The sequence below is a fragment of the Pipistrellus hanaki genome, assembly GCF_964339955.1.
Source record: "Pipistrellus hanaki genome assembly, chromosome: 7".
Classification (NCBI taxonomy): domain Eukaryota; kingdom Metazoa; phylum Chordata; class Mammalia; order Chiroptera; family Vespertilionidae; genus Pipistrellus; species Pipistrellus hanaki.
The window spans coordinates 49,388,592-49,676,949 of NC_140509.1; the positions used below are offsets into that span (position 1 = coordinate 49,388,592).

At 36.0% G+C, this 288,358-nt stretch overlaps 1 protein-coding gene across 6 annotated transcripts; it reads right to left on the reverse strand.

The window, feature by feature from the left end:
* Positions 1 to 22,620: 22,620 nt before the first annotated feature.
* On the reverse strand, positions 22,621 to 239,525 carry ASCC3 (activating signal cointegrator 1 complex subunit 3). 6 transcript variants are annotated; one of them, XM_084889357.1, is made up of 42 exons: positions 239,252 to 239,525; positions 230,665 to 230,820; positions 229,439 to 229,589; positions 216,988 to 217,547; positions 199,338 to 199,458; positions 196,413 to 196,620; positions 195,362 to 195,503; positions 194,649 to 194,774; positions 180,198 to 180,398; positions 179,347 to 179,487; positions 169,799 to 169,963; positions 165,407 to 165,583; positions 162,011 to 162,082; positions 140,243 to 140,377; positions 127,563 to 127,754; positions 127,025 to 127,249; positions 123,175 to 123,294; positions 120,518 to 120,682; positions 119,913 to 119,999; positions 118,916 to 119,092; positions 113,316 to 113,541; positions 111,591 to 111,745; positions 108,111 to 108,209; positions 106,785 to 106,953; positions 105,986 to 106,206; positions 104,280 to 104,365; positions 103,656 to 103,822; positions 103,401 to 103,546; positions 103,174 to 103,294; positions 100,517 to 100,659; positions 87,963 to 88,100; positions 87,758 to 87,878; positions 86,456 to 86,588; positions 84,354 to 84,479; positions 77,343 to 77,454; positions 77,013 to 77,147; positions 50,181 to 50,405; positions 31,300 to 31,451; positions 29,014 to 29,161; positions 25,585 to 25,791; positions 23,505 to 23,680; positions 22,621 to 23,409 (listed from the first exon to the last, which is right to left on the reverse strand). In XM_084889357.1, the coding sequence occupies exons 2-42, from the start codon at positions 230,752 to 230,754 to the stop codon at positions 23,262 to 23,264; spliced, it is 6,609 nt and encodes a 2,202-aa protein (XP_084745483.1). In that variant the 5' UTR covers positions 230,755 to 230,820; positions 239,252 to 239,525; the 3' UTR covers positions 22,621 to 23,261. The 6 variants fall into 6 exon arrangements, with proteins under 6 accessions (XP_084745483.1, XP_084745479.1, XP_084745481.1 ...); XM_084889353.1 differs by having other exon boundaries at positions 230,665 to 230,855; XM_084889355.1 differs by lacking the exon at positions 239,252 to 239,525 and adding an exon at positions 239,089 to 239,220 and having other exon boundaries at positions 230,665 to 230,855.
* Positions 239,526 to 288,358: the final 48,833 nt, after the last annotated feature.

Here is a 288,358-nt window from a genome sequence, read left to right on the forward strand (position 1 = left end):
AGAGGAACGGGCTGTGGGCAAGACGAGGCATGGAGTGTAGGCAAGGCGGAGTTTGGAAAGTGCAGGTGGGTTTAACCAGAGAGGAGAGCTTTTCTCTGGAATCAGTGAAAAGGAACGTGTGGAGTGGAGGAGGGTCTGTGTAACGAGGAACTGCTGAGGGCAGGGGTCTTGGAAAGCTCTGCCTATCTCCTGCAGTAAGCTCCCTAGGTGATGCCCTTTACCCCCAATGTATCTGCCATCACCCCATTCCCATGGCTTCTCTTTTGAGACCTCCAGACCCTCCAGATCCACATTCATATTGCATGCTGACACAGGACTCAGACTCATGTGCCCAAAGAACTTATCTGTTCCTCCTGGGTTTCCCATTTCAGGCCATGGCCTCAACATGCTCAGCTCCTAAAAGACATTATCAAACTTCCCCTTTGCTCCCTTTCCCACATCCCACCAACCACCCAGTCCTGCCACAGGTGCACCTTTCCTGAGCGGAGCGCACAGACTTTCAGGTCACATGAACTTGAGTTCAAATGCTAACACTGTCATTATTATCTGTAAGTCCCTGGCCAATACATAATCTAACTGAAGCTCATTTCACCATCTGTGAAGTGAGTACATGAGTTAATGTTACATAAGAGAACCTTGTTTCAGGTTTGTATGAATCAATCAGAAGTATTATTATGGCAACATGCATCCTTGATAGTCAATAAATGTCCATTGGATTGAAAGTTTCTGAACAATTTTATATAACTGTGCGCTAGCTATTTGCACCTCACTCCCAACCACACTCCCCCAGCAGATCCATTCTCTACCCTTTCCACACTGCTCTGTGCTCCAGACATTGAATCTCTTCAGAGATTCCCGGAGGGAAGCTGCCTCCCACCCGCTACTGGTTGAGTTTAATCAGAGGCACAGCTATTGGACAATGGGGTTGAGGAGGGGAGGCGAGAGGTCAGACTGTTTATTGCCTTGTTCTCTTCAGGCCATTGCTTCCATGGTGGTTGTGTTCTCTAAGCCCCAGATCTGGGGGGCAGCCCCTCTTTTACAACCTTAGTTCTCACCCTCTCCCCTTGCCCTTTTAGATCTGGGAGAGGTGAGGGCTTCTTACTCCGGCTAGCCCCTACGTGCTGCAACCCTGTGCCACTTCTGCACAGTCCCTTCATTAAACTCTTCTCAGTTAAACCCTCTGAGTGCTCCCGTCTGTTTTTATTAGAGTCTGTTTGGGACAAGGTGCCAATGGCCTTTTGGACAGAACGATCTGGCAGTGGCCCGCAGGGTGAATAGCTGGGATGGAATCTGTCTGGAGAGAAAGTGTAGATGAGGGATAGGCTAGCAAGGCAGTGAAGTGAGGTGAGAAGAAGTGGCAGGTGGAAACCCATTCTCCTTTGCTGTGCTGAGCACCTTCCTCTGCTACAGGCTACCCTGGGGTGTTGAGATGCCATGTGTGTTCACTATCTGCTTTGAAAGCCAAAGACTACTTTTAGCTGACTGCCTGGAGAACTGAAAGACAAATCTAAGGAACTGAGCATCTTATGGGCAACCATAGTGCCAATGAACCCTGATTTGCCTGCTCTAGCCCAACCTCGGGACTAGCTGTAGTAGATCCTGTATTTAATTGGGACTATAGAAGTCTTTGTTTCTTTCCCAGCAAAAATCAAATATGCACTCTCTAGTTCCCTTAGCATTTCACAGACATCCCAATTTAGGATTGACTGTGTTGACTTTGAGGGCAGGGACAAATCAACTGGCTCGGCTTTGGATTACTCTGCCCTAGCTCTGAGGAAGGCCCTTTGGATGTCTGGGTTTGGGGGCTGGCTGGGATAGAGCTGGATGAGAGTGGACCCTCATGAATTCTAAGCTGTGCAGAGCCCATGCACAGGGCAGATGAGAACAGAAACAGCTTTGAGTGAGTGGCTTGTAGAATGGGGAAGTGGAGCCATAGGAGGAAGATGGCAGAGCTGGGGGCTCACCCCTGTCAAGATGTCACAGTACAGAGGGGAGGAGGGTAAAACTGGCCTTTCTCACCCAAACTGCTCTTTGCCTCTTAGTCCTTTACATAATTCTGGCTTTGCAGAGGTGTACAGTCAATGTTAGTTGGTAAATAAAGTACACCATCACTGCTCGTGCTGTTGAATTGACTAAGGTAATATTTCTAATTAGAGACATCAGAATATTTTCTTTCTTCTGTAAAAATGGCCATACAGTTTTGAGTTTTCTTGCCTCTTTTATGTGGTTATTAAGGATGATTGACAAGATACAATTTCATTGGGCAGGTTCCATGATGGGTTCATTATTAAGTTACCTTAGGGACCTAGAATATGATTGACAGTCACAAAATACTTGTGACATGATATGATTCAGGCAGGCTGGAGAATGAGGTCACTCTATCTGTATCTCACCGAAGATGGTAGCATCTTCGTCTAGCACCTGTGATAGACAACTTTCCCATCATAAGTTTGAGATTTGAGTTAAGTGAGACTTTCCTAACTAAAGCATGCTATGCACTCTGTTCTCTCCCCTCTGGCTTCGTTTTGTTTTCCTCCTCCATTTCTCATTGGCAGAAGCAGACCTTGCCCTGGACAATGTGGCCCGTAGCAGGAGCCCTGGAGCAGACCCCTCTGTTATGTCCTTCACGTCCAGCATGGATCTTCTCCCTTGTCTTTTCCCTGGCTCTGCCCGCCGCATTTTAGGACTTGGAAATGCATTGTAAAGACTGGCCTAATCGATTCCTGGATTAAAATGATGGCCTGGGAATGCCATGATAATCACAAAAGGAGAGCAGGACCTGCCCCAAGTAAACTCTTCCCTCTTTGTTTTTCATGTTTTGATCTTATGAGCCTTGACTAGGCTCCTTTGAAAACAATGGCAACCTCTTCAAAGGGGACTATCAAGCCCTTTAAATGGGCTAATTATGCTCCCGGTTCCCACCATCTATCCGCCCTTGACAAGCTCTAGTAGAAGTCAACAGGTGGTTGTCCAAATATAAATGAAAAGGCTTAACTCTGAAACAGGGCTGTCTGAGGGGATTTTTAGGAGACTTTACTCTGTGGTTTTGGCAGTGACCCTGTATTTCTTTGCCAGTGTACCGAGAAATTTGACCTGTGTCACTCAGAGTTAGTGATTTTTTATCACTACTGTCGTCACATAAGACCTACCCATTCTTTCTCTTTCCCCCAAAACTCAAAAATAAAAAGGAGAGAGAGAGAGAGAGAGAGAGAGAGAAGAAACAAAGGAAAGGCTATGATACAGGAACATTTGGTGAGTTTATATTTTATTCCCTTATTAAAGTCACATTTATAGGTATAAAAAACAGAGGACGTTTTGATGTGGGCAGAGTGGGAGGAGAGGTGTTTTGTAATCAGATTTCTCTTTATAAAATTTGCAGACAATACTATGACAAATTATTAGAGTTATATGTAGAAACAGCATTTATTTAAGTTACTGCCAGCTTCTCAAGGAGGATTGAAAACTAAATAACAGGGGTGGGGGCAGAGAAAGGAAGGACCATGGGATATCATTTTTCTAGTCTAGCCCTAATTTTCTTTGATATTCTCTCTTTCTCTACCTCTTAGGCAGCCAACCACCACCGCTAGGCCATGTGATCCCACAGAAAAATATTGACTCCAGGCAAAACCCATTTTCCAAAGTAGAACCTGTGTGTTTCAAAGTGGTAGCAAATTTGTCAGTAGAATGTACCACGCAGAAACATTGCAAAGTTTGGGATTTAATTCAGAATCTAACTTCATTCTTCATCTTCCTTGGGAAATAGTTTGAGACTACTTTAGAAGAATAACCTGTCTTCTCTTCCTATTTTAGTAAGTCATCCTGGGTGTTTTGTAATTCTATAAAACCACTTAAAAGAGATAAATATAACAGGTTTTTAAAATTGAGGGGCAGAAAGCTTTGATTACATAAATAAAAAATACACACCCAAGATCAGCTTACATATATGGCATTAATAAATTACATGACTCAAGTAGAAATCCCCAGGTAAACATCAGGGACAAAGGCAAACACTCCCATTAATCTCTAAGTAATGCACTCAGCTTACATACATGACATTAATAACTAAGGTATGTGAATCAAATAAAAATCCCTACGTAAACAGCAGTGACAAAGGTCAACACTCACATTAAGAGGAGGCCAGTGTGGAGTCCTTCATCCTCCTTCTTGACGAGGGGCGGGAAACCTGGACCCCCGGTCCCAAATATCCAGCTGGGTCAGTGAGCAGGACACCTGCCCTTAGGAGCTGCCCTCTGAAAGGCTCTTTGCAAGCAGCTCCCTGTGCCTGTAACTTGGGTTTTCTAAGATGCCTGAGGCTCCTCCTCCGAGAGCTCTCCTGCGATATGGCCCAAGGGAACACACACCCTGCCTGAGCCCGATGCCAATGTCAGATGGGCTGGGGACAGCTGACCTCTGTGGAACAGGCACCCCTCGTAGCCTGGGTGACTCCACTGTGTTCCCAAAACACCGAGATCCCATCTCAGCCTGCTGCTGCGGAGCCTCTGCATCTGGTGCGGCAGGGAAGATGCTCACGGGCTTGCTTTTCTGTTGGAGAAAAGGGCCCGGCTTGGACCAAAAGGAGGTGAGCAGAGGCCGCAAATGAGTCTGTAGAGACCATCATTTGGAACCGACGTGGTCCCTTTTCTTGCCACACCTACCAACCTTGATATGGAGAAGTGGCCACAGGAACGGAGCAAAAAGCATTTGCAAAGACTGTGCGTGTAGAACGATTTTGTTCCTCAGCCCTTGTTAACGGATGGCAGACGTTAGCACTTGGTAACAATGATGGTCGAGCTCTTCTGAAGTGAATGTCTCCTAATGAGCTTCCAAATTAGAGAGGAGAGGAGACCTGGCTAACCTCCACATGCTACTGGCATCAGAAACATGGTCAAGTTACAATTTAGCACTTATCTTAAGAGCTTATGGATGTCAAAGAATGTTGTAAACCGAAGAATAAGTCTATCTAGCAAATCCACAGTGGCCCCTCTACGGGCTAATTAGTTCTACATTAAATGAAAAAAAGAAAAGAAAAGAAAAGAAAAAAGACTGATGCCAGGGTGAAAGGGGACATGGTCCCATCAAGTTGTAAATGTCTAATTAAAACTTTGTGAAAAGCAGCTAGCTAGCAAGAACGGAATACTACGATTTAAGCTAAAAAAGAGAAGAGAATGACTTCCTTCATCTTGGGAAGGTAAACTGCTGTTCTAACAGGCTGCCTTTGTGTGAAACACTTTTTCAAATCTCCTCTTTGGGAGTTTTCAGAATTAATTACTCCAGAATCATAGTTTTGTTTTGTTTTTGACCAAAGCTGTTTTTACCTAGACTGACCGTGTTAATTTTTGACCATTCAAGAAATCAAATTCTCTCTCAGAGAACAAATGTTTGCCACAACTGAGGAGAAGGTACCTCGAATTCTGAAGGGAATTCTGAAAGGAAGTTTCAAAAGCCCGTGGGCAATGACTGCATTGTTGAAATAAGCACAGTCTATTGCCACTACTCTGAAGTAAATAATATCCATTCAGGTGCGAACAGAGGATTTGCTAAAAGTCAGAATGCTTCAAATCACACCTTATACATTTCAAAATGAGATTCCTATGAGTCTTTTTTAACCAAAGGAGGATTGCTAAGATGTGTACATTCTTTTTTAAGATATAAGAGGAAAGTGCAAATCTTTTCTCTTCCCCTTCAAAACACACTGGTGTGTTAAGACTCTTACACTTAGTGTTTATGAAAAGATCTACAATACCTGCCATGTCATAAGAACTAACACAAATTATTTCCCCATTTTTAGTTTTCATTCCTTCTGCTTCCCTATCTTGTAATTTTTTATCACTAAATCTTAGAGATTTATTTTTACTTATTATTTTTTTTAAATTTCTTTCTTAATGATAGTTCTCAGGCAGCAGGAAGGTAGAGCCCATTTGGGGGGGTGGGTGGGTGGGGGAAGGGAACAAATCCTAAAGGGATTAAGAAAAGTCTGAAGTCCTAAGATATTCTATTAATTCTATTTTCAAGATATCATTCTCCCAGAATTTCCCAGATATCTACTAATTGTAGCAATACGAGAGCATGAGTGGACTGGGCTCAGAATCCTTGTTCCCTCCCTCCCCTCCCTGACCTCCAGCCATTGCCCGGTCTCTGAAAGTCACATTGACATCTCAGGAACCATTGGAAAATTTTCAAAGCCCCAAAGTTTTCCAAAGTGCTGACTTAGGAAGCTGGACTGCTTGGTGTGCATTTATAGAACTTTTCCACCAGGTTCCCTATTCATGTGGGTAAAGCAATCAATACGGATGAAGTGACTGTATAAAGCTCTGATCCTGGCCTCATTATGAAATCACCACCTCAGCTACACACAGATCAAGCACCCCTGGGACCTCACTGGGCATCATTGGGGGGAAGGAGGTGGGCTGGGGTGGGAGGGCAGGTGGTGGTGATGTCTTAGAAATAAAGAACATTCATCTCTTTAGAAGCCACTGGGATATCAGGGCAAGCAGGGCTGTCCTCTATGGCAGTGCGGTGAGGGGAGAGGGTTTGAGGCAGGGAGGTCTGTGCCAGGGCCTCATCAGCTGCTCCATCTTCCACTCCCAGACTAACTTTTTGAGTTGCAAAGGGGAGAGGACATGGACAGCCACTGTGCTTAGTGCCTGTCATTCCAAATGTGAATGACAGGCACTAAGGAGCCCACATTTTGAGGAGCCCACATTCCAAATGTGAGCTCAAAGCAGCCAATCTTCAAGGTCAGTGTGCCTGTTGGACAGTGTGACTGGGTTAGACACTATGTGGTCAGAGGTTCAAATTCCTCCCGATGTATTAGGCCCATGTCCTTGAGAGGCTTATATCACTTCTCTGGGTGTCTTAGCGCAGCATGAGGAGGAATGCCAGCCTCACAGAGTTGCTGAGAAGACTTGAAACAGCAGGGAAATAACATGTATGGGTACTTGCTTTATACTGACCCCCCCACTGGTCTCTAATATTGAACCTCTATGACAATTTTGACATCAGCATATAGCTGGTAGTAAAAGTAGTAAAGATGTAGTTTGCTACCAGGCCTGTCTGACTCCGAGTCCTCTGTCTTTTCTGCTATCCCGTAGTACTCAGTAAATGTTAAACTCTCTTCCAGAAGATCCCTTAAAGCTAGAGTGAATGGCAGGGCAACGAGGGAGCAGGAGGCTGGGGGATGGAGACAGACTCAGTCATGGTCTGTGGAGGGCACTGGTGCTTTGTGGGGACGTGCTGGCAAAGGAAAGATGTGTTTTCAAACCCATGTCCTTAATACCAGCCAAGGTCAACCCGAGAACAATTTGCAGTGGAAAATTACACCCGGCAAATTCTGCAGCCCGATCCTAATTAGGAGCTAACCTCTCTTATTAGGTGAACTTTTTCTTTATTCCTTCGCCGTGGAGAATGGACTGTCATTTGTTAATGAAATAGCAAGCTAATATATGTCGCCTTATAATTTGTGGATGATCAAGAGAAAATGCTCTTTCACAAGAAAAACAGGGCTTTTATTTCCCACTTTTTGTTTTTAATCCCTTCAAAATAATCAGTCCCTTAAACATGTTCCGTTGGCCTCATAATAAAGGAGTGAGGAATGAGACCACCTACTTCTCCCAGAGCCTTCTTTCGCATTTACCCATTTGTTCAGCCTCGTGGTTTTGCAGTTTCAATTCAGCCATGGTTTATTCGGATCTCAGAGGACGCTGAACGACACTCTCTGAAGCGGAGCTTACAGCCCCAAAGAAACTTATGACCAAATGCAATCAAGGCAGATACACATGTGTAGACAAGGGTGAGATAACGGGGGTAAAATTACCCCAGACCATGCAGATGTATACCCCAGGCCTGATGCTGCTCCAGGGTCCTGCTTGCCGCTCTGGACTCTTCCATCTCACGGGGCCTCTGAGCAGGGACGAGCAATTGTTACCGAAGTGCTACGCACGGACCATACGCCCTGGCTTTTCCTGGTCCTAATGTCTCCTTTCTAGTCACTCTGGCTGCTTAGATCCTGGGCGCTGCCTCTTACTTGGAAGGCACTTGGAAAAGACGTGCTTCTCCTGGCAGGGATCCACCAGCAGCGCGCAGGGGCCAGGTCAGCAGGAGGACTCACTGAGCTGTGCCCTGCTCAGGGGCAGGCTGGGGAGTCAGAGCTGAAGACAACGTGGTCCCTGCCCTGGAGGGAGTTGTTCTCCTCTGGGCCGGACAGACTCGCAGACAGACTTACAGACAGACAAGTTTAGCAGTATGGACAGGCGCAGCCATGGAGGGAGGGAGGGAGGGAGAGGGGAGAGCAGGGAATGGACACTTGGCCTGCTCAAAGATATGCCTCCACACTGAGATCTGAGGATGAGCCACAAAGCCTTCAGCCACACAGGCCACGGAGGTCAAGAAGGCCACAAAGACCCCGGAGGCCTTCTAAGCGTGGAGACCAATTGAGCCAAGGCGTGGAGGTGTGGTCAGTATAAGGGAAATAAAAGTAATGGGGCGATGCTGGCTGTCATGGCTCAGTGGTTGAGCGTCAACCTATGGACCAGTAGGTTATGGTTTGATTCCCATGCCTAGGTTGTGAGCTCCATCCCCAGTTTGGGTTGTGTAAGAGGCAGCTGGTCAATGATTCTCTCCCTGTCCTTCTCTCCCTTGCTCTCTGAAATCAATAAAAATAAATAGATAAAAGTCATGAGTCAAAACATGAGGCAGCAGATTTGAGGCAGAGGCCACAGTGTCTGTACCTCAGAGTAACAGAGAGGGTTTGTATGAGTTTCCTGGGGCTGCCATGCCCCATACCAAGGTCCCAAAACCAGGGAGCTGAGAACAGAAATCATTGTCTCAGTTCTGTTGGCTGGAAGCCTGAAAGCCAGTGCTGGCAGGGCCGCTCCCTCTGCAGCCTGCTGCGGGATCCTTCCTGGCCTCTTGCAGCTCAGATGGTCCCTATGTACCTTGACTCCAATCGCTGCCTTCCCTACAGGCATCCTCCGTGTCTCTTCATGTCATCTTGCCTCTATGTCGGTCTCTGTTCAAACTCCCCATTTAATAAGAACGCCAGCCATATTGGATTAGAGCCCAACTTAAGGCTCTAATTTTGACTTGAAGACCTTGGTAAAGACTTATTTACAAACATGGTGACATTTTCAGGCTTGGCGGGGAGGGTGGCAGGGGTTGAACTTCAACATAATCCTTTTAAGGGGATGAAACAATTTAACCCACAACAGGGATGAAAGAAAAATTACTTTGAGATTTTTTTTTTTAAGAACAAAAATAAAATTCCTTTTCCAAAAAGTCTTAAGTTTTTCTTCTTACTGAAAATCTCGAATCTGCCCTGGTTTTAATAATTCTTTAAGAAAGGATTGTCTCTACTGAGCATCCACTCAAATTCACCGGCCTTATCGTTAGCACATACTTCAAACAGCGCAGAGGACTCGTACTTTCTCCAGGGAGACTCCATCCATTCACTGGCACAAACGGGAAGTCACCTTCTTTCTCCCAAAGTTGTCCTCTGTGGGAAAAGAAAGTTTTTTTCTTAACCCTCCTTCGAACCCCTATGCCCTCAAACACATAAGTAGTGAATCCTTTTGTAAAGAAAATACCAAGTGCAATTTTCAAATTCTGTTTTGTTTATGGGAAGCAGGTTACAATTTTGAAAGTTTTCCTTCTATCAAATATTTTAAACCAACTATTTTCAATGGAAAAATACTATGTAAGCACAAGGTAAAAAATAAATAAATAAATAAATAAATAAAAATCAAATGATACAAAATGTTAAACATTAGCGTCTCCTTCTAGTCCTCTCCTCAGAAGCCATCACTCATACATTGCTCATATGGCTTTCCAGAATTATTCTACAGAGAATCTTGAGTTCTTTGGGCAATTCACACTTAGTCAGAAAACATGTTAAGTGAATATTTTAGAGCCTGGGGTGGAGACTCTAAAATACTCATCAGCAGCGTCTGCTGGAAATCAGGGACTCTTACCACTGAATCCACTGCCTGAAAAGTACCATTAATTTCCTAGACTTTTTTCTCTCTCTTTTAAAAAAATATATTTTATTGATTTTTTTTACAGAGAGGAAGAGAGAGGGATAAAGAGTTAGAAATATCGATGACAGAGAATCATTGATCAGCTGCCTCTTGCATATCCCCTACTGGGCATGTGCCCACAACCAAGGTACATGCCCTTGACCAGAATCGAACCCAGGACCTTTCAGTCTGCAGGCCGATGCTCTATTCACTGAGCCAAACCGGTCTCGGCAACTCTTCTCTTACTTTGCTTTCTTCTAGGTCATCTTTTCCACCACAGGAAGGCATTTGTCTGCCTAGTGACCTGAAAGCAGGAAGGATATTCTGTGACCTCACTTTGTTCTGTCAACCTTCACTAGAGACGCCTTAACTGATCCCTTTAAGAGAAAATGAGACAGTGAGCTTAGTGAGTGCTCAAGAAGCCGGTAGTAAGTTTACTGTTAGTTTCATTGTCTATATTAGACAGCCCCTTAGTCTATTATTTTAAGTTTGTGTTTGTTCCACTGATACTTCTCAAGTGCTTTCTAGGTATGAGGTCAGGTGCTCTGTAGGTGAAGGTACAGGGTGAACCAGTGCCCTCAGAAAGAGGCTGATGCTCTGGGGGTTAGAAAATGAGGGGAGGAGGTAGCATATACTGATGAGGCTGGGGAGACCATCGATGACCAATTTTTGTGGCCACTTGTGTTCTGTGGCATCTGCATAGTTTTATTATTCTATTTGAAGGTTGTGCTTAGTATATATTTCTCCAGTTGATGCACAGGAGATAAAATATATATAATATAAATTCTAAAAGATACAGATTGTTCCTGAAAATGACTCAAATAATGAAGAAATTTTATGTGTAATCTTTTTATTTTTTTTTTCTTGAATAAATCTTAGGTTGTGGTGAAATGGTGACTCAGTGTCTTTAAAAGGTCTGACATCCCTTTAACTAGATGGTCCATTCAGTGTGTTTGGAATCAACATCATCGGGATTGCTACATTTGCATCCCTCTTCAAAGGTGGCTTTTCTCTATTTAGAACTGTCTTCACAGGGTTGAGGTAGTTTGTCCTATGGCTGTAGCTGAAACTGGGTGGTAATAGTTGGCAAGACTCTTCTTTTCTCCACTCTCTGATAGGATATACAAAGAATCACATTTAATAGGAGTAACCAAGCCTGCCCCCCAAAGAGATATCATTTGACCAAGTACGCTGTATGGGAGAAATAATTTTTAATGTCAGCTTTAAAAGTCAGTAAATCAAAAATAGAAGAGAACCTTTTAAGACCTTTGTCGCACCATGAAGCATGCAGGCATGCTTGCTAATTCGTGATGACATTTTATTCAGTCCTGTTTTGCCAGGGGAGATAGGACAGGGCATATTTCCCCTTCTGAGGAGGTTTACAATGTCGGGTCTCACTCCTGTGGTGCAGGAGGTGTAACTGCCCGCCCAGCAGCTCTACCTCCGCCAGTCTTCCAGGGTCAGAAGCCATTGTATCCTGGCTCAGCAGAGAAGTGAAAACAGGGGGATCCCTTTGCTTCTTGACTGGTTTCTTCAGGTGACTCCTAGAGGATCCACCGGTGAGGGAATCTCCCACCGAGGACAGAAGAAACATCCACTGGGAAAATTTTACAGTTGAATCTAAGCTTAAAAACGGCAGAAGAGGAAAAAGCACACTAACTCTTTTTGTACATAACCAGGGAATCATGAGACACGGCTGCTCTGTTCCCACAGCCCTGGCCTGGACGATGGCTCCATGGCTGCCTTCGTTCTATTCTGCAATTTCAACATCACTTACTTAGATGAATTTCTGTGGAGAAACCCATGGATTCACCTTGATAGATTAAATTTTGCCCTAAAAATATAAACACATCCTACTAGTCTAGGCAAACCACATTTTTTTTTTTTTTTTGCCTAATTTCTTTTTATTCTAAAGCCTTACCTTGAATATTACTTGGCATGTTTTTAGGTGTTTGTTTTTGTTTTTTTTTAATTGATTTTTAGAGAGAGGAAGGGAAAGGAAGAAGAAACATTAATGTGAGCGAGAAATATCGATGGATTGCCTCCTAGATGGGCCCCAACCAAGAACTGAACCTGCAACCTGGCTATGTGCCTGTCAGGGAATCAAACCAGGAACCTTTTGGTGCATGGGACGACACTGAATTTTTATGAAATTAAAGATAATTCACTGAGAAGTGGGGAAATATTTATTGCAGCAATTATTTGTAGTAGTTAGAAACAAATGTATGAAACAGATATAGAAGCCCATTAATTTAAAAATGAATAAATAAACTGATACATTATATATTAATTTAAAAATGAATAAATAAACTGATACATTATACAGGCTGTTTTCAAATCTTAGCTATTATAAATTGTGCAGCTATAAACATAGGGGTGCATATGTCCTTTCTGATTGGTGTTTCTGGTTTCTTGGGATATATTCCCAGAAGTGGGATGGAGTACTGGGTCAAAAGGGAGTTTCACTTTTAGTTTTTGAGTAATCTCCATACTGTTTTCCACAATGGTTGTACCAGTCAGTCTGCATTCCCATCGGGAGTGCACAAGGATTCCTTTTTCTTCACATCCTCTCTAGCACTTGTTGATGATTTGTTGATGATAGCCATTCTGACAGGTGTGAGGTGGTACCTCATTGTTGTTTTGATTTGCATCTCTCAGATGATTAGTGACTTTGAGCTTGTTTTCATACGTCTAGGGGCCTTCTGTATGCCCTCTTTCAAAAAGTGGCTATTTAGGTCCTTTGCCCATTTTTTTATTGGATTGTTTATCTTCCTTTTGTTAAGTTGTATGAGTTCCCTGTAAATTTTGGAGATTAAACCCTTATCTGGGATAGCATTGGCAAATAAATTCTCCCATGCAGTAGGCTTTCTTGTTGTTTTGCTGATGGCTTCTTTTGCTGTGCAAAAGCTATTTATTTTAATGTAGTCCTATTTGTTTATTTTCTCCTTAGTTTCCATTGCCTAAAAATAACTTTTTAAAAAATTGTGGCTAAATACACATACAATGGTATTAAGTACATTCATATTGTTATGCAAACATCACCACCATCCATCTCTTAAACTTGTTTTATTTTGCAGAACTAAAACTCCCCATTACCATTTTTCCCCATCTCCTAGCACCTACCATTTTACTTTCTGTCTCTATGAATTTGACTGCTCTAAGTACCACATATAAGTAAAATTATACAGTATTTGTCTTTTTGTGACCCTTACTTAACTTTGCAGCATGTCCTCAAAGTTCATCTATTTTGTTGCATATTTCTGTATTTCCTTTCTTTTTGTACTTCCTTTCTTTCAAGACTGAATAATATTCCATTACATGTCCATAACACATTTTTCTTATCTATTCATCTGTTGATGGACACTTGGGTTACTTCTATGTTTTATCTATTTCGAATAATGCTGCCATGAACATGGGAATATAAATATTTGAGATCCTGCTTTCAGTTCTTTTGGGTATATACTCAGAAATAAAGTTGCTCAATCATGTGGTAATTCTAGTTTTAATTGTTTGAGGAACTGTCATACTATTTTTTTCACAGTGGCAGTACCATTTTACATTCCTATCAACAATGAACAAGGGTTCTAATTTCTCCACATCCTTGCCAACACTTTGTTATTGGGTGTTCACCCTCCCCCATCTAATTAGTGTGACATGGTATCTCATTGTGGTTTCAATTTGCATTTTTCTAGGCATTAGTGATATTGAGTATATTTTCATGAGCTTGTACATGTTTTTTGAGAAATGTCTATTCAAGTCCTTTGCCCATTTTTGAATTAGGATTTTTTGTTGTCTAGTTTTTGGAGTTACCTATATATTCTGGATATTAATTCCTTATCAGATACATAATTTGCAAATATTTTCTTTCCTACTGTGGGTTGTCTTTTACTCTTAATGGTGTCTTTTGATGCACAAATGTTTTTAATTTTCATGAAGTTTAATTTGTCTATTTTTCCTTTTGTTGCCTGTGCCTTTGGTGCTATATCCAAGAAATCATTGCCAAAACTGAAGCAAGACATGACTTTTAATTATAGTCACCATTTCTCTTTCTCTCACTGTTTACCAGGGTGGAACAGATCTTATTTTTCATCTACAGAACCTATAACTCATGCATGTAATTACAACTTGGGTGTACTTTATATTTTCCTTTGCATTGTAACATTCTACATTATTTCATTATCTTTAGCTGATTTTATTAAACACTTTTTGTTCTGAAAAATTTTCCCAGGTATTGGATTACTGTAATTGGTATCATCTTTCTGATTCTCTCGTTAAGCTGTTTTCCAGCATCTTGCAAGCCTGTGCTTTCCGTCTGATTGCTAGTGCTCGGATTTGTTGGAATGTGCATGCAGATTGCATCTCAGTGAACAGTTAGTTATTTTAAATGTGTCAGAATTGTCCCTAGAAGATTTCCTAAATAAAAGCTGATTCCAGTCAATTTACCTAAATTCAATCTGAATTGCCTCAGACTCTGTCTTTAACACATTCAATGTTTATGCAGTGCATTCTCATGAGCATTTAAAATATTGTTTGGGGACAGGATGAAGCATCCGAAAATAATTAACACAGAGGGCAAGGATAACAAAATGAGAAAACTAAAATATAAGATGCAGATGTACAATCGTTTTCAGCATGAAAAGTAACAATAAATTGAGAGTACATCTTTCTGGGCTGGAGAGCTGCAAACAGCAGCAGGACCAGTGTTTATGAGTTGCAGCATTTTATAAGATGGACAGAAGCCAGGATCATCACTGTGGTCTATTAAATGATCTGGGTACAGTTATGTTTCTGTAATTGGTTAGAATTGTCCACGGAGAATGTTATTTGCTGCGATCCAAGGATTTCTTCAATGTTTCAGTTTCTCCAAAGGCCACTTGAAGGGTAAAGTGTTTTTAGAGGCATGCGTTTTTCTAAAGTATCAGAAAATAAGATTGGGGTTTTACCAAGATGTCTGTATTTTTCTCATTGCTTCTGCTGAAAACAGCACTGTATTAGAAGATGGTGGTGTATTGTTTTCTCCTTATTTTGGTCTAGAACTGAGTTTTAGAAGTTGGATAAAATGGTGTAGAAATCGTTATTTCTTTGAGAAAAAAAATCAAATATTTGCTTTTAAGAGGAAAGGGCTTAGGTTTTTACTGGATGTACTTAAATTGATTCTCATGCTTATATAAGCATGGGAGCAAAGTGGGAGTCTGGGCAAAGTGAAGTTTGCTTGCAATATTAAGGAAAGTACACAGATGATCTTAAGGACAACCCATCTTGTGATTCAAGCACTGGGTGAAAGTGTGAGGTGCCCCACATTCTTGCTCTCCGAAGCAGTTGTGCTTCAGAATAGTCCCAGAATCGCCCTGGCAAGGTTGTGAACTGGTAGTCTGCCCCAGAACCCACAAGGGGGAAAATGAGGCAGTCAGACCTCTCCTCCACTGTCCGGGCTTCTATCTACCCTTAACATTCCGTCAAAACATGTTTCCAGGAAGCATCTCAGAGAAGTTCCATTGAAGTAAGTCTTCTTCCCACATGTGTGCTGGGCTGCAACGGAAAGTGTGCACTTATCTGCAGCTGGAGAGGTGGAAACGCTACAGCACAAGAGTGGAGCACAAGGGCATCCCTTTCTGGGCACAAAGCTCTTATTGCTCTTGGTGGGCTGGGCTCTGAGCCTACTGCCCACTGACATATAAAATCAATCCTGAAGATGAGTTTCTTTACAATTCATCATGTTGACTTCCATTGATTATTGCCTTTTCATAATTCTTTATCATTTTCTAAGAATTTTCACATGCATGATTGATTCAAAATTGATAAAGACCCTTGCTGTGCCAGGCACTGTGTGTACCGTGATGAAGTTCTCCACTCTTCTTATCATGGTGGAGCCATCTATTCTGGGAGGAAGCCTGGACAGGCATTCCTTGTTTCAAAGGTGAGACCACGGAACAAAAGAGAGTTGATCAGATATACTGTCCTAAAATCTTCCAATCTGTGGTGGAACCAGCAAATAGTACTAAGGTAACATTACAGTAACTCATTTGATAGGGGGAAAAAACCCTAAAATATAAAGACTGCTTCTCTAACTATAGGTAGTCCAGCTTTTCGTTCTATTCCCTCAAGATCCCTGGGGAAACTGTGATGTAATAGAAAATAGAGCAAGTTTTCTGATAATGAGCAGTGAAAGTAACAGGTGAAAATGCACATTCCTGGCCTGCTGCCCATCGTTAGGCCATTTTGTATTGTAATGAGAAGAGCTTATTTGAAAGCTCAGTTGAAGTTATTGGCATTCTTTGTTAGAATGACTCTTACACATTTTCATGGCGTATCCATTTCAGGTATTTAAAGAAGTATGCCATGATGTGTATCCAGTGTGATTTGGAGTCCAGTGGAGAAACAGCTATGATGTTAAGGCAGATAATGTTTGATGAATGAAAATCTCTATCAGTAGCTTGCTTATTCATTATTTTATAATCATATTGTGAATTTTTTTTCCAGTGAAAACTTTCTCCTGTAATTTACACCCATTTTGTTTTTATTTTTGAGATTTTTTTTTTTTAAATAAGAGTTTTTTTTAAGACAAACACGACCTATACTGAGGAGCAAGGCCTCAATACTCGCCTACACCTATTTGATTTTTTGCTGGTTCACTGGTGTTTTGTTTGCTTCTAATAATAACTCTTGTACCAATTTGACTAAAAAGCAGTCACAAAGGTAGATCTCACCAGTGTACATCCAAATAAATGTTGTCCCTTCAGGCGGGCTGAGGAAATATGCACCAATTATGATGTATTGCCACGAAGAACATTTTTGAAATCTTCCTTTTTTGATTGTCTCTGGTGCTGATTTACAGGCCGTGGTGAAGGAGATAAAAATTTCGAATTTAATGAGTTCTAGTTTTATTATTTCAAGGTTCTCAAAAATCCTGAGATGGTAGTTGATGCTAGCTTTTCCTGGAAGCCTATTTTCCTTGAAATCAGCACTACTCAGTGTTAGTCTTCTCACTCCCAGGGAGTATTTGACTATTTCAGAAGCTCTCTTTTCCCATGAAAGCTGGCACTTTTTAAAAAAAAATATATATTTTATTGATTTTTCACAGAGAGGAAGAGAGAGGGATAGTTAGAAACATCGATGAGAGAGAATCATTGATCAGCTGCTTCTTGCACACCCCCTACCAGGGATGTGCCCGCAACCAAGGTACTGTACATGCCCTTGACTGGAATCAAACCCGGGACCTTTCAGTCCGTAGACAGATGCTCTATCCACTGAGCCAAATCGGTTTCGGCAAAAGCTGGCACCTTTGAGGCCACTTGGAGATATTGGCCCTTGGTTGTAGGGAGTTTCAAAATGGGCTGGAACAATCCTCCACATACTGCAAAGTACAGTTTTCTGATGCCAAGACGAAAAGGATGGTAAGCTCAGGAATATAATTAATCTTTGATCAGCCTTGATAATCTCAAATCATTAACCATTTGTACACCGTAAGCGTCTAATCATGGCGTGTGGGGATAGTTTCTGTTTTGGACGCATGGCAGTTAACTGGTTAAAAACTGCTTCCAATAAAACTTGGAATCAATGACTGCAGTCATTTAAAATGATTATGCTTGTTTTCAATGAATAGGCATGGCATCTACATGGTTTTCAACAAGTTCTAATAAAATCAAGGACACAGATAATAAGTCAAGAGTAAGGAAACATGGGTTAGGGGATCCAAAGACCCTTTAATTAGAAGGCTGTACTATGCTTCTGTCCAGCCAAACATGGACTGATGTACAGTCCATTATGTTCTCCAGGAAGTTTCCATAATGAACTGCTTAACATTAATTTACAGACACAGTAATACTCGTGAACTTTAATCAAGTGCATTTAGAAATTATTCACCAATTTGCAGGCCAATTGAAGAGTAAACAAAAAAATTAAGTAACCATTCAGATGAGGCTGTCTGGGCCCAAAGCTTACTTTGGGTGAGACTGGGCCCAACATGTTAATAACACCCCAAGACCTTTGTTAAATTGACATGCAGAAGACTTGGGATGAAGGTCAAAGTAGAAACCTTGAAATCTCACTTAAAGGTCTCAAATTTGAAGAACTTTATTTTCCAAAAATAGTACCAGGATTAAAAGTGAAGGAACTGAGGCTGAAATTGTGGAAATAACTCTTCCCTGAAGTCATTGTGCCATCCTCCATCACTTGGAAAATAGGCTTCCAGGGAAAGCCAGCATCAACTACCATCTCAGGATTTTTGAGAACCTTGAAATAATATAACTAGAACTCATTAAACTCAAATTTTTTATCTCCTTATGTTGCTTAGATTTATAATTTAGATTTCTGAAAACAGAAAAAATAAAGTTAACCTAAGGACTCAATAAACATCTTTAAAGTCAATGGAAAGATTTAAAAGATAATTCAGTTATATAAGTTCTTTATAAATTTTGGCATTAACCGCTTATAAGACATATCATTAATGAATATGTTCTTCCATTCAGTGTGCTGTTTTTTCATTTTGTTGTTTCTTTTCTGTGCAAAACCTTTTTAGTTAGATGTAGTTGGATTTGTTTATTTTTTCTTTTATTCCCCTTGTCCCGGGAGACATGTCAGAAAAACGATTGCTATGAGAAATGTTCGAGATTTTACTGCCTATGTTTTCTTTCAGGATTTTTATGGTTTCCTGATATATTTAAGTCTTTAATCATCTAGAGTTTTTTCTTGTGTATAGTGTAAGGAGGTTGTCTAGTTTCATTTTTTTGCATGTATCTGTCCAATTTTCCTCAACACCATTTATTGACTACACTATCTTTACCCCCATTATATGTTCTTGCTTTCTTTGTTAAATTTTGACTGTAAAGATGTGATTTTATTTCTGAGCTACCTGTTCTTTTCCATTGATTTATATGCCTGTTTTTATGCCAGTACCACTCTGTTTTAATACTTGGCTTTATAGTATAGTTTGCTATCAGGTAGTGTGATACCTCCAAGTTTGTTCTTTCTCAAGTTTGTTGAGGCTATTTGGGGTATTTTGTGGTTCCATATACATTTTTGGAATATTTGTTCTAGTTCTAAGTATACCATTGATATTTTAATAGGAATTGTGTTGAATCTATAGATTGCTTTGGGTAGTATGGACATTTTAATGATGTTGACATCAAGAAAACAAACAATCGCCCAGCTGGCTGGATCAGTGATTGAGCATCGGACACCTATGAGCCAGGATGTCATGGTTCAAATCCCTGGACAGGGCACATGCCCGGGTTGTGGGTTCAGTCTCCAGTGGGGAACATGCAGTAGACAGCCAAGCAATAATTCTCAGCATTGATATTTCTGTCTCTCTCTCCCTCTCCCTTCCTCTCTGAAATCAATAAAAATATATTAAAAAAAGAAAAGCAAACAAATAAACAAGTTAAAAAAAGGGCAATGGACCTGAAATAAATACTCCTCCAAAGAGGACATACAAATAGCTAATAGACATATAAAAAGATGCTTGATGTCACTAATCACCAGAGAAATGCAAATTAAAACCACAATAGAAATCCCCTCATACTTGTCAGAATGGCTTTCATCAATAAACCAATAAACAAGTGTTGGCGAGGATGCAGAGAAAAGGGAACCCGTGTGCACTGCTGGAGGGAATGCAGATTGGTGCCGCCATTGTGTAAAACTGTATGGAGTTATCGCAAAAAATTAAAATAGAACTGCCTAATGGCCCAGCAATTCCACTTCTGTACATATGTCCAAAGAAACCCAAAACACTAATTTGAAAGAATATATGCACCCCTATGTTCATTGCAGCGTTATTTACAATAGCCAAGATTTGGAAGCAGCCAAGGACCCATCAGTAGATGGTGGATTAAAAAGCCGTGTTACATTTACAGAATGAAATACTCTTCACCATAAAAAAAATGAAATAAGCTAATCAGAGACAGACAAAATACCCTATGACTTCACGTATAGGGGGAAATCTAATGAACAAAATTAACTTTCAAACAAAAAGAGATTCATAAACAGACTGGCAGCTGTCAAAGGGGAGGGGTGTTGATGCGGTTCAGTGAAAATGGTGAGGGATCGCCGAAACTGGTTTGGCTCAGTGTTAGAGCGTTGGGTCTGCGGACTGAAAGGCCCGGAGTTTGATTCCCGTCAAGGACATGTACCTTGGTTGCGGGCACATCCCCGGTAGGGGGTGTGCAAGAGGCAGCTGGTCGATGTGATGTTTCTCTCTCATCGACGTTTCTAGCTATCTCTCTCCCTTCCTCTCTGTAAAAAATCAATAAAATATATTTAAAAAAAAGTTGGTTTTAAAAAAAATTGGTGAGGGATTAAGCAAAAAGAAAAAGAAAAGGCAGACATAGACAACAGTATGAAAAGGGGAGGTGGAAGAGGGCAAAGGTGGGATAAATGCTGGTGGATAGGGACTTGACTTCGGGTGGTGAGCGCACAATGCGTTATGCAGATGATGTGTTATAGAACTGTACACTTGAAAACTGTATGGTTTCATTAACCAATGTCACCCCAATAAATTTTAAAAAGCCAATTCAGGTTATCCTTTTAAAGAAGCTGGCTCGTGAAGTAATTTTTGCCTACCCATTTTGGGTTATTTTTTAAAGAGAGAAGGCCCAAAGTTATTATCAGTTCATATTATTCAATCATATGTAGTTCCTGTTGGGGGATCCTTTCACTGTAAATAATTAGTAGCGGTGATGCAAAAAAGACAGGGTTCTGGTGAAAGAACACAGGGATCCAGAATCTCAGGCTAAGAAAGTTTTGATAATTGGAAGTTTTAAAATACTAGTAATACCCAGGATACATTGATATATAAACATATTTCATTCTTTCCCATAAATAATGCTGTCACCATAATAAAACTACCTATGATCTTAAGTCTCTCTTCCTAAGTTGACATAAGAAGGTTGGGTAAGTAGCCCGTTTTGGTGAGTCTGAGAGTACTTGAGTTCTCTACAAGAGAGGCTATTTCATGTCTCCACTGATTCCCCGTCCTACTCTCAGAATTTGTCATAATCTTCCCTGGGGCCTTGCCAAAGAATTCCATTGCATGCACATGAGATTTGCAGTCTTTACCCTCTACTTCAAGGTCATGTCACAGACTTTTCTATCCGTCTCACCTGTCACTCCTTTTCATGTCTGAAAATGCAGACTAACTGGACACCTTAGGCTTGGGTCTACTCACAGCTTGTTACTGTTCTACCTGGAATTCTCTTCTTTCATCTCTGCCTCCACAATTCCAGCTGCCGAGATGTCCCTAAATTATTTTTCTGGGTAATAATTCACTGCTACAATTACTTTGTTATAGTTAGCTACATTTCATTTCATCACCATGCTGCCTTGAGGGCAGGTCATGTCTCTGATTCATGTGGGTATCAAACTACTCAGCATGGTACGTGGAATGCATATCTAACTGGAACTTCTAACAGAGTTGATAAAGTCCAGAGGAATTTGAACAGGAATATGGAATTAGGCTGATTATGTTGGCACCTGTCCTGTTATAAGGTACACTTTACATTAGAATTTTGAAGTAATGCAAATAGCATTGGTCACTCATTGTTATAAGGTAAACATTTTCATGCAAGTGTACCTTGCCTTACTAGTGCCTTCTGCAGCTTGTTGTGAACTAATCACTTTTGACTTAAGATTAATTTTAACTAGTCACAGTTTTTCCTTTCAGAAATGGACATAACAGAAATTCTTTCTTATTGGTAACAGGCCCTGTGTCACGTCTGGCCAAACAGATCTTCCAGTTCCCCAAACCTACCTGCTCTCTAAAAGGATTGGCACTGATAAACATGAAGACTACGAACTTGTTTCTCCTCAGGTTCCTGTATGGACTGGAGAAGTAAGTGGCTAAGGTATGAGTTTTCATTAGGAAATAAACTGCCAAAGAAAAACCAGGAAGACCTCTTTACATGAAGTGAACTTCAGACACCTCATGACCTTGGTGTGTTCATGAGTTACTTAGCTTTAATTCTGGGAAATGCCTGGTACCCACACACTACTTATTTCTCTTTTTCTCTTCCTTCCCCCTCCCCTTTCCCTTCCTTCCCCCCTCCCCCTCCCCCACCCTCTCCTCCTCCTCCTCCTCCTCCCCCACCTTCTCCTCCTCCTCCTCCTCCCCCACCCTCTCCTCCTCCTCCCCCACCCTCTCCTCCTCCTCCTCCTCCTCCTCCTCCTCCTCCTCCTCCTCCTCCTCCTCCTCCTCCTCCTTCTTCTTCTTCTTCTTCTTCTTCTCTCTCTCCTCTCTCTCTCTCTCTCTCTCTCTCTCTCTCTCTCTCTCTCTCTCTCTCTCTTCTCACACACACACACACACACACACACACACACACACACACACACAAGCAATATGTTCTGGTTTCAGAAAGCCTTTTAATATTTCCTTACTACAGCTGAAAACCTACTTGTAGGGGTTGAAAATTTTCTGTTTGCCTTGGAGCCATCCTGAAGAAGGTAATGTCAAAGAGTGGTCTGTATCTGATACAACATAATCGCACTACACTTCTCTCCTTGTATAAGTAAACATATCAGAAAAAAAAGTGGAAGTGAAGTTTTGACACGGAAGGGAATAAGAATAGAAGAGTAAGTAATATGATGGAGAAAAAGCAGGAAGAATAACTGAGTCAGCTTGTTTTCAAGTGGCCATCTAAATATTTTATTTCCACTAGTTACAGTATCTACATTTTCTAAGGTCAGTATATTGTTTTCATCATTGAGCTCTGTAATAGGATTTTACCTCATATATTATTAACATTTATGACTATAAGAAGTTCAGGAAATTATTTTTGCATGTGGCAAAGTACAAAGTTTGTTAATGAGACACATTGTGTGCCACCATACAGGTATCTCACATACTTTAAGCTGCTTGTTTAGAAATCTGTCACAACAAATTCTCTGTCACGTCTCAGTGTAGTTTTCCTTAGAAAAAAAGAAGAAGCTAATATTCTTGTAAACAGTACACTGTGCAATGTAAAATTTGATTGATAATTCCTATATAATAATCGCAATATACATAAATTGATTCTCCTACAGGAGTATTGATTTTACATATAAGAAATTCCATGAAGACGACATTATAAAAGGCAGCATTTGTTAAAAAGGCCACCGCAGTTAACTTGTGTTGAAAATGACTGCAACCACTGTCAATTTCCTGGGTGTCCTGAGGTCAGAAGTTGATTCCATCAAGGCAATCACCAAGTAATTCGACTCTGTCTAGGTGACTGAACAGCCAGACTCCTTAACCACTTCTTTCAAATAACTGCTGGGGTCAGGTTACTTCACCGTCAGGTCAGTCAAGGCATCAGAGATCTCCTCGCTGACCTGTGCAGAAACGCTCGCTGGTGTGATGTTGAGATGAATGTCGTACTGCTGGTCTAGGCCAAGGTAGCAGTCGCTCATGAAATACAGGGTGTAGATATACCTAAAATAGAAAAACAGAACAAAGATATCAAACCCCCTTGCCAATCACAGTCATATTCCATTCTTTCAGAGTTTTGGTGGTAAGGTTCTGCTTACCTTCCTGGTGCTTCTGGGGTATAAAAGGAGATGGAAGCGACATGATGATTCCGAACATACCCTACTCTTTTCAAAGCAATAAGTTCTCTCTTATCCACTTCTCCTAATATCAAAAACCATCCTTCATCTTTTGATTTGGGAAACCGAGGGGCAACTGCGTGGTTGTCTTGCTTTCCCTGTAAACCAGCAAAAAAAAAAAAAAAAAAGATAAAGCATGAATAATTTCTGGACTTTCTATACCACTTGGTTGTGATTAAAAGGCCATAAATACATACATTTCAGTCTATCTATCTGGGATGTTTTTAATTTTCTGGTTCAGTGTTTTGGATATGCTATCACTTATCTTTTTTTCAAGATCCTCAAAATACTACTTTGTGGCTATAATCACCAGAATATTTTGGCTCAGAACAGAAAGCCCTGTATCTTGACACTAATTTAATAAATTCTCATAAATAATATTAATATCCAATTTGAAGATGAACAAATTGAGATACAACCAGGTTAACCAAACCTCCAAAGACGTATTCACAAGAAACTGAAAAAGGCAATCAAGACTAGATTCTAGACTTCAAAAAAATAAGCACTACAGCATCCAAGACTAATATTCACACACAATAACAACACATTCTAATAGAACATTAAAAAGTACTTTCTCCAAGGAAGGAAAATCATAAGCCAAGCAATTTGTAAGATATATTAATCACCATTATTCAAGATTAGATATCACCATATTGACAGCATTTGATTTTAGATTGAGATTACAAAATACATGATTATTCTAGTGTATCTGTAAGACAATGATGTCATGGCATAAAAAGTGCTAATAAAGACATGTATTAATTATGACATGCTCCCAATCAGGCTTCATTCAAGATTCTGGAGGGACATGTTTTACTCAAGGCATTTTAAAAGAGAGCATGGAGAATAATGTATTTTTCCAGCATTTACAAACAAAATTAAAAGGGTTTATTTTGGCATGATTGAATCTAATTTTTAAGTAGCAATATTAAGGTAAAAAAAAAAGTCATAATTTTTTTCCCTATGGTTTTACCTGTATGATTATTATTATTTTTTTTTTTGTAAGTTGGGATGTACTATCTCATCTAGACATTCTCATATTAAAGCCTCTGAAATGCCAGAGGTCAAACAGTTCATACTCACAGGGACAGATTTTAAGAATTAGAAATCAAACAAGGTGGGACTTGAAGGCACATTACTGCAGGGATGGTGTAACAGGAGAACGTTTCTCACCAGGCTATGTGTGAGAACAGAAGACAGTCCTGAAGCACTACAGCCTCACGCCTGTGAGCTTAAGCCAGGCACAGGAGAGCCCCCAGACTCTACTTGGCTCAAGCGAAGGCAAATTCTTGATTTCAATTATCATGGTTATTTCAAAACCCAATCTGGCCACATGCGATGCACTAATAGTCTCAGAGGACCTAATGATTAATTTTGATGGTCACAGGTAACAGAAAAGAGTGCACTAATTACAAATAAAGATACTGTACATCTCTGGTCTGCATGAACACTGACAAAGCCCTCTCCTATGCATTTAAGGGAGGAAGAGGCAGATGTGGCAACTGAGGCACAGAAAAGCTTAGTGTCTTATTCCAATCCATGGAGCTAGGTGGTAAAGCTTTGCTGTCACCTGCATCCAGCCCCGCGTGGTTCCCACAGAACAAAGTGCTTCCAGGGCAGTGCTTTGCAAACTTCAATGTCCTTAAAGAGTCATCTGGGATGATGGGCAGAAGTCCAGATTTTGAGATCCCTCCTCCTGAGCTGCTGATGCCGACAGTCTGGAGGAGGGCCAAGGAATCTGCACTCTGAAGGCACTCCGGAGATTCTGTTGGACGGTGTCTACGGGCCATGTTTTGAGAACAGTACCCTAGGCAACATACTATCATGTAAGGTCGATATTCTGGGGTTGAACACTGGCACATGAGGAGAACTGAGTGAGGCCAGTTGAGAAAGAGGGATTCATGAATGACACGGACGCATTAGTAAGGTAAAAGATATGTGGGGTGGCGCACGCTGGTGTCTGGTGTGTGAAGCATTTGAGAATGGAAACCAAACACTATACCTTGTGGAACCCAACATGGGCTCTCTGCAGGCTGACTTGAAGCACATACTCCTGATCAGCATGCAATCTGATCCATCTGTTGTCATTTCGCTTGTCTGAAGTCATAGTAGTGATAGAAAGTTCACTGTGTCCTTTGGAATCATCCCACCAGCCTTTGACACTTAGGGCGACATCTATCACTGGTAAGTGAGATAAGAAATTCCATGCCTGGGGGGGGGGGGGAGAAATATATATATATATATATATATATATATATATATATATATATATATATATATATTTAAAATAAAGGACGTTAATTTGATTAAGTTCGGAGTCAGTGTAGTGAGAACCTATGTAACATTTTCCTACTTTCCCCCCCAATGGTAGCATTTCCCAAAACTAAAGTACAATATTAATATCAGGATATCAAAACTGACACACTCCATAGCTTGTGCTCAAATTTTCCAGTTTTTCTTGTACTTACTGTGTTAAAAAATAGTGTGCTTTTAATCTTTGTAGTTTAAAGTCCTCTTAAAATCAACTAAAAAAAAATAATCATTATCTAAACTTGTGACCACATTATTATCAATCCCTCCTAGATACTGAGTGACTACTGACTATACTAAAAATAAGTTTGAAAATGTTTATCATTGAGTTGGTTTGTGGTTTGTTGTAGAGAAGCATCCATTCTAATATTTATGTGACTTCTAAGGTAGAGAGCACTGCTTGGGGATGGAAAAGTAACCAAAAAATGTGATGCAATTGTTGATGTCAGTCAGTCAGCAACATCCATTGATCACTTATTGTACAAAATGGGATTTTTTTGGCCCATACTCTAAATTTATTCTGAAAGAAAAACTTTTCTGTATGTATGTATGTCCTAAGGGACCTTGGACCTTATAAGTTCAGGGATCCTTCTAAGAATATATATATGCATTATATTGAGAATACAGATTAAAATGACACATACTAAAGGAGTAAATTGAATGATATTTGTGAGAAATCGGTATGCAAATAGTAACTGTTCATCATCATAGAGAGAATGAATGAATGAGTGAATTTCTAAGTCTCCAGAAAGGAGGAAGTAACAAAATAAACATGATGTCCTCAGATAATTGTCAACTTTTCCTATCAATCACAATTATGTGGCACTATCAGTGAAGAAAACTTCTCAATATAATGGCTGTCTTATCAGTTCCCATCTAAGTTAGTTTTTAAAAGTACATGAATACTTTAATTTCGATTTTCCTTTTATTTCGTTAACATATACCACAGATTTGCTTATAAGCTTTGATTTCCTGTTTGTTAAGACTTTAGTGATGCTGAGCACACCTAATTGAAATAAAATAGCCCTGATAAGTCAAACTACCCCTTAAGAATTAAAAAAAAAAAAAAAAAGTAAACCCAATGCAAATTTTCAATCTAATCCAATCCTGTAACTCGCCATGTGATTCTGAAATTATGTCTGGAATAGATATTTAAATAGTCAAGCCACAGAATTGTTTACACTGTGCTTCCAGGTAACAAATGATGGCCTCTCCCCTGACGGAACCAGTAATTCAGAACCTAGAAGCTGCATGTGCCACTTGATGCTCACTGACACTGGCCAGACTGGAAAGTGACCAAGGAGACACTTCGATACACAATTTCTACAAAGCTTTCAAATTTGTGAGACAACACAAGTAACATATTTCTTGTTTAATGTACTATTAAGTTAGTTACCAATATATGTTTTCAATTATTAGCAACACATTGGGATTTTACTTTACAGAAGTTGGATCTGACTTTTTATACATAGGTGTTCTTTGTATAGCACTTATTATTTTTCACCCTCAGTGTGTACAGAGATATCTGTTGTGTGTGTATGTGTGTGTACACACACACACGCACATATGTATATAAAACATGAGCTATTTTTTACAGAAACTGCTAAGACATTTCAATACCAGCCAAACATATTTATCTGAGGATTAATCTTCATCTATTGAATCAGGCAGGAGCACTGCCATGCATACAATTATTTAATTAGCAGCCAAATCCGCTGCCAGTCAGCAGCCGTTTCAGGCATACTGATGGGGTGGGAGATGCAAATCTCACAGTCGTCCTGCCTTTTCTCATTACTACTGCAATTAGCACTTAAATTGATGCTTTAAACATACTAATTTCTGGAATAATTCAGGATTTGTATGTTACCTGGGATCGCCTCACTGCAGAGCCAACACCAGATTGCTCTGCATATTGAAGCACTTTTGAGCCAAATAACCATCATCATATCAGACTGAGCCAATTTGCATTTGGTTTTAAAGATAACAGAATGGCAATTTATGCAAATAAATTAAGTAAGTTTACTTCTGAGTTCTCCCTGAACTAATTAAAACAATGTTCTAATTTTTTATCACATCTAAAACTTGGCTTAAAATCTATGTATGCTTTGTTAGAAATCTTTGTTGCTAATGGAAGACTTGTTTTGATTTAAATACATTGTTTTTATTCATAATTTTGATGGTAATTTAGTTAGGAAGGTAAGAACTTATCATGAATATTTAAATAGTTTTTGGTGCCAATTTTGGGTTCAACAGAAATTGAACAATCAGACTTTAATGCCTGTTACACTTTTTCCAAGTCTTGTTCAAAAATCAGTTCTACTGGGGGAAAAATGACATGGTTTAGAAATTTCTTTATTTTAATACCTGCATTTACAAGTCAGTGTGTTAATTATGTTACAAATCCAGAATGCTTACTTTGACATATTTAGGGTAAAACTGCTTAAGACTTAAAGGTCTAGATATGCCAAATATTTCTGGCATCATTCATTCATATTTTTAGCCTTTCCAAAGATGGTTTGGAGAGATGACTTACATTGTTTTTTACAACACAGATTTAGTTTTCCATCTAAAGTTATATGGTATACAAATGAGGAGTTTATTATATTTGAAGGAATACTTTAGAATCTAGTCACACTAAAGTGATTAAAATGAGCACGGGGGCATAAAAAGTAACTGAGGGAACGGCATGAAAATGTAGTCAAGCATAAAGGAAGAGAGACTCTGCTGAAGGGGTGAGGGGTGCACCTGGGTCACACAGCTTCGTGAAGGACAAGCTGTCTCAGACTTTGCTCGGCCAGCTGCTGAAACAACCCCTGATAATGCCAATGCTCCTTCTAATTACTGATACTGTCATTATTTCTAATGTCATTACTGAGCTCCTATTCTATATCAAGCACTGCATGAAGCAGTTTACATAAAAACATGCTGCTTAATTTTCACAAGAACTTCATGAGACAGGTGTGTTGTTTCACATTCTTAATCATGGCTGGTAAATGGTGGACAGGATTTAAACCCAGGTGAGGCTGACTCCAATAACTGATGCTCTAAGTTAAAAAAAAAAAAACAACTCCTGGCATAAATTCCCAGAGTAAAAGGATCTTTAAAACCTGGAAGGCCTTACCTGCTTCATTTTTGGGGCCGGCAGCTCGTTTTCTATCATGGAGCTGAACACCCGCTCCTTCCCTCCACAGGCGTGAATCAGCTCAGGAAGGCACTCGATGAAGCCAGGGTCGCCCGCACGTGGGCCCTTCACACTTGAGCTCCATTTCCTAAGAAATAACACCAACACCAACCAAGTCGTTCTTTTGTAGCATGAATGAGATTTTCTGACACCGATGGCTTATAAAATCTGAACAGTTTTTGAAAACATTTATTTAAAAGGCTGTTGTTGAGAAGTGACAAAATCAGCTTGCATTCTTTTTTTTTTTTTAAATCCTCATCTGAGGATATACTTTCACTGATTTCTAGAGAGAGAGAAACGGGAAGAGAGAAAAACACTGATCAGTTGCCTTCTGTATGCGCCCTAATGAACAATCAAACCCGCAACCTATGTATGTGCCCTGACAGGAAATAGAAACTGAAACTTTTTGGTGAATGGGAGGACGCTCCAACCAACTGAGCCACCTGGCCGGGCCGGCCTGCGTTCTTTAAGATTGCCAGTCCACGCCAGCATCGCTGGCTCTGCAGAAAATGGGCAAATCACATCTGAGCTCGGAGAATAGTGAGGCCGCAGGTGTCTTTCTACAGGAAAGCCCTAATGTGTGCCAATGCTTTTTTTTTTTTTTTTTTTTTTTTAAATATTTTATTGATTTTTTTTACAGAGAGGAAGAGAGAGGGATAGAGAGAGCTAGAAACATCGATGAGAGAGAATCATCGATCAGCTGCCTCTTGCACACACCCCACTGGGGATGTGCCTCCGACCAAGGTACATGCCATTGAGCAGAATCGAACCCGGGACCTTTCAGTCTGCAGGCCGATGCTCTGTCCACTGAGCCCAACCGGTCTCGGCGTGCCAATGCTTCTCTATGGTTCAAGGCTGAAGTGGAGCCCTGACATGTTTTTAATGGATGCAGGCAAAGGACTCTATAATCACTTGAATAGGTTTTCATTGTAAATAGTTGGGAACTTAAGAGTAAAAAAAAAGTACATCTTGGGAATCTTTGAGATTTACAGTATAAATATTGCTGATCCCCAAGAATGTGGCACACCTACATTTTATTCCCTATCTGCTATTTATAGAGCAAAAAGAAACGTATAATTAAAACTATATCAATGTAGCACTTTTCAGGGTGAGAGTAAGAACTGCACCAAATCTCCTAGGCCCCAGCAGCTTCCATAACAGGCTTGCGTGCTGTGTTGGGTAAGTACCCTTAGGTGTCTGCTTTACTACTGAAACCCAACTCCCGCAACTCTTAGCACCACATTGGAAGGGTTCCCGAAACTGAGCTGCAGACATATGAGCTTTCTGCTTTCCCCCTCATGCCACCAGCTGCTGATGCGGCTCACGCTCTGAATGTGCCTTTTGCTTTCCAAGGGACAGCCCGTGGTGGGGACTCAGCATCACGGAAACAACTGCCCTGGAACCCATTGGGACAAACTGAGGGACTTTCCTGAGGAGACCCCATGCGAGGCTGAGGTGCTGGCTGGCACCTATATCTAGATGTCTCCAATGACTGCCACCCCTAGTCTGGCTGACAAGGGGCAGAGGGTGCATGACAGTGGCCTCAGTCAGACTGTTCTGCTGGTCTACATGACTGTGAACCCACGTGTTGGCTGCAACATGTCTCCGAGCTGGTGTGAAAGAAACAATTTCACTTAAACATTGCCGACCTTGCTTGTAAGGTGTACTTCCCTTTTCCTTGCTAAAGTATTTATAGCCATGTACATAGGAACTAAGAGTAAATAACTTGATGATAATATAGACTCATCTTTTAAGCTCCAGTTATATCTTGAACTGTTAGTATCCATAACTACCCAATTTTGGACATTTTGTAGATGTACAATTTACGTTTGAACTGTGGATTTCAGATTCTTCAAATCTATTCTGCAGTAACAGAAATTGGTCATTTATTTTGCTTTAGACAACAAAATAGTTTAGCATCTTCTAAAATAAAGGTGGTACTGTAAAGGTATAAACACAGTTAAAACAGAAATGCATCCAATGTTGCAAGTGGAGAACAATTTACTAGGAGGTTAAAATGGACTGCGGTCAGCTTGGGACAGGACCGAATTCCAAGCGAGAATGTCGCATCACTAGACCACATCTCCTTCTGGGAAGGGAGGGCATTTTCCCTGTGAGGAATCAAGATTCGAGGCACAACCTAAAAATCAAGTGACCACACATATAAAGAAAGTAATTTTTTAAAAAAATTTAAAGTCCAATGACATTGATCGTTAAAACAATTACCTGAAAATGTGAAGATGGTGCTGTTCTATGTTTGGTATTGTGAGAAGAGAAGAGTCTTTCAGCCACCGACCCTGGATCACCATCTGGACCAGGTTAGTGATGTTCAGGGCAGTCACCAGCCATCCCTGGTTTGCAGCCACATCGAGCATCGCCTGGTCAGGAAAAATGCATACGTTACAAGGATACTATGGCACGGGCCCTCTCCACCGGGAGCTGATATCAGCTTAAACAAAAAGCAAACACACAAAATTTCCCAGGCATTACACCTAAATATATAAGTGAAAATGGGAACCAGAAAATATACTAGAGTTGGATTGAAGGGAACAATCTCCTATAGCATTTATTGTACAGTACTTCCTACAAAGTGCAAATTTTTAGATTTTTTTTTTAGGGCAGCAATGACAGATAACACTGGTAAAACAAAGAGAAAAATTCAGTGTACTTTGAATAAAACAAGAAAAATTCAGTGTACTTTGAGAGCAAATACCTATATCATTCACTGTATCAACAGCATTAACAGCTGCATTAAAATAGTAAATCCGTCTTTCCCAAATTTATAATCAATAATGGTAAGGTGATAGGAGGTTTCCTTGCCAAAAATTTACTTTCTCTCCAAAGAAGACAATACACCACATGCTTAGCAAAGGGGCCACTGCCAGTGATACACTAAAATGATGAGAAGCTATTCATATTAGTCTATACATTTAATCTAATGTTTTATGGACAAACAAATGCTGCACTTGCTTAAGGCAAAACTAAACAGTGAAATCTTATTTAAACAAAGGAGATGTTTACACAGGCAAAGCTATTTCAATTAAATTAGATTCCGGAGAATGCTGACTTAAAGTCACAGACGTTAGTATCCTGATCCAAGGCAGCTACTTTCCATAGTTTTAGGAGAGTCCTCTCTTATTTTGGGAAAGAGAGAGATGAAGGTAAGAGAAATTAGATGTACCTAGTACATGCTTAACATCATATTAATATGATTACTGTCTGTAAAATATTTACCAAACGTATAAAATCTATTAGCAGATTTTTAGAAATAATTTTTAAGGTATATTATTTTGGTAAAATTAATTTGCCATACTACTTAGTACTATTGAAACAGACATATATTTTCTTCTAAGTTTTGGATTTCCTATTTTATGTTCTCTAATTTGAATCATGTCAAATAGCTTTAAAAGCATCTGGCTAAACCAACCTGTGGTCTTTTTATAGACATCCCAGGGAAACGGGCTAATGTTTCTGGATATCATGGTTAATGTGTTGGAATGGGCAACTTAGTCTACAGCACTCATGAGTCCATTAATTATACATCATAAAGCGTGAGTGTTGGTGCAATAAACGTATACATATGTATGTATATGTGTGTATAGCAGTGTGTTTACACGTACAAACATACATGTTCATAAATCTAGGAGACATCTACTTCTATTTTTTCCTGTTTCTCTGCAGAGCTGATTAAAACACTCTGCCTTCCTTTGAAGTGCATGAGACAAGCAGGTCATGATGAAAACCACCCAGATAAAAACAGCATCAGTTCACAAGTCACAACTCTTGAGTTCTCTGAGGGAACAGCAAAGGAAAGGAGAAATGAATAATTATATCTAATCCAGAATCATGATGATGTTAGAAGTTGTAATGCAGAGTAACTATGGTGATTTTACTTGTGATTTTACATTACAGCTTGACTGAAAATAAATTCCAGACCAAAGGCTCACATACTAGAAGAGTTGGAAGGATGGACCATATGTTTTTAACTTTGAAGTTTTCATGATGAAGTTGAAAGATCTCATAAAATTTATGAGAGCTCCCCACAATTTTTCATTGTATGGCCCAGATGTGAAAATGTAAAAAATCATGCAAAGTGATTGCTTACATGAAGTAAATGAGAATTTGTATTGTGAATTGGAAACTATTATTTATCTTGTTTTCATTTAGAGAAAAGGCAGGTGGGGAGATCAGGAATCTGGGACGATAAGAGGTTCTGCAACTACTTGAATGTGGTGAGCCAGCCGTTCAAACCCTTAGTCCTCTGCTCAGTCTCTCCCTGGCCTGTCCTGTTTTCTTTGCCCCACCCCTGCCTCAGTGCCGGCCCTCACCAAATCACCTGAAATGTTATAAAAAACCCTTTATTCTCATTCTCATCTAACTCTTCTTCAATTCATAGTTTATATTGCTACCAAAGAAAATTTTTAGAGAAATAAAACCGATTGTGTTATTTCTCTGCTTACATTTCTTCAATGGCTTTGCACTGTGCAGAGGACCTAAGCCAACAAGCTTCTCTGCACCCCAGTCAATACCTCTGCTGAGTCTGTTCCTGGCACAGCCCACGTGCCCTTCCTATACTGACTGACTGGCAAAGTCCCACATTCGCCCTCGCTCTTTATGTTCTCTTTTAGCCCTTGCACTGCTCCTTCATCTCATCTGCCTAGGAAATGCCTATTGATCTTTCATCTGGCTCGGATGCTGCTCCTTCCTGTGAAGTCTCCCTGATTCTTCCAGATGGGTTGCAGGCACTTCTTTCCCTATGCGTCTGCACTCTTGACACAGCCACATCCCACCACTGTCCTACTGTGAATCTCTGTTTACACATCTGCCTTTAAACGATAGACTCCTTGATAGCAAGAATCTGGAAATATTCTTTGTCACTATACTCTTGGAGTAGTGCACTTTTTATTAGTAAAAATTCCATTATAACAATTATAACAACATTCTGCCTACTAAGTTGGAATCATTTTTAATTCCTTGTCATGTCCAGCTGTGACAGGATGGAAATATGATTTATAATGCTGTATTCATTTATAAAATTACTAGAGGCCTGGTGCATGAAAATTCATGCACTGGAGGGGGGTCCCTCAGCCTGGCCTGCCTCCTCTCACAGTCCAAAAGCCCTCAGGGGCGGGAGGGAACCCAGCAATTAGGGGAAGGCGACACCCCATCACATTTTTGCCACTGCCAGCAGTGTGAGCCTTAGCTGGCCCTTGTTACCTGAGCTTGCCTGTGCCTCGGGCTGGTCCAGAGTGGCTGGGGGGCTGAGCAGACTGGGGGATTCCAGAGGGAGGCATGAAAAGCGGCTGTATGCCTGCTGCCTGGTGGGGCTGAGGGGACTAGGCACCACCATATTGTGGCTGTGGGTGCCACCATCTTTGAGGGCATGGAAGTCAATTAGCATATTCCCTCCTTATTGGTTGTGGGTGCCACCATCTTTGAGGGTGGCAGTCAATTAGCATATTCTCTTCTTATTGGCTGTGGGTACTGCCATCTTTGCAATGGCATGATTTTCAATTAGCATATTCCCTCTTTATTAGATAGGATACTAAAATTAAAGCATTATCATGATTAACAAACTGTGAAGCTGTCATTTATGAGAGCAGGTGATGAGTTTGGTTTTGAACATATTTTAACTAAGCTGCCACTATAAAGCCACTTGAGAGGTTCAGGTAAAAATGAGGTCAGGAGAGAGAGTATGGGCTAGGAGTACAGACTTAGTAATCCTGCACATGAAGTGGACAGCCAGAAGAGTTAAAACGAGCAGCTTAGGAGCAGAGGTGAGGACAATAATGATTATGATTAATTTGGGTGTTGAAGCAGATAATTCAGATGATGATAGAGAATCCAGAGAGTTGACAGATTTGAGCCTACTGGTGACATCACTGTTGAAAAGGTCAACTCTAGGGCCATTGCTGTTTAGGATGGCAAGTGAATAAGGACTGAACTAATGGATGAGGAAAGCATAAGAGTAACAGAAATGTTCAGTTAAGCTGACTGGTACAGAATCTTTGGTCAGAGAGGAGGGTCGGAGGGTGATATGATGAAGGTGGTGCCTAAAGTGGTTAGAATATAGTAATTATTAGAGTGGAATGGTTTGGGATACATGCAATTATGAAGTAGAAAAGGGAGATGTTGAAGCCACTATGATGACTTTAAGAGAAGAGATGGAGCTGAAGACTATGAATGGGTGTTTGAGGACAGTGAGGAAAGAGATCTACAATCTAGAACATAGTTGAAAGAGAAATTTTGCAGACACTGACAGTAAAACATAAATGGATGAAAGAAGCAGAAATCTGAAAAGATGTGGATGGAGGGATGGGAGGAGGCAGACCTTAATTACTGGAGAAATAAAAAGAATTAGCCAACTCAGGAGTTTTAGAGGAAATGTAGAATGGGGTAGTATGTGTGTCTGACTATATCTGACTGAGAGGCAAGAGAGGAAAGAGTGAGGAAGGAAGGAGAGATGGATGGGGAGAGAGGGAGAGGCCAAAAACAAAGAGAAGTATACAAACTATACACATTCCAGACCTCATTCTCACATGGATATAATGATAAAGTCATGACTTCATCTTGGTTTTCCAATTCATATCTGTGCTCATTACCCCATATTCTACTACTTCTGAATGAGCTATATTAATAAAAGAGTAATATGCTAATTAGACTGGACATTTTCCAGACATCTTCCGGATGTCCTTCCAGACAAAGCCATGGTGGCAGAGGCCGAGGCAGAGACAGTTAGGGGAGATCAGGCTGGCAGGGAGGGAGCAGTTAGGGATGATCAGGCTGGCAGGGGAGCAGTTAGGGGGTGATCAGGTCAGTAGGCAGAGGCGGTTAGGGGTGATCAGGCAGGCAAGGGAGCAGTTAGGGGCATCAGGCCAGCAGGAGAGGGCAGTTAGGGATGATCAGTCTGGCAGGGAGGACAGTTAGGGGTGTTCAGGCCAGCAGGGGAGGAGTTAGGGGTGATCAGGTCAACAGACAGAAGCAGTTAGGGGTAATCAGGTTGGCAGGCAGAGGTAGTTAGGGGTGATAAGGCAGGCAGGCAGGCGAGTGGTTAGGAACCAGCAGTCCCAGATTGCAAGAGGGTTGTCAGACTGCTGGTTTAGGCCTGGTTGTTGTGGGATTGGGCCTAAACCAGCAGTCGGACATTCCCCGAGGGGTCCTGGATGTCATTTACTGTACATCAAGAGTTATGTTATCAGGTGGATAAGAAGATGTAGGTCTGAGGTCTATTATTAAAGTTTTCTAGACTTCAGTTTTAAAAGTCTGTAAATGATAATGTAATGTACAACATGGGGAACAAAGTCAATAATATTATAATAATTTTGTTCAGTGCCAGAGGTTACTAAAATTGTATTGGTGATCATTTCATAAGGTATATGGATGTTGAGTAACTCTGTTATATACCTGAAAATAATATATGTCAACTATACTTCAATAGAAAAAAAAATCCCACCACAAGAAGAAACAGTCTGTGAACTTGGTCCTTAGTGTCTTCAGGACTGGTTGCAGGGTGTCTTGGTGAAATGGCATGGAGGAGGTTCCAGCCTTTCTATCCTTCTCAGCATTCTGGTGACTTGAACCCTCTCCTCCTCCCTCTCAAGGAACCTGTTCTCCTTTTCCTCACATCCCCAGAGAGCCATCCTAAAGTATGTAGTGATAGTGTAGGGGTAACAACAATCAGGTGAAAATAAGATAATGACAAACTAGATAATGGTGCTACTTCTGTTCAAATTAAGCAACAGAAAGATAATATACTATCAGAGTTTGAGAGGCATATTTATTTAGTCTATAATGATAAAAAAGGATTTTAATTAATTTATAAAAACAAATTGTTATATATAGACTGTCTTGAGAGAGAAACATACTATGGAAAGATCATAAAAACAATGAAAAGCTGAGAAATTCACGGTCAAGAGAAGCCTAAAGAGACATAACAACTGGATGTAATGTGGTATCTGAAATGAGACCCTAGAATAGAAAAATAACATTAAGTAAACTGGAGAATTCTGAATGAATATGGACTCTAGTTAATAATAATCAATATTAGTTCATTAATCATGACATAAGTACCATGTTAACCTAAGTTAATAATAAAGGAAAACTGGGTATGATTATTTGGGAACTTCGTTCTATCTTTGCAACTTTTCTGTAAATCTAAAACTATAAAATAGAAAATTTAGGAAAAAAAAAAAAAACAACTATGAAAATTCATCCCAGGCAGCCTGTTAAAACATTAGTTGTTAGACATCTGCTAGGAAATAAATGCTCTACTTAGTTGAAGAGCTCCCAGCAGTTTTACGATGATGGGAAAACCTGAAAAGAGCTTTTTTAATAGAAAGGCACACTCCTTTCAAGGTTTAGGTCAGTGGTAAATAATGTCCCAATATTTTGTCAATAATTAAAATGCTATAAATATGTTTATAAGAATCTTTTTCAATAGCAACAGTTGTTCACAGTAACTTTCTCCTGAACTTTTACCCCCAGAAGGTTAGCATTCAGGAAGCTCAGCTGCTGTCTAACAAACTTAATTAATCAAAAAGTCATTTCCGAGTTGTAACTATGAGTAAAAGCGCTTCAAGTGTGCTAGCAAGCCTACAAGTTAATCAAAATGCTAATGCAGTACAAATTAAAGTTGTGATTAACATTTCACAGTAGCTGCTTAAGTGAACTGATCACACAAATGGGTTAAGCATTACTCATTTCCTACAGCCCCAACCGGGAAAAGGGTTGTTATGTGGGTGTGAGGAGAGGAGTTGGGGGTAGAAGTATCCTTCATAATAGCATCATATCAATAACCCATCACCAATTGTCTTACAAGAGCTTACAGGTAGAGTCACCCTGGGGGAAATAGCCTTTCAGATTACATTACAGTCCTTGAAGGGAGATTGTCTATAAATCCATAAAAGTAAAGATGTTTAATACCTCAAAATCCACATATTTGTGTTAGTTTTAGAAATGTTAAATGCATCAGCTCCATGTTGCTTCTGAAATGGGGAATGGTGCTTTGTTTTAGATGGTGTTTTGGGTGTTCTGCTTTAGAATTAAAACATAGCTTTGATATTAGAAGATGATTCTGCACTCTACTGTGGATCTTTTCAGTTGGAAGAATAATCACTCAGGATTAAGTTCATTTAGAATTACTTGTTTTTAAATAGTCACCCATTAATAAAACTTCATCAGGCTCCTATGCCAAGACATGAGCTCCTGGCAGCCTGGTCAGGACCGCAGCCTGAATTAGACTTCCCCGCCTCTATGAATTTGATAAGGTCACACTAATGTTTACAACAGACTACATGTGTTGGTAGACAATTCAGATTTGGCAGATAATCTTTAAAACATTATGAGAATCTACACATAATAAATTTCCCTTTTCAATCTTCTCCTAAAAAAGAACTAGATGGGAAAAAGTAAACTATTTATTCATTCCATTTACCCATGACATACTGAGAGATATTATGTGCCAAGAATTATGCCCAAGTCACCTTAACAGTCAGTGACATTATAAATAGTTATTGATAAGGTTCCAGCATACCTTGCATGATACGAAATCCTCCAAATGTATGCTCATAGTTTTAATATTCCTTGAAACATACTTATAAAAGAGATATATTTAAAAACTTAATAGTGTAATTTTCATTTTAGGATTCTTTAAAGACTTGAGTTGCAGTTATTAACTCTTCAAATTGTAGACTGCTAAATATGTATAATCCAATTTTGGAAATCTAAAAATTATTTACTTATAACCCATCTATCTTTTCTTCAAAATAATTTAAAGAAGCTTTCTGAAGCTTATTGTGCTATACTCTCCACATAAAGGTAGTCTGTTCATTTAGTCTAACTATAAGCATTTAAAAATATGAATACATAGAAAATTTTATCTACCATTTGCTATATCAAAACATTATTAACAAGAATTAGACTAAGGACTTGACTAAGTACTCCTTTTGTTAAACTTCGTAATACCTGGACTATTTTCATTGGTAACTGTATTTGACTCTATGATTCTAAAACTTGTTCATTTACTTGACACTGACATTCTTCAATACACTGACAACCCACAGAGCCTTTGCTTAGTGCACCCATAGGTAAATATTCCTCCAAGGTTACATTAGCCTTTCTCCATGACAGCTCTATCTCCTGGCATTATCAAATTTTTCTATGCTTTTAATCTACTACAAACGGGAATAATCTGTTAATGGGAATATAGACCCAGATATAGTCATAGTATTTTTCAGTTAAAAGAATTGGGCCAATAAGAAATATTCATATAATCGTATCTTCTTTTGTTTCCCTTATCGGATATTTCCTATTCTCAGATCCTAAAATGTTCATACATACATATCTTGTTATTAATTAGCATACTTTTTTAAAATAGGCTGAAGATGCAATGTTTTTTTCAGAATAGTTGTGGGTTCTAGAAAATTATAGTAACTAGTTTTTTACATGTAACACACTTTTAAAGTTTATTAGATACTGTTATAAAGATAAAAATATCAAGTTATTGTTTTGAAGTTTGGGCTAAACAATAACTCCACAATAACCTTTTAGCAATTTGATTTTGCAAATGTAAGAAGGTTCTCTAAGTGGAGAAAAGTATACAAATTGCCTTTATTTATGCAGCGTATTAAAGTTATTTTTTGACTAGCATTTTTTATGACAATTGCTCAAGTTTATTGAGTGTTGATGAACTACATATTATTTCATCTGTGAAAGAGAAGATAGAAACTCAGTATTTAAAAAAGTGTTGGGCATTATGGAACATCCTATCTAATAAAAGAGCAATATGCAAATTGGCCATCACTCCGCTACACCCACCAGCCACGCCTACCAGCCAATCAGAGAGAGCATGCAAATAAACCCAACCAAGATGGCTACAGCCACAGAGAGCAGGAGGGAGGCTTGGGTTTCCCAGGCAATGGAGGAAGCCAAGCTTTCTGCCTGCCCTTGCTGGCCTAGGCCTCCACTCAAGGCTACAAAGTTTCAATTATAGAAGGTAAACAAATCCAAACAGAAATGGCCGTAGCCATGGAGCTGGAAAGAGCAAGGGGCTAGGGTTGCCCCTGGCAATGGAAGAAGCAAAGCTTTCCACACACCCTAACGGGCCCAGGCCTCCACTCCAGGCTACAAAGTTTCAACTGTAGAAGGTAAATAAATTCCAGATACCAGGGCCTCTGCTTGGGTCGCCAGGGGGCATGGCCAGCCTGCAAATCACCAGAGGCCCCTCACCCAGGCTTCCCCATGCCCCAAGGAATCCCCCTGCCCTGTTCCGGTACACCTTTCAGGGCAAACCAGCTGGCCCCCATCCATGCACCAGGTCTCTATCCTATCCAATAAAAGAATAATGTGCAAATTGATCGTCACTCCAACACACAAGATGGATACCCCCATGTGGTCATAGATGGCTGTCTCCATGTAGACACAAGATGGCCACCACAAGATGGCCAGCAGGGGAGGGCAGTTGGGAGGAACCAGGCCTGCAAGGGAGGGCAATTGTGGGCAATCAAGCCTGCAAGGGAAGGCAGTTAAAGGTGACCAGGCCAGCAGAGGAGGGATGTTGGGGGCAACTGGGCCTGCAGGGAAGGGGAATTGGGGGGACCCAAGCCTGCAGGAGAGAGCAGTTGTGGGGACCAGGCATACAGAGGAGGGCAATTGTGTGTGTGTGGGGGGGGGGCGGGCGGGGATGAACTAGGCTTGCAGGGAAGGGCTGTTAGGGGTGACCAGGCCTGCAGGGGAGGGCAGTTAGGGACAAACAAGCTGGGTGGGGAGCAGTTAGGCATCAATCAGGCTGGCATGAAAGTGGTTAGGGTATGATCAGGCTGGAAGGCAGAAGTGGTTAGGGGTAATCAGGAAGGCAGGCAGGGAGCAGTTGGGAGCCAGCAGTCCTGGATTGTGAGAGGGATGTCCGATTGGAGAAGGTGCTGGCTGGGCTGAGGGACACAAGCCCCATGCATGAATTTTGTGCACTGGGCTTCTAGTCTATACATAAAAAGCTCTCGCTGATGCCAATCACACATGTGTGTTTCAATCTGTCATTGTTGACCATGAATTTGGTTGACACTTCTATTATAGAGATAGGGTGAATTGTGATATTTAAATATTTCTTTTAATTAATTTCCTTTCAATATGCACGGATCTGTACACTGGGACACTAGTATAAAACAACAGCTCCTATATTAAAGTTAGATACAAGAATTTGTAAAACAGAGGAAACCATCATAATATAGCTCCTTAAAGATCTTCCTTTTAGGCACTAAATCACATAGATTATTATTAAGTCAGGTCCCCTAGTTTACTTTTGCCTATTTCCATTAGGGCAATGGAACATGAATTTAATGTGTATAAATATGTTCCTTAATGTAGAATATAGAACTTTATACTTTTACTTAATAGTAAAGAGAAGATGTCTGCTATCATTTGGAGAGTTGCTAGTTCCATATCTTGGGGCAAAGAATCTCTGAGCTTGACTATTGCTACTAAAGGTTTAAAGATTTTCAGAAAAGGATCATTGAGATGGACAAAGGCTACCACCAAGAATTCCCCAGTAATGGTGGTGGTGAAAAAAGCCAGTGAAAAAAGCCAATAATCCAACCTGAGCAGAGAAGGCAAATCTTTAAGAAGGAAAGAGGAACATAAAATGTGTGTATGTGTATTTTAATAGTAAACCTATGCATAGGTTGTTCTAGTGTGCACATACAGGGTCATCTTGTAATTCTGTTGGCATTCTCCTTTCTTCTATGGTTTTATCTCCAGTCTGACTTTCCCCCCATTATTTCCAATTATTGTAGTTTTACTGAAGAATGTGAGCAAGTAAATGATTAATTCATGGTCTATAGAGCATAATATAAAATCCTCAAAAAGAATCATAAGCAGTTGATACAAAAGAAAAAAAACAAACAGCATATCAACTGGACTCTGTAGAGTGATATAATAAAGCAGTTACAAATATCAATCATATCAACAAGTCCCTCTTAGAAACTGGTTAAAGTAGTTATAGACAGACTGTTGAAGAGGGAACTGGAGTAATTAATGGAAGGTGGTTTGAGTATACGAGAAGGAGGGATTAATTTAACAATTCTTAGTTTAAAAAAAGGGGAAATCACTGTGAAGTTCTCACATTTTAAAACAAATTCTGACTAGCTCACAAGTACAATTTTAAAATCCAGTTTTATACGACAATGGAATCCTTATATGATTTGGCTTAGTATTGCATTTAGGTAGTTTTTCATGTAAATAAAGATGATTTTAATGTAAAGATTTATGGCAGTTTTAGAAAAGATCAGAGATATTAGGGCAGGATTTAGAGTCCTGGTCTCCATATGGACTGCCTTACCATATCACCTTTAATTTATTTAACTTCTCTGAACAACAACTCCTTTATCCTTTGATAAAAGACAGTGTGAGGGAGAGAGCTAATCAAAACACCAGGCACTTATCAGCAGTTCTAGCTTTGCCATCACATTTGGAAAATTTATACAAGTCACTTTATTTTTTGATACTTCTTATTTGTAAATCCCCCCCCCCCCCCTATAAAAGCTAACAAAGTTTTCCTTTGGCATATTTGGCACAGAAATTATGTCACATCATTTACTATTGTACATTCTACAAATATGTTTTAAAGTTAACATTATCAAGAAGAAGAGCTCAAAGGTGAATGGCAAGAATAATCAATTCCATAGTTGTCCAATTTATAAATTAGAATATTTTAAGAAGATTAAAAAATTGAGGTATGTACAAAAATTTTTATCCTTATTTTTGTTGAGTGGGATGGAAATGGAAATGCTCGTAATAGAAAAATATTAAAAGGAACCATGATAAAAAGCACCTTAAACCAAAAGTATCGACACAAATGGCCTTGATTCCTAACTTCAGATGGGTAAAAGAGAAGACAAGCTATATTGTGTATTCTGACTTAAGCCAGAGTAAATTACCACTACAACAACTATTGTTTTCTTTTGCGAAAGATAACCTAGGACATAGGTAGTCAAAACTATAGAGTTTTCATAATCTAAATTATGGCTCAAGTAAAAGGTGTATTTCTAGAAAATAAAAGTAGTAAAAAAAAAAAAACTTTAGAGTTAAATGACCATAGAAAAGCAAGGAAATAAAAGAACTATTGAGAATGAGAATACTAAAATAGACTTAGTTATTTGAGTTCTCAAGTTGTTGTTTACTTTAAATATTAACACTAATGCACCACTCTTGTAAGGTACTATTTTACTCAGGCACTGGGGTTAAGTAACTTTCCTAAGCCTTTTACTAACATAGGAGCAGAGTTGAATTTATAGAAAAGCTGGTGGCACTGAGTCCCACACACAAAACATAAGGTCATGCTGATGTCCCATGAGGGCAGTAGTGTAATTTTCAATCAGCCAGCAGAGCTGTCGCTTGGAAAACTTCGTGAACTAATGCTTTCTAAGGCCAACAGTATTCACACATCAAATGAGAATAGGGTACAATCATTAAAATGGTCAATCAGCCATGGAAAAGTTTATTTACTCTTAACTTTTGCTCAAATTTTCCAAGGGCAACCCTTATATTCTTTCCTTTTCCTGGCTTGCTTTTATCAGAATCTTACAAAAAATTTTCAGAAATAAGAGATTTAGGGTTAAAGCTGGTTGCCATCTCAGGACAACAAAGTTTCTTTCTAGGTGACTTCTGAAAAGTCAAGTCAACATTTAAGAGGGTCATCACTACTGTTTGTAATCCTACATAATAAAAATCTAATATGCTAAATGTCCAGTTGTCTGTTCAATGAATCAAAGCATAATATGCTAATGATATGCTTACGCCGCTCAACTGCTCGCTATGACGCACACTGACTACCAGGGGGCTGATGCTCCAACAGTAAGTTATGTTGCTGCTGGGGTCCCGCCGATTAGGACTGAATGAGATGGGCTGGACACACCGTGGAGCCCCCCTGGGGTCCCTCCCTGCTGGCTAACCTCCTGCACACCTCCCCAGCGCTGATCATACACCAGTGAGGCCCCTAAGCCAGACCTGCACCCTCTCTCGATCCATGAGCCCTCGGGGGACGTTGGAGAGCTAGTTTCGGCCTGATCCCACAGGTGAGGCCGAGAGACCCCACTGGTGCACAAATTCAGACATGGAGTGTGCAATTTTTCTTTATTATAAACTAGAGTTCGTGCACCAGGACTCTAGTTTATAATAAAGGAAAATGGCACACTCAATGTCTGACAACAGAGAACTCATTAAATAAACTGTAATCTTCATGTGAAGGCATAAAGTGCAGTCGTTATGCTGAGAATATTTAATGTTATAAATTAAGTTAAAGGTTATAAAATAACACAAATTAAAATTTGTAAAAAAAAAAAAAAAAAGTGAAAGGACATGTGTATTTATAAATATACAAAGTAATGGAGCATCTAAGCCTCTAAAGACAAAAAAGAACTATAATATCAATAACTATTATACTCTAGCTAATACATTTGTTTTCTGGAGAAGGAAGGCTTAGTAATTCTAAAACTATATCAGGTGTATGCAAGAATTGGGGAAATAAGTAAATATATTTTGATAAGTGAGAGTCAGGTTTCCCACAGGTAGAGAAAGGAGTCATAAATTAACAAGGGGGGAACTAAAATGAAGCCTTTGGTATTGGATTAGAATTGTAGGTATTAAAATGAACTCATGGTTTTATGAATACAAATGTTTTTCACACATATAATCATACATACACTTACAGATATACAACTAGATATAGATATCTGTGTAGTGTACAGAGTTTCATTTCCTAGTCTTGCCCACTGAGTGGGTCTAGAGGCGAAGACACCCAGGTAGGGATGGAGTCAACAAGTGCTCAGCTTTTGGTCTCTAAAACCATGCTCTGATAAAAAGAACCAGAGCTCTTTGGAAAAATGTCTGATTCTAGGCCTGGGATAGGGGAACAAGCACAAGATGCCAAAATGCGAGGTGGTGTTCACAAAATGATGGGGCATGTCAACGTGATCCAGGACCTAGTGTGAGAGGTCCCAGTGGCTGACACTGAGACAATATAGGTAGCAAAATAAATGACAGTAATGGATTTTACCTCGTAGAATAAAACAAACACTCTATATGAATCTATACTTACATAAATAAATAACTAAATAAAGTAAGTAAATAGAGAAAGTTCTTTTTTTTTACAGTAAATTCTGGGAATAAAGGAAATCGAAACCATAATAATAATAATTATTTCAGACAAAATTCACTAATGGATACTGAAAATAATGGAAGGAAGTATGATGAGAAACAGAACATTTGCACAATCTCAAACCTCTAAGTATCTTGCACAAAATACCAAATAATTACAAAAGAAAAAAAAGAAACTTTGCAGTGGAGAAGTCTGGCAGATACCACCATGTGCACAGAGTAAATGTCACCAGTAATGAGACATTCATGTCACATGCTTCCTGATGATACACTGAGAGGGTAAAGCATCATGTCTGTGGCATTCTTGCCAGTAACATATAACTTAAATGTAATTACGAGGAGAAATTAGGCAAACCCAATGAAGGGATCACTCTATAAAGTAACTGGCCAGTACTGTTCAAAGTGCCGAGGTCAGGAAAGCCAAGGAAGTATCCTGGTCCAGAGGAAGGGATGTCAGTGGAGTGAAATTCAAATGGATAAAATATGAATGAAGCCTGTGGATTAGTTAATAGGACTAGATTAGTATTGAGGCTAGATAATAACATTAGGGGAAGCTGGCTGAAGAATATATTAAAATGTTGTGACTAGCTCTACAAACTTTTTATACTGTATGTCTAAATTTTATTTCAAAATAAAAAAAATTAAAAAGCATCTTCATAAAAGATTAAAAAAAGAAAAAAACCCTCATATTCATGGGGGTGAAGATAAAATTACTATCAATGACTAATTTTAACGTTTTTCCAGATTTGCTGCAATGAAAGGTATTGGGTTTTATAATTAAAGAGAAAACTATTCTCTTTAGATATTATAAATAGAATATCTAATAGAGGTTAAAATCCTGAATTCTTTTCCCTTTTAGCAAACTTAGAAATAGGCTCCTTTAGAAATTGCTTATTTCTATTATCACATAGCCTGAAAATCACTACTGACTGGATAGTAAAAAAGAAAGTACTAGCAAGTTGATTAGATAACTTTTAGATATGCTACACCTATATACATCTATTAAGTATATCTACATGTAGAAAAATTTAATTCTCCCTGCAACTTTTCTCCAATCCTTTCTGACCCCAGGGTTCATTAACAGGTCAGTGTTTAAGGAGGGAAAACAGTTATAGAAAACACAAATGGATATCCAGGGCCCTAGAGAAAATGTTAGGAACTTTAACCCCCGTTTATAAAGTGTGACTAATAAAGAGTGGCAAATCATCTTCCTAGAGAGATAAACCATGTGTTGGTTACAAAAAGGGTGTCAAAAAAATTTATGTGTTTATTATGGCCTTACTTCCCTTCTAATTCCTGCTAAGTTTATGGTTACTCTAATCTTAGGAAATATCCCTATTCATTTAAATGATAAAACAAAGTTTTTTTTCCTGATAATAAAATTGTTAGCAACTCATTTTAAAACACTTAAACATTTTAGAGAAGCATAAAGAATAAGTTAAAATCACCCTAAATTCTGCTACACAGGGATGGCTACTGTTAATCTTTTAGTGAACACTATTCTGAATCTTCTCTCTGGGTACATATTCACATACAGATGTAGATTCTCTACACAGATGTAATATTCATAAATGAAATTGTAATATTCTGCAGTGTTCTATAGCCTGAGAGATACTTAGGTTATTTCCAAGTCTTCAATTTTGCAAATGATTCCATAACGTACTTGTACAGAAATCTTCACAGACTCATTACTCTTACTCGACTTTTAAAATCATCTGAGGTCTTTTGAAAATTTTAAAAATTGTTTCTACTACAGAAATGTCATAAAATGTAGAAAATCAAAATCTCTTAAAGTCTCATTTGGCTATGCTTCTCCTACCCTGCTCCTCTCAATCTCCCAGTAAATGGCAGCCCCAGCCTTCCAGCCGCTCTGGAGAAAAGTTTTGGAATCATCTTTGGTTCCTAACTTTCCCTAAAAATCCTGTCAAATTCATTAGCAAAATCTGTTAATTTCCTTAATATATATATATATTCAACCAATTCTTACCAATCTCACTCATACCAATGTGGCCCAGCCACCTTCAAGTTATAAAAATTATTGACATGGTTTCAAATTCTACATTGCAACTAATCTTTAAAGAACATCACATGTCAAGGTTTCATATGTATCAAAGAAGAATTTCCACAATTATCTGAAAAGGCTATAAAATACTCGTCTCTGTGAGGTTGGATTTTCTTCATACACTTCAACTAAAACATATTGTGACAAACATTGCAAAAGTGATTAATCTACCTGATTTCTATTACCGTATTTTCCGGCGTATAAGACGACCCCCCCTAATTTTACAGTTAAAACATAGGTTTAGGCCTATATTCGCTGTATAAGACTACCCCCCACTTCCGAGGCAACACCAGTTCTTTTTTTAATAGACCGCCTCTCTGACTCTGGCCAATCTGAGCAGGCTTTTTACTAGAACACAGTGTACCTCCTAAACCTATGTTTTAACTGTAAAATTAGGGGGTCGTCTTATACGTTGGAAAATACGGTAATCAAGATATTAAAGACTAGAGCAGGGGTCCTCAAACTTTTTAAAGTGGGGGCCAGATCACGGTCCCTCAGAGAGCTGGAGGGCCGGACTATATGAACTACTAATTCCTACTGTAACACCTCGGCTGCGCTCACTGCCCAAAAAACCTGGCGGGCCGGATCAGACTCCTCTGCGGGCCGCATGTGGCCCGCGGGCCGTAGTTTGAAGACCCCTGGACTAGAGGCCTGGTGCATAAAATTCATGCCTCGGTTGGGGGGGGGGCGTCCTTTGGCCTAGTCTGCACCCTCTTTAATCTGGGACCCCTTGAGAGATGTCTGACAGCTTGTTTAGGCCCAATCCCACTGGGCCTAAATGGGCAGTAGGACATCTGTCTCACAATCTGTCTCAGTAGGACATCATCCAAGACTGCTGGCTCCCAACCACTCACCTGCCTCTACCTGATTGCCCCTAACCGCTTCTGCCTGCCAGCCTGATCCTAACCACTCCCCAGCTGACCTGAAAGGTCCTAACTGCCCTCTCTTTCTGGTCTGGTCCCCCACAACTGCTCTCCTCTGCAGGTCATCTTGTGGTGGCCATCTTGTGTCCACATGGGGGCAGCCATCTTTGACCATATGGGGTGCCATCTTGTGTCTTGGAGTGATGGTCAATTTGCATATTACTCTCTTATTAGATAGGCTAATTGCAAAAAAACAGAAAATACAACACTTTTCACTAATTTTTATTGTTTTGGAAAATAGTTTATTTTTCATGAAAAATCATGTTATTTATATTAATGTATAGTGGATTATTATTGTGTTTTTAAATGAAGTAATAAATATTTGAGAATTTCTGTTTAATTAGTATAGTAACTATTCATAAAATATATCCCACATAACCATTAGTGAACCACTGCTCTAGTATCTTCCCTCTCATTCAGAGTAAAATCCAAAACCCTTACCATGGTTTACAAACTCCCTACATGACTTGACCCATTTTTTCTATAATTTCTTCTCCTAACCCTCTCTGACCTCTTTTCTAATCACTCCTTTCCATCTTTTTCTGCAATGGCCTCCTTGATTTCCCTGAATATACCAAATAAGTTCCTACATGAGAGTCTTGGAACTAGTTTTCTCAGTGTTTGGAAATCACTCCCCCAGATAAACTTGGGCTCACCCCCTTCCTTTAATTGTTTCTTAAATGTCACCTTGTAAGTAAGACAGTCCCTGAACTCCACATTAAAATTGATGAAGCCACTGTGGAAAACTGTATGGAGTTTCCTCAACAAAATTAAAAATGAAACTGCCTTTTGACTCAGCAATCCCACTTCTGGGAATATTTATTCAAAGAATCCTAAAACGCCAATCAGAAAGAATATATGTATCCCTATGTTCATAGCAGCATTATTTATAACAGCTAGGATCCAGAAAAGCCCAGGTGCCCATCAGTAGATAAGTGTATAAAAAATATGTGGTACATTTACGCAATGGAATACTACATGGCTATTAAAAAGGAACTCTTGCCCTTTGTGACAACATGGGTGGGCCTGGAGAGTATTATGTTAAGCTGAGAAAGCCAGTCAGAGAAAGACAAATGGCATATAATCTCACTTACATGTGGAATCAAATGAGCAAAATAAACTGACAAACAAAATAGAACCAAAGGCATGGATACATGGGACAGACTGACAGCTGTCAGAGGGGTAGGGAGTGGGAGGGTCTGGGTAAAAGAAGGTGAAGAAATTAACCAAAGAACATATATGCACAGCCCATGGACACAGACAACAATGTGGTGAAGGCTGGGGGGTGGGCGTGGGGCAAAATGGGACATCTGTAATAGTGTCAACAATAAAAAAATAGTACCAATCAGCACCTCCCATCTTTCTATTTCCTTTATTATATATCACACATTATTATTATTATTTTTTAAATAGCAGTTTTTACCCTTTGACATATTTTTGTCTGTCTTTGTCATCTTGACTGGAAACCCATGAGAGCTGATATTTTTCTGTCTCATTCACTGCTGAATGCCTAGTGCCTAGAAAAGGGCCTGGTAATAGTTTACTTTCAATAAATTTTAATCGAATGAATAACTGGAATTCATATTTGCTTTCCCTTTGAAAATTCTTGATTTGATTCACCAGGTTTTTCTTTAAAATTCCAAAATAAAAATGTTTAAGTGCAAATATATTTAATTCTAAAACAACAAAAAAGAAGTGGTGGGCCGAGACCGGTTTGGCTCAATGGATAGAGCGTCGGCTTGGGGACTGAAGGGACCCGGGTTCGATTCCGGTCAAGGGCATGTACCTTGGCTGCGGGCATATCCCCAGTAGGGGGTGTGCAAGAGGCAGCTGATCGATGACTCTCTCTCATCGATGTTTCTAGCTTTCTATCTCTCTCTCTTCCTCTCTGTACAAAATCAATAAAATATATTAAAAAAAAAAAAAAAAAAGAAGTGGTGGGAGAAAAATGTAGGTATTAGGAATGACTTTCATACCTGACACACTCGGAGAGCTTGGTCCAGGACAGTTTTAGTATCAGTATCATAATCCGGGCAGGGCAGCATGGCTCGGCTGAGATGTGCCTGTAGCAGGAGATGTGCTTTGGTGTGAGGGCTGTCAAATGAATGAGGGTTTGATTCGAAGGGAAGACATTTTGCCAGTTCACTATTCATATGATCTTCATTGTGCCTTACTGGCAAATCTGTGTATTCTTCTGCATCCTGAAAAACAAACACATCCATATATATTGCAATATATATATTTTACTGTGCTAGATCAAAAGTATAATAATTAATGTACTTCTTAGTTTTAATTATTGAAATTTAAAACATGGTTTAGAAAAATCATAGATAACCTTATCCCTTAAGAATTTTGCTTTGTTCAATGCTACTTTTAATATGTAAGGAAAAGCAAGTAATGTATAATACCTGTGAAATTCATGAATGCTTTTCTTATTTATACAGTAAACAAAAATAGCAACTCTACTAGGCATCAAATATCATGCCTGACACTGGCCCCACAAAGTGAGCTAGAGACTAAGAGCGCATCAGAGACAAAGTTCTATCAAGTTTAATGAATGTTCTATCAAGTGTAATGAATATTATGCTAAGTACAGAGTGCTGAAGGAACATTCAATTTGGGAATTAGTTACTTTAGTGAGTCAAAGAAAGCTTCTTGGAAAAGTAATATTTAAGATCTATCGATAAGTGGGAGAAACAAGGTGGAGCTGGGATTAAGGAGGAACAGAATAAGGATTGGTGAGGTAAGAAAAGGCTGTACTATTTTAGATTAAATTAATTTGTTCAAAGTTTCCAGTTCTACAAGTAAGGAGCTTGGAAGCTACCACTCTGTCCTAATAAGTAAAAAGCTATACAGACTAAAAAAATCAACAAGTCTTCTTGGCTCCATATGAGGGGAGGACACAGGACAAACTATTGTCCCCAACACTGGAAACACAGGCTAATTCAGGGAGTCACCGCTAAGAGGAGCAGAGATTCATAAGCTGAAACTGCCACGGGAACCAGTGCCGTGGTGAGAAAACCTTAACTGCAATTGAGGAGTGGTGGGAGGCTCTGTGTGGACAACTCTGAGAGCTAAAAACTCCACGGGGACGATCAGAGCGGGCTCTCACAATATTGTGAAATTTATCTTCAGGCGCTTGACCAGATTCCCACAGTTAATATCAAAGAAATATCTCTTTGGGGTTTTCTAGCAGGGGGAAGCAAAATGCACCACTCTGAAAAATGCCAGAGCACACTGTTCTTAACAAACAACAACAAAACCAATACTGTTTTCCATTCACGGTGAGGTGAATCCACAGAAGTGAAACTCAGATATGTGAAGGATTTTTATCAACAATCACTTTTACTGTCGATGGTCTCAATGAACTGATTAAAAGACAGAAACTATCAGAGTGAATGCAAAAACATGATCCAACTATATGCTGTCTACAAGAAAACCACTTTAAATCTAAAGACACATATAAATTAAAATAAATGAAGAAAAATATACCATTAACAACTATCAAAAGAAAACAAGAGTAGCTTTATGAATTTCAGGCAGAGCATACTTCAAAGCAAGGAAAATTATCATGGATGAAGAAGGGAATTATATAATGATAAAGGGGTCAATTCTCTAAGAAGACACAACACTTCTAAATGTGTAAGCGCTGAACAATGAAATGTCAAACTACAGGAGTGCAATGAGTGAATACAGAATTGGTTTAATACTTGAAAATCAATTAATATAATTCATTTTATTAATAAACTTGAAGCCGAAACCGGTTTGGCTCAGTGGTAGAGCATCGGTCTGCGGACTGAAAGGTCCCGGGTTCGATTCTGGCCAAGGGCATGTACATTGGTTGTGGGCACATCCCCGGTAGGGGGTGTGCAAGAGGCAGCTGGTCGATGTTTCTCTCTCATTGACGTTTCTAGCTCTCTATCTCTCTCCCTTCCTCTCCGTAAAATATCAATAAAATATATTTTATAAAAAAAATAAAAAATAAATAAAATAAACTTGAAAACTATACAATCATCTCAATTCATGTAATTTTTTTGGACAAAATCTAACACCTATTCCCCCCAAAACTCTCAGTAAACTAGGAAAAGAAGGGTATTTTCTCAATCTAGTAAATGGCTTTTTTGAGAAACCCACAACTGACATATTTCAGTAATAGACTGAATGCTTTCCCCTTAAGATCAGACACAAGACGGGGATCTCTGTTCTTAGTAGTTCTATTCAACACTGTATAAGAGGTTCTAGTCAGTGCAATCAAGCAAGAAAAACTAACAACAGGCATCCAGATGGAAAGGGAAGAAGTGAAATAAAACTGTCTTTTTTGTAGATGATATGATCATCAATATAGAAAAACCAATAAAACCTATAAAATAATCTACTAAAATAAGTGCGATTAGCAAGGGTTCAGTACATAAGATTAATATACAAAAATCAAATTAATCAATTGTATTTTTGTATATTAGCAACCAAAAATCAAAACTAAAAACAAATTTATAATAATATAAAGTGTATTAAATACCTAGAAATAAATCTGACAAAAGATGTAAAAGACTTGTATACTGAAAATCAAAAACATTGCTAAGAAAAATTAAAGACTTAACTAAATGGAGAAAGATACCTTGTTTCTCCCAAAATTGATTTAATACAATCTCAATCACAGCAGACTTTTTATATTTTGGTTGGCTGACAAGCTGATTTTTTAAGTAGTTCCAATCACTAATTTCAATGTGTGTGTGTGTGTGTGTGTGTGTGTGTGTGTGTGTTTAGGAGGTGGGGTGGAGGGGAGTCCCACACCAACAAGCAAGTCTTACATACAGCTGGTGTCCTACAATTCAATTTAATTATGACACTATCTACCTGGAGATAGCATCAGGTCCCACAAATTAAGAATTCAACTCTATAAATAGACTGTCTCTTTTTTCCCACTGCAGATGCCAATTGTAAACCCAGATTATCACCTGTGTTTCTGACTGACTGGCTACAGATTAAGTTCTAACAATTCTTGACTTGGGTTCCATTAATTTGCTTGAGTAGCTCACAGAATTCAGAGAAACATTTTACTTATTAGATTACTCGTTTATTATGAAAAGGATAAAACACAGGAAACAGGCAAATGAAAGAGATGCACAGACAAGGTATAGGAAAAAGGCCCAGAGCTTCCACACCCTCTCTGAGCTGAACCTCTATCCAAATCTCCATATCTTCACCTACTGGAAAGCTCTCCAAACCCTGTCCCTTTGGGTTTTTAGTAAGGTTTCATTATATAGGCACGATTAATAACATCATCAGTGATTAATTCAATCTCAGGCCTTTTGCTCTTCCCCCAGAGGTTAGGGAATGAGGGTGAGATGGAGTGGTGGGGTTAAAAATTCCAACCTTCTAACTACAGGGTTAGTAAGGTGTTTCCATTCTCAGGTGCATTCTGAAAGTTACCTCATTAACATAACAAAAGGCACATTTACTGCTCTCAGCACTTAGGAAATTACAAGGGTTTTAAAGAGCTCTCTGCCAGAAAATGGGATGAAGACCAAAAATACATATTTCAAGAGCAAATATATATAATATATATATAAAAATTATATATATTATAATTCACAACATCACAATTCAAGTGGTGTGAAGAAATACACAGAAGAGTGAGAGAGTTAAGCAAAGAAATCTGACCAAGTTACAAAGATTTCCTGGGGGGGAGGGGAGAAGCAAGGCAATGATAAACTGAAAATGTGATGTAAAAGTAATTTCAATTGATTTAAGCAGTATGCTAAAAACATCTTCAACGGATATTTGCAACATTCTGTTTAATGGAACTGGAGATATATTTAAATTATGTCTTTTGTTTTATTTTGATGTCAAAAACATCACATGTGCTCTGTACTGTTGTGAACACAGTCTTCTTCCTTTGACCTGCTTTGTGTAAGAAGTGTATGCTGACACATTAGGAGTTAACAACATTTTGCCCCATGTGTCATGTTGGTATTCTTTTCACATGTCATTTCAGCTCTTCCCTATTTTCTCGGAGGTTATGTGCTAAAAAAACAAGGACCCAGTTACAATGACAGTGCTATTATCTTTTATTGTAGGTGAATTTCAGGTGAACTCTCACCTCATGATTGATCCATTCCAATCCAATACCTGGGCTCCACCCAAATCTCCCTCACCAACTACCCACCCACCCCCGCCTTACCACAGGGCTAAAGAAAAATGGGACAGCAGGTAAGCAGAAGACGGTTCAGATAAAACATGATCTTTCCTTCAAGGATATTAAAATGATATTGAGGCAAATAATGAATATAAATAATTATTTTAAGCATAGAATACTTTAATCAAGGAAGAGCCCTGAAGAGGGTTGGAAGTGTTGGAAAGTGTCCCCAAGGAGGCAGTGTTTGTTCTAAGCTTAGAACAGTTTGTAGGAGAGGAGAGAGGGAGAGAGATGCCGGCCTGCATTCCCGGCGGAGAACACGGTACAGCAGTAAGGAGGAGGCTAAGGTTTAAGCCTCAGGGATGAGGAGAATGATGCTGCTATTAATGACAGAGAAGTGGGGAACACAGTGAGCAGGAGCTTCCTTTCTGACAAGCATGCAAAATACACTTAAAGAGACGGCAATAAGCCAGACAGGTAGAGGTAGAGAAAGAGGGGGGAAGAAATCAGCTGTAAATAATATTTATATTTCTTACTACTGTTCGTAAAGACAACTTCTTCTGATCTTTTACCAGAAGAAAATTGAATAGCTATTTTAATACCACAACTTGAATTGGTTCTCCAGGTTTTGGATATGTAGAATATGGGATTAGATTTACAAATTATATGAAAAGTTCAATTAAAATAAAATTATGTGGGAAGAATTTGGCTGAAAGCACTAATTAATAGTATTAGCTAAGTAATCCACTTGTCTCTGTACAATCTTGTTCAAATTTGATTATATACATTATACATCTCCCTTCCCTACACTGAGTGAGGGAGGAAGAGGTAAGAATGGAGAAAGGGAGAGGGAGAGAGTGAGGGAAAGAAAAATCGATTAATTTTGATTGATTGATAACAATGTAAACTGGGCATTTCTGCCTTAGTTCCTACGTATGTCTGACAGTGCAAACATCTTTCTGTGATGTGTGATTCTAGTACTCTGAGATGCACATTTTTCATAAAGCATGACTTCTAAATGCAAGCCTACTACTTCATTCGGTGCCAAACCAAAGGGACAATGACTTACTCCAATGCTCAAGGAAAACCTAGTGGTGTTGAACTCACTGAGAAGCAGCATATCTGAAAAGAGCTCACTACTCACAACCATGCTTACTGTATTTTTAGGTAAATTGGATCATTAGTGCTTTTCGTTGCATTTGCTTTTGTTAGAATCTAAACTCCATGTAAGATGTGATTCCACTACTCTCCAAACTGCCAATTCTGCTTGGATTACTCGATTTATTGCCTTAATCCCCTGTTTCACCAGAACTGTTGATTCTGCTCCCTGCCAACAGTATCAGTTATCAGATAAGTCTGCTAATAGCTGAGTACATTTTAGGTTGGAAAAAATGCTAAGAGGTAAAGAGATCCTTCTAAGTCTAATAAAGGAGCCCTCAGATTTTTCGTGTAGATTACCTGTGACTTTCGTGTAGATTATAGTGACTTTCAGTGATGCCTTTTCTCAGTACATAAAGCAATCTTTCTAAACTAAGGGTTTCATAATTTCTTTGTAAAAACTATTCACTTTAATAAAAGTAAAAGTATTTTAATAACCACAGTGGACAAGGTCTGTCTCAACATGCTGAGTTATTTCTTTACCAAATATTTACTTAGCATATTCTTGGATATTAAATGGTGAACAAAAGCAGAAATTACCCCCTATTCTTATGAATGTTTAGGGTAAGGTTGAAGAGCCAGACCTTAATCAAAATAGACTGTGAATAGATATAAAATGATTGGATAAGTATAAAGAGGGAGAGGTACAAATAATAAGAGTGGTTCAGGGACGGTATCTTTGAGGAGGTTCTGAGCTGAAAGAGTAAAGTTACTATTTTTAAATGAAGAAGGGAGGAGTGATAAGTTAAGGTTCAAACTTGACTTAAAGAAGAGGAACACTGACTATTACAGGAGAACACTCTTTAGAGTGCGCCTATATCGATTTTATTATTTAACATATGTTTTTGATAAGTAATTTCTTTTTTGTTATTAAATTTGACATTGGCAATTTTTTTTTGAGATCTTCAAAGAGGTTGATAGTTGATTTATAAATTTTTATAAAATATCAAAATAATAGTTTCTACAGTAAAAAAGTATGTGTAATTAACTGAGGTCTCATCAGAAGCTATTACTTCCTTTAAGGATCCCTCCTTTTCTGCTTCCAGTGTTTGAATTAAAGAGGAATCCAAAGAATGTAGTAGCAACTCTTCCCCATAGAAATGTCAGCGATCACGAGGGTGGAATGGCATTGTGTGAGGTGGTAGAGAGAACACTCAATCTGGGAATTGATACAACAGGTGGATTTTTAGCTCTGCCATTTATAAGCGATGTGACCTTCTGAGAGAAAGGTCCTTATCTTATATTAGAATTTGGTGTGATCATTCAGAGTGGTAGTGTTTATGAAATACTTAAAAACTGGGCTTGATATACATGTTAGGAATAATCATCATCATCATCATCATCATCATCATCCAACATCTGATAGTATACAGAATGCTAATTGAGGTTTAAATTTCAATTATGTGAGTTTTTGTTCCACAGATTTCAGTTATAAATCTTTGTTTATAGTTATGCAAATGTACTTTACTACATAAAGTAACATTTTATTCACTCAAAAAATATGATTCTTGAAAATCAGTCAAAGAAACCAGATCCCCCCCCTCACACACACACACACACACTGATACTTTATCAGTAGTGGCACACTCATTTCATCCAAGTAATCACAAAAATTTTATGTAACTGTGTTACAAAAAAACATTGGCTCTTTGAAAGAATGTTCTCATAATATGAGACAGTCAAATCAAAGATGAAATATTCAGGAATTGTATTCTTGAACTACAAATTTGAAACTGCAGGCTTTAGTCTCCAATCTCCAATTAGGTTTCTTTAAAATCCACACTAATTAAATGTTCACATCAGCGTGTGATAAGGAACTATGATCTTTTCTGTGTACCTTAGTGAACTATAATAACTCAAAACACTCTGGAAAGACAGAGAAAAAGAATGAATCATCTATCTTACACATCTGATAAAACTTTTCTGAAGGAAAACTATTATTGATAGTTATATTTTTCTGAAACGCTACAGCATTTTATAATTAAAACTCAAGTGCTATGAACCAAAAGAATAAAACAGAAAATATTGATTTTAGATCAGTTAGGTTAAATGAAAAAAATATCAGCAATTCCAGTTTTCGTGTGTGGCGATTATGGACTTGAAGAAGGACTTACAATGAAGACTGACTTAAGACAACTGCTACTTCATCCCCAGTCACTCCTCAGAACCTCCCGTGAAAACTACGATCATTTATTTATTCCTGGAATTCCAACTCACAGTTTTCCCAAGCTCTTTAGAAAAGAGCTTATCTTATCTTTATTTAGTTCGTATCTCTTTCGAATATTTTATTCTGGATGTATCAGACTACTTCCAAAGATTTTTTTACTCAGTTCAAATTAATTAAAGAAGCAGCAATCCCAGGATCAACAGAAAGAATAAGTAAACTAAAGTCAGTGCTTAAAAACAAACAAGCAAACAGAAACCCTTTCTAGCGACTTCTTCCTCAGCAGGACACTCTATTTGCCTCCAAATTACTCCTCTAATTTTAAACAACTTGTCCAGTTAATTTCCTGTGTGATCACTGACTACAAGTGAGGTTCATTTTCTTATCTACATCATGTAGGTAATTAAAGGAAATTGAAATTGGGCAGTGAAGCTTTTATGCAACGGGGATTGAAGCTGAATGGAGGGCAGCGAGGTCAGTGGAGCCCATTATATTTTTATGTGAGAGGCTGGTTTGTCTACCCTGTCCTTGTTTATTTAGTGTAGGCTGGACAGGCTACTAACTGCAAATCTGTGTTCTGATTTGTCCAGCTGTCCTTGAATAAAGACATCCTTCCCTGCAAATGTTAAAGGACAGTGATTGACAACCTGTGATGAACTCTGCTTGTAACCCGTTTTAGATTGCAAAAGCAAAAACAGAATAAAGAAACATCTTTCATAATCACATCAAATGGGTCCTGCTGTTCAATAGTTTTCATTTTGTTTCCCTTTTCATTACAAACCTCAAGCTGTTTTACAAATACCATAAACCCAGCCACTTCACATTAAAAAAACAAACAAACAAAAAATATATGTGTGTGTGCCACCACATTCTGTCTGCATATTTACACTGATTTGAGTTTACTGGGGCTATGCACTCTTACATAATAGTTTATTCACACCATCCTATCACTGACTTACTTGCTTGTTCTCCTAAGAACAATCTGCAAATCCCTACTGCAGAGATGTCTTTCCGTGACTGTTTACTTAGGGCTCCAGTCACTTTATTCAATACATGTCCTTGTGGCTCTTAAATACACTGACTATACAGCTTACCTTTTATACTTGTTAAAATCAGAAGCTTATTAAATGCTTACACTCTATGTTGGCTTTTTTCTTTAGTGTAAGTGTATGAACAAGTGAACTTTGCGTGTGCCTGGGTAAGTGTGTGTATGTGCATTGGTTTTCTTCCAGGTGCACTAACGATAAGAGTCTGCTTTACCTAAGCAAAATACCGAGGTGAGAAACAGCCAGAACGGGTTCACACTTGGTCTCATGTCAGCATTACATAGAAGTACACCAGCACTTTCATGGGCTGCGCACATCACTGCCTGCATTGTAATCGCTAAAGAGCAGAGGAGAGGGCACTTGTACAGTGGGATGGCCAGCTGATCAATGAGACTAAAGAATCTTTATGCTATAACTTAATCTCTGTCATGGGAAAAGCAAAACTTATAAAGTTAATGAGTTCTAGACTTTAAGTGGCACTTGATTAATTTGTAACATTCTGAGGCGTTAAAACAAACCAAAATTAGATTCTCACATTCCAGTGCTGTCTTTTGGCCACTGAAGCTGTAGAAAAAGCATTTCAGTAAATTTCCCTGATAGGAACTCTGTTAAATTTCTGTGCCTTTCCGAAGTATTAAATTGATTGTACATTATGTATGTTATAATAATATTTGAAAAATAATCTGGCTTTTACCAAGCCAGGTCTAGATATATTAAGGAATAAGGAAATATGCTTCATATTCTTATCTTTATTATTTCATATTACCTTTTATCAATCATTAACTTACTAAAACACTAAATGTGTGATATAACTTATTTTAAATCAAATATACAATTAGTATTGTTTCTAAACATGATTTGCACTTTTATTAATATTATCTATTCAAACTGAATAAGTTATATGCTAATATACTGAATAAAGTAAACCTTTTAGAAGAAAAGATACTATAAACTAGAATTACATGAAAGATGTAACAGGAATTAATTTAATATTTTAATTTAAAGGGAAAAAAAGCAAAAACCTAAAAACAACACCCCTCCCTCCCACACCTCTTGGTTATAAAACTTATTAAAAATGATAAAACTAAGGTCTAGTTAATTCTGTAATAATCATTTTTTTCTAATATGCACACAATTTGCTTCACTGAAGTATCAAAATAATTTTATTATTATATGCAGATGGCAAAAATGTAAATACTGATGGATATCATTGAAATTACTCATAGATCTATGTATGTTTCCTTCCAAGGCCTATGTGAATATATGTGTCTGATTTTTATCAATGTTTTAAACTTATGGACATATGTTTGGCCTTCAACCATTTAGGTCAAGCCCAGAATCATTTGCCAAAAAATAAATATGAACAAGAAATAATACCTTATTCCTTCCATTGTAAGAATGACCACCTGGTTGACAGCTGGATTTTAAAGGATCTTACAATAGTGAGTACCAGCAGGTCTGCTGTACTTAAAATAATTTCAGTGGTAAGAATTCCATCAGAAATTTCTATTTCCCAGGATTTATAGCTAAGACCTTAAAAAATTGCTCTTTGATGAAAGCTAAAAAAAATTCCTCAGTTTTCAAAGATATAATAAAAATGCCTTATAGCTTAACACTGTTTAGATATTTTCCTTTTAAGAAATAAAAGTCTTAAGGCTGACTCTCAGGTTTGAGTCCTGAAAAGGAATAACTGAGATTAGAAACAATAGGTAATACTTACAAATGGTTAAATATTGTACTTTCTAATCTAGCTCTAAAGGATAACCAAATTTTCTCATCACCTTGCTTCTGCCTTTAATTTTACATATTTCTAGGGTGACTTTCTTCATAATATTCATTTCTATAGGCTATGAGATTATATCAAACATAAAACAAACTAAAAATTAAAACTCAAAGTGGAATATTAAGTCACTTCAAATCTATTTAAATAACTACTAAATATTTTTCTTCTGAGAGTTAAGAACTACATATAAAAAAAAAATCTAAAAGTGAAATATCTACACAGGCCAACATATAAAAATATCATAAGCTAATAAATACAAGACTAAATGACAAGTGAAATGAAACAACACACTGGTGTCATGAATTTAGAAAAAGTAGTGATCACTGAATCTGAATAAGAAAATATTTTAAGAGGGAGATGAGCCAAAATGAATGGATGAATATTATACACATTATCCAGGAGGGACCATAAGCAAAGGTAAGAAGTTGAGTATATACTAGTCTGTAGCATGTTTAAGACCGAGAGTAAGGTTAATTAGGAGAAGGGGGGTGGATCTGTAAGAGAATGGAAAGAGTAGGTAAAAAGTAAGACTGTGTAGGGCCTTGATAGACAGATTAAGGAAATAATGCTTTATTATGTAGATAAATTTATTTTATCATTTTATTTTTTAAATGTATTTTTATTGATTTCAGAGAGGAAGGGAGAAGGAGAGAGAGAGAGAGAGAAACATCAATGATGAGAGAGAATCATTATCGGGTGCCTCCTGCATGCTAGGGATCGAGCCTACAACCTGGGCATGTGCTCTGACTGGGAATTGAACTGTGACCTACTGGTCCATAGGTCAATGCTCAGTCACAGAGCTACTCCGGCAGGGAAATGTTCATAATTTTAAAACACCATAAACTTAACAGAAGAAAGATGTTTAAGACGTGACCACAGTCACAAGAAGGGCTGATTTTAAATAAACATCCCAGAACATATGTTTGCCACACTATTCAAAATAAACACGTTAAGAGGTAACAAACACATTTCAGGGGGGTTTTCATCACAAAACATTTTGAAACTTCTTTTGGTATTGAAGTCAGAATGACTTTAGGAACTATACATTATCATAACCAATTTTACAATTAAAAATTATACTGCCAATCAACCAATTTAGTCTTTTGACATGGCTTCGAATAACTGCCTGTTATTTTCTCAGAATGAAAGCAAACACCCAAACAAAAAAGAACCATTAATGAATGACATTTTGTACTGAAAATAGTAAATAAATAAATAAATAAATAAATAAATAAAGTACCATGGATCTGAAATAAGTTGTTTTTGTTTGTTTGTTTGTTTTGGTAATGAAAACAGCCTTTAAACATAAATAATCTTAAGAAGATAATAAAAATATTTGATGCATAAGTTTTTTTATGTTTATTGAAAATATCAACTGACCTCATTTTGAAGCCTATATTAATTGCTCAAAAATATGAACATACTGATAGATCACACAAGATACAGGGAGCAGGTGTCACGTGTAATCATAAACTGGGAGAATAAAAATAAAACTATTAAAATAGTCTGGATATACATTAAAAAACACACCTGCCAATCTGAGAACGAATGCCATATTTTCTGTTAATCTACATGAGTGGGTACTTTTGGCATCTAACTTTGAGTCTGTTTAGGCAGAAAGCTGTTGCTTTGTTCATGCTCATGAAAATGAAATTTATTAACTCATAAAATTAATTACTCCAAAATTTTGGAGTTACGAATATTTTGGCTCTCCAGGGCAAACTTTTAAGAAGTTATATTTAAAGATAACAAAGAAAAACAGAGGTTTTAAAGTACCAGATGTCTGGGAAGATCCCATTTGGATTTGAGCTACTTAAATTTGCAATCATGTATTTATACATCTAACAGAGCTTCTGTTTCCCCCAGAATCAGAAAATTAACTAGCTTTGTAGCATCTTCCTTGATCTGCCACCCGTGCCCTGAGGATTAGAGACTCCACCTGAGCTTGTTTTACAAGCATAACAGAAAAAATTAATCTCTGCTGGCAACGCTCCCACTGGGATACTGATGAATAATGATATCCCTCTTTTGCTGCCCTCTCAGTCCACTAGAAAAGCCACTCTAACCCGGCAACATGGAAACTGCTGAAACCATTCCAGCTGTGGATTAGCAGGCAGGCAGGCATCCATCTGCTCCGTGTGCATCAAGAGAAAGCAAACATGCATTTTTATGGCTAAAGTCATAGTCAAACCCGATAACACCTTATAGGAACATATACATGTGTATAGGAACATATACATCTATACACACATATATATGTTTGTCATTATCTATCTATCATCTATCTGTCTATCTATCTATCTGCCTGTCTACATCCCTCCCTACCAATCTCCCTCCTTATATATATGTATAAAAGACTAATATGCTAAGTGTCCGACCATTTGACTGTTTGCTATGACATGCACTGACCACCAAGGGCAGATGCTCCAACTGGTAAGTTAGCTTACTGCTGGGGTCCGGCCAATTGGGACTGGGCAAGATGGGAGGACATGCCCTGAAGCCAACCTCCAACGGTTCCTCCCTGGCCTCTAAAATATTTCTTCTAATTAATTTCCTTTCAATGTGTACAAATCTGCGCACCAGGCCTCTAGTCTAGTCAGTAATAGGCAATCACACACTATAAGCTAAAGCAACCCAATTCCTCAGTTTAGTTTGCATTTTCTTTGGCTTTAGATATTGGAAACCAAAGTACACATTCAGAGGTTATAAAGTATAGCTCTTAGGTTTGGGGTTGTATAACTAGAAATTAAATTTCTAGAGTGCAATATGAGAATGCATTGGGCATATACACATTCCCAGCATCTCAAATGTAGCAACAAACTATTTGTTTTGAAAAGTAAGGCTGCATTAATCAGTTTCTAACCAAGTGTTACACAGAGGAAGCGTGGGCTTTAATTTCACTTGGCTTTATTTTCCTGAAACATTGATGTAGTGAATAGCGGTGGACTTTTGTCTTCTCCAAAAAGGAAAGAACCATTGCTTCTGGTCTACAAATAGCAAAATTGAGTTTATCAGGATTCTATTAATGAGCTCTTTATTAATGAGCACTCCAGTGCTTTAATATATTTATAACAGAACGATTACTGATGTTTATAGTACTAACTTTAGGACTTGGAAAGGTCATTATGGATCTCCTAAATGATTGAAGAAAAAAATTTTCAACATATAGTTCTAAGAGTATTTTCTAGCATTAATGTTCTTTGAATTCTGAAATTAATATATGACATATAATTTAGATATTCTGAAAGCACAGAATACCATATTTTGAGTCAATAATCATCATCAGCAGCATAATCATCATAATAACACTCCCTACTTTTAAGTTCTAGTCTGGTATTACCTATGTCACTTTGGTGTGAGTCCCAAGTGCAATGTAGTACTCATCTTTCCTTTCCTCTAATTTTGGTCGCATTCACTGTTTATTTTGATATCTTAATGATTCTTGCCTCCCTCACATGTCCTCCTCTGTCACTGATTTAAAAAGTAACAGTAGTTCAAGGTTACAACCCTTTCTGTGCTTTCAGTCCAGCAGAGCACAACACTGGCAGGTCGTCAATGGCTTTGCAAGATAGTTTATTTGTTCATCTGTCAGTAAAAGATGACACCTGTTTGGCATTTGTCTTACAAATTTGCTGACACTATTTAATAAATAACAGGAAATACCTACATAGATGGCATGCAAGACCTAAATCTAATAAGGTGAAGCAAATACATATAGAATAATTCTCCATGGAAATACTTTAAAACTGAGCGTATAGTTCTGCAAAACTAAATTATTCTTTTGAATTACATACAAAATAATGAACAAAACATAAGAATGTGTAGAATTTTATGTATCTAAGAAAAATAACATTTGGAAATCACTCTTACCTTCCAGATTTTTTAAAGCAAAGTGACTTCTAACTTTCTGACATAACCAAATTTCTGAAACATGCTTATATTCTATTGGACTGTCAGCTGGAAAACATTGCTTGGAAAATAAGTGGAGTCTTTTTTTAAGAGAATGTAAGTTAAAATAAAATGCAGATGGTGTGAAAAATATTACTCTAATAAAGACCATATTTATGTATTTTATTTGGTAGTAATAACAAAAATTTTCAGGGTATATGTGAGTATGGGAACAGGACACATCCATTTCTTTGGGCCCAGAAAAAAAAAAAATTTGAGCTTCTAATACATTACTGGAAAGGGGATTCCTCTAGCTTCTGCCATAAATATAATGGTTCAGTATAAAAGTATCCATTCACTTCAGTCCTTCTCACAGGGGGAAGATTATATAGTTTGCTCAGAATTATTGACTAGTTATACCTTTTACTTAAAGGAATTTTTCAAAACTATTCTGCTAATTAGTAAAGGATCCTCTATTGTTTGACAAGGCAAACACAAATAGCTCTATACTAGAATGAGCATACAGGACTATGTGAAAACAAGTACAAAAAAAGTTTTTCCCACTGATTCCCTTTCAAAAACTTAAGTTTATGTTTAAGTGATTGCATATAATTTATTCTTAAAGAGATATTGGTCTTTTTAGGAAAGCCTTCCAGTTCTAGGGGTGGGTTTTGTTTTTTTTTTCTATTATAAATAACGCTGTGATGAACATCTGAATACACATACTATCTTGACAACACAGTTGTTTCTGAAAGACATTTTTTTTAGAGCTTTAATAAAACTACTTTGACATATACTACCAAATTATTTTCTAGAGACAATAGGTCAACAAATACTGGTTAGCAGTGTCTAAGAATGTCACAACTCACAGTACTCTCCCCATCAAAAAGTGTTATATTTTTGAATATACAATTTAATAAGCTAAACAGATTACTATTTTTTGTTTCAATTCATATTCAAATTATTGAGAAGGCTGATTTCTTTTATATTTGTTAAAAATGAATTTATACTTTTGTAAGTTGTTACTTAATGCCGTGCTTTCATTTTATCATTGGAGTCATAGTGGCTGTTTTTTTCAATTTATTGATTAAAAAATTAAAATTTATTATCCTTTTGACTCTCATAATTATGACAAATATTAATATGTTTGAAGTTTTATAGCAATGCCTATATTTTATATTCTTATGTAGGCAAATCTATCCATTTCATTTTGTAATTTCTTCTCTATTTCTTCATGCTTTTTGTGTTTCTTCCCCTCTCCTTTTAAAAATTTTTAACATTACTCTTGCATTTAACTTTTAATCTGACTAAAATTTACTGTGCCATATGCTAGGAAATTAGAATCTGATGTGAATTTTTTTTTTTATGTTATACAATTTACCCAACCACAATTGTTGAATAAACTATCCTTTAATCAACAATTTTATGATGTTTTCTTTTTATTTGGTTAGGGCTGCACACGATAAGTGAGAAGGGTATCACCATTGTGTGACACCATCCTGGCTGAGGTGGGGAAGGAGGCATTCTGGCACAATGGAACAGCACTAGCTCCATGCAGGAGCAAAGGGGAAGAGCAGATGGAGGTTACTCTCACTTCAACCGATACCCCAGCCAGACTCAGAAAATCTCACGTGACATGATAAGAAACCCACATTTATCTTGTGAGACTTTTTAAAAAAATAGAAGCAGATAGTTATATTTGTCCTATATTGATATGATTTTAAAGAATTATAATACATCAACTACTAGAAATTGTCATAATATCAAATTATATTGATGAAAACTCACAATAACAGATATAAGTGACTATAATATGGTAGGCAATGTATTGAGGCTTGGCACTTTTATTTAATCTTCCCCTTTGTTTTATACAGGAGCATGGAGCTTGGCGAGATTAAGTGACTAACCCAATGTTATATACAGTTAGAAAACAGTGGTCATGTGGCTCCAAAGCCCATGTTCTTAGTAACTAGACTTTCAGTGTATTCTAAGCGTGCAACATACACTTTTAAGACAGTTAATATCAAACTATATGTTGTAGACATAGGTATTTTCCTTTCTTGAAGACAGGAATCACACCTTAATTATTAATCCTCTTGCTCCTAACACAGGTGCTAAATAAATACTAGTTGGACTGCTGAAGATGTGTATTTAGGAATATCTGTAGAATAGTAATATGTATAAAAGAGATAAGCTTCTAAATAAGAGAAAATAAAGGACAAACAAGAGAAAGTGTAACCAGTAAGGGAGGTAAAGAAACTGCAGAAGAGATTAGAAAAGTATAGAATAATAGAAAGAATGAACATTTCTTCATCAGAAATTAAAATTAAATAATGATTTTCTTATTTCAAAAATATTGACTTTTTAAAACCTCTATTTTACAAGTACCTAGACTTTAAATATACCCTCCCCTACCACCAGTTATTATATTAAATAATGCAATATTCAGTTATTTGGGAAGAGAAACTACTAAATATCACAGCCCAACTCAAAGTTGGCCTTACTAGTAAAGAAGATTAAACTGACCAGAGCTTTAACGGCAACTGAATGAGGAGAAATTTTCCAGATGAATATGTGCCTAATAAAATGGCTGATTTTTCCCCCAGCCAGGTTCCCAATAGCTTCCTGGCTGTCTTACAGATTTCTGCATAGTCCCAAAAGAAAGAATTTTTTTTTTTTTTTAACTAATATAGCTTCCTCATAGATTTCAAGCCCAAGTTGCTAATTCAAAGAAGTGCTAATCCATTTGCAAAACATCTTACTGAAGGAGTAATCACCCGGGCATAATCACTATTATGAATCATAATTACTTTATGACTTCTTCTAATTACTAAGTGGTTTTTTAACAACTATAAATAGATGAGCACTCTTAGGAGCACAGACATTGGTCTGGAAGCCAGGGTAATGTCTCATTAAAAATAGTGGTGCTTTTTTATTTGGAGGTACGATGATGTGGCAGTGGGGAATCATTACGTTTATAGACTTTGTCACTCCCGCATGGCATGCTAAAACTCAGAGCTATGGCCTCTAGTAAAATATTGACCTGGAGAGAAAAGAAGAGGTAACAAGGGGCAACGGAACCTAGGAAAGGAAACTCAGAAATGACACTGTGATCAAGAACAATAATATCTCTCAAATGAAGGGAGCATATGTTCTTTTTTTAAAGCAAAAATAAAACTGAGTAAAGTAAGGGTAAATAAAACTGCTAGAGTAAGGGCAAAGCTATAATTGGCATCAGAAGGGAAGCAAGACTCTCTTCTTTATTCCTTCAAATATTAATAATGAAATAAAAAGCTTCCTAGTCAGTCTAATTAGGCTGGTACTTCTGATCGAGACTAAGTGTTCAGTACCTCTATAAAATGTAAAGGTGTCTACAGCAGCGATTATGGTGTGTATGAGAATTTTTAAAGCATGCAATACCTGACTATCTAGTCAGAGACAATGACCTATTTTCCCTTAAACTGAAAAAAAAAAAAAAAAAAGACAACAGCCAACACAATAGCCATTTGGTATGAATGCCCTGTCTTGAACCATAAATATATAGGTCAAATAATAGACTTACATCTTATTGGTCATATCACATAAGAAGGTTGCATCTGATTGGTTAATTCTTTCTATCAGAAAGCCTTATATGCAAGTATGGAAACCTAATTTTTAAAAAGTCATTTTGGAGCACAAAGGGCATGTAATCACTATTATTATTATTATTATTGTTATTATTAGTATTGTTATTTTAATCAATCAAAATTTTACATAATTTTTTGTCAGGTTGGCAAAATATATTTTTTGGTGTGCTGAAGAATTTTAATTAAATTATGTGTGCCATGAGATAAAAAAGGTTATTCCAGAGTATGACAGTCTTCAATGCAAAATGAAGGCAAAACACAAATAAAGTTAAACTAAAATAACACAACACAAAAATCTACGTAGACCAAGGTTAGATAGATATGAACACATATCTTGTACCTTATTATATCTTCACTAGAGGCCCAGTGCACAAAATTTGTGCACGGGGAATGGGGGGTCCCTCAGCCCAGCCTGCGCCGCTTGCAATCTGGGACTGCTGGCTCCTAACCACTTGCCTGCCTGCCTGATGTCCCCTAACCCCTCTGCCTGCCTGGTCACCCCTAACCACTCTGCCTGCGTGCCTGATTTCCCTTAACTGCTTCTGCTTTGGCACCTGCCAACAAGGCTTTGTCTGGAAGGATGTCTGGAATGATGTCCAGAAGGCCATTCGGCTGTCTGGCCTAATTAGCATATTATGCTTTTATTATTATAGATTATTATAGATACTAATCTTGTGATGAGAAGTAGGGCAGATATAATTGCACTTTTTTAAATGAATGAGTAAACTGAGGCTTAGAGAGATTAAATGACTTGTCACTCACATTAAGAGGATAAATGGCCAAGCTGAAATTTGAACCCATGTTTCCTAAACGCAAATACCATGTTCATTCCATCATGCTATATCAACCTCTGTCTACTAGTTGTCTTTGCACACATTTACAGGTCTTTCCCCACCACCTCAGTTTCACTGATGGCCTTGCTTCCTAGTTAATTAAAAAAAATCAAAGCAAACAGAAGATAATTTCTTCCTCATCCTACCTCCCAGTACCACCCTCCTTGCTGCTATATCTCATTACTCCATTTTTCTTGTTACAATGGGTAAATTATCTCTACTTCTACCAAAGGCCAATTCTTCCACTTACACATTGATTCCTATTTTTTTTTTTTAAAGAATTTTGCTCTATATCACCATTTCCCCCGTCTCTATAGGATCATTTCTATCAGCATACAAATATGCTATAAAATTTTTTAAAAAAGAAAAGAAATTGTTTTCTATCATTCCCATCTTCCCAGCTCCATGTAAGAATTAGCTGTCTTCGCTCTCTGCTTTCTTAAAACTCATTCCCTCTTGAGACCTTTCAAATAAGACTTTTGTTTCCTATCATGCCAATGAAATTACCTGTTAAAGACATTTAGGATCTCTATCTTATCAAGTCAAATGATTCATCTCAGGTCTCATCAGGTCCACATCAGTAGTCTTTTAACTAAGTTAATCACTATCTTCTCAAGATACATATAATGTGTTCAATAATTATTATCATTAATTTTAACTAATAGTTACTGTTTACTATGAATGAGCAAAGGACTATTTTGTCCAGTAGAATAGTGATTCTATTGTGCTTCTATACATTATTATATAAAGAAAAAGCCTGCCATGCTAGTTAACTTAAAAGGCTATCTGTCCCTCAGCACCAAGGAGTATATCTATGATTATTTTTTCCTTTTGAAATTCAATGTTTCCAAAAATAATGTAATACTGTAGAACCCTGCTTTTACTATTTGGGGGTTGGGAAATATATTAGGATATTTAATTTTTCTTTTGCTCTATTTCACAGAAACAACACTGAAATACATTTGGTTAGCTTTAAGAATTGAGAATGATCACAGTTATTTTCCTACTTGACTACTTTGTGAGAACAAAAAGCAGGCTGATATATGTATTAGTTTAAACAATGTTTTGACATTATTTCTACTGGGGAAAATACCTAAGACAGGAACCATGAACATTTGGAATGCTTTTGATCACTGTTATTAATTGAGGAAAAAACAAAACAAAACATTGATTTCAGAACTGCTCCACCTGCTGGACTAATGAGACCCTAACACTAATTTGAGTACTTAAACTTCATTGGGATGAAATGAAAAACATTTTGAATCAAAAACCAATTTCTAGCATATGAAAATTATACTGGAAAATAGAGGTTTTACCCAATGGTAAAGTTTCTGTTCATTCTCCATTTACTTTTTAAATGGAGTGAAAAATGGCTAGAATTTAGGAGAGAGATTTTTATGTTCAGCAAGATAATAATCTTCAATGTTATTTTCATTACATTTTTACTTCCTTAATGTGGTTGTATATGTAATGACAGTTCAAATAGTTATGATATTAAGTAATTTTCAAAGCCAAATTAATAATGATTTTCTTTGTCAAATGATTCAAAATAGGGTTCCCTGAAAAGCGAACCCTATATCCTAGTTTTATAAATATAACTTAATTTATACAAAACCTTTCAAAATTATATTTGCAATTAAAAAATGCCTAACTTGGGTCTCGCTTTGTAAGCGCTGTTATATATGACTACCCAGGAGTTGGTGACCCCATCGTGCCCATAGGCCAGGCTGGAAAATGACTTTTAGGAAGAACAATGTCAGCAGCTCTTCAGCCTTGAAGGCCAAAGTGCAAACAAACACTTCCCATGCATAAGCAGAGCTATATTAAGCAGTAAAAGCAAAAGAGACAGACATATTCAGCACAAGTCCATGCCTTTGTTTTTATCAGGCTTTTTGGACTCTTGCACAAATGTCCTTAAAAAGATATGGGTCTGACTTCCATTTCTTTGGTATTCTCCCAAGTACACAGAATATTGGATAGAACACTTAGGAAATCTTATTAAGTGTTGACAAGTCAAAAGTATTTTCTGCACATAGCTTAGGCTGAGAAAGTTAAAGATGGGTGTACTCTTTTTATCTTGCTTTGTAAGTTTAAGTAGAAGGGCAAAGTAAGATGCATGAAGAAGAAAAAGAAAAGTACAAAACAACAAAGGAGGGAAAAAGAGAAGGGCATTTAAAAGGTGGGCTGATATGATATGAATTCTTATCTCAATTCTGCCCTTTCTCTATTGGGAGCTGAGTTTTTATATTATTTCCCATGCTGACTGTGGCAACTTGGACAAGGCTGGGTCTTTGTTATGCGAAAAAATGAGAAAGTTAAAGTAGGTGATAATGAGAGAAATATTAAAGCTATTCATTCCCTGGTATCTAAAATTATTTCTTAAGACTCCTAGTAATTGACAGTTGTTATTCTGTGGGACAGTTTATGAAGCCAAAGGTAATAAGAAAAAAAAATCATAAATATAAAACAAGACATATTTCAGATGCCATAACAGACATATTTTATATCTATCAGAACATAAGCAACTTAAAAATATTTAAAGTGATTTAACCAATCACACAGACATGTCTGAGACTGAGGCCTTGTATTAGGAAAGCATTTCACTTTCCTCTGTGCTATGGGAAGCTTATAAAAGCACAGAAAGCTAGAAAGAAGCTAAAAAATAATGACTAGGGAAGGTCTCAAGGGAAAGAAACCAAGAGAAATAGAAAGATACTTTTTTTTAAAGACATTTAGCCATCTGTGCCTCTCCAAAGATGCCAGGCCGCTCCCCAGCCTGAGGGTGAGGGAAGCTCTTCTCAGGAACCCTGGAAGCCTGCCCATCAGGTTTCCCTACCAGGAAGATAAAGAGCAGCAGATGGGATCCTGCAATTGTCGGAGGTTATTTGGAAATGCAAGGCCATGAGGTTGGTGGTGTTCACTGTTACTCAGTTAACCTTTCCTTCCTTTCATTTTTTCCTTTAATGAACTCTTTAATTTTACATGCTGGGTCCCCTACCAACACTATTCATATCGGCTTGTCCTTTTTATTTACTTCATTTATATTTCTCTCTTTTGAAAGCTATAAATTCTTGCTTATTTTCCTGATCTCATTTTTAAAGAAAGATACATTTGCAATTTTCCATGAAGAGATTTGTAGTTATGCCCCAAACAGGACAAAATTTAAGCACTAAAAATGCTAGATTACTGAGAAATGTTCTATTATGTGGGCAGAGCAAAGAATCAGTGTGCTTTTAAAGAAAGCACTAGCGAGAACTGCCAAACTTAGAAATTTATTGACATGTGAAAATCTTATTGCTCTGGTCCTTTCCTCAATCTGGAATGGCTCTCTTTTATATTAACACTTTTTAAAGTTAATATCCAAGAATTTGTGGAAAAATAACATTTCCACAACTTTTCAAATTGGGTATTTTATATATAACCTCCTATTTCTGTGTAGTCACAAGGTACCATAACAACTAAGTATGTCTTTAAAAATTGGTTTTTTTTTTGAAAATTCTAGAGACAGAATATATTTGGAACATACTTTCTAAAGGTATTAATACTATAGCAAGTATCTTCTGAACAATCTGTTCAAATAAATTTTCTCCAACTTTTCATTTCTATTACTGCCCACTGAGCACATCAAATCACAGTGCTTGTTTGCCATGACAACAGGCACTTTCTCATCTAGACTTGGGCTTTCAGTGCCAACATCGTTAAGAGATTCTTCAAATTACTTTTTAAATGTCCTTTTCCCTCTGGATTTTCACTTATATCTAATTAGGCTACTTACTCTATGCCATGTAATCCCTGTTGCCAAAACTGCTAAATGCTTTCGTAAGTAGGGGGAGGGCATCAATGGAGCAAGGCAGATGTAATGTCACTGGTTAAAAATAGAAGTGTGAAGCAGCTGCCTTAATTATAAAGCTTATTAATTCATGGTGTTAGAAAAATTTGGCAAGAGTTGTTATAAAATGTCTAACCTTTCCAAATAGCATCACATTGTTTAAAATTTAAAATATATGTTTTCAATAAGGAATGATGAAATAATCATTTGCCAGTAATTAACATCTGCATTTAATAGCTATAATTATTAGCTATAAGGTCATACATAATTTTAAGAGTAACTCTGCTTCTTGATTGACTTGTTAAAAGTATATACCCTTACATTTCAATGCTTTATTTATTTATTTATTTATTTTTTACAGTTGGAATTAAATCATAGGAAAAGGATAAAATATGTGTAGGAGAGGAAGGAAGGCTAGTATTATCTAATAGATATATTGTTAAGACAGGATTTAAATAAATTGGTTACTATTATAGAATAACATTAGTAAATAGAGATAGTCTCAATAAAGTCTTTGACCTTATATCCAGAATATAGTATTTTACTATCATTGAAAAGCAAAAGCAAAAGAATTAAAATAAAAGTCAGAAATAGTTCTATTTTTTAGGAAAAAGAAGAGGAAATAAAAAGAGAAGTCTCAAAAGTTAAAAAAGACACTAGTGGGGTGTATTCTCTCGCCTCCCAGTGTTGACTGAAATAAAGATTTAATATAGGGTGGGGGAAAAGTAGGTTTATAGTTGCATGTGAAACAGTTTATTCTTTTTCTTTTTTTTTTTTTAGTTTTTTTTATTGTCCTAAGTTTTACATATGTCTCCTTTTTCCTCAAATGACCTCCCCAACCATATTATTATTTACTAATTATTGTATTATTTTTCATACAAACTATAAACCTACTTTTGTCCTACCCTATATGATAGAGTAATGATCCATAGAAATTAGTATCTCTAAGCATAACAGACTGCCACATTTAAAGAAATGAGATGACCTCCTCCCCAATATTCTGAAGGATAAAAATATTCCAAGTATCTAGTGGGCCAAGAGAAAAAAACCATGCCCCAAAGGTCAACAGTAATCCCTGCCTTCCTAGATCTGTAATGGAACTGATCATCATCTATCACACCAAACATGATAGGCCCAGTTCCATCTTCTCTTTCAGTTCTTTAGTAGTTTTACCATTGATAAATTCATTCCAGCCCTTTTTGAATCTATATATTTTTGGCCTATATTATATCCATCAATTGAAGTAATAAATTCTCTGAGTTTATTACTTGCAGGATCAGATGGAACTTCCTACTAATTGAAAAAGTTACTCTGTTCAAGATCTAAAGAGGGCCCCATTCGTACAGTTCATTATTTGCATTTCAGTTACACTGATTCAAAGCCTTTGCCTCTCCTGACCGAAATGCCCTATTCACAAACCTTCTATCATTTTTTGTAGCTCACTCAAACGTTCTCTATGATGTTCTTTTGATGTGGGGCCAGGAGAAATGTATACAGCAAATCTCCTGCATAGGGAAAATTAATATGAGGGACAGAATACTATAACCTGTTTTATTTTTGGAGACTGTTTTTGATGATGGGTAACATCCTGCTGCCATTCTTAAGAGCATCATACTGAGCTAGTGACCTCCGTTATTAACAACACCTAAGTGTTTTATATATTACTAGTGGCCCGGTGCACAAAATTCATGCATGGAGGGTGGGTTCCCTCAGCCCAGCCTGCACCCTCTCTAATTGAACATCCCACTGGCAATCTGGGATCACTGGCTCCTAATCGCTCACCTGCCTGCCTGCCTGATTGCCCCTAACTGCTGCTGCCTGCCTGCCTGATTGCCCCTAACCCCTCTACCTGTCTGCTTGATTGCCCCTAACCTCTCTGCCTGCCTGATTACCCCTAACCTCTCTGCCTGCTGCCTGATCACCCATAACTGTCCTCCCCTGCCAGCCTGATCTCACCCCCAACTGCTCTCCTCTGCCAGCCTGATCATGCTAACTGCCTCTGCCTGCCTGATCACCCCTAAACGCCCTCCCCTGCTGGCCTGATCTTGCCCCTAACAACCCTCCTCTGCCAGTCTGATACTGACTGCAATAGCCCTCCCCTGCCAGCCTGATCTCACCCCCAACCCAACGGCCCTCCTCTGCTGGCCTGATATCACTCCAAACTGCCCTCCCTGCTGGCCTGGTTGCCCTCAATGGCCCTCCCCTACTGGCCTGATCTCACCCCCAACTGCCCTCTCCTGCCAGCCAATTTGGTTCTGATCGGTCAGTTTCTATGCCAGCTAGTATCAAAAGCTCCGTGTTCTAGGCAGCCACTGGCTCCTCACAGTTCACCCATATTTGGTTCTGATTAGTCAGTTTCTATGCCAGTCAGTGTCTCCGGGACTAATCAGAGAGGCGGAGCTGATCAGAAGCCCCCAAGGAGGTCCACTGAGAAGCAGAGGCGTGGCTGCTGGCCAAGAGAAAGAAAGAGGCAACAGCTGATCAACAGCTGCCAGGGAAGCTGTGGATCAGACCCTGCTTCTTTCTCTCGGCCTCTCTCCGGGCCTGATCTACAGCCCCTTTGGCAGTCAGTGCTGGATCGCCATGGCACCCAGCACTGACTGCAGGACTGACTTCTGGTATTTGGCAGAGCCTTTGGTTGGTCATAACATACCCTGAGTTTTTATATATTAGAATTACCATGGCCCAGACTTTATGTATGTGTTAAAACATACACATACACACACACACACACACACACACACACACACGTTTGTCAATAATGTTCTCTATTCTATCTTCTATCTCTGGTTCCTATAAATAGCTTCACACATTAAGGTACAAAATAAATATATTTGGATGAATCAATATATAGTCTGTGGGTAGAAATGTAACTGATGAAATTTAATATGGACAAATATTAGAGTAACATAGTAAGAATAAAACATCTAATTTATGCATGCTTCATTATCTGCTTAAGATAGTAAGTCAATTTCATTTAGCATAGTTCCTTACTATTTGGAAGTTTTATCTTTAAACTTAGAAATTTCTTGTTGCTCCCATTGTTTGGTTCAAAGGGTGATATTGTCAATATAAATCCGCAAAATATAAGGCTAACCCCAACCATCCAAATTAAAGAAGAAAAAAAGGGGAAAAGATATGGTATAAATGTAACTAATGTATGAAATTTTTTTTATCACACCCGGCAACCTTCTGCTAGAAACACTGTGTTAAATGGAAGTCTATAGTGTCAAAAACACTGTGAAAGGAACCATACCATGAAATGAATGATCTGATTAAAATTTTTTCTTTAAGGAAAATGCCTTTCTGGTAAGTATTAATATTGCAATAAAATTATATCCTTACTCAAAAAGAAATTTTAATTCTTATGTTAAAAAGAAAAGTTGAAAGTAATATACAAAATAAGTAGATAAAGAATTCCAATTCATTTAAATAAAGAAAAAACAACTCTATGGCCCAGTATGAAATTCTAAACTATACCTTCTCTAAAGGAAATGAAAGTCTAAAAAAGGTACTTATTATTAGACACAAATAAATAAAATTCAGAGATTATTATAAAACTATGTTTTTATGTCAATTTAAGAGAAATAATAGGTTTATGTATTTTTAAATGCTTGTTTAAAGTGATTCAATGTTTTAATATTCTTATCAAATTTTATGGTTACTGTCTAGATTTTTCCTCGGTGCTAGCAATAATCACACTGCAATATAATCAAATGACCTAAAAAAATCTTGAAAAACATAATTTCTACACTATCCCATTAATATCTATCTATCATCTATCTATCTATCTAAGCCTAAGCGCCCGTTACAACTGAATAACTGTACCATTGGAATGATTGGTCGACCAGTCTCTATGATGCGCACTGACCACCAAGGGGTAGATGCTTGGGATATTAAATGGGATATTAAAGTCTATTAAAAATAATAAAGCAATAGGAGTGGTAGGAAAAACCTAATAAGTGAACTAGCTCGGAATTAGTGAATTAATTGGAGAAGGACCACAATGGTCCTTAACTTTTATCTTGAAGGATAGGGTGATCACCTAGCTGCTGAGGATGGCCCAGTTTATACCTATTATCTTGGCTTAGATATTAATAGCATCCTATTCCATTCTCAGAAAGATCCAGGTGTGGGTGATAAATTATGTGGTCACCTTATCTATGGGGAACTGAGTCCAGATATGTTGCTTTAGTGATCATGTTTGACAGATGAAAGGACTTCATAAATAGTTTCTACAAATTTAAAGGGGTACTGGATGGCAACCACTTAGGAGAAGGTATGGAACACATAAAATACAATCTCTTTATGTAAAAGAACAATGCAGTAATAACATCAGACTCACACTTAGGATTGAAAGCAGTTCTTCAGTACTGCATTCGGGTTTTAAACGCTCCTTAAACATTTTAACTGTTTGGTGCTTCAAATAGTAGTAAGAGGCAATTCGGCCGTATGTCAAAGGTTCAATGCTCCGATTATCCTATTTCAAATAAAAGATAAAGCGACATAAACAAGAAGTACAACAGAAGGGCATACATTTATAAAATCAGTAATTCATACTGCAGTTGTTATTGTAACAATTTTGTTAAACTTTTTGGTCATTTTAAGAAGCAAAAGCCCTATTGTTAAAAAGCTAGGCAAACTTTCAATTGAAATGTATGTGACTGAGTCATACCTCTCCAATTTCAATACAATAGGAATGTTCCAATTCCACCAGGGACTTCTCAATCAGAAAGGACAGAAACTTGTTCACAGAATCATGGCTCACATCACTCAAATTGTAGTAGCTAGAAAATAAGCAAGGTTTCAAAATACATATTAACGATAGTGTAGAAATTTAATTTTCTATTAAAAAAATTGTTTCAATTTCACACAGTTCTTTTCAGAACTTCAAAAACAAAACAAGCAAACAAAATACCAACAAACCAATCCAATTGCATTTGCAGCATTCAAAAAAATAAAGCAATTGCAAATACCATTTCCATTTTATAGATCAATATTCCCATACTAAGGTTTTTTGACCCTGATGAACAATGCCAATACATGAAAAATATGTAAGATAAGCAGCTAAAGTTCAGCATCACATGAAAAATATACTAACTTTCCATGGAAGGCCTGGACCAGCAGCCAGCAGCTGGAGGAAGGCAGGCTCCAGTTGGCAGCCGGCAGCCAGGGGAAGGAAGATCCCGATCGGCTCTGATCACCGGCCAAGCCTCAGGGACCCTACCTGTGTATGAATTTTGTGCACTGGGCCTCTAGAATTAAAATATTATCTATAATCTAACTCGCTAAAAATTAACAAGTTTTTTGAGCAGAATAACTTAAAAAGCTTCCATTGATATTCTTCTTATTATAGTTCTGGATGCACTCACCAATATTTTAATTGATGAGCATAAGAGATATAAATTTCAGTTTAAGTAACCGAATAACCATAAAATGTATTCAATATTTAACACTTTCATTCTTACAGTATCTGGGGGTAATCTAAAATTTAGAAATTCCTAAAATTGTTTTCTTCGTGCATTCTGGCATAAGTGATACCTTTTATTTATTTAAAAAATGTGACAACTTTTCAAAATAGAGAATGTCAATTAAAATATTATACAAGAATGTTATAGTAAAACCTCAATAATTAAAATATTTGTCTCTTATGCAGCCAACACAAATACTAAAATACATCTATCTTTGTTAATGATATAACTTTACTGATTTACACCAAGTATTCTTTGCTAGTATTTCAACTGAGGTTCCAAAGATACATAAAGAATTTTCAAATACTTATAAAAGTAAGCTTAATTAGACAAACAATTTACAAGACACAATTAAATAATACAACTAAATGTAATTGAAGTCATTTTTTTAGGTAATAAAATTTGAGAGAGAAAATACTGACAGTTTTCCTTGGGAATAAAGGATGGGGTTTATATTTACATGATCTTTATCAGAAGCATCAAATGGCCTTTACTTCTATCACGTGTACTTTTCAGTCACTGCATAATTTCTAGCATAAATAATTATTAGCATCTAGCTTAAAACATTACATGTAATTTCAATAATCACTTTACTAATTTAAAAAAAGCATGTAAAAAGGTCTGTGTTCATAGTGCACTCTCCACAGTACAAAATTTATAATTCACTCTTTCTTTAAACAGAAATATTAACACAACTGTTTAATTCGGGATAAAGAATACAAGGTTTTTCATGCTCAGTGCACTGAATCATCAAGTCATTATCTTCTCTTTGCCACAAATGGACAGCCTACCTTTCTGCCAGCATGCTATTTCATTTATTTCATGGAGAAATCCAGTTTCACAATAATTGACTTGTCAGAAGCTCTAATTTATGAGGCTGAGCTCTATAAGACTTCTCTATATTGGACTCAACCTGCACACAAGCAGGGTTGAATATTTACAATGCTGTTAACAGGTGCTGAGTTGTTTAATGATTCTAATAGCCAGAAGCGTACTGAGAAAGCCAGCGGGATCACAATTACAGGCTGTTTGAACACAACAATTACTAGTCCCCTGAGAGGTGTGAAAGTCAAAGGCAGTTTGATACTGACAGCATCGAGCACATGGGCTAGACAGGCTAACTTGTATTAGAAGTCCATTGGGAAAAAGTCATAACAAACCTCTCCCTACCATAAAAATTTACAAAGTTCATTAAATTTAAACAATCAAAAAGTGAAACAACTTCAAAATATTATCTTTAAAAGATCTTATCAAAGGACAAACAAGAATATCACATATGCAACCTCAAGTTATCTTTTTCCAACCTTGAAAAGGATAAAATTTCAACAGTTGGGAATAAAAGAGATTTTACTGTAATGTAAAACACAGATAAGGTTACACCAAACAGTTTGGATTTAATGGGAATAGTGGCAGCCATTTCCTGTTTGGTTTATGTAGACCTGGCCAGAGATCTCGCTGGGAAATTTTTCATCAGCATTGAAATGCTGCTGCTATAACTGTCAGTACTGGGAAGTCATTTGTTACAGCACCATGTTTTTTTATGTTCGGATTATGCAGCAGTAATAATGACAGAAATAATGAAAGTGGTTGCAGGGACAGCTGAAACTACCACAACATTTTTTGTTCCAGAAATATTTAAAGCTTTCTCAAGGGAAAAGAGAGAGTAAAACTGAACATACAAATTGATTCCAGAACTCAATTTAGAATACAGTGTATGTCATGATGCCCCAGTACATGTGTTTATATATAGTTGACCAAATGAATGTGTATATGTATGTGTGTCTCATAGTTTATTAAAATAAATATATATCTTTGTATGCATATATATTTGCATATACATATCACACACACAAGAATATAAACTGACAATCTTTCAATATGACTCTAATTTAGTCTTAGGTTTCAATCACTTATTGTTTTATATATTTTGATGCTATATTTTTAGCTATATAAAATTTATATAGTACTATAATTTTGTAGTGATTGAGCTAGCTATCAATATGAGCCTTTCTTCTGTGTCTATTTAAATATTTTTTGCCTTAAATTTTGTTTCATCTGATTTAATTCTTCAGCTATTTCTCTTTATTATTCTCCTTCATATCTTATTTCAATCTTTAATTTTTAACTTTTTTATATCATCTTTATTTGACATGTTACTTATAAATTTTTTAACTGAATTTAGAAAAATGAATCTAGAAAATTTATTTCAACAAGTTTAAATAATTTATAACATGTCTTATGATATAGAAACATCCTGTCAATCCTCTCCTCAAAACTCCTACAATGGTTCCCATTTTATCCGGAATGAAAGTCAAAGTCCTTACCATGGTCTCTAAAGTCCCACATGACCTGTACTACCACTGACCCCAACATCCCTAATCTCATCTCCTGCTACTCTTCACCCCTCACTTATTCTCTGAGCCACATCTTCTTACTGTGACTTAAACACACCAGGTCTGCCTGCCTTAGACCATCTCCTGTTCCCTAAACCCACAATAATCCCTACATAGTCATGTGGTCAATTTCCTCACTTCAAGTTTTTGTTCAGATGTGAGCACCTTTTTTAAAAACACATACACCACAATATATTATTATTAACAATAGTCCCCACACTGTATATTATCATCTCAGAAATTATCTCCCCCTTTCCACCTTTGGTGTCTTTAATTGGCCAGGTATCTCAAAATATGTATAGGTGGCTACTAAAAGAACTGGCACCCTTGATATAGATGGTAAAGAGTGGATAAACCACCACCCCCTGAAAATAATTGTATTCACTAACAGATGACCAGACTTTTAAGACTGGTAAAGCTTGGATGGGTATAAGGGCTTGAGAGGGCACTCCATGCAGGAAGAAGAGTGACAGCAAAAGTGCGAAAGTGAGAGGAACCTCACTTGGTGTGGGTTAATGTCTCCTTTGATCTAACCTACCCCTTTGCCTATGGTGGAGGGGGGTAAATACTCAACATTCATTTGGAGCAGCGAGAGAGCAGGAAAAGCAGCTGCCACAACTAAGTGCCCTAAACTGATGCATCAGGATGATATATCCTTCTGACTCTCACTCCAGAATTTCCTCCAAGCAAAGATGGCCATCAATTTAGAAGGTGAGGCCATGGGAATGAAGGAAAATTCACTTATTTATTTAGGCTACCCCCATATGAGCAGGAAGCCCCTTAAGTCATCAATACCCCAAGAAATTTTTTGGCTTAGAGGCTCAGTGTAATTTTTTTCAGTAATAACCCTCAAGATTTCATCTTTATCCACTGTGCTAACCCTTCAAGCTTCTTGTTCTGCCCCTAATTAGTACTGTTTATTATAGTTGCATGTAGATTTTCTCACCATAATACTGTTAAATAGAAGGCAGTTTGTAACCAGAGCAACGGGGAGAGATGTCTACTTCAGTTCCCTCTCAGTGGGATCCCTATTCCAATTGATGTCTCCCACTGTGCTCTTGGCTCATCTCACTCTTACAGTTGAAAATGTAAACTGTTCACTCTCCTACTCATTATCTGAATTTAAAGGCTGAATGCTTTCTATTCCTGCTAACTATACTTTATCTAGTTCTTACCTCCAATATAATACATTTAATTTCTGATCAATACCATCTGACAGTTTGCAAATTAGGCTAGACTGGGGTTAGACTAAAAGCAGGTCAAACAGTTGAAAAACTATGAAAGAAGAGAAAATTTTAAAAGTAACTTTTCATTGGAAGTAAAGGTAAATGGATGCAGGATAATAACATTAACAAAAGTAAGAAAGCTAGATTAGAAGAGAATTTGCTATGTGATTAATTCAGTTTTAGACATGCTGAGTTTGATATGATGGTGGGAAGACTACCTGACAGCATTCTGAGGCAGGTGGAAAAATTTTGAGATTGTAAGTTGACAGAGAGCAGACTGGAGTAACATAGTTTGAGGTATTTCATATATTGATGATATTTTAAATATAAGACGGGATATTATGCCAACAAAAGCAAAACATCACTTTAAGTATTTTTGCTAAAAAACACACACAAAAAAACCCAAAAAACAAAAGTTGAATTTAGAGATGAGGATGCTTAAGTTGAATCCAAACTTAAGGACATTCTAGAAAAATAAATGGCCAGTATTTATTTCTCTAAAAATGTCATTTGCTGATCGGACCGGGGGAAAAAAAAAAAAGTATAATTTTGATTAATTCACACCAGACAACTATTGTTATGTTGGTTGCTGTCATTTTTTGTTTTTTGTTTTGTTTTTATTTTTAGACTATCTAAGGGAAAAGAGATCAGTGCCCTTGATTTAATAGTCAGCTATTGAATGTTTTAAAAATTCTTGGGGCCCACCAGTTGAAAATCACTGGTATAGATCAATAAAGCAATTGGAAGGGAGTAAAGGAAAAACAGCACATTAAGCAACATTAATTATATTCTTCATAATTAATACTGCACTTACACTTTAATTTGTGCATTGCATTCTCAACATGGCCCTGTGAAGTAGGCTATTACTCACTTTCCAGATCAAGAAAGTGAAGCTGAGAGAGGCAAAGTGACTCAAAGCTCAATTAGTAAAGGGTAGTGTTGAAACAAGAATCATTGTTCTGATTCCAAACTCAAAGCACCTTCTAGCACATTAATTGCCTCTATTCTTATGACCTAAAAAATGAATATATCTATGGTTACACATTAAAGAAATCAAGAGTGGTAAGTCAGCAAGCTTAGGTTTTAAGTCCTTGCTTTATCACAAAGTAGTCATGGGATCCTGGGCAAGTCAGTTTAAGATTCCAGCCTCCCTTTCTTCAATACCAAACAAGAAGGTTAACCAGAATACCTGTAAAGTCTATTTCATTATACAATTCCACAATTCTAATCCTGTGATCCACTTACTATGAAAATCTGCAGTGCTAAATGGCGAGCTCACTAATTTCGCAGTCACATTCCCGAATGACATTTTGTACTTAAACCAGAGGTTCCAACAATTGAGGAAAATGTCACCATATTGTCAGACTCCTGTCTATGCAAGTGGAAATGTTGGTGGGAAAATAAATTTCTTAAGGTAACGAGAAATAAGATTTAGTAATAACATTTTTCATCATGGTTGCTCTGTTTAAGACCTTACAGTGGTGTAGTATCCCCTCCTACCGATGCCAGGAATGTCCCTCATCTTTGGCCTTCCTTCCATTCCCTCCCCATCTTTTCCCGTCCTATGCATCTCCCCCTTATGATTAAACAACTTCCTAACTGGTCTCTCTGCTGTGAATGTCTCCCCATTCCAGCCCATTCCCGACTGCGGTGCTGTAAGGACTGAAACCAAACCAAACCTAACTTGGTGGTGTTAAGCCGGGTTTAAAGGCTCCCAATGGCTCCCAGCCATAGGATCAGTCGCAAATTCCTTAGCATGGCATAAAGTTCCTTTACTCTCTTGTTTGGCCCACTTTCTGGTCAAGACAATCTTCTTGTCTCTACACTGTTTAAACACTGGCAACATCAAACTTCTTGGAGTTCTATAAACACACTCTGAAGCCCTGAGGGCCTTTGCCATAAAGGCCTCCAGCTTTTTTTCTCTTCCAGATTCAAGATCAACTCTTCTGCAAAGCTTTCACTCTCATAGGCTTAAATACAGTTCTATTAGAGCACTTATGATTTATATTATATTAAAAGATCAAAGATCAGCCCTTGAAGATAGTACATGATGTTTATGCCTCATCGTCTAGTCTAAATAACATCTAGCATAAATAATAATAGGTGCTGAAGGAAGATCTAACCTATACTTTCTTGAGTAAAAGACACTTCACCACAACTACCCCAATTTTGTTTTCTCTTGCTGGGTCCTTGCTAACCCTTACAAATGCCTCACAAATTCTTTTTCCCCCCTATGTGTTTACAAGCTTCAATCTTCTTTGAATTCCAACTGTACTCAAGTCAATCACTACCATGTTAGTTTAACATGTTTCTCAATTACTTCAATTGTCTCCCTAAGTACAGGGCAAAGTCCTTGAGGGTATCCTAAATTAATTAAAATAATCTAAGAAATAAATTCACACATTTATTCGTTTTCTAATATGTGATAATACATTGTGATTATATCAGAGACATCATTTGATTCTCTGTGCAAATTCACACATCTAGAATGTCCAAAGTTCTGACTTTTTTGTTGTGTACCCAAACTTAGAGATTATTACTTTCAAACATATTTACTTTTAGTGCAAAATAGAAATAAATAGTGCCTTGTGCTTACCTGGGGTTCATGATAAGACGTCTGAAAAAGTAAGTCCAGGTGATATAATCCATTGCATCTTGCTTAGATGTTATTGTCCCACCAGCAATCTCCGCATTTAAATGGTCGGACAGCACTCCTAATAAACTACATGGTGAACAAGAAATGGGAAACATAGATGAATATTAAATGAAGCACACTTTATCTTGCACAGTCAAGACTCAGGTGTTATGTTCCAAGATATAAAAGTAATGTGTTTTGTATGATTTACATATTTTGTATATGATTTAAGGGAAATGGATTGCAAGATAGAAATAAGCACAGACTGACAGGAATAGAGCTAGTAACTTTCAGGAGCAGCAGCTGAGAGCCAAGATAAGAGCAGACAACAGAAGATATAGCTTGGAGAGCATGGAAGGGTATACTTATGGCATATGGGACTACGTAAGTAAGAGATAATACTAAGGTAGATAAAAGGAGGTTTGGCAAGACAAACATAAAAGTTATGACAGAGCAAATATATTAACTTCATTAACTAAGTGAATATTAAGTTCCTAGTAATAGATGACATAGTTGTATTGTGTTAAGAATACAAAAAATGACCTAATGTGTTGAAAGACTGAAATAACAAAATGTTCATTTTATTTTCTTATGTAAAATACAATAATGAAAAGTAATGTCCAACAAAAGAAAAAGCTAAGTAAATTATGTAATATATGGAACAATATGCAGATATTAAAAATTGTTTTAGCTAAGGATGTTTTAAGGATATGAGAAAATGGCCACAATAAATTGAGTAAAAAACAAGTTGTTCCATTATGCCATATCAGTGGCAGAGTATAAATCCATATAGTCAATTTGGAGGGTAATTTGGAAATACTAATCTGAACAGTCATCACGACTTAGCAATTTCACTTTTCCATTATCGTCTGCTAGAGAAACATTTATATGTTATGATAGAAAAGCAAAATACTTCACTGAAACATTATATGTAAGAGGAAAAAATTGGAAACTCTCTAAATGTCCGTTAATACAGAAATTATTATATAAACTATGGAATAATCTGCAATAGTAACACATTAATAATCATCAAGGTACAAAATTAAAATTTTTACATTTTTACTGACGTAAACATTTTTTTGTAGACATTCTTTATCAGATTAAGGATATTACTTACATTTCTATTTGTTAACAATTTTTATTATGAACTAGAGGCCTGATGCATAAAATCTGTGCAAGAGTAGGCCTTCCTTCCCCTGGCTTCTAGCACCAGCTTCCCTCTGGCTGCCCACAGGCACCTGGGACCCAGGCTGGCTTTCCTCTAACCACCCATAGGCACCCGGGAGCCAGGCTGGCTTTGTCCATAAGGATACCCTGAATGACGTCTGGTCTAATTAGCATATTACCCTTTTATTATTATAGATTGGTGTGTAATTTTATCAAATGTTTTTTTATATCTATAAGGTAATCTGATTTTTTCCCTTGTTACTGTGGTAAATTATATTCTTTTCTTTTCAAGTAATAAGTCATCTTTCCACTTATGAAATAAATTATTGATTTTTAAAGAAAGAGGAAAGGCGGGGGGTAGGGGGGTGGAGACCAAGAAAGATTGATGTAAGAAACATCAATAAGTTGCCTCCCATATGCACCCCAACTGAGATAGAACCCACAACCTAGGATTGTGCCCTGACTGGGAATCAAACCTTTTGATGTGCAGGATGACACTCCAACTAACTGAGCCACCCAGCCAGGGCTCATATGCAATTGCTTTGATTCATAAGAGGTTATTTAGATTTTCTCTTTCTTTTTGTGTCAGTTTTTGTAAGATTTTAAAAAGGAATTTTATCATTTGATACAAATTTAAAAAATCATTTGCATAAAGTTTTTCATAATACCTTGTTTTTTTTTTGTTTTTTTTTAATGTCTATAGTATTTTTTGATTCCTGATACAGTTTGTTCCTTCACTTTCTTTTTCTTGATCAGACTTAAAGGTTTATCAATGTTATTCCTCTCTTCAAAGAACCACTTTATACTCAGTAAATATATGTAAAAGCTATATTACTTTTACTTCAGAAATTCCCATTTAAAATAATTAATTTAAAATAATTTACAGCAAAATTTACCTTGATTCTACTGGGAAAGGTTCATAAAGAAATTTTTTGTAAAAGTCTTTCTTTATGTCATGAACCAGAATTACAGCTTTGCCCTGGTCATCAAATTGAGGCCTCCCAGCACGTCCCATCATCTGGAGAACATCTATCAAAAAGAGAAGAAGAGGTATTCTGCAATGTGGCATAAGGTATATTCATTGATTATGGCATTTGTCTACAACATAACAAAATAACAAAGGAAACAGAATATCTTAAGACCATGTATGCTATCTCTGATGCCTACTATTGAGTTTCTAAATAATTAATCAAATCACTATGATAGAAAATAAAGTCCCCAAAAGTAAAAGTTTGCAAAAGTAAGAAAAAGTTTGCTTTATGCTTAAAAATGCTGTTTAAGAGTTATTACTATTTTTTGCCGGGACCGGTTTGGCTCAGTGGATAGAGCGTCGGCCTGCGGACTGAAAGGTCCCGGGTTCGATTCCGGTCAAGGGCATGTACCTTGGTTGCGGGTACATCCCCAGTAGGGGGTGTGCAAGAGGCAGCTGGTCGATGTTTCTCTCTCATCGATGTTTCTAACTCTCTATCCCTCTCAATTCCTCTCTGTGTAAAATCAATAAAAATATTAAAAAAAAAAAGAGTTATTACTATTTTAATTTAACAAGGAAAAATAACACATATTTGCAAAAATATCTTTAGCAGAGTCAATTGATTATTTCTCCCATGAATAATGGGTCTATTTAAACCTCACCTTTCATCTACCCATGGTATAAAATATATTTTTTATACTCCCTGAATTTGAAGTAATAATACAAGTAGAAATCTCTGAAGTAAAAGTAATATAGCTTTTACATATATTCACTGAGTATAAATACACAGTGAGTATATTTCTCTCTTCAGAAACTACTGAAAATGATTTTATCAAGTTTTAAAATATGTTAATTTTCATGCAACAAATTCTTTTGTTCTAGAAGTTTCAGTAAAGTATCATTTCTAGTGAAATAATTTTAAAATTAAACATTGTAATATTTAATCATAATTTATTCATCAGTAATAGCTACTAATCAGTACTTTATTTATGAATTTTAAACCATTAGTTATGATTTGGATGTTTCTAAACAAATTGGATAAATGTAAGACTGGGTAAGTGAAAGTAAATAAAACAGTTCAATACTTTAATGTTTGCACTGGAAACAAAAATTTACAATTTCCTCATTATATGTTTAAATGTGACCGATTCTCTAAAATTTAATTCACATAAATTCAAATAAAGCACACATAGAAGCTGAATGTATCTACAAATTTTTTAAAAATTACCTGTAATGGGAAAATCCACATAACGTCTTGTTTTTCCATCATAGTATTCTGTCCCTTTAATAATTACTAAATGAGCTGGAAAGTTTACGCCCCAGGCTAATGTACTTGTGGCAATAAGAACCTACGAAAGTAAAAGATAATACATGTAACTAAAACATAACTTTTAAATTACATTTAAATATCTGGTCATGGAAAAAAACAATACCTGAACTTTACAGTTCACAAAGAGTTCTTCTACCGTCTTCCGGTCCCTTTCATGTAGTCCAGCGTGATGCATTCCTATTCCGAAAGCGAGTGTAAGCTTCAGGTTGGAATCTCTTAGCGTTCCAATGATGTCCTCCATCTGCAAATGCAAACAATTATGGAGTTTTAAAATGTTTATAGTAAGACTGTTTTTGATTTATTTATTTTTTTTGTTATGAGCATAAAAATATATGCCCCATCTGTACTTATGATTAAAGTTAGACTAACTGAAGAGAATATTTTTATGAATATTCTAACTGAAGTTTAAATGTATTCCATCCCTTTCCTTTTCACTGAGGGAAAAGACCCACACCTATGGATAAGTGGACTATCCCCTTAACTATTAAAGGGATGTAAGGGATGCAGTTTTTATTTTATTTTATTGATTTTTCACAGAGAAGAAGGGAGAGGGATAGAGAGCTACAAACATCGATGAGAGAGAAACATCTACCATCTGCCTCTTGCACGCCCCCTACTGGGGATGTGCCCGCAACCAAGGTACATGCCCTTGACTGGAATTGAACCCGGGACCTTTCAGTCCGCAGATGGACGCTCTATCCACTGAGCCAAACCGGTTTTGGCAAGGGATGCAGCATTGCCTAAAATGTTTCGATGTTTCTTGCTATAGAAAAGACTTCTATTTTTGGCTTAGTGCTAAAAATTTAGAAAATGTTCACAAAAATATAATTTAAAAATCAGTCATAACTCCACTGCACAGAAAGGAATTGTTCAAATTTAGGTTTCCTCATGGTCTTCGTGGCCCAGGGCAAGCCAGATATCTTGAGCCTCAGTTTAATAAGTTACAAACCAAACTGGTGTTATTTTTGTTTATTCCTCATTTCTTTGATCAATAGTCCAGTTAAGTATTTTTCATATTTCCCAGCTGTTTTTCTTTGTAAATTACCTTTCATTATTTTTAGGTGGAAATGATAGCTCTTTTTCTTATTGGCCTGTGACAGGTCTTTATGGATAAAGGGTATTAGCTCGTTGTCCATCATATGCTATAATGCTTTCATCCAGTTTTTTGTCCTTCACTTAATTTAATTTTTTTTTTTTTACTTTATGGTTTTTAAAATTTAAAATTGATCCCATATGTTTCATTGCCTCATCTTGAGATCAAATACATATCCATCTACTAGTTCAACTTGTTATAGTTTTATTTTCAACATTTAAATAATTAACTTATAATTTATATGTAATAGGAACTATGGTATAAATGAGTTTATTTTTCCTAAATAATTTATTAATTATTCTAGCAATTCTGGTGAAATAATTCCTTAGTTCACTTATTTTATATCCTAACTTACTATATTCTGTATTTTTATATATTCCAGTTTTTTAAATTTTAAAAGATTTAATATCCAGCTTCAGTTTCACTGAACTTTCATGTCTAAAGGGTTTCTGAAAATCGTATTTCATAAATACTCTCCAAATATTCTATCACTTTCTACTCTACATGTGAAATATTCATGCAACAAAGATTTTATGGTAACATGCAGCACATCTATTTTCTTACAAAACTGTCTCCCTGCAAAGAACCGAACAGAAAGCCCAATCTCTCCATGTAATGATAGACCTCTGCTGGTCCTTGAGCAGAGGATGACACAGGTGAAGCATGGGGAAGTTCGTTCTGGGCAACTCCACAAGGGGAGTGATGCAAGGGCACAATAGCTTGAGGATGCATGAGCATTCTTTTCAAAAGACACATTTTTGTTATGTCTGTAGCTTCACTACCACAGTCCGAGAGTGACCAATTGTGGAATGGGAACTTGGAAATAGGTACATGTATAACTATTACATGCCTGAAGACTCACAAATATTAAAAACTGACATTGTCTTCATACTTCATTTTAATATTAACCACTTCTAATAGACACAAGTATACTTGTAATACACTCCTGGCTGTGCATAAACCATAAGCAGCTCACAAAATCTCCATCTCAAGAAACCTTAGCATGCTGCTGCTGCAGTTAGTAAAAATGCACAAGACAAGACAAGCAAATCCATATTGTGAAGAATTCCAACTGTTTTCATTCTTAGGCATTTTTTTCCCCCAATGGTCAAAAATTTTCCTTTTTTTTTTTTTTTTTTTTAAGGTGGGAACAAGTTGTTTTATTCCAAAAAACAGGAAGATGAAGTTTGCCTTTATAATAATTATTAATGTAAAAAAAAAAAAAAGCACTGCATAAACAAGGTCATATTTTAATGACACACATCAGTCACATTTACCAACTTCTGAACAGAACGCAATGTATAAACAGTTCATTTTGTTTCATGGTCACAGTAAGGTCACCTGATATTTCTGCATTAGTTACCTTGTAAATGGTTAAGCAAGAATATAGAAATGTATTAACATAAATCACTTTCCCTTTAAAATTAGTACAGGATAAGTAAGCTGACTACAAATGCATGCTATAAAGAAAGGTGCTTGTCTTGTCTCATAAATTATATGCTAGCCATTCTCAAGTGACAGCTTATTATCCATTTTTTGTTCTATAGTTCACTGCATAAAATACCTTCAATTTATACTATCACGAGTTAATTCACTGATATTCTTGCTCTGACAATTAGTTTCCGGGATTTGCCCCGCTCCTCCCCCACAGTTTCATAACTAAAACAGTAGTGTATTTTTTTAGCTTGTATAATTTATTGTTCCATGGCAATGCCAAGCACATCCAAAAAGTAAGGTATCATTTACCATAGGAAAGCTAAAGAATCCTATGACAGGAGGTTTGGTGGGGCATTAATATCCTGTCCTTTCACATGAGGGAAGGCTTGCTATTTCTCATTCCCCTGCCCCCACGTTCTCATAAATCAATGCCTTAAAAAGAACTATTTGCCTATCTGAACTGGCAAAGGCCTAAAATCCTCATGAGGACAATCACAAAAAAACAACTTCATTTATTACATGGTTACTGTGGATGAATTCTGAGTTATTTGAACAACATAAAAAAGCAAAATGTATAATAACGTTATTCAATAATTAAGCATAAAATACTACTAGGACAGCCTGTTTAAATTTTGAAAATGTAAAATTTTGATAACATTTAAATTTCATCTTGATCAAAATATAAGCAAAATTTTTCAGAAACTTAGAACAATGAAAGCTTAAAACATGATACTAGATATTATTTGTTGAGTTCTTATTACATATCAAACATTGAGCTTATTACTTGACAAAATTATCACATTTAATCCTTTATATAAAGTAACATATCACCCAATTCATTTATATACCCCATATATTACAAATCAAGAGACTCAGTGATTTTGAATTTTAAATCTTGGTTCCTTGAGAAAATAAAATCTGAATTACCATTTTCCTAATTTTTCCAAGCATAGGTAGTACCATTCTAGATGGTTAGGAGAAAAGTTCATTGATTACCTACAATGGATGCCTTAGGAAGTTAAGGATTATTCTTGTTAAGAAAGACTGCTACAGCATTAAAATAAATTTTTTTTTCATGATAATTAAACTCACTGATATAGGAAGTTGTAATTCCATAGTTTACTTCTGTACAACTAACATTTGTTGTAATGTATAAGTATCTTTCCAATAAATGGTCTTAAAAATATGTCTATGTTAGCTGAAACAAAAAAATTTATTCAATATTATAAATAAAAGAAAAACAGATCTATATTCCTTTAAGTAGTTGTCTTTGCTTAGGGTAGTGGGGGAGGAGGCACATATGTAAACTGTTGAACCAATTACTTTAACTTAATAGAATTTTTTTATATTTTAAATTTATTATACTCAAAAAGCTTTTGTAGAAAGATAGGATTCCATTTAACTAGATACATTACTCTGTGCCTGAAATACATTCCAGTCAGAATATAATTCAGTGAGTTGATGACAATGCTGGCTCCAAAAGAAAGGAGGAGACCAGATTGGACAAGAATGAGCTAACAGACTGTGCAGCCCAATTCTGTCCCTTTGAGTGTGATATATTGTTTCAAGATGCTAAAAACCCATACTTTCTCAAAGCGTATTGTTGTGCTGGTTTTCCCATTTTCACAGAATCCTCATTATCAGAACTCTGTACTCTTTTTCAAAGCACATCAGACTCAGACCAGATGCCACCAAATAACTCTTAACAATTATCTAAAATGCTCAATAAAAGATACACCATACAGGATAATAAAAGTCATTAATACTTTCATTAAAATAATTAAATATATCACATCTGGTACAGATGTTAAATGAAATTAAAACATTTCCTTATAATTACTGAGTGTTAACTTCTTAAAATACATTTCTATAGGATAGACTGAAGGGGGAAAACTAAAACTAAAATTTTCTATTGATCTATTAACAGGAATAATAAAAAATTTTAAATTAATTAAAGATAGTAAGTTCCCAAACTTTACTAGTACTCCTCAGAACATATTCTCTTGCTGCCCTTAGGAAGTCCAAACAACCACATCTCAAATAATTCATCATCCTGTTAACATATATATATTTATGCGATGACATATATAATTATATATAAATTAAATATATTTTCAATGTGTGCTTTTTAGCTTGGCCTGATTCTTAAAAACAATAATAACAAAACTGGGCTATAGATATTAATTTTTTTCTTTATTAATTATTCTAATTTAATTCACTATGTTTCTGGTATGAAATCCCAGTGTGTGTGCTTCATATTTATTTATTTATTCATTCATTTATTTATTTATTTTACATATTTTTATTGATTTCAGAGAGGAAGGGAGAGGGAGAGATAGAATGAGAGTGAATCATCATTGGCTGCCCCCCACAGGGAGCCCCATGTGCCCTGACCAGAAATCAAATTGTGACCTCCTGGCTCATAGGTAGACACTCAACCACTGAGCTACACCAGCCAGGAGTGCTTCATATTTATTTCTGAGTATGGTTATTTCCATTTCTAAGAGATTCAGATTCCAAAACATGGTTGGAGAGCATTTCCATATATTGAAAAGCCTTTAAAATGCAGAGAAACCTGATGAAAAGAACTTAATAGAATTAATTTTCTAAAGTAGCATTATTTTAAGTGAACAAATACTATATTAATTAAATTAAGGATCATAAGCCAAAGATTATAAAAATATGACCAAATTTTACCAGAACTTTCAGTGAAAAGAACCTGTATATAAGGTAGTATTCAATGTGATAACAGTTAACATTTATTGAACATTTAATTCTGTATTGGACTATTCTAAGTACATTAAATGTATTCATGCATTTAATCCTCACAACAATCTTGTGAGAATAGGATTGTTATTATTATAATTATTCTTTTATAAATGAAAGGATGAGGTTCAGAGTTTACAAGGAAACACCCCACCAAGGTCATATAGGTTGCAATGGGCATTCAGTATGGAATGTGGGAATCCTGACTCAGGTCTAAGCTCTCAATGCCACACTCTAATCAGCACATGAATGAGAGGGATATTAAAAAACAACAACAACTACTACTACTAAAAGTAATGACATCATTCATTTGACTTAAGGCTGAACCTCACTTTGCAAAAAACAGGTAAGATTAGAAGTAATGAGTAATATTCTAGACTCACAAGCTGGGGAACTCTATGCAGATTATCTGCAAATTTCCAATTCTTTATTATTTGAGTACTAGAGACCTGGTGCATGAAAATTCATGCACTGGAGTGGGGGGGGGGGGGTCCCTCAGCCTGGCCTTCCCCTTCTCACAGTCTGGGAGCCTTCAGGGGCAGGATGCAACCTGGCGATCAGGGTAAGATGACACCCCATCACACTTTTGCTGCTGCCACTGCCGGCAGCGCAAGCCTTGGCTGGCCCTGGTTACCTGAGCCTCGGGCGGCCATGGGCAGCTGGGGCCACCTGAGGCTTGCCTGCATTTCAGGCCAGCCCTGGACAGCCACCGTTCGCAGTTTGCCTGTGCCTCGGGTGTTGGCTGGGCAGCTGCCATTTTAGGCTTACCTGTGCCTTGGGCAGGCCCTGGACGGCTGGGGGGCTGAGGTGACTGGGGGACTCTGGAAGCAGGTGCGAGGAGCAGCTGCATGCCTGCCACCCTGGTGGGGCTGAGGGAACTGAGCACCGCTATTTTGTGGCTGAGGGCACTCCCATCTTTGAGGGCTGGGTAGTCAATTAGCATATTCCCTTCATATTGGCAGTGGGCACTGCCATCTTTGTGATGATATGAGGGTCAATTAACACATTCCCTCTTTATTAGATAGGATATCCACTCCTATGTGTCAAAATGAGGAATATCTAAAATTATCTTCTTTTGTAAATTAAAATGTCACCTTTCAGGATTGAGAATGGTACAGCTCATGTTGGTTCCTTGTTTTTGATATTTCAGTTACTGACTTTATCTTTACTGCATTTCCATCCCTGTCAAATCACACACACCCTCACTTTGAGTTTTCCATTTTCTCTAGTTAATATGTTGTTTATAATTCCATTTAGCAGACTAAAGGAACACAGGCTCTGAGTCAGACACCCTAGTTTTGCATTCCCAAGCTCCACTTACTTGCTTGTACTAATTTGCAAATCACTTAATTCTTTTAAGTTTCAGTTTCTGCAATTGCAAAATGGGATAAAAACATCAACCCTCCAGAATTCATGATTAAATGAGATAATGTAAGCCTTTAGTGAGCTATAAAGCACTCTCAACATGTCAACTATCACTAAGCATAATAAGAGTTTGGCCTCTTTAAGAGGACATGCACAATAGCAACAAAGGCAAAATTAAAATGAATGGTTTCCTATCTTGTAGCTTCTCTTACTTACACAAATATTCCATAAGGCCCAAGTGAGTTCAAAGGCAGTACATCTGTAGATAACATGTATTCTGACACTTAATATCCTTAGCCTAATAGTTTCTTTTTTGGTCACTTAATAGATCAGAGACCTGACCAAAATAGCATTTGGGATGAGGCTTTTGTATCACGAGCCAAATCTATTTTAGTTTGATTCAAACAAACAAACAAACAAACAAACAAACAAAACCCAGATCCTTCTAGTTAAAAATGTGATAACCCTGTATTAATTACTGATTTTCAACAATCTCAACGTCCATCTTCAAAGCCTGGTTCTTACCTATAGAAAAAGGTCAATAGGCATATGGTGAATAAAAAGTCAAATGAATCAAAGAAAATGATAATAAAACGTCACTAGCAGAAACTCCACCACATCTTGTGATGATTTTGAGTAAAGCTAGACTATGTTCATTTGTAAGTCTATGAAAGCTATACTTGTAATGAGATTGGATGAGTTATGTTTAGTTCTTAACATTTAAAAATTCCTTCACCATCAGGCATGTGAAAAATACCAATCTTACTTTTCATGAGAGTGCTCCTATGCACACCTATGCTACTGTTTTTTATAAATTCACTTTGAAGCATTGAGTAAAAAATTATTAATTAGCATATTTCTTTAATAATGTTTAGTGTACAGTAGTCTTCCTTATCTGTAGGAGATGTTCTAAAACTCCCCGGTGGATGCCTGAAACTTAGAATAATACTGCACTCTACATTACTAACAGCATGAAGTGTGGGATACATAGAGAGTTGAGTGGGATAATGTAAACAACACTAAGGTCTCATATCCAGACATGGTTCTGCTCTCTCACCCTAAACATGGCCTCTCATCCAAGGTATGAGATGCAGTAGGGCAGCATTCTGAGCTTTCAATCACTACAGACATTTAAAAGAGTTTTCCCTCCGCTCTTTCATCTGTTAGTGCAGGCTGTCAACTATCCAGATCCTAGCACTGTTCCCGCTTGCATGTGGGACCAGACCGCAGAATATCTGGTGGAAACCAACAGGCCGTACTTGTTAGGTGCTAAATTTTAACATTAATTAAATTACACAGCAGAGATTCTAGAAGTTGTATGTCCTATTTGCTTTCATTTCCTTCCCCTCCCACCCATTTATTCCTCAACTCATCCCATGCTGACTTCTGTTCACAACATGTCACTGACTCCGCTTGCCAAGTTCTTCCAGCACATCCAAGTGCTAAATCCCAGGGGAGTTTCTCTGCTCTCACATCACTGCACTCCATGAACATTTGATGCCGTCAAGCACTCCTTCCTTCACGAAACCACGGAACCCTCTCTTCCACGGTGTTTTAGGACTCTCTTCTTCACTGGCATCATTTGCTCAGCGCCCTTTGCCAGCTCCCCACTTTCTGCCTAAGCTCACCGTGAGGAGTCCCTCAAGGGCTGCCCTCAAGTTCTTCCCTGTGTCTCAGGGACTCATCCACTCGCCTGAGTTCAAAGACTGCTTCTATCACCACACACTATTTTCTGTGTCTATGTTATATATATACACAGTGTGGTGACAGCCAGAGGGAAAGGGAAGGGTGTGGGGGAATAAAGAGGGAGATAAATAGGGAAGGCAAGAGATTTTGCTTTGGGTGCACAATGCAGTGTGCAGATGATGTTTTGTTTATCGATAGCTATACTAGTGTACTTGAAAGCTGTATGATTTTGTGAACAATGTCACTCCAATAAATTGAATTAAAAAAAATAAATATAAAAGTTGCTCTATTGTGATGGTCTCAAGTTCACATGTCCATCTCACACCCTCTGTGGGAGACAGACTTCCTACATCTAATTGCCTTGAAATATCCATTTGAAAATCTTGGACATATAAATTAATGTGTCCAAAATATAACTTTTTAATAAAAACTAAAATCTGTCTCCTCCTTCCTTTCTAAACCATTCTCTCAGCCCTCCCAGTTTTAATAAATGGCACCATTATTTACTCAGATGTTTAGAGTTAATAACTGGGGAGCCATTCTTGTTTTCTTTTTCTCAACCTCCGCTCCTTATTTATCAGACAGTGCTACTGAATCCAGCCCAAAGCAGCTTTTCCTTCTCACTGTCACCACCCTGGTGGCCCTCAGGTTACCACCATCAATTCCATGCTTACATCAATTTCAACCCATTTTCCACTAAACAGCAAAAGTGATCTTAAAATACATATGTTAGAATATGCAATTTGTTTAACCTACAGCCTTTTTAATGCCCAGGAACACCCCATTCTTGAGTATCTACTTCCTTCAGTTCTCCTGACCTTGTCAGAGAGGCTTCTTCACTTATATTAATGTACAATATTCTACTACCACTCTCAGCATTCCCTATTCCTTTGAACCTACTTATCAATATTTTTTTCTACATGAATTTTTTACATAGGTATGGAGGGAATGATGTGTGAATGGGTTTGGGTAGGTAAAGGAATGTGACAAATCTTTGCTGTTCACAAATACCTTGTATCTGAGCATCTCTTTCTACAAGAGAGGTTAGAGAGAGAAAGACAGTCCCTATTGTTGCTGCATGCTATAGAATGAAGTTCAGGCATTCGGATGTTTCTGTCTTGAACTCGATGCTTGAGAGCTTGATGTAAAAACTCCCCAACAGTTTGAGGTTAATGGTGGAAGTGGTGGCTGTCAAATTGGGAATCCAAGGGTCATGGGAGCATTTGCCCATGAACTTTAAAATCATGATAAGAATTTATTCCAAAAATGATGCAATTACTTCAAAATGGCAAATATGAAAGGGATAACTTTTGAGGCTTCCTCATATTTCACATCAATGATACATTTGAAGGGGTCCTTCCTAATACTTTTTACTTTGAAACTTTACTGGATAGATGAATAATTGAAACTTTACTAGATAGATACATGGGTAATTCATCTTGCCTTTGGTAGGAAATAAATTAAAATACATATATTCCTCCTTAGTTATTCTCTCTGTCCATCTTCTTCAGATTTACCTTAGCTTTCTTTTCTTCCCATTCCTTCCACATCCATGTGACTTAACACCATTCAACTGCAGAATAATTTTTATGCTGCCCTATTCCATAGGCACCCTGCTCCACAGCTGCAGGATCATTGCTCCCGAGTTTTTACCCTGCCTCCTTTGAATGCTCACGTTGTCAATACTGGAGTCCTACCCCAAGTACCTCTGTCCTGCTACAGAACACCCATCTGAGACCACACAAGCAGTGGCAACAGGAAGTGCACTAAACTTCCGGCCCAGGATATATGGAAAGTAACACAAAGGTTGAAGTGTTAAAAAAGCCCTCCTATTTTAAGTTTTTTAGGGTATTCAACAATAAAAAACCTGCTATATAGTAGGTTTTGGTACAGATTGAATTTACATAGTAATCAGCTGCAAATCCTCTGAAATTTTTATTTGAAAGGTGATTGCTTTTAGAACAGAAACAAAACAAAGCCCATTGTCTTTGTCTTGAGATGGGCTTGGTGGAACATGATGACTGTCTCTAGCTGTCCAACTGTAGCAATGAAACTACAAAACAGCAGAAATCATGCAAGTAAATTCTATGATTTCTAGTTAGCTTCTATGAGACATTTTTGTGCTGACAAAAAATACAAAACAGAGAAGTTACCTTATACAATGGCTGTGCTGCCCATAGTTCCTTAGGCCTCAAACATTAAAATGAAAAAACATAGTACAGTTGCACTGTACCTGGGAAGAGCACATGAGGTTCACATCTGAAGCTAATGTGAGTCACACATGTGCTAAACGCACAGCCCTATATATACTTTTTCAGCCAATATCCCAAATGTGTCCAATAGGTATGAACTTTGTACCTTGACATCAAAGAAAAATCTCTATTTGGAACACTTTTAGAAATGTAACAAGAGAAAAAAAATTAAGCTTAGCTCTATGCTGTACATAAACTAAACTGTCAATATTCCATATATCTATTTTTTTCAGCATTTGCTTCCTAAGTCAAGATACTGTTTAGACACAACAGGGTGATTACTGGGGCATGCTAATTAAATAACACAGGACAAGAAACCTTTGGACAAAATTATTTTGGCCTTAAATTATTATCTTGAAATATATTTGTTATACATACACAAGTAACATTAAGGAAGTAATGACGAAACTTGAAAGATAAAAGGATAGCTTTCATTCTATTTCAAGGAGTCACGTGATACCTATTACATGAAACTAATGTTAAGGCCTGCTACTTATTAGTAAATAAAGTCATCTGTGGTGCTATGCAAAATAATTTTGAAATATTAGTTAACTATCATTAGTTAACGTATTACTGTAATACATACAGTATCATCCAGTAGGTATACTAACCCTAAAGAATTCATGAGAAGTAAGAGAGAAAATGCAAACTGTTGAGACTGGATACTAAGGGCCTAGAACATTGTTTTACTGTTTTTCAGGCTGCATGAAATGAGAAAGGGAAGACAGGGAGGAAGAAGGAAGACAATGCAATTATTTTTATTAGTGATTTCATCTATTTTTTCATCGTAACTCCAACTAGAAAAATACATATATTTTTTTAAATGGAAAAGTATAAGGAAGGAAACTCACTAAATATAACTATATTGAGGAATAGCAGAAGGAACCATATTAACAGATTATATTTTATAAAATGAAAAAACTTCTGTTTGTAAAAATTAGTATAATAAAAAGACATCAATGAACTAGACTATCAAAATTAACTAATAAAGCAGATGAAAGATTAATATGTATAAAGTAATAAATGTATATGGAAAAAATGATATCATATAAAGTTCTGCAACAGATAAAACCCAGAGAAATGAGAAGACAAAATAGAGAAAAAGTAGACAATTAGTAAACATATGTATGAAAAAAAAGTTCCAGTGCACAAAAACCAAGGTACATATTGAAGAAATCAAGTAGGAAGAAATATTTTATCTATAGTATATCAATAAATTATAACAAGTGAGGATGTGGTAAAACTGTCAGATTCATACTTCATAAATAAATGTTGATAACATTAAATGGTACTGCCCTTTTAGAAAACAATTAGCAGAGTATATGAAGTCATAAAAATATTGGTATTATTTTACCCATTAATTTTAAAGTTAGAATTCTATACCGAGGAAATAATTCTAAATAAAAAACCCTATAGTAATAAAGATGTGTAATTATTTAATTATAGCAGGAAAATACAATTGAGCAGGTACATAGTAAATATAATTATTTCGAATTATTTCCTTGGTATAGATTTGTTTACATAATTAACATAATTATGTAGATACAAAAATTATAATGGCTTAAATTTTAATGATGGTTATTACTTTGTTAAAGGATAACAACAGCTTTTTAATTTTTATATACTTAGTGTTTCCTAAATTACTAAATTTTTAAAAATGGTCATGTTAGATATTTTATAAAAATTTAATTTTACAAAATTGATAACTTCCTTAAGGGCAGTAAACAAATATAATGAAAACTTAGTTAAATATTAAAATATTTTATAAAAATATTAAATATTAAAATATCAGGTGATGATATTAAAGATAAAAACTATGAGAATAAATATAAGAAACTCAGTCTTTTTCCACTATTTATTATCTAATATATGAAAATATTAATTGTGTTAAGGTGGTATTACACATTTCTTCTTTCCTCTATTCTTAAAAAAAGTTCTGTAATGTTACACTAAACTTTTAGTTTAGATTAAGACTAAAGATAATTAAATGTTATTTCTATTACACTACAATACAAACTAATTTGACATTTATATGAAGTAGAAATAAAATGTACTTACCTCTCTTTCATCCATATTCAGCCACTGCTTCGGATCTTCTTCAGTAGCCAGAAAAGCTATCAATTCCAAAGCAGTAAGACGAGTTTGACGCCTTGATGAGACAAATATCAAGACAGGTTTGCCTGGAGAATGGCTTCTAATTGCTGTTTAAAAGTTGTGGAAAATAAAATAATAAGCCATTTACACCAAAATCTGAACTTATTAGATTATCAAAGGGATATAGGAAAGCTAATGTTATAAGTCAGTTCAGTGAATTCTTAATTTAGTCACGAATCATAGCATATCTGAAGTGCCAGGTGGACTGACACATACTTTAGAAAGGACAGCAGCGGGAAGGTCGCTGCCCCTGAGGGAGCACACTGCCTGGGACAGGGAAGAGGAACTCTGGCTGGCTCCCAGTTCTGTTCTGAGCTGCTGAGAAAGGAGACACTAAAAAGCTGAGGCTCTCCAATAATAGTTGCATACTGGATCTCAGGTTGTGTTTTCTGTTTCTGAGTTGGTTCTCTGCTTGCCTGAAAAAAGATATTACTGAGTTAACTGGTCCTGGGATGTGGAGAGAGAGTCAAGTCCTGCAGGGTGATCAACATTTTCTAAGAAAAGCCACAAAAAATTCCTTTTAGTTTTGCTCTGTTCACATTTGAGGGAAAATTAAGAGAATTTGTATAAATAAACTATTGTAGTAAGAGATAAGCCAGAAGAATATTTTCCTTAAAATGTGTAAGATTTCTAGTAGGAAGATAAGAGAATGCAGAAGAGAGCGGAAGAGAACACTAGGCCTGAGCCCATGTCTGCGTGATGGCCCAAGGGGAGTTGACACACATAAGATGAGGTGATTAGTTTAAAAACTGAGTTTTAAGATTGAAGAAAAAAAAACCACTTAAAGAGTAACATATATCATTTGAATTAATTGAAAATGAGGTTTCTTTGCTATAGACAGGCTCCAAAATACTGGTAAATTGGCACAAATAGAATTCATACTTGTATGTAGCTAGCTCTCTTAAAATAGATATTTAAAATTTTAATATGATGAAAGACCAACCTGCTTATAATTTCTTGTTTCAAATTTAAGCTGTAGAATTTCTTTTTATGGTCTAAGAAACAAGGTTTATAATGAAAGTGTTGACATGACCTTGACTATATTTATACTCTAATGGTGAGTATAAAACTATCATAAAATCATATTTCTTAACTCAAAGAAATTTAGTGATCTGCTACAGGCATAATTAAATACCTTATAAGTACAGCTGCTGTTCCTATACCATATCTAGAGAAGTATAAGTATTTCAGTTCTTTACTATTGACTAACACAATTCAGACTGCTTCATTTCTATCACTGTATACAATCAGCCACTTTTAAAAATAAATGTAAGCAATCTCAACAATATATATTCTAAAAAATACTCATTTATTTCACTTCGCAAGTTTATCAGAATATTACAGAATGTAAATGGCAATGCTTTGTTAAATCATATCAGATATACAATGTTTAAAATACACATGTTAGTACAATATTGATATCATTTGAACACGTAATCGTGAATGAATGTCTCTTTTTAAACCTCACCATTTAATGGATTTTTGCTGCTGCGAGAACAGGTGTGCCTGAACAGCGCACGGCAGATTTATTGTTCGTTAGTGATTTTGTACAATGCTTCTGTGGAGGTATAAATAATCGGAACTGCCAAGATTGGTCTCTAGTTCACAATCAATACTTTGCTTCTGTCATAAGGCTAATTACAGCAGCTAAAAAGTCACCTCACAACTGTCACCTCACAATCAACAGCCGTTCACATTAGAAAATTTATTTTGGAGGTTATTTTTAATTGATATAATAAATATTCCTTATGCAGCCTAAACAAAACATGTTTCTATAAAATAAAAGTGTTATTCTGAAATCTTTTCTGCTTGCTTTATTTTTTATAGAGGGGAAAACAACAACAACAACAACAAAAAACCAACACAGAAACAGAAGCAAAAAAAGTACTGACATTCTAAGTTTTATGGTTCCTGGTAAAAATTAAGATTATATGGTTCTGTTTTTTACGGTGGCTTCTATTAATCATTTGCTCAAGCTACTTACATAAGAAAACACCTTAACAGATTTTTAGATTGATTTGATTACTATTTAAAATTATATATATTTATTCTACTACAAATGTCTTATCATTTGTAAATCTAATATTCAACTTATAATTCAACTTATATTTATACTAGAGACCCAGTGCACAGATTCCTGCACCGGTGGGGTCTCTCAGCCTGGCCTGTGGGGATGGGGCCGAAACAAGCTCTCCAACATCTCATCTCCTGAGGGGTTCTGGATTGTGAGAGGGCAGTTCTCGGGTGATGGACCCTGGAATCGGGCTCCCTCCTCTCTGGATCCGGGTGTATCACCTGAGAACTGCAGCTGTCAAGTGACTGCAGCTTGGTAGCTTCTGGGTTAAGAATCTGCCCCCTGGTGGTCAGTGCATGTCATAACTACTGACCAGCTGGACGGTCGGTCACTTAGGCTATTATATATATAAATTCCTGAATAGTTGAGATAGTTTTAGTTATCTGTAGAAGGCGGAGCAGTATCACCCTTTCAGAGAAACTCAAATTATTTAGAATAAAGGCTACCACACAATGGTTGCTATTCATTCTAAGAATCCAGAGCTTACCCTGAAATGTGGGCTTATTCATACTAGCCATACGGGGACAGTAATGTTGACCCGGGAAGCCTTGAATGTGAACTTCGAGTGGAACTGGGCGCACTGATGGTCGGAAGTTGAATAAGCCCATCTAGAGGAAAAATGAGAGAGAAACCATTTTCAGTTTTTATATTTACATTTATAATGTTAGACTGCCTCCTAAATGAGGCCACCTGATTTTTCCATTTCCCATATACCTGACGAATATTGAGCCAGTCAGCAAGGTCTCTGGCATTAGCTAATGCAGTTGACAGTCCAACTACTCTAACAGGCTTTTCTGTATGTGATGAGATGAAATTCGTCCGAGAGACAATGACTTCTAGAACAGGGCCTCTTTCCTCCCCTAGGAAATGAGAACAATGCATGTTAATCACTTAACAAATCCTGATGCTAGCTGATGCAGGTAAGAGAGTCAAATTTTGTAAAATGGCATCAGATACAGTGGTACCCACCAAGCAGATGGATCTCGTCTATGATGAGAATCGTGACTTGCTTTACATAGTTCCTATTTTGCCAGCTTCTGCTGACTCCATCCCATTTCTCCGGGGTGGTGACGATAAGGTCAGCTTTGGCAATGGATTTCATATCAGGAGTCACATCCCCCGTTAGTTCAATAACTCTGGAGAGCAATAAAAATTATCCCTTTAACTTTTTAACATGTGACCATGGAAAAGCCAAAATACATCTTTCTAAGTAAAATTTTATAATGCTAAAAACTATTTTATCTCCCTTTCATTTCTGAAATGTTCAATGAGTCTAAAGCAGGGGTGAGCCTTTTCTCTGCCCAGGGCTATTTGGATAATTGTAACATCATTCACAGGCCATACAAAAGTATCAATTATATTAGCCTGCTATATTTGGTCAAACATTTAATATACCCCTAATGCCTTGGCAAGGTCAGATCAAATGATTTCACGGGCCTTGTAAGCCAGCCTACCGGTGGAAGTTCTCCACCCCTGCTTTAAATAACAGACTGTGGAAATCACTGCAAAAACATCTTGTTTTTTGCAAGTCTTTTATTTGTTGATCTCTTTAGATTACTCACAGCATATCTTTTGAAAAAAATAAGAACTTACTTTTTACCAAGTTTTTCTTCAATTCTAACTTTCCAATCATCCATTCTTTCACGTACTAGGGCTTTCAGGGGTGCAATATATACTGCCTAAAGGAGAGGGATGGAGAGAAAAGACTCTCATGAAAATAGTGACAGTAGTTTCAAATGAAGGTAAACTCCATAAAGTTTATCAAATTATGACAATGTGGTTTTAAAATTTATCTTTTAGTATTGAAAAGGTTAAAATTAATGGGGGAAAAATTATTAACTCAATCTACATTTATCCAAAGTAAAACTTACTGGTAAATTCAATACATCATCATCAAAAAAAAAAAAAAAAATACGGACAGAAATTTTTTAATATTTTCTAAGAAGCACCAAAGGTAATTTTCACAAAAAATATTTTACAGTAAAGTTATCTTCTAATATAATGTCAAAAAAAAATTTTATGAGACAATATATTACAGAGAGAAAATTAGGGTTTGGATGAAAGTAAATTTTTCTTGGAATTATAATCAAGTTATTGGAGTTGTAACTTTTTCATGAAAAAAAGTTCCTTATTTTGAAATTTAGAAGAGAAATAATCGGCTTGTTTAAATTTTAATGTAGAGCTGAAGCAGGTTTGGCTCAGTGGAAGAGCGTCGGTCTGCAGACTGAAAGGTCCCAGGTTCGATTCTGGTCAAGGGCATGTACATTGGTTGCGGGCACATCCCCGATAGGGGGTGTGCAAGAGGCAGCTGGTCGATGTTTCTCTCTCATAGACGTTTCTAGCTCTCTATCTCTCTCCTTTCCTCTCTATAAAAAATCAACAAAATATATATTTTTAAAAAATTTTAATGTAGATTTTTATGAAAGATGTCAGTTATGTGTATAGTTTAGGTGTTATCCCTTTTATTTTTTTGAAAAACAAACTGTCCTAATAATCCAAATTTACATACAGATTATTCACTGAAAAATGTTTTCCTTTCTAAAATGTTTCACATTTAGAGTAGAACTATAATGGTGTATTAATGGATCAATAATCATTGAGAAGTAGGAAAACTAATCAGGGAAGAAAAGCCACCAATTAGAAGTCACCAAAAAAGAAAGTTAAAATATTTCTGAAATAATAAAATCAGAATAATAGCACATAATTCCAATCACAACTATGAATCAGCTTTCCTAAAAAATAATATTTTTAAACTGTGAGTATTTTGCATTTTAGGGACATTGAAAATCAATACGTGTCTGACATGCCATGTAATTTTACATTACATAATGATATGGTCACTTAGAGAAAAGTGGAATAAAAGCTACCTCTACATTTCTGTATATGATCAAACTGTATTTGTTAAAGTATTTGCATTTCCTTCATAGCTAAAGACTTTGGATCATGAATCATTATATATCTTATAAATATGACTATGAATTAGATATCTTCCAATGAAAATGTTGATAAAGTATAGATATCTTATGACGAGAAAAGGACATGTGAGTACCATATGTATATTAGAAATTCAAGTAGAAGACTCCAAAATTTGAGGTAAATGCTCTGGTGGCCAGTTATTGTAATACCGATCTTCCCCCCTCCAACCCCCCTCAAACACCCCTCCACCAACCAGAAAAATTTCCTAAGAGAATAACAAAGCTCTTCATAGAGACCTGCCAGTATATTTAGAATGGGATAATATACAGATTATAAAATGCCTTTTCTAATTGAATGTGAGCCTGTGATTCCTTCAGACAGACCTTTGAAGTAGGGTACTTGTTGAAGACTCTGAAAATGGCTAATTCAGCTGCAACGGTCTTTCCCGATCCAGTGGGGGCTCCAAGGAGGACATTGCAGTCTGTGTGATACAGCGTATGAAATATTTGTGTCTGCACAGGGTTAAAGTGGCTAAAGTTGTACAGCGCTTCATAGGCTTCACACCCCAAAGCCGTGACTGGTAAAGGCTGAAGATCCAGTAATTCTGAAAAGACGCATCAGATACTGTTAAACAATAACTGGAAAATATACACAATACTGAATACTCTATCTTAGGAATAAATTAAAACAAACCTGAATTCTTTAGAAGGGAAAAAAAACTTAACATAAATTCTTATATACTAGTTACAGGTCCATCCTCCCTCCCCATTACCACACTTATAATATTGACCCATTGGACACTTTTTGGGGGGAGTTCCCCATAAGTCAACTATAGTGCCCTATCTTTCTTTTCTAATCAGGGAAGTAATGTGAATGAGAGGTATATAAAAACATGCAATGTTACAGAACAAAATAATCTACTCCAATTTGTAGAAAATGAAAGCCATTTGTAAACTTCAATACTACCATGGTTAATTACTTTTGATCTATTAGACAACTGACCAAACTAGAGTGGTCAAGTGAACTGCTCATCTAGCCAATGTAAACTAAAATGGACTTGAATTATTATAAGTAGGATTTCAATCCAGATTCAAACAATTTTAAAGCACTGATGCTTTTCAACATTAACTAAAACAACAATTTTGGAACATCTATGTTTCAAATTATTATTCAATATGTTACCTGTATGGGGAGGATGTCTCTCTGGCAGAATCAGATGTTGAAAGTTGATAATACACACAGCCTCAGCTCCTAACCATCTATCAGACACTGCTCGGATGTAGTATTGGGAAGGCAAAGGTTCAAAAATAGGGATTGTAAATACCAGTAGTTGAGCTTCTTTACTAATGACCTAATGTGAAATAAAGTCTAAAATGAATATGGATATTCTAATATCATAAGGTCTTAGTAGTCCATTGTTAAAACAATGATATCTACAGCAATATGTACTAGAGATAAAGAAAATGTCTTGGATTTCAAAATAGCTGAGATATTCAAGTATTTCAGAAACTTGTGGGTGATTCACTTCTGAGGCTTCTTGACATAGCAGAAGGCGATAGTTACACTCAATTTACATTATTTACAATGCATATCATCATGAGTTAACAGATTAGCAATTCAACTTTTTATCAGAATTTCCCAAACTTTATTCATTCAACTACTTAACTGCGTGATTTTTATTTAATATTTTTCTTTAATCACTTAGGTGGAAAAGCAGAACCACTTGGCATAATAGAGGGTAATTATGAAGACAAATGTAATGAAGCCAAAACATTGCTATGAATTCTACTGCTGCCATCCAAGGCTCCCAGCCTGAAGCCTTTCTCTTTGGTAAAGAGGAATTAGGAATGAAGCCTCAGAGTCGGATGTACTAGATCAAACTGAGTTTCTTGTGGGCTTCATGGATAATTTTAAAAGGAATGCCATATTTGATGATTATTGTTTGTTAATTATACCTGAAAAGTAAGAGTTATGAAATGTTAATTTAAACTTACCTTTTGTAAGGCAGTGATAAGATGGACCCATTTAAGAATCTCACACTACTAGGTGTCTCTTACCTTTATAGACTTTCATTTTTTGCCCCTTTTTCTCCTATCCCTTTTGCCATTGTATTTATGTAAATAAAGCTGAACTTTGTGTTCAATTTTAAAAAAATCACAATGTCTTTAATATTATTTAGTACAGTGTTATGTAGCACCTTAAGTTCTTCTTACTTCTTATATATTTAACTTTTCATATTACTTATTCCACTTATTTCATATATTCTATCCATCTGAAAGCCATGCCTCAAACTATGATAAAAATTACAGTTCAATTTCTCAAACTAAGATCACATTGAATATATCAATACTGTAACATTTAAGTATTGTTTTCTTTTAAAATCATGCAAAAACATAAATAAAGCTTTAATGACACTAGAAATTATAGAAAAATAAGTAGAAGCATAAACTGTTAGTTTATATTTTCTACTTAGGTTGGCAACATAAGGGTTTGGCCATACATATTTACCTGTTTTTTAAGAATAAGAAAGTACTCTGAATGATAAATATGATCATTTGTAGGATCCTCTACCCAAATCCACCAGGGTTCTCCTACTGTCCCATGGACCTAGAAGAAAAATAGTATCTTTATACTATGTATACTGTAACTCAAGGAATATATTGTTATTTGTATACCCAGAACCCATTGTTTTCAACAACTTTATTGCTTTATCAAAGTTTACATATAAAATATAGAATTCAATGGTTTTAATATATTTACAAAGTTGTATAATCATTCTCTATAATAAAATTTTAGAATATTTTCATCAGCCTAAAAAGAAAACTTATACTCATTAGAAGTCACTACCTATAATAGCTTTCCCCATCCCCTCAACCTCCATCCCTTGACAATCACAATCTAAGTTTTCCTCCATAGATCTGCCTATCCTGGGCATCTCATATAATTGGAATCATTTAATATGTGGTAATTTGTATCTGGCTTACTGCACTTACTATAATGTTTTCAAAGTCATTCATGTTAAAGTATACATCAGTACTTCATTTCTTTTTTATAGACAAATCACTATTCCATTGCATACCATTTTTTGAATATCTATTCTTCACCCTTTTTCTCTTTCCTGTTTTTCCTTAAAAAGTCCATTCTTATTCAGTATTCATCTCTTTCAAGTGACTCAGAAGAGGAGCCAATTTCCTACAATAATTTTGATTAGCATAAACTCATCTGCTTATGGCATCCCTCCTCACGACTGTGGTAAGAATAGGCACATGCCCAATACTGGCCCAATTAGACTAAAGGAAAGGTCTTACAGTTCATGCTCTGGGCTGGTGCAGTGCGGTGTTTCCCTCTCTTTTTAAATGTGGACAGAGAAGAATGAAAATGTGCCTTGGTTTGGTGGCTCAGTTGGTTGGAGCGTCACTCCATACACCAAAAAGATTGCAGGTTTGATCCTGGTCAGGGCGCATCCCTGGTTAGTGCATGTATGGGAGGCAACCAATTGATGTTTCTCTCTCAAATTGAGGTTTCTTTCTCTCTCTAAAATTAATAACCTCAGGTGATAATTTTTTTTTAATCTTATTGATTTTTTTACAAAGAGGAAGGTAAAGGGATAGAGAATTAGAGACATCGATGAGAGAGAAACATCAATCAACTGCCTCCTGCACACTCCCTACTGGGTATGTGCCTGCAACCAAGGTACATGCCCTTGACTGGAATTGAACTTGGGACCCTTGAGTCCACAGGCCGATGCTCTATCCACTGAGCCAAATTGGTTAGGTCAATAATTTTTTTAAAATTACAAAAAAATAAAAAGCATGAAAATATTTAGGGAGAACATTAACAATGTCAGTAGAGCAAAAAAGACATGAAGAAGCTTAAGCCCTGAATTATATGATTAGATAGAAGACTCAGTCATCTTTATGATCTATGGACCTTTTATTGTGAAAAATAATATATTTTCTTGCTTGAGTCATGAGACAAGTCATGCTTTTTATTCTTGCAGCCAGCAGTATTCTAATTAAGAGTTACTGATGAATTAAACCAAACTGTGGGAGTCTGTGAATACTGACAGAAGAAAACTGTGGGGGAAAATATGTAAGTTTTATGAATTTCAAAATCACTAGATTAAATATAAGACTTGAAATATGAGTTTATGGCTAACTACAATTTCATATTTTATGTAAATTTTTTGATAGAAATATTAAATATAATTTTATAGCATCTAGTTCTCACAGAAATTCTCTGAGAAAGATAATTATTATGTTTACAGAGAAGGAAACTGAAGAAATCAAAGATTAGACCACTTTAAGACCAAGAGTAGATTTGGGTTAGAAATATATTGTGGCCAGGACCGATTTGGCTCAGTGGATAGAGCGTCGGCCTGCGGACTGAAAGGTCCCAGGTTCGATTCCGGTCAAGGGCATGTACCTTGGTTGCGGGCACATCCCCAGTTGGGGGTGTGCAAGAGGCAGCTGATCGATGATTCTCTCTCATCGATGTTTCTAACTCTCTGTCCCTCTCAATTCCTCTGTGTGTAAAATCAATAAAATATATTAAAAAAAGAAAAAAGAAAAAAGAAATATGATTGTGTCATTTTAGAGCATGTTGCTGAATAAAACTTATTTACATTACAGATATACAAAGGTCACATAATGCAAAAGGTATCTGCATACACTTATAATAATCATGTAAAGTAAATATTGCTATACTACATTACTGATTTATCTTCCTCCACGGGCTACTTGAAAGAAGGGACTGAATCTTACTTGCTTATCTACTCTCTGCATAGTGACAGTACAGAGATAGACCTTAAAAAATACTGATGAATCAGAAGAGAATCCAGAGTGGATCTTCACACATATATAGTAACATCTAAGGTACTGAAGAAAGAACAGAAGAAGGGGTGAAAACAAAAACAGGAATGTGATGGAAGCCAAGGAAGGACATTTTAAAGGACTATATACAGGGCTGAATGTTCAGAGAAGTAAAAAAAGTCAATAAAAAAAACACAACTATTTATTATGGCAACCAGTTAGTCTTTGGTGATCCCTGATGGTAGTAGTAGTCTCAGCAGGAAAGAAACAGATGACCAGGAGAAAATGTAGAACACTCTTTCTATAAGTCTAATGGAAAAAGAAGACAATAATAGTTTGAGAAATAGGATTTAAAAAGGGCTTGGTCCTTCAACATGGAGAATCTTGAATTTTTAGTAGGCGAAATGACAGAATAAGTAGAAATGGCAAATCCGAAGAGAACAGAGAAAATGGAAGAAGTCAGATTTAAGCAAAGACCCTAAGAAGCTGAATCCACTAAAAGACTGTTCAATGTTGAAATTTTAGCTTTCCTAGGTGTTCTGAAGAGGTCTCACTGGTTAACATCTATATATTGTATAAAAACCTGAAGCAACCAGTCAACCAGGTGACTGTTTGACTAGTTGCTATGATGTGCACTGACCACTAGGTCACAGACGTTCAATGTAGGAGCTGCCCCTGGTGGTCAGTGCACTCCGATAGTGGGAGTGCCGCTCAACAAGCTTACCGAGTGGCGGCAGCAACAGCAGGCACAGCAGGGCTGGGATGAGGGGGGAGTGGCACAGTGCCCAGGCCAGTTCGAGCTCCTCCCAGAGCTCCTCCCCAGCCACCTGCCACTTTGTGCACTACTATATCTCTCAGGGGATGTCGGACTGCCAGTTTCGGCACAATCCCCCAACTTCCCCCAAGGAGTTCTATAATAGGTTGCGAAAGGGCGCAGGCCAAGCTGAGGGACCCCACTGGTGCATGAATCCGTGCACCAGGTCTTTAGTATTAATATATTATACCACACATATTTTTCAAGGATGAGAGTAAATATTACTACAATGTCTTAAATGAGTCTTTAATGTATATATATTGAGAGAAATTTTCTAAATGCCTAAGGACAGATGTAAGGAGGTATAGTAAATGTGCAGCAGAGACATTTTGCAGAACATTGAGAGGTATTTTCCCCTTCTACCTGATCATTCCAAGAGAAATCAGCACAGACGCTCAGTGTCACTCGGAGCACAGTCCGCGTGATGGGCTGAATGGAAGCTTCCATTGTAACAGAAGGAATCTGATGAACACACTGTTTGACCTTGAGTCCAATATTCACATGATGCAGCATGTGACCTACAAGGAAAACATCACATAGAAGAAATGCGTCCAGACAGAATAAAAGCAATATAATCTGACTTGTAAATGGGAATTCAGAAGGTGATTTTATTGCTTCTTTTATGATTTGCTTTGGAGAATAGTTGACATTCTTGATCTTGCATGTTTGAATATTTTATAATAGTTAACTTGAATTAGCAATTCATAGCTCTGAAAACTAGTATCAAGGTTTCTTCAGCTATTAATAGGGTTCTTAAAATTACTGAAACTTAATAATGTTTAAACTACTATAAATAGTTCTTCTTTTCTTCTAGCTAGCTTATGACACATCATAAAAATATTTAGTAGTTTTTGAAAACAGCCATTAATTTATACAAGCTCTATTTCAAAAATCTATATAATGGGAAAGGCTCTAATAAGAAGACACAACCCATCCATGCATGTCCATTTCCAAAAAAATTGTAAAGATAAAATATTAAATATGGTCAATCTAGCACAAAATTAACCACTTTATCCACTTATACGTATTTTTCATAAATGATCAGATTCAAAATATAGATATATGTATGTGAGTCCCAGAGTGGGTGGGGGAGTCAGAAATAGATGTCACTATAAACATTTTCCTATTCTAGTTCAAGCAACTAAGTGGAAATAGGTTACATATATTTTAATTTTTTACATTCAATATTATTTAGTATTAGTTTATAACATCAATATTTCTTGGTTCTTCATAATTTTTAAAGCACATTTATGAATAAATAAAATGTTTTATATTCATCCATATTTGAAATTCAAGTGGATTTTCTTTCTTTTGATAACATATGTACACATGATATCCCAATCTGAATACTCTCAATTTCCCTATTTAATATCCTTCCTTTCTATTTAAATTGGTACTTCCCTCCTGCCTTAGAAGTGTTCTTCTTACTATAAGTAAGGTAACTATCTCAGCCTCTCTTCACATCTTCCCTCTTATTTTTGTTCAGCTAACTCCCTTCATATGTAATATTTACCCACTTAAAGTCAGAAATATTACCTAATCAATGCTTTGTAGGTGTGTCCAATAAAATGTTAAGGCACATGGAAATGAATGTTGGAATAATTTTTCAATATTATGTGAAAAAAAGCAGAAGTCTAAATGCTATCTGGTCTGGTGACCCTAGTAACAACTGGGTTTAAAGATACATATATGTGCAATGATAAAGTTCAGTTAGAAACTTTGAAGAAATATGCACATACTTTTAATATACTAGTACTAATATATATGTAACAAAAGAATTTGAAATAAATTAAATATTAAAAAATAAATTGAGGATAAACTTCACTGACTAATTCTCATTATTTATAGCTGAGATTCCATTTATAAAATACTCAACTTATGGTGTGATAATCGACATTCCATTTAACTGCTAATTCTTTCAAGTGACAACATGAAATTTGGAGGGACTTCTATTAGAATTTAGATAAATACGAAAGAAATTTCATAAAAATAATAAAAATGTATCTTGAGTAATGTGGAAATACTTTTACATGCAGTGAAATATTTTATTGCGCAGAACACATTAAAACATGTTTGCTTCCTTCTTACCTATTTCATCTTTCCTCATGTCTTTCAGCTTATCCACAGTAAGATTTTTTTCTTCTAACCTTGTTAGAATGTGTGGTGGTAAGACCGAAAACTGTCTCAAAGGGCTAGCCCAACCCCACAGCCTCTTGTCAATGACTTTACTGAGATTCAGGAGCTTGTAGGTCATGGCAGGCCAACGTTTCCTCAGAGCAATTTCAAAAAGAGCACGGACAATTCTAGCTGCATTCTGAAGAATAAAAAGAGGAAAATTGGTGGTTAAGTAACAGTTTATTTTTTAAAATTCTTTATTGTTTAAAGAATTACATATAGTATTACATATGTCTCCTTTTCCCCAGTTGATAACTCCCGGACCATCCCCACCCTCCAGCACATGCCCTCACCCCCTTAGTGTCTGTGTCCATTGGTTATGCTAATATGCATGTCCTTTGGTTGATCTCTTACACCTCCTTCCCCCTCCACCTTCCCTCGAAGTTTGACAGTCTGTTCGATGCTTCTCTGACTCTGGATCTATTTTTGTTCATCAGTTTATGTTTTCATTATACTCCACATGAGTGAGATCATGTGATATTTATCTTTCTCCAATTGGCTTATTTCGCTTAGCAAAATGCTCTCCAGGTCCATCCATGCTGTTGCAAATGGTAAGAATTCCTTTTTTTTTACATCAGTGTAGTATTCCATTGTGTGGATGTATCACTGTTTTTTAATCCACTCATCCGCTGATAGGCACATAAGCTGTTTCCAAATCTTACCTATTGTAAATTGTGCTGCTATGAACATAGTGTGCAAACCTTTCTGATTGGTGTTTCTGATTTCTTGGGATATATTTCTAGAAGTGGTATTACTGGGTCAAATGGTAGTACCATTTTAAATTTTTCGAGGAAACTCCATACTGTTTTTCAGTGACTGCACCAGTCTGCATTCCCACCAGCAGCGCACAAGGGTTCCCTTTTCTACACATACTCGCCAGCAGTTGTTGTTTGTCGATTTGTTGATGATAGCCATTCTGACAGGTGTGAGATGGTACCTCACTGTTGTTTTGATTTGCATCTCTTAGATGATTAGTGATTTTGAGCATGTTTTCCTGTGTCTCTTGGCCTTCTGTATATCTTCTTCCTTCTGTCTATTTAAGTCCTTTGCCTACTTTTTGACTGGGTTATCTTCCTTTTGTTAAGATGTTTGAATTCCCTATAAATTTTGGAGATTAGGCCCTTATTGGAGAGAACATTGGCAAATATGTTCTCCCATGCAGTGGGCTTTCTTATTGTTTTGTTGATTGTTTCTTTTGCTGTGCAGAAACTTATTTTGATGTATTTCCATTTGACTTTTTTTCTCCTTAGTTTCTATTGCCCTAGGAGCTGTATCAGTAATGAAATTGCTATGACATATTTCTAATATTTTGCTGCCTATGGATTCTCCTAAGATTTTTATGGTTTCCGGTCTTACATTTAAGTCCTTTACCCATTTTGAGTTTATTTTTGTGTATGGTGTAAGTTGGTGGTCTAGTTTCATTTTCTTGTATATATCTGCCCAATTTTCCCAACACCATTTATTAAAGAGACTGTCTTCAATATCCATTGTATGCTCTTGCTTCCTTTGTCAAATATTAATTGAGCATTATGGGTTGGGTCAATTTCTGGGTTCTCTGTCCTATTCCATTGGTCTATAGGTTTGTTCTTGTGCCAGTCCCAGGCAGCTTTGAGAACAATGGCTTTGTAATATAGCTTGATATCTGGTATTGTGATCCCTCCAACTTTGTTCTTTCTCAAGATTGCTGCAGCTATTTGGGGTATTTTTTTATTCTGTATGAATTTTTGGAGAGTTTTTTCTAGATCTGTGAAATATGCTATTGGTATTTAATGGGGAGTGCATTAAATCTATATATTGCTTTGGGTAGTATGGAAATTTTAATGATGTTGATTTTACAATCCATGAACACAGTATATTTTCCCATTTGTTTATGTCTTCCTCTATTTCTTTTTGGACTTTTCAATCTGTCAATAAATTTATCATTCAGACTTAGTTCAAAAGAAGTTTTAGAGTTGCATCCTTTAACTATAGGCAACATCTATTCTCATATACACCTAATTATTACTTCTATACAAGAATAAATAACCTCTATATGTATGTGGATAACTTTCAGAGGGTGGCCTCATTTCCAAGTTCTTAGGAAGCTCCACCCTACACCCCCTAAATAGGAATGAAGCAGGAAGAGACAAAAGGACTGCAACATATTTAGGAGGCTGTTGAGGCCATCAAGCATATAGGATGTCATAAAAATGTTTATATACACACTTTGAATAATTATAAATAGAATTCTTATTCAAATATATTTCATTTTCAAAGTTGAGCTATCAACTTTTAAATTATGTATACATTTTTGGGACACTCTGTATGATAGGCTATTACAGTGAGATGATTAAATTTACAAAGCTATTTAGAGAAATAAGAAAAACTTTGGGATCTCGCCCCAGACAGTTAAGCTCAGTGGATAGAGCATTGGCCTGCAGACTGAAGAGCCCCAGGTTCGATTCTGGCCAAGGACACATGCCTGGGATTGCAGGCTCGATCCCCAAGGGGCATGCAGGAGGCAGCCGATCTAGGATTCTCTCTCATCATTGATGTTTCTATCTCTCTCTCCCTCTCCTTTCCTCTCTAAAATCAATAAAAATATATTATAAAAAAAACAAAACAAAACAAAACACCTTTGGGATCTAGTCAGAGAGAAAAATTAGTGAGAAAAGGGTGACAAAAGAAATATTGATGAGTGTAACTACCATATAAATGACTTCCTATAAACTAAGCAATATATTATTTTATTTACTCTTTATAACAACTGCATTTCACAGGTCTCTATGTGATTTTGTAGATAAAGATACTAAAGCTTGGTGAAGTTAATAATTTGGCAAGGCCTTACAGATAGTTGGTGCCAGAGTATTTATTCAAAGCCAGGTCGAAACAATTCTAAACTTTGCTTCAAGATTCTAAATTCAGTGGTCTGAGAATAACTTCATTAAGAGACATATAGAAAGTTACAATAATTGAAAACTTCACCATCTGAAAAGTTAGTTTCCATTTGTTTTGTCTTCCTTCCTCTATCATTAACTTTGCAAAATTTCTTTTTACTGAAGATTATTTAAAAATTATGAACTTGGAGACATCTTACAAAATCTAATGATGTCTGTATTTGAAAATGAAAAAAAAAAAGTTAAATCTGGTCAAAATTATAAAAAGAGATAAAAAAGAGTAAAGATTTTAAATAGGGAGTAGATGATCCAGCTTTAAATTATGATCATAAGAGTTATTGGCTTTAGTTTTACATTTTATATGAAATGTATATTTGTCTTTTGACAATCAACTATTTTACTTCAGTATTAGAAGTTTAATAACAGAAATGTTATTTAGAAGAGGACAGTTCTTATATCCATTATAAATCTGAAGATGGCTGCTAGTAGGACCAGAAAATGATAAATAAAATGAACACTATATTACTGTGTCTATCAAATAGATTTTTAATCATAATTTCCGGTTAACTCTTGTAAAAAAACAAAAAACTGTGAGCCTAATTTTCCACTGTGTTTGAAAATATATAAATTTTTGTTCTTAATTTCAGAACCCATACTTGTTTCCTAAAACTAAAATAAATGGAAGGAGAAATCCCATGTGGCAAACAAGACATTTTATCTGGAATAATATAAATTGAGTGGGAATAATGATAAAAGTCTTTGATAAGTACAGTTTAGAAAAGTTAAATCTAGATTTCTTTATGAAATCATAGGATACTTGAGCCAAGGATTTAACTTAGGGACTGAGAGAATAAAGTTTCAGAAACAGAGAAGGAAATACAATTTCACAGAGCTAAGAGAGTGCTTGTGGAACTAATGATGGTCTATACTTAAACTATAAATAAACTGAACAGTAATTTACCTAATGAATTTAAGGATGACAGACCCATAATAGCTATTTAAGAAAAGTAGGGGTGCTTTGAGAGATATCCATAATGTTCTGATATTGACTTTCTGGGCACCAATCATGATGAAATGGTAAATGTTATAAAGCAATTTGTATATCAGTCTCTGATATTACCTTCATAAACTTGAATCAAGCAGAAATGTGGCCAAATTATTCATCAAGAATCTAGTAAAGCTTTACATTTTAGTTTAGTCAATAACTATTTTAATATAAAATAATTAGGAAATAGAAAATAAAAATACAATGTTATTTTTCAGAAAAATAGATGAATAAAAGGAGTTAGAAACAATGGTGCCTATAGAACTTATAAGGGTTTAGAGAATATGTATAATTTTCCTATGGCAGAAACATCTTACTTAAGAAGGAAAAAAAAGAAAAGAAGCTTCTACAACATTCACATTTACTTTATGTAGTATGAAATCATCAGCTGGTGTCTTAGTTACATTGATTAAGTTACTGCATTCATTCAAATTCTTAGCCAATATATCTTGGTTCGTGTTTGTAAATATTTCATTTTATAGTTATAGGAAAGCACTGCTGAGTATTTATGGCTGTTTATAATAATTTAATATAAAAATACTTTTTCTATATTGAGACTTGAACAAAATTTCAAACATAAGATATATAAAATAGTTTCTATATTTAAAATAAGATTAAGCTATTATTTCTCCTTAACTCAGATGAGGCATTACTCAATTAAAAATTTTTAAATGGTATTCTTTTTCAGAGAGGAAGGGACAGGGAGAAAGAGAAATATCAATGATGAGAGAATTATCCATCAGCTACTCCTGCATGTCTCCTATTGGGTATTGAGTCAGCCCACAGCCTCAACCAGGAATGGAACCCATGATCTCCTGGTTCATGGGCTGATACTCAACCAATGAGCCACACCAGCCAGGTGAAAAAAATGGTATTCTTTTTAAGTAGAAAGTTTTTTTTTTTTTTAAACTTATATCTGTAAAGAAAAACTTTTCATTTTGAAAGGTAAAAAATGCAACAAATAACTTACTTTATTTCACATGGGGGCTTGAATATAAAAACATAAATATTACAACATTTTATACTACGGTTATTTTTTTAACTTACTGATTTAATAAGCTGTAATTTAAGGAATAATTTTCTTTCAGTCATTAATTTTTAAGTATCAATGGGAAGAAAAAATTTTTTATCACAGACTTATCTTACTAAATATATCGTGTGAGGCATATATATATAAAGCCTTATTTAATGACAAAGAATTTTGTTTATAATTCTAACATTTGGGAAAAGCTACAATGGTTCCACAATCTTTTCTTTTTGACTGAAATATTATTCTATTATTGACCTTTATAACTATATTTTTTTAATTAAAAGTGAACTTTATCATATAAAGCAAAATAAGATTAATATTTTTAAACTCTAAAATAAAAACAATAGCAATATTAAAGAGCCAAATTGATACCAAATTCCACCCCCATTCCTGATCTAATAAACAGATGGCATAAAAGATGTACAAATTAAATAGAACCAGTGCTAAGATAAAATAGTAATTTGGTAGTATGCATAAGTATAGTCACAGTATAGTCTGAGTAATTCTTTGAATCTTTAAAAGTAAACAAGGAGAAAAAATGGGAAGAGAGTAATATTCTTACCTGTGCAACATATGCAGAATCTGATATAAGGGAGAAACTGTCCATCTCACCTCGGCTGATATAAGTTTGAAGTAGGATATTTATTTTCCCATAATTGTTCTCTACACCTCCAGGAGCTGAGAGCTCACAGAAATTGTTTAATAAGGCATCTAACTCCTCTATTTCCTCTTCTCTGACCTGGAAGAATGAACGTTTTTACAGTATTATTTGGGCTGATTTACTGAAATTGAACTATACTGCAGGTTTTTTAAGTTTCTATTTGCTATAACTCAACATTTCCTCTATATGCTAAAATAACTAATTTTCTTTCCACAGGTAGCTAATAACATACAATAAGAAATTATCTTGAGACTGATACAATTACATTTTATTATTTATCACCAATATTAAAGTTGCCATTGACATATAAAAATTTGATATGCCACAAAAATTAGATCTCCTGACCTCACCATCTTTCAATTGATGAGATTTCATTTTTCATTTGACCAGAGTAAAACCTCTGCCCAAATGGATTAGGGCAAACTTGAATTATCTCCAAAGGCATTCATTATGGTCATATATTTTTATAAGATATAACACATTCATAGCTTAAACCTGTGAAGTACTATGACTCAAAATCTAAAAGTTTTCACTGTTGATAAGATTAAATTATAATACGGGTACAGAAATATTCAGATCTAGGTTTGAATCATGTATATCCTTTATATTTTATTTAAATGAACCTTACATTGCAAATAAACCAAAATATACATATTATATTCTCCACCAGTTTCATTACTGCAAAACCTAAATTATATTTGATTTGTAGTAGAGAATAAACAATGATGTGAGGTATGACATAATAGCATAATCTAGTATTCTGGAATTGCTGATAAATGGAAGAACATTGTCATACAGCCTCTGGAGTATCAGGAATAACAATTACTTATGAGGTTTTATAAATGTTATATGTTATATGCATTTATATGCATTTGATTCAAGCTTCAAGTAATCTTACCTTAATTTGATCAAATTCTTCGGCTTTAGAGACTATAGCAAGGATATCACCTTCTGTTTTATGAGCATCAAAAAGTTCATTGAAGGTCTATCAAAGTAAGTGTTATATTTGATTAAAATAGAAGGTCCAGTAAAATATTTTAAACTAAAAACATGACAATAAATCACTCATTCATTTGAGCCCTAGGCAATGCAGAGTTACAATGTCTGTGGCATGCTATTCCAAATCATTTCGTAGCTACCAAAGATTTAAAAATATTGTTAAAATATAATCAGCTAAAGAGCAATAAAATCAGTTAACAAAACCTATATTAGATAGCTTAAAAAAAATGTTTATCATAACATTATGGTATTGGCTCATTTTCAGCATGGGCATATGGAAATCTACCACTCTCCAAGTCTACTGCTTGGGACCCACTCATTGACAAGGATGGCAAGGAGGCCCTGATATTTAAAATCTGACTTTTTCCTGTATTTACTGAGTCTATGTTATTGAATTCATATGCTAAAAGCATTTTGCTCTATTAACAGCTTTGGCTATTTTGTATCAATCCTATATGATGACATCTAAAATATTTGCATCCAGTAGCAAACACAGTTTAATACCTCAATGGTGTTGTATTTAATATAGAAGTGGCTGGCGGTTCTACCCAAATCAGTTGAGGAAAAATATCCAGTTCGCTCCTCAAAACGAATCATCCTAGCTTTGTCTAATTTTCGTCCAACTTCAATGACCAATTGTTCTCGATGTTTTGCTAATGTTGGGTCAATCTAAAGGGAAAAATATATAAACACTTTAATATTTCTTTAGAGAATTACATATACCTATTTATAAAAATTGAATTTTGTTGATGCTTTAGTTAGAATAACCTTTTTTATTAAAAATTTTTTTAAAAGTACATATTTATAAATTTAGGACATAACTAGGAAATATTTAATTCCATTAAATAAACCAAATAACCCAAAACTTATTTGCTTTGAATGGCATGAAGCTATAAATTCATTAAAATTATCAATCTGCATATTATCTTCAGATAGTAATAGTATAAAATCTAAAATTCTTAATTGGTGTTATAATCTTTAAGACTATAAAGATTAAAAATCAACTATAAAAAAATATCTCCCTCTCAAACTTAAATGATCAGGATTTTAAAATATCAAACCATGTTCTATTTTATCAATATTTGGAGAAATGATAGTGAGAATAATTTCCTCTGTCAAAGTAAAAGTATGCAAAAATAAATACAGTAATACTTTCAAAAGTATAGTTTTAAGTGTTCTAGCAGTTTTTATAATTGCTGACAGGAAAGCCTATTTTCTTGTAATAATAATAGAAGCAAAGAGTAAAATAACGATAAATTTTGAATAGTTTTGAAACTATTACATCAGACATTTTCTCAGCAGAAAGAACATTTATTAACAAATATTCTTGTTACTATATGATGTGTATTATATATATATATGTACATACACACATGCACACAAGCCAGATCCCACCAATCATTCTCTGGTCATGAGCAATAAAGTAGAATATGATCTTAAAAGGGATGAGGGGAGGGTTCACAGCTAAAATAAATTTAAAAATCAGAAAAACAAGGCAAAGAAAATGAACTGTAGGGAAGTAAGATAAAGTCAGGAATAATCATATTAGCAAATACAAAGTCTTAAATATTTTCTACAAGTGATGCACTGTATATGCCAGGTTCATCTTCTGAAAACATTTTCTTAATAATATATTATAAACCATTGAAAATATGTTAAACTGCATGGTCTGTATTAGTTCACATGGGTATTGTGGTTACAAAGTCATATTGAGTAATAAAACGAAAACATGTAAGTTAAAAAAAAATGGAAAGGTAAGATTCTCTGAACTGTGAAGATAGTAAAACCATGTATCTGAGAAGGAAAAAAATCACTTTCCTTATAATGGAAAATTATACAAAAATGACTTCTGATATTAACCTAGCATTTAAAAATCAATTTATGTTTTTATCTTATGTCAAAAATTGAAATAAATAGCTTAGCCCAAGAAACTACATGCCGTGTTTTGTTTTCTTTTACCCCTTCAGTATATTTTCACAGTGCCATTGACTATTTCACAAAGCCCATATTTGGAATGAGAATAGCTAGAGCCATATTCTTTAAAATTTTAAGGTTTACAGGTTATAATGCACCTATAGTTTAGAACAGATCGATTTGGCACATACTTTAATTGAGAAGAAAGGTAGTTAAATATCAATTACAATCAACCTATGTATAAAAACTTAATGATTTCAAATCAGCAGCTTCCGAACAAGTTGTTGCCTCTTTTTTTCTTGTATTTTCCCTCCTAAGTCTTAAGTTTGATTTTCCCATGGTCAAATCTACTGTATAGGAAAAGAAAAAAAATTTTTAAAGCACACACACACACACACACACACACACACAAAGATTGGAAACTGCTTTGATAACACAACAGAATATAAATAAAAACCAAGTTATTAGTTAATGCAGTAAAACTATCATTCTAAGTTAAGTTCAGTTGCTTTGATAATTTTGACTTAACACTAGTGAATAACTATATGATGATGGTGAAATAATGTTTTCATTAGAGAACAAATAGATTCTATCTGTAATTAGGAAGCATTTACAGGGTATACAGTAGAGTTCTAAAGAAAAGACAAGGTCTCACAGAATCTGTAATCCACATGGACCACACTATTGCAGAGCTCACAGGAATAGCTGCTACAACACGCATCTCATTCGCAGTCTATGTGCACAGAACTGATCCCAGCCTCCACACTACTAAGATAATAACTCATCAATGCTACCTTTTAATTTGGGAACAAGGGCTTAGAGGAACTTGATAAGAGAACAGATTGCATATAGCAAGATATTATTAAAAGTGGCCCATAAGTTTCTTCATGTCTGGACTATTCCAAAACCTTAATCTATCATTGTTTTAAAAAGTCACAGCAAAATATTAGTATCAAAAGGAAATACATCTGAATGATAAATTGATAATAATATAAAGATGCACTTATTCATGTTAGTGGGAAAAGAGATACTATAAGTAAAGTGAAATAATTGCAGGAGAAAATGTAATTTTCCTTAGTATTTTCTAAAAAAGATTAAAGCTCTTTGTTTTTCTTCCAGCTACCTAGAAACTCTTTTCAGATGAGGCAGGAGTAGTAAATATTTATCCTCATACCATGAAAGGATTACAGAAATTTTAAAAAAAAAGGTTTGATTTATTTATTTTTTTTTACAAATGAGTTTTCTACCTGATAAGCCTTGTGACTGATGCCATATACTAATGGGTTTGCTCTCATCCGTACATAAAGATAAGTGTAACTTATCCACTTCACTGCTTCTTCCACATTAGTAACTGTTCCCAAAGCAATCTGCAAGTCAAAAACATAACAAAAATTAAACTAATCCATTGAAGATAAATATAAACATTACATCAAAGAGCACTTTGTCAAAAGTTGAGTTTTTAAAACGCATCATTATGCTGTAATTAAATGGTATAGCATGATTATCAGACATGACACTTCTCCAATTAATTAAAAATCATCCCTGCCCCATTACAGTACATTAGAAATGCTGTTTTCCAGAAATGAACTTACTCAATTTTATGGCATTTAATTATTTTTCCATAAATGAAGTTTTGTTCTGTAAAGCATTAAAAACATTTTGGTATTCATTTTTCTTCTTGCTTCCTTTTCCTTTTGGTTTCATATTTTGTGGTCACATTAGTGAAATTTTAAATGTAGGTGCACCACAATGAAAACAACAGGTTAATTCTATCCCTCTTTATTGTGCTTTTGTGAATTGTCATTACCAAAACAACAGAAAGCATGACAGTAGCTTTTGCCTCTAAGGATACCCATTTGCAGGATGGCTAACAGAAAAAAGCAATATAAATAAAATGGAAAATGCAATCCTTTCTACAATAACAAAGCAGATTTTATTGGGATTTATACATATTACTAATATATACACTTTAACAATCATATAAAAACAAGGAATGGCTTTAATTTTTTACTGGTAAACTTAAAAAAAAAGTAGATATTTATACATTTGAATTATAATAACCACTAGATAATTCTTTAGATTATATTGTGAAAGAAAATATAATTTTAACAGCATTTTTAAATTTAAATTATTTATTGTTTAAAGTACTACATATTGTCTCCTTTTTTCCCCATTGACCCTCCTCCCCTGGCCACTCCCACCCCCAGCACATACCCTCACCCCAACTAGTGTCTGTGTCCACTGGTGATGCTTATATGCATGCATACAAGTCCTTTGGTTGATCTCTTACGCCCTTCCTTTCTCCCCTGCTTTCCCTGTGAGGTTTGACAATCTGTTCCATGCTTCTGTGTTTCTGGATCTATTTTTATTTAACAATTTATGTTGTTTATTATATTCTACAAATGAGATTTTAATGTAACTATAATATATTAATTCCATAAAAGCAAAAGTTAATTTAAAATCACAATAATATATAACATATATAAATTAAAAAATGGAATTATTAGAAAATAGTTCTTAACAGATTGACAATGAAAAGTTTTCTGAAAAATATATCTCTTTAGTCATTGTGCCTATAGGTAGTCATTCTGCTTTTAATCAAAGTATTCATTTTCATTAAAAAATAAATCTAGGTTGTACACCTTCATAGTGTATAATTTTTCCTGTACATGTAGCTGAAAAAAAAATTTCATCTTTCATACATTAACCAAAGGAGAAGAGATGCTCCCTATCTAAATTATTAAATTTAGAAAATTTAAACAATTCCTAAATCCCTCATTTTAGTACTGAATGTTAAAGAAAATAAAAACCTTTGTTTCATTTTCATATTATAATTTTAAATTCCTTGTAACTAATTTTGTGAAATAAATATGTGAATGATTAGCTATCTTTAGTTGAAGAGGAGCTATAGCAATATATAAATATCATTATGATGTAATATCCTACTATGCCATTAAGTAGATATAGGAGCAAAAAAAATGATAAGGCAAATTCTGAATATTGACTTTTAAATTTACACTAACTTAAAATAAGTCAGACAGAGGAAGATAAACAATATATGACCTCACTTACATACAGAATCTAAAAACAAAGCACACATAGAAATGGAGAATGGTTGCCAGGGGCTGGGGGAAGAGGAGATGGGAAGATGGTCAAGTGTACAAACTGTTGGTTATAAAAAGAATAAGTTCTGGGGATCTTATGTACAGCAGGATGACTATGGTTAATACTATATTATGAACCTGAAAATTGTGTTCTCATCGTAACAACAAAATGGCCCTTATGTGAGATAAAGGATGTATTTACTAACTATTGTGGCAAACATTTCAAAAATATATACATTTATCAACTTACACAATGTCATATATCAATTACATTTCCATAAAACTGGAAAAAATAAATTTCACTAACATATTTACAAATGACTAAATAATAACTCACAAAGAAGTAAAGATATACATTTCCTAAAATGTGAACTCTAAGGTTTTTCACAAAATGAAGAGTAAAAAAAAACTACAATTTAGCCAATGAGGGAGTTGCACAATACTTTCTAAATACTTGTCAAGTAAGACAGCTAAACATTTTTTTTAGTCTGTTTAGGTAAAAAAAACAAGTTTAATAGCATCCCTCACCACTTGTGATACTATTATTTGACAGCCAAAACTGTTAATTCCCTTATGACCTATAGATATTTTTAAATAATATGAAACTCTTAAGTAGGAATTTTATAAAAATAATCTTGCTATTTTTTAAAATCAGAATCAATAAATTAACATTAATAATTACCTATTATCACTAATAATAAGATTAAAAGAAAGGAAGTAGGTATCAAAAATTGGTTCAAGTAGTGCAAGTCTTCTAAATGTTCACTAAAAAGAAAAAAAATACCCAGGAAATTGAATTGAAACTTAAGATGGCACATCATATTTAGAGATTAATCCTAGAGTGCCACCTAGTGACAAAAATTAAAATTTATCTGTAAATATTTACTGTCACCTAGTGGCTACTTGAGTATAGGGGCCTTTTATAAAATAAGTATTTTCCACAGTATTTTTTGAAATGTATCCATTCACCTCAATAATCATGTAGTAAGTCAGTTCAAAACTGAACTACACAAAGCACAATGAATATGGAAACAAATATGGTCCCTGGTTTCAAAAGTTCCCTAATTTTGTAGATGAGATGCATGTAACTAAGATGACATATATTAATCCACCACTATAGTGTCTTGCACATATGTACTCAAAAATTCTTTTAAAGAGAAACACCTAACGTGAAACTTATAAAAAAAATGCTATTAGTATATAGCGAAATAGAGTCAGCCCCATTAGGCATCAATCAGCAAAGATGTCTCATAAAACGTTTCCATTAAAATTAATATAATACTTTCTCTAGTTCTTCTAAACAAATGGTTAGAATTGATATTTATGTTATCAAAGATATTAGTAGAAACAGCATTCCTAATCTAACATGACTTTCATGTTAATCACCTCCACTAGACAGTCTTACAAAGATTTCAGGACTCTACAGGCTTAAAAACCCATTACCTCAATTTCCACAGATTACCAAATTTAATTCCATACTCAAAAACATAGTTTAAGGAATTTTTCTAAAAGATAATTTTTACTTTAATTGGGATCTATTTCAGTAGGCCAAAATAAAATATACATAGAAAGAAATGGCTATACTTCACTATATTAGCTAAAATTTTAGAGGGACACCAGTATGTGTCATTATTTGAATGCCATTTATGGCATTAAGTGGTATTAATGGTTACAGTTGACATTTCTGAAAATGAGATACCTAACAAGTACTTTATGAATATAAGGTAGTTAGATTTCTACCTTATAACAAAACCTTGTAATTTAAAAGTATATTGTTTTTTAGCAATGAGTTCCTATCAGTTATTGTTTGCACTTTGTACTGCTCTGAACGAATCAATAATATTGCTTTTTAATTTGTTGTGTCTTATGACTATATAATGTCATAAGCCATGGTCCTAAATACTTCAAAAGAGCAACCAACACAAAATTTATTTTACTTAGTCATTCTTACAGCTAATGATTCTTTGCCAACCTTTTACTCATTAGATCTTACCTCTGCATTTAGATTATCTGCAAGGCTTTCCAGAAACTGACTCTCAATTGGGTTTTGTTGAGTGAGCAAAGTGAGATAATGGCTGAGTTTATCATGTGTTGTTATGATGATTCCTTCCCCAAATTTGTCAAATTGTGGTCTTCCAGCTCGACCAAATATCTGCATGACATCTAATATTCCAAGGTCAACAAAGGAGCCTCTTTTTGCAGCATAGATTTGTGTTCCCTAGATGAAGAAAAGTTAATAAAAATTTACATAAACACACACAAATATAATCCTGATGAGCTGAATCCTGAAATTAGGCAAATAAGGCAAGATCTCAAAAGTGTACTTTAAGTAATCCTTTCATCATCTGTGATAGAGTTAAAATTTCACAATATAAACTAGATTCTTTTGGAGAAAATAATTCTGACCTAATATAAATAACATTCAAAGTCAGTGAAGCAGCCAAATCACAATATTTTTTTCTAAACAAATTAATCCCCAGGTTTGTTTTAAGACACCACAAATCCATGTGCAAAGGAAGGTAAGCTCTTACCTTAATAATAACAGCATGGGCAGGAAGATTGACACCCCAGGCTAATGTGGCCGTACAAACTAGGACTTTAATGTGCCCATTAGAAAACAAGTTTTCAACCAAATTTCTGTCCTGCCGAAGCATTCCTGCATGATGAATGCTAAAACCATCTGGGAATAATTCTCGGAGTTGCCTATTTCTTGACTTTTGCACCTAAAGTAGAAATAAACAAAATATAAAAGTGTTTAGCATTTAAAAGGGATTATTTTGCTTTTCTGTTGAATGAGCTTATTGAAGAGAGTAACATTTTTAAGCATTTTAAAGTCTTACTAAATATTAGTGTATAACGCTTTAGACAAAATTATTAAAAATTATATGTTTTAAAAACTAGGCAATCCTGAACATGACACAAAATCCAAAAGGAAAGAAGTTAAAAGCAAGTGTCTTTTTCACTCAGGTGTTCTATTATTGCAATCAATCAGTATTGCCAGTTTCCTCTCCTTCCAAACAAACTCCATTAAAATAAGCAGAAATCTCAGTGGCTTCTACCTCATTCAGACTAGAAGCCAGAACCCTGACAACACAGGGCCCTACAGAAATCATTCCCATGCACTAGCCTCACTTTCTCAGCCAGCCACAAGGGCCGACTTTTCTCTCTGTCTCCTTTCTGACAAATCCACATGCATCTCAGGGCGACACTTGCTGTTCCAGACCCACTGCGACAGAATCCTTCCCCTGCCACTGGGATGCCGTTTGGCACGAACTCTTTCCCATAGTGATGACCCAACAGGCCACCTACAGGTGTGCTTCTGGTGATCTTTGACCGGAGGGCACTCACTGCCCCTGTCTTAGCTCAACTTTCTATCTGCCCTCAATATACTAACTTCCCTTCTGGTGTCTGTTCTTTGACCTGGTCTGAGCTCAGATATGGCATTTGGTCAACTTATTCACAGCCTGTATAAGTGCTATAGCAGATTTTACAAAATCCACTGATGACTCACCACACAACTGGGAGAAAATTTTTCTGCAAAATTAAAGACTTTAGATTAACACAAGTGTTTACACAGTCAAAGCTTCTGTTTGGACATCACAACCTGCGTTTATGTGCTACTGCTCTGAAATTTTAATTACAAACATTTCAATAGCTTCCTTTGAAACAATTTTCCATAGTTTTATGTAAGGGACACTCCATGGGCAGGGAGTGGAATTTCAGGGGTCTGAGGGCCTAGTGCAGACTTTGTCACAGTGATTATCACTAAGGGCACTTAAAATTTTAAATTTCTACATTAATAAAGAATATATCTAAGGAAATAGCACTCCATGAAATTTGCTTCAGATATATAAAGGATGGTAATACATTAAAAAAACCCACCATCTAGTGGCCAGCCAAGTAAATGACAACTTAGACATTTTGAGACGGAATCCCAAACAAAATATACATACAATACACAAAAAGACTGTCTTCTTCAAGTTTCAAGGGTAGTATTTGACTGAATGTTTAGAGAGGTAACTTCATGGTTGTGTTAAGAACAGAGGCTGAATGAGCAGCTACGGGGCTACTATAACAATCAGGTGAGAAGGTGGAGAGAGGGGGAAACAGAAATATCACGTAAACTAGGTTATAAAGTAAGCACAAAAAGAAAGGACTGTGAACAGAACATAAAGGGAAGGAACATGTTAGGACTATTAAGTTTGTCCTGGCCTTGATGCACTGACATGGCAGGAAAAGTCCAAAATTGAGTAATGATCAGGATGCTTATCCCAACCACGTGTTAAACGTATTATAAAAACAGAATAAACAAAACAGTTTGATACCAGAGAAGAAACAGTAACACTAGTCAACTAGAAGAGAAAGTCCAGGAACTGACTCAGGCAAATACAAGAATTTTGTATGTTATATCAAATTTTAAAATCAATAGAGTATTCAGAAAGGATGAGAGGTCCATTACCATACGAAATAAGTTTTGGACAAATTAAAAATTTAATGAAAGTTAAATTTGAAAAGGACTGGAGGAAATCCTGGATGAAGTAAACTGGCCTTTATAAGCAAGACAAAGCCCAAAGACTACAACTAGGTTGAAAAAAATTCAACATGGTAAAAATATATGTAAACAAATAAAAAAACAAAGTTTAACGAGAAAAAACAAATGTCTGTAACACATATGTCAGTGCAAAGAATTTAATGGGCCAAGGAGAGGAACATGCAATTTATAGGTGAAAAAAAAAAAATTCAAATGGCAAATATATAAAGCACTCAGTTTCACATAAAGAAATGCCATTTAAAATAATAATGAAGTACCACTTTTTTGCCTATTAATCTGTCATAAATTTAAAAACTTTGACACTGCTCAGTGCTGACAGTTATGTAGGCAACGTAACTTCCTTAAAGTTACGGTTTGAGGAAGTGTAAAGTGAAACAATCTCCCTAGTGGGCAGTTTGAGATCACAAAAATTTTATTTATTTGTTTATTTCCATTTACTAAAAATTTAAATGCATGTACCATGATGGATAAATTCCACTGCTAGACATTTTCCCAATGGAACTATACTTGGAACTATCAAGAGTATGAGCAAGAACGTTTACTACAGCACTTGTAACAATCCTCTCTAATAAAAGAGAAACATGCAAATTGGCCACACCTTCACTATACCCACAAGCCACGCCTACCAGCCAATCAGGGTGAGCATGCAAATTAACTCAAACAAGAAGGCGGTTAATTTGCATTTGCAGGCCAGAGCAAAGACTGAAGACAGCGTAGAAAGAAGCCAACCACTGCAGAAGGGAGTGAAGCTGTGGAGAAGCAAGCAAGCAGTGCTGTGGAGAAGGGAGGGAAGCAGGCAGGGCAGTAGAGACCACAGCAGGAAGCCCTATTGCAGGAATCTTCCTGCAAGAGGCATCTAGTATATATATAAATCCTTAACATGCAAATAGACCAAACAGCAGAACTGAACAACCAGTTGCTATGACGTGCACTGACCACCAGGGGGCACACACAGAACATGGCTGGTGTTAGCAGCAGGTGGCAGAGCACAGAACATGGTGGGCATCAGCTGTAGTGGGATGGTGGAGCAGGTGAGCAGGATGCCAAACCAATTCAGGGTGCCTGTCTCTGTCATTGGGGCGAGGTGGTTACTGAAAATACTTTGCTTCCGCGTGCCGCAGCCCGTCCAGTGCTCTTACCTGCTGCTGGTGCTGGCCCCACTCATACCCACTACCAGTGCTGAAGCCACCACTCATACCCGCTGCCGGCCCCAATTTCCCCTCAGGGCTTCTCCACCTCCCCCTGGCTCTTGAGGGGTGATTGGGGCCAGCAGCAGTGACTTGTACCCACTACTGATGCCAGAACCACCGGCCCCGATTGCTCAGCACTGTCAGCGTGTGCAACTGGTGGCTGCTGGCCCTAATCACCCCTGAAGGCTTCTCCACCTCTCCCTGCTCCTGAGGGGTGATCGAGGCAGCAGCCTCTGCTTGCACCCACTGATGGCACCAGCCCCACTCACACCCGCTGCTAGTGCTGGTTCCAATTGCTCCATGCCATCAGCGGTGTGAGCAGGTCTGGCGCCATCAGCGTGTGGGAGTGGTGACAGTGGGAGTGGGGCTGCCAGCAGACAGGGGACTGGATGCCACAGCTGGAGAGGCCGGGCAGGAATGCGAATGATGAGCTGAGACCTACCCTTGTGCCAACCACAGCCTCTAGGCCCAAAGTTCCTTTCAAGGTGCACAAATTCGTGCACTGGGCCCCTCGCAAAAAAAAAAAAATAAATAATTGGAAACAACAAAAGTATCCATCAAGATGGGACTGGGTAAATGAATTATGATAATGTCCACATTGTAGCATACTTTGTAGTTGTTAAAAGAAGGTGTTTTTAGGCCGAAACTGGTTTGGCTCAGTGGTAGAGCGTCGGTCTGCAGACTGGAAGGTCCCAGGTTCGATTCCGGTCAAGGGCATGTACATTGGTTGCGGGCGCATCCCCAGGAGGAGTGTGCAGGAGGCAGCTGGTCGATGTTTCTCTCTCATTGATGTTTCTAGCTCTCTATCTCTCTCCCTTCCTCTCTGTAAAAAATCAATAAAATATATTTAGAAAAAAAAAAAAAAAGGTGTTTTTAGGATCAAATCTTTCCGTATTAATTTGAAAAGATCACCTTGACATATTATTAAGTGAAAAGAACAAGGAGCATAGAAGTGTGTCTAACACTATTCAATTTGTTTACACTAAAACTCACAGGCAAAACACATACAACGGCAGTTGTACAAAATCTTCCCTTGAAGAAAATATATGCTTAAGAAACTTTCTAACAGGAGTTTTATTTGGAGAAATGAAAGAAGAGATGGTTAAGACCATGACTTATGAAGCTAAATTTATGACAAGATACCTGCTGCTTTCTGAATAATCACTGTTTTCTACCTGGTCTACCTGGAATCCAGGCTTTGCTATCCTCTGAAGAGCTGCAGAGATACAATTCATGTTATTCACATACACTGAACAGAGCATGGGGTTCTCTAAGGAGGCCATTCAAGATCCAATATTATACTCACTGGATAAGTATTTCTAGACACAGAAGTTCAGCACAAAAGAACACCGGCCGTGAAAAGTAAAGGGAGTCAGGTATGTGTAGTTTTGGAACTATCTAAGCTTGCTTTCCTCGGGCGTTATTATTTCCACTTTCACAAATGAACTTCACATGTAAGGCTTTATGGGCGGTCAAACTAGAACGGAATGGGCGACTGCTAAGATAATCCATCAGTACACAGACAGTACCACATTCGTTTCTCCCAGTGAAAGTATGCAGGGCTTCCTTCCATGACTTTACACACCATCTTCCTACCCAGGAAATGGGAAATCAATGTGAGTACTTTTAAAAGTGAATACGGTTAAAATGTAACTACTTCCAAAAATTAACTTCCACATTAACACAAATACATGATTAAAAAAACTTGATAAAAAAGGCTGAGAAAGCAAATGAGGATTTTCTAGGAGAATTAATTTGTTTTTTCCCACACTTGAAGCAACACAAGACCTTCAGCTGAGATTCAGATGAATGAAAGAGCATGACGGAATTGCATAAATAATTTATAGTGACTTTTGTAAGCCTTATGAGGTAATTTATCTTGATAAGGTATGCTTCAATGTGGGTCATTTCAAATCCATTAGGAAAAAATATCTGCCATCATAATCACTGAAATTTAACTAGGAGGAGGGAAATATTTTCTCCCAAATGATGCCATTCTTTCCCACAATTATCAATCAGCATGCTTTCTCAGTGTTAGAAAAAGTATTATAAAGTCCTCATCTTTGGTAAGTGCTATTTTTATCACTCAATGGTTATAAAGTTAATCAGCGTAAGAAGGTGGACCTGCTACATGTTAGGAGCACAAACCAATACCTGGCTACTCCTCTGACACAGGAGTTTAGAGATATAAGGAATATAATATGTCATCTTTACCCACTCTTTCTCTTCTCTCTGTCTTAAAGCTTTATTCCACTTTAAACCTTGTTCATGGAGAAACCTAAAATTGGACCTCTGGTGTCTATGCCAAGACAGCCAAAGCTGTAAGGCTAACCCTGTCTTTCCCTATTCTCAGCAAAGCACCCATTAGTCATCTTTTCACTAGATTAACTAAAATGGGCTGTAATCATTTCTGAGGATCATGTTAAAAATTGTAGTCCCTTAGTTTCAGAGAGTCTGAATTTGATATCTAGCATGGAAACAAGTGATGGGAACCAATGATCTATTGCACTATTGTCTTCTTGGTGTTTTTGTTTGTTTTTTTGTTTGTTTTGTTTTATTTTTGCTCTTGACTCAATTCCTTACCCTCTGTACTATTTTTCTACTCAAGGATATAAATTCTACCTCCTTCGATGTGCTATTGTTTTTCTTTTGTGTGAAACTTTTCCTAGAACATTTTTCATTTTTGCTTTATGTAACCATCAAATCTCAGCTTAAATGTCACTGTGTTAGCTAAGCCTCCTCTGGCACCAGTCTAGACCAGATTCCCCAATTTTACTTTCTCTTAGCCCTTTGTCCCTCTTTATTATTTATTAAAAATTCAATGAAAATAAATCATTTAATTAACCGATAAACCTTTCTGTTGTGCCAGAACATAAGCTCCAAAGAATAAAGAGGCAGCTACTTTTTCTTCCTAAATATATTTCCATTCCCAATTAAAACAAAGAATATTAATCAGTACACAACTCTCCTACTCGGCCTTCCTGTATTGCATGAGCCAGAAGGTAAAACCTATTTCCCAGATCTCTTACAGTCAGAGTACTAGATGCAAAAATCCATTCTTTAATTAGGTGACCTAACACAAGAATTAGACAATGAAAGTAAACAGGAAACCATCTTCCTATTGTCTTTTGCTGGCAGGCAAGATCTTGGAGAAATGAGGGCTGAAAGTAATAATGGAAGCACTATCCATCCAAGATTTGCTTTTCCAGTGTGTTCACAAATGTATTATAGCTTCTCCATGTCCAATCACCATCATGGTAGCCACGTTTCAGGGACTGACTTCTACTCCTCTCATCTTACCAACTCACTAGTAAGTATCTAATTTCTTTTACAGAATTATTTTCTACTTAAACTGTATCTAGAGTGGTTTGTTTTCTTGACTGAATTCCGACTGACACAACACATGTCTCTCTCAATGCACTTTAGTCAGGTTGACAGGAGATCTTATCTTGAGACCTATAGATCTTATCTTGAGACCTATAGATCTCCTAGAGTGACTGGTACATAGCTTACTAGTACACTCAGTAAATATTCACAGGGTGGCCACTACTATAAACAGTTTGAGGCACCTGTGTATACAATCAATTCACAACTAGCCTAATGGCCAAAACCAATTTCCATGTCATTATGGCCATGCCAATCATTCACTTCAACTTGGGAGAAAGGAAGCACCATATTCTCTGTTCCACATTATGTCATCCCTTCAAAGATGGCCTTGGCTCTCACATGGGCTTCCCTGATATTTCTACAAGCCAATTTAGAAACAAGTTAGCATTGCAGTGAGATCACTCAATTAGCAAAGAGGTCTTATATAAAATGGTATTATTTATATCCATTTGGAGGGCCTTAGATAAATGCTGAAATACCATTTAAAAAATAATTACCTTGTGAAATATGATTTTGAGCTCAAAAGTTTATCAGTATAAATCCCTGTACCACTAACGTTTAATAACCTTACTTATTTAATCTATATATCTTGAGAGTATTTAAAGTATTTTCAAATGTGAGAGCAACAATATTCCAATGAATATATTTTTCCAAACCAGTATGGTTCCTTAAAAAGATGCATAAATTTGCTGTAAAAATTTTACTCTATGTCTCTAAAAGACATCTTAAAGCACAGGAACAAAAGTAGCTGCAATCAAAATATATTTAAACCTAATAGCAAAATAAATAAGAATAAAATGCTAATGCTACTTTCATATATATATATATATATATATATATATATATATATATATATATATATTTTTTTTTTTTTTTTTTTTTTTACAGAGAGGAAGAGAGAGGGATAGAGAGTTAGAAACATTGATGAAAGAGAAACACCGGATCAACTGCCTCCTGCACACCCCCTACTGGGGATGTGCCCACAACCCAAGGTACATGCCCTTGACCTTTCAATCCGCAGGCCAATGCTCTATCCCTGAGCCAAACTGGTTTCGGCACTAATGCTACTTTCGATACCCATTTTAAAAGGAGTCTCATGACATGAAATTGGTAATAATTTGGGAGATCACACCTAAAATACAAACAATGAAATAAAAAATAAGTAGGACTACCTGAAGCTGAAAAGTTTCTGCAAATCAAAAGAAAAAATCAACAAAGTGAAGCCACAAGCTACACAATGGGAAAAACATTGCAAAACATCTGACAATGGGTTAATATAAAAAACTCATACAACTCAAATAGCAAAGTAATAATAATAATAATAATAATAATAGCAATAATAGCAATAATCCAATTAAAAATAAAGGCAAAGGACCTGAATAGAAGATATATGGATGGGCAGCAGGTACAGGAAAAGACACTCAACATCATTAGTCATTAGGAAAATGCAAATTAAAAGTACAATTAGATATCCCAGCCTGCCTATTGGAATGACTATCATAAAAAAAGACAAGAGATAATTGCTGGTGTGATTATCGAGAAAAGGGAACCAATGGGCACTACTGACAGGATTGTAAATAGCAGCAGTAACTATAAAAAATAGTCTGGAGTGTCATAAAAATTTAAAAATAGAACAAACATATGACCCAAAAATTTTCACTTCTGGAAATGTATCTAAAGGAAATGGTAAACACTAACTCAAAAAGGAATCTGTATCCCCATGTTCATAGCAGCATTATTTATAACTAGAAGCCTGTTGTTCGAAGATTCCTGCAATAGGCCTTCCTTCCCCTAGCTGTTGGCACCGGTTTTCCTCCAGCACCTGGGACCTAGGCCTTCGCTCTGGCTGCAGACATGAAGCCAAGCCTCTTCAGTCTTCAGCCTTCACTCCATACCTGTTTATGCAAATTAGCCCACCATCTTTGTTGGGTTAATTTGTATGCCCACTCCTGATTGGCTGGTGGGCATCATGAAGGTATGGTCAATTTGCATATTTCTCTTTTACTAGTGTAGATAGCCAAGGCCACAGGGCTTCTAAGGATAAACTCACACTGGAGTTTTCTTTTAATATGCTCTCTTGCTTAGGGACTCATTTGGAATTCTTGAGACATTTCATCTCTATAGGTTAAGCAACTTTTAGGTATTTCATTTTTCTTTCCCTATTTTCTTGTTTTAGTGGACAATTTGAAAATATGGTAGGTTTTTCAGCTGGTGGTGATATTAAATATGGGATTGATATGAGGAGTCTTGAATTATAATTTTAACTTACTGGGAAGAAAAGACTCACTTGACCTGTGATTTAAGCATAAAATAGCCCTTACAAACACACACACACACACACACACACACACACACACACACGGTGAAAGAGAGTGAAGGTGGAGGAGGGGGAAAAAAAGAGAGAGAGAGAGAGGGGGGGGGGGAAGGAACATTTCCATTTCCTTAATGTAATTTTCAATTCTTATTTATATAAATAAAGTTATAGTGTGTTGAATAAAACTGTGAAGAATGTTTTGAAAAACAATATTTGGTAAATCTGGAATTGAGGTGGTTATATTAATCACTTAGGGGTAAAGTATCACTGTGATGCAGTAGGGATTTAGTTATATTTCCATTAACAGGACCGATGAGGCTAAATGTCAATATATGACAACATCAAATTTGACTGAAGAAATGTTCTTTCAGTTTATAAAAAAATAAATAAATAAATACTCAAAGACCTCAATCAAGGCTTTGGAAAAACCCAGAATGAATTTTACCTGTATGTGTTTGACCAAATAAGACACATGTGGTGAAAAAATTAGACTCTGGAATCAGATTAGCTTAAATCATGGCTACACTGCTCACTACATGGGAGTCCAGGGAAATTATTCCCTCTCCCAGTTCCAGTTTCCTTATCTGTAAAATGGGGACAAGAATCTTAAAAGAAAAAACAGTGATGCTGATCATGAGAAAATTAAAATGAGAACATCCTATATAATAAAGATGTAATATGCAAATTGAGTGACATGTCCTTGCACAAGATGGCCGCCCCCATGTGGTCACAACATGGCCACCACAAGATGGCTGGCAAGGGAGGGCATTTGGGGGCAACCAGACCTGCAGGGGAGGGAGGGCAGTTGGGGGGCACCAGGCCTGTAGGGGAGGGCAATTAGGGGGAATCAGACTTGCAGAGGATGGCTGTTAGGAGTGGCCGGGCTGGCAGGGGAGGGCAGCTGGGGGCAATAAGGCAGGCAGGCAAATACTCAGGGGCAACCAGGCCTGTAGGGGAGGGAGTTTGGGGGGGAACCAGGCCAGTAAGGGGGGGCAGTTGGGGATGACCAGGCCTACAGGGGAAGGCAGTTGGGGATGGCAGAGGAAGGCACTGACCAGGCTGGCAGGGGAGGGCAGTTAGGGGCAATTGGGTTGGCAGGGGAGAAGTTAGGTATCGATCAGGCTGGCAGGAGAGTGGTTAGGGGGTGATTAGGCTAGCAGGCAGAAGGTGTTAGGGGCAATTAGGCAGGCAGGCAGGTGAGCAGTTGGGAGCCAGCAGTCACAGATTGTGAGAGGATTGTCCTACTGCCTGCCTGATCTCCCCTAACCACTCTCCCCTGCCTGCCTGATCATTTCTAACTGCCTCTGCATTGGTCCCCGCCACTGTGGCTTTGTCTGGAAGGATGTCCAGAAGATGTCTGGTCTATTCAATCCAATTAACATATTATCCTTTTATTAGTATAGATGTTTGTGGAATACATTTTCATTTTTAAAAAATCCAATAATAACAGTTGAATTAGGATGAAAATCAAGTATAATAAAATACTAAAAATGATATAATAAAATTAACTACAGATTTTCAAATCTACCCAACTATATTAAAACTTTCCATTTCTTCATGTTTTTTTCATAGTGATCTCTGCATCTGTGTTTGATGAGGTTATCTTAGGTAATTACATGAAAAAGTCTCTATAAATTATTTCTATATGCTTTAAAGTAATTCATGATAAATTTGAATTACTTACACATATGCCATATTAAGGAATAATAATATAAACCTACATCATAGATTGTGAGAACTGAATGAGTTATATAAAGTAATAAAATTGATCCTTGGCACTACAGAACATGATAAATATTAGACATTATTATTATAACAATTAAATAATAAACCTGCTTTATTTAGAACAGCAATAGCTCTCAGAATGGAGAGCTATAAAATAACCAGACATCCACAAGGTGGCTCTCAACACTTAGCTTTTAACACAATAAATGTGCTTTGTATTTCTAAAAAAAGGAAATAAAACTAAGGAATGCCAACCTGACTTTTCAAAGACTCTCATGAATTCATAATCAATAACTAACTGGAAGAATACAAAGCCGAACAAAAAGTGTTACATAATATAAAATTTTATAATGTGAAGAAATGAAGAAATTGAATACATTTTGTAGTTTTAAATTGAAAAAAAGTCTGACAATCAGAAAAACAGGCATGAGATGATTATATTCAGAATTTAAAATATCAATAAAATTTACAGTGCAATCATAACAATTAAATATATTTTACTGATTAGTAGATGTGAAAGTATAGATGTCTGGTAGCTAGCAACTGTTTAGAAAACGTTAGTTACGTCTTATGCATATAAAACATTTTGAAGTTTCTATCTATAATAATAAAAGCATAATAGGCTAATTAGTCTGGACATCCTTCCGGACAACCTTCAGGATGAAGCTGGACTACAAGGGAAGCCCAGGTCCTGGGTGCCCTCCAGCAGCTGGACGGAAGCCCAGGTCCCAGGCACCTTTCGGCAGCTTGGATCCTGTGTGCCAGCAGCCAGGGGAAAGAAGGCCTACTCTTGCATGAATTTTGTGCTTCAGGCCTCTAATAATTTTATATTCAGAGTATTTTATTTGAAAATTTATTTTCATAGCTATAAATCAGGGCCAACTTTTTCTGCTAAGGGTCGGGATATTTTAGGTTTTGTGGGCCACACAGTCCCCAAAGCAAGTATTAAATTCTACCCTTGTGAAAAAAGCAGCTATGGACAAAAGAAAAAGGTCTGGCAGTTGTCTAACAGAACTTTAATTATAGAAACAGGTGACTGCCTTTGGCCCTTGGACTGTATTTTGCCTACTGTTGTCTAAACCATTATTTGGCATCTATAATAATAAAAGCATAATATGCTATTTAGACCAGACAGCCAAATGACCTTCTGGACGTCATTCCAGACGAAGCCGCTGCAGTGGGGGCCGAGGTGGAGGCGATTAGGGGTAATCAGGCAGGCATGCAGAGTGGTTAGGGCGATGAGGCAGGCAGGCAGGCAAGGAGATAGGGGTGATCAGGTAGGCAGGAAGAGTGGTTGGGGGCAATCAGGCCAGTAGTTACGGGTGATGAGGCAGGCAGGCGAGCAGTTAGGAGCCAGAGGTCCCAGATTGCGAGAGGGTGCCCCCACCCCTATGCACTATAATAATTTCGTGCACTGGGCTTCTAGTAATTAAAAAAAAAAATCTCTATAAATCTTAAGATACATTATTTCAAATTGTAATGTGCATAATTGAGTTGAAATACAGATTATAATTTGACAAGACTGAAGAGAAGCTTGAGGCTCTTCATTTCTGCATTTCTAGTGAGGACCTTCACTTTTTCGGTCCTTTGAGCTTTTGAGTAGCAATGCAATTGTTCTTAAACTTTTGGTTTCAAATTTTTACCTTCTTAAAAAGAGCTTTTATGTTGCTATGTCTGTCATACTAACTCTATAAATGAAAAAAAAATTATCAATTAAAGTTCTTTCAAAGAACAATGACAATGATATTAGATGTTAATATATTTTATAAAACTTAACTGTCCTTTATGTTTTCAATATACTTTAAAGAGCAGGACTAAACACTACAATTATAACCACTTACAAAGAAGTGGTGACTGAACACATCATGCATTGGGATCCTTTGAAAAATCATTAAGTCAAGAAAAAATTCAAGATTATAACGTGATAAATGTGTAAAATTAACTTCTTGGAAATTGGAGACAATCTTTCATGCATAAAATACCTGGTATATCTGGCACATTGTGTGCTTTAGCTCCTGTATTTTACTGTCATCTGTCCCCTACCTGTTTTTCTGCTTGTCCATATTCAGGTCCTTGTGTAGGTAAAAAGCAGGAAATCTGGCCATTGTTTTTTGCTTTTTCTATTAGAGACATAGCTGTTCTTACAGTGGCATTTCGAGCATGCACAAACACCATCACCTAAAATAAAAGAGAGCAGTTTATCTGATGTTCACATTCATTAAAAGATGGCTTAATACTAGTTTGGAAATCACCATATATAGCCAACTATTAAATTTCAAAATAAAATCTCAGTTTATGAACTCTCCAACATATTATTTTAGAACAAAGTATATAGAGCATAAAGGTGACTTAAAAAATTTCCATAACATGCCTCTATTATTGGCCTATAAATTGTCAGACATTAAAATAAAATTAATGGATTATATAAAATTAGAGGCCAGTGCAAGAATTCATGCACCAGTGGGGTCCCTTGGCCTGGCCTGCAAGATCAGGCCAGAACCAGCTTTCTGACATCTCCAGAGGGGTCTGGATTGTTAGAGGGCGCAGGCCTGGCTGAGGGACCCCATCAGTGCATAATTGGGGCCAGGGAGGGACTCAGGAGGTTGGCCAGCCAGGGAGGAAACATGGGAGGACACCAGGGCATGTCCGGCCTGTCTCACTCAGTCCTGATTGGCCGGACCCTAGCAGCAAGTTAACCTATCAGTTGGAGCATATGCCCCCTGGTGGTCAGTGCACATCATAGTGAGTGGTTGAGTGGCCTTACTATATCATTAGCATATTACACTTTGATTGGTTGAATTGGACACTAAGCATGTTAGGCTTTTATATAGGATGTAGAATTTAATTTTTGCATTTTCTCTTTCGAAGACATAATTCATTAATCATATATTATGGAGACAGAGTATAAAACATATGAGAGCCTTACCTCTCCACAGTCAATAAAATTTCCAGTATCATAAATGTTTAAAGAAATTGAAAACAGTTAAGAACACTCTTCCTTGGACAAAAATATGTCTAGGAACAATCATTTAACATAGAGTTTAGGGGACTGCTGGAGATGACAATGCTGCTAGAGAGATATTTGCAATTTTTTTTATTGTGGTAGAACTTCCTATGGAGTTATTCACAAAGTGACTGTGGAAATCTGAATTAGGGAAAAGTCACATGTCTGGATGCTTTGTCAAAGATAAGTGGATAATAGAACTTTCAGGGACAGTTACCAGACAAACTGTAAATGCAATTGAGGAGTATAAATAAGAGTATAATCAGCATCTGTGTCTCCTGCCTATCAGAAACTGCCTTCTCTCCTCTGTGCTGTTTCTTCTTTGGCCTTCACTTCGCCCCTCATTCAGCTCAATTCCAGCTTTCTCAAAGAGACATTATTTCTATAATAAAAAATAATTTTACTCTTTCATATGGGGCCAGTGATCTTTTTCAATTTTATATGATGTAAATAAAAGCATCTTTAGGTAACTTGATCCATCTGAAACATACAATCTAAGGATAATCAGAGTGGGTATTTTGGATGACTTACAGACCAGTTCTACCCACAGCTTCCAATGAGACTGACACCTTTACATCTCTCTGGAGTTATGCTGACATTCCCTTTATGCCTCAGCAGTCTGAAGTTCCTAATTCTTGCTTCTTCTTCCCAATTCCCCATATTCTGCTAATTATGTTTTCCTGGAAGCTAGAACTTTTTTGTTATTTGCATGCTGTACATTTCAGAGGATATGCAACCAACTGTTTCAGTAAAAGAGAAGAAAAATTAAAAAGTGAAGGAGGTCTGGAATTTGACCAGAAACGAGACAGAGTGACACAGATGGAGAGCACATGCTCTTATGTATCTTATGCTTATACTAGAGGCCCAGCAGCAAGCTAAACTACTGATCCAGGCATCTGCCCCCTGATGGTCAGTGTGTGTCATAGCTACCATTCGGAGCATCTGCCCCCTGGTGGTCATTGATCATCATAGCTACCAGTTGGATTGTTGCTTAAGCTTTTATATCCGATTTAATAAAATAGTAATATGTAAATTGACCATATCTCTGCTATACTCACAAGCCATGCCCATCAGCCAATCAGGAGCAAGTATGCAAATTAATCCAACCAAGATGGCTGCAGCCATGAAATGAGCAGAAGGCTTTGGTTTCCCTGGCAATAGAGGAAGCCAAGCTTTCCACACACCCTGGCCAACCCTGGACCCCACTCAAAGCTAAAATGTTTCAATTATAGAAGAGAAATAAATCCCAACAAAAATGGCAGCAGCCAAAGAGCTGGAGAGAGCAGGAGGCTTGAGATTCCCCTGGTGATGGAGGAAGCCAAGCTTCCGCAGCCCTGGCCTGCGTTGACCTCAGCTCAAAGCACAAAGTTTCAATTGTAGAAGATAAATAAATCCCAATAAAATGGCTGCGGCCACACAGCAAGCAGGAAGCTTGGCTCTGCTGAAGGCTACAAAGTTTCAATTATAGCATAAATAAATTCCTGATCTCAGGGCCTCCACTTGGATTGCCAGGAGGCATGGCCAGCTTGCAAACAACCACAGGCCCCTCCTTGCCCAGGCCACCTCATGCCCCAAGGGAACCCCTACCTGATCCAGGACACCCTTCAGGGCAAACCAACTGGCCCCATCCATGCACCAGGCCTCTATCCTATCTAATAAAAGAGTAATATGCAAATTGACCATTACTCCAACGCAGAAGATGGCTGCCCCCATGTGAACACAAGATAGCCACCACAAGATGGCCAACAGGGGAGGGATGTTGGGAGGGATCAGGCCAGCAGGGAAGGCAGTTGAGAGAGACCAGGCCTGCAAGGAAGGGCAGTTGGGAGCAATCAAGCCTGCAAGGGAGGGCAGTTAGGGGTGACGAGGCCTGCAGGGGAGGGCAGTTAGGGGCAAACAGGCTGGCAGGGGTGCAGTTAGACATCAATCAGGCTGGCAGGGGAGTGGTTAGGGGGTGATCAGGCTGGCAGGCAGAAGTGATCAGGGATAATCAGGAAGGCAGGCAGGCGAGCAGTTGGGAGCCAGCAGTCCTGGATTGTGAGAAGGATGTCCCAGATTGGAGAGGGTGCAGGCTGGGCTGAGGGACACCACCACCAACCCCTACCACACCCCCATGCATGAATTTCGTGCACCAGGCCTCTAGTACAATGATATATATGTCCCAAGGCTCCAAATTGGAATACTACTGTTATGATGAGAATCACTAGTAGTCAACCGATCTGGTTATAGGAATAAGGTGTGGGATGGATGAAGGAGGCTACTGCAGTGTTTAGAGTACCCGTCTTTGGTAAATATCTTAGTGCATTATCTTAAAGAAGTTCATTCTCTTTCAAAGATTTTTATACTGTGGCCCAAGGACCACTTCATCAGAAGCACTGCTGGTATCTGTTAAAACAGTTTCTGGGTCCTTTCTAAAACCAACTGAGTAAGAATATCTAGAGATGGGGACTAGATATTATTAACTACTGAGATGACCACTGTATGAAATTAGTTAATATTAACCATCAACTTAATTTTCTTCTCCTAAGTTAAAAGAAGTCTGAAAGAAAGCATAAATAAAACCACCACTATAAAATTATCTTATAATCTATCTTAATTTTCCTATATATATATGATGACATATGTATGAATATTAACATACTTTTATATAAATAGCCTAGTCCTAAGATCATTTCCCAGATGGCCCAGGGTTTTATAATGCAACCAGATTTCTATCCTCCATTATTCAAATGCCACATTAGGTAAATCCTGTTGAAATAACAGATATGAAGAACATACGGGAAAATAAAATATGACCCCAAATCTTCATTAATTATTTCAATCTGACTTGTCAACTTATCATTTTGCAAATTATTTTCTACTGCAGCCAAGAGAAATATTAGTTACAACTTAAAGTAGCAATTTCTTTTTATTAAGGAATCCATCATGTCTTGTTCAGTAAAATAAACCCTTTTTCTTATTAAAGATTTTCTGTCTAGAGGCTCCAATAGAAGCCATTATAAGATTTTGGGTCTCTATAAACATATTGGATTTTATGGTTTGTTAATTTGGTTAATTAATTTAAATAGACTCATACAAAAATTATAACTAACAGAAAGGACAGCGTTGTTTCATTTGGTAGAAATAACTCCAAATTATTCTTAAAAACACTGTTGATGACCAAATAGCAGTTAAATGGGCATGTGTTATGAAAATAAGATTAGACAGAAGATTCAAGTCAATGCTGTTGATAAATTTTAATTGTGTTATAAAACTGTTTATATTTTTACTTGAAGTTTGTTAGGTTAATGCATTTAAAAATTTTATATACTTATTTTTAGTGTAAAAAGCTATTCTGTTTAAATACATATAATATAATCAGTTTTGGACTAGGAAAGAAAGTATGTGGATATAAATTCTGTTTCTGCTATGTGACTTGCCAAAAAAAAAAGTGTTCTTCACCTGAGATGCTGATTGAAATTAATGCAAGAATAAAAGCTCAAATAATCATTTGAAAAACGAGAAGGCTTTAGTAACTGATATTGTTTCAGTGAATGCAAAGAACAAATTATTTGGAAAGACCAAAAATTTTACTTTGAAATATTATTAAACAGCAGTAAGACTTAGAACAAATTATTTAATCTCTTAGATTTTATTTCTATTAGTACAGAGATAGTTACTAGTGTCACAGGATTACTATAAGGATTAAAGGATATAATGTAAGTGAAGCCAGTACACTTAATAAAGCAATAGCTCTCAAATTTTGTAATTCTTCTAAGCCACCAAATGTTGCTCCATCCCTTACCTCCTTTTCTGATTAAGTAGGTCACAGACAAGCCAAGAATCTGCATTTCTACCTAGTTCTGGTGCGCTTTGTACAGGAACTCTGAGAACCTCTGTCAGAGCTGGTAAGTATTAGCACCATTATAAGGGTATAAACATTAATAAACTTAATTTGGCCTAAAAGAGTCAATAGTTATATCAGTAAATGTATAAAATGAAACCTATATAACTATTTATTCCTCATGTATAAAAATGTGTGTGTCTAGGAATAAAAAAATCAATAGAAATATTTAAGCCTCGGATTATTGGAAAACAGAGGGAGGAGGCCAAAGATTAATGGTGAAATCTCGAATCAAAGCCTTTCCTGGAAATTTCCACTAAGAAAGAAGACTAACAATGGAAATACCTGAAAAGATAGAAGACATGACAGATATGAATAGTGATGTTTCACAATTTATTGGTTCTTTCAAGTGTTAATGAATGAGGCTTGAGGGTAAGGAATCTGAGGGGAACTTCTTCTCTATGCTTTCATTTTAATTTTATTTTTTATTGAATTTATTGGGGGTGACAAGTTAATAAAATTGTGTAAGTTTCAGGTGTACTTTTTCAAAATACATCTACATATTCCCCCTATAACTTCTCCTACCTTCCTCCAACCCCCTCTCTTCTTCTGGTAATCATCATACTGTTATCTATGTATATGAGTTGTTTTCCATTTTGATTTTTGGGGTCTTTTTGTATGTATGTATGTATGTATGTATGTATTTATTTATTTATTTATTTGCTTACTCCCTTCTCCCTTTTCACACATCCTCTATGTTTCTAGAATGGTTTTGATAAGAACTATCTTTGGGAGAATTAAGAAAATATTCAAATTACTTTTTTTGTATTTTATAGTTTGAATGAAGAGTTGTCAATACAGATGTATTGTATTTCAGGTATATTTGCATACCAGAAGAGCATGTAGGCACAAAATAGCTTTTATTGCCATGGTCACTTTACCTTATCTGTGTTATCAGATAAATGCAATTTTAAAAGTTGCTAAAATATAGTTTTGTAGGTAATGAACTAACAAAATTACATAAAAGTTCATTAAGGTTCATTTAAAAAACAATAGTAACCCTTATACCTACATGAGGAAGATGGCAGTTACTGAGGAGATTGAAGTGGGCTAGTTAGGGACAAGACCATGGAAGGGGAATAAAGAGCTGAACCCAGCCACAGAAACAAAGTGACCTAGAGCTGAACTCAGTTGAGTGGGAAAAGGTAGTGAGTTCACCTCGACTTGACATGGCAGTCTTAAATCAGGTCCCTGATCTTTCATCTTCAAAAAGCATGGATGTTTCTATGGCAGGCAGGCAGCTTGCAGATAACCAATCACAAGACAGTAAGGTGTTTGAAGTAGTCAATCCCGAGGATGTTGCTAAGGCAGAATTCTTTGAAATAACCAATCAGCAACCAGCAGGGCACAGATCTGCCCTTAGACACAGAGCTTCAGTGGAACCCACTTTAGTCGCCTTCCTGCTGGAGGGAGTCTGTCTATGCCTCAATCAACTTTGCTTTCACTTACTTTCTTTGTCTAAGAACTCATTCTTCAACTTTGCAAAACAACGAATTCCGACTCAAACAGAAAATTGGTTTCATTACTAATATGGTACAATTAAAATAATAAAATATTCCCTAGTGCTTCCAGATAGATATGCTACTTCATTCTTTTGAGCACCCAAAGGATTCATATGCCCCTCTCTTAAGCATTTATCACTGACTACCTTTTACTTTTAGCTTTTTTGTGCTTGATTTAGTTCCTCCAAGAGTCTGTGCTCATCTAATAACTGCATGAAAGGCACAGGGAACATAACAGTGGGTAAGCTCAGTGGCTGGTGGGTGTAGCGGGGTGATGGTTAATTTGCATATTATTCTTTTATTAGGTAGGATAATGTTCAACTGAAAGACATGATTGAAGAAAAGATTCAATTCTTATGTTCTAAAATGGTAAAAAAAAAAAAATTTGGCACTTCTATATTTCGATTATATCAATAAAATTATTACTAAAAATAGGGCTAAAGTAATAAATTTTAAAATCTTCTATTTTTTATTTATTTTAAAAAATATATTTTATTGACTATTTTACAGAGAGGAAGGGGAGGGATAGAGAGCTAGAAACATCAATGAGAGAGAAACATTGACCAGCTGCCTCCTGCACACCCCCTACTGGGGATGTGCCTGCAACCAATGTACATGCCCTTGACCGGAATCGAACCTGGGACCTTTCAGTCCGCAGACTGACGCTCTATCCATTGAGCCAAACTGGTTTTGGCAAAATCTTCTATTTTTTAACCAGGGGTGTAACAACTAGCATTTACATGAGATATTTCTGACAACCAACTAAATTAATGAAGTAAACATTTTAGCTTAAAAACACCTACTTAAATATTTACCAGACATACCACAAAAATAAAAACTACCTTAAATAGGGTTAATTTATCTTGCTATAATTATATCAGAAAACTATATAATTCACTGACTTGTCTTTATGAATTAAATTATGCAAATAAATCAAAGAAAATAATCTGGAGTAGAAGTGGCTTTGCAGCTTCAAGCTGTGTAATTAGAACTACACTCAGCAGTTCAGAGCCACTTCTGGACTCTCCCACTGAGAATCTGCAATCCTAAGAAACCTAAGCTTTTAAATGATAAATAGATCATTTTATCATTATTGAATTATGTTTGAGGCATTATCCTGAATGTGAAATATATTCTTCACCAATTTATTTTAATATTTATCAGTTTCTATGTTTGAGTTGAATAGAACTTTAGCTGCTATATTTGTTTAAAAGGAATCCATAAACACTTTACATCTTCTAACTAAAAGATGTTTGCTATTCTAATGTACAATAATTTTAAAAAACAAAGCTTGGAGGACTTAGTGTGTGATATATGTACTATGATAGCAAAAACATGAATTGTATTTCTAGCTAATTACTATAAAATATTATCTTACCATATATTCACTATATCAAAACACTGTACAATTTAATTAGAAGCGTAAGACATTTATATTTTAACATAGTCTCTAAATTGTTGAGACAGAAAAAATAGAGGTTTAATTTTTAAAATAGTAAATACTTTCAGTACATTTTCCCTGTCCAAACACTTTATCCTTAACTTACTAAAAACCAATATTTTCTTAAGCTTTAATTAATTTTCTTAAGATATTAAGTACATGTATATTTTTTAGATAATATAATTTATGTCATCTAATTGATGTTTGAATAAATTATTTCTAAATTCTTAATTCAGCTTTTGTTGTATATGTGTACTATATAGGTTTATACATTCAGTTAGAGATCTGTATTCCTCTTTGGAGAATATCTATACTAATAAAAGGGTAATATGCTAATTAGACCAGACATCCTTCTGGACAAAGCCACGGTGGTGGGAGCTGAGGCAGAGGCAGTTAGTGGCGGTCTGACAGGCAGGGGAGGGCAGTTAGGGGAGATCAGGCTAGCAGGGGAGGGCAGTTAGGGGCAATCAGGTAGGCAGGAAGGGCACTTGTGGGTGATCAGGCAAGTAGAGGAAGGCAGTTGGGAGACACCAGGCCTGCAAGGGAGGGCAGTTGAAGGCAATAAACCCTGCAGAGGAGGCAGTTAGGGGTGACCAGGCTGGCAGAGGAGGGAAGTTGGGGGCAAACAGGCTGGCAGGGGAGTGGTTAGGGGGTGATCAGGCTGGCACGCAGAAGCAGTTAGGGGCAATCAGGAAGGCATGCAGGCTAGCAGTTGGGAGCCAGCAGTCCTGGATTTTGAGAGGGATGTCCGACTGCCCATTTAGACCCGATCCCAATGGGATGTGCAGGAGTCCCAGATTGGAGAGGGTGCAGGCTGGGCTGAGGGACACCCCTCCTCCCCCTGCCCTGTGCATGAATTTCGTGCACCAGGCCTCTAGTATATTTATAAACATAAAAAAACTCAACAGCATTGTATATTCTATGCATAAATGTGTATTTTATATCTTAAAATTGTCTTAAGCATAATAAATGTTTTAATTTTCATCTGATTTTATAACATATAAAACTAAATGAACTTAATAAAAATATTAATTTTACTTGCTCATAATTATTTAAAATATACTCAAATTATTATTTTTTTGTATAGAAAAAAATTCTTAGCAATCTATAATAAACTCTTATCTGATGCCAAACTAATCTTACAACATTCAGACTTGTTTTGAATACCTGTGGTATTTTAGAATCAAATAGACTATGTTTCAATTGTAACTCAGCATTTATATACTAAATAAACTTGGGCAAATTTCCATGTGCTTCAATTTTCACCTGTAAAATGCTGTCCCTTACAAGGCTGCTGAAGGGACAACAAATAATAATTAGAGAGTACTAGAAGAGATGGCCCACACAGTAGGAGGAAAAGGCTTATTTGTTTTACAAAGGTTTCTCTTACTTTACCCCATATTTTGATCCCTACATATCCCAGTCACTGGGACCAAGATCAGCATTGCTCTCCAAGGCAACAGAAAAAAAAGCACTTGCTTTTCCACCTAAGAATTCTTTAAATATTTAAAAACTTTTGTCATATCTCCAGTGTGATAGCTATTTCCTCAGCTGAACAGCATCAGTTCTTAATGCAGCTTTCCCATAAATCATAGTTTCTCTGTTTGGACACTACATGAGTTATATACTCTTTATTCTTTTTTTAATACTAAAGAGCATGTGCCTTGATTATACAGTTTAATATGACTTTACATTATATTCTCAGGTATATCAACTTGAACAACTGTACTGAGAAACTTGAAGGAATTTAAAAAGCATATGTTGGTATTCATTTCTTAAAAATGTGGGAAAAAAAGTTTTTTAAATGGAAAGAATATATACGTCTCTGGAAAGAATTTAATCTTTAAAAAAATTAATCAATGAAAATTATTGGGTTGGTATAGATTTTTTTTAGACATTTTATTGATGATTTCCTTACGCCAGATTTCTCAGATGGAAATGATAGATATATTAGAGGCCCTACACACAAAATATGAGCAAGATTAGGCCTTCCTTCCCCTGGCTGCCAGGACCTGGGCTTCCCACCAACTACCAGCAGGCACAGGCTTCCCTAGCAGCCCTGGCTTCATCCAGAAGGTTGTCTGGAAGGATGGGAGGTCTAATTAGCATATTATGCTTTTATTATTATCATACATTTTTTGCACTCTTCTCGTTGCAGGGCAATGACTGGTTAAATGAAAATGTCAGTTTTGTGGGAGTTAAAACATTGAAGGAAAAAAAAGGAAAAAGGCTAAGGTTCTAGTTTTAACTGCAAAGCTTATTAAATGTCTAACTTTGGGCATGTTATTAAGCTTTGTTTTGTCATCTGTAATAAGAAGGTGGCCTAATAAGCTTTATGATTCTTTCATAAATTCAATGTCAAAATAAACATAATAAGGCTCTATGAAATGCTGTTACTTTCATCTAAAATAAAATTATTAGGTATCTGATCAAAGTTGGTAAAATATGATTTAATTAGCAAAACCTACAACTTAAGGGAAACAATTAGAGTATTATCCATCTTAAATTTCAAGCAAATAATATATTTCAACAGGATTGTTGGTAATATTTCAAATGATAATGAGAGAACATTTAAGCTATTTACAAAGTATATTCTCAATATTATACATTAGGGGTGTCGAACTCAATCAGAGAAGGGGCCAAAATCTAAAATCCAGCCTAAATCGCAGGCCGAATGGTTTACTGAACAGTCATAAACTGACAATGTCATAAACTGACAGCGGAGTGCAGTGATGACAGCGCGGTGCGGGCCACATTGCAAGGCCTGGAGGGCTGGATTTGGCCCGCGGGCCTTGTGTTTGACACATGTGTTATACATGATGCTAACAAATTTGTGACACAGCTATAGTTGCTTTCTGTGTACAAAAACATTCAAATTGAAAACCTGGTTTTGTTATGGGTTTTTACTTAAAAAGTATTTACCCAAATAACAAACTTAGGCGAGTTAAATTTTGGTCAGCAAAGACAGTAGGAACTGTGCATATGTTTGTGTGCAAAGTTCACAATTAGTGAAGAGAACCAGCAGCACTGGGAGTGGGCTGTTGTGGAGAGGTATACCCTCTACTCTCTGGCTCAGCCCATTTTTAGAGTTGGTAAGCATTTTCAGCTACAGGCCTGGCCCATATATGCAAATACACGACTTTGGACTTGATTTGAGCAATAAAAGAGTCCTAGTTGTCCGGTCAAATTTCTTGGCTACTGAGCTAGGCCAGTTTATCCAATTAGTATTCAAGGCCCACAAGGGAAAACTACTATTTGTTTGGTTCAATACTGAAAATATGACAAAGTGGAAGAGCAAATCCCATCTCTACATAAAAAGCCAAATTGATATTCCATATGTGAAAGATCAGTGTACCCAGTATCACCACAAAAACAGAAACTACTAACAGATTAAAGCTGCTTAGTCTCCCTGAGAGATCCAAATCTCATGTTTCTCTCCCAACAGTTCACCTCTCCCACTCCCACACTCAGTGGTTCTGTGCTCTCTGCACAGCATCCTGGAGCAGTCTGCAGCACAAGAGGAATTCTCCTAGTAGAAAGAAACCGCAAAACATTGTATTTTCTTTTTGCCAAAAGGTTGAAAATTCTAGAAACCTATCAACTCTTGCATTTTTCTGGATAATATTTTTTTTGGGGGAAATCAATAAAAATATGCATTTAAAAAACATAACACTTTTCACTGTTCACTAAACACTATACTAAAAAAGGAAATAGGTTTGCTTGCAGAAGTTATTAATTTCAAGTCTGGGGCAGGGACATATAAAAAATATAAAGAAGCCATTTTGAAGGGAACCCCTTTGCCAAATTTGGGACATTATGATCATCAATGTAAAGTAATATAATAATGAATTATAAACCTATGAGTAAATAAGAATCTGAGTTAATGGAGAAATAAATTAACAAATAGGGGAAGAGGAAGCACTTCTTACACACAGTGAAATGGAAGGAATATAGAGCTAAAAAAAAAAAATCAGTAGATCTAAAAAGAGTGGGGAAAAGTTTACTTTATCAAATCTGTATATTTAGTGTATAGTTATTTGGATTAACCTTTGTTTCTCTCATGAGATTATAAGCAACAATAATGCATTGTCTCTGCTTTCTTTCGCCAGCACAGTCTCTGGCATACACTGGGCATTCAATAAATATTTGCTGAATAGTGCCAGTGCCTCAGTTAAGTCTCAAAACCATCTCCATTCTGTTCAATATCTAGAATTAAGACTGATGACCCAGATATAGTTCATGTGCTAAAAGAAAGTATAGCAGTGTCTATATTTGACACTCTATCTACCAAGGCTCTGACCTTCATAATGCAAATAGACTAGAGAAGAGATCCCAAATCATAAAGCATTCTCATTAACTTATAAGTTTATAAATTTAGAATAACATTTCCATTTTAAATTTCAGTCTACATGATAAGTATTAAAAGATTATAAGTATTATTCATTTTAAGAAGTTCATGTAGGTACATACACATAAATGAAAATTGTAGGAACATATATTGAAGCCAACTACTTTTAATGAATAATTTAATGACAAAGGAATTTAATGAAGTTTTAAAAATACAAGCACTATGAATTAATGCTATGTCAAAGATGTTCATAAACATGACAAAAATCTTAATGACGTGACTACACTACTCCTAATCAGTCCCCAAAGGACAAATGGAGATCAAGAATTCATTGCTAAATCTAGATCAATCTAATAAAGGTTGGTAAGACAGAATAAAGATTCTTTCTTCGATACATTACAGTATCACACATCAAAAAAATATTTACTGACCTCCTTGATAGTCCAAATTGCACTGACATTTGTTATTGATTGGCCCCAGATAGCAACCTTTATTCTGTAGAGCAAATTAAGCAGGATCAGCTAGTCTATTAATAGGCAAATAAAATTCATTAGTGAGCTAACAATTTCATTTTTACAGATGCCACTAGCCTTGAAGGCTTATTACTATTCAACATTATCTGATGTTCAGACTGAATCTAATTTCATAAAATAACAACATAGAAATGTATTTTTAAGGTTTCCATCAGTATTTTTCATTTCTCTTCTTAGACAATAATCAGCATGTATAATTCCTTAACACTCAACTGAACATTGAATATTATTCTGAAGTAACACACTTAAAAAGATTCTTCCTAAAAGAATATATTTATTTGAAAAGAAGAAGCCCTAGTAAGCCAATATAGTTTCAATCAAATTTTCTAGCTAGACTAATTAAAACTATAAAGAAAAAAAATCAAAATTATAATTCCTTTTAGATTGGTTCTTAACTGTCTCCATTTCTTTAGGCCACTTTCTCAAACACAAATGAAAAGCATCTCATTTCTCCACAAATCTGTACTTTTCAAACACTCTTTATACTAAGAAAAAAAGGAAAACAAGAAAATGTAGCTATAAGTCAGAGTAAGTCAAATACTATAGTAACAAAACAAGAAGACAAAATGGTTACTGGAGAGAGAGAGAGAGGGGGGGGGGGGAGGGAATATGCAATGTAGGCAAAATTAAAAAGTTATTTTTTCTTTTCCTCCATTTTTTCCTCTTTAAAGTAGACCACGGTAAAAACAGTAGACTCTGTCTCCCGGGGATGGTTTAGCGGAGTGCATGTCCTTTCCAGATACCATTATGTCTTTCTGGATCATAATCCTCCCTGAAGTTCTTATGTGTCAGAGCCTGTGAACAGTGGAAACTGAAGTGCTTGAAAGACAGAGGATGACTCTGCTCCCCCCGAGGGGGTAATAAAACTTAGAGCCCTTCCTTCTCTCTCAAGGAGACAGGTGTTTATATCCCAGGGTGCAGGCCTTCCCTTCCTTTCTGGAGAGAATCTGTTTATATTTCAAAGTAAGAATCAAATCACTTGGGCAGGTCAGTGGCTTTTACTTCTTTTCCTTCTCTTTCCTTCCCTCCTTTCCTCACTCTCCCTTTCTTTTTACTTCTTCACCCCTTCTCTTTTCTTCTCTTCCCCCTCCCCATGATCCCCCACTGCCATTGAAGGAAGGGGTGAGCAGATGTGCTAGCAACGACTATATAAGCTCCACGTTTCCTAATTTTTGAGCTAGTCTCCTATGGTGCAACTCGTGTTATCATGTGTCCCTGTGGAAAGCTAGATGTATTGTGAATAAATATAAGTCTGTTCCCTAATCCAGTGTCTCCTATTTCTTTTTGTGTGCACATGTCTATACATCAAGTACACAATGAAATTAACTTGTGGTAGGTTGCATGTAGATAGGGTAATGTCTTAGACCCTTCACAAGTCTTAACAGGTCTCTGACCATATTTTAGTAGTGGCCACTAACTTGATGAATGCTGTACAATTTGGAAATGCCCACAGTATTTGTCATGATATAGTTAGAGCTGCATTTCCCACCTATTCATTTACTAAATCAAGAAAAAAATGAGATGAGATATGAGACTATGTTATTTTCTTAAAGACAGAATCCCATCCTATATAATAAAGAGGTAACATGCGAAGTGACCCTCATGCCCTTGCACAAGATGGCCATCCCCATGTGGTCAAAGATGGTCACCACAAAATGGAGAGGGCAGTTAGGGGTGACTGGGCTGGCAGGGGAGGGAAGTTGGGGGCAATCAGGCCAGCAGGGAAGGGCAGTTTGGGATGATTGGACCAGCAGGGGCACAGTTAGGCATCCATCGGGCTAGCAGGGTAGTAGATAGGGAATAATCAGGCCGGCAGGCAGAAGCGGTTAGGAGCAATCAGGCTGGCAGGCAGGTGAGCAGTTAGGAGCCAGCAGTCCCAGATTGCAAGGGGGATGTCCCACTTACATGAATTTCGTGCACCAGGCCTCTAGTTTTATAATATGAACTATAGAGATATTTCTTTCCTCCCACTCCTTCACACATAAATATGTACCATGAAAACAAACACTTTAAAAACCCAGCTACAAACAAGATAGTAAAAATCAGCAATGGTTAATTTAGACTGAATGTTCAGCTCCCTTTTTTTGCACTTTGAGCAAACACATGAATAGTTGTATCAGATTTCCCTTGGACACCAATTTTTCAGTCTTATCACAAAGTTGGCTATAAAAATACAGTCAAAAAATTTATGTGGTAACTAAACTTATTAAATGTATCTCCCACTGCTTCCAAGTATAAATATCAGCTGGAAACCAGTTAGTAAAGATATTCAATATATCATTTTCTAAAATGAAATAAATAGCTGTAAATTAACTTCAGACTATTTAATGTAAAATACTGTGAATAGCTACCCAGAGAATTTTCTATGGTGTTATAAAAGACAGAAAAACGATTACAAACATTGCTTTAGTACTTCCTGGGTTTATATTACTGTTATTTAAAAATGTAAATAACAGTATAAAATAAAAATGTGTATAAATTAGGTTTTATTATCAACAGAATTAATGAAAAACTAAATAAAATATTTTACAAAAATGAATACCACAAGAGTCAATACTTTTAAAATATTATTTAACCTGATCATTATATATTTTTTGTAACCCAATGCTATAATTATACAAATTACATAAATTAACAAATAATCTAATAAAATCATTTCCTCAGTCTGAAATACTTGATTTAACTCAACTATGAATTTATATGGAATCTTTCAAACAACAAAATTTATGACAAATTATATATAATTTCACTAACTTTACTTTTTATGTAAAATATGCATTTATGTCAGAAAACATGCATTTATGTATTGGCCACATATACTATAAAGTATATATTCAAAGCCCCATAGTTATAGCTGTTTTCATGCAAAGCATTTTGGAGGTATGAAACAGAACCAACAGAGGAAAATTACACAATAATATGGTTTAAAAATAACACCTAGTAAGAGAACAAAGCAACTTGTACTATCTTCACATTTGGCAATGTAAATCATGAAGAGGTGCACCAAAGAAGACAGGAAGAATGAGAAAATGGATGGAAAAGTTGATAGCTTCTATAAGGGAATTATACTAATCAGACACATAAAAATAGAGATAACATACTACTATATAATAAATAAAGTAGATGGAGATTTGCTTTCCAGGTTTGAATGATTATATATGTGCCCTGGTATTTCATAATAAATCTAATATAAAGAAAAGCAGTTTTGGAAAAGTAAATTTGTTTTCTCCTTCTCCCAGCCCCCCACAAGATTATGCACAGCATTTATTTCTTTTAATCTTTTGGCTTAAGACCTGTAGACTATGCAAGGATAGAACTAAACATAGTTTATATTCTTAAAATTTCTAAGTTTCATACTGAGACAAACTATTCCACCATGCTCTGTCCATTTGTGTTATAATTCCAGAAGCCACTAATTACCAAATTTAGAAAGCTCAAATTCCAAAGATATGTACATACTTGTATATGTTTGTATGTGCCATGAGAAAATAGAATACACTTTAAGGGTAGGAGTACTGGGGAAGAAAGAGGTGAGGGGAAGAAAAAGTAATTCATTCGCTTTTTCTTTTCTTTTTTACACTTGTGTGTTGATTTACTTGTTACAAGAATGTATTACTTCAGTAACTGAAAAATTATCAAAAACAAAGGGAAAAAGGAAGGTTAATAACAATGAAGATCTGAAAATGCAATACAAATATTCCATATTAAAAATTATTCCCTTTGCAAATGAAGAGAACATTACTAGTTAATAAAAAGCTGTTATGTATATATAATTTCAAGAACATAATTGAGTACTCATATTGTAAACTAAATTTCAAAAAAATTAAATTTTCTCTGTTCTCTTAAAAATATAAAATTTTTAAAGGATTCAGAAGTTTCTTCCCTAAGGTTTAATGAATAGAAATTAAAGGAAGAAATAATATATTAACTTATAATATTTCTATCTCATGAAAAATAGCTAAGTCAGATTGATAGCTTAAATGAAAAGAAAGTCAGGTAATTTCATATGTCCAACAGAAATGACTATAACTAGATAAAATAATATTAAGAGTAAATTTATATAATGAAACATTTTTTTGTAAAAATACCAATATTCTTTCATTGTTCTTTACAGCCTACAGGGGAGAAAAGTTCCTTAATTAGGTAATGAAAGCAATTTTTGATGTCATTCCCACATCTCCAGGTTGTTCTGCCCTCAACCTACACAGCCTACATGGAACTTGAAGTTGGTTGCCGCCTAATTCTTTAAAAATAAATCAAACTTATGAAGACTACTACATCTCCCATTTAAATATTCATCAAACACTGTCTGAGCACCAAATGTGTACCAACCAGGTACTGGTAAGGCCATGACAACATGTTATGCAAACATAGAGATCGCCCAATTCCTTATGGAACTTACAATCTTATCATGAAAAGTGGAATTAATAAAAAACAACCGGGGGGGGGGGGGGGAGGGGGGAAGGTAAAACTGTAACTAGAAATATGAAGATATATACTATGTTATTATGTAGTTAACCACAGGAAGGTGAAAGTTAGGGAGGTAAAAAAAAAAAAAGGTGGGAGGGAAGGGGCTTCTCAAAGAAAGATGAGACCTGAATGGTTTAGTAGAGGACAACCAAACAGAGAATAAGAAATGTGTGAGCAGAGGAAACAAGCTGTGCAAAAGCTCAGAGGTAAAGAGAAGAGCATCTCCATGATAAGGGTCTGAAAGAACCAGGGAGGTGGAAAATGAGGAAGGAAAGGGTGTGAGGCAGATATGGAAGGAGGTAATGCCCACACAATATAGGTACTCTGGGCCCTTTTAAAGGAGCTCATTTTGTGCTCTTAATTGTTAAAATGTCTCCTTCCTCAAAACCATGCTTTTATCTTCCTTTGGGAACATGTCTCAATTGGGGGAAGGGAGGAACAAAGAGGGCTGACAAGAAAGCAGCACTCAATTCACAAATAAATGTTATGTTAGACAAATTTGATATAACAGAAGCACTGGTACCAAGAATTAGTGATGTCAGTTTCTGGAGGTAGAAACATTTTTTAGGCAAAAGGGCAAATGAAAAGTTCCGTTATTAAAGTACAAGAGGCCCGATGCAAGAGTATGCCTTACTTCCTCCAGCTTCCCTCCAGCACCCTAAACCCGGGCTTCCCTGGGGCCACTGGCACCCAGGACCTGGGCTTCCCTCACAGAGGGAGGCCCCGCCCACCTGCCGCAGCCCACAATTGGTGACCTGGACCTCCCTCTTTGGGATAATCATGGAGCTCCCTGATTTATTGCCCTGTACTCTGTGGCCTGGGCCTCCCGCTGCGGAGCAATCATGGGGCGATGGCCGGCCCCCCGACCAATTGCATCACTCCCATCTTGGCTGGCCTGGCACCATTGGGTGTCATAGCGTGGTCCTAGATGGTAGTCCAGATGGTCATTCCACTCACTGTTCAGCCATTCGAACAATTTGCATATTAAACTTTTATTATAGAGGATTGAAGTTAGCATGGTAAAATGTGTTTCAATTGTACATAATTAAATGTATATAAATTAAGATAAGAAGCAATGCTGAGAGAGAAAAAATAAATCCCTTCAGATAGTAAAAGTTAAATTAATCTATAATTATTAGTCAACTTTTAAAGGTAGGTTCTAATTAGAATCTAACATGAACCAAAAAGTTATAAACAATGAAGAAAGAAAAAACAAAATACACATCTGAATAAGGAAAACCAAGGTTGAAGAATACTTTTTGTTCTCTTTAACACTATCAAACCTTGAAACTAGAAGCAGACTTTTGAGTAAAAAGCTACTTAAATAAGAATCTTAACTTTTCTGATAATGTAAAAAATAAACAAGTTGAATTACTACATATCCCAAAATCTCTGAGGAAGTTTCTAATTTCTTTTCCATCACTGTAACAAAGTTTGTATAACAAGAAAATCTCAATAGGGTTAAGGCATCAATTATTTTCCCATTCTGCAAGTTACACAGGAGGAGGGGAATTATTAACAGGAATGATAAAGCTGTACTTGCATTTGGTAACACAAAGAGAAGCTTACAAATGAGACGTCTCATTAGTTTGAGCAGATGGATCAAAATTAAAGGCTGAATCGCCAACTTTTAATTTCCCAATAGCCAAGAAGAGCTTGAAGTCTTGCAGAGTATGACTGTTGAAAAGTCAACATGAAAAGATTTTCTCCATCTGTCATCACACATGCTTGAGTGAAACACAACTGCCTCCTACTGTTTTTAATACTTTTCAGGCAAAGCTGCACGTAAAATCTATTAAGTATATGAGCCCACACATTTAGATGACTGGTACACTGAAACCCATGAAATAGTATGATCAGAGACTATCAGCATGGCTTTTGAAGGTGACATTGCTCTATTCTAATTTAATCTAATGGGAGAAAAGCAAAATTAATTCCTTTACATATATATTTAATTAAAATTATTAATTTTTAATCATGAGAAGTATTTATTTACCTGAGAATGTGTTTTTCTTTTCTTTTAACAGACACCGCAGTTAGTCTATTTAATAAAGATCTGAAAAGGAGCTGCTCTGATAAAATTATTTAGGAAAACCACAACTAGGAAGAAAACCCCAAATACAAAACAAACTGAAGGTTAAGAAAACAAATAAAATCAAGGAACATTCCCTAGAAAGATTTTTTTAACTGGGTTGTTAGGGAGAGAGTAGCAGAGAAAATTCTGTTTCCCTGGACTAGAATAGACTAATTCACAATTTCTTATTGCTATACACTAACAGCTAAAGTATATTTAAAAGGCAACAAAATAAAGCTAACATTCATTAAGTACACAGCCCCACAAGAAATAATTTATATTTTCTTAACAGAAAAGCCGAGACCGGTTTGGCTCAGTGGATAGAGCGTCGGCCTGCGAACTGAAAGGTCCCAGGTTCGATTCCGGTCAGGGGCATGTACCTTGGTTGCGGGCACATCCCCAGTGGGGATGCTGCAAGAGGCAGCTGATCGATGATTCTTTCTCATCGATGTTTCTAACTCTCTATCCCTCTCTCTTCCTCTCTGTAAAAAAATCAATAAAATATATTTTTTAAAAAACAAACAAGGAAAAGTACCTTTACTGAATATGTAGATGGCTACTTAATAACACTGCATTAATATGAGTCAGTTATGGCTATATCTGAATACCAGAAGCACAGCTCTCTCTGCCTGTCTGCTTTTCTATCTCTGTCTCCATCTGTCTGTCTCTCTCTCTCTACACACACAATTTATTGTACTTATATATACAATAAAACATTTAAACAGAAGAGTCTTAGAATGAAGCACGTAAGACCTTTCAGTTATCAGAGTTAGGCAGAATAATATAATTGAAGCGTTAATTTGATGGTCAGTGTTTTAGATAATAAAATAAAAAGATTGTTAAATCATATATATTTTTTTGTTTTCTGATAGATATATACATACAAGTTCATTTGGTGAAATTTATCACTTGGAGACTTATACAAAGAGAACTGATAACTGGGGTAGTATTATATTCAACCTCAATTAAGAGGGGGAAGAAAAAGTCCTGGCTGGTTTAGTTCAGTGATTAGAGCATCGGAGGACTAAAGGGTCTTGGGTTCAATTCCTGGTCAAGGGCATGTACCTCGGTTGAGGGGTAACCAATTAATGTCTCTCTCATATGGATGCTTCTCTCCCCACCCCACCCCCACTTTTGCTCTCTTTCACTCTGTCTGAAAATCAATGCAAAAAACATCCTTGGGTGATGACTAAAAAAAAAAAAAAAAAGAAAGAAAGAGGGGAAGAAACACAACTCAGAAACTCTATTTTATTAGGAAGTTCTTTGTTAACTTTGTAATAAAAGCAGAGGACTGCAGCTTAAAGTGAAGTGAATGTATCACTTCAAGGAGATGGAAAAGGGAAAATAATCCAGTGGGGGGTTCTAAACCACTGAAAACAAACTTCCACATGGGCCTCAGTCATCAAAGACCCCGGTGAAGTGGCAATTCTTGTGTGATGAATTAAATAAAGATTGGCTAGTCTTGTTGAAAGAGAGATCTACCTCAGCTTCCAAAATCCAAATGTGTGACAATTCTCCTTCCCAAGTATCCACACTACAATTTCAGTCCTGGACATACTACAAAGGTAACTGGCAGAAGCTGCCATGGATCAAGCTACATGAACTTACAGGCCAAATAGCAGTTGGCAGAGCAACTTGCATATAGAAGACTTAAACAGAACAATCCCTTTTAAAAGACTGAAACAGGAAAAGATCTCAGTTTGGGGCAACCTTTTCAAAGTTACACACATAATATAGGTAATTTAAAGCAATGAAAAAGATAAGGCTTTGTTCTCAAATTGTGTTGCAAAAAGAGCTTTTAACTTGAGATGACTGCATTAATGTAAAAGACTAAGGCGCTGCCTTAGCAACTCGGCACTTACAATCTGAAGGCACTGGCTTGGGCATTTGTAACACTAGCAATACTAGAGGCAACTATCAACTAGTGGGCCACAGACCTGATGAATCTTATATTTCCCACTATTCCACCTCACTAAGGATGTTAAATCTTTAAAGATGAGGCAATTCATCACAATCAAATTATATTTACCAAGGATTCCCCTTGCACATGACACTAGGCTATAAACTTAACCACAAGATTTCTTTATAACCCAGTTTAACAGGACCTGTCGTACCAGAACACAAAACCTAAAAGAACAATATTGCATAAAACACACCATTACTTTTTTAATCTAACATCTTTAATCTAAATGTTTATTTACATTTTCTATTCATGGTTCTGTGATATTTTTGGACAGGAATAACATAATACATAGGTTACAGAAACTATAGGAATAACTGAGAAAAGATAGGGAATAAAATGGGTTAACAAACGGAAAAGAAACCAATAGAAACTATTTTTGGGTGGAAGAATTAGCAGTAATTTTCTCCCTGCTCATTTTTGCTTTTTGGTGTCCCCAAGGGTTAAATTTGCTTAAACTCTCTTTTTGCTCAGTCTCTTTTATAGCAGTAATATTTACACAACATTTTAAAAATACAAATACAAAGGCCAGAGAACAAGGGTCACTGTATAAAGCAAAAACAGCATTGTCTAAAACAGAACAAAATAAAGTATACCTGGTGTCCAGCCTTTACTTGCTTCAGGACACTTTCATAACATACTTCATCCATGTTATTCAACTGTTGTACCTTAAAGTGTTTAAAACAAACAACAAAAATCAGATGAAGCAATTATAAAACTTCTTACTACAAAAATACTGCCAATTAAAATGCATCATTATTTACTTTCAGACTAGCTAGAATGCAGAAATAGCAAAGGCAATATAAATATCTAACATATAACAACCTGATAGAAACAAACACAATTAAAAAATACAAAGAAAACACATCACACAATACTTTCAGAGTACTAAGCGTGCCACATCTTTTAAAGACAGTAATTTTAAGGATAATATATCAATACTACTCACACATATTAACTTTAAATCATTTTAAAGTTATTTTCTCTGCTTTTCCCCGACAAGTCCATTCTTTAGGCTGTTTTTCTTCTATAATCTATAGAGTTTTCCTATGTAATTTTCAAAATCACCAGAACACTACCAATAGAATGTCATGGTATAGAAAACTGAAATCTAAAGAAACACTGTTTCTGTAATGTATATGTAGAAAGGTAGATCATTTTCTACAGTAACATATTTCTGGTTAATTGGAAATTTAATATCAAATTTATAAATTAAGAAAGGGTTTCTTTCATTCTTACAATTAATTCTGAGCAAACTGTCAATCAAAAGGAAGTGGTTAACCCAAAGGAGAAGGCATATGAAACAGCCTATGTATTTTTACTTAACATTTATTAAGAGTTTGGAGGGAATGAAAATGTCATATACAACTGAAATGACTATGATTTATATTTTTTGTTTTAATAACATAAACACTTCAGCATTCAGAAACTCATGTTTTATAACGACTACAGTAGATAATCACAAGATAATTTACTCCCCATTAATGATTCAGAAAACAACTCCTCCAAATAAAGTGTAGATTTAAGTTGAGTTCTGGCCAAAGTAGTTACATATTTCAAATTAGACATGTCACACACACCATTTTCCATGTTCTTCCATAACAACTGAATCATATCATGACATTTTAAATGAAACTCTGAGAAACTTATAAGGATTTCTTCTTAAAGGAAATGACAAATTAACAACTGGTTAGAAAATATATCAAACACCCTTAGGAAATGCATAATGGTTACCAACTGTACCATATATTTCAGCTGAGTGTAAAAATAATTAATTTTAGTAAGACAAAAATCTATATCTATAACATAATTAATTTATTGTTTACACTATGTAAGATATGTAAAAGTCTTTTTTAATTTTGCCATATTTCTAAACCTTCAAAATAATTATAATGGTTCATACTCTAAAACCATTACTTTTATGATTATGATACTAACATATTGTGGTGAAAATAGTTTGCATTTAATTAGCTTTAATTGATTTGCCAATTTGTATGATGAAATGAAAAAAGATTTAAAGTAGCTGACAAGTATCTGAAAAAATTTCCTTTTCTATATTTTTCTGTTTTAAGTATCTGCTATCATTTAAATGGTTAAGCTGAGAGAATACTACAGCTATCAAGAAGCAGCTTTACAAATGTCCTGATGATAAATTAAATTAAAATTAAATTAATAAATATATATAAAGACATGATTAAAAAAACAAGCAACAAGTAATACTAAAAAAAAACACAAAAAACACTTGTAGTAATTAATGAAGGAACTTTTTTTTTGTTAACTATCACTATATCATAAGCTATCTTCACGTGCATAAATTGGAAATGACATCCTGCAATTCTAAAGGTACGTTAGTTTTCTTCAATGTTGATAGAGCATATTAACTCTTGAAATGACAGTCATTTCTGATATTTTTTAGCTGAGTATTTTATTTATAATAATGTAAAATAGACCTATTTTATTAATAATATTGTTTTTAGATAAGAAATAATCCCATATAATAAAGGGCTAATATGCAAATCAATCTAACAGCAGAACAATCGGTTGCTATGACATGCACTGACCACCACGGGGAAGACGCTCAACACACTAGCTACCCCCTGGTGGTCAGTGCACTCCCACAGGGGGAGTGCCACTCAGCCAAAAGCTGGGCTCATGGGGAGCAGGCCTAAGATGTCAGATGCACATCCTCTGGACTGGGAGAGTACAGGCCGAGCTGCATGAATTTTGTGCCCCAGGTCTCTAGTGTAATATATTAATAATCAAGATTGACAGTTTTTTAAGAGATCATATGGTCTGTGAAAATTATCCTAAAGTTATTTCTTCTACAGATTAAAAAAAAATATGTTGTTAAATAGAATGATAAATATATAAATTTAATGCAAAATAAAGTATTCCTTCATGATATTTAAAAATAAAAGTCAGCAATGGATAGACCTAGAGAACATTATAATAAGTGAAATATGTCAGTCAAAAAAGACAAATCCATATGATTTCACTCATATGTGGAACTTAATGAAAAAACTGAAATACCAATCAAAATAGAGACAAACTCATAGATACAGAGCAGGCAGACAGCTCTGGTGGTAGTGGTGGTGGGTGGGGAGGGGCTGGGGCAGGTGGCAGTGTGCGTACGTCTAGGGATTGAGCAAAAAGAAACCGAGAGAAAACAAAGGGATAAATTATTTAAATAAATAAACAAGCACAAATCCAAAATAAGCACTTTAATCCTTCAAATGATTACAAGGTAATACTAACAATCTATTGTAGATAAACAAACTTTTTAAAGTATTATAAGGAATTTCAGAAATGCCACATATATATAATTAGTATGTATCAATTATATATAAAACAAACTAAATAGAGCACCTCCCTTAATAGTTGCTACCATATGATTATTTTCAATTGCATATAAGATATTATTTAGTTTAAATAATATACCAACATATGTATTATTGGCTAATGAGAGCCTTTTATTATTTCACACTGTCCTTCAATCATATCAAAATAACTTTTTGAAATGCATATTCTTATATGTAATTTGTATTCCTAGTTGAGAATACAAAATGTACTTTGATAATAGCAATGCAAACTACTATAAGCAACTTTTTGGAGAAGAGATTACTCTAGTACACATAGTGGAGAAAGTTCTTTGTCTAGGACAGTGTTCAGCAAACTGTGGCTCGAGAGCCATATGCGGCTCTTTGGCCCCTTGAGTGTGGCTCTTCCACAAAATACCACATCCTGGGCGAGTCTATTCTGAAGAAGTGGCGTTAGAAGAAGTTTAAGTTTAAAAAATGTGGCTCTCAAAAGAAATTTCAATCATTGTACCGTTGATATTTGGCTCTGTTGACTAATGAGTTTGCCAATACCTGGTTTAGCATATTGTATTTGTAATGCTACTGAAATGGTTTTTTGGAGCCACTAAGAATACTAAATACACCAACAGAAATAATTTCAAAAAAAAAGGCATAATTACTAAAATGAATACTTACCTTATTTGCACCTTTAACCCCCAGAAATGTTTGTCCAAGAGGAACTGGTCGGAAACGGCCATCAAAGAAAAAAAGGCCAATGTAGGGATTAACGTGTAAAAATGCAGCAACATCGAGGTAGTTGGGTAAGGTTGCAGAGAGGCCAAGAATCCTTATCATACTCTGTGTAGATTCAACCTATATGGATTATTTTAATTAATGTATAAAGTAGATTCAACACATCTGGATTTTTATTAAGTTTAAAATAAGTTTTAGTAAATATAAAGTATGAAACATTCACAATAAAACAAGATCCCTAAGAAATATAGAATATTAACACATAACCTAAAAGACAGGAAATATGAAAGAAAAGTGGCCTAACTGTGGCATCAGGGATGATATAAAATAACTGAAATGTATGTTTAGTATATTTTCTGAACTAGAAAAATTGTATTAGTTAAATGTTTTCTTCTTTTTTTTTTCCCTAAAAATGTATCAGGGTCACAATAAAATACAGTAAATTTCATAAATGAGAAAATAGGCCACATTCTCGTATGACAATGTTATATATCTAGAAAAATAAAACCAAGGAATGGCCAAAAATTATATTCACTTCACAATTAAAATACATTATTATGATCCCATGATGTCCCTATCAACAACTTCACAGCAGTTTTCCGCTCAGTTGAGAAGACTCAATTAGTATAAGAAAAGTGGTCCGAGTGAGTACTATGAATACTTTCAGAATCATCCATCCAGCAACACTGGCTTAGGACTTAATCTTTAGTCATTGGTGAAACAGAACTAAATTAAAACACAAATTCACAATATAGGTAGATATGGATGAAAATTAAAGTACAAATATAATTTAAGAACAATAGTTGTCCTACTTTTTACCATGAATTTGCTTTTAAAGAAATCTTACAGAAGTCAGCAAAAACCCAAGTCCAAACCAATAAAAATGAAGGAATTCTAAATAAGATGACCACGCCCATTATTTAAGTAATCTCCTTTACAAGTGGTAAGAACTTTTTATAGGGATTAGAGTGATGATTTTTAATTATACAATAGTTCTAGGTAGTACAGGTGGTTATATGAAAGAAAAAAAATGATTTTTTATTTTAAAATCATTATTTACAACAACAAAAATTATTACAATAAATATGGTACCCTACAAACACCAGAGATACTTTTCTGCTAAAAATCTATTAGAAAAAGAACTGTATTATTATCTAAAAATACAATCCTATAATTCTCAATATAGATGAGACTATATGAGAAATATATCATTTTAAATAGTGATAATTTGGAATTTCATATCCTAAGCCAAATCTCAAAGCTCTACACAATATATCTATTCAACTAAAAATTGTTAATTGTTAAAAAACTGCCAGGGGTCTTTATCCAGCATTTTAACGGGTTCAGGAATCTGGAGAAGGCGCTGTGTGTAAATTAATCAGGAGTCGAGAGATGAAATATAATTTTGGAAGGCATTTTGGGGAGCCAAAGGAGCTTGGCTAAAGGAACCAAGTTTTTTCATCTCTCTAGACCCTTTGCTTTTTATTAACACAAACTGTCCTAAAGCAAGGTAGATATACATATCAAAGGGTAAGGTTTGGTATACAGAATCCATTGTCAGATTGGGAAAACTGCCTACAGCTGTTCAGGTGTTTGGTCAGTAGGAGGCAATAACATGTAGAATAAGATGGCCTCAGCTATCTGGCAGCAAGCAATCATTTATGCATCCTTTTCAGGTTTGGGGAAATACCCTCAGACATTTCCAACAGGCAATAACATATGTGATTCAGCCCTTGCTGAGTCCTCAAGTTCCATCAACCTTTTGATGAAATTCTTGCATTTATGACCTGCTGAAATTAGCTTCAGGCAAAAAACTATAAAAAATTATATTCTACAGCATCCTCTTTATCATTAGCTCTAAAATGAAGCAATAAACTTTTATGATGTTAAAATCTAAGTTTGAATAGTTTCCCTAACTCATGAAAACAGTTAAGAAGACAATATTAATTCAATGGTGTTAACTACAACAGATTTGGCCTTTTTTATACTTTTTTCTTTTCCAGATTGCTTTCAATTATCCCTAATACTACCATGCAATTCAGAACCAGAACAGAACTATACTGCATTAGAATAGCTCCCTTACGCTCTTGTTAGTTACCAATGTTGAAGTGCTATGTAAAACACTGCCATCTACTGCAATCACAAGGAATAAATAAAACAGGTACTTTACTATTTAATAACAATAGTTGCTAGTGCTGTGCTAATACATTGAAAATATGATTAAAATCTAGTAGGGGACACAAATGAAGATATAATTAATTATAGCAAGTTGTGAAATTACAAGGAAGACAGGTAAGTGCTAAAAATGTGCAAAGAAAGGAAATATAGAGAAGTCAGAAAAGGTGTAATTTTATTGAGTGGCACACTCAAAAGAATAGATTTTTTTCAATAGGTGGATGTGTAGAATGATGGAGATATATACTTTTGCATTTATAACCCTTAATATCATAACTAAAAATATACTCTGACTTAAATACGACTAGTTTCATCTCTGAAAAGTGTCAGTAGTGCTCTATGGAAAATAAAGAAGGAACAAATAGTTCTGTGTGGCCGGACCCTATGGGTACTAAAAAATATGTAGAAGTTAAAATTAGATGAGAGAACCAAGATGGCAGCATAGGTAAACAAACACCTATACTTTCTGCCTCTCAAAACCACATGAAAATTACAACTAAAAGGCAGAACTACCACCCAGAACCACGGGAAAGCTGGCTGAGTGGAAGTTCCACAACTGGAGAGGTGAAGAAAGTGCATTGAGATCAGTAAGAGGTTTGGAGGCACAGAAAGAGCTGGCACCTGGATGTGCTGCTTTAATTGGGAGGGAGATACAAGCTCCTGCTTGCTCTGAACTCCAGTCACTCTGAACTATGAACAACAAAGTGACAACATATCTATCAACAAAGTGACAACATACCTACCAACAAGTGAAGCTAAAAACCAAATGAATAAAAAAATCTCATGAACAGAATAGACTGGTGAATGTAACAGAATCAGGGGCATGGAAAGAGAGCAGACTGACAATTCTTGGGGGGAAGGGGCTGTGGGGGGTGCAGGAAGAGACTGGATGAATTGCTTACACCTATGGATGAGGTCAGTGTGTATGTGGGGGGGGTGGGGGCAGGGGAAAGCCTGGAGTGGGGTGGGAACTGAGTGGAGGGGAGCTATGGGGGGGAAAATGAGGAACATCTGTAATAATCTGAACAATAAAGATTTTTTAAAAAGGGGGAAGTTAAAATTAGACAGATTAGGGTTTCAATAGTCCTAATGTCAGCTAAGCAAATTGAATATTTTTCTTAAGATAACAAACAGCAAGCTATAAAGTTTATGAGTATAGTAGTTATGATAAACTATATAACTGGAATCTGAATATATTATGGAAGTGCTAATGTATAAAAAATATTAACATATATCTATGTTACATTATATTGCATATTTCTATATCATATTAACATATATTTACATAATTATATTACTTATAATAAACCTATAACATATACTTTTAATATATTTTATATATTTAACTTTATAGGATATATTTATAAATTATATATACAAAATTATACCATTATGCAGTTATAAATAATTTACAAAATATTTATAAATTTATCATTGATTTAAAATGTACAGGATACACACATCTATTTTCTCCCTCAACTGGGCATGCTCAAAAAATAAAGATGTCCCAATCAAATCCCTTGTAAACATGCTAATGATAGGCCTCCTGGTAAATGTACTAATGATATTTACTTGACCTCTAATGTTCTATAGTTGCAGGAATGTCTATCTTTGTTATGCTTTTAGCTGAGGGACATGTTCTCTCTAAATGGTCAATCTAAATAAACCTGGAATATGGCTTCCTGAAAAATACCACTAAACTATAGAAGTACCAAGGGCATAAAATCAAAACATCTCATGATCAAAATAGTTCTCTTTTGTGTAAATGATACCCTGCATACTTCTTTTGAGATCTCATATGTAAAATACGGGAGAAGCGATTGGGCATGGAGAGGAGAGAATTAGATGAAATTGCTAGTATTTTCCTTTGGTCTACCATGGTTTAATACTGTTAGCCAATATTAGCTTTAGCTTTGCGATACAGGTTTAGATCAGAAGTTTTCCAGTATTTATTTTAGTTCAAGAGACTTCAATAAAATAAGACTTAAAAAAGAAGGTAGGGTATTTATAACATGAAAATGAAAGAGCCAAAGTTTTCTCCACAGTAAAATTAACTTTATCCCCATGAGCAATACATATTAATATTTTTTTGCATGCTACATTTAAATTTAAAAAGTTACTCATACCTCCATAATAAGCTTTTAAGTAACTTTCTCTTACCTGTCGTAAAGTACGTGCCACGATGCTTTCTAATACTGGTCCTCTATCTTCATGTAGTAAATGAACTTCATCAAGAATGAGGAGCTTTACAATTTGGGAAAGAGCTACATCCCCAACACTCTTTCTTGTCACTACATCCCATTTTTCTGGTGTGGTCACAAGCATCTATAAGACAAGAAAAGATAGTCAAATTAAAAAGGTGAAAAAGTCATATAGATATTTAAATTTTAATTGTGTCACCCAAAAAGAAATATGATTGGCCACCTATGTGTCAGTATAGATCAAATAAAAAGTGTTAAAAAATAACCCAGAATGATATCTAAATCACTGTAGGCAATGGTCACTTCAACAAGATGTTTCTCGAAGTTGTGATATTAAATAGTTATTTAAAAATTATGTAGTCAGTCATTCAATTGTATAGTGAAATGTACAAGAGTCAAGGTTTGTTTTTTGTTTGTTTTTTTAAGTATCTTACAATGAAAAAAATAAGTGACACTATCTTTTAAACCTGCATATTCTCATAATGGCCTTTATTTGAAGAGGGACAAAGGAGTGAACAAAGCATTAAATGGAAATGAAACAGAAACCAAGAATCCACTCTAGGAAGTCACTTGTTTTTATATCTATCCAAATTTAAAGGAAACTTTACTATTGATACTAGTTTTTTTTAAAAAATGCCCTATAATATTAACTATATATGCAGTACTTTACCCCAAAAAGTGATACATATACTACAACATAACTGGCAAATAACAGGAACCCAAACAGTAAGCCACTGGTGATCCAGGGCATATAGTGCCAGGATACTTATGAGAACTTCACATAAGTAGACATTCTGACAAGAAGCTCTGATTATATATCTATTTGCTTTTCACCAGGTGAGTTGTTTGCATCCTCTAAAAGCATACTGTGGCAGAGAAAAAGATGATAAGATTAATAATATCTTCTACTCTAATAACATTATATTAGGAAATAATCTTGTAAGTGGATAATTCAAAGAACACGTGAGGTAGCAAATGGAAACCAAAGCTATTCTTAGCCAGGACATCAGATTATAGACACTGTTACATTATTTTGTGTATCACTAAGAAGTTAAAAAAAAAAGCACTAGAGAGTAAATTTTTAAAATGTGTCTTACAATTGATGAAATATGACACATTCCGTTGAAAATGTTAGAATCTATTAATAAGCTAAAGAGTAGTTCTCATGAATGTTTGTTAACACATCCGTGGTGAAAGCAGTCAGCCTAGAGTTGTTACAAATAACATTCAAATGCTATAGATGTAAACCAGGCAACAGTTTACAAAATTTAGGAAGTCTATCTTCCTTTTAAAACACATAATCACATACCTACTCAATCAGCAAGCTTATAAATTACATGAATGTTTTAATTTAAAGATTAAATCTAAAATGTCACATGGTTTATATTCCAAGGACCTATGTATAATTACAGTTATACTAACCTCTGTTATACACATGTCAGCTCTGATGGATGGCAGTAGCCCCCGTAATAGAATCTGACAGCTAGCGGATTATATCTGCCCCTTAGAACACCACAACAAATCAGTTAGTTCCAACTACTCCCTTTTCTGTATTTTTTTTAATATTCCTTCCTCTCTCATCAATTCACATGTAAAACCCAAAGTCCTCTTAAGTATCTACTTGTAGTTATGTTAAGGATGACAGTCTTCAATTATAAAATGAAAATATATAAATTAATTAGGAAATCTTCAAATATAAAGGTATTCTTACTGCATATTCTTTGTTGAAAAGATATCATGTGGTCAAGCTACAACATGTAATCTTAGTATTTCTATGTTTAAAAACATTCTATACTATTTTTAGTTAAAAATTTCAAAAGCAATATGAAAGAAATAATGTATAATTCAATAAAACATCCTATAACTTTTGAAGGAAGAGAACATGGAGTGCTGAGTAGAGGGGAGAATAAGTTCCTATAATATGTAATTCAAAATCAAACATTCAAGAAAATACTTTCTAGACCACTTGTGTTTACAGCTAAAGTAGAATTCCTTATAGTTCTTTTGGTTGATTAAAAACACTTTCCAATAATCCCAGAACATACATACTGAAGTCTAGTGTCATCGTATAAGCTTGTAAAGGATACAATCCTTTAGTTTTACCTAGGACTTAACTAATTACACATAGAGAAAAATACTAAAATTGTTCATACTGCCATGTGTATAAGCTATAAAGACTTTGCTCTCATCATTCTGGCTGCTTGTCCATAATACCCCGGATCTCAACCCACTAAGTCTTGTAGAACAAGGGTGTGAGATCACTAACAGTGATTCCTCTTTTGTTCACTCACAAAGACAAGTTCTTGACATGTGAATAACTGGTGAGAGAAACTGGTCCTGTGATAAGTCCTGTTCTGTACCATTGAGAAAGAGAACAACAGAGAACAGGTTTCCTTGGCTTTTGTAAAGTAGTCTTCTTCATGGGACTGGTAAAAGTACCCTGAGAAAGTGGGGGGAAATCCTCTCTCATATGACCTTTAACATTTCATAGGCACTTCTCTTTCCTACCACACTTGCACAGCTCAGTTTAGGATTGACTTCTTACTAAAATAGAACACTTTAGGATGTCATATTGTAATACAAAAGTTCTAAGACCTCAAATGTGATGGGCTAAAAGCATATTCTGTAGCTCTTCATAAAAATGATTCCAAAAAATACCAATTTTTTTCATCTTTTCAAATAATTCCAGATATTCAATATTAAGAGATTTTACTAATTCAAGAACAATTAAGCAAAAGTTTGTTGGGGATCTACTATTGGGAAGAAGATAAAGAGAGGATTCTAAATCTTAACAAATTATGGCAGAATATAGGCTGATGAAAATGAGCGCATAGGTAACTAGTTGTCCTTACTGCTTACCTGCTTATATTAAGTGGGATCTTTCTATTTTACTTAGAAAAAGAAGAAAGGCAGGACATGTATACAATTTAATCACAATCTGTGGTTATTCAAAGAAGAATTTCTCAATAGAAGCTTATGACTAATTCATTCACTCCATGTCCATGGTTAGAAATACAAAGAAAAAGCCAAGAAGTTTACAAGCTTATATTTTAAGAAAGAAAGGGGGGGGGGGGCGGGGGGAAGCCAACAAAGAAGTAAAATTGGTCAAAACTCTTCCACAATGTTATGAAATGTTAATGGTCACCTAGGAGGGGGCAGAGGAGGCATGGGGGCAGCTGACCCTATACAAACAAATGCCACTGACTCAGCCCATAACTACACAGAGCCAAGTGAAATTACATATTTTTCTGTACTTTTTTTCTCCTCTCTCTCCAACTTCCTACAACCTAACAAATTTATAGCACTGAAAAGGACCAAACACACTTATATGTTACTGGCTTTTAAGTAGCTTAACAGAAACTCACATAACACTAAAAATGAGGCACAAAAATTAATAAAGGAGAAAAGCAAATTCGGCCAAAGGATTAACCAAAGCAGTATCTGTGATTAGGTATAAAAACTGGCTCTAAGCTTTCTTGATACCCGATTGAAAAACTGGGAGCATTCTTAGAAGATGGCAGCAGAGGAGTTTCTAGTGCTCAGTCACTGCCCCTCAGAAACACCAATTTAAACAACTATTTGTGCAGTTATTTTGTGAAGTTATTTTCAACTATATGAAAATAACTTCACAAGAGCTTAGGACTCTAGGTGATGGATTACAGTATGTGGATGAAGCACAGAAATAAGAAACATTGAGTAGAAAAGATAAATTCACATTACCACCATCAACACCCTCCTTCCCCCCCACCTAAGCCCAGGCAGCCCAGCAGAGATAGCTGCCTTATTGGAGAAGGAAAGTAAATGAGTAACCAATTCACTTCAGACAGCCTGCCCCAGCACCAGGCCTACTTTCCCTTAAGGCCTGTGGTACCTGCCCTGAGAGGCTCCCAAAAACCCAGGTTCCTGGTTCTACCATCTACCTAATGGCTCTAGCAGCCCAAGTAAGGTGGCTCCCATGTTCCCAGGCAGAATCCATGGTGCCAGGTTACCAGCAGGCTCCTGGGAATCCCAGCCCAGGACATGAAAATGTGCTCAAAATCACTAACCATCAGGGAAATGCAAATCAAAACCACAATGAGCTACCACTTAAACAGACCTGTTAAACCTGTTAAACATCGCCCCTTTTACCTAAGGTGTCTGTTTTGGGTTGATTTGTGTCCCCACAAAGAGACTGTTCAAGTCCTAATGCCTAATACCTGTACATATGACCTTATTTGGAAATAGGGTCTTTGTAGATGTTAACATGATAAACTTTGCAAGCAGCATTGGTATGTTTAAAAATAAATTTTCTAATTACTTTGCTATTTTTACTTAGTTAATATCCGTAAGAATATGGAACAATCACATGATAGGAAACAGTAACTAAGTGTTTATATAAAACAAACAAAAAATAGAAACCATTAATAGACTATGACCCCCACTCCTCTCTGTGCTTCTCTAACACTATGAAGCATCCTATTTTTTCCCAAAGGAATACTCATGAAATAGCCTAAATTCTAATTCTAAGTTTTGGGTTTGTTTGGTTTTTTTTCAGTGAAAGCAAAGATAATTAAGTTACCAAGTGCTTTTAACTTATAAAATAAGAAAAGAGTCTCATATAATACACTAGAGACCCGATGCACAAAATTGGTGCAAAAGAAGGCCTTCCTTCCCCCAGCTGCCCTTTGGCACCCGGGACCCAAAGTGGCTTCCCTCCAGCTGCCCACAGGCACTGGGACCCAGGCTTCAGTCACAGCCCTGGCTTCATCCAGAAGGATGTCCAGTCTAATTAGCATATTATGTTTTTATTATTATAGATAATTTTCATTCACTGGACAGATTGTTATGCATCAAAAATTATCATTCTCTTACTACCCTCTCCAACTCAAATATATTAAGAACAAAACAGTGAAAAGCAGTAGTTTATATATAGAAGTATACTTTTCAAAGCATTGTAATATTTTATAGCTTTAAAATCTTGAAAAAGTAAAAATAATTAATAACTAACACTAAGATTTCCATGATTCTTCAAAATAATTTATAGATTTCTTACTAATAAAATTAATGAGATATTCTTTAAACCAGAACTCTCATTACTTCTTAATGGTAAGCCTTCAATGCAAAAAACTTTTATCTTGGCAAATAATTTTTACATTTCACCAGGGATTTTAAAAGTGGTAGCCTTCTAATTACATTATGTATAAACACATGGTGAAAACTATTAAAACAAATCACAAACTAATCATTGTTCTTAAAAATAAAAACTTTCACTTTTTAGATTCTAGTCCCTTTGTTTGGATATCTCTCTTAACAAAAGAAGTTTAAAATTTTATTTTGGATATTAATTGCTTAATTAGATAAAATTGGAAATGCAAACTGAAAAAACACACAAGAAAAAAAATACTCAATGTTTATAGAGTTACAAAGGACTGAAAAATCATTACTGCCCCTAAAAACACACTAATTATGTTTGTGCAGTCACTTGAAAAATTAAGCTTAAACAGTCAAGAATCACCTTCAAAATATAAAAGAATAGTATTGTTGTTTTTATTCAGCTTCTATAATAAGTACTATTAAAAACAAATCCCAAACCAAACAAAGAGGACATCTAGGGAAATAAGAAGCAGCATTATAACAAATAGAATACCACTCTGATTTCTAAACTAAATCAGTACAACAGAATATTTATATTTCATCATTAAGACTGGGTTTTTCAACCTGTTTAAAAACTGTATCCGTACTTAAGTAGCTTAGAGAATAATGATTTCAAAAGATTAGTATTCTTCACTTATTTATGAAACAAATAACGAAGTATTGAAAATGATTTTATCTTCAGTATCCTGATTATCCTAAAGTATGGCAGAAGTTCAGATCTTTACAAAATCCATAAGTTGAAACAAATCCTTTTGTGCTGATAAAATCTACATTGTGCATCATTTTCACTTCCTTTTAGTTTTTGTTATTCCATGTTTTATACGGCAGCTTAAATTTATGTTTCTTTTTAGTTCTTAATACCAAATAGAACATTGAGTGAGAGAAGGAGATCTGAGGGAGGGGGTGGTGATGATTTATAAGTAAGCTATAAAACTATGCTGTATTTTCCAGAGCAAACTATAATCAACATAGTGATGTGGCAATTTCAATGCCTAGATAGGTAATATAAAGATATACGGGCTGAAGTTAAACTGATTTCTAATATGGCCATAGATCACTGTAGGGAGGGGAGTGGGGGGACTGGAAGAGACTAGCCAACACAAATGCATATATGCATAGCCCATGGACACAGGCAACATGCGGTGAAGGGGGAGGTGGGAGGTGGCGGGGGCAAAATGAAGTGGGGATAGGGGACATCTGTAAGAGAGAGTCCCAAGAATGTCAAGAGAGATTCTCAAGTATATAGCTGAGAACTGTACCAAAATAGGTTCAGAACAAAGAAGGCCTAATGTTTGTAAACATTTTCTTAAACTGAAGACCAGAGACTGTAAGACTAAATTCTACAAAAGCGGAGTGGCTTAGCAATAATTAGCTGCTTCTGAAACTGTGACAGAGTCTGTACGCTGGAACTATATGCCACCTAACAAAAGGAAAAGCAGGGACACTGCCTCAGCCTCTGTCCTCTGTATTGCCATAATGCTTCCTCCAAACACTCTACTGTCACTGTCCAATAGAACTTTCTGTGAAGATAGTAATGTTCTATATCTGTATTATCTAATTCAGTAACCACTGGTAATTACTAAACAGCTGAAATGGAGCTAATTCAAATGAGGGAAAGAATTTTATTAAATTTTATTTAATTTTAATTTAAATAGCCACATGTGGCTAGTGATTACTACATTGAAAGCCCTGCACTATAACCCTAATTTAAGAAAATAAAGAATACATGGCAGGTGTGTGTATGTGGTCCTTTCCAACAATCAGCAATCCACTTTGTATGGTTAGTTAATGTCATTAAAATTGTTGTGGACATATAATATAACTATTGACATGAATAGCTGTTCATGACACATTGTTAAATAATAAAAAAGCAGGATATAAACAGGTTTTTTGCTTGATTCTATTAAAAAATAGTCAATGCTCAAGAAATCATGTGCCAAGCACTTTCCTAAATAATTCACGTGTATAAAAATCAATTAACTTCAATGTACCACTATGACCATAGTGCCTTATATCAAATATCTTAGCACAAAAATGAGAACATACTTGTAATAACTTGTGATTGAGCATTTATGTAATTTTTGTTTGTCTATTATTAAATTTGTTATTAATGAAAAATATGCATTGAAATGAAAAGGAAAAATTAAAAAACTAAAACTATTAAAAAGCAATTACCTTAAAATAATAAATAATATTAGAGTGTTGTGGGTATTTTTTCCTACATTTAAACATTTATAATCTCTTTTGAGTCACTTTAGATTTCATTGCCTAACGCATTGTATTCAGGGGTTCAAGTTTAGCAAAATAATTTTTAAAAATAGTTACAATCCCCATTTCACATTTTTATAACTTGTTATCTCTATATTCTATGGTTTCTTAAGATTGCATAGTATTAGGTGGGAAAAGTTATCAAATTAAACTGAAACATATAGAGCCATGTAGGAATGGACATATTATTGGACTGTGCTATACAAATGTAAAACTCCCTTCTCTATCGTATAAACTTAAAATTTTAAACATAGTCAGGTCATTGTGTTAAGTGCACAAATTATGTAAAGAGAACCAACATTTGTTAGAGAAAGTTACTCTACGTAAAAATATAGTTTAATGAAAGCAAATTTAGAATGCTTAAGGGAAAAATCTAAATGATATCGATTCTCTCAAATTTCATAGAGAATATTACAAATTTGATCATATATCAGAGACTAGAGAAAGTCCTTTTAATTAAAAGGCTCTTTAAGAAATTATTAAAATAGCTCCAGGCAGATGATACTAAACTAATGATGATAAAAGGCAATTTGCATTTAATATATCAAATATAACTATTGATTTTTAGAAAAATTAATTTGGAATAATAAGATTCTACAAAAATGTTATGGAAAAAAAGGCATGAGTTTGGATCAACTTTAAAAAATTATCTATGAAAGGCAACTGGTAAAATTGACACAAATATCGATTATAATGCACTCATCTTTTTTAACCCCAAAATACATTTAACTGGAACCTGGGTTTTTTGTCATGTGGTTCAATGTACCTGTTATCTGTGGGTTGAATGGTAACACCCAAAAAGATATTCACCCAGAAACTGAATGTAACCTTATTTGGAAAAAGGGCTCTTTGCAGATATAAACAAGGTAAAACATCTTGAGATGTAGTCATACTGGATTTGGAAAAGGCCTAAATCCAATGAATAGTGTTCTTAGAAGAGTAGAGTAGGGGAAATGACACCCAGGGAAGAAAGCCATGTGAAGACAGAAGCAGAGATTGGAGGGATGTGTCTACAGACCAAGGAATGCCAAGAACTGCCAACAGCCACGAGAAACTAAGAGAGAGATGTGGGAAAAAGTTCTCTATCAGAGCCTCCAGAAGAAACAAACCCTGCTGACACCTTGACTTCGGTCTTCTGACCTCCAGAAGTGTGAGAGTTAAGTTTGTGTTAAGTTTCTCAGCTTGTAATAATTTGTTATGGCAGCCCAAGGAAACATTTAACACACCTTCCAATCACATTTTAAATCAATGTTCATTAAATATAATTATTTAATGATTATCATCTATTTTCTATCAAACTTCCCTAAATTACCCCATTAATATTTGGTTATTTGGCATTTTATTTATTAAAAGCACTATAAACATCACCTTACTTACGTATTGCATCCATTAATGATAATCTAGTTGTATATCTAACATAGTTTTTGCCTACTCAGTCATATTATCCTTGAGGGCAGAAATTGTGAATCTTAAATGTTTTTGCTGTCATGCATGACACCTACCCTGTTTCCCTGAAAATAAGACAGTGTCTTATATTAATTTTTTCTCCCAAAGTTGCGCTAGGTCTTATTTTCAGGGGATGTCTTATCTTTCCATGCGCTAGGTCTTATTTTCGGAGGATGTCTTATTTTCGGGGAAACACGGTAATGGAGTGCTATATCCAGAGCATGATTAAGTAACTTCCTATGTGATGAAATAAAGAATGACTAAAAACTTTTTCCTTTAATTAAATAATCCTTATGGAATGTTTTAGGAGACTAGGAGACTAGGGGATTCATTTAAATATCCACATATTATTCTCCTCTTACAATAGAAGTCTGTCTTACCCTTACGCCCTTTCGTTTCAAAAGAACAATATTTATTATCAATGGACTTAAAATCCATACCAGGAATCTAACTCAAGATATAGCAAAAATTGCAGTTAGAAGGGATACCATAAAACAAAGCCCCACCATAAACCTCTTTTGTAGATATGGTTATAAATAAAATTCATTAAATTATGTGTGTATTATGTTTTATAGTTACTTCAGATATAACCATTTAGCAATTTTCACAATTAACTGAACAAAAAAAAAGGTATTTTAAAAATGTAAGTATGCAAAATACCTGAGTTCGTAAAATTTCACTTTTTGACAACTGCATATCACCAGTCAATTCTTTCACAACGAGGCCCAGTGGCTGTAGACGTTTGCTGAAGTAATTTGTCATTTCAGCTGCCAAGGCCTTCATTGGAGCAACATACACAATCTGTACCAAAGAAACAGTAGCTTGACGAATGAGCAAAAACTACAATGTCATTTGTTTTACAGTAGTCAATACAAGTCATAATTTATTGCAAAATATGATTCTAGTCACTTTTAGTGAAAAATCTTAATAGCAATATATGAAAGGTACTTACCTTTGTTGGATAAGTATACAACTATTAAAAGAACAATGGAATTTGTTTATAAAGCCTTACCACCTGGAAAATTGTTTCTGCTTCAAAGCTAAATGTATTTTCATAGATTTTCACAGGAGTGGTGGGATTTTTATAACACAGAGATTGACTTAATAGTAATGAAGTAAATCAAGCAGCATTCTTTATGTCAGTGGCTATCAACCTTTCTAATGCCGTGGCACTTTAATACAGTTCCTCATGTTGTGGTGACCCCCAACATAAAATTATTTTCATTCCTAAGACCATTGGAAAACACAAGTATTTACATTATGATTCATTAACAGTAGCAAAATTATAGTTATTAAGTAGCAACAAAAATAATTTTATAGTTGAAGGTACCACAACATGAGGAACTGTATTAAAGGGTTGTGGCATTATAAAGGTTGAGAACCACTGCTTTATGTGATTTTATGTACAATAATCCTAAAAGACTTACAAACTTCATATAACATGGACAACGACCAAATAATTTTTAGTTTTACAATTTTAAAAGCTGTTATCTGGCTTGTTGATATCCTACCTTAAATTCATTCTTTTTGATAACACCTTGTTGAAAATGTTGTCGAATTTCATGCAAAACTGTAAGCATTGCAATGTTGGTCTTTCCAGCTCCAGTGGGGGCACAAATCAGCATGTTCTCATTGGTGTTGTAGGCAGTCTCAAACACAATTGATTGAATTCTATTAAGTCTTTTCATTCCTTTAAAAGCCAGCTGACCAATCTAAAAAAGACATGACCCATTATAAGTAATAATGTGACTGACCCATACAAAATGGTAAATATAAACATTTACTTCCCTTGATTAAAAACAATAACACACAAATGACTAATTTGTTCATTCTCCCAAATGTGTCCTATATTTAAATGAAAGTATGTACAATTGAAAGCAATTCACAACTATTATACAATTCTAATAATGCATTTGGGAATTGCAACTCATTAAATTTGAAAACAATATGATAATGGATCTTTATTTGTATCTTTGTACACAATCATAAGTATAAAACAATAATAAGTTAATAAGGTAAGGAAACAAAATTAAACATAGGTATCTTTTGAATATATATGATGATATTCTAGTTTATTTATATTGAAAATGATTAATGAATGTGCAAACCAGAAACTTCCTAGTGATATAAATCAATGAAAATTTGTTTCAATATCTTATGGATTGTTTTAAATAGCTTTTTGAAAAGGCAGCTATAATCATAGGAATAACAGCTACAGATTACATTTATTCAGAGTTTACACTACAACATACACAATTGTTAGCACTTTGATATAGTCCTTATTTCATTATGAGAACAATTCTATGATATATATACTATTGGTACGTTGTTTTAATAGAGAAAAAAATTAAGACTACATATGCCCTAAACAGGACCCTTTAAAATGTAAACCCTTGTTATCTTTCACCACTGCTATTCTATGTACAATGCTCTGAGATTCTTTGTGATTTTGCACCATCTATAATGTCTTTCTTAACACTGACAAAGGCATCATTATTACTTAACTTCAAGTTCAACTGTAATCTCTGGTCATCTCTAATTCCTTAAGCAATTATTACATTTACTTATTTACACTTTGCCATATTTAAAATGATTTAAGAAACTTCCATTTCTCTTAGCTGCTAGACATTCATACAACCCTGTTTTTATATTGTCATTATGACACTTAACCACAAATATTGAAATGATTTGTTTATATGTATATATGGCCCATTGGAATGAAACTAAGGATTCAGTTTTATTACTCATATATTTCCCTAGTACCTAACCAATTGCTGGGAACATAATAAGCCTGTAAATAAATTTTTATTGACTAATAAATAAATTGAATGAATGAAGGGGAAAGTCTTAAAAAGATATGCATTGCATGCAGGAACCGGTTTGGCTCAATGAATAGAGCATCGGCTTGGGGATTGAAGGGTCCCGGGTTCGATTCCGCTCAAGGGCATGTACCTTGGTTGCGGGCATATCCCCAGTAGGGGGTGTGCAAGAGGCAGCTGATCGATGACTCTCTCATCGATGTTTCTAACCCTCTATCTCTCTCCCTTCCTCTCTGTATAAAATCAATAAAATATATTTTTAAAAAAAGATATGCATTGAATACTTATCATCCTCTACAGAAAGAGTAAACTAGAACTAACCAAAATACATATATAGCTGTTCAAAACAAAACTATATTCAACCATAAAAATTTACTTCTTATATTCTTAAAGATAACAGTTAAAGCAAGAAGTAGACTAAAACCTTAGAAGAATATCCTGACAAACAAACCTATTTTATATGGACGTTTACAACACTGTATTAAAGTCGACTCATAACTATTATTATACGAAGGAGATATCCATTTAAGCATTCATTTTCTTAACAAAAAGTTAGAGAGTGTCTAAAATGAGCCATACAATGTACGTATTAGTTGTGATTCTTTTTTTTAAAGTGTGTTAGAATTTATATTACATCATTTTAATTTTCTACAGTAAAGATAAACTATGTGCTGAGGTATCCAAGGGAAAAGTCACTAAGAAGAATGCCATTTCGGGTAGAAGAAAAAAATATTAAACACCTAGAGGTAGTAGTGGTGTGATAGAGATGGGGAAGTTGGCCATGACCAAACTATGAAGAACAGACTACATAGAGAATCCTCTAGAAACCTCTGAAGTTTTTCCTAGAAGATAATATAAAGAAATTAGCAAAGGAAATCGAGGCCTCAAGAAGTTAAATAACAGTTCACCCAAGTCCACACTGCTAACTGTGGAAGAGATGGGACCTGAACTGTTTGTCTTATTTCCAAATACAAACCACCATCAGATTTATTGTTTAAAATAATATATTATACAATGATTTATTTTTCTAGTCAATTGGCGTCTACATTCATTTCCAAAAAACTGTGCCAAAAGAAAACTTACAATATACTTGCACATTTACACTCTGTTAAAGAAATAGCAAGTTACAAAACAAAATTTTAAAAAACTCCAAAAATTTATAAATGATTTCTAACAGTTCATGGTCTACCCTCTTTCCCAAAGAGTTTATTTTTGTCTCTCATTTTGAATTTATGAAGATTAATGAAATAATTGTCATCATTAAACTTGTTGGTGAAAAAATAAATGTGTAAAGACAGCAATTGGAACAATCTTTTAAAATTATCACTAGAGAACTAGTATATTTCTAATTGTGTCTGAGAGCTGGCTACTATAATAGAACATGAGATAATTAAGTTAAAGTTCATTATGCATAAGGGATTTCTCCTATTTGAATAATATTCAAATTATATTCACAAATACCTTAAAACAGAAGAGAGTGTGGTTATATCAAAACTATTTTACTACAATTTCAAAGTATGTAATAATAATATTCATTGTTTTATTTATATTATCTAATTAAATGGTGCTAAAATCATTGCTTCCAAACATTTGTAATTCCTCTAATAAAAGAAATATGTATTGATTTTATGCATTAACGAATGCATAATGTTAAATTGCAATTATTTTTCTAAGCATTTTAGGATTTGCTTTTGTTCCGAAAACTGTGTGTCTCATGGTTCATTTATCATAAAGGTTTCATGTTTGGCCCAGATAGTCATTCTAATCATATATAATTTTCACTTTTAATTGGTCTTAACTAAGCATTTTCAAAATACGCCATAATCAGCAGATCAAAAGTATTATAAATGTTAAAGCTTTCTCCTAAATCTACTTGTCTCTATATATTTTGGATTCATCAGACTACAACTAGTAGTGGATCACCACTGTCCAACAGAAATATGACTCATAAAGTAATTCCATAGAAAATATGTATCTAACATCCCTTATCAAAAACTGGCTACATAGGCTGCCCTCCAGTGCACAGTGTACTCTTCAAAAGAATCGAACGCTATTTACTTGGAAGACCAACAATGTACCCTAAACATACTTTGTTAATTGTTTATAATAATCAAATATAGGTACTTATGCACCCAATAAATTAAAAAGCATTAACAAGATATCAGAACAATGCCATACCTTCTAATCTAGTATAAGTATTGGATGCTTAAGTTTAAAACATGCTCACAGTAAACATTACAATTTCAGCATATATATATTTAGAAAAAATAATACAGATATCCAAGATATACACTGCATAACTTTAATGGTTTAAGTTCCCTCTGGTTTCATATGGTTTAGGTACAAAGTTTGAGAGATGATTACAACTCAGTGGATATGATTAGCACACTCAGTCTAAGCTCTATATGCTAGAATCTTATATCTCTAATATTCTTCACAAACCATAAATCACTTAACAGCCATGGGATTTTAAAAAAAAATTACATGAACACCTTCCCTAACATCCTTGAATATTCACTAAGTAATTAGTGGAAACAGAGAGATAGGAGAATGCATACTATATTTCTGAGGTACAACCAACGATTTGATGATGAGCTAAATGGAGAGAGTGGAAAGAAGTGAGATATATCAAAGATGATTTTTTTTTCCCTTGAGTAAATGGGTGGCAGTTCTATTAATGATGTAAGAAAAGCTAAAATGACAGACTGAGAGAGGAAAAATACATTCTATTTGAAAGGCCCATTACATGTCCAAGGTGATATTTCAAACAGGCAATTGCATCTTACTTTGGAGGTTAAGGATTTTTAAAAATTGCATTTTCAGAGAGGTACAATGACTTTCCCAAAGTTACATAGTTATAGCAGTCTATAACTAAAAATAAACACTCCACTAAGAATAATGGAAGACCAAACATCAGACACCTTATTGTTAGGGAAATCTTAATTACTGGGACTACATACTTAAAAATAAACTAGTTCCACTAAAAAACAAAAAACACAAAACAAAACAAAAAAAAACACACTAAAAAACAGAATGTTTAAAAAACCGTGTTAAACAATGCAGCTCTGGACAGCATCCAGATTACTTACATAATGTTTTAAAATTGAATATTATACTGTCAGAACACAGCAGACTGCATTACAGGAAAGGCTCTTAAGGCAATATCCAAAATCCTTAACTTGGTCAGAAAAGCCCTGCCATAATCTGAGTCATGGACTGCAGAAAACAACATTATAAACTTTCAATATTGGGATGTTTGGGGAAAGACAAAGAACATTAGTTTTCATCTGACCTCTTCTTCTCTATGACTTTATCCTTAGGAAGCAAAGAAACCAGAAAACACGTAATCATTTATTGACTCTGTTAAAAAATGGAATTAAAAGTTCCTTTCCAACATGGATTAAATCATTACTATATATTTCTACATTCCAACCTCAAAGTCTAAAATAAAAGAGTTAAGTCCAAACATCTATCACATACAAGGTTCCAACTGAAATGTAATTTCTCAACTTTTTTTTTTAAAGATTGACAAACACTTCCCCTGATCACATGAAATCATTTATATTCTCTAAACTGCTAAATGGTAAATATAAGGAGTTATTTTCCTCTGGAGTCATGGTTGGCAAACTGGCTAGTGAGCCACATGCGGCTCTTTAGCCCCTTGAGTGAGGCTCTTCCACAAAATACCATGGCCTGAGTGAGTTTATTTTGAAGAAGTGGTGTTAGAAGAAATTTAAAAAATTTGGCTTTCAAAAGAAATTTCAATCATACTGTGATAGTTGGCTCTGTTGACTAATGAGTTTGCCGACCACTGCTCTAGAACATGAGACTACATAGAGTTAGGACTTATGTTTTTCATCTTTGTCTCCCTAATACCTAGCATAGTACCTGGCACAAAGCAAATATTCAGTGATGTTGTTTTTCCCGTATTTGCTTTAGCTAAGTCATAATGGTATTAAGTCATAATACCATCTTTAAGCTATATCATTGCCGATTTTTTATAAATTAATACATAAGATACTTTGTGTTAAACACAATGACTATCTCTAGAACAGGAGATTGGTATAAATTTTTCTGCTTACATTATTAAACTTAACATTTGTTTTCCAGCAGATATTATAAATACTGGCCAAATTACCGTTTTTCTATACTCATTCACTGCAGTTTCCAGTGAAAAGAGTTACCTTGAAGTACATCAGTTCCTGTTACATTTGCTCTGGGAATACCCCAAAAAAGTGTTGTTGTTTTTTAATATAATTTTCACATTTTTAAAATCCTCCTGACACTAAGACAGCACTAGAAAAAAAATCAGTAAAAACCATGCTTATTTCTTTGCATTAGGTGTATAAGAATCATAGGAAACTCTTGGGACATTACAGTGGAAATAGGGATCCCCTTTTACCACAGATAATAGGATTCTAGGTCAGTGCTATTCACATAGGAGTTATGTTCAACTTAGTGAACTGTGCCAGCATTTTTAAAGAATACAATGTGAAAGAAAAAGAAAATAGTACAAATGTATCACATATGATAAGGGTAAATACTACTTCATGAAAATTTTATTTGTGTTTGGGTTATACTTAATTACAATGGAAAATAGTTTTTTAGCGTTAGCTGTAATAAAAAAGTTGGGAATTCATTGTTAAGATACCCACTTTCCAATGAATACTAATGCATTCTTTCAAAATGTGGCAAATTTCATTTTAAGAATAAAAACCTTTCTTTCACAAATGCTTACTTACAACCTTGGGCTTAGTAATTTCACTTTTTTTAGAATACACCCAAAACATACTTGCACATCTGCAAAACTGTGTATGCAAAAGATTACTCATCAGAAAATTGTTTGTGGTAGCAAAAACTAGAAACAATCCAAATGCCATCAATACACTACCACTTGAATAAATTAGGGCACAGCCACACAATGGATTGTATCAGCCATAGAACAGAATAGGAATGTTTTCTATTTACTGAGATGAAAAGAATCTTCTTATGTGAAAAAAGGCAAGATGAGGAACAACATTATAGTATCCTAGCTTTTTTTCTTTAAAGTTGGTGGGGTAGGGAATAAGAAATAAGAATCTATATTTATATTTGCTTGTAGACATTCACACATAAAATCCATATGATCTAAATACAATGATTATTAATGGAAAGCTGATGGGGAACAGAGATAAATAAGAAAAAATTTTGCTACTTAAAGGTTTCTAGTTTTTGAAATGTGACCATTATCTATTAAAAAAAAAAGGAAAAGAAAAAAGATACACAAAAAAACACAACTGATTCTTTTAAGAAATAGTAAAATTAAAGAAGCATCTGATCAAATGAAAAAGCCTACGTGAGCTCTCAAGCATTATAAAAGCATTATATTAGAAAATTCTCGTTATTCCTAGAGTTTTACCATCCAAAGACAAAAAGGTAAATTGGATTACTCTTCTAGCAACCCTTCGAATTATTTTAAATAAGTCCTTCCACTTACTGTCTTCAGCACTCTCTTTTTTGGTCATAATGTGGCTGATTCTTCAATGGCTTTTCCCAATTAAAAATTTCAGAATGGATGATACAGCAGGTTCAGCTCCTACCCCCAATACCTATGGCATTAAACCTGTGGCCTCACCGAAGCCTCTATGTCTTCATCGGAGGACCAGATCTGTTCTTAAGTGCAAGCCTACACTATGTGCTGCTGCTACCCAAAACGTACCCTCCCATTCCTTCATTGTATACTGAACACTGCCTCCAAGTGGCAAGCTGTGAGGGCTTGTTCTCTGTCTTCAAGAATTCATGGTGCAGCAGGTGACTCTGGACCACCAGGAGCCTGTTTCTTGGGCCTCCATTCACCTCTGAACTACACACTTCCTTCCCCAACCTTTAAAGGAACCAGGAGAAAACCTGACAGGACACTTCACTGATTATCCCAAACAAAAACTAGATAATCTAAGACAAGAATAGTGGACTGATATTATATAAAAACATATAACATTATCTTTAGTGCTCTTACATTACAAACAAACACTGAGATAACATATTCCCAATTATCTAAATTGGCAAATAAATTGTTCCTTAATCCACTTACTAATGGTAATAATGACCGTTAAAAAGCATTTCTATTGAACACTTACTAGATACTAGGCTTGTTTTAAATGCTTTCAGTGATTATTTCATTTTACACACAACAAATCCTCTGAGGTAGGTCTTTTATTATTCTTATTTAAAGATGAGAAAACTGGGACATGGAGAGATTAAAGAACTGCCACAGGGATAAATAAATGAACAGTACATACTCAAGGCAAGGACTGGAACTCAGATATGCAATAAAAACTTGTAAAGTTTACTGATTTCATTACACTTAATCTTTATACTTTAAGCAGACTTTTTAATCACGTAACTTAATTTTATCAAAATATAAAAATACTAAGTCAATAAAAATACTGACCATTCTAATAATCGAAAAACTGCAAAATAGAAAAATAATTTTTATTTATCTGAATATTTGACTTTTTTAAAAATTGACTATTTTTTGTAATTTTTGTATCTTCATAATCTATACAATAAAAGCCTAATATGAAAATTGTCCTCTCTACCAGGAGTTTGACTGCTCGCTATGATGAGTGCTGACCACCAGGGGGCGGCACGGAACATGGTGGGCATCAGCAATGCAATGCTGGCAGTGGGCGTCAGTGGAGGCTTTGCAGGCTCCAATGGGCCCCGATGAGAGCAGGACTGCGGTGGGATGGTGAAGCAGGTGAGCAGGCGGAACCAGGCCAAGGCAGGTTCGAGCCGGGCCCAATTGCCCCACAGACAACAACCAGCGGTGGTGAGGGCCACCACCTGGCTTCTAGGTGCTGAGGGAGGTGGGTGGGAGCCTAATGACTCAGGCGGAAAGGGGTGTGCTCTGCAGGGCCCAGAGTTCAGCTGGAACCTGCCCTTCCATGACAGACTCTCGAGCTTCGACTGCTGGCCAGGCCTAGAGACCACACTCATGCACGAATTTCATGCACCAGGCCTCTAGTATAGTATATTATATATGTCACGTATAAATGATTAACAGTAATAAACTTACATATCATTTAACCTAAAAATTCTATTTCAAAAAATTTATCCAAATTAAACTAACTGAAATAAGAAAGCCAGATAAGCAATCAAGCACACAGATATTTGCTATATTACCATTTATAATAGAATTACAGTAGTTAAATAGAAGAAGATATACATGTTAGTACATATACACTTATAGACAAATGCATCTGAAAAGAAAAAAGGTATGCCACAGAATAGTAAAATAACTAATTAAATATAGTTTGTTAATACAAAAAGATATGAAAAGATACATATATCAAACTGTTCCATTGCAGATGGTATTATAAAGAAACTTTCATGCTCTATTACATTTTAGATACTACATTTTTGTAGTGAATGGATTTTATAATCAGCTCTATAAAGTACTTTTCCATTTAGATAAAAAAATATTTATCTTAGGAATAAACAAAAGGAGATTTATAATTCAATATTGTCAGAATGTTTTAAAAACAACATTTATTGCTTTATAGATATAGATATCTAATGTTTTAATATAAACTCCAAATTCCTGATTCATCTTGTTTTTCATTATGTCATAAAAAGAGTCCTACATCTTCACCAAATACAAAATTTCCTATGTGAACTCCCACTTGAAAATGCACTGAGAAATTAATGCATTCTGTTAATTAAGAGACAAGAAGTGCATGGCCACTGTTGATTTCTCTTTACTGAAGATTCATGTGCTTTAATGTTTCATGACAATAATTCATTTTGAATCAATCTGGGTTGAGGAAATTACATTTTAGCAACAAAAGAGTAATCTACTATTAAATCTTTGAAAGAAGTGAGATTGTAAGATTTTGTGAAAATAAAATGAGTTAGTTATTTTGTAAAATAAAATCGAGCCATATTTTATTACATACAAAAAAACAATAAGAAATCACAATGCATAATTCATAAATCTTTCATATTATTCAATGGAGTGCATTTATACCATTTAAAAGTGTAACCAAAAATACTTAACATGCCCACAATGTTAATTCTTGAAAATTCTCTCATACTGAAAACATTCCACCCAAGAAGCATAATGACAAAAACACCCCAACTAAATAAATAGTTGGCCCTTCTATATTCCCTCCCTGACGACAAAATGATAAAAATAAAAGCTATTACTGCTTGTCCTTGGAGAGAAAAGCAAACAATAGCAATATCACGTTTTATGAGAACTTAATGCATGATGTGAGTCAAGAGGACACTAATTTCCCAGGTATGAGTTAGGGCTTGAATGCTAAGGAAAACTAAAGAAGCCTTATGAGGGGGGAAAAAAAGACAAAACTTAGGCTACACAAGCATAATAAACTCCTCTGATAAAACAACAAAATTGCACACGTTTCTAATTCAATGTGTCAGATGTCACTCTGAAACACCTTCACCAAGCTGCTATGCCAACAGTCACAAGAAGACAATAAAAGACATGTTTGGAGCAAAGCTATGGGTTTGATTAGGCTAGGTTTGGTTTGCTTTAGACAGAAACACCATAATAAGTGAGGGCTGGTTTCACAAAACCAGTATTATAATTATGTATACAAACTTCAGAGGCTTAAAGCAGAAGTGAAAAGCTAACAATCAGGTACTTTCTATGAACTTAATGTATTATTTTCATAAGGGGAATGAAGTCATACTGACGTGTACTATGTCTATCCCTCCAGAATTCACTGTAAGTGTTGTAGCTTATTTCTTTGGCACTGCAGTCTACTTGGCCCAAATTGTGGGACCTGCCTTATAAAAAACAGCTGCACTTCTAATCATGGCAATAAAACAGAAGCCAAAGAGTCTCTGTCAAATTCTGTTGACTCCCACATAGAAAATGTCATTTTCAGTTTCTTGGCTGATATTTATGGCAATAACTGGTTTCAGCTCTGACTTTAACCTTTAAATTATTTCCACCAGCTTGCCTGAAATCTTTTAAAGAGAGTAAAATGTTTGAACTTAATGTGGGCAAGCTCACAAAATGTTACAGATATTATACTATAGGTAATTTTTAAACTTACATTTTTACAGTACATAACTTTAAACTTTCCAAAACTAACTAAATAAAGCAAGAATGTCATTTTAAATGTACATCTCCTTAAACAAGAAAATTTAACTATCAGAACCCTCAAGGGAATTGATCCACTTGCATTCAATCTAACCGTATTTGAATAATTTATTATGAGATCAAGTTAAGATTTCATTTAATATAAATAACATAGTAAAAACACATTATATAAATGAAAGTATTAATGACTTATTTAGAACAGTCAGTTCAACAGACAAACATGTATGTGTGTGTATTCCAATATTCCAATGCTTAACAACATACATGGTATTGCTTTCCTGAAGAAGTATTTAGAAATACCTACTTAAGCCGAAACTGGTTTGGCTCAATGGATAGAGCGTCGGCTTGGGGACTGAAAGGTCCCGGGTTCAATTCCGGTCAAGGGCATGTACCTTGGTTGTGGGCATATCCCCAGTAGGGGGTGTGCAAGAGGCAGCTGATCGATGACTTTCTCTCATCGATGTTTCTAACTATCTCTCTCTCTCCCTTCCTCTCTGTACAAAAATCAATAAAATATATTTTTTTAAAAAGTAAAAAAAAAAAAAAGTCTCTCCTAAAAAAAGAAAAAAAGAAATACCTACTTAAATTGGTACATTTAAAAATTTTATATATTAAAATATAATTTGATGTCCTTAACTTATTTCCATAAAATAATCTGAAAATTATTTTTATTGGGAAAATAAGCAGTAAACTGGACTTATAAATTGCTATCTTAAATTAGAATGTACTACTTATTTTCCCAGATGAGATCTGAAGCTCACTTGGAAGGGTTTCAAATATACTACACCCACTACTCAAAAGAGTAAGATAAGGACCAAGACGATGACTGCTGGAGAGGAACTCAGCTGAGGGTTTGCTGAGGAAGCCAATGTTTGAGAAGAGTTTCTCAGACTTGGGGTTCAGAAGTAAAATAAGAAATATTTATCAGTTGAAATCAATCCAGAAATATCACATATGACAGACTATTTAAGAAGATAGAGCAAGGAATAGCAACTATGGCCACAGGGCCAAATCTGGCCAGAAGCTTATATATTTTAATTTTTTTAGGCCTATAAACTAAGAATGGTTACTGTATTTTGAAAAGATCATATATAATAAAGAGTTAATGTGGGGAAAAAAAACCAAGAACAATATTAACTGGTGAATATAATGGAATCAGAGGTATGGAAGGGGAGTGAACTGATGATTTTCGGGGGAAAAGGGAGTAGGGGGTGTGGGAAGAGACTGAACATAAACTGTGTACCTATAGATGAGGTCAATGGGGGTTGGGGGTGGAAAGGGCAGAGGGTGGGGTGGGAACTTAGTGGAGGGGAGCAATGGAGGGGGGAAAAAATGAGGAACATTTGTAATAATATGAACAATAAAGATTTATTTAAAATTTAAAAAAAAAGAGCCGGGACCGGTTTGGCTCAGTGGATAGAGCGTCGGCCTGCGGACTGAAAGGTCCCGGGTTCGATTCCGGGCAAGGGCATGTACCTTGGTTGCGGGCAGGTCCCCAGTGGGGGCTGTGCAAGAGGCAGCTGATCGATGATTCTCTCTCAATGATGTTTCTAACTCTCTATCCCTCTCTCTTCCTCTCTGTGAAAAATCAATAATAAAAAAAAAAATTTTAAATTTAAAAAAAAAGAGTTAATGTGCAAATGGATGTCACACCCTCACATTATCACACCATAACTGCTCAGACACTCAACAATGGGGAGAGAGGAAGGGGGACCAGCCAGGCACATAAGAGCTTGCAAGAGAGGGATGGGGACCAGCCAACACAAATGAGTTCACGAGAAAGGAATGGGGAACAGCCAGGCTGCAGACCGGGAGAGGGACATGCCGCCCACCCCACAGTCCTAAGCACCTGCAGCTAGAGCTCAGGAGAAGCCGCCCACCCACAGTCCCCACAGTCCCGAAGCTGCGACCAGCCTCGGCAAAGCTGGCCTGGGTCCCAGGTGCCTGCGACCAGCTGTAAGAGAAAATCCTGGGTCCCGGGTGTGGGGTGAGGCAGAGGCAGTTAATGGCTATCAGACCAGCAGGGGAGTCGTTAGGGGTGATCAGGCAGGTAGGGGAGCAGTTAGAGGCCATCAGGCAGGCAGGCAGAGGTGGTTAGAAGCTATCAGACAGGCAGCCAAGCAGTTAGGAGCCAGCGGTCCCGGATTGGGAGAGGCAGTCGGACATCCCCTGAGGGGTCCCGGATTGGAAAGGGTGCAGGCCTGGCTGAGGGACGCCCCCCCTCCTACGGTGCACAAATTTCATGCACCGTGCCTCTAGTATTTTAATAAAAAAGAATAAAATAATGACTATGAAACAGAGACCCTATGTGGGTCTAAATAATTATTATCTGCCCCTTTATAGAAATAAATATGAATGAATACTTACTTAGAAATAAGTATGAAAGAAAAGTAAGAAGCCCGATTAATTCATTATATAGACAATGAATGCCAATGCTTTTACATAAAAAAAAAAAAAAAGTATAGTACTGAGTATAGAAAATGAAATAAATCTTAATGATAATGCTTATAAGGACTGGTAAGATTTTAAAAAAAATATATGTATATAATTATTAATTCCACAGGCTCTCAGCCCTGGCTGCATTTCAAAATCACCTACAGAGTGTCAATATAAACTTCAAAATATAGATATATTGGCCCCTCCCAAGAAATTATGACAAAATATAGGCCAAAACATTTGGATTTTGAAAAGTTATACATGTAATTCTAATGCCCAGAATGAAACCCACTAATAAAGTTTAATTACAATTTTGGTCTACTATAAAATTCTATTTTAGAAAAGAACTTAAAATTGTAACAATAAAGAATTGCAGTAACAGCATAAAATGGCATACTTTATGGTGAGTAAATATAATGCTAAATATCTATGTCTATTGACATAGAAAGATATATGTGATGACATATACAAACACACAAAAATGTATATTATATAATTCAATTTTAAAAAAACAAAATATACACACTCACATATATATATATATATATATATATATATATATATATATATATATATATAAATGGAGTCAATTTTGGCTGGCTGTTATACTTTATACTGCAGTGTTTTTCAACCTTTTTTGGGCAAAGGCACACTTGTTTCATGAAAAAAATCACGAGGCACACCACCATTAGAAAATGTTAAAAAATTTAACTCTGTGCCTATATTGACTATATATAAAGTAATTCTCTTGAATAGGAATCAAATAAACACAAAGAAAGTATTTTATAATTACTTTATTATGAAATATTAAGTAAACAAAATAGTGAAAAATTATAAAATTCTTGTCTTGTCTGCACCTACGGCACACCAGGCAACATCTCGCGGCACACTAGTGTGCCGCGGAACAGCGGTTTAAAAACGCTGTTATACTGCTCTTTTTACTGGCCTATAGGATAGGTATTTCTGAATGACTATTCATATACAAAAACAAAGCAATTTAAATTTGGTAATAGAAAAGATTAAATAATATATACACTTTGAACTAAATTAAGAAATGTTTTCTTTTGAAATAAATCAAAAGTGGCAAAATTTTAACAACTGGTAAGTTGAGACAGATAAAGAGGGTATGTGGAGAATTCTATTCACACAACTTTTTCATAGGTCTGAAATTATTTAAAACTTACAACCTGAGGGGAAATAAATAAGAGTCCCCCCTTCCACAAAAATTATTACATTTTATTACAAACTGACCATTTGATATGTCAACAGAATACATAAAACCTTTAAATCATTTTAATTAAGCCAGTTTATATAGCTTGAACCAAATATTAGTTGAAAGAACCGAAATAAACATGAAGTATAGAAATATGTACACAGAAATAAATGTACATAAATGTTTAATGTATAAAGGAATGTATATACATATGCAGTTTTTAAAATTTAAACACTCCTACTGTACATCTTTAGTAACCAACTGCTTATGTCTCTTCATTGTATTAGCTAACTGACCTTGAAAAAAAAATTTTTCCAATTCAAATCCATTCATAAACATACCAAGCATCAAAAATATCAACTCTATAAGATGATTATCTCACCTCATCTAAGTCTTGGATATAAACTGGTTTTTCCTCAAAGCCAATTGGCATTGGTTCACTGTGAGGAATCTTTACTTCTTCATACATCTTGTTATTCTCTCTTTGGATTCCTTCTGGCAAAATCATCTGTAAACATCAAAAATTAAAATTCAATAATAAAAACAAATGCTCTATCATAAATATTTTTTAGAGAGAGAGAACACTACTTGTTTTACCACATAGCACTAAAAAATAAATTTAGCTACTTTAAAGGAAAGAAAGGCTAAACAAACAAACAAAAAACCATATACACACAAAGCGTTCATGTATTAGGTATCTCCTACAACATATGAACCATTTTATGTTGATGATAAAGTATACATTAATTAGATCATATTCTGGAAGATCACTGTACACACAAAGGTAGGAAAAATATCCAATATATAGTGTAAAGTTTAATAAAAAAAAACAACAAAAAAAACAATGCATTTGCTAAAATAAAAAAAAAAACACAAGTTACATATAATGAGAGAACAGATATTTTTTTAAATATCTACTATGTGTGAAGAACTTTACATACACTACATTATTTCGCTTTCCACAGTATTTTTAAATATAATTTAGCATAGTATAGTCCACTAGTACTAGAGTAACAAAGGAAACAGGGAAAATCTATGTGCCATTTCCTCACAATAGACATATTATCTCAAAGTGGTTAAACAGCAGTGACATACCTTTGCACCGGCAATGAATGCTGATGTTTTCATGGCTTCAGCCTGGGAATCATAAACATGGGGATAACGTATTTTTTCAAAGTCCATGTCCCTCTGCCTGCTCAGAATTGGAGCATTTCTAGCATTCATAAGTGCCTGTTCCCTTTAAATACAAAAACAATAGACTAAATCTGAAATGTTTATCTTGCAACAAAAAAACATACAGTATTAAATCAAGATCACTATAATAACTATTTTAGGTAGCCTTTCATTACAAAAGAGAATAAATAAAACTATAAAAAAGGAAGATATTAGCAATCCCAAAATTTTCTGTGAAATCACACAGGAGTCAACACATTTTTAGGTAACATCATATTTATAATTTTGTTTGTCACAATCCCAAGATGTTTATAAATTAAAAATGGGTTTCGATATTTAAAGAGCAAGTATAATAATGCCTTCATTTAATTTTTCTCCTTTCTACTTCTAAGTAATAATAGGTAAAAAGTATTCATTAAGCTAGGAAAAGAAACAAATAACTCAAAAAAATTGTGTAGGCTTCATAAATATTAACCTAGTGGTATGTGCACAGCGCCTAAAAATGGTGTACTTCTTAAACTAAATTTCTCACCTATCTAGAAGCAACAAGAATATTCTAATTAAGCAGATCACTGCTTTCTTATCCCATAAAATTATTTTTTATATTACAAAACTCTATTTTTTTTAAAATATATTTTATTGATTTTTTACAGAGGAAAAAAGAGAGATAGAGAGCTAGAAACGTCGATGAGAGAGAAACATCGACCAGCTGCCTCTTGCACGCCCCCTACCGGGGATGTGCCCGTAACCAACGTACATGCCCCTGACCGGAATTGAACCCAGGACCTTTCAGTCCGCAGACCGACGCTCTACCACTGAGCCAAACCGGTTTCGGCCAAAACTCTATTCTTGTAAGAAAACGTGACTAGAAGAATAATATAAATTTGAAACTAAACTACAAAATGATAATGATATATAAAAGTAACAATTACAACACAGCATTTTTTTTTTTTCAGTTGCTGGCTTTTATTACCTATGTATCCGCAATTCCTTAGGATCGAAGTTTATAAGTCCTTCTCCAGAAATTTCACCATCTTCTCCAGCCTTTTTTTCTCGTCTCAAATTTCTTTTTTCTTCTCGGCGATACTGTTTCATTAACTGCTTTTCTTGTTCAGACTGAATAGTAACTTGACATCCATAAGTGGGTTTAGCATTTTCTCCTAAAATTTTTTTGCAATTGTCTACAAAGCAAATTTAAAAATTCATATTTGGCAAATTTAACTTTAACACCATTTTGCTCCTCACCAAAACCTAAGAAAGCATAATGTTCTAACAATTCATTTTTAAAAAAAAAAAACTGGCACATTCATTTGTATGTTTTAAGGAGAGTTTTTAAAAATCACAACATCTAAATGATATTACATAGTAGCTTAAGAAAAATCAGCAGATATTTTCTTCCTATATAGACTAAACAGTTAAATGTTATAAATTCTTACATATAACATCAGAACCTAAAAATTCAATTTTATAATTTTGAAATAAGTTCTATGCATATAATTTCAATACATAACTATCAAACTAATTGTCATTTCCTGTTACATAATCTCTATATATAAAAGCCTAAGTGACCGTTATGACCAGATGACTGGCCAGTAGCTATGACACATACTGACCACCAGGGAGCAGACACTCAATGCAGGAGCTGCCCCCTGGTCATCAGTGCACTCCCATAGGCATCCTCCCATGTCCCTCTTCCTGGTTGGCCAACCTCCTATGAGACGGCCCTGATCGGACCAATAGCTGGCCAGGCTGAGGGACCCCACCCATGCATGAATTCATGCACCAGGCTTATAATAATTAAATAATTCTTTGATTATATATTATATATGTGTAAAGAAACATATTCTTTACACATCAGATATGTCTTCCCAATGTAATAGGCCTTACTGTGTTAAGTTACTCATATGTTACTACTTATTTATCCATGAAAGAAAAATTTGTTAATATTAGCTCAGGATATAGTTAGAAGATAAGCAAGGTAAATTAAAAAAAAAAAAAAAAAGAGGCTGGGAGGAGAACCAAGATGGCAGCTGCCTCTCACAACCACATCAAAATTACTACTAAAAGACAGAACAACTGTCATCCAGAACCACGGGAAAAGTGGCTGAGTGGAAGTACTACAACTAGAGAGGTAAAGAAAGTTCGATTCCGGTCAAGGGCATGTACCTTGGTTGCAGGCACACACCCAGCAGGGAGTGTGCAAGAGGCAGCTGATGAATGTTTCTCTCTCATGAAGAAATGTTTCTAACTCTATCCCTCTCTCTTTCTCTCTGGAAAAAATTAATAAAGTATATTTTAAAAATAAAAGAATGCACCATTCTAACAGTTTCCACATATACTCTGAACTAAAAAAAAATTAAATTGCAAAGTCCCACAATCAGATATTAAGCAGAATTTTAAGAACACAACTAATGCCATCCACTTATTAAAAATGAATGTCAAAGATGTGTGTGAAACTGAATACTTTTGGTGACATACTTAATGCTACATTAATGTTATTAATATTTTAAACAAATGTGATAGTAACAAATTCCTATTATACACACTTGTGATTTTATTCTAGTAAACAAGGAAATTAAAAGAAAATGTGTCTACCTCAAGAAAAGCAATATAAAGCTACAATCAGAATGTACAGAATGTGTCCTGTGAAATTATATTATATATAATCCTATATAATAAAACGCTAATATGCAAATCGACTGAACAGAGAAATGACTGGTGGCTATGACAGGCACTGATCACCAGGGGCAGATATTCAATGCAGGAGCTGCCCCCTAGTGGTTAGTGCGCTCCCACAGGTGGAGCAACGCTCAGCCAGAAGCCGGGCTCATGGCTGGCAAGCACAGCACCAGTAGCGGGAGCCTCTCCCGCCTCCAAGGACCCTGCGGGGGGAGTAGGCCTAAGCTAGCAGGCAGACACCCCCAAGGAAGCCCAGGTTGGAGAGGGTGCAGGCCAGGCTGAGGGACACCACCCCCACCACGTGCACATATTTTGTGCACCAGGACACTAGTTAGAAAATAAAAAATAAAAGTTGATGAGTTTGAAAAAGGGTGTTTCATTTCTTAAGCCTCATACACTTTTTAAAAATTCCGAACTGTGTACAAGGGTATCAAGAAACTTTCAGATATAGAGCCGAAATGTTTTCCTGATTATCATTTAAAACCTGAGTTTGGCATCAGTTGTGCCAGAGTAAGTCAGGCATGTTTATAGTTTTGGCTCCCTATACAACTCTCTGGGGTTTAGCAATATATGTAATACATGGCAATATAAACGTTCAATTCTCTAAGTGTGGTAATTATTGCAGTTAAGAAGGAGACTTGCTTCCTTGCATGTATGCTTAAAATTTTATATTGGATACTCAGGATATCTGCAACTGCCAGTCACTGTTCAGCAAAAATTTTAAATGTAGGGGTGTGTGTGCTCATACATGTGTGTAGAAAATTATAATGAGAAGAGAGAAAGACAAAGATGGGGAGGGGAAGTAAAATATTAACGACTGGTAAATCTACATAAAGGGCATGTTCAATGTACAACCCCTGTACCTTTAAACAGGTTTGAAAGTTTTCAAAATAAATAGTTGGGAAGAAATTATAGCATTACTTGGCCCATACTAATGGTTATGTGTATTTGCTTTTAAAAAAGGTTTATCTATTCAAATCTTCTGCTAAAAAGAAAACCTAAGCCATAAATAAACATAAATAGAATCTTGGCCACACTACTCTTTTTTAGGGCACTGATATTTGTTTAATAGATTGCCATATCTAAAATCTACTTTTGAAAGATGTTAACAGTAAATTATATAATAAAAAAGGATATTAAGAGTATAATTATATTAAAATGATTTGCTAACCAATGCATTTTTCCTTTAAATTAGAATCACCACTAAATTCTTTCTTACCTTGAAGAGCCTGAAACTTATAGTCATTTGAAGAATTAAGAAATCTATCCACAATTGTAATTCTGTTCTGAAGAAGCTTCTCAATAAGTTCAATTCCATCAGGTCCCAGCAGTTCAAATAGCTTATAAGAGGAGAAAATCACAACATGTTACCTCAAAATTAACTTTTTAAAGTTATTAATATCCTAATTCCACAGAGTCCTACTTAGAAAAAAAAAAAGCTTTACAAAACAACTTAGGAAAGAAAAGTAACTTCATATTGCTAAGGAGCAATAGTTACAGAACATGACTCAATTTTTAAAAATAATTATGGCTTACATATAAAACTCTACATCACAGAATATTAAATCTTTACATTTGGTTTTTCTTGACATAGTCAACTGAAATTCTAAAATTAATTTGCTTTTTTAACATACTGTTCTAGTTATCTCAAATAGAGTACCATTTTTCATTTCTTTTTTTAATAATATATTTTATTGATTTTTTTACAGAGAGGAAGGGAGAGAGATAGAGAGCTAGAAACGTCGATGAGAGAGAAACATCGACCAGCTGCCTCTTACACACCACCTACCGGGGATGTGTCCGCAACCAATGTGCCTGCCCTTGCCCGGAATCAAACCTGGGACCTTTCAGTCCACAGACCGATGCTCTACCACTGACTGAGCCAAACTGGCTTCGGCAAGAGTACCATTTTTCTTACAACTTACTACATAACAGTTATCTTTAAAGTTAAAAAATCTGAATGTTGCCAAAATCGGTTTGGCTCAATGGATAGAGCGTCGGCTTGGGGACTGAAGGGTCCCGAGTTCGATTCTGGTCAAGGGCATGTACCTTGGTTGTGGGAATATCCCCAGTAGGGGGTGTGCAAAAGGCAGCTGATCGATGACTCTCTCTCATCGATGTTTCTCACTCTCTCTCTCCCTTCCTCTCTGTACAAAATCAATAAAATATATGTTTTTAAAAATCTGAATGTTTTAATCATGAAATGCCAAATTTTCAGTGTTTAATTATTATTAAATTATTTTATTAATAATTTTCAATGCTTATTAAATCCCAAATCTACAGCACAGTACTGCAAATGCTTTATTTAACTTCATAAAAAGTCTCCATACATATCCTCCCCAACTATGAAGAGCGGCTGCCAAAGATTAAGTTGATTCCAGAGTGAGAGAATGACTTTTAGGATTCAGAGACTTTCAATTACAAAACTCTATGAAATAACTGTTGCAAAAAGCCTACATGTTTACTCAAGTACAGTTTGGGATATTACTTTTCTCCTATCTAGTAATATTATACTCTAATTTTGCATATAAAGATTTTATCTTTACCAAATTCTATTCTCAGAGATTCTACACAAATAAAGTCACTATTAAAAGTAGAAATTTAGCCCTAGCCAGTTTGTCTCAGTGAATAAAGCATTGGACTGCAGACTGAAGGGTCCCAGGTTCGATTCCAGTCAAGGGCACATACCCCGGTTTCAGGCTCAACCCCCAATCAGTGGATGTACAGGAAATACAGTGATTTCAATTCTTTCTTATCATTGATGTTTCTCTCTCTTCCTCCCTCTCCCTCCCTGAAATCAATAAAAGTGTATTTTTAAAAATTAAAAAAAAAATAGAAATTCATGTTGAATATATATATGAAACATTAAATGTTTAATAAATAGTTTATTCTTGCTGTTCTTTTTACTGACATTATCTACACACAAGGCCATTCTTCTTCCATCTAGCCTCCAATGATGGAATAGCTCTTCCTTCAGGCAAAGCATCATGGGAAATACTGGGGCCCCAATCACTCTCACCCTGGCTCTCACAGCCCTGATTCCACACAAGGAGAGGCAAGCCTTCCCCACTCCCATGGAGTACTCAGCTCCTAAAGCAAGGCTGTCACTCAGAGGGAAGCTTTCCATTGTCCCCTCCCTCAGCTCCAGAGCTCTGCCGCACAGATCTTGGGATGTGTGTGTGGGATGGGAGAGGGGGAGAACTAGGCCATAAAAAGAATAGAGAAATATGTAAAGCAGAAAGGAATTAGTGGTTGTTTAGAATTGAGGGGGGCAGAGTGGAGGGATAGAAGCTAAAGTTTGGAATTTCTCTTTGAGGTGATAAAAATGCTCTAAAATTGACTGATGAGGTTTGCACCTAACTGTGAATATACAAAAAACCATTTATTTGTGTACGTTAAATGGGTAAATTATATGGTAAGTGAATTATACAGCATGGGGCAAATGTAGGTTTATAGCTGTTTGAATGGAAAATAATTCAATAATTAATAAATAATAATACAAGAATAAACTGTTTGTGGACTCATTACTGTATACCTACTTTTGCTTCACCCTGTATAAGGCTATTTTTTAAAGAAGAAAAAAAATGAAACAAATTACTTAAAATACTAAAAGTAACAAAAGATCACTTAGGGTTGAAAGATAAAGATTAAATATAATTTTTCCAATAAGTATTTTAACTGTTTTGAATTTCTGTTAGACACAAGCCCTGTGCTTAATATTAAGGGTGATAATCAAAAAAAGGTAATTGAAATACATATTTACATTGCTACTTTTCCCCAAACACACTCCAAACAAATTGCAGTAGGAAATGCTCTCTATATAAAATATGAAATGTCCTTTATATTCTATCAACTCTCAGAGAATGTGTTAATTCCTAAAATGAGACCATTTCTTCCATAAGAAAATAATTCCTTTTGACGATTACTTTTTACATATTCTTTGCTAATGAAGGTTATTTGATCTGAAATTAAATGTTCACACATGATAAATTAGAGATTCTGGTTAAAAATTTTAGTCCACAACATAATTTTAAGATCACAGTACAAAGAGCACATTAATAACACACCTAAGACCTAGCAAAAGGGACAAGGAGGCTGGCTCTTTGCTCTGAATAGCAGAACTTCCGTAACTCCAAGATAAAGAATGCCCAACAGAATTCTGGGATCAGCTGCCATCAGGTTTAAAGCAATTCTAAAATTATGATTTTCCTAACATTTGCCATTTTTATCCAGAGCAGGTGCAGCTCTCGTTCAAGATTTGCACTACAAACTAATTTGGCAGCTAGAGTGACTGTAAAGGTACAGCTGTCTGGATCACTGGTCTATGCACTGACACAATTCCAGATGAAATCAAATTGAAAAAAGTTAGGAAAGGGAAAGGTAACTGTGGGCACAGAAACAGACATCAACTACAGAGTTTTAAAGAAAAGAAAAAAAGAACGCAGTTTTCAAACAATACAAAGGCATGTGTCACTATCCTGGCTATAAATTAAGGATATTAAGATTTTAAAAGGGTCCCAATAGGAATAGACAGGTAACATCCTATTCCTGTTAGATGTTAAAGTCATTATCATCTATTAAGGCTTTTCTAAACAGACAAAGGTTCTCAAAGTTCTTATTGTTATTATGAATCCTTTTTCATTAAATTAAATAATTAAAGTAATTTTTCATCAAATTAAAATGATGAATGGAAACAGTCAAAAAGTTAACCAACAGAATATGTTTCTGGGATGCCAAATATTTCAGAACATGTGCAGACTAACTTTAAAGACGTTACTTCCTTGTTTCTTATTTAACAGATGAATGTAGCTTGTTAATCTCTCAGCAAAAGTAATTCCCACTTTCTACTGTATTCTGAATTATGTCATTTTTGTTTTTGCAATTGGAAAAAAGATATAATGGATGCAATAGTAAATATAATCATAAATCTTTAAATAACATGCCAGGAAAAATTATACTATAAACCTTATGAAAATGATATAATAAAAGATATAATGGACCTAAATAAGAAATATAAAGTTATACTCAAGGGAGGGTACACAGATATGCTGGGGATTTATGAAACCACAAAATAAATAAAAAACATACTTGGATTTGTGGTTCACCCAAATATTTAGAGGCAAATATTTCAAAGGATAACACAATTCTGGTCATATTAATGTCTTGTTTTAATTCTACTTCTCCGGTTAGTAAAAAAAAATGTTGAATAAAATAGTATTTAATCACTAAAACAGGTTTTAAAGCAGATAAAATTTCAATATTTATAAATGGTTTGTCAGTTCTATTTTTGTTTCTAACTAGGCAATGTTAAAGAATTCATTGAAAGTCAACAAACTTCCAATGACTCTCTAAAAATCTAAAGATGAAGCATTGAACTGAACACTTGGACAGTTCATAGAGCTCAGAACATCACAAGGTGTGATTCAAAAATATGGAAGTATATTCAATCACATTTTAATACCATTAATAAAGTTAAGCATTATTTTTAAAACAGTATTCTTTTTAATTTGCCACTTATATGTATGTTTTAGAAGTTATAATAGTAATCTACATAATTTAAAATTAAATACATTTATATCAAGGATGCATTATCACAAATGATTAGAGGGTAGGATAAAAAAGTTTTAAGTAAGAGACCAATGCTTAATTTATCATTCTCTAAAAAAGTTTTTTACAATTTAACAGTTTTCTGATCTGGGCATGTTTTAGAATCAATATCTATATTTAATATATTTTTATGGAAGTTATTAAATGAATGGTGTTTCCAAAAATTGCTGCTGCTTTATAGAATTTAAAGAAATACATACTATGTATAATCCACTGATACCATCACTGCTCATATTTTCAAAACTACTGCATAATTGCATTCTAAGTCAACAACCTAGTCCTTACATACTTTATGTTATCCCTGTCGGTCAATTGATTTTAATAACTTAACGAATTTAAGAATCCTAGTATAGCAGTTTAGGGTAAGAGCATAATCAGCGAGAGCTCAAACTGTCAGCCTGTAACATTAGGACTTTAGATGACTTTTCTGAGCTCCATTTCTCATTTGTATCAGATAAATAAGAGTACATGCATATCCTTTGTAGGGCTGCCAGAGGGATGTTTGACTGCGAGCTTAGGCCCTATCCGCTGGGGGGCGGATCTAAGCCAGCAGGTGGACATCCCCCAAGGGGTCCCAGACTACAAGAGGGCGCAGGCTAGGCTGAGGGACCCCCCAAGTGCACCAATTTTCATGTAGCAGGCCTCTAGTGTTAATTATAAAATAAACAACAACCTTCCTCATACTGAGCCCAAACACTCTCCCTATAGCTTTCATCTATCACTCTATTGTGCCCTCTGGGGTTACAAAGAATGACCTACAAGACAACCTTTCAAATATCTGAAGATGAGGCAAAGTAGTAGCCGCACTTCACGCACAAGTTCCTTTTTGCCCAGGTAAACACACATAAATCCCCTCTTAGTCATATAACTTGATTTCTAGATGATTCTCCATCCAGAGTCCTTCTGAAAACCTTTCACGGAGCCTCTTAAAAATTGGCACCCAAACAAAACATATTTTAAGCAGGTGACAGAGACTAAAACAACTTTTTACTAGATGGTAAACTTTTCTGAACATAGCATAAATGATAACAACATTATACTGTTGGTACAAACTCAATGTGTAATTAAATAAAAACGTTTGGGTTTATGTTTGTTCCACAGGAATCCAAAGTTAGCCAAAATTTCCATACTCTGTACTTTGTGTCAATTCTGAGCCCAGAATTTCAAATGAATCCCTTATTAGATTCACTTTCTTGCTGTTTCTTCTTCCGGTTTTTAAAGAGCTTTCTAAATCCAGACTCTGGCATCCATCACGTCAGTAAACATTATCAATGTGGAATCTATCCTGAACACAGCTCAATGACTATGTCTTCATGCAAATTATTGACTAAAGCACTGAGGACAGGGCAAAAGTTAAAACATTTCAGGAAAAAATAAAATGAAGACTTGGCCCTAAAATGGCAATAGACCAATACTTAGGGAAACAGTTTTCAAACAATTACTAACAATTATTAACTCCATCCAACTGTATTAATCACCAGTGGAAGGTTCTCTTATCTTGTTTGTCTAATTCAGATACTTTGATAACATTATACCCACTAGCTACATGAAGCTATTTCTGTTCTCAGTAATTGCAATTATACAAAATTGAAAGTACAGTTCCTGTTATATTAGCCACATTTCAAGAGATCAACAGCCACATGTGACTAGTGGCTGCCAACCCTGTTCTAGATGTTCTGTTTTTACTCTAAAATTCTCTGCTGAGATCTAGACAGGGTCTATTTACATAGCATAATTTATGTCTAGTTGTATCATCCTATCAAATTGAATATTTTTAAAACCTGTAATTTTATATTGAAGTTTGTTCTTTGTGTTGTACATTCTACAGATTTTGGCAAATGTGTGACTATCGCATGTATCCAGCATCACAAAGAATAGATTCACTGCCCTAAAAATCCCTTGTGCTCCACCAATTCATTCCTTTCCAACCCGTGGCAACCAATCATCTTTTTACTGTCTCAAAAAAAAGGTTTTGTCCTTTCCAGAATGCCATACAGCTGGATTTATAAAGTAATGGAGCCTTCTCAGATTAACTTATTTCACTTAGCAGTATTCATTTACGTTCCCTCTAAGTAACTTGTTGCCTTATCTCCTTTTATCACAGAATAGTATTCCATTATATGGTTACTAGTGGCTCTGCACACAAATCCATGTGCTAATAAGCTCTCCGAGACACAGTAGCTTGCTGCCCTGCCCTCCTGTAGTTCTCCTCAGCTCAAAGCTTGCTGCACAACCCTCCTATAGCTCTCTGCCGCAGGTAGCTCACTGCACCATCCTCCTGTAGCTCTCCACCACTTGTAGCTTGCTGCCCCCCCTTCCTGCAGATCAGTCATTACCTTCATGGCATAACAACCATTTGCATATTACTTCTTTATTATATAGGATTCCACCATTTATTTATTCATCCCCCCGCCACTCCCCAATAAAAGGTTTCTTGACTACTTCCAAGTTTGGGCAATTTTGTCTTTATTTTTTTTATTTCTTTAAATTATGCTCTTTACATATATTGTCATACCCATAAAAAATGGAAACAAATCCTATTCAGAGATATGCTGAAAGCATATTATTAACTTGTATACTTATTTTTTCTTATTTTCCAATCTATACTAATAAAAAAGAAAGATGCAGCCAAAACTGGTTTGGCTCAGTGGATAGAGCGTCGGCCTGCGGACTGAGAGGTCCCAGGTTCAAATCCGGTCAAGGGCATGCATCTTGGTTGCGGGCACATCCCCAGTGGGGGGTGTGCAGGAGGCAGCTGATCGATGATTCTCTCTCATCGATGTTTCTGACTCTCTATCCTTCTCTCTTTCTCTCTGTGGAAAAATCAATAATATATATAATATTTTTTTTTAAAGATGCATATTGGCCATACTTTCATGACGCCCACCAGCCAATCAGGAGTGAGTATGCAAATCAACCCAACAAAGATGGCAGGTTAATTTGCATACACAGGCGCCAAGCAGCCAGAGGTAGGGCGGGGTGCTTATGTTGTCACCATAGTGACAATGCAGGCATTCCACATCACCCCAGCCACTCCAGGCTTCTGGGCAGCGTGGGAAGCAGGAAGGAGGATCCAGTGCAAAGGCAGAAAGGTGGCTCTGGGCTGGAGCAAAGGCGGCTCCAGCCGAGTGAAGGCTGTGCCAGCAGCCAGGGGAAGGAAGGGCCATTCTTGCACAAATCTTCATGCATCAGGCCTCTAGTCTTTCTATAATAATACATATTACTTAATCAGAAAATATTTTATTTTATTTTTAAATAATACAAACCAGTTTCTAGTTTACCATTTTTTTCACATTTTGTCTATTAAGTACATAAGGCATCACTAAGTAGACAAAAGTTTAAGTTTTTCACACATTTATCACATTTAGGGTAAATACCAGAAATTATATAAACAAAAAAATCTCTTATCATGTAGACAAATCAGCTAATAACTAAAGTACAAAGGCAAATGATCAGATAATTTAAATTTAATTTCCTCTTATCAAATCTTATTTTTCAAAGGAAAAGCCTTGTTTTATCAAACAGCATTTAACCACATGGGAATCACTCTTACATAAAACATCTTCTAAGTGAAAAATTATTTTAATAAGATTAATAATTATTATTTCATAATAGCAATAAAAGTAAATGTTTTAACTATCTAGTCACTTGAATTAATGAGAAAATTCCTTAGTCTAATATCTAACTGAAACTATGAGGAGTGGAGATGCAGTAAGTGAAAGGTGCTCATTAGAAGATATCATTTTGAACTAAGCTAATTAGAAAAAACAGCAGCCTATGCATAAAAATTAAAAATCTGCTTGAACATCTAAATGGCAATATTTATCAAATGGAGTAAGTGGATGAGATATTATATTCTAAATAAGCTAATTTCTCATATAAAACTGGAGATAGGATTAAAAGTACAAAAATAAAGCAAAACATAAGACTTAACAATAATATAAGTAATAATGAGTTCCTGGTTTGGTGGTGGTGTTTTTTCCAGAATCATCAAAATACTTGAAAAGGTTGTAGTTATTATTCAAAAGACATAATAGAAAATAGTTAATTTTCTGTTACCTTGAGGAAACTTAATAGTTTAATTTTAACCCTAAGTAGAAAGAATAGTTGAATATGTATTAATCACTATTGTGAGGTATAATTGGCATATACATTCTATATACTAAATTTACTTTACTATTTTCAAGTTTTAACTAAACCCTTAAAGAATTTATCAGAACAAAAAAAATATGCTAATCCTATAAGGATAATAAGAGTTATTTGTTTTAAAAACAACAACACTAAAATATATTTTACTTTTACACATCTTAAAATTTCCTAAAAAAAAAACTTTCCTTTTATGCTTAAGATAGGAAGAGATGATGCCTTCTTAAAAAACAAGTATTAGAGATTAAGATGAAGAAGAAAAAATGGCACAAAGTTCATGCTTTAATAAACTTCCTCTAGTAAAACAGAAAAAGAAAAAAATCTAACCAACACTTCAAACTTCAGAAGAGACAAATATGTCCTTGGACCTGAAATTGAGCAAACCAGGCAAAGCACTGAGATTAAAGAGACAAGCTGGGCTCCAGCTCTGGACAGCAAGCCAGGTGTTGGGTAACCTACATGGAAACTGCTCCCTACAATTGTGAAGCTCCAGCTAGGCTTAGTTGGAAGCCAGGGTATGGACACAGAGCTCCACTGTTCGTGAGAAGGGGCTGAAAAGAATGATATTTGGGCCCACGGTTGCATGGGAATCTAAGACAGGGAGAAGAAACAATTTGGTTGAAAAAAAGCCAGAAATCAACTTAAAATTATAAAACTTGTGAAGAAATCTTACACTAAAAATGATGGTTGATAAAATCAACACAAGTTCCCTCCAGAAAACAGTAATATGAAAAGATGTGACAAAATACTTTAAAATAAGTAATACTATGAATCGCAAACAAAGCAGTTGCTCCCAGTAAAATAATTTAGGAAATAAAAGAGGGTAAAGGGAAACACTATAATTTCTATTAAATGTTTCTATAAACATAAAACTAAAAGTCTATTAATTTTATTATTTACTTTTTGTTGTTAATCCTCACCAAGGATATTTTCCTATTGATTTTTAGAGAGAGTGGAAGGGAAGAAGAGAGATGCAGAGAGAGAAACATTAATGTGAGACACATTAATTGGTTGCCTACTTCACACACCCTGACCAGGTCCTGGGATCAAGCCTACAACCCAGATAAATGCCCTTGACCCAAATTAAACCTGGGACCCTTCAGTCAGTGGACCAATGCTCTATTACTATGTCATTCCAGCCAGGGCAAGAGACTATTAATTTTAAAAAAGATGGCAAAGATTCAAGAAAAAAGGACAAAGCTATTGTCAATCACAAAAAGTATTCTCTTACTATTGATAAACTTGTGCAAAGGTGAAGAATTATCCATTTGAGTTTTAAACAAATACTATGCAGCAAACAGCCTTATACAATATATAAGTAATGAACAATATGGCGTTGCTGTCAGCATTAATTACTGGGTCAAAAAACACATAGCTTTTGGAATATCTCATTGCAATGTATTTTTTTTTTAACACAATATTTTAAAGGTCACTTTACTGTATATTTTTAGAATATTTCAAATATTATCATGATTATTATTAACAGCATAAGAAAGAAAGCAAATAGTTGTACACAAATTAAAATGTTAAAGGAGAAACCCATTTCCATTGTGAAAGAAATGCATCTCTTATAACTGGAGGTAGCTTGAAAGCTATGTATCTAAAGGTTATTAAACTGTCAGATATCTCATTTTAAAAATAATACATGCTACATGAAGAAAAGCTAAAACAGGTGTGAAAAAAGTAAAAACCAGAGCAACAAAACCAAAAGCCAGTTCTTTCTTTTGAGTACAAAACAAAGCATTCCTCCAGCAAAAATAAAAAGTCCTAGAGAAAAGGCAGATAGAAAGGAGCAACATAAACTAAAAACTAGTTTAATTTTTTAAATAAGAAGACATTATAAATATGTTTACAGCGGCCCTAACCGATTTGGCTCAGTGGATACAATGTTGGCCTGTGAACTGAAGGGTTTCAGGTTCAATTTCGGTCAAGGACATGTACCTTGGTTGTGGGCACATCCCCAGTAGGGTGTGCAGGAGACAGCTGATCAATGTTTCTCTCTCATTGATGTTTCTAACCCTCTATCCCTCTCCCTTCCTCTCTGTAAAAAATCAATAAAATATATTTTAAAAAATAATAAATACCTTTACAGCTAAAAACTCAAGTACTCAGATGAAATGGTTAACTTCACGGAAAAATATAATTGACAAACTTAAGAAGAGATATAAAATCTGACTAAATCAGTAACTACTGGAAATTTTGAACTGGTAATCAAAGTTTCCTCCAAAAAGACACTTGGCCTGACAGTTTTCAAAGCATACTAGTATCCAACTTTCATAAAAGAGATAATCCCTTTCTTATGGAAATGTTTGAAAATAGCAAGAGAAAAGGGAAAAGCTCCAGAAGCTTATTATATGATGCCGGAAACCAATCATTGTCTCACTAACAGAAAGAAGCTGGTCAACCTTGAAGCTCTGAAAGGTCAAAGCCAACCACACCCTATATAATTCAGACAATAGTAACTGAGGCAACTTCCCCATCTTATAATCATGTAAATCCTTACTGATATGATAATCTGCCAAAGGGATATGGGTGTTTCCCAAAGCTGCTTAAGGGTAATGGGTGTGTCCCATAGCAGCCTCAATAAAAGGGATAGCAAGGCCAGAGCCTAGAGAGTCTTTCCACTAGAGGTTGACTTCCGCCTGGCCCCCCATTTGTCCCAAATTAACTCTATTTTATTCTCTCTCTTCATTTTAGTGTGTGGCCTCCTCCAGAAACCGGACCCTGAGTGGGCCCTAATCACACGGGTCATGTTAAGGGTTCCCACAATATGAAGCTGGAATAACCGTAGATTTTAAAATTGGATGATTTACAAATTCTCTATTCAGGTTGGGATTCTAAGCAGAGTAGGAAAACCATACAATGTACCAGTGTCTATCCAAGAATGCTCCAAGAAAAAAAGGAGACATTCTGATTTTCACAAATTTAACTAAACACAATAAGTGTATTTCCTTTTTAATTACAGGAAGGTATGCATGTTGCACTTGTACTATATGTAATAAATGATAAACATTATACATTACGGTAAGCCTATACTTACTGCATTCAATTTAGGGAATGCCTTCCTTTGAGATAATAAGCAATTTTAGATTTGCATGTAAATTTAAAATGACATATGAATAAAAAACTAAGAATAATGAAGTACAGTCAGAGAAAACATTTAAAACTAAATAACTCTGAAAAGGTTTTGAATTAATAGTCCATGTTGAACTGAGTACTAAAATAAAGCAAAGTATATTATTTATAACATTATAAATTATTCTTAGTTTGGTGTGTGGAATAATAAGTAACTAATATTCACACATTACAAAATAAAATCTTAAACATAAAAATATGACCATGAAAATGAGGACAGCACTTATTTACCATTTATTTTTCTCAAGAAAAATGTGCTAAGCAAATCTGTTTTTGCATTGCCAATAAATTAGATAAATTATATTTTCATAATAATTAATGCTCATTATTTATAGGTACTTAATCTAACACAATGTAACAAAGCTAAAATCAAGGTCACTTACAACTTAAACTATTTGGGATGTGAACATTATTTATGCCCCACATATTATAATTAATTATGTATATAGTAAGTAAGGTTACAGCTAAATATGACTATATGTATATTTAAAAGCTTATATTTTCATATACATAACAAATTGATATCTTCCTTTGATTCAAAGAAGATATGCTGATTTTAATTGCCTTAGAGAAAACAAATTTACAGCTATCATATGCATGTATGTGTGTATATGCACATGAAGATGAACAAAATGAACCAAATTTTAAATATTTAAATGCATGCTTATAGCAATTTCTAAATCTAATAATCAGACTAACATGTTTACAAAATGATCATTTAAGCATTATCCAAAATGTTTTTTTATCTCAACTACTATTTAAACACAGAAATGTATCCTTTATTTTACTAATATGCTTAATTTTATGTCTCTCAAATCAATTTATTACAGATATCTCTCAATATATGCAACCCATGTGTTCCTCCAAATTAGTCATAACAACACTCATTACATGAAATGCAATTTTCTTGCCCATTTCTCTTTTAAATGTAGGTATGAAAGTTTTAAGAGGAGGAAGCTTAAAAAATAAAATAGGGCTGGGTTGGTTAAACTTTTTTAAATTACCTTTTTGTCTCCCAAAACCTAAGAGTACCTGACACACACAATAGAATGAATAAATGAATGCCAAAAGAGAAGATTAAGACAAAATGTATAAATTTGGCAAAATGTCTTACTCTTTGAGCAACCATTCCAATTAAGAGAAAAATATTTTGGAATCTATTATTGCCACAAATTAGAAATGGCAAGTAATTTTTAATCCTCATTTTGAGTTTAACTTAACATATTAATAATATATTTACCTTTCCCCTGTATCTTAAATAAGTCATCAAAATCCAACTCTCTACAAATTTCAACAAAATAATCAGTCAGCAAATACAATTAAACCTTCAATAAAAGATCTCATTACTTACCCAAAGTACTCCTTATATTTAACAAACTTCGAAAATTAAAAAGGTTTACCAAGCTGAGAGCTGTCCTCCACCTTCTACTCTGAGGTCCTAGTGATAACCCTTGAACCATCAGTCTTACACATACAGCTCTTCAAATATCATGTCCATTCTCCAATCCCTCCATAGCTTTCTCTTGGAAAGTATAAACAAATACATTTTTTTTTTCAGCTCCTCATCATAAGACATTATTTCCATTTCCTTTACCAATCAACCTGATCACTCTTCTCTAGACCTTCAGTAGGATTCTAGCTCCCTTAAAGTGTGGTTACTAGGTGCAGACTGAAGAGTTGAACCGAATTATCATCACCCATATATAAGGTTACTTTTTTTAAAAAAATATATTTTATTGATATTTTACAGAGAGGAAAGGAGAGAGATAGAAAGATAGAAATGTCGATGAGAGAGAAACATCGACCAGCTGCCTCTTGCACACCCCCTACCGGGGATGTGCCCGCAAAATATACATGCCCTAGACCGGAATCGAACCTGGGACCTTTCAGTCCACAGACTGACACTCCACCACTGAGCCAAACCGGTTTCGGCAGGTTACTTTTTTAATAATAAAATTTTATTATTTGGTATATATATATATATATATATATATAGATTACATCATGCTATATATTCACAGCCAACCTATATGATAGCTAATCACTTTTTCATGTTAACAAGTTAGAAAACTGCAGCTTAGAAAAGTGGTTAAACTTAAGAGACCTGCTAATATCTAGTCTAGTGCAATAAAAGTCACCTTGACTTTTCCTAAAAGTAGAGCAAATAATTCTTGCATTTTCCTCATAAAAAGTTTCATCCCTTATAAAGTACAAATGAATACCCTAAAATGATAGACAACGTGGAAGTAACAAAAACCTTGGGAGAAACTGACTATATCCCAATAGAATATGCAATATGGGCATATTCAGATATGTATCCACAAATTAAATAGAGAAGAGTTACATATGATCTGGATAACACTCTACCCAAAACCACTTAGATTAAATAGAAGTTTTTTGTTTTTGTTTTTCTTAATAGCAGGTTCAATCATGGGGATTGTCTTTCTAAGCATAACACCAAAGGAAGATTACTACAAGAAAAGATGGATAGACTTGCCTACTTAAACACTAATACAACTGCCAAAAAAATTTAACCTTATTATAAATTTTTTAGAAATAAAAAATGAACTTCAATGTCATAAAATAAAGTAAAAACTGGCAATTCTCGCAAAATAAGTTAGTAGCCTAAAATATATTTTAAAAAACTCTACCTCAGTAGTGATAAAAATGTAATTAAAACTGAGTTACCATTTTCTCTCTACTAAATAGGCAGGTGTTTCTTTTTTAAAGTATGATAGGATTGGAATAGACCTAAGTACAGAGATACTCTTATACATCACAGGTAGAAATATACACTGGCAGATTCTTTCAGGAAAGTATTTTGTTAGTACTTTTGGATGCAAACTTTTCACAGATAGAAATATATTCAAGGGAAAATATGTATGAGCAAATACTTAGCAAAAGAGTCTTTACTGCAAGTAAGGCTAAATATAATAAGGCTTCAATAGCATAGTGTTAATTTAATAAACTAATTTATGGTGGTAAATGTAATACTCTGCAGTGATTAAAATGTATCTATAATAATAAAAGCGTAATTTGCTAATTAGACCCTACAGCCAAACGACCTTCCGGATGTCCTTCCGGATAAAGCTGGGGCTGCAAGGGCCAAGGCAAGCCAAGGCTGCAAAGGCCGAGCCCCTTGCACAAATTTCATACATCAGGCCTCTAGTTATACAATAGAATACTGTCTTAAAAATATGTATATAAGTGACAAAAAAATTCTAAATTGCATATACTGTAGAACCCATTTTTAAAGTATTAATATTTTAAAATATATATAATCCAAAAGATGACTTAGTTCCTTTAAACTGTGTGCTCTAAATATTTTATAATGATATATTTTTTTAAATTAGAAAAATTAGCAAACTTGTGCTAAGAATAGGTGGTATTATATGGCACAAAAAAACTATTTTCCACCACAACACTGAGAAGAGAAAAAAAAGAGAGAGAGAGAGAGAGAGAAACAATGATTGGATTATAATAAAACATAATGGCTGACACAGTAGCCATAAACTGAAAAAAATTAGAGGAATATGAGAGAAATGTAGCAAAAACACAAAAAGAATGAACATATTGACAAATGTGATTCAAAACCTATAATAGTAGGGTCTTTAAGGTTAAATCTCTAAAAAAAAAAAAATCTAGGCATACGAAACTGGGAGAAATAACAAAGTCCTTTTATCAAATGTATGAAGCAAGGAAATAAAATCAGGTCATGTTCTTTCCTTGGGGAAGACAAGAGAAGCAGTCCATTCTCACTTTGCTTGCATCTTCTCCTAATATGAGCTTATAACAAGAAAGAGCATATCATAAGCACTGAATGCTACCTATGGTAAGGGGAAAAGTAGTAATGAATAACCTAGCCTCCTCAAATAAATTCAGATATTCACACCATGATGCATCATATTCCAAGATTTAGGAACTGCTCCCGGATTTGATCTCAGAATCCCTGTTATCTATGAGAAATAATAAAGAAAAACAGAAATGCTAGATAAAGGTAACCCCTCCCCCCAATTAAAAAAAAAGAAAAAGAACAAGATTTAAGTAGTAGACTGTGAAAACTACTTAACTTACTTAAATACAAGCTTAACATCAACACAGCGCAATGTAACAGAGCAAAGAACAGAACTCACCAAGTATCATGAGAAAATGCAGTGGACCCTTGAACAGCATGAGTTTGAGAACTGAGAGTCTACTTATACACATTTTTTTCCAATAAATACTGTAAACATATTTTTTCTTCCTTATGATTTTAACTTTCTCTAGTTTAGTTTATTATGAGAATACAGTATAGACTAGACAAAGCATACAAAATATGTATGTGATAATCAACTGTTTATGTTATTGGTAAGGCTTCCAATCAACAGTAGGAAATAAGTAGTTAATTTTGGGGAGAGGGATCAAAAGTTATAACACAGATTTTGGACTGCATGGGAGAGTCAGCAGGGTTGTAATTACATTGTTCAAGTGTCAAACTAATCACAATACTTTTTCCTATGAAATTATTAGAGTAGTTGTTTTAGACTGGCAAAACAACTGAAAGTTTGATATCTTTGAAGTCAAGATGGTGAAAAGCATTCTACATGTCAGTATTGTTAGATCTATGGATTGCTAGCACTGAACAATTGCATCCAAATACAAAGACTAAGAACAAAAAAATATATATAACTTCCATCATATTCCATAGGATGTCTTATTAAAAAAGAAACTCTTCCTTAAATTAGTACACCTTATTATATGGATATCACCATTTGGATAGTATACTAGACATACAAATACTATGCGTAGAAAAATTCTACAATACATTCTCTAAGTTTTAAAGTACAATTTTACCAAATGGCAGATTATCTATTTAAAACTTAGGATTAGGGAAAGGGCTCTTCTAATTACTTGGTGTAATGAATATAGAAAAAGTAGCACATATATCATCCTCATAGCTGAAAGGACACTATTTTAATTAAACCTATGAGTTTAATTAAATTAAGTATCCTCCTTATTGTTCAGCAGTACTAAGTCTACTAAGACTACTAGTAAGAATGTATAATACTTGATCAGCTGATGTGCCTCAGTGATTGCACATCAAACCTTCAATCAAGAGGTTGTTGGTTCAATTCCCAGTCGGGGTATTTGGGCTCAATTAGAGAGCATGCAGGAGGCAGCCAATTGATGATGTTTCTCTCTGATCAATGTTTCTATCTCTCTAACCCTCTCCCTTCTTCTCTCTCTAAAAATCAATTTAAAAAAAACACATTAAAAAAAACAAAACAATGTATAACACTTAATAGGAAAACCTTTTCATAAAGCATTAATGTTAATAGTTCTACACAATATTTTAAATACTCTATTCCAAAAACATCACTATATTCTTCTGACCAAACTGCAGTATACACATTAGATCAGTAGTTTTCAAAGTGTAGTATAAATCTCCAAGATTCTTTCAGGAAGCCATGAGCTCAAAGTTATTTTCATAATATAACTAAAATATTATTTGCCTCTTTATTTTTCATCCTTCCATACATATAAGGTGAGTATAATCTTCCATGGAGTATAAATTAGATTTAGTATTATTTTAAATGATTTTGTAAACAATTATTAAAGCATTTACTATATAAAACTTTGTGTGTTTTTTTAATTTATAACACAATATCAATGGAGTATACGAACAACATAAAGAAAAACTCTATCAGGTCCTCAGTTATTTGTAAAAGTGTAAAGAAGTTTTGAGAACAAAAAGTCTGAAAATCACTATATTAAATCATACTAATTTTTCTAAATCAAAATTTCAGAAGATTCTGGAAACATTTATAATGCAAATAAGTACCAAAAAGTATAGTCTTCCCTCAGATGGCAACCTAATCAAACAAAAGCACAATATTAAGAAGTACCTTTTTTTTTTTTTTGCTCACCACCCATGTTTAAAAAAAGCTATTTCATATAAGATAGTTCACATTAGTGTAAAACTTCAATAACTTCAACTATACCTCATTCTGAAGTTCATCACCACTTTTAACAGAAGCAAGCATATCATATAAAGTACAGCAAAGATCTTCTATTCTTGTTGCTTCAGCCATTTCATTTAAAGTTGCATTTAAGTACTTCTCAACTTCACACCACAAAAAGGAGTCATTTGTTTTCTCCATAGGTTTGACCTCTGGGGTGGAATGTTCCCGGAAATGTCCATTCAGAAACTTCTTATAATCTAGGCTTATAGTTTTCTGAGGTTCACCATTTATTGGCAGCTCATCAAAGTAGTCCAAATCATACATGTCAAATGAGAATGTTAAATTACTACCAAAGAAAACTCTATCACCACATTCCTCTTGTGTCATCTGGAAAAGAGCAGCAAGACTGTCTTCATGGAAATGAGAAGTAATCCGACTGGTAGCATTACAAGCTGCAGTGGCAGATGATGATGGGAAGGGACCAAACATCTGTTTGATAGCCTTTGTCTCACTGTGACCAACAGAGTCCTTCAAGTGAAATGTCTTGAAGAGAAATGCAGCCGCATTTTCAATTGCTTCTTTCCCATTTTCAATTCCAACTATTAAAAGACAAAGGAAACAGTATTAGCTCAACTGAATCATAGTTCAAGTAACCATTTAAAAAAAACAAACTAATAATAATATTTTTCTGGATAAATCCAGCAGTAAAAACATCCTGGTAAAGATAAACCAATTTAAGAGCAGAAAAGCTCCTTTCAAGTGCATTCCCAAATTTTCAAAGAACTGTATTAGGTAAGCAAACCATTGTCAGTAATTATTCTATATCTAAACAGAGAAACTAATAACACTTTACCTCTCTTTAAAACTTATTTAAAACCAAATTTTAAAAACTTATTTGATGAGTAATGGTATGATTCATTCTTTATTATGGCCAAGTAATATGCTATTTTAAAAATCATATTGATGCGCACTTTTCCATTATCTTTTCTATTGAAATAAAGCTGCAATGAACATAGGAATGCATATATCTTTTCAAATTAAGTGTTTGGATTTCTTCAGAGTAAACTAAAACTTTGTTAAGAAAAAAATAAATTCATGTGATTCATGTGAATCAAAATCCTTTGATCAAAACTATCCACAGTTGGCTTAATCATTATTATTTAAAACTACTTCTAGGATAGAATATTCAGGAAAGATAGATTTTAACAAAATCTTGCTTAGTAAGGAAATATCACAAGAAAGTGTTTTCCTTTGATCACAAGCTACTGTAAGTCAGAAACTTAATTGGATATGGTTAACTTTTAAAATGAAATTAATGTGGTTCTCCACTGAGGTTTTAGAAAATGTTATTCAAAGAAGATTGAGGAATAAATGCCTCAACTCAGATACGTCTGATTATAAACTATTTTTAGTAATTAAGTAATGATTTCTATGAATTTTATTAATTATATAATGGAAAATGTCTCTCAGAACTCTCTAGTCTGAAAATATTTTTGAGGACAATAATTCTGAGAATGACATAATTTTTAGAAAATATAAAAAATGTTTGAAATTAATATCTATTTACTGTATCATATACTAATTTGCTTATATAAATAGAATGAAACAATATTTCCTTAGACCGTTGGTTCTCAAATAAAATGTGCCTCAAGCCCTGGCCAGTGTGGCGTGGTTGGTTGAAAAATTGTTCCATACACCAAAAGGTAGCAGGTTCGATCCCCAGGTGGGGCACATTAGGGAGAAACAGATCAATGTTTCTCTCACATTGACTTTTCTCTGTCTCCCTCCCTTCTTCTCTTTCTGAAATCCATGCATGTCCTCGGTGAGGATTAACAAACAAACAAACAAACACTCACAAAAAAAACACCTTAAATTGTACATCAGAATCACTGGGTTCTTGTTAAAACCAAGACTGTGGGTCTTCTGTCTCAGTTTCAGATTCACGCCGCCTAAGATGGGGCCTGAGAATGTGCCTCTCTGACAAATTCCCTCCGGTTTGGAATTTAAAACATGGTAATTATTAATCCAAATTAAGGAAAAGAAAACACATCTCCATTGTATCTCTTCCTATATCCTGCTAAAATTGTAATCTTAGTTGAATAACGCTTCTTCACAAACGTTAACACCCTTGCTAACTCTCCTGCACAACCTGCTCCACATCTCAGAGTTGGGCTGCTGAGAACGGACAAGCGTTCACACCACAAAGTAATTTCTCAAAAGTGAATCTCTGCACCGCGCTAGTCAGGAGTCCGGAAAGACCAACTTTTGAGAAGCACTAGCTTCTGTTTACCATCTAACGAGGAAACCAAAGTACTGCACTCGGAACACAATTCCTCCGGAGTGCTAGAGCACAGCACGTGAGATGGTCCCTCCGTGTGGCCCCGCGACCACACGCCGGCCCCGCCCGCGGTGACACGTGGACACGCCGACACGCGGCCCAGCGCTCCGCCAGCGGGTGATGACGCAATGCCGCGCCCCGGCTGCTGCCCGCAGACCCGGAAGAGCGGGCAGCCCGGATAGGAGCAGGGATAGGAGCAAGGAATGTGGCCCAGCTCACAAAGGACCACCTAATATGGTGGTACAGCCCACCTGTGATGCCAGCACTTAGATCCTTTGTTGACTGGAAATAGGTGTTTGTAAAACAGGAAAAAAAAAATCTTAATAAATGCAATTAGATGTCTGACTTGTCAAAGTTCTGGCAGGCCCACCTCCCCTTAACAATCAGCAGGGAATGAGAAGGGAAGCCCTAGTGTTTCTGCATTTCTCCATCCGCTGGCTGCACCAGCACCCCTTTGCAGACGCACCGAAATAACGAGGGGAGGGGCAGGGCAGGCTTGGAAAATGAGAGCGGTGCCTTCCGGGGTGGAAGTTTGTAATAGGTAGTCATGTACATGTGTTCCTACACTAAGGTGACCAGACGTCCCGCTTTTGGCGGTACAGTCCCGATTTTTAACAATTTGTCCCGGGGCATTGTAAAGAAGTCCCGATGTTTGTAAAGATTTTTAACAAACATCGGGACCTTTTTAAAACGCCGCGGGACTCGGGACAAATTGTTAAAAATCGGGACCGTCGGGTCACCTTATCTTACACTACAGCCAAAACTAAATGTGTTGGATTAACTGAGAATCTTGTTTACAAGCAACCTATTTTTTGTTCATTTCCCTTTATATTTTATGAAGAATTTAGTAGACAGTGGATCTTTTAAAGAGATATACATTTAAAGCTCATGAGAAAACTTTTTATTAATAAATACTTGCCCTGTCCACTTCAGTTATATTGAGAGCAAATGAGACATACTAGTATGTGAAATGTATGGTAAACTAAAGATATAATTGGTAACTGATTACTGTAGCATTATTATAAAAGAAATTTCTAAAATTAGAGTTCAGTGATGACTATGTCATCCTCAACATACAATTTACTTTTATATTTTCCTTTGCAAAATATTAAGAATTAAAGAGTTGTAAATTGTAACTTTTTAAATAGCTCACTCTAATAGTTGAGAAGTTCCTTATAAGGAATGAGTAGGGCATTTTAATCAAGTAAAAATATCCATCAACTGTTTGCATCCTTAATTGATAAATACCCAGTTTAGAAGTTTTCAACAAATGAATTCCTTAACCAGTTAAAATCTTCACTATTCTGCATTATACCATTTTTCAAATAATCAAACAAACTAATAGAGGTAAGCATTTACAATATAGCTTTTGGGGGAATAAACTGAACAATTTATGTGATATAAATTTAAAATTGGCTAAGTAATATTGGGTCGGCAGCTAAGTAATTGCGGGTTTCATACATATATGGCTTCAGTTGAATTTTTAGTTTGCAGACGTAGTACAAATGTAAAACACATTTTGTTATTTGATAGTTGGCTATTCAGCTGTTAATCAGTAAAAAAAGTTTTTTGATCTGTTTTGTAGTTTTCGTTTGGCGTTAGTTGAAAAATGGAAAATCAAAAGGAACATTTTCGTCATATTTTGCTTTTTTATTTCCGCAAAGGGAAAACGCATCGCAAGCTCATAAAAAGTTATGTGCTGTTTATGGTGACGAAGCCTTAAAAGAACGGCAGTGTCAAAATTGGTTTGCCAAATTTCGTTCTGGTGATTTTTCACTCAAAGATGAAAAACGCTCTGGTCGTCCAGTTGAAGTTGATGACACCCTAATCAAAGCAATAATCAATTCAGACTGTCACAGTACAACACGTGAGATTGCAGAGAAGCTTCATGTATCACATACATGCATTGAAAATCACTTAAAACAACTTGGCTATGTTCAAAAACTCGATACATGGGTTCCTCACGAACTGAAAGAATCACAGTTAACGCAACACATTAGCAGCTGCGATTTGCTAAAGAAATGTAATGAAAATGACCCATTTTTAAAACGACTGATAACTGGCGATGAAAAATGGGTTGTTTACAACAATATCAAGCGGAAAAGATCGTGGAGCAGGCCAGGTGAACCAACTCAAACAACATCAAAAGCTGATATTCATCAAAAGAAGGTTTTGTTATCAGTTTGGTGGGATTACAAAGGAATTGTCTACTTTGAACTCTTACCACCCAACCGAACGATCAATTCTGATGTCTACATTGAACAACTAACGAAATTAAACAATGCAGTTGAAGAAAAGCGGCCCGAATTGACAAATCGAAAAGGTGTTGTATTCCATCATGACAATGCAAGGCCACACACATCTTTGGTCACTCGGCAAAAATTAATGGAGCTTGGTTGGGATGTTTTGCCACATCCACCATATAGTCCTGACCTTGCACCATCTGATTACTTTTTGTTTCGATCTTTACAAAACTCCTTGAATGGTAAAAATTTCAATAATGATGATGATGTCAAATCGTACCTGATTCAGTTTTTTGCTAATAAAAACCAGAAGTTTTTTGAACGTGGGATTATGATGCTGCCTGAAAGATGGCAAAAGGTCATTGATAAAAATGGGCAATACATTACAGAATAAAGTTATTTAGTTCCATGAAAAAATTGTCTTTGATTTTCTTTAAAAAATCCGCAATTACTTAGTTGCCGACCCAATATAACTTAAATAACAAGCTCCATTTATTTTTCAGTGTCAGTCTTGTACATCAAAAATCCTCCAGGAAAACCTTGCATTAAATAGGCAAAGTACTCAAGAAATATTCAATACAGTAATTTGAAGAAACTGTTTAGATGCTAACATTATTCCTGCACTTTAATAGAAATTATCTACTGCTTTCATCGTGAGCAAATAATGAAAGGGAAGCAAAGAGAGAAACATATTTGATAGAGAAAAAGATTAGTAGTAGTACAAGAGATTATAATAAAGAGAGGCCAAGACAATTCACCAATTTTTCAGAGTTAGTCATTTAATTGTATGTATATTCACTACAAAATGTGGATACTCATCTTACAGTGTAGACTTTAAGTCGGCATCCAGCCGCTATGTTACCATTTCTTGTACTATAAGATCCTGCATCAAATTACAACTTGAATTTCCAAGGGAATAAACTACCTTTGAACAAATCACATAGCTCACTGAGATTTAACTGGCATTTAAAATAAAATTTTAACATCCAAGGAAAAAGCATTATATAAAAAGATGATATAAAGTATACATGTCAGTGTAGCATCCATATAAAACATATAGTTATAGCCTTGACAGTACCATAAAGAAAATTAATTACAACTTTTAACTACAAGTAGAGGTACAAAAATGCCTCTACTGAGGAATACAGTATAAATTTTCTTATGCTAAGGAATCATAATAATGTGTAAATGAAGAATAATATATTGATAAACTAAACTGTGAAGAGTTGATCTTATTTCTATCACTTGCCACTGCTACAATAGCAATTCAATTTATAGCTGTTTTGTCATATCCCCACATAATCTGAACTGCCTGTTTATACAGCCCATATATTTGCAAAGTCATCTATGATTTTCATTAAGTTATTCAGTTCTTTGTCATTTTTCTTGTGATATAGACATTTATAAACAACTCTGTCCCTGAAACAAACACAATCTAATTCTCTCTAAGTTCCTTCTCTATGAATTCTTTCCTGAGTAACACAAGAGTTCCTCCCCTTTTTGTACATCATCATCACTGGGCACATCTATCATAGCCACACAGTTAAGCTATTTGTCTATCAATGGCTACTGGTACATCTAGACCAGGGGTCCTCAAACTTTTTAAAGTGGGGGCCAGATCACGGTCCCTCAGAGAGCTGGAGGGCCGGACTATATGAACTACTAATCCCTACTGTAACACCTTGGCTGCGCTCACTGCCCAAAAAACCTGGCGGGCAGGATCAGACTCCCCTGGGGGCTGCATGTGGCCCGCGGGCCGTAGTTTGAAGACCTCTGATCTAGACTATAATAAAATAATTGACTGACAGCCACTTACCAAGCTGTACTCTAGGCACTTTGTAGTATTGCTTCACATCACACCAACCATACAAAGAAGTACTATCACCATCCTATATAATGAAGAGGTAATATGCAAATTGACCCTCACAACCTCATACAAGATGGCCATCCCCATGTAGTCAAAGAGGAGGGCAGCTGAAGGCAACCAGGCCTGCAGGGGAGGGAGGGCAGTTGGGGGGAACCAGGCCTGCAGGGGAGGGCAGTTGGGGCAACTGGGCTGGCAGGGGAGAGCAGTTGGGGGCGATCAGGCTGGCAGGGGAGCAGTTAGGTGTCGATCAGGCTGGCAGGGGAATGGTTATGAGGTGATCAGGCTGGCAGGGAGGTGAGCAGTTGGGAGCCAGCAGTCCCAGGTTGTGAGAGGGATGTCCGAGGGGTCCCAGATTGGAGGAGGTGCAGGCTGGGCTGAGGGACATCCTCCCCCCACACCCTACCCCCAGTGTACGAATTTCATGCACCGGGCCTCTAGTATTATATGTGAGAAAACAGGGTTAGTGATATTAGCTACTCACTAGTAAATGACAGAACTAAATGTGTACTGTATATATTAACTCATAACTTGAAATTATCCTATGCTATAAGAAAATAGTTTTATGAAAAGTTAAAACTGAAAATGAAATAAGGATAATACAAAAAAATAGTTGCAAATATTCTAAACATTAACTTACTGTATATATCCATATATCTAAAAATACAGTATAAGTAACTATAGTTTATTACAGGAATGCAAAGGTAATTCAATTGTTAGAAAATCTAGCAACATAATCAATTCTCAAAAACTGAAGTAGGAAACATCTAGTGCAGAGATATGATGGCTAGAAGTCACACAGACATGGTGAGCAAAGGCAACAGACATGAAAGAAAGGCCAGCTATTAGCAGTCTTGTGCCCAATCAAGGACAGTACATTACATTTGATTATTATATGCTTGTAAACTCCTTTAATCTACAATACCATCATATCATTTTAAATGATATAGGAAATTCCGTATAAAGACATTGAGGCATATATAGATTTCTTAGTGAGAAGGTTTTTAATTACAGATTCAATTTCTTTAACAGTCAAATATTCAGATTTTCTATTTCCTCCTTTGTCTATTTAGTCATTTTTGTCATCTTAGTCCTCTGTCAAGAGCTCTGTTCATCTTCTCATCCTCCCTTTTTATCTGGCCTCCTCCTCTGGAATAGACAGTCAATTTCAGATAAAAGTGGCCCAAATACCAGGATAGATTTTCTAGGTTTATTTATGCTGTCAGATTTTGGCCACATAATTTTTATTGCTTCAGAAGTAATATGATGTGGTCAAACTGTTTTCTATTTTACAGTTTTTCTAATTATTCTCAGCAGAGAGCTATTCCAAATTATTTCATCTGCCAGTTTATGTCAAATGGAACATTGAACTTTTTTGGAATCTACAATTTTCAAGATAGTTGTTTTTTACAAATACGCATGAAAAACCTCCTGCTTCACTCTATACCCAATAGGCCTTTATTATTTACTAGAAGCCTGGTGCATGAAATTCGTGCACTTGGGGGGTTTATCAGCCAGGTCTCCTGCGCCCTCTCTCAGACTGGGAGCCCTCGGGGGTTGACTGATGGCTTAGGCCCGCTCCTCGCAGGGAGTGTGCCTAAGCCAGCAGTTGGGCAATCTTAGCACTGCTGCGGAGGCAGGAGAGGCTCCCACCACGGCTGCTGTACTCACCAGCCATGAGCCTGGCTTCTGGCTGCAAGGCACTCCCCCTCTGTGAGCACACTGACCACCAGGGGGCAGCTCCTACATTGAAGGTATGGCCCCTGGTCAGTGCACATCATAGCAATCGGTCATTCTGCCATTCAGTCAATTTGCATATTAGCCTTTTATTACTTAGGATATGCATACTCTTATTTCCATAGACAGAATTGTCAATTCCTACTAATATCTATATATACCTCCTTCTGCAATCATCGATTTATAAAATGCTTTCCATACTCAGTTACGATTCCTCACTTTTTATATTTTTATTTCCTCAACAACTTGAAAAACATAATAGAATCCCAAATGCCCTAAACCACACTTTATAAGTCAGTCATGTCCAACCTACCTTTTGATTTGTACTTTTCTTAAAGATAAGACTATTAAAGGTAAAAATGCATAAAAACATCAAAGCCCAAATAAAACAGGGGTTATAAAGTAGAGAAGGCAAAACAAATAGGTCTGTGTATAATAAAATAATATAAATACTTAAAAAAAAAACTAAAAAAAAACTAGTTCAGTTATGAATGAGTCCTGTTCTGTATCCAGATCAGAGTAAAATCATTAGATCACCCTGTTCTGGCCTTGAGAGAAATTCAGTTACAGAGCTGATTAAGGAAATGTCAGGTTCTTCTGTGACGTCCCACCATTTTTACCCCCATTCTAGTTTCTATCTATGCTGTGAAAATCTTAAAACTCCTATGCTAAAATAGTGGAAAGTCAACCTTCTATAATAATTTAAAACTCTAATAGAGCCGAAACCGGTTTGGCTCAGTGGTAGAGCGTCAGTCTGCGGACTGAAAGGTCCCTGGTTCGATTCCGGTCAAGGGCATGTTGAGGGCACATCCCCGGTACGGGGTGTGCAAGAGGCAGCTGGTCAGTGTTTCTCTCTCATCGATGTTTCTAGCTCTCTATCTCTCTCCCTTACTCTCTGTAAAAAAATCAATAAAATATATTTTTTTTAAAAAACAGAACTCTAATAGAGATACATGTCTAGTACATGATGAATTTTACTAACTGCCACTCTCAATCTTAACCTCTTTATTTTCAAAAGGATTTTTACTTGAAGCACATAAAATGTATTGACAAAGTTTCATTGTGCATAAAAGATAGGCTAATATGACTATGTTTTTCCTTCAAAATCCACAGAGGAGATAGCTATGTCTACAACGAGTATTTGGATAAATCCAGAATATTATTTCCACCAAGGAAAGGACTGGTGTAAACAATTCTTAAATAATGATAAGGTATTCTAAAAAAGCATAGAATGGGTGATAATCTAATGGAACACTATCTACTAAGATTACCAAGGAATAACAGGACATAAATGAAGCTAAGCTATTTCTTCAAAGATGAGGAGCATTTCCCCAGAAGAATACAATGGGGAAAGTTACTGAGCCACGTACATAACAAGGAGGAAAAAAAACAACCTAAGCACTGTTCAGGAAATTAAAATAGTACAAACTGCATATGTTAGGAGTAAAGCTTCCATGTGATAGAATGGCAAAGAGATGAAAAGGTACATTGTCTCAACTCATACAGCAGCTTTTCTAATGTCCATTTTAAGGAATTTGTTCTAAAGAGTAAGCTGGGAATAAACATGAGCTTTGCATGCTTTTTACAAAGATCAGTCTAGCCACAGTGCAGAAGCAGAATAAGGAAATAAAGCTGAGGAAATAGGCTAATGAAGTAGTTCAAACATCAGATGGTAAAAGCTTAAACCAGGGCAATGGTAAGTATATAGAGAAAGTGAGTTTAAGAGTAGCTGAAAAGTAGATTTGACAGGACTTGACCTTTGACTATAAGTAAGGAATTAGGATTTCCATCATGTTTCTATGTTAAAATTTGGGCCCAGGCCTAACTTCACCACAAATCAACTAGGGGATTTACTTAACCTTTATGAGCCCTGTTTCTACACATACAAAATGAAGGGATTGGACATGTTCCCTGATATCCCCACCAGCTTAAAATACTTATCACTCTAACTAGTCAATGTACATGTTCTTAAACAAGTATCTCAGATTATTATATCACACTCAATTAAAACATAAATGATTGTTCTTTATTCTCTTACTCTCTTTTTAATTCAATCACACCAAAAATATATGTGCTGAAAGAGTGACATAAGAGAAATCACAAAGACATATTTACCATGAGACTAATCTTTTCAAAGCTGCCAGTTTTAATTACATTTCCAGCATCAGCAGTATTTTCATACCCTGGCCTTGGACTACAAGGAACATAAAGAATCTAGGATTTCAGAAAGAGTAGTTGACTACCAGTCAACTATTAGTTTCACTAAAACTAAGTTACTCAACTTAAACATAGCATTAAAAAGTATAAATAACAGAGCATTTACCTAAGTCCAACCCCTAAGATTTCATGTCATGAAAATATTCTTCTGAAACATTACATTTCAAAATAATCAATTTCTAAAACATATCAGTCAATAGATTAGTCCCTGAATATGAATCAGATGTTTCACCAACAGGCAAAACTCCTAGCATTACATTTAATGACTGGATTTTAAACAATGATTTTTGACTTGTCAGAGACATTTGGGAAGAATCTAAAGTTTATTTTTTAAAAAATCATAATCTCTACATCATTTATATGAAGAACTAATTTAGTCACGGAACTAAAAAAGCTCAATATTTTAGAACTGCTTTTGCTAAGTCTTCTGAGGCATTTTTATAATGGAACTCCTGAAGAGAAAAAACACTACAGTTTTTGAGAAGTATTTTATCAGGCCACCCCGCAGTGGCCCTAACATCTGACAAGGAAGCCCAGAGGATTAGATTGCAGTCAAGGTGATCCATGTAGACTGGAGACTGCTTTTCCCTACTATTTTCCAATGAACTTAATTGTCTCTATATCTTTAAAATATAAAGTGTAATTCCATGCTAAATTCTATCACAAATTTCTTCAAAATGTGCTCTATTTCACCTAGGCTTCGGCAAATTCAATTTTTACTAAAGCTCCTGAATTTCAGAAAACCAACTAAATGCAAAAACATACATGACATTCATTTGTACTTTTACAACTTAAAACAATGAGGGTATTAAATTCAATAATATATTATATCGCAAACCAATAGTAATTAAATGACATATCAAAGTCAAAATATTTGAATAAGTTTAAAGATCTAATGAGCAAAAATAAGAAGCCTTCATTATGTATATAAAATATACCAAAAATACCATTCAAAGCCATTGTAAGAAAGAAACCTGCCAACCTAGCATATGGTAATGATTTAAGTCTCCCCTCAACTAAGAAATCACCTGAGAAAACTTTTTTTATTTATCAAGTGAAACTTCACGATGATCCTAAAATATGCAAACACTACTCTAAGCACTGAGGATGGAGTGTTCAACAAGAAAAATAAGGACCTATTCTCATAAAACTTATATCCTATTCCTAAAACATGGATAATAAACAAACAAGCAAAAATAAAATAATGATAAATTTTATGGAGAAAATGTTACCAAGGATTATAAGATAAAGAATGACCAGGTAACATCGTAAGATTGGATGGTTAGTGAGGATCATTAAGAAAATAATTTTTTAAGGGAATTCAGACTAACAAGAAAGCATCTACCCACTCTAAAATTAGGGCAGAAGAAGATTCTCAGCAAGGGAAACAGCAGTGCAAAGACCCCAAAATAAGTACCAACTTAGTGGGTCTGAGGAAAAGAGAAAAAAACCATGTGTCTGAAGCACTGTGAGTGAAGGCACGGATGAGATGAAGTCAGAGAGAAAGGTGGAGGCCAGTTACACAGGGTCAAGAGTATCGGTCTGAACCTTTTATAAGTAACAAACTTGCATGTGAAAAATTTAGAACTATCATAGTTTAATTATGCTTTTTAGTTATCAGATTCTGAAATTATAAATGTCAATGAACAAACTCATTGTTTTGTTTTGTTTTCAACCTTGGGAATAGTAGCATGTTAAGCATAAGTAATTACAATCTCAAATTATAATTTCCTCTAAGTATAATTAATTGTTGAAATTGTTAGTGTATGATCGAAATTAAAGTGAAGTTCAGCTAGACCGAGCTACGTGGCTTTTAAGGGTCCCTCAAGCTGCATTAAAATTTTAGCTCACCCTCTCCTTACTTCAAAATAGTGGTTTTCAAACTCTAAATTCCTATAAACTCCTCATGTTTGATTGTATTATAATTGTTTACTTCTGCCTCCCTGACTGTATCCTATGCTCCTTAAAAGAGAAGAGGGTCTTTCATAATTATGAAAACTTGCTTGGAAATTTTAGCCTTGCACTCTAATTTAAAAGAAATATATTTTTGCACCTTAGTGACCTATTAAAAAAAATAAAACAAAACAATACCTATTTGTTTTGCAGCCTGCAATATATCTTTTAAGTCTTCATTTATACTTTGCATTTCTTTCTTCTCCAGTTTTTCATTCAAAAAATTTACTATCTTCTTCCACGTCAGGTCCAGCCCTACAACTTGTTCATGAAGTTTAGATCGCTTCATCTGAAACACATAGCAAAATACAGTGGCATGTTAGTTCAAGGTTTTCTCAAATTCATCACTTATAGCGTGTATTTTACGTTACATTATACAACACAAAAATTCAAAGCTGTATCTATTCTCATCCAAATTTACAGCTCCAAGAAGGAACCTTACTTGAATAAGTTTAAAAAGAATCTCATTTGTTAAAAGATATGTTTAATAAAAGCTTTTTATAGGTACAATCACAATGGATAATCATTATGAAATTATTTTCGTACAGCAAAATAAAAAGCAAAAAGTTCTACATTAAGATGACAATAAGTAACATCCCATGTGTACCTCTTCTCAATTTTTCTGCCTTTTTTTTTTTTTAACAAAGCTTAGACCAAAGCAAGTTCCTTCATAGACTATATTATATAGCTCATTTCTTCATAAGTTCATATACCTTTAGGACTATAAATTCAACTATAATGACCAGACAAAAGTCAATTATGAGACCAGATACTGAGTTTAAAAGAATAAAATTCATCTTTCCCATGTATAGGCCAGTAGTCTGCAAACTCATTAGTCAACAGCCAAATATCAACAGTATGATTGAAATTTCTTTTGAGAGCCAAATGTTTTAAACTTAAACTTCTTCTAACACTTTTTCAAAATAGACTCGTCCAGGCCGTGGTATTTTGTGGAAGAGCCACACTCAAGGGGCCAAAGAGCCGCATGTGGCTCGCGAGCCACAGTTTGCCAACCACAGGTATAGACCATTGTTTCTCTCCATCAAATAAGAATCTTACTATAGACCCAAAAACTTAAGATAATCCAGGGGTAAATTACTGGATTAAATTACAAAATAAACTGGCAGTAACCTTAGCAACAGAAAAAATAACAAAGTATTCTATACCATAGTTCTGATTATTCTCTTTAACAATATAGTCAGTCATAAATGCTTAAGATATATATTCCCATTAGTAAACACTGGTATACACATTTCCCTTCTCAGTAGCTAAAACATACCATTTTAATCACATAGAACTAAGGAAAAAAATGTCAAATATTTGCCCATGTCCTTTATGATGGTTTTCATTTTTTAAAAATTTACCTTTAAGTCAGCCACTTCTTCATTATAATTATCTTGCTTGGTGACATTTGAAAAGGAGCGCAAGGCTCCTGTGAGTCGAGGTAAAGCCATCTATAATTCAATCAGTGATCCATACAATGAGAACCCAAAACTGAAACAAAACAGTATGATATTTATCTGTTGGGAGGAGGTGAGAGAGGAATCAAATTGACCTGTCCAAGAGAAAAAAAAATAAACACAATTAGTTAAAAAAGCAACTGCTACCAATGTTGAATAAAATTCAACACATTTTTGTACCCGTGAACTTGTTTATTTTTTTATAACATAGTAGCTATGTTGGGGAAAAGAAACAAACAAGCAAAACAGGTGTGGTGGGTACTACTTTAGCACTACTTAAAAATAAGTTCTACAGATTCCCAAGTACAGGTCTCACATACTACATTACTACTGACAATAATGCTGAGAGGAAAGAAAGCATTTTCTCCAATACTGTTTTATGCTCATTGATTTCATCTCACATTACCCCTTGCTTTCAAAGTCTCACTGGTTTTGTTTTTTAAAGCATGTTTCCACCTAAATGCATTTGCATTAGTGTTTCCCAGCTCAGAATGCTCTTCCAATGTTCATATAGCTGACTCCTTGACACAAAAGTTCTTGGCTTAAAAGATACCTCCTGAGAGGGGCCTTTCTTGACTTCTCAATCAAAGAAAGGGCAACTACTCAGTTACTGTTATCAAAGCACAAAACTCCCATTCTCTTTTATAGTACTAATTAATATTTGACATTTCCTTCTTTATTTACTTATTTATGTGTTGTGTCACCCCACAAAGAGTAAGGTTCATGTTTTTGTCACTCAATAATGATTTGGTATACAGTAAAAGAAAGAAAAGGGGAGAAAAGGAGATAAAGGTAACAGAGAAGCTAAAGAAAGAACAGAAGAGGAAAGAATTAAAGAAGCTGGGGGAGGAAGGAAAGAACTCCCAGGGAAGGAAAAAAGTCAGATGACCTGATCTAATCTCCTTGTTTAGCCCCTGACAACTAACAACTAACCTCCTAGCAAAAGACTAATAGTATTTACTGAGGGGAGTCCTTATCTATGGGACACTCTTGAGCTCTTCCTGGTTCAAGATTGCTTATTATAACAAAATTTGGCATGGCTCCCTGGAGAATGTTCACATACACTATACAAGCCCTTAAAACTGTTCTCAAATAGGGCTATTTTGCCCCTTGTAGGTCATTTGGCAATATCTGATGACATTTTAAGTTGTCATAACGTGGGGGGGGGGGGGGGGGGGGAATCTACTAGCTTCTGGTGGGCAGCCAGTGGTTCTGCTAAACACCCTATAATACACAAAACAGCTTCCTGACAACAAAGAACTGTCCAGCCCTGGGATTTTCAACTGGTGTGCCACAAGAATTTTTAAAGCATGCAATACCTGACTATTTGGTCAAGGTCACTGACCTCTGTCCCTTAGCTTGCTAAATAAACAATGACAAGAGCCAAGGAAACAACAGCTGTCCAGCGTGAACAAATCAAAATTATACCTTTTTCGTTTTGGTTAGATCAGCAAAAAATATAATGCATTCTTTGTTGTGCCACAAATTTTAGTAATTGGTTTATGTGTGCCAGAAATGAAAAAAGTTGAAATTGCATTAAAATAAGTAGATCTTAAAAGAAAGTGACAAGTTCAACATCAAAGTAAAAGTTCAATAATTGATCAATTATTGCTCAGTCAAATCAGCAACAGATTTTCTGACATAAACTACAATAAAGTAAAGTGAATAAGTTTAATTTAATGAACATATACAGTACCTAGTGATTAGAAAAATACATATTCTTTTCAAATACATCAGTAACAGTTTAAAATGTCTATGTCTACTAGGCCATAAAGCAAATCTAATAAGTTTCAACAATTAAGCATCATTTAGATCAGGGGATCAGCAAAATTTTCCTGTCTAAAGAGAGAGTAAATATTTTAGGTCTGACAGGCCACCATGTAGTTTCTCTGCCCTCTGCATAGTCTTAGTTTTATTCTTTTTTTTTTCTAAAACACTTAAGTATAAAACTCATTCCTGGGCTGAGGATGACCAAATTAGTTTGCTGACCCACTATATAGGTCACATTTACTGAGCAAAATAAAATTCAAAATCAGAAAAACAAATGACTGCATTGCAAATAAGAATGGAAATGGTATCAGAACAGCTGGGAAAAAGAGCAGTTGGATTCTCTATATCATACTTAAAAAATTTAATCAGGAAAGCAAAATGATCCATTTTGAATTTTAACTACCCATTGGGAATGAATTTTGGAAAGCATTTCTGGAAACAAGATGATTCAGGGAATCACATTTGTATTTTACAAAATAACACTTTCTGGCTTATGTGAAAGAAGAAATCAAAGCAGGAGTCAGTGGAGAGCACAGAGAAGACATTCTCAAACTTTAGTGTCCTTCAAAGTCAGCTGGAGGGCTTCTCAAATTGGGAAGTTTTCTGAATCACCCCCAACTTTCTGAATCAGCAGATCAGATGGCACTGAGATGGGGCACTATCAAGCTCAGAATTCAAAAAACATCAGCCTTACATACATAATCCTCTATTATGCAACTTCAAAAAGAGGTCATATTTTATAGTAAATCCTAAAATTTTTACTTTCTATTCCTTACTTATATTATACCTTATTGATTAATGTAGTAGTGGAGTCACATGTAATTATCTGAATCAGTCAAACACAATATGGCAAATAAAAGGTATAGTATAAACAGACAAAAATAATAATTCTGGAGACTATGCCCACTATTTCCCATACTGAAACATGTTCTAGATGAATGGAGAAAAAGATACAGTGCTCCCTTACACTGTTTCAATCACCATATGTATCTAAACCGTGAACATCTTGCTGCATTGCATGACTCCAATGTTTAAAATACTGTTCCCTTCTAAGAAAGAACATACAACATGGCCATTAAACATAAGCCAATTTGTTCACCTGGATCATCTGAAGAAATTGTGATAGTTCCAAGTCTAGAGGAAAAACATACTGTACAGGACATACTGAGAGAGAGTATGTTATGACAACCTGGTGTACTAAGGAATTTTCAAGGGAAATTTTAATTATTCTCTATTCCCACCCAAAAAGTTCACTTTAGATCCTAATTCATTCCTAAGCAAGAAGCAACTGCTCTTGAATAGTGTCCAATAAAATTAGGAAACAGACTTGGAGCATGGACAACAGAAAAAGAGGGAAAGAAAGATAAACACATACAAACAAGGTGTGGTTTACAGTTACCCGTCTGGAAAATAATGCAACAAATTATATATTCTAAAACAAGAATAAACTGTTTTGCAAAATACTCATAATTGTAAACCTACTTTTGTCCCACCCTGTATATATTTTTATATAAATCAAAATATACAATGGTTTGTTAAAAATAAAATTTGTATGAGGTTCTTATACCCCAACTACTTAATAATAACCCAATTTTTCTAATTTAAAGGTCCCCTACGGGCTAAACCTAGACAGGCTCATAACCATAAACCAAACTGCCTTTGTATTACAGAAGACCCCTATAGTTATATTAATTTTACTCTTAACAAATGGTAAGGAAAGCTTTTCTGCTAGATGTCAGTCCTTCATTCTGTAGCCTAAGGAATTACGTTTCCTTGTTCTTTATGAAGGAATCTTTAGTATTACCGTGTTTCCCTGAAAATAAGACATCCTCCGAAAATAAGACCTACTTACAGGTTTCCTTCTGAGTGAAATATAAGGCATCCCCCCGAAAATAAGGCCCACCCTAGGCTAAACATGAGAGATTTGGTCCACTGATTCTGAAAGAAATTCACCAGGAAATTCAGGAATTGGATTGTTATGATGATGTTCAAGAAGATGATGACATGATTGTCATTGAATAAATGAGTAAATTCTTGATACTGTAGGATTCACAGTTTGTCTGGTTTGTGTTGACAACTACCGTACTACCGTACCATATACAGGTAATAAATTTCCTTTATTTTCATTTAACAATAAATGTGTACCGTATTCTTCTTCATGGAAAAATAAGACATCCCCTGAAAATAAGACCTAGTGCATCTTTGGGAGCAAAAATTAATATAAGACACTGTCTTATTTTCGGGGAAACAGGGTAATTAGGTATTATGAACCAGAACAAACATATAGATAGTAAGAAATTCTATTGTGCTACAATATTGCATTTAATAATGCTTTACTTGAACTTTCTAAAAGCAAGTATTGTGACCATTATTTAACATTCTGATTTGAATTATTCATTTCAATATTTATGAATAAATGTTTATTTCTTATAAAAACAGGGTACTCTCCTCCCTTATGTTATGTCAGTCAGAAATGTGCCCTGACCCATCATTTCCCTACCAGATTCCAACCACTGTTATAGCTTCCTAAACTGAAAGATGTTTAAAAGGGTCAGATATTTCTCATTCCTTTTCATATTCTAAGTCATTTTTTTCTTAGCATAAATTATATACACTACAAGTCAGAGGAAAAACAGGTTTTGCCAATGACACCTCCAACTTTTAAAATTTAATACTGAAAGAAGCATACCTCATAAAGCATCAAACCTTAGGAACTTATTTTTGAAATTCATTTTCTCTGATGTTTTAAAAATTGTAGGTTACCTTAAATTGTGTAATACTAAAGTAATCATTTCTCTGTGGATTGCTGGTTCATAATTTTTACAGTGACGATATTAGAAAAATCATATTTGTGTCAGCTTCATCCATGAGAATGAGTCCCATGAGGGTGGGAACTTTGCTTTGTTCATTTCAGTATCCACAGCCACCTAAAATAGCTGCATAGTAGGTTTTCAATAAATATGTGCATAATGGCTGGCTGGCTGGATTGACAAAAAGGATAAAGGGAGGCCAAAGCTGCCACCAAAAAAGGACCATATTTACAGTTCTGGATTTCCATGTATTTATTTTTGTAATGTTTATATCATCTTTATTTCAATACTTCAAAATATATTTTCATAGAAATTAGTTTAATTATTTGATTATTGTATTTCAGTTCTTGAGATAAGATGTTCTACAAACTAAATTTACTCCAAATTTAATAAAAGAAATCAAAATCTAATGTGATTTATTCAACTCACTAAGTCATTTTTCTCAAAGAACTCAAAAACTCCCACACCCATGCATTTAATTCTAAAATTAGTGGTCAGGTAAACATTTTTGAAATCTCAAGCTAACAGAGCAGAAAAGCCAAAGCAAGGGTAAGAAAAAAGTCGGTATTTGTTAGAAACTCTAGGGTGGGAGTGGGCTCAGAAGGAAAATCATAGTAGAATGTAAAAACAGCTTTCACTCATTTAACTGAAATTTCTTGACTAGTATTTCTACTACATGCTAGGCAGGTGGCCAGGGTGAGCAAAATCACTGTGGTGCCTGCCCTTATGATGCTTATAGTCTGGTGGGGAAGACAAGCCAATTAAACAAGCTATGTCAATACAAAAGAAAACCGCTGAAAAAGCAGTCAGTGGAGAGTATGATCAGAATAAAAAGAGTTGGGAAGGAGAAGCAGTTTTCTTATATTTGAGACTTCAAGAATGAAGAGTTGGCCAGGTCAAGAGGGCAACATATTCCAGCTCAGGGGTAAGAACAGTTCACATTCAAGGAACTGAAAAGATGAATGAGTATCATGGTCAATGAGTAATGTGATAAGAGATGGAGCTGGAGAGAGAGGTAAGAACCAGGTCATGAAGGACCTCCTAAGTTACATTGTATAGAAATTATTTTGATAGTAAAAAAGTTTTCCAAAGTGTTTTTGACCTGAGCTGTGTTTAATAAGGATTACCGTGATTGCAGTAAAAGGCACGGACCACAGGAAGGCAAGTTAGGGAAACAGAAAGGTACTAGAAAATTACTGCAGCAATCCAGATGAAAAACAAAGAGGATGGGTTCCTGAACTGAAGTCATGACACTGATTCAGAAGAGAGTGGATGAATCAAGTGGTTAAATAAAATCTATTTGGCTTGTTCTGGTTATCTACATTTGTGGTGGGGTACAGGGCAAAAATCAAGGCTGACTTCCACATTTATAGATCAGAATGATGGTACAATTCACTGAACTATGGGGATGGGAATGGCAGGAATATCATGAATTCAATCACAAACAAATTGAATTCGAGATGTCTCTATGATATTGTCTGTATGAAATGTACAGTAAAGACTGAATATTCGGGTGTGGAAGAGAGAAGATTGGTTTAGGATCTAAATATCAGAATCATGAGGAATACCATGAGAAGAGAGAAAAAAAATCACCCAAGGATTTTTGTGTAGACTGAGAAGAAAAGGCAGCGAGAGGTGGCAGCACATGAGCCTTTGAAGAAAAGGTCTATAAAAGAGGATTTCTACAGAAGACAAAAAAAAAAAAAAAAAAAAAAAACCTGGTTAAAAAAACAAACAAACAAACAAAAACAAAAAACAACCCAGAAGTGTGGTATCTCCAAAACCCTGGGAAGAAGGGGTTTTAAGAAGTATAGTCAACCAAGTCAAATGATGTCAAGAAATGTGGCCAAACGCCCATTGGATTCAGAACTCCAGCAATGTTCTTCCAGTGTGCTGTTTCTAATAAATACAAACAGAAGAGCTCCAAAAAAATTGAAGTAAAACCAGTCACTCTTCAAACTCCCTCATTTTTTTCCAAGCTGATGGCCAAAATCAGTGACTTTTTCACTTTCTTTAAATCAGAGACAAAGCCTTCATTTTGCAAGCTTCGGGTTGATCGAGGGAGCATTCACTGGCCCTACGTGAGTATTTTTCCTTGCCAGAAATGAATTCACTGAATAGTCTCACAAAGCCAGCACCGTGATTATAATCTCCTACCGTGAAGAAGTAGTGTATGTGTTGCTTTTCCCTGGTATTTTGCATGGTTCTTGCCTGGGCCAAGAGCTCAATAAATATTTGTTCAATGACGTGTACTCAGAGCATTAATCTGTGAAGCTTTCCAGAAATGATTTTTAAGTTATTCCTTACCATTTCAAACCCTAGAGTAGAGACAGTACTAATATTTTTGCAAAGTTTCCTTCACTCCTTAAAGAATGCTAAGAAAAAAAACTATTTAGTGAGTCTTCAAGGTACTACCTAAGCAGGCCTCATTTTAGAAAATGCATGCAACATTGGGGGAAAACATACTAAACTTATTTTTGCAAATGAAGTATCACCTTCATATTCATTTCTTCTTATAAATCATTCATGTAGAATTTTATAAGTTCCTTAAATCAAGATGGAAGGGTATTTATTTTTATTGTAAATAAGATCAGAATTTAACATTTTTATATTGTTCCATCTGATGTAGCCTGTTAAGCATTTTACTCACTTTTTAAAAAGTAAAGACATTTTTCTAAAAAGATAACTTTTCCTGTCAGTAAGCATTCTTCTCTTGGAATGGAATGTAAGTTTTCCTTTATCCTATTTGCATGCCATGTTTCTTAGCTATACAAACCGAGTAACTTGATTTCAAAAATCAGTGACAATTTCAAAATGACCTAGCAAGTATTTGAAAATGCTAGAAAACTTTAGTGGCAAAAGAAAACTGTTCAGCAGGGATCAAGCAAGCTAAATCATGAAAAATAAATTCAATCAAATAAAAATGATTCCGCCTACATTTAATTGGCATCTCTAGGGAAACCTGTTCTAATGCAAGACTGTCATTACAACCATCATTATAACTATCGTTACAAATGGAAGAAGAACAGGAGCACCATGCAGAATTGAAGCAAAAGTTAAGAATTTGTAACTTTCAACGACACTTTGGAAATGAGAGAAATGATTTCAATCTATGAAACCTGGTGATGGCAATATCAGCTAATTCAATCTAACCTTACCTAAGGAAAAAACAGAAGACATGATTACTATTTAGAACTGCCCATGTGACTTCATTCATATCAAACTTTTAGCTGCCACTACAACTATGCTTCTTTTAAACCGAAGAACAGCAGGGCACAAGAACACCCTGCATTCAATGAATAAGCCCATTTGTGATAAGAAACCAGGTGGGAGACACACACACACACACACACACACACACACACACACACACTCCCTCTCTTATTTCTAAACGACATTCTAGATTACCCGATTGCCAAATTCACTCACAATTCACTATGGTCAACTCCCTCCCCAGTCTATTTACTTTCCAGTGTAGGGGTAAAAAACAAAACAAAACAAACAAACAATACAAAACAAACAAACAAAAAACACAAGGAAGCAGCAGCATTCCCTCCCAGAATCTCCGTAAAGAAAAAAGTTACCAGGACTTTGGAACGAAACACACACACACACACACACACACCAACACATGAAAAGTAAGGACCCGCACACGGGAAGAAAAGCCAGCACACGGGCGGACACTCCGTGGCCGCACACCTGGGAAGTCGGTGGCTCGGTCCCTTTTGCGATCCCAGCCCCCACGTACCCAACCCCAGCCCGGGAGGAAACCGCCGGCGGCCGGGACGGTCCCGCCGAGGGTGACAGCTGGGGGCCGGCCTCCGGGCAGGGGAACATCACCCATCACCGGGGCGGCCCGCCCGCCTCCCCTCCCCGCACTGCCCGCCTCCCCTCCCCGCCCCACTCCTCACCTCCGGACCAGGGCTCACGCGCTCCCCATCCCTCCGCCGGCGCCGGCTCCGCGCCTCCCTCCCTTTCGGTTTCCCTTTCCCTCCCCGCGCTGGGCGGGGCGCGGGCAGAGCGGAGGGTGCCAGGCGGCCGCCGCGCCCTCGTCCGCACCCCAACGCCGGGCCTGCCCGCTCCGCTCCCCCGGCCAGGACGCAGCACGCGCGGACGGCCCGACTGCCACGGCCGGACAGACTGACAGACCCGGCGAGGAGGGAGGGGGCGGGGCCGGCGCGGCCCACACGTCACCCGCCCGCGGCCGGCGGCGCAGACGTAGGCACGTCGCCCCCGCCGGCCCCGCCCCCGCCGGTGCGCGCGCCGCCGCCCCGCCCCCGGCCCGCGGAGCTCAGCGCGGGACCTGGCCTGGGGCCGCCAAGGGTTAAGAGTCTAACCCTGCAATCATTGGATTGGGTCGAGTCTCCCTCCCGCCCTGCTCTGTGGAGTGAAGACAAGGAGATAATCATTCCTCTTAAAAGCAAAGGAGGGTCAAAACCGGTTTTGCTCCGTGGATAGAGCGTGGCCTGCAGACTGAAAGGTCCCAGGTTCGATTCCTGTCTAGGGCATGTACCTTGGTTGCAGGCACAAAAGGACACACTTAAAAGAAACAGAATCATCGATGTTTCTAACTTTCTATCCCTCTCTCTTCCTCTCTGTAAAAAGACCAATAAAATATATTAAAAAAAAAAAAAAAAGTAAAGGAGAGAAGAGCAGTGACTATCTTTGAAGAACCAGGTCAATGGCATCACCAAATGGCATCACCAGCCAGAGCCCCCAGCTGCTGCCTGCTTTATCCAGGGTTCCCTGTTTTCAAGTCCTGCTTTCCTTAAGCTTCCTGGATAACTTCTCTTCAAGTTATCTCTGCTAGTTGCCTCTTTGGTTGGACCACCCACCACCAAAAACAAATTGCCTGATGATTCTCCGGCTCAATTGAAAAAAACAGGAAAGCAGCATTCAGAAAATATTGACTAACCTCAAGACCTGTGCAGTGTATGCCTGTATAGGCCTAGACTAAAAGTTGGGCATGTAAAGATGGTATTGAAACCGGCCCAAAAGAACTTCAGGTCTTTTGCCTGCCACCCTGATGCCAAACACAAGACACAGGTGCTGATGTGAAGGAAAGAGGTTTATTTAAGTGCCCATTCACTGGAGAAAATGGGGGACTCTCATCTCAAAGCCCATCTTAGCATCTTAGTGCAGACAGGAGTTTTTATAGGTGGGTTGTTGAGAGAGGGGAACTAAGGAATTCTGGAGACCTGCACTTTCACATTCCCACTCTCAGGTGGTTTTGATGTTCTCTTTGGTGTATGTCAGCCTCTCTTTTTTTCTCTGCAGGTTTTTATTGCTGATATCTGGGGACAGAATGTTTCAGGCCTGGCTAGCCATCAACAGCTGCTGGACTACTGTGATCAAGACAGGTGAAAAGGAGAACTGGAACTGCTACTACCTGTAGCATGCTTAAATATGAAACTGATATTTTAGACTGTAAGTTTTGTTAGTCTATGCCCTATACCCCGTTACAGTATGAGTTAATAATGTGTTGTGCTGTCCTTTTGCTTTTCCATCCCCCTTCTCATAGGAATGTGACTTGTGACCTGGTTGAACGGTTTTTTATAGAGAAGCAGCCAATAGTGACCCTGTGATACTCTTCACTGGCCAGACCACATCTGGAGTTCTTTGTTCAGTTCTAGATTGAGCACTTTAAGAATACCTCAAAGAAGTTGGAATTATTTCAGGAGAGAGCAAAATGACGGAGAGAACTCAAAAGCACAACCAATGAAGAAGTACTGATTGAACTTGGAAGGATTTTTATAGGAAGGAAAAAGCTACTGGAACTACCTCCAAATAAGTAAAGATTTGTTTCATGTGGTCTTAAGAAGTACACACTTAAGAGAAACAGATTTCAGATTCTGAAAAGAAGATTCCCTTCTAGCATTAGCCAGAAAAGTGGTGGTTTAGGATGGATGGAAGCACTGACCATTGGATTTTACTTTAAGTAGATTTCGATGGTTTCTAAAGGGGACTAGATGCAGAGAAGACCTGCATCCTGAGAAGAATTAGTTGATTTTTTTTTTAAGCTATTTCCAACCTTGAGATTCAATTAGTCTATAGTTTCAGCCTTTAAAAAGAATTTACAGGTTAGCTATGAGACAAGACAAATGAATTAAAAGGTAAATAATGAAAGGAGGCCACATGATAGTGAGCAGTACTAACAATAAATGCTAGTACATTTATTGTTCTCATTACAATTCCAGAGACTTAAGGGAGAAGGAGGAAATGAAAATAGACTGTGTCTAGAACTGCCCTGTCCAGTAGGGTAGCCACTAGCCAAATATGGTTATTTACACTTGAAATGTGGCTATTCTGAATTGAGACATGCAGTAAATCTGAAATACACACCAGATTTTGAAGATTTAGTACAAAAAATGTAAAATATCTTAATACTTATGCTGACTACATGTTAAAATAATGGCAAATATTGGGTCAATATATTAAAATTAATTTCACCTGTTTATTTTTTATATATATTTTTTATTGATTTTTTACAGAGAGGAAGGGAGAGGGATAGAGAGTTAGAAACATTGATGGGAGAGAAACATCAATTAGCTGCCTCCTGCACACGCCCTACTGGGGATGTGCCTGCAACCAAGGTGCATGCCCTTGACCGGAATTGAACCTGGGACCCTTCAGTTCGCAGGCTGACGCTCTATCCACTGAGCCAAACCAGTTTCGGCACCTGTTTATTTTATTTTTTTTAATGTGCTTACTAGAAAATTTTAATATATGGCTTGAATCTTACTTCTATTAGACAGTTCTGGCCAAAGAATATACTTCATTGAATTTATCAAAACTGTCTATAAAGGAGAGTGAACTGGAAGACATTCTGTCTACTAAAAACAGAGGAAAACCACATCAATGACCAATTCTTTTTATGCATATATGAACATAAAAAGAAGAATCAACAGGCAAATCAAGGTAATCTCCACTATAAAAAAGACAAAGAAAATCAGGTAGAAAAACTAACTCTAAAGGAATCAAGTATAATTCCTGAGATAAAAGAATATTTGTAAAAAGCACTCTGATTTATAATCCTCCAGTATTCAAAATATATTACATCAGGGTACTTTGAAAAAAGAACAGCCATAGAATGAAATAGAGTTCTGAAACACTTATAAAACATCATTACTTAAGTAAAACCAAAGAAATCTAGAATATCACATACATAAACATAAAAGAAAATATGAGAAAAGATTCATGAGAGCCACTTTAACAGACTTAACATTCAACTAGTGAAAGAGTTTTTAAAAATTAAAATTGAGAAAAATAGTTATAATTACATGTTTAATTATAGGAGGCCTTTTTTAGGATATAGAAGAAAAGTTTTCAAGTTGAGTAGACTATAGGGTGCCATAAAAATAGATTTAAAAAGACTTATACTCATTATGCTAAGTGATTTCACTCATATGTGGAATCTAATGAACAAAATGAACTAAGAAGCAAAATCCAGATAGGTTGGCAGCTGTCAGGGGGTTTGGTCAGGAGTTCTATTATTTTGGGAGATGAAGAGATATTTGTAGACAAATTTTTTACCCAGGATGCTTTTTTTTCCCTCAAAGCAAATTTACTAGTATTAAAAATCTAAGGAGAGCCTCTCTTCATTTCTTATCAGATTATCAAGAATAATTTTCTGTCTTTCAAGCACATAAGTGACAACATAAAATCTTTGATATTAATTACCTTAAGGGTTAATTTTTTCTGAAGTTTAAACTGTCCTTAAGCATGTTTAATATGGTCAAATTGAAGATTTCATTCACTCTTCCCACAATAATTAAGCATATATCACATAACCCCACACTTTGCTAAGCATATATCACATAACCCACACTTTGCTATGCATTTTTTTTTTAAATATCTCTAGTCTCAAGGAACTTACAGTTTGGATGGGTGACAAATTTAACGCAAAACTACTTGAGAACAATTAACTGCTGAGTTGTGAGGTATGTTATAAGTCCCAAAAATTGTCCAAAGTAAAGATAGGCCACTAATGCATTCAGGAACTTAAAAACTGTTGTGCAAAAAGTGAACACTGAATTGGGCATAAAGAAGAGGTAGAAATTATATGCAAAATTATGAAGGGTTATTTGCAGGATTGATTCTAGAGAACAAAGTCCGAGTTGTTGCTGGCGGTAGCCTAAAGGCTAAAAATGGCTGACTAGGTAGTTTATAAACAGGTTTCATTTCTGGTTCTTGCTCTGTGTTGTAACCACAAGTAGCAGCAGAATGCCTGACACATAGTAGATAGAAAATATTTGTTAAAGCAATACAAATTTTTGCTCTCAATATTTCCTTTATTATGTGACTAACAACTTTCATTTTTTATTAGGTATAGCTTTACAAAAATTGAGGTATACTGAAATGAGAGTACTACCCAAATTAAGATATAGACCATTTCCAACACTCCATAATACTCCCTTATGACCTTCCCAATGAGCACTCAAATCTCCCCACCCCTCCCCACCCTACCTTAATGAGAATTCAAATCTCCCCACCCCACCCCAGAACATCCCAAGTTCGCCACTATTCTGACTTCTATCAACTGTGATTACTATTCCTGATTTTCACATAATGAAATCATATAGTATGTAACTCAACATATTTTCATGTTGTTGACACCTGGCCTTACTTTGCAATACTTGTTGATACTTGAAAGAGATATTTTAAAAATATTTTCTTGTGGGAAAACCCCATAAAGGTGTTTATTGTAGAGTAATGTACATTCAAGGTGTCATTGATCTTTAAACTTTAAAGACAGGTTGTGCTTTCTTTGAGGGTAGGCAAGGTCAGCATAAACTCCATCCTATACCTTTATAGGACAACTTGGTACTTCAAAAGTGACAATCAGGTTGACTTGTTATGACTCTTGTTCAAACAAACCTGAAATTTCCCTAAGAAAAGTTTAGATCAACTGCAAAGTTAGAGCACAATCCCTACCCTCACTTCTGACACTAACTGCAAGTTTGTGGAGGGATTTCATAGAGTACCCCAGTAATTTGCTATAAAGACTCATGGGACTCACTGAAAGCTATTACATTCATGGTTATGGCTTATTAAAGGGAAAGGATTCAGATTAAGGTCAGCCAAAGGAAGGCACACCTAGAGCAGAGTCTAGGAGGGCTTCAAATGCAGACCTTCATTGTCTTCTAGCCATGGAATCATAATAATATTATATTTATTATATTTACTAGATGCCCGATATTTGTGCATGGGGGAGTCCCCTCAGCCCAGCCTGCACCCTCTCCAATCCAGGACCCCTCGGGAAATGTCCGACTACCATTTTAGGCCCAATCCTGGGGATCGGGATCAGGCCTAAACCGGCAGTCAGACATCCCTCTCACAATCTGGGACCCCTGGCTCCTAATTGCTCACCTTCCCGCCTGCCTGTTCGCCCCTAAATGCCTCCTCTGCTGGCCTGATCACCTCCAACTGCCTTCCCCCCACCGGCTTGGTCGCCCCTATCTGTCACCCCTGCCAGCCTGATCGCCCCTTATTGCCCCTCCCTGCTAGCCTGGTCTCCCCCAACTGTCCCCCTCCCCACCAGCCTGGTCACCCCTTACTGCCCCTGCTGCTGGCCTGGTTAACCCACAAATGCTCCTCCTACTGGCCTGGTCGCCCCACATAGCCTGCTGCTTGTTCATTTGGTAGCCCCTCACTAACTCCCCTGCCTTGCTTAGGTGGCCCCCACAATCACCAGATGTCAATCCAATGGAGCATTTGTGGGACAAAGTTAAAAGAGCCATCAGGCAGCTGTCCACAACCATCAAATCTCACAGAACTGGACAGCGCTATTCATCAGGCGTGGTGTCAGAGTCCTCGCATCACCTTTCAACATATCATGGAGTCAATGTCAAGAAGAATCACCTCACTATTGAAGGCAAAAGGTGGCCCAATGAAGTACTGATGGGGTGATCATAATAATCTGGCCACTCAGTGTGTGTGTGGCTGCGGCCCGGCTCACCCTGAAGAGGCTGCACAGGTTCAGGACAGGCTCTTCACGGGCACCTGGCACCTGAGAGCTAGTAATCATATATATATGATTAAATATATATATGATTACTTACCTGTAATGTGTATTTTAAGTTGACAACAGCTGCAAAATAAAATTCCGTTTCCCAGGAGACTGTAAGCTAGAACTGACAGTGACTGAAAGACAATGCTGAGTAGCAGCATTTCAGTGATGTTGAGGCTTGGAAATGAGGTAAGTGTACGGGATTTCCTGTAAACTTCCAAAGGCCTCCGTAAGGAACAGTGAAATTGTCAAAATTCTCTCTACGTTGTGAACATTCTTTCTTTACATAAATGTGTTGAGGAGTCATCACTGAGGAACAAATACCATTATAGTTTAAAATGAAATTATGATATTTATTGGTTAAGATGCCACTTATTATTAACTAGAGGCTCAGTGCATGAAGTTCGTGCATGGTGCACTCCCTAGGCCTGGCCGGCAATAGAAGCACGGGCGCCTGGCATGGAAGGGCAGGTCCCAGCTGACCTCTGGGCCCTGGGTAGCACCTGGGCCCCCAGACCCCTGCACGCCCTCTCTGCCTGAGTCACGGCACCCAAGTACCCATCCAGAGATGCGGTGAGCACACCGGACACCAAGGACAGGAGCGCAGTGTGGGCCTGTGGGCTGCCCAGCAGCGCCACATAGAAGCCAGGCAGGCAGCATGCTCTCTCCCAGCTGGCCTCACAGATCGGCTCCTAAGGGCTTCGGCCCGGCTCACCCAGGCGCAGAACAGACTCCTCACGGCACCTGAGCCCTGGTGTCCTAGGGGAGGGTAGCAGGGGGGATGAGAGCAAGTTCAATGGACAACGTATATTCTTACCACACTCCTATCCCCGTCACCCCCACCCCCAGGTAGCTGATGAGAGGTCACAGCTCCATTCCTCCCTCTCCCCACACCCCCTCCACACCTGGGCTCCATGGGAGGTTGGTCGCTACTACCCACCCTCAGTTCCCTGTCCTAGCCCAAAGCCTGGCCCTGATCAAGTTATTAGGGCCTGCTGGCCACTGGCTGCAGTCTTGGTGGAGGAGATGAGTTCAATCGGGGCTGGGCCCCTGCCAGGCCCCCTCAGTGCCTGGGAGCTGGGCAGCAGCCCCGCCCTCTGCTACTGCCGCTGTTTGCCATCTTCAGAGTGATCGATCAGTGGGGTGATCAGGGCCCTACTCACATCCATCTTGGCCTGGCACTGCCCACTCAACTGCTGCACCATTCTGCCATGGTCCAGCAATGGCAGCGCCTACAATGCTGCCCACGGCCAGAGCTGTGTCGCTGATGCTCAACATGTTCCACACCGCCCCCTGCTGGTCAGCGCACGTCATGGTGAGTAATCAAACTCCCAGTCAAAACAATTTGCTTATTAGGCTTTTATCATATAGGATTATTATATAGGATGTCCTGTTTCTGCTTAAAATAATTTTTAACTACTGTTTTGATAGATTTAGCTTTTTTTTTTTCTAGTTTATATATGAGTTATATATTTTTTTGTTCTTGTTAAGATGTAGAGATACAGGACTTCAGTTGATAAAATAGCCTGGAGACAAAATGTCACCTTTGCAGCTCAAGCAAGGCAAAGGCAGTTGAAATCAATCAAGTCACAGAGCTGCCAGGCAGCTGTTGTAGAGTCATTGGTCAGGAAGGGCAAGGTTTGTCAGGCATAAGATTCTGATTCCAGAGTCTGGAGAGGCTCAGACTGAAAGCTATATTGCACTAACTCTGTAGGTTGATCTGAAGGTTCATTCATCCATTCATTCAATTTTGATGTATATTGAGCACCTACTGTGAGTCAACAGACACACTGGCAAACAAGATAAACATGGTAAAAACCAGACGATAGCTGACATTCACTGCGCATCTACCTGCTCTTTACTTGTCACTGTGCTGTATACCCTTCCTGGAACACTAAGAGGGTGTATTACTCTCACTTTTAATAATAAGTGATTTTATCTAGATTTCACAGGCAAGGAAACTGGGTCTCTAAGAGACTGGTGATCTGGCTAGAAGAAAATGTCTAAAGACCACTTGTCCTACCCTCTCAAGCTGAACTTTCTTGCTCTTGCCAGTTGTAATGAACAGTTTCCCAGTGCCTAAAAAAGTAGCTTTATCTTCTCTGCCACTTTCAGTTTCTGTGTTGGATACAAGAGCCCCATCTTTGGGCAAGATGCGAAATTTCATAAAGAAAAACGGGACTGATGACAGACTTATCAAGCATTACTTTAGCTCTTCTTTATTAAATGGTTTACTCTCTAGGATTCTAGTATTTTTCTAGACCAGAAGAAGGGACACATTTTGATTATATTTCTGCCAATTGGTATTCATTTTACTATTATCCAGAAGAAAGATAGAAAAATAAGAACAGATCTTAATTTTAGTATATGTATTAGTACTTAAAATATACATTCAAGTTTGCTTAAAAATAAGTTCTTTCTTAAAAATGATTTTACAATTTAAAATGTATTTATTTGGAGAGAGAAGAAAGGAGAGGGAGAGAGAGGGAAAGATGGATAGGCTGCCTCCTGTATACTCTCTACTGGGGATGGAGCCTGCAACCTGGGCATGTGATTTTTAAATTTTTAAATTTTTAAAATTTAAAATCTGGCTAAAATTAATGAAAGAAAAGGAAAATTGTCTTAGCCTGAACATAAAGTCTCAGATTGACACAACACTGAGCAAGCATGATTCTTTAACAAGTGAAGTTTCACTAAATTCAGTTTGACAGAATGAGTGTTGAGTAAGTGCTCAATGGGAGTATTTCTCCTTTAAAACTTTCACAAAGACACAGCTAGAAATAAATACTCACAGGGTAGGGCAAAAGTAGGTTTACATTTGTGAGTATACAAACCAGATTATTCTTGCATTATTATTTGTGAATTATTGTATTATTTCACATATGAAAAACTTTTGCACCATCATGGATATGAGCAAAACAAGATTCACCAATAATTTTTTATTATGTGTATAGCACTTATTATAATGATTGCTTTTATAAAAGCAGGTATCTATCTATATATATATAAAAGCCCAGCGATGGAATGACAAAATGACTAGAACAACCAGTTGACCAGTCACTATGATGCACAATAACCACCAGGGGGCAGACACTCAGTGAAGGAGCTGCCTTCTGGTGTTCAGTACGCTCCCACAATGGGAGTGCCGCTTGGCTGACCAAGAAAAGTGGCCACTCCCACAGTGAGAGTAGCTGCTCAGAGGGTGGGTCCACAGCTGCTCTGCTGATCGGGATAAGTGATGCTCCCACAGTGGGCTGATCCCTGCAAGCCATGCCCCCCACCAGTGTAGGAATCTGTGCACCAGGTCTCTAGTTATATAATATCTTCTCATTGCTTGAGATTCTGGAAGGAGACAATTATATCCTACCAATACTTAGCTTGTGTGTTGAAACCTCATCCTACAGAACGAATAGAGGTTTCTATTGCCCACAACTGACATCCATTGTAGAACTTATATTCATTGCCCTGATAAGTTTTATGAATGATGACCAGTCCTAAAACATCAGCATTCTTCTGGCTCCCCCACCAACCAGTCAGTCTCCCCCTAGGTTCTAAATTTCCTGGAGGAGAGGTAGAGTCAGACCTCAGCCTACAGTTCACTTAAGCTTTTTGGGGCATTAGTACAACACTAGTTCTTTGCATTTTTCAACTGCAGAAAATACATTTCAAAGTTCTCCCACAGTCCACTGGCTGAACCCCTCCATAGACTTCAGGTTAAAGGGTCACACTCATCTATACCTATTCTCCACAGAGGGTGGGTACTCGAACACAGTGGCAGCCCTCCAAAGAAGCTTCTCCTGTAATTCTCTGACACTTTTTAATATCCTTGATCTGTCTGAAGGCTCAGAGAATCATGTAACAGTTTCTTGAATGCATTTCCTTTGTCAGCCTGCACATGGAAGGGAGACTGTCTCTCATATTCACGTGGGCTTCCTGTTAATACTGCAACAGAAACTCTGACAGGAGAATCCCATTCTAAGATCCTGTTAGAAATAGAAACACAAAGAACTGGGATAAATTATAGAACCTAGGTGTGAGTGGCATTACTACATATCAGACCAGGATCCTGTTAAGGTAGAAAACATTCAAACCTATGAAAAATTTTGTGAGTTTATTTGAGCCAAACTGTCAGCATATGTTGGGAAGCATAACCTCAATGAACTGAGATAATGCTCCGGAGAATGGGGAGTTCATACCTTGTTTTTATAAATTACCCAAAATTACGTATTTTCCTTTTGATTTATAAAAAGATCAAAAGGAAAATACGTACGTGGGTTACATGAAATGCATTGGTGATAAATTAAGGATGTGGGATAAAGCAAAGCAAGGAAACCTCTGGAATAGAATAAAAAGTGAAATGATGGACATATTTTTCTTTTACATACATGGATATAGGATACTTTAATGTAATTAACAGTAGGTGATTAACTTGATAACAATAACAATGAGGAAATGTCCTGGTGCCATTTGTTGTGCCCTGAGGAGTCCTGAAAAAAAAGGGGAAGTTACAAGTTACCTGGACATTTCACAAATATGTTATCTTAGATGCAAAAAGACAAATGGGATCAATAAAGATCTAAGTTGATCTTTGTCAGGGAAAATACCAACCTAGGACGTGACTACCCACCATAACCTGTTTGTAGCCAAATATTTAATTTTCAAACCACCTTTTGTGGATATTCTAGGTCTTTGAGTTTGCACAGCCATCATGCTGGCCTTCCGTGGACTAGTCAGGTTAGCATATAGCCCCTTTCGTCCACAATCCAAATATTTCTAAAATCATGTCATTATTTTCCACCTCTATAACCAACATCTTCATTCAAAGCTTCATCATCTCTTACAGTACTATTGCAGTCACTTGTTTCTGACTTGGTTTTTATCCCATTAAATCTATTTTTTATAATCAGATTGGTTGAAATGCAAATATTACCATGTCACTTATCTGCTTTAAATCTTTCAAAATCTCCCAATAGCCATGCCCTAGAGGCATGCTTCTCCAATGTTGGAGTGCATACTTTAGAAGCACTGATTTTAAGCATGGTAAGATTTTGTAGAGAGACTAACTAACTTATCCAGTGTCACACAGATAAGTGGTAGTGCTAGATTAAAATCCAGATCTTCTGCTGCCACAGACTATGATTTTAACCATTATTTAAACATAGCACTTTGAAGTTGTATTTAAATATCTGTTCTGTGTTTGGCCCCTAGACAAATGTTTCCAAAGAGAGATCACTCACTCCAGCTCACCTAAAAGAAGTAATGAATGAGAATCTCTGGGAATGGGGCCAGGTCTACAGCTTTAAACTCCCTGGCAATTTGTATGCACATTTACATTTAAAGGACCTCTGCACTAGGCTACTATCACTTCAAGAAGAAAGCCTGTGGTTAATTTATCTTTGTGGTTATTTATCTTTCATTGGTGGCTTGCACTGTGCCAAGCTTTAAGGATAAAAATAAGAGTGGTGAGTTAGACCGAATTGATTTAGGCCTCCTCCTAACCCTCTTCAGTGAAGACTGCTTTCAGAACTTCAGATGAAAGTGAACTTCTGAGTGAGGATTAAGTGGCTTTAACTGTAAGATTTAGAAGGAATCAGAACAGGAAACTTGTTAGACTACTTAAAAATCCAACATATTGTACTTGCATGGTATTAAATATAAGCTAAATTTTGGTCAGTTTCAGAGCTTAGACATCTTGTGCTCCTTACACTAGTGAATGACCCTTACTGTAATCTACTCCCTTAAACTGTATCTTCCCAGAAACAAGGTTAGAGACTTGCTGTTTCCCAAGCAGAGGGATGATATAAAAAATATTTGACTTGCCAAAACCAGTTTAGCTCAGTCTAAATAGATAGAGCGTCCGCCTTCGAACTGAAAGGTCCCAGGTTCAATTCCGGTCAAGGGCAATGTACCTTGGTTGCGGGCACATCCCCAGTAGGGGGTGTGCAGGAAGCAGCTGATGGATGTTTCTTACTCTCTATTCCTCTCCCTTCCTCTCTGTAAAAATCAATAAAATATAAAAAAAAATTAACAATCTGGTCCCCAAGCTATCTCAATGGACACAGACTTAATAAAATAGTGGCTGCAAATAAATAATGGAATACAGGGTTGACTCCAATAGATAAATCATCTATAATAATAAAAGTGTAATATGCTAGTTAGACTCCATGTCCTTCCAGATGAAGCCAGGGCTGTGAGGGGAGCTCGGGTCCTGGGTGCCAGAAGGAAGCTGGTGCTGGCAGCTGGGGGAAGGGAGGCCTACTCTTGCACGAATTTCTGCATTGGGCCTCTCGTCCAATGGACATAAAAGAAATGACCTCAAGAACAATGAGAACCAGGGAATTGAATGTTGTTGGGAGTCTCTCTTATCTCCCCTTTCTCTTATTTCCACTTTGCTGTCACTGGTTGCTAGTTTCATCCACGTGGAGATAAACAATATAAAGTAATCATTTTCATGTAAGAATCTTATGTCAGTTTAAACTACCACAATTTTAATACTGCTATAAGAATTCCTTTTAGAATGGATGTTTAAGAATTTCTTATGGGAAAAGTCCATATTTTTAATAAGCATTTATATTTTCTTATAATGAAAGGGTCTATCCATGCATTCAATCTTTTGCTATTGTTTTTATTGAAGTTATTTGTTGGAAGAATAAATTATTCTCAAAGGAAGTAAATTACATATTATGAATAGTAAAATAATCATATCTGAATATTTCCAGTGAATGTGCATTAATTTAATAAAATTGCACATATAAGCAGGCCTTTAACAGCTGCTATTATAAACTCAGGGGATGGGAAACTAATTTTAAGGAATAAAAAGTAAATGAATGCATAATTAGAATTCAATTCTGTGCAGGATTTAAGTGCATTCAAATTAGAAACCAAAAAAATAAAAATAAAATAAAATGAGATATCAGAAGGCATAGAAAAGGCAAATTTTTATTTATTAATATTTATTTATTTTTGGTGTTTTCTGCAGGAATGTTGAGGATTAGAGACAAATTTCAAATCCCAAACATAAAATGGTTCTTCACTATTGCAAGAGGGAAAGAACAGGGTTGGGGACTGAAGGTGATTAGGAGGTCATAGAGATTTACCTTAGAATTCACTCTATTCTAATCTAATAGGTAATAAATGACAAAGAACAGCACTAAGGAAGTAGCACCCAATGGAGAGCAACCTACAAAAATGAATGAAAACATTTGAACAGAAATTTCATTAAAGAAGATTTACAAATAGCAAATAAGCACATGAAAAATGCTCAAAATCATTAGCAATTAGGAAAACGTAAATTGAAAAAATACACTCTTGCTAGAATGACTAAAACCAAAAAGATTGATTTTGGTAAAGGTGTTTAAGAAATGAGAATACAGTCTTGATAGGGTATAAAATGGTAGAATTTTGATACCACTTTGACAGTTCTTAAGAAGTTAAAAATATACCTTCAGTACGATTCATCTGGGTACTTACCGAAAGAAAGAAAATCATGTACATGTATTCATAGCAATACTATTTGCCATACCTATAACCTGGAAACTACCAACTGCCTATCAAAAAATAAATTAACAAATTATGGCATATATTACAGTGGATTATTGCTCAGCAATACACTTGGAATATACTTGGTGATAATAATGTCTTCAGCAAAGGAAAACATAGGAGACAACAGAGACAATGAATACAAGAAAATAAACCAACAAAAAACCTTTTTTTTAAAAATATATATTTTATTGATTTTGTACAGAGAAAAAGGGAGAGAGATAGAAAGTTAGAAACATCAATGAGAGAGTCTTCCATATGCTTGCAATACGCCCTTTGACCAGGATCGAACCTGGGATCCTTCAGTCCCCAAACTAACGCTCTATCCATTGAGCCAAACCGGTTTCAGCCCAACAAGGAACCTTTTGAGAGAAGCTTATAATAACAAAAGGTAGTGAGCGGTCACAGGAGTGTTTACTTAAATGTAGATTGCCAGAGGAAGGTCATTTAACTGAGGCAGAGCCATACAATATACTCTAGTATATAGCATACTTTTTCTCACAAAAACATGTGACATTGAGGGGTCCTCTTTGGTAGCAATTGGTCTATTGTCATAAGGCTATCTGGGGGTCATAAGAATGTGCCTTTCATTGTTTTTGAGAAGGGCAATAACATGATCACTATATCTGTGCTTTAGGAAGATGATTGCATGATAATCTGAAAGATGAACTGTATCATTAAGATAAATAACAAAATAGTTAAGTATCAGTTCAAGAGAACAATAGGTTTAAAACAAAGCAGTGCATGATTAATTGCCAAAAGAATTCTAAGGAAATAATTGCTATTGGAATTTTTAAAACATAAATTTGAATAATGATGATTACTGAAACTGTTCTAATGAGGCCAAGGACATGAATTTGATTTTTTTGTGTGGGTCAGAATGTTCCATAGCTTTAAACACTTAATCACAGACAATCATCTTGCAATTGGTGGGTGGGAGAGGCATAAAGAAAAATCAAGTAAGAAAGCAGGGTGCAGTAGTATTTCACTTCGCCTCTACTGAAAAAGTACAGTCTTCATGCCTTTCTGATAGCAGTTTAGTACTTTAAACATTAAGGATACTTTTCTCATACAATTAAACAAAATAGGTTTAATAAAATTCACACTTCTATTAATATATGTACATTTAATTTAAAATGTTTATTTAAATAATCTTTTATTTTTCAATTAGTTAACATACAATATTATATTAATTTCAGGTGCATACTCCAGTGATTTGACTTATTAAATGATCATCCTGATAAATCTTATACCCATCTGACACCATACAGATATTAGAATATATATTATTGACTATATTCCCTATGCTGAAATTTATATCTCCATTTGTATTTCTTAATCCCTTCACCTTTCCACCCAGCCCCTACAACCCCTCTCATCTGGCAACTGTAAAAATGTTCTCATTAGTAGTATTCTAAGTACATTAACCTACTGATTATCTAAAAAAAAAAAAAAAACCCCAAAAAACCAACAACAACAAAACAACAATGAACTCTAACATTCATTCACTGGAAGAAGGACAAATAGAATAGAAAATTGTTCACTTCCAGACTATCTGTGAATCTGTTTCTGTTCTGCTTGTTTGTTGATTTTGCTGTTTTTATATTCAATTGCTAATAGATATGTATTTATTGCCATCTTATTGTTCGTATTTTTAATTTATTTTTCTTCTTCTTAAAAAAAGCCTAATATGCAAATTGTCCCCTTGGCTGTCATTCAACCAAGAGTTCCACTGGGACTTTGACTGGGAGACCTGAAGTCCGACCACTCACTATGATATGCGCCGACCACCAGGGGGTGGCATAGAACATGGTGGGCATTGGCTATGCGGCACTGGAAGCAGGTGGTAATGGAGGTATAGCTGGCTCTAATGGACCCCAACAAGAGTGGGGCCACAGCAGGATGGCGGAGCAGGTGAGTGGGCAGCACCAGGCCAAGGCAGGTGCAAGTGGAGGCCTGGTCGCCCCACTGATCAACATGTAGACAGCAACCAGCAGCAGTGGTGGGTGGCAGGACCACTGCCCGGCTCCCAGGTACTGAGAGAACCAGGAAGGGGGCCCGCCCTAAACGATCGCCCCACAGGCAGGATGGTGGAGCAGGTGAGAGGGCAGCGCCAGGCCAACGTGAGGTGCAAGGAGGGGCTTCAGGGCTGTGAGGCTGGGGACATGAGCTGGGGTTGCAAGGCTGGGGGTATGAGCTGGGGCCCCATCTCCGCAGGCCACCCCAAGGGACCTTACTCATGCACGAATTTGGGCACTAGGACTCTAGTTTCATATAATACTGGTTGGTGGTGAAGAACTCCTTTGTTTTTTCTTTCTTTTTTATAAAATATGTTTTTATTGAATTTTAGAGAGGGGAAGAAAAAGGGATAGAGAAACAGAAACATTAATGGAAGAAACATCATTAATTGACTGCCTTCTGCATGACCCCTGTAGGGGATCAAGCCCAAAACCCTGGGTATGTTTCTTGACCAGGAATTAAATGAGTGACTCTTAGTTCATGGGTCAATGCTCAACCACTGAGCCACACTGGCTGGGCTCCTTTGCTTTTTCTTGTCTGAAAAGCTCTTTACATGCCCTTTGATTCTAAATGACAGCTTTGCTGAGTAGAGTATCTTGGTTATAGGTCCTAATTTTTCATCACTTTGAATATTTCTTGCCAATCCCTTCTGTCCCACATTTCCTGTTGAGAAATCAACTGACATTCTTATGAGAGCTCCCTTGTATGTAATAAACTTTTTTTCTTGCTACTTTTAAGATTCTCTCTTTGTCTTTAAACTTTTACGTTTTAATTATTATATGTCTTGGTGTTGGTTCCTTTGGTTTCATCTTATTTTCAACTCTCTGAACCAGCTGGACTTGTATGTCTATTTTCTTTACCAAGTTAAGGAAGTTTTCTGTCATTATTTTTTAAAACAGGTTTTCAATTTATGGCCTCTCTTTTTATGACCACCATCATGTGAGTATTGGTACACTTGAAGTTGTCCCAGAGTCTCCTTACACTGTCCTCATATTTTTTTATTTTTTTTTTATTTTTGCTGTTCTGATTGGGTGTTTTTTTGCTTCCTAATATTCCAAATCACTGATTTGATTTTCAGCTTTTCTACCTTACTGTTGATTTCTTGTAAATTATTCTTAATTTCAGTTTGCATATCCTTCACTTCTAATTGTTATTTTTTATGGTTCCCATGTATTTTTTTAATGCTCTTGAAGTTCTCTCTAAGTTCACCTACTCTTCCCCTGAGTTCATTGAGCATTCTTATAACCAGTGTTTTGAACTCTGCATCTAGTACATTGCTTGTCTCTATTTTGTTTAGTTCTTTTTTCTGATGTTTTCTTTTTTCATTTTGGTCATGTTTTGGTATCTCCTCATCTTGGCTTCCTCACTGAGTAGCCTTAGCATCCTGTGGTGTAGCCTCCCATTCACCTGAGCTGGGCACTCCAGGTGCTCCTCTTGTGTGAGTTGTGTACATACTCTTGTGGTTGAGCCTTGATTGCTGTTGGCATCTCAATGAAAGGGTTTGCCTCCCAGGCCAATGGGCTTCTAGGACTGGCTGTACCACCGTGGAAGATTTCTTGTGCAGGGTCTGTACCCACAGACCAGCACTTACTTCAGCAGGGTCTGGTGTCTGCTGCGTCTGCCCCTTGAGTGTGTCATTTGTGGTGGTGGTGGGTGGTCTCAACTATCTATTGGTATGCTGGCTCTGAGGCCTTCAGGGTGGACTTTTCTTGTTACTAGCCCGGGGAAAAGTTAAAGTTCATATTTGAAATATGGATTCTGCCAAATGCGTATCTCTTTCACACTATCATAAAGTTAAAAAAAAATCGTAAGTCAAACTGTGGTAAATTATGGACCATCTATATTCACATCGGTAAGCAAAATCTTGTCTGATTATCTTAAAATTATCTCATCTACTGATCATGACAGAAAGCTTATTTTTCTTAAATAAATGTTAGAATTAATTTGCTCAATTAAGTTAGGGACTTACGGATATTTGTTTTTTCTGTCCAACTTATATAAAATTTTCTATTCAAATTGTCCTGGAATATTACTGTGGGGACAGTATGGAAATTTAAAAATAAAAGTTAATATGTTGCTATATTTTGAGCCCTTCAATAATAGTAGGATTTATTTTCAGATGCCTTCGGGCAAAATATTTACTTATACTTTGGCTTTTTTTGTAATTTATCTTTTTTCATAGTTACTATTCAGTGCATTTATTTCTCACAGCAGGACTCATCTAGACATACTACTTAAAACTAATTGCCTGAGTCTGGAAGTGAACAATTTTCTATTCTATTTGTCCTTGTTCCAGTGAATGAATGTTAGAGTTTGTTTGTTTGTTTGTTTTTTAAGATAATCAGTAGGTTAATGTGCTTAGAATACTGCTACTGATCCATGCGTTTTTTTTTTAACTGACATTAAAATAGAATGAATTTTTCAAAGACTATTTTTATTATTAAAAGCTTAAGCAAGTTTTATAAAGAAAGCAAATAACACAGAATTGTAAAATTCAAATAATTAATCATATGTGTACATAATTATTTCTTCTCCAAACTTGGAGTTTATTTCTTATTGTTTCCTGGTAGTGTTTATAATGATTTATATTCTCGCTTCTATTTAGGACTAAGGCATTTAAATTAAATCACCAAAGAAAGAGAATAAACATTTGAAGACTATTACCTTTATATTTCAAATCTCAAAATATCCTAGATCTATAACTCAAATTCACTTAAGTTTTGAGTATCAAAAGCCTATTCTTTGTCCAATACTTTGAAAAGTATTATGTAGAATAAAAAAGATGTACTAGTTTTTATCATTGGAGTGTTAGCCATCTAGCTATGAAGACAAAATTTAGATAAATGAAACAAATGTAAGAACTTGCTATATAATACCTATATTCCAGTATTATAAACATTCATATTCAAACAAAATGAATGGCAAATATCTAGATTAACCAAGGTAATAAAACCCAATGATAGGAAAGCATTTTCATCTCAGATTTAAAGGGATTTCAAGATTTAGATTATTGAGAAGGAAATGAGCATTCATGAGAAAGTAAGATTCTGGATATTTGGCAAAGTTATGTCTTGTTTAGAGTACATAGTGGACTAGGGACATGGGTTGTATGGTTAATAGCCCTTCCTCCCCCTCTTTTTATGGTGAAAATCTATTGGTTCTACTTTTGTGTGATTTATTCAAAGGATGGTTATGGGTGGGTGTAGGTTCCCTTATGTTTCCCTGATTCTTCAAAAGACATGTTGCAAATTCCAGTTTCCTCTTTAACTAGGGTTGTTGGTGTGTTATAGGGAATGAAAGAGAACTATCTGACCAACATTTAAGATAAAGCAGACAATGAATGGGCAAGGTTCTTTCTCTGAGGCCTGATGATGGTAGGAAAGACAGCCACCACCTGGATGAAGGCAGCTATGATCAAAGGTTTATTGTAGAAGGGTCATCAGCATCAAAGTAGCAGTGCTGGTCTGAGGAAGAAGTTAATAATAGGACATGAGAGCACATGGGAGGTAGCATGCTGGAAAATTCACAGAAATCACTCAGGTACAATTTGAAAAGGACTTGGTTTCTAGAACTAAAACTAGAAAAGGCTCATTCCACCATATTTTGGAACACATTTGTCACTGTCATTTATTATAGTACAGGTTGCCTTTGCATCCCTGTTTGTCTTTGTCCAACAACAAATAGGAAAGCTGTCAGATGTCCCGAGTCTCAATGGAATTCTGAGTGGTAGGTAGTGTTTTGAATCTGGGAATAGAAAATAACAGCTAGATGTAACTAGTTGATATTTAAACATGGATATAGAAGCTCCATCTATAAAATGAGAAAATTTAACAAAACAACATCTAATTTACTTTCTTTTAAAAGTCATTAGTCAATACTGAGCCCTACATGTTTTCCCTCCATCCTCCAATGTCAAAGTAAAGATCATTGACTCACTCTGCTTGCCTGCCCTCTACTCTCAAGCTCAAAAAATATAATCACATAAGATTTTAGAAATTGAGTCACTTGATTTGGTTTTCTTTAAGAACATGCTGATTGAGTTTATTATTCTTAATCTGTTTTAAAAAGATTGATACAAGAAAGAATCCACATTTCAACCTCAATGTCTCCTATGATGAACTAGTGCCTGAAAAATGCTGACTTTGGATAATTGCTCTCATATCTAAAAATAAGCAAAACATCTATTTTCCCACATAAATGAAATATGTTTATTGTAGAAAACATTGCAAAATAAAATAGAAAGAAGATAAAATTATTCACAACATAAAAAATTATTCAGACTTTTATATTTTATAAATAGAGGTTTTATGCCTTTGAATCCTGATAGTTTCCTATGATGAGGAAGAGTGCATTAACCCTCTTAAACAAATACATATCTATATATTTACTTAACATTAAAACCTCAGTATATTTTTCATTTCAGCCAACATTTTTTTGTGGCTGCCAAATCTATTAGCTGCCTATAACATAAATCATACAATCATTTTACTATTGTACATTTAGTTTATTTTCATTTTCTGCTCTCTTAAAACAGCTGTAAATAATATTTTCAAATATATATCTTTGACTATATGTATTATTATTTCCTTAGTTTACACAAAAGGGATTTTATGAGTAAAAAAATATGAATCTATTTAAAGTTCTAAAATATATGGCGTCAAAATTTCCTTCCAGAAAATTTGTACCAGCTTACATTTTTACAAAAGTGTGCGTGCTTGTCCTCACATTTTCTTGCAAGTGTGGAACAAACAAATTGTCATTTTGATAGGTGAGAATATTATATTATTGTAAATTTATTATATACTTCTTTAGCTACAGTTTTATATGCTTTGCCTAGTTTTAAAAAATGGGTTGCATTTTTTGTTATTAAGTTTTGAGAGTTCTTTATGTATTTTGAATACAAATCCTTAATAAAAAAATGTGATTTGCAAGTGTTTTCTCAGTTTGTAGCTTTTCTGCTCATTCTCTTAAAAGCCTCATTGTGCTTTTTTCAATCCTCACCTGAGGATATGTTTATTGATCTTAGAGAGAGGAAGGGGGAGAGAGAGAGGAGAATTGGGAGAAATGAAAATTCAATGGTTTGGGTTAAATTATATGCTCATCTGTTGGCTGTTGGCTAGGGAAAGATTGTACTTTGATACTTTTTTTTTTTTTTAAAAAACAACATATTTTATTGATTTTTTACAGAGAGGAAGAGAGAGGAATAGAGAGTGAGAAACATCGATCAGCTGCCTCTTGCACCACCCCCACTGGGGATGTGCCCTCAAGCAAGATACATGCCCTTGACCTGAATCGAACCCGGGACCTTTCAGTCCGTAGGCTGACGCTCTATCCACTGAGCCAAACCGGTCTCCGCTGTACTTTGATACTTTTACCAAAATTGTATATAAAGGGTGTTCACCAAAAGGAACAAGAAAAGGGTAATAGTTATGTGTTTTAATCTGATGAAAGTTATTAGCTTTTAGGTAGAAAATACAATGTAAGCCATGATACATTTTGTATACAGATTAACTCTCACAAACATAATCAGAATTAGGACACTGGTTCAATAATTCTGAAAATATAACTTGATTGCTTATAATTCCGTTTATTAATAGAGAAATCTGACAGTATCTACACTTGACTCAGTTTATAGTATTGTTTTTTTGGGGAAGCTTTTGATGCTTAGAGAATCCTTCTTAGGATTTTAATCCTTTGATAAAGCTACCTATTAAAATGGATGCCTGCTTGTTGTTTTTACTTGGAGGCATCATAAAATCTTTCAGGTTTCAGACACCTTTAAAAACATTATTTTATAACTTTGCTCATTTTTATTTTTTATTCTTATACTTCTGAAGATAGTGCTCTCTCTCGCTCTCTCTCTCTCTCTCTCTCTCTCAAAATATATATATATATAAAATTGATTTTTTTACAGAGAGGAAGGGAGAGGGATAGAGAGTTAGAAACATCAGTGAGAGAGAAACATCAATCAGCTGCCTCCTGCACATCTCCTACTGGGGATGTGCCTACAACCAAGGTACATGCCCTTGACTGGAATCGAACCTGGGACCCTTCAGTCTTCAGGCCAATGCTCTATCCACTGAGCCAAACCAGTTAGGACAGTGCTATCTCTTTTATAAATCATATTTGTACTCATCTTCTTTGTTAATCCTTTGTATATGTATTCCTTAAATTTATCACTCGTCTTGCTATGAGATTTACTGTAACATCATTTCAATGATATATTGCTTCCATCAATTCAATAGGATTAAGTGATTCCTAGCATTCAAATAATGATTAAGTAGTTCTACAGAATTCAAACACTTCTACTTTTATTTAATAGTTACTAATAATGCTGATCCCACTCTAAAATTATTGATTCTGGTTTCTGGATAGTGCAAAGAAGGGCATGACACAAATTAAGTTAGGGTATTTAAAAGTTTAGATTGTGTATATTGTCTGTCAGCACTTCATTCTTATGTAATTGCATTAGCCAATCTCCTCTGTTGCTGGAACCTGGCTCAAATGCATATCTGATTTTTATTTCCATTTAACACCCTTTCCCTTTTTAACCAGCTTCTATCTAAATGCAGTTATACCCCCAGTCCAAAATAAATTTCTCTCCCCACCTCCTTTTTCCCAAATTAAATGCAAACTTATTCAAGGACATCATATGACTGTAAAACAAAATATTTATTTTGAACATTGTATTATATCTATTGTATTATCACGCCTCTTATTTTCTGTTCCATGTTCTCACAATTTTGTGTGATACAACATCATATCTTATCATCCATATGACACTCTTAAAACTTTCTCTTCGTTTTTGCTTTTTCATTCTACAAACCCTCAATGAGTGAAATGGCAAAAGATTCTCCTTGAGTATAGGTTACAGTCTTCATTTACATCATCTGGGTTATCTATTCCTATTCTTTGGGTGAGATTGACTTCCCACTGTTTCTGCTTTCTTCTCTTCTTCTGATTCATTTATTTTATTGGAGAATTTTCTCAATAGGATCTTTCCATTATTATTTTAAAAACTCCTTCTCCATTATCCTTATTAGTTATAATTTGTTGGTTTGAGAAGACTTGGTCTTAGGGGATGCTATTTTAAAAAAGCTTTTCCTCCTGGTCGGCATGGCTCAGTGGTTGAACATCATCCTATGAAGGGAGATCACAGTTTGATTCCATGGTCAGGGCACATGCCTAGGTTGCAGCTGGATCTCCAATGTGGAGGCAGCTGATCAATGAAATTCTATTTCAGTAGAGATCATTAAAACTGAAATGTTTTCTTTCCCTTTCACTGGACCATTTGCTACAGTTTGTCTCTGCCAGGTCACAAGCTCACCTCCTTCTGTGCCCAGGCCTCATTGTCCCTGTGACAGACAGCAAGGATCTCTTGGCTCTGAGAGAAACTCTGTCCCTCCTCAGCATGAAGCAGCTACAGAAGTAATTCAACGTCTATTTTCCCTAAAAGAATTCAGAGCCAGAATCCTTGAGGTAATATATTAGGCAGTTAGACAGATATGAGCAGAGCAGGGACGATGGACCAATTAGTGCTACCAGATGTAACTAAGTCTTTCCACCTCTTCGTATGTGAGACAAGGGGCATAGCCAAAGAGATATTCACCCAAAGTCTCGGCCCTTAGAGAAGGCCAGTAGCCTATTTGACCAAAAGACTTGACCCCTTTGCATTTGGGTGACCTTCTTGCCTCTGGAAGGTAGCAGTGACAGCTAAGCTTATTGGAAAAGCAGATAAGTTAACCCTAGGGCAGTAACTAATCCTAACTGCCCCACATGAGGTTGAGGCTTTACTCTGGAGCACACTGGAGCACTTGATGTCAAACACTTGACTCACCCAGTTTCAGGCTCTCTAGTGGACAAAAGGAAAATCAGTAACAATTTATACTGATAGCAGGTATGCATTTACAATGGCTTATGTACATAGTGCTATTTATAAGATAAGGTACGCCACAGAAGCAAGAGGGAACGGGACCACAGATGAAACTGCCTGGGAGGCTGCCCTAAAACCAGTGAAGCCTCTACAGATTCTAGATACTCTTCCAGATCATGACCTACCCAATCTATAAAAACAAAAATCCATAACCAATCTTTATTCAAGTTCTTACAGGCTTTACAGTCTACCCAGGAAGCATCTGAGAAGCTCTGCCTGAACCAACTTCTGATCTAGTTGATCCCTTCCACCCTGGTGACTGTTTGGGTAAAAGTATTTGCCATCCAAGGACTGACTCCTACCTGGAAAGGACCACCTCCATGGCAGTCAAGGTCAATGGAATCCCAATGTGGCTTCATCACATCCGGCTTAAGACAGCCCAGGAAAAATTGAGAGTTCAGGACTCTTCGGACTCTCCAAAGATTACTCCTGGCCCTCATTCTAGGCTCTTATCTTATAAACAGTCCCCCTAACTTTATTAGGCAGAAATTTAAGATTATAATCCTCAGGGTAAATATAACTACAATAACTAAGAGTCAATGATTTGACTCATATACATAAAACCAGTGGGGAATGAAGCATCCATCTTGTATGAAAACTGCTGTTTGAAATTTTAACCCTGCTATTTGGCTTCTGTGGACTTAACCTTCACCAGATAAGATAATCAGTGCTGGTGCCAGGCCAGGCCTCTGGTTGAAGTCTCAAGGCCCCAGTACATACCAGCTCTTTAAGAACTCGCAAAAGAGGGCCGGAAACACTCCATATTTGGGAGACAAAGAAAGTAAAATTATATAAATAGGGAGAATTCCGGCATGTTGGGGCCCAGAATTGGATATACAATTTCTTCCAGATCCGCGCATAATAAATGTAACTCCATCTCTCTAAGTATTACTTTGTTCTTCTTCAGTTTTCTGTAACAGGTACATTCCCAGTAGGTGTGCAGGAAGCAGCTGATTGATGTTTCTCTCTCACCAAGGTTTCTAACTATCTCTCTCTCTTCCTTCCTCTCTGTAAAAAAAAATCAATAAAATATATTTTTTTAAAATGATATTGATAAAAAGAAAAAAAGTAAAAGAGAAAAGAAAGAGAATAAAAAAGTAGGGGGAAAACTAATTATATGGTGAGAAAATTCCAATAGAACAACAACTAATCCAAAAAATATGCAAACAACTAACACCCAGACATGAATGCAAGCTACAAACAAGTAATAACATGTAAGGAGAGGAACACCAGAAGCAAAAAAAAAAAAAAAAAAAAAAAAAAAAAAAGGAGAAACAATCACACAAGCAAATAAAAAAACAACCTAATAACAATCAAACTAATAATAATGATAGGATAGAGAGAAAGAAGAGCAAAACAAAAACATAAAGAAAAATCAACAAAAAAGGGAAGAGTGAAAAAAATTGGATAGTGAATAAAGAGAAGAGAGAAGTGTCTATGGTCTTGGAGCAGGAGATTGGAAATTAGATATATAAATAGGATGAATTTTTAATGGGATAAAAAGAAGGGAAAATCTAAAGCAGAAATAGGGTAAGAGAAACAGAACAACAAAAGGGGAAATGTGATGAAGAGAGTGTTGGCATAAAGGTAAAATTGAGATAGAGTAAAATGGTGCTAAAGGAAAAATGAAAATAGAATGTAGAACACTAATCCTTAAATTAAATTAAATTAAATTAAATTAAGAGAAAATAAAATGAAACTTCAGAAAAAAGTAAAATAATAGTAGTAATAAAACTGATTAAAAATAAAAACATAATAATTAAAAAGGTAAAGTCAATTGAGAAAAAAATTTAGTTTTTTAAGGAAAAGATAAAAAATAAAAATGTGTAGTAGTGAAGGTAATTCACTTCCTCTACTGTTCTGTTTGGCATTCCTGTTTCCTGTCAAGTCGTCAGGACAGTATTGAAGTTCCCTGCAATCCATAGTTCCATAGCTCCTCTGTGTCCTAAGCCACAATCTTGTTTTCAAGCAGGCAATATTTCTTTGTTACTCAGCCTGCCTGTGGTTGTATTTACACAAGAGTGAGTTTGTGATTCAACCCCTGGGTGGCACTGTTTCTGTATTGACAACCAAGGCTATAAGTCCTCTCTACCCAGTATTTCGAATTTGTTTTCCCTGATGCACTTAATGCTGGTTTGGGGGTATGGACTGCCCCAGACCTGGTTTTCTGATCATTTCTTCCTGTTCTGATCCCCAGGTTCCACAAAAACAACTTTTCCACCAATCTCTGAGAGTGCTTTTATTTTATTTTTTTTTAAAATATATTTTATTGATTTTTTTACAGAGAGGAAGGGAGAGGAATAGAGAGCCAGAAACATTGATGGGAGAGAAACATCGACCAGCTGCCTCCTGCACACCCCCTTCTGGGGATGTGCCCGCAACCAGTGTACATGCCCTGGACCGGAATCAAACCTGGGACCCTTCAGTCCGCAAGCCGACGCTCTATCCACTGAGCCAAACCCGTTAGGGCTCTGAGAGTGTTTTTAATTGGGTGATCCTATGGACTGGGCTTAGGAATCAAAAGCAAGGATTTAAAGAGGAGAAAAGAGCCAGAGTAAGTGCGTGAACTCGCAGCGTTTTCGCCCCAACACTGCGAGCACTCTGCTTAAGTCCCTGTGCACATATTTCCCCCCTGGCACAGCACAGCCGGTTTACTGGTAAAGTTTCAGGCTGCCCTTTTGTGCCCAGCCCAGCTAAGGGTTGATTTCTAGAGTTCCCCTCTGTCAGCAACCCTGTGGACCCCCTCCCACACTCGACTATGCTGTCCTCAACGTCCGCGGATTTTGTGGGGCGCAGACTTCCTCTGAACCTCTAGATCCTGTGGTGTGCATTGCTCCCCTCAGCCTGGATCGCAGACCTCACCTTTCTCTAGGCGAACTCTGACCTTTCTGTGAGAAGGTGCAGAGCCTGTCCGAGTCCGCCTAGCTGGCTGCTTGAGACCCGGTGTTTGTGGGTTCACAGCTGGTCCCTGGGTGCTGTGGTTGTAGGTTCTTCCTGATTGAAGGTAAGTTTAGGCTTCTGATCACAGCCACTCTCCCCTTCAAGGTGGTGCGGTCTCTGCGGCAGAGCCGGTCGCTCTGGGAGAGATTTCAGCAGCAGTGGAGGCTGCGGATCAGGGGAGCCCGGTCCGGCAGTCCCCCACAGTCCCTTGGAGTGCATGTTTCTGTCTCTCATTCACTAATAGACACTACCCATCCCATATGTGCACACACTCTCCTTTCGTTTTCTCACTCACTATCTTGCAGCCTGTCTTTCCCTCGGCAGCCACCTTCCTTAAATGTTCTTATTGTTGCTATTTTAAATTTTATTACAGATATTTTCATTCTTCTTATGCTTTCACGGAACTATTTCATAATTTAAACATTAAAATGTGAATAAATTTTGGGTACAGTAACATTTTTAATTTTATTTTACAGACTGAAAAAGATTTCTCGTTAAAACAGCCTGGGGTTTCTGTGAACATGACTTAATTGACCTTGCTCCAGTTTAATTTGCCTGGTAAAGACAAGACTGTAACCAGAAATAATTTCCGTACTTATTGCAAGATATCCCTATAGATTAATTTTATCAGAAACAATAGCCTGCTTGCTGGAGGAAAGAGTATGCCTATTCAATAAGAGTTTACTCATCAAGATTTATTTCAAGCCTCTCATTTTGCTGTATTGATCAAGTTGGAACTATTATATCACAGACTTTGCTCAATCTAAACCAGTTCCCTGCCTCAAAAAACTTGTCTTTAAATTACTTAATCCCAGACCCATTTTTTCCTTCTCTTTTCTGACACACTTCTAAGATTCTGTCAAGGGGATCGTCTCCCAATGAGAATTAATTTATAAAAACTTATTATAAAATCATTTGGTAATATCTTGATGAGCTCAACAATCTGGAGCAGTGATGTCATATAGCGGTTTATCAGAGATAAATGAGAAGGAAAGAGGTAGAGAACAACTAAGGAGGAAACTGTGTATTTTATTATTTAATTACATAAGTGACCTATAATCACTTCTGCCATATTCTATAGGTCACACAGACCAACCTTGGTACAATGTGGTATGAATACCAGCTTCTAAACACCAAAAAGTGGTAGGCTATAACATTCTCTGACATCTGAACTGCTATTCTAAAATAAAGGTTTTAAAAGAATCCTTGCCGAAACCGGTTTGGCTCAGTGGTAGAGCGTCGGTCTGCGCACTGAAAGGTCCCAGGTTCGATTCCCCGGTAGGGGGTGTGCAAGAGGCAGCTGGTCAATGTTTCTCTCTCATCGACGTTTCTATCTCTCTATATCTCTCCCTTCCTCTCTGTAAAAGATCAATAAAACATATTAAAAAAAAAAAAAAAAAAGAATCCTTCAGCAGCAGATGGTCTTTGACAATAAAGACAGCTCTACCAAGAGTTTTGAAGAAAAAAACAGCTACACAACATGAAGGGCTTCTCCTCTAGGCCTATAGAACAAATTCTGGAAGACTGGAGCCACAGATGGTCCATCTTTAATCTCTTGCTTTTGTTATTTATTTTTCTAGCCATTGCATTTCTCTTTTCTGGTTAAAATTCTGAATTTTTAACAAACACACTTGTTATTGTGTAACTATGTTACTTATGAGCTCTATGTCATCCATCTTGTTTTCTGCCTTCTTATTCACTCGTAGGTATAAATGCAGTGCCTGGATGCAAATTGTTTATGATTTGGACTAGGGTAAAACATAGAATTGAACGAACTGTTGGACTTGTAACAATTTCCCCCTAAGTGTCAACTAGCTACCTTTAATTCTAATTTCTTATAATAAAACATCCAGCTTAATTATTTATCTTGATTACTAATATGTGGGTTTTTATTTTGTGGTTGTTTATTTTTATTTATTTATTTTTTACATATGGAGGACAGCACATCTGGCAGATAATGAAAAAGTAAAACACCTTTTTATGTCATATCTAGAAAGGTAGGAAGGGAAGTTTCCATAACACCCAGGTATTACTTACAGGTGAACACTTTATAGAGCTGAACTTTCACAGAGGTAATACTCAGAAGAAGAAAAAAACCTGTGGAATGTATTTAATACATGTTTGAAGACTTTACAATCAAGATTTACTATGTAGGGAATCTCTGGTTTCCCTATAAGATATAAAATTTCACCCACTTCATGGTGTCTCTACTATATGTACATACTCCCACTTAGTACCTAAATACCTCTGAATATGGCCAAAACTATAAAATAAGACTTGGTATCCACACAGGCGTGGTTGCCTAAGAAATTGTCACTGGGAATCCCCCTGCCATAGGTATTGAATGTGTGGTACAAAAGCCTATAGATAGACCATTAACCAACAAGTTGGACAGGGATTAATATCTCAGTAAACTGATGCCTGTATCAGTATAGTCAGGTAGACTCATATCACTCAGGCTACATGTTGGTTCACTACTTGAGACTCTCAGAAAAAAGAGATAAGTATATAGTTACTGTTTCAAAAAGGAGAAAAACTAGTCCTCTATTGAGATCTGAAACTTTAGCTACTCAAGGGAAATTATGGTAGAGAAATCTTAACATGCCACCACTTAGAGATTGAAAGAAGGCTTAGATAATGTCAGAAATCCATAGAACTCCTTCTCTGTTAAAAAGAAAAAAAAAAAAAGAAAAAGAGAACCAACACACTGGATATAACTAGATTGCAAAGGTATTATAAGTACCACTTTAAGAAAAGAATATTGCATTAACACTCCTACAGGTACTTCTGAGAATTTTAATATTACTAAGAAAGTCCAGGAAACAAATACTGGAAATTTTGAGATTAGGTAATTAGGCTCAGATAACCAAATCTAGCATGTAGGATTTTTAATTGATGTAATCTGTTTTCTTTCTTTTTTTTATTAAATATTTTTTATTGATTTCAGAGAGGAAGAGAGAGGGTAAGAGGGATAGAAACATTAAAGATGAGAGACAATCATTGATTGGCTGCCTCCTGCATGCCGGCTTCTAGGAATCGAGCCTGCAATCTTCAGTCTGCAGGCCGACTCTCTACCCACTGAGCCAAACCAGCCAGGGCTATAATCTGTTTTCTTGATTTAATCAGTCCAACCTTGGCTATGGGGTAGATGTGAACTAGAAAAATCTGATTATAGCATTCTTAATATTTGAGTGTGTTAAATGTTTTAATGTGTAACTTCCCTAATATTTTATTTTATTATTTTATTTTATTTTATTTTATTTTATTTTATTTTATTTTATTTTATTTTATTTTATTTTATTTTATTTTATTTTATTTTATTTTATTTTGTCTTGTTTTTTGGTTAAGCCTCACCTGCAGGTATTTTTTTTTTTTCTGTTGCTTTTTAGAAAGAGTGATGGAAGACTAATAAACCAGAACTGTCATTCTGTGAAGGTTAGTTGGTATACTTTTCTGTAGGTGAAAAGATATTACCCCACATAAAAAAATTGAAAGACATGATTGAAAAAAATCAATTGCTGCTGTTTATTCAATAGCAAAAATTTCCAAATAAAAAATAGAATAAGTAGACAAGTTGCCATTGACAATGTGAAAAGAGAAAGAGATGTTGAGTGTGAAATTAAAAAAAATTAAATACTAAGTAATATAGGGCATTTGAAATAAAGAAAACAATTGGAATAAGGTTTGATAGATAAAACTTGTTAACATTAGTCCTATATCTATCAAATTGAGTATTGATTTTGTATATTTATATATTTTGTGCTGACTGAAAGTAAAATGATAAAACTTAGAGATGTAGAAACTAGGATAGGGGAAAAGAGGACAGTTGGGTGACCTAAATTTCAGAAAGAAAAAAAAATCACTGACTGTAAGTAATGAAAAGGCTATTCAGATTTCAAGAGGAAAAATAAGAAATTTAGTTATTTAAAATAATATTGTAAATGACTTTAACTCCAAGGAATATGGATTACTCGCATTGTACTTTTCCTTATTTGAAGTAGTAGTTATAAAAAGTTACTTTTGTATTTTACCATTCCAAATGTTTCAACTATGTTGGAAAACAACATGATTCAGAGGAACTCGAATGCTTAAAGAAGCTTTAAAACTAACATTCTGGGTGTTTTAGAAACTAGAACACATTAATAAAAGTTATTTATTGAAAAGGAATATAAATTTGGCCATGAACTGGCTTAACAGTGATTTCCATTTTAGTGCAATTATGCTTATATTCTTAGTAAAAGCTTTTAGTATGTCACCACATCACATTCCTTTTATAAACTCTGACTCACAAAATATCTCTGTGAAATAGAGGGATAAAGAATTGTTTCACTTTTTATGAAGTGTTAATCATTGAAACAAAGTAGATTGGATAGTATTATACACAGTAGAAGTGTTTTGGCAACCCCCCCCCACCCATTTATTTTCTTTATTTTGATATATATTATCAATGAAAGCATTATACAACCAGGAATCAGTTGTATTACATGCTGGAATGATGTCTTCAGTAGAAAGTATCTACTTCCCTTGATTATGAAGAGTCACATTTTGCATGTTTTGATACTTAAGAATACCCATGAAACCAGAGACTCAAGCTTCAGTATGGCCAATGTGAGAAAACATCCCTTCCTACAACAAAATCAAGAATCCTCCCCAGAACCAGTGAGACCAGTGGATGCCGTTTAATGCATAGGCCTGCGTAATCTGCACCAGTTACTATGGAGAGAAGGATGGACTCACTCTGCTTGCCTGGGGCCCAGTTCATTCCTGGAGCTGGGCCATTATCTTCTAACATACGTGGTGGCAATTATGGATGTTGGGAGGACAATCATAATATAATACTACCTATCTCCAAGCTATGGTTATGCTGCTTCTCTGGAGTTACATGTGAACTCTCACTTCTTTCCACTTACTGAAATACTCCTCATCTTGTAAGGACTTACCTTTTTGCTACTGGATACCTTCCTTGATTATTGCATCCACATTATCTCCCTTCTCTGTTAGACACATATGTTTTAAAATATATATATTTTTAGTGATCTCGGAGAGGAAGAAAGAGGGAGAGAGAGAGAGAGAGAAACATCAAAGATGAGATAGAATCATTGATTGGCTGCCTCCTGCATATCCCCCACTGGAGATCGAACCCCCAACTTGGGCATATGTTCTGACCAGGTATCATACTGTGACCTCCTGGTTCATAGGTCGATGCTCAACCACTGAGCCATGCTGTTTGGGCTAGACATGTTTTAATGCCACATAATATTGGGTCGGCAGCTAAGTAATTGCGGATTTTTTAAAGAAAATCAAAGACAATTTTTTCATGGAACTAAATAACTTTATTCTGTAATGTATTGCCCATTTTGATCAATGACCTTTTGCCATCTTTCAGGCAGCATCATAATCCCACGTTCAAAAAACTTCTGTTTTTTATTAGCAAAAAACTGAATCAGGTACGATTTGACATCATCATCATTATTGAAATTTTTACCATTCAAGGAGTTTTGTAAAGATCGAAACAAAAAGTAATCAGATGGTGCAAGGTCAGGACTATATGGTGGATGTGGCAAAACATCCCAACCAAGCTCCATTAATTTTTGCCGAGTGACCAAAGATGTGTGTGGCCTTGCATTGTCATGATGGAATACAACACCTTTTCGATTTGTCAATTCGGGCCGCTTTTCTTCAACTGCATTGTTTAATTTCATTAGTTGTTCAATGTAGACATCAGAATTGATCGTTCGGTTGGGTGGTAAGAGTTCAAAGTAGACAATTCCTTTGTAATCCCACCAAACTGATAACAAAATCTTCTTTTGATGAATATCAGCTTTTGATGTTGTTTGAGTTGGTTCACCTGGCCTGCTCCACGATCTTTTCCACTTGATATTGTTGTAAACAACCCATTTTTCATCGCCAGTTATCAGTCGTTTTAAAAATGGATCATTTTCATTACGTTTCTTTAGCAAATCGCAGCTGCTAATGCGTTGCATTAACTGTGATTCTTTCAGTTCGTGAGGAACCCATGTATCGAGTTTTTCAACATAGCCAAGTTGTTTTAAGTGATTTTCAATGCATGTATGTGATACATGAAGCTTCTCTGCAATCTCACGTGTTGTACTGTGACAGTCCGAATTGATTATTGCTTTGATTAGGGCGTCATCAACTTCAACTGGACGACCAGAGCGTCTTTCATCTTTGAGTGAAAAATCACCAGAACGAAATTTGGCAAACCAATTTTGACACAGCCGTTCTTTTAAGGCTTCGTCACCATAAACAGCACATAACTTTTTATGAGCTTGTGATGCGTTTTTCCCTTGCAGAAATAAAAAAGCAAAATATGACGAAAATGTTCCTTTTGATTTTCCATTTTTCAACGAACGCCAAACAAAAACTACAAAACAGATCAAAAAACTTTTTTTACTTATTAACAGCTGAATAGCCAACTATCAAATACAAAATGTGTTTTACATTTGTACTACGTCTGCAAACCTAAAAATTCAACTGAAGCCATATATGTGTGAAACCCGCAATTACTTAGTTGCCGACCCAATATATGGTTGGATTATATGCTGCTATATAAAGTTGACCATATCTTTTCTAAATGTGTTGGAGAAATAACTAAATAACAAAACATACCCTCACTTATTTCATGTGCGTTCTTTTGGACTTCCAAGCCAGATTGTACCCTCTCAGGGGCAGGCATTTTGCCCTTTATTTCTCCTGTGCCTAACGGAGTTGGGCTCAGAGATAAACAGCAGATTATTATTGTTTAATTCTTAATGACTCAAACACAGCACTATTTATTATGTTTATATTCTCAGGCATTAATATTTTAAAACTTACTTTTAGAGATTATGCTTGGCTTTATCTTAAGAGGGTATCAATTTTAGTGAAAAACAAATTTCTCCCACCAAAACCTTAAGTCCATTTAATCACACGATACTTTAGTCTTAGCTTCTTATGTCTCACGTTAAGTAAATATATGTTATAGAGGAAGATTATGTACAGAAATTATTTTAACCTGGAAAGAGATTCTCAGCTGTGCAAGAACTTTTACTCAGGCTTTCTTGAGTGCTTAATAAGTATTTGGTCTTACTGCTCTCTAGTTCATGTTTGCTTATTCATTGGAAAGTTAAAATAAATCTAATTTTCATAATGATTTTATCATATATCAATCTTTTTTGTAACTTCTCTGAGAAAAAGTGGTCAATGAGGCATTCTATAAAGGAAGGGTAAAGGTTTTATGATTATAATATGCATATCTCAGTCATAATTCCAAATGATTATAGTTTTCTCAGGCTCCTCCTAATGGCTATATTGCTCTATTTACTCTGTTTAATGCAATTTCTAAATAAATTTTGAGTTACCATAATTCTTTCCTAAAATATGTTTATTTGAATCTTAGTAAATGATTGATATGATATAAATTATATAATTCTAAAGAGTATAGATCGTGGAGCCACAGAGTTTGTGCTTGGTTTCTAATGGAAGCCTTTAAATGTTAGTTAAGTGACATTGGGCACATTACTTAGCTTCTCTGTGCCTCAGCGTTCTCATTGTGAAATAGTGATTATAATGGTACTTATGTCATAAGATTTTATGAGGGGTTTAAGTTCATTTCTACATATGGGTTGTATACAAAATGTCATTATAAAATTACAGAGATGGTAAAACCTATTTATTCTTGGACTGTTAGAGCTTGCGCACTTTCCTTCTTATCAATAAACCTTTCCTCACACTAAAAAAATAAAAATAAAATATCTACTTAATCATTATTGAAAAATGATTGCTCTTAAATGACGCTTAAATTAGTATAAAGTGTCTAACTTTTTTTTTTTTAATATATTTTTTTGATTTTGTACAGAGAGGAAGGGAGAGAGGTAGAGAGTTAGAAACATTGATGAGAGAGAGAGTCATCGATCAGCTGCCTCTTGCACACCCCCTACTGGGGATATGCCCGCAACCAAGGTACATGCCCTTGACCGGAATCGAACCCGGGACCCTTCAGTCCCCAAGCCGACGCTCTATCCATTGAGCCAAACCGGTTTTGGCTAAAGTGTCTAACTTGTTGTTAAGTATGCAAGAGCATCTTTTCATAATCCAAAGGAGCAAATGCCACTGTCAGATCTAGAAGCAGAATCTTGAAAGTAGAAGAAATCAAAGCCATCTTTCTTTTTCTGTGGTATAGAACACTGGTCGACAAACTCATTAGTCAACAGAGCCAAATATCAACAGTACAACGATTGAAATTTATTTTGAGAGCTAAATCTTTTAAACTTAAACTATATAGGTAGGTACATTGTTGTTAACTTAGGGTACTCCTAAGCTGGCCTTTACTAAAAATGTGGTATTTTGTGGAAAAGCCACACTCAAGGGGCGAAAGAGCCACATGTGGCTCCGGAGCCGCGGTTTGCCGACCACTGGTATAGGCTATAGGGGCTCTCGGCTAAGCCCTCTTGTGTCTGTCTGCTTAATGATTCTGTCTGCAGATAGGCTTCATCTGCTCCATTTGCTCATTAGCCTAACATAGTTGCCCCCACCTTGGCATTGCATCTTACAGCAGGTCAAGTGCCCAAGAAACTGACAAGAGTTTTTGAACTTGAACTTATTTTTGAGAGAAATTATAATTGGTCCAGCTCAAGTGATGTAATCACTAGGCCAAGGGGAGGGGTCAGACATCCTCCTGCCCATGCAGTAAAAGTTGTGAGGCCCAATTTCTTAGAACAGGCATTCACTGACAGGGAAATTGAGTAGCAGGTACCTGACAAGTCAGTTTGGGAAATGAGCTTGAAATTTTATCAGAATCTGTAAAAACAAATCAAAGAATGTGAACTAAGCACTCTCCTGGTGAATTTAGTTTTTAAGTTTTTTTAAAAATTTTTTTATTAAGATATTATATGTGTACATATCTTTCCATTGACCCTCTCCCCCATAGTTTTTAAGGTTTGAATACATTTTCACTGATCACATTTTGTATTGATAAAGTATTTTTCTCAAAGCATTATAGAAATTTGAATATAAATTTAAGACTATGCTTACATCATCATGATTATGACCTTATACTAATCTTATGTTTCACTCTGGAGAGCTTTATAAAATGACACACTTGGAAATTATTTTATCAAACTCTGGGTGAGTAGGAATATTGAAAAAGCCACAACAAATTTTAACCACAGATGTAGTTTAATGAGATATGATCCATTACTTAAATGAGATTTATACAACATTCTGAAAAGGAAATAAATTCAGGACAAGGAGAATATGCTATAATGTATCCCTGCTGTTCAGTCAGCAGACTTTTAGCATTGCCTCTCAGTGGATCTCTCCTCAGTGTCCCCTCAGCTCTACATCTGGCACATGGCTGGGGGATAATGGCAGACCAGCCTGCATCTAACATCACGTGGCCAGGGCAAGCATACACATGGAGACCCTACATCAAATGTCTAAACACTTTAAGTTGTAAATTAAGCCAACAACTAGTTATATATCTATCTTCTTCCTTTGCTAAATGGACCTTCCTAATAATGCGGAATATCAAATTTAAAGTTTGGAATTTCAGACTCCATGAAGTTCTGTACTCAAATGGATGACCACCCTTCTTTTCCCACATTTCACTTTGTGAGGGACTTAAACCCACACATGTGGTCAGTTTGACCCACTGTCCAAGCTCTTCATACACATCATACAACCAGCCACCTTTTGGCCACTGCTAAGAGTATGGTTTGCACACTCTCAGGAGGATTGAGCAGGGGAGGAGACAGTTGCAGGATTCAGATCAGTGGCCTTTCTTCCCTCTACCTAATGATAATCCTGGGTGGTGAAAGGGAGGGTGTGTAGATCTATAGGTTAGGATTCCAAGTGTCAATGCTATTAAATCATTGAATGAAGTAAAAAGGATATTTTTATGACGTGAAAGGTTTATGTAATTAACCAAGAAAGACTAGAAAAATTAATTGTAAAAAAAAAAAAGAAGTTTTACTTTTCATTTAAAAAAATACAGTATAGAAAAAATAAGCAGAAATCTATTTGTGAATATTTCTGTGGGTGTGTTTCCAAATGAGATTAGAATTGGAATTGTTGGACTCAGTAGATTGCTCTCCCCAAAGTGGGTGGGCATTTTTGTATTTGTTGAGGCCCTGGCCAGACCAAAAGGCAGAAGAAGGAGGAAATTGTCACGTGTTTTTCTTCCTCTTTGGTGAGCTGGAACATCTCATCTCATTTTCACCTGCCTTCAGACTGGGATTTACATCACTGGCTTTCCTGAGTTTGCAGTCTGCAGAGAGCAGATCATGGGACTTCTCAGCCTCCATACATGTGTGAGCCAATTCATCATAATAAATCTACTTTTCTTCTATTAATATAGGTAAATGAGAGATAGATAGCTAGATAGCTGGATGATAAATAGATAGATAGATAGATAGATAGATAGATGATAGATAGACAGACCAACAGATAGATAGACAGATGGGCAGATAGAGAGCTAGATCTCCCATTGGTTGTGCTTCTCTGGAAAAGTCTGACTAAAATACAGCTTCATCATTCTTCACACCATTGGCAGCCCAATAGTGGTCAAATGAGCAAATGTGGTCAAATCTGCAAATCAGCAAATGTCTGGCCAGGGAATAAAGTGCTAGAAACAGTTTGGCCAACATGGCTCAGTGGTTGAGCATGGTTATAGGAACCAGGAGGTCACGATTTGATTCCCTATTAAGGCACGTGCCTGGATTGTGGGATCCATCCTCTGTGAGGGACATGCAAGAGGCAGCTGATGAATGATTCTCTCTCATCATTGATGTTTCTATCTCTCCCTCTCCCTTTCTCTCTGAAATCAATAAAAATATATTTTTAAATGCTAGATATAGGTAAAATCACCTTCAACAGCCTGTTTCTTCTGTTATGTAATTTGAGTTTCACAATCACTATTGAGACCTGTTGGATGTTATTATTTTTTTCTACTTTATAAATGAGTAAATACATGCTCAGAAATTAAATGGCCAACTCAAGTCTATATCTACAGTTAAAGTTTCATTCTGGAGCACTGCTCTTTTTTTTAAATTTATTTCCAGATTAAGACTCAGCTTTTGGGTGGGCGAAGGGTGTATGTGCTGGGAGGTAAGAGATCAACCAAAAAACTTGTATGCATATAAGCATAACCAATGGATATAGACAATGAGGGGTTGGGGGGTTAATGTAAGGGCTTGGGGCGGGGAGAAGACAATGGTGGGAAAAGGGGACATATGTAATACTTTCAACAAAAAATAATTTTTTAAAAAGACTCAGCTTTTTATACCAAAATACGTTCCTTGAAAATCTGCTCACCTCTGGAATCCATAAGCCTATATATTTCTTGGATATTTAAAAATTCAACAAATATTAAAAAATCAAACCAGAATACATGATTTCATATTTAGATTTTTAATTTTAAAAGTATTTTTTTAAAGTTGCTAGGGAGAAAAAAAATTACCTTATTTAATACACATTTGTATATGTTTTCTACTTACTTTACAGAGCTGTGACAGTTGTCTTTTTCATTGTGACCTTGTAAACAGTCTCTTCACAGTCACTAAGAAATTAAGAAAACCTCATTTATTTTTTCCAGGGCCCAGTAAGAAATCTGTATTTTATTTGTCTTCCGTCTTCATTTTCGACTGCACTTTGCTAATAAGAAAAAGCCAGCATTTTCTTTCTAGCAATCAAAATCCATTCACAATACTGATTTCCAATTATTTAAAGAATGAATTGCATTTTGTAAGTTTGGTTGGTTTAAAAAGTGGATTAAGTAAATATCTTGCCTGGAAAAAGAGATAATAGGTTCATCACGGATATTGTCCCTTAAGTCGAAGTTACACAACAGTGGTTTGTTTAATCCTTTCCTTTCCCTAGCCCCTGGTGATGACATTTCATTAACATTTTAACTTCTGTGGGGAAAAAAAATTATTTTAGCTTAGAACTTTAATAACCTACCTAGGATATGTTTAAGGTGGGCCTGAATTTTGAAAAAAGAAGCTTTTCAGAGTTTCTAATATTATTTTTAATTTTGAATTCTTAGCAGTGTCTGTTGACCCAATGACATTTTCAATATTGAGTTTGAACCATATTTTTGTTATAAAGAAGGGCCAAACCCTAGGTGCATGGACTCAGGTAGCAAAAGAAGCAGATTTATGTACCAGGTTTTACTCTGCTTATATGATGAAGGAATGTCCTCCAAATACAATCTTGATCATGGGAGTCCCTCCAATCACCCTCATTAGGGAATTTGCCATGTAACATGACCATTTCTCTCTGCTGGGTAAGGAGGGTGCATGCCTCTGTTACTGGACATTCATCTCCTGGAATTTGGTAACTAAAGAAATATAAACTAATGGTCTTTTAGAATTCTTTTTTGGAGACTGACTGATTTTCTGTACAATGAGCTTTAAAAATGAAATATAGGTTGGATTTATTAAAGAGCTAAATGATCAGCCTTGCTATTATAATGTACAACCATCATGCCTTTAGCTTTGTCTCCTGGATAATGATGACAGCTGCTTCAGCATTGGTTCTTCTGCCTTCAACACTCACTATCCTCTTCCTCTTCCCACATCTTTTTATGTCAACTGATCCAGTCTTTATTCAGTGCTCAGTAATGTAACTGGGCTTTCTGTTCCTGGAAGGAGATGGACACATGTTTCATTTTCACTTTTTCCTGCAATTGCTTGAACTGTTAGCTCTCTCTTCCTCCACTTTCTCTCCTTTATTTATTAGTAGTATATTAAATGGTCACTGTTCCTCTGTAATGCTGTGGTCACTAATGCTCCTTCTCTCTGAGATCACCTTTTCAGGGCCAGTTCCATGGGCTCATCCCATGCCTGGCAGGTGGCACGGTCTTTCCCTGAGCCATCTGGCTGCCCCTCTGTGCTACTCATCTGGCCAGAGGACACAGGCTCTGGGACTACCTGGCCCGTAAGGATAGGGTTTGAATCACCCGTTTCTTTTTTGTATTATCCACCACAACTTCACCTTCCCTCTCTGTGTTAGGGAGAGGTGTGTGCCATCAGCAGATAGTCATGTTATTTAACACTAGTCCAGTTATTACATTAACCTGTGGCCTTTGAGCCATATTTTCCTCCCTCTGCTTTGAAAGACAGGAAGAACTATTTTCTTCCTTTAAGAAACTAAAAATCTTGTAGAGAAGTATTTGACTGGCAAGAAATGCTCTGGAGTCAAATGGTTGCCTTATAATGCTTTCTCATTACTAGTTAATATTACCTTGTATAAATATGCTGTAATTTATTAACTCCTTCTACTATGAGGACAATTGTGTTGTTTCTAGTTTTGTGGTATTACAGACAATGCTACAATGAACATTCTTATAAATGTCTGTAGATGAACCTCTTTTTGCATCTATACAGGGTGCATACATAAGCGTAGAAGTGCTTGATCACAAATTATGCATATATTTAACTCTAGCAGATATTGCCAAACAGTGGTTGCATCAACTCCCATTTTCAGAACACTGTATAGGAATTGGAGTTACTCACAATCTCATGAACACTTGGTGCCATTCTTTCTTAATTTTAGCCATTATTGTATTAACTCATTATAGTTTTACTTTTCACCTATATGGTGAGTAATGATTTTCAGCAAATATGCATGTTTATTTTCTGCTTGATATAATCTTTTATAAAGTGTATGTACAAGGCTATTGTTTTTTAAAATAGGTTGTCTATTTTATAATGATTTGTGTGTGTTCTTTATGTGTTCTAGGTACAAGTTGGGTATATGGTGTTGAAAATGTTTTTGTTCATTCTGTGGCTTATTTTTTTCATTTCCTTAAAAGCGTTTTTTGAAAAAAATAGTTCTTAATTTTAATGGAGCCCAATTGATCAATCTTTTATCATTAGTGCTTTTGAGGTCCTGTTTAAAATTATTTTGCCAACCTTAATATAGTTTTCTATGTTATCTTTGGGAAGCTTTTAGTTTTAAATTTTGAATTTAAACTGAAAATACACCTGGAAGGGATTTTTTTAAGTGGTTAGATGTAAAGGTCAAGATTCCTGGCTGCACTCTCCCGCTAACACCAACCTCTCTCCCCTCTCCCCCCCTCCCCCAACACACACACACACAAACACACACACACACACACACACACACACACACACACACACACACTCTTTCAGATATGCCATAGCCCTGGCACCATTTATTAAAATTATTCTTTCTTCAATACAGGCTCTTGGTCCCTCAAGTACTGAATGCCTTGTCAGGCTTCAACTCAAATTGTTATTTCCTCAGCATTTGAGATCCTAAAAGCTCTACTTAACTGATAATTTCTCCTTTACCAACCAGCCTCGTATTTCTTGCTACAGAGTCCCAAAGATTTGGAAAATGCCTCAAAAGAGAAAACTGGCACATAGGGTGTCAAGCTCATTTCAATAAGCATCTTGTCTCTTTAACTGCTTGGCCCCTCAAGTCCTGGTCACTTTGAAGCTCTTTAATGCCTCTAACGTGATTTTTAAAAAAATTATCTAGCTTTTCTAGTTTTCTTTGATGTGAGTTTTGATCTGCTAGTCACTAGTAGCTAGTGGCTACTTTTTCATTGCTAAAAGTGGAAGCTGTGATGGTAATTTTTTCTATGTAAAGAATTAATCTAATGACAAATGGTCATTAATCCAGAACTTGAAAAGCACCAGGGTAACATCTTAATTAAATCTTAAACCAGAAAGGATTGAGCAGCCTAGGAAATACTGAGATAAGTTGAGGAGATAGAACCACAGTTAATTATTCATCCAATATATAGGGGACACAAGGATTACCACTATCTTCCCAATACTAGAATATTGGACTGCTATAAAAAAACACATTAATACAAAGAGGCTGAGTAGGTTGTTAATAATCCAATGAAATTTAGTAGACAATTTTTCAATGCCTCTTATGAGGAAGACTTTCACTTTCTTGCTCTTGAACAAGAGCTACTAATTATGGCCCCTGGTCCTATTTCACCTGTTTTCTTTGATAAAAAAAAAAATCACAACTTTTCTGTAGCAAGTTCTCAGGGGAATGTTTGCTTATATCTTTGCAAGAAAAGCAAAAACAGTCCCTACTGTGGAGCGTCCTGACACCAGTTTTGGCAACTGCTTTTTCAGGCCTGTGAAGGACAGCTGAAAATAAAATCACAACCTCCTGGGGAACAATGAAAGTTTGAGAGAAACTTGAGTAGGGACAGCTGTTATGGCTTCTATTCATTGAAATATTACAGGCGTCTATAACAGAAAATAGTAGCCTACATCAAGGCCAGCCTTCTCCCTGCCCAGATGATTTGACTCTCTGCTGCCTGTGGGTTCCTTATGGCTGCATAGGATTGGGATTAAGAGGAACCCTGTAGCCCTGAGCCGGTTTGGCTCTGTGGATGGAGCGTCGGCCTGCAGACTGAGGGGTCCCGGGTTCAATTCCGGTCAAGGGCATGTGCCTTGGTTGCGGGCACATCCTCAGTGGGGGGTATGCAGGAGGCAGTTTATCGACGCTTCTCTCTCTTGCATGTTTCTAACTCTCTATCCCTCTTCCTTCCTCTCTGTAAAAAAATCAATAAAATATGTATATTAAAAAATAAAAAAGAGAAACCCTTTATTCCCAGGAGGGAGGTGCCAACAAGTCACCTAATCTGATACGTTTTTCTGTGCAGTCTTTTTTTAGCATCTTTAAAAACTCCAGGTAAAGGCAGGGACCGGGATGCAAAGATATCTCAGATGGATAGGAGGCCATTAGGTAACATGCATGTTAATGCAGAGAGGTTTTCTTCAGTCTGGTGGGTGACTGAGGTAACAACACCTCATGGAGAATGGAAGGGGCCAACTCAACCTGGGAGTTTAGGGAAGGTATTTCTAAATGAGTAGAAAATGGAACATGATTTTCTCACACTGTCAGTTGAATCCTGTTCAAAAAGCATCGATTGAGCACTTAATATGCACCAGATATTTTATTAAGTACTGAATGCAAATATTAATAATGTATGGTTTCTCACTTCCTGAACAATGCAAGGAACTTGAGACATTTTATTCTGCCTCCCCTAGACTTTTATGCTATTTTTGTCCTGTGTATTAAATTATCTTTGTCATTCTTTTTCTTTTGTTGTCTCTTTCTCTCCCCGCCCCATACATATACATAGAGTTGACCTGAAAGAAGGCTTATTTTTTAATACAGCCAATTTTTATTTAGATTTTCCTACATATGTATTTATCCTTTCCATTAGTTCTCATTCCTTTTGTCATTTCCATGCTTTTATCTATTTTATTTATTATTATTATTATTCCTGTAAACCCTATATTGGTATCTCTTTTCATATAGGTCTATCAAAGCACAATTTCATTATTTTTTGTTTACTTGGACATGTTTTTATTTCATCATCATTTTTAAGTAAATCTTTGCCTGGATATAAAATTTCAGTTTGGCACTTATTTTGAAGATAATTTTTGGTTTTTTATTTTTGTTTCCAAGTCAGCTTTTAACTTTATTATTGGTTTTTTGAAGGTAATGTGTACCATTCTCTCTTGTTTTTAAGACTGGCTATGTGTCTTTATTTTCTACAGTTTTTCTATGGTATGTCGGGATGTGGTTTTCTTTGCATTTATTGTGCTTGGGAATTACCTTGCAAATTATATCTTTGGCTTAATATTTTTCATCAGTTTTTTAAAATTTTTGGTCATTAAGTGTTGAAATATTGCTTTTGCTTCTTTTCTTACTCTTTTGTGCTAAAACTCCAAGGTGTGTTAGACATTTTTTACCCCAGTCCCAAATGTTTCTTAAACAGTGTCCTATGTTATACATATTTTTCTTTTTTTGTCCTTAGTCTCCTGTTTTCTTCTAACCTCTATTGCCGTCCATTGTAAATTACAATTTGTAGAGATAATTTGGTCTTGGAATGCTGATCTCTTCCTCCTGAGTTTACTTTCTGTTTTGGTAGGAAGTTGTGTCAGGGGAATCACTTTAACCAAACCAGAGACTGAGCTGATGTGAAGTAGGATTTAGCTACTCTGAACACTCACTTTAGACATTGGTTGTACTTTTTTGGTTTTTCTTAAGCAAAGGCTTTCAGTATTTTAACCTGTATCCCTTGTCTTAGACGTAATTTTTGTCCCTCCAAACCCTGTGGAACTGCTAAGTGCTCTGCTCGGCTCCTCAGCCTCCCAGCTGAAGATTTCAAAGTGGTTAATGCCGTTACTATGAGAGGCTTGAACAGGTGAAGAGAGGTCCCTAACAATTACCTCACCTCTCTGAGCTCCCCCTTTCTTCTGGAACTGTGTTCCCTTTTGTGTTTGGTTTGGTAGCTCTCCATTGCCTTCAAAGAGGGAATTTTTATGTTTATTTATGATCTTCAGGTTATCCTTAGTGGTGTGTTGGTCCTAAACAACTGATTCAGCATTTGCTGGAAAAGGTGATTCTTCATGGTTTGGAGTCAGAAGGACAGAGTATAGAACATGCTCTCCACACCAGCAAGAAAGTATGCTCCAGGAGGGCTGCTCTCCTGCCTGTCCGGTCTACCAGATTGCTATCAGTTTTTCAGGTTGACTACACTTCCTCCAGACTCAGAGCGATTGCACTTGCTGTTTCCTGTACTTGGAACATTCTGTTAGCCCTCGTCCTCTAACAAATCCACCCATCTTGCAGGGCTTAAGCTTCATTTCACAGGGAGTGCCTTCCTTCACCTCCCAGGCTAGGTTAGATTCCGCTGTATTTTTCTTACAGTGATGTGCATACTTAGACTCATTAAATTAACTTAATGTTAATTTAATGTCTGTCTAACCCAGACAGGAATTCAGTCTGCTTCTGCAGACTGTGCTGGCACAGTGCCTGTCCCGTAGTAGATGCTCTCAAAATAAATCTGCACCGGCATGCTTTAAGCTGGATTAATAGTTCCCAAAATGCATTCCACTAGGACATGGAGAAGTTCCATGGTCAAATAACTTTTGGAAACATTTCATAGTATCTCTGCCTCTAGGAAAATCACAATGGGTATTGGCATATTAAAAAAAATCTTAGTCCTAACCGGTTTGGCTCAGTGGATAGAGCGTTGATCTGCAGACTGAAAGGTCTCAGGTTCGATTTGGGTCAAGGGCATGTATCTTGGTTGTGAGCATATTCCCAGTAAGAGGTGCAGGAGGCAGCTGATCGATATGTCTCTCTCATTGATGTTTCTAACTCTCTATTCCTCTCCCTTTCTCTGTGTAAAAAAATCAATAAAATATATCTTAAAAAATCTTAGAGATTTCATAGTAAATACAACAATTTAACTGCTTATTCTGAAGTTTAACACTTAAGAAGAGACTTGAATATTCTGTAAAATGCACTTCAGCACAATTTGGTTAGATATTGATACTTTTTAGAAATGGAAACTCAAAGTTAAACTTTATCCCAGAATGAGTCAATGCATTACATATTCTGAATAAATGAAATAAAAATCAAAGAAACTTTAAAGGCAACTCCATGAGAACAGTATTTACAAAACTGGAGTTCAGCTGACAGCCACAAAATATTTTCTGCCTACAGTTACTACAATCCAAATAGCTTCACATATGGCAAGGAATGAAGTTTTTCAGCACTTGTTTAAAGATGCTGTTGTCGTGAGCTCGAATTCTACATGTTGAACTGACTGTTTCAGTTACACACATGATTCTTCTGCAGTTGGGAAGACCTAGCAAATATGTTACATTTTCCGGATTTATGCTGATAGTTAACTAGTACTTGCATCAAAAACAAATGATATCAGAAGTAAAATGAGATGCAAACAGCATTAACTGGTAAATGAACAATTTTATTTTCAGAGAATTCCCAGTGGACAATTGTAGATTGTTTCATCATTAAGCAAGTAATAACTAATTTATATTTATTCCTATTGGCTTTTCCCTTTGCTTGCTCTTCCTCTGGCTCCTTATTTATTTAATTAATTTGGAAATAATCACTAGAAATACACTATGATTATACTCCACATCTGTGTAGTTATTCCCTTCGGCTATTTTTCTCCTTTTTTGAAATATATTTTCCCCATAAGATTCTATGCTAAATTCCCTATCCTATTTTATTCCTTGCTTGTTTCTCTCAGTCCTCATGGTTGTTTTCTTCTTTATAGTAAAAATACCATTGGCTCTTTTCTTCATAAATGGTGGTACCTATAATGCATCATGGAAATGTGGGAGATGTAAAAATGATGTGGGGGCATAATAATGACAGCAAAATGAAGCTGAACACCAATAAAAATGTAATGGAATTAACCTGAGCTTAATACTTTCCCATTAGCTCTCATTTGCCATATAATATACCCTATAGAATTCACAACTACTTCTTGCTTCAGGATGTCATATGCTTTTTCTTCACTGTTACCCAATACTTGCTGGATGTTGACTCATCCAGATTCCATTTCTACTAGGTATTCCATCAAGTACAGTCGTGCAGAGTTTGAGATGCAGAGATCCACACAATGCCACCATTTGCTATCTGTATGGATGAAGCTCACGTCTCTGTGTCTTCATCTGTGACAATGGGACTTCAACTTAACTATCTTTTGACATGTTCTCATGATTATTCCAATAGCAGCTCACATTCATTATGTTCAAACCTTAAGTGAATATCCATAATATTTTTAGCTTAGTATCTATCATATGATGAACATTCAAACAATTTCCAGTTCTCTTTCTCCTTACATTAAACCTGCTTGTTCTAGCAATTCTCTCCATTTTTTTGCGTGAACGATACTACATAAAAACATACAGCATCTTTCTTCCTGTTTATACTTTTCCCACTTTTCCTTCAACGTATATTTAACTGCCTGCTGTTTTAAGAGCCTATGTTGGAGAACACAGCCATGCTCTTCATCAGTTAGCAGTCTCATGGAGAGCCAGTCAGAGAGACAAGCAATAAGGTGACCTTGAACAACACAGGTTTTAACTTCGTGGGTCCACTTATACGTGGACATTTTTCAACAAATACTGCCATCGACAAATACTGCCATCTGAGGGTTTCACATCCTCAGATTCTGGGCGATGTCCACTCTACATTTTAGTTGTATTCCATTGAAATTGTTATGTGCTGCTGCGGTTGGGTGTCTACCCGAGCAGCCATCTTGGATTCTCTCTGTAAACTATCACATGTCCTCAGATTCAACTGTGAATTAAAATCAGTATTTTTGCATTCCCAGGCACAGATTCCCAACCACGGATCAAAAATACTGTTCTCAATGTGTGGTTGGTTGGATCTGTGGATGCAAAGTGCTGGCTGTAGAGATAAAAGTTATATGTGGATTTTTAACTTTGCTGGGTTAGAGCCTCTAACTCTAGCTTGTTCAAGGATCACCTGTACAGAGTTAAGTGTAGTGTAGCATGAGAGCACAGGACACTAACTCAGCTTTTGAGAGTCACAGAAAATTCTCCAAAGAAGATAACAAGTATCCTTGCTTATGAAACACTAGTAAAGAATTGCCCTATGGGATAAGGACACTTATGTAATACCTTAATCAATAAAGGAAAAAATTAAAAAAGAATTACCCCTGAGAATGTGAGGAAGGTGAATGATGACATGAAGAGCTTTTCAGGAATTGGGAGGGTAATAGTATGTGTGACATGAATACACCCCACTCTACTTTAAGATGGGCAGAAGTTTAGGAGATGAGCAAGGGAGGTGACGAGTCAAATGGTCCCTTTGCACCCAGTTGAAGAGCACACATCTTCAGGGGTAAGAACCAATGAATGGTTGGTGTTCAGGCAGGGTTGTATGACTGGTTCTGGCCGTGGTCCATGAGGAAGGTGACAGTGGAAATACATTGAATGTGCTACATTCCAGTCTGTCTTTCTTTTTTAATATACTTTTATTGATTTCAGAGAGAAAGGGAGAGGGAGAGAGAGAGAGAAAGATCAATGATGAGAGAGAATCACTGATTGGCTGCCTCCTGCACACCCCCCACTGGGGATCGAGCCCAGAAGACTGACAAGTGCCCTGACCAGGAATTGAATCTTGACTTCCTGCTTCATAGATCGATACTCAACTGCTGAGTCACACTGGCTGGGCTTCCAGTCTTTCTTTCCCTGCAATATCAGGTCAGGAAGTGGGATCTTTCAGATGGCGCAGTTGTGGCATGTGGAGCCCCCTGTCTCACCCTCCCCACCAGTGTTGCTGAGTCACCATACAAATATCAGTTACTCCCCATCCCCCAGAGTTGTTCTGACATGGAGCAGCCAGCCCTGCTGAGATATTGGGATCATTTGTTACTACAGAAAAATATGACTCTTTTGATTAATTTATTCACTTTTAGAAAATCTTTCCTTATTCCCAATCTAAAGTTGTCACCCCCTTTTCCATCATCATCACCTAAATCATAGCAATTATTACTACATAAACTATCTTTCATTAATTACTATATATATTTATTTTCTAGAATAAGTACTCTGCAAAGCAATAGCCTGTTCTCTTGTTCACCTTTGTATCCCAGAGTCTAGGACATTTTTATAGGAAAAAAAAAAAAAAAAAAAAGCAAGCAAAGGGCACAGGACTCACTCAATCATTTTATGAACTGCTTACAGAAAGAGATATTTAGTTTTATTTTTTAAATATTATGCACATGGAAGGAAAGAAAGGAAGATATTACACTGATGGTTTCAGTTAGAGAAAGAGAAGCCAGAGCACCTCTTTGGGTGTAAAGATAACAATAAGGGAGCTCAAAATTCAGTTAACTTGGATCATTGATGTTGTCATTACTGATTTCACACCTCGTGATAGTAATAACTTATGGTGGCAGATTTGGGGACTTCGCTGGAATTTTATGGTGTGTGTGTCTTTCAGATGGCCCTTTGGTTATTTGTTTCACAAAAGTACTCTTTCATTTCTGATTTCTGTTAATGCTAGAACTTCTGTCCCTATTACTCTTATTGATTTTTCTAAATTAAGATATAAAGTTATCATGACAGATAGCAATGTCTTATATCTGGAGACTAGGTGATGCTAAATAAAGAACTGCCCTAGATTCTGACTCATGAACCATAAATCCTGGAGAAAAATATGAGGTCACTAAGCAAAACAAATTAGCATTGCCAATGGCCATAAAGACAATATTCTTAATACTCTTTGAAGCAATAAGTCTATAGGAAATATAAAGATGAGCAAACTTGGAGTTCTCTTACTGTATATTTTCAGGGATTAAAGTATATTTTGCTAGCTTTCCTTGCTGTATATGAATTATTGCTGGTAATAAATTTTTGAGTTATATAGAATTTGGTTTGAGTTCTGTCTCTTTTATCTGCCTGGGTGACACTGGTGAAATTTCAGGGTAGATAAGAAGTTTTGAGAACACCAAAGGACATAAAGAGGCATAAGGCAAGAACAAAGAGATTGCAGAGTGATAGAACAATCAGAGACCACAGATTTAAGCCACAAGCTTTAGTATAATGGTCACTCAGGTCAGAAGGGACTACCCATATATCAATAGATGGCTACTTTGGATACCTGGTAACCAAATTAGACTGGGAACATCTTCTCTCCAGTGAGAATTAGGAGGATAGCAAAAGGAGAAGAAGCTCCCTACCCTGTGTATATTCTTATGCTCTTATGTTTCTATCTTGTAGA

Bases quoted from the DNA above. Each gene is read 5' to 3' on its own strand.
- ASCC3 (XM_084889357.1), bottom strand. From the start codon at position 230,754: ATGGCTTTACCTCGACTCACAGGAGCCTTGCGCTCCTTTTCAAATGTC. The intron at 103,823-104,279 runs GTAAGTTCTTAT...ATTGCTCTCCAG, and splicing joins GAAGAAAAACTTGGTAAAAA to AGTTATTGAACTAACGGGGG. The intron at 103,295-103,400 runs GTATATGGGAAA...TTTTTCCTCTAG, and splicing joins ACTGGCTCAATATTCGTCAG to ATGGGCTTATTCAACTTCCG.